The sequence below is a fragment of the Lissotriton helveticus genome, chromosome 12, assembly GCF_964261635.1.
Source record: "Lissotriton helveticus chromosome 12, aLisHel1.1, whole genome shotgun sequence".
NCBI lineage: Eukaryota > Metazoa > Chordata > Amphibia > Caudata > Salamandridae > Lissotriton > Lissotriton helveticus.
The window spans coordinates 76,741,732-77,030,089 of record NC_136073.1 but is presented as its reverse complement, the minus strand read 5'-3'; the positions used below and the strand labels follow the sequence as shown (position 1 = coordinate 77,030,089).

Genomic DNA, 288,358 nt, shown 5'->3' with positions numbered 1-288,358 from the left:
TTTTGCTGCTGTATAGTTGTTTGGTATATATGTTCTTTGTTAGATACAGGAGTTGGGTGCCTCATTTGAGAAACAGTCCACTATCAAATTGCTTGTGAAAATCTAAGCACTTAGGAAAAGGGTATGTCTGATATGGGTTAACACTGATTTCACTCTCATTCAAGGATGACATGTACCTGATGTAGCAGCTGCAGTGTAGAGCCCACTGCTTGTGTGGCCTGAAACTTGAAAAGGGACATTAGAAGCCAGTTGTCTGTGTAGAGGGAAGGCACTTATTCCCTAGTATTGAAGATGGGCTGCCACCAGCACCAGTCACTTTGTGAAGACATGTGGGGCTGACTGAGCTTTGAATTGGAAGTACTGTACATCCACCATAACCGAGTTAGTTTTTGTGATAATTGGATCTAAATGTGGCGGTATACACACACAGACACTAGCAAAACCTGCTCTCATATGCTGGAGGACAGCATTTAACCCCTTCCGTGCTCATGACGAGCTGAGCTCGTCATGAGTTGTGCCGCTCGCACGCTCATGACGAGCTCAGCTCGTCATGTAACGCGGTAATTTAAAAAACGCAGCGCGCAGCGGGAAAACCGCTAGCGCGCATGCGGTTAAGGTAAACCCTTCTTTCTGTATTTTTGAGTGCCCTTAGGTTTAGGATAGATATTGAATTGTACAGTCTTATGAAATAATTAATTGCGTTTGGTTTATATCTTGATTCTTCAATATTAAGAAATGTGTTTTGTGTATTTTGTTTTTTTTTGGAATGTAACGGTATTATTTACCTACATATACTAATGTGTTTTTTAAGAAATCAACTTGTACTGTCTTTGCAGTAATGAACTCGTTGTGGTCTATACTTTGAAAATTGAAACCTTACTCATATGTCACTTTTAATGTCACTTCTTTAGCGTAGGTGCAGCTGTACTTTCACTGGGACACCATACACCATTGTCTAAATGTTGAAGCTTTTGTACAAACATAATTGTGTACTTGAATACTCATATATGTATTGTGTTATTTACTTGATTTCTATATAAAACCTTACATGTGTGCAGTCAGCTTTCTTTCTGACATCCCTCCAACCCTTTGCATAGCCAATGTGCGTAATTTTATTAGAATTTTTCCATACCATTCCACAGGAGCCATTGTTTTCTAAAATAGTATATTTCTGAGGCAGAATTGTATGCTGGTCATTCAAGTGTAACTGGCCCATATTTTGTATCTGTTTGAGCATGCTAACTATTCTACATGTAGGGTTGCAAAGTGCCTGATGAATACTGATAGCAGCACCTTGCACTTTGTAGGATGATAAACACAGGCGTTGTTAGAGGGTCTAGAGGGACCATTTCATATCAGTATCCATATTACCAACTGCATAGTTCTGGTGATCAAACAAAGGTATAACAATGTGTCTTGCGGGTTCTTTCTTAGAATCAAAGAAGTAGATCTTTCATTGGTGGCCATGGGTAGATTGAACATCTGGGGCACCTTGCCAATAAGGCTGTGAAACATTTAATATCATCTGGAAGAGAGGCCCTAAGTGGGGCCCTCAGTGGTGATCCGTATGATCATCATTGAGGACGATATCAGCATCTCATTCAAGGGCCTGTGTCTCTGCCAGATCTTGTCCTAGGAAAACAAACACCTCATCATTATTGTCTGTACACGTGAAATCTTCTTTCTTGCCTGCAGAGACATCAACTAAGAACTATTGTGTAGCTTCCAGAGCAGGCTGTGAAGGCTCTTCCACTGCCAAAGCCAGAGACTCTAGTGGAGGCGAAGAGTAAAGTGGTTCAGATGGTGGCAGTGCATGTGAAAGCCTTGCGAAGTGCATAATAAAGAAATCAATGTGAGATTTGAGAACTTCCACCAGAACATGGATCATTGGAAGTGAGTATAAATACTTTTCATTCAAAACACTACAAGTGAAATGCTTCCATCCTCATATTCTTGTAGTTTGCAACAGAAGTCATCTTACTATTAAGAGTCATCTGAGAGAAATTGGAAATTAAAGTCTTAGAGCTTCGGAGTCCTGTTGGTCATTCTCCTGGTTGCTGTAGACAGACTGCGGCCCGTCCACATCCTCCTAATAGTCTTCTTCTTCCTATTTATACTCCTCATCTTCATGGGTTTAGCCAGTATTTGTTCAGAAGTTTGAAAGGCACCTTGAAGGGTGAAACTCTAGGCTGGAGTGGGATGGTGGTGGGAAATGGAATTTTCAACACTGACAAGTTGGCGGTTGTCAACAATGGTACCATCGACGAGCTAAACAATGGCCCTGGGTAATAGGCAGTTAGTCGTAACTGTAGAACTATTGACAATGCGGCCCGTGACTATCCTGGAGCTGCTGACTAAGCAGCAAGCAATGATGGTGGAGCTGTCAGCAAGATGACTATCAATGAAGGGGGACTCTCTGGATGAACCTGAAGATGACTGAGGAAGGGGACTGGAGCAATAATTTGTGACTGTGAAGATATGCGTGTGGTGCATTTTCATAATAGTGCTGCATCTTTTAATAAGGGTTTGCTGTATCCATTTGTTTAAAAGAGTATTACAAATATGTACCTGTCACAAAAACAGATTGCTTTAACGAATTAGCATCACAGTGTTTGGACTGAGAATGATTTGTTGTGGACAACTGTATTCTTGGTGAGCTGGAATGCTTGACCATCAACGTTGAAGCAATAGGTGGCTAAAGTGAAATCATTTTCAATGACAGTCCTGAATACAAGGTATCCAGTTTCTGACTCAAACTAGGTCTGTTGCTGTACAGCAGAAGCAGAGGGTTCTAAGGTGAACGTAGACTGTTCCCGCAGAAGATCATTTGAGCGGACTAATTTCACATCCAATCTAGAACAACTCCTCATGGACTCTTTGCAAGACAAGGCCGTTTTCTATGCAAACTGAAATCATTTCTTCATATATCTCATGGTTTAGCTTTAAAAGTGTAGTAGACTTCATATATTTGGGGCATCACTTTGGGAATGCTGGCAGTAGATTTATTTTTACCTTGCAAGCCTCGCATGCCCTTAACGTGTACATTTACTTGGAAAGTGTGTCAACAATTCAAAAAAATGTACAAGCCCCAGGGCTCAGCCCCCCTCAAACAGGCAGGCACATTACATCCTCTGAAATTAAGAGTGAGACATAATGAGATTCCTATGAAGAATCTGACCAAACTATCTGGAAAACTCTGAAGAGGGGTCCAGGGCTCTGTATATTCCATCCTAGCATGTGCAGTAGACAAGCTGAGCCATGGAAGCCTCTATGAGGAGTGGTGCTAACAGCCTCATCACATCACTGGTCACAGTCAAGGCAACAGAATAAGGAGAAACTGAACTCTTGATTCTCCTTCAAAGCCAGGCAGAAAAGCTCAAAGGAAGAGAGCAGGCAATGCCGTGCAAGTTCACAACAGTTTGAGTTAGCAAGTAAGGGCCGATGAGTCTGAGGGTGGGAGTTCACATTTACATATGAATAGCACATGGGAATTTTAGTTATCAAAAGACAGTATACATGTCATAAAGCCATATCATCTTAATGCACAAGAGGAATCTAAGAAGGTGAGTTAACAGTTACAGTGAGTGTATGATAAAAGCCCCAATGGAATAAATATGAATGGGAGATTCTAGTGCGGCAGCACACATAAACACAAGTGTGCAGCAAAACCAAAATTGGATCAAAACAACTTTTAGAATTTTTGCAGAGAGACTGTGAACATATAGGACTTTTAATCCATAAAAGGAAACTCACATGAAGGAGCAAGGACCAGGCAGTTGCGCTGCAGAGAGTATAATCAAGTCCTGCTTTTACTTATTATGTGTAAACAGACAAGACATCATTGTGACATGGGACAGCATGGATGGCAAGCGAAGTCCATCAAAGTATAAAAAAGACCTATTCTATTGGAACAAAAGTAGTAGAAAATGAGCACTGTTAAGCATCACATACCAGTTTCTTTCGCTTCCTAGGTTTCCCTGGTTTGTTTTCCTTCTGTTTTTTCGGTCCTCTTTTTCGCTTCTTGACAACTTCAGGCACTGGGCTCTCCACATCATCCTCATGTTCTGGAAAACAAAGAATGTCAAAGTGACTCTCTATATCAGTATTTGCAATAAAACTTTCAAAGAAAGTGGACATTAGGAAGATTGTGGATGTGCGTAGGGCTGAAGAGATAGAGCATTATTAATTAATATATGTTGGATGTCTTCTTGCTTCATTCACACAATCAAAATGGATCAGGCAATATAAACTGCTTTCAGAAAACACAACTTTCCCCTTTCCCCTGCAACCACTGCATCATTCAGCCCTGGGATTCTGGTTGACTCTGGGCATTTTGCATATACCGCCAGTCCTTACTTGGTCTATCAGTGTAGTCTGGCTTACTCTGTTTCTGAGACTCAATGGCACATGCACAAGGAAGGATGTCTGTCGTGGAAAAAAGCTACTTAGCACACAATCCTCTGATTTCAGGTAAAACAAGTTGATGGTTGAAATGGTTCTTATGGCAGCATTTCACAGTTATTCTAGACTGCAAAGAGGTGTTACTAGCCTTCTGAAAAGGACACACTGACTATGAGAAACATGAAAGCCCAACGGTAGTCTTCACGAATGCTCCATTAGTGTCTCAAGATACAAACCTTTTAGAAAGTACAGTTTTCTTGCTAATGGTAACTCAATGTAACCTTCTGCAGATGTGAAAAAAACTCACATTCCTTGGGAACCCGAGCAAGCATATCTTTTCATCATTGTGTGAGGCAGATCACTTTCAGTTGACACCAAGAAATATGCATTTTCTAAGAGTTTCATGGTAGTTTTAAAGGTCTAATGGCCTTGTTTTGTTGCAAAACAAATATTGCCTAGTAAATAAATACCTCTGAAAATCAAATCCTACGTTGGGTCCAGCTCACACTTGTTCGTGCTGAATTCAACTTCTACAAATTCATACCAGGCAGCCCATCTGTTCCCGCTCTGTTAGATTACGGTGCTTCTGGAACACGTAGGACTTGAATTTTGCCCAGAGACCCCAAATTCCGATGAAAAAGAAGCCTTCTCCTGATTATGTACAAATTAATGGTGGTTTTCTAATGATATCAGGTCTTGTGACCTCCATCCTTGTTCCTCTCCAAATTTTCTTAGGTAATTATAGAGATGGTTGCCTTCGATCTGATCACGTCTCCTAATTATGCCACTGTGTTTGGCACAGACATGGTCACCACAGAGTAGTTTGTACATGTATGAGCCTAACTGGTTCTGTAACTGCCAGACTCGGAGCAAGCCAAACCTTTATTGTATATTTTACACTTGGAAAGAAACTCAAGATTCTCTGCACTAACAGACTAGACTGAGGGTTCCTCTGAGCAAGTCCTAATAAGCCTAGACCTTGCTTTACCCTGGCACGGTGTTGCACCTTAGGCATGGAATGTACATCAGATTTGCTCTCTATAGGACAGGAGGTATCGAGACATCGATCAGTGACTCAAAATCCTCCCAAATTCCTCAGAGCATCACTTCCGGATTGCTCTGATGAGTTAGCTGTGGGGTGGGACTGTGAAAAGAAAAGATTACTTGTTGTGTATGTCTTATTGAGCTTCAGAGTGTCAAACTCCTTTTGACACTTAGAGATTCCCCCCCTTTAGATGAAAGGCTGATGAAAAAGCCTGTTCAACTAACTAAATGAAAATGAACTACAAAGTGTATATTCAGGTCAGAGATGTTGTGACCCCAACACTGCAAACAGAGGTTATTCAAGGCATCTTCTGAGAACTGCATAAGGCATGAATACAGAGCTTAAATATGTTTATTTGAGATTTGGCAGGAGGTGGGAGATGGCCAACCAACCTGAGATTCAAAAACACAAGAGACAAAAAGTGAAGTATAAAAGGATAATCTAAATGACACAAGGAGCACAAAAACTCCTGCCTCTAACATTAAAAGAGTTGGCCTGCGCATAGGGGAGTGGAAGAGCCTGGCTGCCATGCATGTGCACCAGCCTAGCCTACATTTTTTATATCACACATAAATGTTCTGGTCTCCTAGCACGCAGTAATAAAATGCAAAAAGTATCAGCTAAGGAACCCTGGATGAGGCAGCAGTCATGGAATTTGCAGATTTTCTACCTCAGAATCCGGATATCCTGTCCACAGAATTGGCTCCTGAAGAACGTGACAATTCATAGGAGGCTGAATATAATCCAGCAATTCGTGTATCCGCCTTGCGAATCAAATCCCACAGAAAGATAATCACGCAGCCACAAATGACAATGCTGTGAACCTGCGCACACCTATTCAATACAGTGTGCATGCACAACCCTGTGCAAAAATAATACTAGCAAAGAAGCATGATGACAGCATGGTAGACTTTTATAGAGTTTGCTCTTCAAATGTATCCTTAAGATCCTTTCTATAACTCACCTGACAAGTAGTTGGGCCTCTACTCCGGGGCTTCCAATGACATAAAAAATTATGGTGTTCTGTGGACCAAAATGTTGAGTTATTATAAAGAAAACATTCCTCTTATTTCACAAGGAGAGGCAGGTCAAATCTCTTTGAGGCTCGTTCCAACAGCTTGTGGAAACCCCTGATGTCCTCTGGTTGAGAGTTAGCTGGGGAAGGAGACGGAGATGGTGAGGATGCCACAACATAATCATCCCATTCTGGGCCTGCAGGAACTACATCCTGCACCAACTCTCCTTCCTCTGGTTGGTCCTCCAAATCACTCTTGATACAATCCTTACTAATGGCAATTGCCCTAGGAGGTAGGACTCCCTGTTGTGCCAGGGGAGGCTCCAAAACTTCAGAAGGGGGTGTACTCTTCTGCCCTTTTTGCTGGCTCAGTGTGCGAGGAACAGTGGCTTCTGAAAGTCTTTTATAGTAGTTGTCCGACATGTGTCTAAGATCTGTGACCAGTGACATTGGGACCGCTATGGTATCTTCACATAAAGACAGCAGGTTATCGTCTTCTTCGAAAACATAATCTTATTGGAAATACTCATAACATTGAGATATTGGGGGTGGACGATCTGTAAAGGAGAAATCAGCCTCCGTATAGTCCGATGTGTCACCCTGGTACTTTTCCTCACAGTCAGTATCCTAGCATTTTACTTAAGCTGTGAAGGGGTATAAGTAGGCCCCAACAAACCCTCATCTGTTGTTTCTTCCATTTCCAGTTGATGTGATGGAGGAAGTGGCGAGATCTTACTCAAAGATGCCAGATCTGACGATATTTTCCTTGATTCTGGAGTCAGAGTGTCCTTTTTCTGGTCCGTCGACAGCGGAAAGCGCTTAATTGTTATTGTCATTGCTGATCCCTGCATTCTAGGAGATTTAAACACAGTCATCAACGGAATTGGTGTGGACGAAGTCAGCATTGGAGCAGTCGTCGATGATGTAGTCGTCGGGGCCCCAGTCGACAATGTCATTGTCGAGGTGGCCGTCGACGATGCCATAGACATTATTGTCACTCCTCTCGTCAACGACGCCGTCGTCGTTGAGTCCGTCAATGCAGAACAGAATGCTGCCGCCACCGGCAAGGAAGATATTGCTGCTCTCGTCGACGGGGCTGCCGACTACGAGTCCATCGACTGAGTCTTTTTTGCAAAAGCAGGTTTGAGAGGAGTATTAGGCACTGAGGAAAAAGTTGAAGCCTTCCTATGAGAAGTGGTGGTAGATGGTTTAGAAGTGGCTAGTTTTTCAGGAGTTTTACTGACTCATGCCTTTTTGGGATCAGCTTTATACGAGGATGGCTCATGTTTCCTTTCACACTCGGGAGTAGAGCCACCCTCTTCAATATTAAAGCCAGACTCAGATCTGGACTTCCTCTTCTGCAACCACAACAGCAGTCGTGCCTCTCTGTCCTTTAAGGTTTTAGCAAAAAAAGATCTGCAGTGTTTACAATCACTTGGGACATGGTTGGGATGTAAGCAGTAAAGGCAGTCCTTATGAGGATCCTCAGAAAACTGTCTTCCTTTCCCACATCACCTTCAAGGTCTAAATCTTTTCTTAGATCCCTTAGACATTTTCAAAAATATGAAGCCAAGCACAATACCTTTTCATTTCCAGAGAATTCTGAACAAAAAATAGTAAGGCAAAGAGTTCACCAAATGAAGAACTGAGCAGAGCTCAGGGACACTCCTTCTCACACAACATGTGGTTAGAAATCTGAGGTATGGTGGCTCTGCAGGGGTTTGTGGTCTCGGGGCTGGTGTCTCATTGGCAGAAGGTTGGACCTTATAAAGAGGATAATGGGTTAACAAAAATTCGATTCCTTCTGCATTGGTTTCTATGTACTTCTTTCTGTACTGCTATATAAGTTACTGTGAGACTCCCACCATGACGACGGGGAAGATTCAAGCATGTGAATCTATGAAAGATTCAATACTGGAGAAATTTGCATTCAAAGGCAGAGGCTTGAAAGAGGCTGTCGCCTTTGGTATGCAAATCTTGCTTCCCTGAGAGGGATACCAACCCCCCTGACCAAGGCCCATTTGAAGATTAGACAGGTGGGGACATTTGTAGTCAGAAAGGCGTGTTTACCTTCAGGCTCGTTCCACCCCTAAGGTGTGTTACCTGAAGTGGATGTGAAATTTCAAAGTCTACATCTTTGTGATGGCAGAACTAGGAACTCTGGGACAGGGTTATGCCCCCTTCCCACAGGAAGTGGTCATATAGGGGGTGTAGCGACCCCAGGGGTAACAACAAAATATAGTATTTAGGGGAGTCACTGGCACCAGGAAATCAGATTTCTGCTAACCTAAGAAGAATAGGGAAACCAAAAAGCCGCGAGAAGAAGGGCAGTGGAGAAGCAACTGACTTGGTGCTACCCTAACGACCTGTCTGCTGTTGAAAACAGACTTATGCCAAAGTCATCATGTCCTGCAGCTGATGTGCCTCCAAAAGCCTGGAAGGACTGACTGCCTTCAGCAAAGACCTAGGAACTCCCGTGGAGTAGCAGAGCTGCTTCTCTGCATCCTTCAGGCACTCCAGCAAACCTGTGAGGACTCTGAACCACCAAAACCAGACATTGGAAAGCACCACTGCACCCGAGCCACCTAGCCCGAGTTGAAGTGGGCCAACAGTGCCAGCGTGGTCCCTAGACCCTCCAGAGATAAAACCCACCTTGGGTTTTCCAGCTGTGGACTTCACAACGCCACCTTCAGCCTCTTTCTGCAGGCCCCCTCTACCGCGAGTGCCTCCAGTTGTGAAAATCTGACATCTGAGACCACCTTTGCACCTGGCCGCGCCAAGCCAAGGAGAAGAGGACCAAAGGTCTCTCCATGTCTCCGAGCATCGCAAGACCTGAGCTCCACTGTTGGTAGAGTCACACTGGTCCCCCAGTCCAAGCCTGCAGCCTCTTTTCGACCATACCGATCCCCCTTGACTGACATTGGGCACCTGACGCTCTACTGCACCCCTGCATCCGGATGTCCAAGTGACACCCGAGGTGAACCATTGATGCTACCTTGGACCTTGCTCCAAAGTCACCTTAAGTCCAGGTGAGTCGCTGTAAGTCGCTGTAAAGAACTTGTATGCAGTATTTGTTTATTCCTCCACAGGATAACATTGTCGCCTCTGAAAAATGAACTGTTGACTTTAGAAAACTGCAAACATTTCTATCTTGAAACATACTTACCTGATCATATTGATTTTGGAGCCTAAATATATATAAAGATATGTGTTATTTTTATAAATTGGTGTGGATCTCCTTATTGAGTCGTGTGCATCATTTATTGACTCTGTGTGTATTACAGATGTCTAGCACTCCTCTCAGATAAGCCTAAGGCTGCTCAACCACACTGCCCCCTAGAAGAAAACCTTGGGATTACTAGAGCAAGCCCCTTTCCACAAATAAGGGATACCTGGACTCATTGCACAGTATACCTCTTTTTGGTACATTATATAAAGAGCCAGCATCCTACATTGGTGGTACAGCAGTGGGATACAAGAGTTGACATTTGCTGTACAACATGGTTATTAAGTGATTCCACTAAGGAATCAAAAATTGTCTTTAGTTAAAAGTATTTTTTTCGGATTTTTCTCTAAATTGCTTAAAATAAATGCTAGGGTCTTGTGTTAAGTCCCGCTATCCAAACTGTTTAGAGTTTAAAAAAATACTTTAGTTAATTAAGCCCTTTTAGAAAGTCTACTGTAGAATTGTAGTTGTTTTCTAAAAAGGTCCCAACTCTCCTCTACAGGGGATGTGGTCGGGAGCTCAACCTAACCCCTCATCTACAGCAGTTAAGGGTCCTCTGTAAAAATTATAAAATAGAAACAGGCGCAAACCCTACCAAAGTATAGCTCCAGGAGAACTTGGCAGAGTCATCCTGTGGATGACACTGATCACCCTGAGGGTCAGGGTAGAGAAAATTGGAGTGAGGAGGAACTCTACCCTCCTCCTATAGAGAGAGGAGGTGTTGTACTTGTACAAATCAACATGGAGAATGTGCCCAGAGTGCCTTCTTCTACTGGGGGTAGGTAAGACAGCTCAGGGTCCAGAGAAGACCTCGCAGAGCAGGATCTAATTCTCTGTGGAGAAGTGTGGCTCAATGGTTAGAGCGGCAGACCCGGATGCAAAGGTCTAGCCCGGGACCACGATCGATTCAATTCCCCACCTCGACGGGTCTTGGGCTCAAAATTCCACGGACCTGATAATTCTCGCCTCGGTGCCTATTCCAATCATGGAGTCCCACTCTGCAACTCTGGGCAATAGCTTGCTTAATCTCCACAACGGCCCCCACAACGCTAAGGATGCCTGGCCTCCACCTTGGTGGTGCCCAGGAGTGGACACCTCACAGGGAAAGCCAGGATGGGTTCCACAGCGGTATTCGTACAAGCGCCTTGAGACCCTTGCGGGTGAGTAGTGCGCTATACAAGTATCAATTTACAATTTACATTTTTAATTCTCAAGACACTAGCCAGGAGAGCACATCTGGAAGCCAACATCTTGGCTATAGAAAAAGAAAGAGCTGAGATGGGCCTAGGGCCCATAACTGGTGGCAGCAACATTGTAAATAGGGAGAAAGATTAAGCTTTTGACCCTAAGATCCCCAAAGGCAGTGTCCTCAAATATGTAGAAGGTGATGATATCACCAAATGGGTTACAGCCTATGAGAGTAGGATGCAGGAGGCCATGAGGCCCAACAGCTTCAGAGCCATTCTCACCAAAATCCAGGATAGAGGCTGAAACATTAGTATAATAGCTTGAATCTCCTGGACTCTTCGTTTGGGAGGATATTCCCGAAACTGTACCATGTCCAGAACCACCCCATAAAAGGGAGCATCTGGGAGGGAGTCAAGTGTGACTTCAGCACATTGATACTGAACCCCGGTGAATGCAGTAGATTCGCCATAGTCTGGAGGCGGGAGACTACTGCTTGGAGCGAGTCCACCTTCAACAACCAGTAGTTGAGATAGGGGAAGACTGGAACCCCTAATCTCTGCAGATGGGCTGCGACCACTGCCTTCACCTTCATGAACACCCGAGGGGCACTGGTGAGGCAGAAGGGGAGCACTGCAAACTGAAAGTGCTCGTAGCCCACCGTAAACATTAGGCAGCGACGATGGGCAGGCAGGAAAAGGATATGAAAATAGACATCCTCCAAGTGCAGCGCTACCATCCAGTCTCCCAGATCCAGGGCAGACAGGACCTGAGCAAGGGTGAGAATCTTCAACTTCTCATTTTGAGGAAGTAGTTGAGGGCTCTGAGGCCGAGAATAGGACGAAGGCCTCAGTCCTTCTTTGGGACCAATAAATAGTGGGAATACCAACCACAGACTATTTATCATCCAGGAACCCTCTCTAAAGCTCCCTTTGCCAAGAGAGCTTTGAGTTCCTCTCGGAGCAGAGCAAGGTGATCCTCCGTCAGCTCATGGTACACTGGAGGCATAGATGGAGGAGTAGTCTCGAAGGGGAGGGAGTAGCCCCTTCTGACTATTTGTAACACCCACCTGTACAAGGTGATGTTTCGCCAGTGGTGGAGATGATGGCGTATTCTGCCACCGACTGAGCCTGAATGGTCCTGGGGGATCGGACTGAGAAGGTTTTGCAGTGGAGGAGGGGATGGTGGCTTGGCTCGACTTCTAGCCTCCTGACCCCCGAAGGTGGTGTGAACCACAGCTGTGACCCCGCAGAGGCTGCTGAGCTTGCGGCCCCCCTGGCCGATATAGGGTTGGCGCAGTTAGAAGCCCCTTCCATCGCCACGAAAGGGGCGAAAAGCAGACACAGGCCGGGGTGTGGAATTGAGGCCCAAGGATTTTGCAGTAGCTCATGAATCCTTAAAGTGCTCAAGCACTGCATCATCCTTGTCAACAAAGAGACACAAGGCAGTAAAGGGCATGTCCATGAGGTTTGCCTAGACATCCCCTGAAAAACCAGATGTCATTAGCCAGGCGTGGTGCCTGATGGCCACCGTCAAGGAAATTGCTATGCCCAGGGAGTCAGTTGTGTCCAGGCCACAATGAATGGAAAACTTTACTGCATCTCTCCCGTCCGATATTGCCTGGGAGAGTAGGATCCGGTCCTCCTCATAGGCCCTAGGCAGTACTTGCGCAACAGTGTCCCATACAGAATGGGAAGAACGGCTCAAAAAGCATGCAGTGTTCCCCGACCGCAATGCGAGGCCGGTGGAAGAGAACATTTTCTTTCCAAAGGTCTCCAGCCATTCAGATTCCCTGTCTAGTGGGACGGAAGGGAACGTACCACGGGAAGTGGAAGCCTGGACCCCCCCAAGCTCTGTGTGGTGGGATGGGTAGTAAGGAAAGCTGGATCGCCCAGTGCAGGGCGATGGCGGTGGACAATCATTTGGATCACAGAAGCCCCTGTGCTGGGCTTGGACGAGGTGCTCAGAAAAATGTCTGTTAGGGCTTCATTAAAGAGCAGCAAGGGTTCAGATGAGGAGTAACCAGGCTGCCACTGTAGGAAGCCCTATACACCAGCATTGCAAACAATGCCCCTTCCTCCATTTTCTTTTTTTTTAAAACAATTTTTACAGATTTTCTTTACAATTTACACGGTTACTGTCACATAATTAGCACAAAATTCTACCAGTGCGAACAACTAACTGGGGATTGGAACCTGGGACATATAGGTCAGGGCAGGGTGAAACATTCTCTAGCGGGCATCAGAGAAATTTTATTTTTATGTGTATTTAGTGGGATTTTCTGAATTGCAAGTCTGGGTGCTTTGCATGGGTCTCTATCCATGTGGGAGTGCTACGTGATCACACATCCATGTGGTATCTAGGGGCATCGTGTCGTCATGGGTGCCTTGAGGGGTCTCGGACTGTGTGTCTCGTCTTGACAATGCCCCTTCATACATAGTCAGGTTAGGGAGGAAACAGCATGCCAGAATCTGGAGAGGTGTCCAGGTCACTGGCATCACCCAGTTTCTCATACCAGTTCATGTTTTCTTGAGGTTGCAGGTTTTCTAAGTGATCCTGCTCCTCCTCCCAATCCTCTTCTTCCAATCCTAGCCCTTCAGAAAAGGCTGGTTTAATGGCCTAAAGCCATACGGCTCAGTCTGCGAAGTCTCGGCATCGGTGGACACCAGACTGGCTCTGTGTCATCTGGGATGAGGATAGGGGAGGTACAGTCTGTGGGTGCCGGGAGCGCCGGAAACCTCGACGTCGGACGCTGCACGGGGAAGGTCACTGTGGAGGTGCGACCGGTGCAGGTGTGGACCCAGTTATGGGTCCAACAGGAGGCCATGGCGCCTGGGCCGGAACTGCAGGTGGGGGACCCATGTGATCTCCTTCTCCTGGGCCTGCGGGGCCCGAAGGTGTGCCGGCCGGATCAGCATACCAAATACCGTGCACATGGCATAAAAGTCCTTGAGCTGGGCGGGGGTCACTCCCGGTCCTGGAAAGGGAGAGCGACACAGAGTTGACCCAGATGCCCGCTCCACGCTGCGGGGCCTAGAACGCCGAGGTTCACCCGTCTCGCCACACGGCGGACGGGAGGAAGTTGAAACAAGCTTTGACTTCTTGTGATGCCTCTTTCCTGAAGACTCCGATGAAGAGGACTTCGAGCCCCCGGAGCGATGCTCGGACCTTCCTCTCGACCGGGAGCAAGATCGTCGCGGCGATCTCAGCGGCGCCTGTCATGCCGCAAGCAGCTTTAAGGACCACTCCCTCAAAGCCTTCAGCGCCGTAGCCTTGGAAACGGAGCACGACTTTGTCCCGTGGTCTCGCTCCAGGCACCAGAGACACACAAGGTGGTGTTCCATTAAAAACATGGCGCAGTGACAGGCGCCGCACTACTTGAACCTAGACGTCTATCTACTGGACATCCTAACACACCAAAAGGAGTCAACAAAAGTCAAAAAAAGTCTGTCAAAAAATAACCGGGGATTGCGATCTTCAACGGATCGGCGCTGGCTGGCGTGGAAAGAAAAGAACTGACGTTAGCATGCCAGAGTGGCGGTTAGATTAATGACGCAGACGTCACGATAGCGGACATGACGCCTACAACTTCACGTAGAGTTGACCGACGCCATCTACAGGTGCATAGGGGTACTGCTATCAAAAATCTTCTGGATCCAGCCTGACACCTGGAAGTTCAAAGGTAAGTAATCTGCGGCTAGATGTCTCTATCAGATATAGTCGACTAAATACTTGGTCGACTTTCAAAAATGGCTGAATACATGGAAAAAGCATTTCAAAACAAGGAGGTCAACCAGGAACTCCAGAAGCTCTTGTATGCCCAAAAGGCTGCACTGGAGGAGTTCAAACCAGGGCGGAGGATGTGGATTGTGAAGCTTGTGACTCCTAGGGCCCTCCAGGACAAATGGAGTGGACACTACCCTATACTTGAGAGAAAAGGGAAGGCCACCTATCTGGTGGACCTTGGCACTTTCAGGAGCCACAAAAGGGTCATACATGTGAACCACCTCCAACCCTACCATGGAAATCTGATTCCTGTCAACCTAAAAAGAAGGACACCGAAGAGCTGTGAGAAGCAAGGACTGTAGAGAAGCAACTGACTTGGTGCCAACCCTACAGGCCTGTCTGCTGTTTCCAACAAACATGCGTCAAAGCCATCTCATCCTGCAGCTGTTGTGCCTCCAAAAGCCTGGGAGGACTGCCTGTTGGACTAGGTTCACCAGAGGAAGCAACTGAGAATATTATATATATTGCTAGTGGATTGGCTGCTAAAGACATCACCCTTATGAAGACAATGCACCAACTGCACATGGATATGGATGACACTATGGACACACAAGATATGGCTGAATATGAACAAATTGATGTGGCACAGTCAATTAGCACTCCTTTTAGACCCCCCATCTACGTTCGTTCCCAATATGCCCAGGGATGCTATTGACATTTATCAAGATAGACTGGTGGCTGAACTTAAAAAACTACAAATCAAAACAATGAAACAACATAAGAAACAAGACCACAGAATGAGAGCATATCACACCCTTATGGATAAATTACAAAAGGAGACTAAGATTGTTGTCAACCAATCTGATAAGGGGGGTAACATAGTTCTCTGGGCAAAAGAGGATTACATACATGAGGCATATCGTCAACTCAATGACCTTACTTGCTATAGTAAGATTGACATCAGAGTTGTGAAAACTATAGAAGATGTATATGCAAAGAAACTACAACAATGGAAGAGGGAAGGTTTAATTTCTATAGACGAATTGAAATGTTTGCACAAACAACATCCAGTGATTCCTAACATTTATTTTATTCCGAAAGTGCATAAACAGACCACTCCAGTGCCAGGAAGGCCGATAGTATCCGCCATAAATGGCATTTTTGAAAATACATCAAAATACATCGACTTTTACTTACAAGATTTTGTTCTAAAACTACCTGCATATCTCAAAGACTCCACGGATTTCTTACATAAACTTAATCAATGCATTTGGTCTGCTGATCGTCTTCTCATCACCATGGACATCGCCTCGCTTTATACAAGCATTGATCATAAGGATGGCATCAGAGCGGTAAAGCATTTTCTTGACCAGAGACCTATAGAATTTCATTGCCACAACATGATGCTGTTATCCATGATGGAAGTATGCTTGAATAACAATGTATTTTTATTTAACAACGAGGTGTTCAAACAGCAAAGAGGGGTGGCGATGGGGGCATGTTTTTCCCCCACTTATGCGGGTCTCCACGTAGGGTGGTGGGAGGAGCATGTCCTCAAAGTTGCCCATAAACCATGGTGGGAAAGGAATATCATCGAATACTGGAGGTATATAGATGATATTTTCATCATATGGCAGGGTAGCGTGTTGGAAGCTGAAACGTTTGTTGAGAACATTAACAATAACCGTTTGAATCTTCAATTCTCAGCAGAAATCAGCAAGGATGTGGCTACATTCCTTGATGTGCATGTAAAAATTATCGATGGTAAAATTACCACAGGTTTGTTTAGGAAAACTACCTCAGGGAATACCATCCTCCATGCCCACAGCTTCCACCCCAAACATACCATAGCTGCCATCCCATATGGTGAATTTTTAAGAATTCATCGATCATGTAGTACCACGGAAATAAGAGACTATCATCAAGAGGAATGTAGACGACGACTCCTAGTTAGGGGTTATGATGACAAAAAATTACTTTCTAGTATGAAAAAAGCTAACAGAATGGATAGAGGAATACTCCTTGATCCCCTTAGATCTAGCACTAATGTCTCCCTTCCAGAGGCTCAGGACTGTAACACTATACGTCTGATAACGGGATATAGCCGCCAGGCCAAAGCAATAAACAAACTGATTAAGCGCGAATGGCCTATTATCCTGACTGATAATGTCCTTAGAGACATTATGCCACAATCCCCCACTGTTACCTTTAGAAGGGCATATTCCATGCGTAACAATTTGGTTAGGAATAGCCCTGAAACACCCGCTGACAATTGGCTAATCTCCTCGTAAAGGATTTTTCCGCTGTATTAGCTGCAGAGCATGTAAATTCGGTGTAAACACTAGATCTTGCCCGACACCGTTTGAAATCCAACCTATCATGCTCAAATCCCACTACACTTGCCGCACTGAGCTAGCAGTATATGTATTACAATGCAGCTGTAACCTCATGTACGTGGGTAGTACAAAAGGGGCGGTATATTTACGCATTCTCCAGCATTTACGGGCCATAGTCAATGCGGATTTCGCCTATCCAGTTGCTAGGCACTTTCAATCTGTTCACAATCAGAATTTAAACCATCTAAAATATTTTGTGATAGATGCTATTATCCCTAATAAGAAAGGTGGAGATAATGAAAAACGTCTACGTCAGCTGGAATCAAAGTATATTGTCATGCTCAACAGTAAACATCCGGGGGGATTGAACATAGGGGAAGACCTTCGTAATTTTTTATAATTACCATTATGTTTATAGCTTATTTTTTGGTATCCATAGGATTGATGGCTTCTGTATAAGTAGCTAATGCTAACTATTGTGTTGATTTAGAATTTTGCACTTTGTGCCTATGGATATGCATAACTAGATCGTATGGTCTTCAAATCAAATAGTCTACATGTTTTTCCTCCTCCTCTGTTAGTTGCAACAGTATTGTCTAGCTCAATTACAATAAGATCCTTAAAGTCAGAAGATGAATGAAGTGAATTTGGGCACACAGAGTTCTTCATACACACACAGTATATATTCACACTTTAGCACTTTATGTTTCACATATCACATTTTTACGGCTCTCATGATATTTGTATGAGAAGTTCCATTTTTAAGCCTTCACTGTTTATTAGGAGTGTCAAATTAATAATACTCTACCATCCACTGTTTCAATCAGGTTTAGTTGGGCTTTTTTTCTTTGGTCAACACATGACAATTAATATAGTGTGGGGTGAGATGGTTGGTGTGCCTAAATTCCTTTGGCCATACCACCATGTCCATCCGACATGATATGATCACGTTCGAGTTATTTTAAATAACATTTCATACTAGGTACCATGGGGTACAGTATATCTATGGAATCAACCCGGACGATGATCATACACAAATTGTGTTTTGACATTCCCCATACAGTAAACTTAACAAGTTGTCAATAGGGGAATTTAAACTTTATTTGTGTTGTCTGACGTATTTGTACGATTATTTGCCCACCAACCACAAAACAATATGTATCAACATCTTTTCTTATACACAGATTGCATCAAGCGCATTAGTGACAGGAAAATGTATTTATTTCCACTTTCCGTGCTCACATCGCCATGTACCGAAATATAATAGTGTACTCTGCATTTATGCATTAAATAAGTATATTGTGCATACTTTCTTAAATCATTGTTCAGATGTTAATTGTATGCATATGTACACTGTTGCAAACGCTATAATTATGTTTGTAAATTTGGTGAAAAAATGTTGTTTGTTTAAAATCATGGCATTAAGATTTACGGTTTGATGTGATTCAATTTGATTTTACTTGATGCAATGTTTTTGACTCACATGTGAGATGGTTATGGTACACATTCATATTCCACCTTTTTACCATTACAAAATGGCGCCCGTATATTGGGTTTGGGATGTGACTTACTATGTTAGTCCACCATCGATGTCTAGCTTTTGTTTAGGCGCGAAATTCAAATGTGTACTTACTGTGTGTATATATACGTGACCTCCATTTCACTCGCTCATCAGTGAGCAAGGACGTAAGTCCGAAACGCGTCTGATGACTGGCACCACCATCACCATTTGTTGGAAATAAATTTTTCGAAATGAAGTCTGGCTTGCGGTAATTATTAAGGAGTCTGTGTACTTGTTTGCTGGCTGACGGCTGCCGCCGGCAACGCGTTGGATTTCATATATATATATATATATATATATATATATATATATATATATATATATATATATACACACATATATACACTTCGAAGCTGGGCACTACGACGCAGTGAACTAAGTGGTGGAATCTGGGGAGAATGTTGTTTGTTTATTATTTTGAAGGTACATACTGAGAACTGTCAGCAGTAAATGAAAGGAGAGCTGATGCTGTTTTAAAATAAGGAATTTTTCACACAGTGCGCTTTTATTAATGCCTGGCTTCCCATGACGAATATTTAAAAGACACTAGTCGATTACTATCACCGCATTAAATGTGGAGCTAGCGATTTAACGCCCTGTGTGCTCAGGTCGGCCTCCGGCCGTCCTACGTTACGGTGGGCGTGTCCTCAGGATGGCTGGGGGCCGTCCGACCGCCGCCGATTCCCCAGCGGGGTGCAAATTCCCCGCCTGTGTGGAAGAATGAATTAGTAGGTGGCGTTCGGATGGCGCCCTGCCGTCCTCCACACATGCCTACCGTGACGCAAGGGTTATGCCCCCTAATTAAATCCCCGCACTGCGGCTGAATTCGCGCCGCTGGGAAGGGGGTCAACATTGCCACAAGGTCGGAATTGCGCTAACGCACGTGGGCATATATAATGAAGGAATCTTATGGTGCGCCTTTGCAGTTGAGAAAGGCTGATTTTAAAAGCTGAAACGCATCCTGCTGAACACTGCTGCTGGGTATGGAATAAATGGCAACATCCCCACGTTAGAGTGCAGACATCTTTCTTTATTGCAGAAGGATATATATTTGGTATTTTTATAAATTGGGGTGCTCTCCTTATTGGGTGGTGTGCATCATTTATTGACTGTGTATGTATTGCAGATATCTAACACTCCTCTGTGATAAGTCCAAGGCTGCTCGACCACACTGCCCCCTAGAAGAGCACCTTGTGATTGTTAGAGTAAGCCCCTGTGCACTAGTAAGGAATACCTGGAATCTTGGCACAGTATACCTCTTTTGGTACCCTATATAAAGAGCCAGCATTATACAACAAGAACATCCAGAGGCTGCAAAGAGAGTACATGCAGCTAGGGTGCTGCTTTTACCCAACCCAAGATTGTCTGGGGACCAGAGAAAAATAAGATCTCGCAAAGCACAATCAAGTCCTACTTTGGGCTGCAATGTTCAACAAGCTCTCCACAAACCTTATCGGACCCCGAAACAGTAGCGAATGGTACCAAAACTCCCATAAAAGACAACCAAATTACTGTCATAGCCCAAATAAATGCTGCCTCACAGTTACAGTCAGACCACAGTTAGCTTGGCCAGATGACTCATATGGGGAATCAGTTTATGTTAGAGAACAAATGGCAGGAGGAAACTACCCCAATGTTAGATCCCAATCCGAATGATATCATGGGATGACTTGAATATAACGAACATTCTGGTCAGCTCAAATAAGGAGGCTCTAAGTTGATCCTTTTTCAATTCCAACATTGCAACAGCAGCAGCACCTAAGACATGACAAAATTACTGCCGAGACACAGCTAGTGCAGCAAAAAGCCAATCGAGGCTCTCCTTGGCATCCAATTGCAGATAGCACTCCTCAACACTGATGAGATCGGAAGGAGTTGATGTGGTGCCGCCGACCTATTCAGAGTTAGCCGACATGAGTGATATTAGTAATACCTTAACTAAAATGGCAAACACTTTGGTTGATAACCAAACTACATTGTTAAAGGAGGTTCTCACAACACTACGGTCACAGAAGTAAACGTACAAAGACCATCTAATGCACAGTATCTTCTTAGGAGAGATGACAACCAAAACCCAGGAGCTCCTGCATATTGATGATATTATAGATTTATTAAGACTGTTGCCTTACAAATGCAAAGCGCTATTAGGGGGAATCCCCTCAACGCAAGAAGCAAGCTCTAGCGTTATACCAAATACCAACACTATAATAACAAGCTATAAAGTTACACCAGGTGTGCAGATTGATATTAGAACCAAGACTGAGAAAAGACCAAAGAGTCGCTGTTTGGATGACCTTGACAGGACATGACCATCTCCATGTTTGAATACTACAGTGCTATCTAGGCACTCAAGCCCTGTGGGCGCAGCAACAATTTAAAAAGATTTTATTTCTATAGCATTTACTAATACTTCTTTGCTAGAAGACAACTTAGCCCCTTTCCAGCCGTATGTAAGTAAACCGCACTTGAAGAAATTATGTAAATTAAATAAAAAACTTGGGAATCAAAATTCGACAAATAAAAAGGCTACACAATCAACGATTGCTGTTAAGGGGGAAAGCAAAGACAATTGTAGTATTTCCACTGGAATTACTACAATTAACAAACCTAACTAAAACAAACCCCGTCATGGACACGAAGGACAGTAACACTAGCTGGACTAATATGACTTCCAACCCTGTAACTTATGGAAATAAGGGGTAAGAACAAGGTGAAGGGAAAGAAATACTTAAAATCACAGAAGGAACATTGAAATATTAAAGACTCTTCGAAACTCTCAGGAAGGAAAGGAGATATTGAATTCCCTGATTACGAAGGCTACTACTCTCAACAGGGATTCAGCTCCTCTGGAGCAGACAATATATATTAACAGCACCCAGCCTGTGTCGATGAATGGGTAATTTGATGCGGATACATCTGGGACAACCAACACCTGGAGGCAGAACCTGAGGAAAATCATGCGGCAGGCCGTTCATGTCAGCAGCGCTACAACTCAGGAGACGGATTCCCATTTGCTAATCAATTTCTGTTCATACTATGACTCTGAAGGCCCTTTCAATATGTTGAATCACCAATACTTCCTCCGGGTCTTGCATAGTTTCCCCAACCAGGAACATCTTAAGTCATAGGACTTTTTGTCCGCTCATTCTGTGTTTAACAGCAACTCTCATAGGGAAAGCACACATACAATTTGGTCCAGCCACCTTCTTTATGAAACAATACTGGGAAAAGCAGTTGACTTATCAGACAGGGGGATAATTATAAAAAAGGTAGAGTAGAGGAAATATCAGCATTTCTAAATGGAAGCAACCAGACAGTGCTCCAGGGATTTATATATAATTAATATCAGACCAACATGACGTTCTTTAAAGGCCCAAAAAACAACTTGGTTATTATTGACTTGGCAATAACGGTAGGGGATACCAAGACCAAGATGAACAGAAGTGGTCGCTTCCCATTACATATTGCCCAGAGGCCTTTCGTAACAGAGCAGCAGGATTGGCATTCCTGATATGCCAGTCAAACCAAGAAGTTACTTGAGAGATATTCTTGGAGCATTGTCAGGTGGGACAGGCAACAAAAGAAACATAATCCAGAACTATATATCTTTTTGAATTAGTATGATATTTTTTGTTTACAGGAGACCTGGAAATTATCAGATTTTCACAGTCAAAACTATATACTGTTGGGTATTCCAGGAACTAAAGGTTTGTAGGGTAAGCAGAGATGTACCTTAGGTGTATCCAATTACCTCATTTTATGGGTCCAAAAATATCTTGGCAGTTTGGGTAAACTTTGTTACAAACATACCACTTCATTTGATCAATGTCTTTATTTCTCCCTTAGAAGCCCGGGATAGGAAGATGTTGAAACCATTCTAGGTCTATTTCCCAATTACAGGATGACGTTGACTGGTGACTTTAATAACCATCTGTTCTAACAAAGGCATAAAGCCCCTCAGGGGAATAGTATAGATCAAGTTATCGGTCCTGGACCCAGTTTCCAATTCTAAAAAATCTTCCTGTCAGGGTAGACTGGTTAGTTTCAGCTTAAAGTCCTGGGGTTTTGCCATATAAATGGCAGATATTTAGAAGGATCAGTCTGCCAAGTTTCAAATTGCCCGGTAAAGTTTCAGTATTCATTATACATTATTACATGTTAATTTTCAAACCCTACAAGACTTTAAAATAATTCTCAGACTTGAAAGTGAACACAAACCATTGCCTTAAGACTTAGAACAGTGGCATTCAAAGCGGGACTGTGGCTAGGAAAGGACAACTTGATGGTGAGAAAAGGAAAAAGAATAGTTGGAAGGATGAATGTAACCAGTTCCAAGATAAGATTTGGGGCCAACCATTTGTGATGAGCTTTTTGTCAACCATTAATCCCCAAAGGGGGATTTAGGAATGATATCAACTGCTTCACCGTTTTACTTACCCAAATTTTCGATTTCCTAGCAATTGCACCAAGAATAATCACTAGTAAGGTGTCTTCAAAAAGTCTAATGGAGCGAAAAAATAATCGGTTAAAGACGCAATATAGGGAGGAAATAAGACCAGTGTTGAGGGATGAAAGGAAGCTATTTTATATTCACACCATAAAAAACTGAAATCTAAGCGAAGAATCAAAATTGGCTACATCAACAAAACAGTACAAGAAAGCAAATGGTCAGAGATGCACACCAAGACACTCACTAAAAATAATAAGGTTTTTGTTAGTAAGGGCACCAAAGACCTTAAGGTGGGGCGTGATTACCATATAACACAGGATCAATGGGAAAAGCATTTGATGGCACTGTATGGGGTGCAGAAACCAGTTACTAGGTGAAAAGTAGACATAGAAAATGGGGCATAACATAGAACCGGTCATGTATACACTGTAAAATTAGAAAAAAATAGAAAATCTTCATGGGCTCCTGAACCTAATGGGTTGCTGTTGGCCTAATGAAGCTGAACCCGGTTAAATGGGGTTGGATTCTAACACCTATGTTCAACTCGGTTATTTGTTCGGACCTGCTATTACCTTCATAGAAAGGAGCAATTTTGAATTTTACATATGAAAGGGGCACCAAACATTTTCTGAATAGTTATTGCTTCATTGCATGATGGATGTAGATGGGAAATGATTTGCAAAGCACCTCTGATCCCACCTGCAGGTATGGGTTGAAAAATCAAGCACATTAACTTTACATCAGTCAGGCATCTGCCCTTAACCATGATGGGCAGAAAGCCTCGTTCAAGAAAAACAACCTCATTGCTTGCTTTATTAACTTTTTAACAGCCTTCAACAGGGTGAATCGAACTAGGTTGTGGAGAAAGCTTCAGGTGAGGGGTGTCCTGCAAGGTATTTTGCACCTGATAATAGAACTCCACAGAAATGCATGGGTTAGAGTTAAGATGTCCAACGGTCATGCTCTAGCCCCTAAAATCTCCTCTCATGATGACTTAAGGCAAGGTTGCATTTTATCCCCACTTCTTTTCAATCTGTATATATCAGACGCGGCAGACATACGTGTACATAGATTAGACAATGATCTGAAGATAGGGCGATGATCTGGTCATCCTGGTGACAACCCAGTTCGGCCTTCAAAGGCAATTTAATTGAATGCAATTGTATGATCAAGAAAATAACCTTCTTACTAATATTATTAAAACCAAGGTAATATCCTTTGGCCGACATACTTCTAAGTTTATCTGAAAGACAGGAAGTTTAAAAATGGAGGAGATCTGGGAATACCCATATTTGGGCTTTAATATAGTTAAAAATCTATCAGAGAAATACCATGCAGAAAACTTAAAAATCTGAATCACAACTACTTGTGGGGCATTAAGAAGGTTTTTCTTAGTTTACAGGGGAAGAGTGCTAGGTCCTTTGCTGGAGGCTACAAAGGCAAAGATTATCCCTGTTCTTTCATAATGGACCCTAACAGGGACTCGTACATTTAAACAAAACCGAGACCTCATATTTCTGAACTGCATTCAAAAACTGCTCAGTTTAAGATAGACGACCCCTGTATGCTGTATAAGGCTAGAATTAGGCTTGAGGCCGTTATCTGCTTTGGTCGACATTAATCGAATCCCTTACTTCAAACAGGCAAAAGAGGCAGGAATTAACGCCTTGAGGTCTCTTATTTGCAAAGTATTAACCGTACCATGGGGAAGAGTATTTCTCTTAGAAAGGCTACTGGAAGAGCTGCTGGTAGAATACAAGCTCTTGCGATGGCAAAACTAGCACCTATGCAGAGAACAATGAGCAAAATAGTGCTAAAAAAGGAAGTCAAAACCTCAACTTTGAGCAGGGACACTGAGGCAATATCTAGATATAAGCATACTAGGTACACCATAGAATCCTTTTCTAGCTCAGGGCAACTTTATCTTAATTGTAATCTGCAGCCCCGATGGATGATCACATTTTTGCGATTCAGGTTTTTTTACCACCCTTTTATGACTTTCGATTGATCATGGAAATCAATGGGCTATATCAAGAATTCATAAACAAAAAAACAATGGATCCGTCGGGTTTATCGGCTATTTCCTATAACTACACTTAATGTCACATATATTATTCTCTCCTCTTTAAACATTTGTATCTCAACTGTCTAAACATATGAAACACAATGCAAATTGTAACACATGTGACTCAAATTGCTGTCTACTGTTTTGTTTTATATAAATTAAATCATTCACATTTTTTTCACATTTGTAAACAGGGCTGTCAATACAAGGTGACATTTGCAGGTAATGGGTGATCAAGTGACATTTGCGCTCAGTGCTCAGTGGTGTGCAATCTATACAAAGTGGTTAAAATATGTACATGCGGGGGAATGTTAATTGATCATGGAAATCAAGGGGTTATATCAAGAATTCATGAAGGATGTGTAAATCAGCTGAAGAGTATATCAAACACATAATGTGCTTGTCTTCAGCCCTGTTAGAAGTAAAAAAAAAAAAAGAGTAAGGCCATTGTTTAACGTAGATGGCATAAGAACAATATAAGAGGCTGTATCATTTTGCCTTGAGAGCGGTACCTCAAAAGCTGTAGGCAATTTTGTAAAATTCTTGAGGCAGGCCATCAAGCTCTGGGAGGAAAAGAGTTAACTTTTCATTTATTTTAATGTGCATACTATAGCTCCATTTGTTTTTTTTAACTATTTAAAAAAAATTGAATGTTCTTTTAATTACTATTCGGTGATGTGTATTGGGTGAAATAATATCGTAAACAGTTTTATGTACACTTAAACAATACATTGTTATTACTACATCCCCATCAATTTTGACAGTGTTCACTTTTCTCCTGACCTTATTAGGGACAGAGGGGAAGATTACTCTTCCCTTAACAGGTTAAAATTCTGATCATTTGAAGGGTGGGAGGAGGTTAGAGATGAGTTTGTGAATATTCAGAGAGCAATACCCTAATGTTATTTCCACGAACAACTCATAGATTTACCTGCACAAAAAAATAGTTTACTGAAAATGCGTTTACAAGTGCAAAAAACATCATTTGATATATTTGGCACTCTTTAAACAGCTTATCCATGCATATAAGTGAAGCCTTCACAAATAATTTTGATAATTGCGTCAATTGTCTGCAATTTACAACCATTTATGGCACTTTCTGCCCCTAGATATAAAAAGAATTTCCAGCTTAGCCAAACCTAAGTAATTTTTGGAAGCACCTTAGGGTGCCCAATCACCCCTGTGTCAGGATCACCCCTTGCATTTTCTGTGAACAGGATTTAATCCAATCAACACGGACAACATATTGTTATGGATTGTCCAGTCTAAAACCACGGTTGTCTCTATGTCCTGATCAAGACCCACATGAGGAGGTATACATTTCGAAACGTCAACAATTTTCTCTTGTGGCCTGTAATATATCTTATTAACATTTGGGATAATCTATGCCTGATTATATGACATTATTCTGAAAAGAGGTCAGACAAGGAAAAATATAGTAAAAAGATAATGTATACAGGCCTAAAATTGGTTTGGTTTACTTATAATCTACTCCAACCAGTGTAGTATATATAGAAATTAGGATACTGTGTTCCTTATTTTTCAGATGTTTCTTCGATCCTTCCACGTTCACATTGTACATAAGCACTTTTTTACACTCCTTTTTGACAACCGCCTACTGTAAAGATGATGTATTGAATATTGTCTATTTATAAGGATCATGTAAACAAAAAGATTTTGTCTTAGAAATAAAGTTGTCTTTAGTTTTTCTCTCTGGTGTATCTATGTATAGAATAACCTAATGAATAACCTATTTGGATTGAATGTTGTAGTCCTTTGCGCCTTTTGCTGGCTTGAAAAAAGTACATCAGGACCAATTGTTCCCAGGTCCTATGACGCTTTCTGAGAGAACCCCATTAGTTTATAATGGCAAATTTCAGAGTTGGCAGATGAAAAGCGTCTTTAGAACTGAGACCCTACATGCTACCGAAAATGAAAACAGTCTGGCCAGATATGGCGGATTTTTCAATGGTCAGTCCTTGCACATCTTGCAACAGATTTTGATTTGATTTTGGCTTCATTTTTGATAGCTACTTGTGTTCGTATTTAGGAAAAAGGTGAGGTGGAGTTTCAAGCGCGGTCTCTCTTGGGCTTCACTCACTTTACAGTGTATCATAGGAGGTAAATATTTAGAGGTTTCATGCCATTGTTAGGCATCCCCCTGCTTTTGATTTGTTTGTTTCATTGTCCTTTAAAAATCCTTGCTTGCTAGTGGTCAGCCCTGCCTCTTTGTCCCTCCTTTTCTCTTCTGTTCCTCCCAGGAGCAAGGACTAATTACGGTATAATTTCTCTTTGACGTGTTTATTTGTTCTTTGGGGGACTTTTGTTTTCGTGGTATCCTGCTCGTGTGTGGCGAAGTTTCTCTTTTCGTTTGCCGAGCATTCTTGCTCTAAGTTTAGCTTCGCTGCCACTCTGTTTCTGTAAACTGGGCTGTAAATCATGATGTTATCCCTCACATTTACAATGCGCTTGCCCCACTTGTGTTTTATTTGTATTGTTCCCTCCGGCCGACAGCTGTGCTTGGTTCCGCCCTCCGTGCCACTAGGTCCAACCCTTCAGACCTTCTTGGCCTTGGTCATTTCTTCACGGTCTGACTGCTACGCTGAAGGTCCCCACACATGAACATGACTTCTCTGTAATTATTTTTTAAGAGAGCGAAGATGATTTCTCTGTTATTACGGCACTATTTGACATGCTTTGAGTCTTGAAACCCGACTTCTGTTGCTGGCCGCAGTTTAAGTTGTGTCCTGCACTGATCTACAAGAAACTTGCAGCACTGCCACACTGCAATGCACTGTGCCTGTTCACCGGTGTTTAGGTTGCTTGTCTAATTCCAGCACCTGATTTCAGTCTAGGACGCCACTTTCCTTGGACCCCGGTATTGTCTACTCTCTTGAAGTCCTCATCTCTGTTTGGGTGGGGGCTGTGTGTGTGTGGGGGGAGGCAGGTTGTAAGGTCTTACAGTTACATCGTAGATAGACACATGCTTAGGTCCGCCTGCCCATCAGCACACATAGCGCTCAGAGCTGCTGTGTCTGTTGCAGCACTCTGATATACAAGTGTGTATACCCAACCACTATCTGCGGCTGCCCGCGGCCCCCACGGGGAGCCACCCTAAAAGGGCCACCCTGTTAGTGCCATTTGGGCACTTCCTCACCCCCCCTTGTTTGCGGGACTCAGGGGGAGTACCCCTGCATAGGCGCACTAGGCGCGACAGGGAGGGAAGGAGGGGGGGAGGGTATTTAAGCCTCCTCCCCCCATCTTGGGTCCTCTTTTGCGCCAGTCACCCCATCTTTACTGCTACCGTTTGGTCATGCCGGGGACTGCTGCGGGACCACGAGGTTAGTCAATTACCAATCGCCCCGCATTGGGGTCCCACCACGCGGGTCATACCAAGGAGTGACCCCGTTCCACGTACTTGTACCCTGCCCTGCCCCCGCTAGGTACGCCCGTCAGTACCAGTGTGGCTTGGGGCTAGAAATTGGGACGAGGGTTAGGGCAGGAGGGGTGTTTGTCCCGGAGGCAGCAGCCACGCGGGCTGGCCTGGCAGTCGCCTATGTCACAGCCTTTACTGCGGGGGGGTAATCCCCAGCCCGGCCACCCCAATCGTAGGTCTTTTCGAGGCAGCGATGTAGTGGGCCCGACCGACAGGGGCTCCACATGGCGTCTGGCTAAGAGGTCTGGAGATCAGGCAAGGGGATCCCTCCAGCGGTTACTCCAGGGGGCAAGCAATGGGGGGATAGAGCGGCCAACCCTCAGCATTAGCACAGAGGGGTCCCTGAGGGCCCAGCCAGGAGTCAGGTCTGGGTCGGGGTATCAGGGCCTGGACACCAGAGGCGTTAGGGGGGGCAGGGAGCATCTTGGCGCCCCCCTTCTCTTTCTAAGATTCCTTATCGAGAACCTGCAGCAATATTTCCCATATTTCACCGGGAGCTGCATCACTTGCCTGCCTGGGCAGCTGGCGGGAGAGCCGAGGATTTTTGGGCCGTGCAGGGGGAGTAGTCCTTAACCGTGGGGGCCCTACGTGGCGTCAGTCGATGAGGCCTGGCTAGCAGGCGAGCTGGATCACTCGGCGGGTATTCCCAATGGGGGAAGAACTGCCGACCCTCGGCACCAGCGCCGATGAGTCCCCGTAAGTGTAGCTCGGAGACAGGCCCGGGTCCGGGTTTACTAGGGCCTGGGATGCCTGCTGTGTTAGGGGAGGAGATGGGAATGTAGGGAGCCTCGCTGCAGTCCCCCTCTTTCCAGGATTTCATTGTACCCGTCTGCGACGACGTAGCCCGGCATCTCCCCTGCCTTGCGCATGCCTCAGGGCTTTGTCCCTTCCCTGCTTGGGCAGAGCGGGGGAGCTGATGGCTTGGAATGAGCGGAGGGAGCAGACCTTGGCCTTCCGGCAGCCGACACGGTTCCCGGCTGCTGGACTGGGGCTCGCTCGGGGAGGGGCATCGGGGTTGTGGGCCTGAACAACCGGGGCTTGCCTTTCTACCCTCCACCCTGAAAGGGGCGTGAATAATAAGGGACCAATCTGTCACGTGATCCAGTAAGGGGATCACCCTCATAAGGGTAGCGCCGATGGGTTTTCCACAGTACTTGGCTCATCAGTCGGGTAGGGCAGCATAGGTTGGTTGCAGGTGCCTGCCCTTGGATCGCCCGTAAGATAACCCACCATATTTGCATACTTTTGTATGGAATAAACCTGCAGCAATATTTTTCCCAAACAAAAGTTGTGTTGTGTGTTTATTTATGCATGCATACTCTATGGGAGGGTGGGAGTGTTGCCAATAATGGGACTATGCATATGGCAGGAGCATATAGCACCAGGAACGCTTCTTCAGCATTTTCCTGTACGATACACACTGGGTACCATAGCATCACCCGCACTCCAGGAACAAAAGCTGCAGCGTAAATAGACCCATCAGTAAAAACCGTATCAAACCCATTATAAGACAGCACATGCCCGGCAGTGGCAATGCGCCAGCATCCTGCTCCACAACACGGACCGCAGTGAAGCACACCAAACACCCAGGATCTGTACCCAGCTAAACCCATAGCACTACAGGGCAAGCACTACAGACACCGCAGCATCTTCTTTGGCACCTCCCTGCAATGCAGCAGGGGGGATAACCACTCTTTCTGAACACTGCTGTGGAGATGGGCGTGTGCTTTCTTCAGTAGTTCCGTTGTGGGAGGTGGTCTCCATTACTTTTGCCTGTGAAGGGGTTCTAGCAGGCCGCTATTGAAAGAAGGGTGGCGGTGCAGCAGGTCCTCTAGAGCTCCCGAGCACTTTGTGCTGTCACCAATAGTCCTGCATGGTCAAGGATGACCAGGGCCTGAACCCTTTGGCATTGATGGGCTCTCGTTTATATGTTTCAGAGGGTCTGGTGCTTAATTAATAGAAGCTGACTCTTTCAACATAGATGTTATTTCATGCTTATTTTAACTTTTTCCTATAGCATTCAAATGTGAGTCAGTGTGAAAGGAACATTGCCTTTATCATGCTGCAAATCTAATTATTTAAGCCTCTTAGGAGATATACGTCTTTCTGCCAAAGTGGGGACAGCATGTTCACATGACTGATCAAAAACTAGGAAAGGTACTTATCACTTCAAGAAGCTGTGTACTTTTGCTAACTTGTGGGTGCGCCTGGCTGTTTTTCCCAATTTAACCGGCCATGCCATATTTGATTTCATTTTAGTGCACGTAAGGAGTACACAACCTACAAAATCTGTCCAGTTCGAATCTAAATTGGTCCTTGGGATATAATCATCGACGTTGGCTTTAACTACTATTTGTATGCTGACGATGTTCCCATCTTTATTCTCATTACTTCTTTCACCATTTCTGTAGCCCAAGGATAACTGACAGCCTTGTAAATAATAAGTAATACATATGGTCCATCTAGAATAGGGTCAAATGGCCTCGCAAGAGGTATGGAAAGGGGTATAGAAATAACCTTGATATATCTTTTTTCCTGTATGGCCATTTTCTTTACGATAAACGCCTCAACCCAGAGATCATCTTTTTTCTATTATCCACATCTCCCTCAGCTGTTCTGATTTTGCCTCCTCCAGAGCAGCTACATTTATTGTGTAGTCAGGTGTACCTTACCCGTTCACTGTAGCCTGACTTCCTTTTTATCAGAAAGGTACTGTTCAATCATCCATTCAACAAATAACCTGCTCTGTGGTTTAATGTTGCACAATCTTGGCTTTTATGACAGCGAAAATGTAGACTACTTTTCCATTAATCTTGCCATGTGCATGATTTTCAACAGTCGTCTGTATTTTTGTATTTGCACCAATCGTTGTTCTCAGTGCAAGTGACTTTTGTAAACGCACCTTAATTTCATATTTGAAAAGGGACATGGCATAGCACTCACTATTGTAGCGAGTGCCTCAGTTCAGCCTGTTCTAACATGGCCCAGACATCATCAAACTACCCTGTGCCTTTTAGATATTCTACTCTTAGCAATAAAAAACCTTTTCACTGACATAATCACGTCTCATGGCTTTTCTTCAACAGTAATCTCAAACAATGTCATACAAAGCAGCAGTACTGCGACTTTACATATGCAACCCAGCTTTTCAAAAACACCTAATAACCCTTAAATTGTAATTATTTAAATTTTTGATTATTCTTTTTTAGGAACACAAATAAGTTTATTTAATTAGTGTGCTAGAATACCTCATCTTAGAAGACAACTCCCTCTCAATTCCACTATGTTCGGTTCGGTCGGTCAAAACCTTCTTTCCAGCGAGCACATTCTAATTTATCAACGTTCTAGGACAGTTTGCTTTTTCCCTGCACATTATTTATAGGAATTATTTTTTGACTATATGCATCAAAAAGCAGTATCACAGAGAAAAGTTCCATATATTCTAGAACAACTCTTCCTCTTTCGTAGTCCTCTAGGCAGTGCTGCTAGCTGCTTCTCTGGTCACCGTGGTAATTTCTAATTCTCAGGTCTCTAGACAGTGCTGCTAGCTGCTACTCTGGTCACGTTGGTATTTACTCATTCTAAGTCTCCCAGACAGTGTTGCTACTCTGACACTGTCGGAAATTCCCACATTTTAAATCCTTTAGGCAGTGCTGCAACAGTGTCTCTGTTCCCAATGGCAATTCCTCATTCTTAATTCTCTAAACAGTGCTACTAGCTGCTTCTCTGGTCCCGCCAGTAACTCATCCATTATAAATCCTCTAGGCAGTGCTGAAACTGCATCTTTGGTCCTCTCAGTAATTCCTCAGTCTAAGTCCTCTAGGCAGTGCTGGTAGCTGCTTCTCTGGGCAATAGGTAATGCCTCATTCTAAGTCCTCTACACAGTTCTGAAGCTGCTTCTCTGGTCCCAGTGGTAATTTCTCATTCTAGGTCCTCCAGGCAGTGCTGCAGCTGTGTCTCTGTTCATACATCCACTAGACTCCAAACGAAAACACATAGATAAAAGACATTGTCATTCACGATGGCAAAAGCTCTATATCTGACAAATATGAGACCTATTGCATTGTAAATGCTTGTTTTTTAATTTTCTACTCCACTCCTGATTTGCAAAACTACCCAATGGACATGATTTTAAGAAAGCCTTTAGCCAGGAGAGAACAGAACAAGTTAAGGTGCAGATGAACAGCATGCATGCCAAGCCTCCCCCCCCCCCCACACTGAATCAGGCCGGAGACTAACGATTTCTAAGCCAATATCCCGCCCCCTGATTTCTGCATGCAGAATTCAGAATAGGAGTTTTATAGAACTGCCAAAAATATAATGTTGATGCCTTTCACGCATTCTCCAGTCTCCGCCTCCAAGAATTAAATGTGACATCAAAGGTTAACGCTTTGTCCTTTATTCTTGGAGGGGTACATTAGAGCATGTGGCAGGCCTCTACATATTTATTTTGGTAGTTTTACATAGCGCAAACAAAAACAGAGTTTAGAACTCTGATTTTGTTTGTGGTATGTTATTAACCTGCCAAAAATGAAATGCTGATTGTCTGTCATCATACATATCAATAGGCTCCATTCACGCAGATTGCCTCTACTTAAATATGTCGGTGGGGAACATACACTCCCCTGACATACACTCCCTTGACAATGAATTTAAAGCTCCCACTTGCCAGCTCTACAATGTTGGCATGTATGGTACAGGAGGCGGGGGATTTGAGAGATTCAAGAAGAGCAATCAAGTGTACAGAATCATAATCTTAAGTGATGCTCTTGGGAGTTTCAGAAATAGTCAGAAAGAACTATTTACAGACACATTTAACCGCCTTGCAGTTCCACATCTGACAACTCGTTATTTCGCATACATTTACCAACTGCTTTAGCTGTCTGTCGGCAAGCGAATGCGTCCCATACTACTGACCTATGCCAGATTGCAGATTTGTACATTGCTTAATTGTCTTTGTGTCGCATGAAAAAGCGGCTACATCTTCCTGCAGTAAGTATTACTGGCAAGCCATATGCGTTGCTCTTAGTTATTTTTAAACAAAAGCAATATTTCACAGAAAATAAGTAGATGAAAGGCTGAGGGTCATCCGGTAGCTATAAACATCTTTTTTTGGTGAAGGTTACGGAGAGAGCAAATCAAGTCCCCAGGATAGCTTGACTTATCTGCCAGCATGGAGGGTGAAACTGCTAAAAAGCGAATATGAGAGCAGCAGCTGTTGTCTCATTACTGACACTCAGTGGGCCATATGTATCAAGCCTTTTTTGATTCGCAAAGGCCGAAATTCGCCGAATTTCGGCCTTTGCGAATCGCAAAAGGCTGTTTTGCATTAATTGATATGTATCAAAAAATCGCATCTTAAGGAATCGCAAATACTTGCGATTCCTTAATTTGCCATAGCATTTAAGGAATCGCAATTTTGCGATTCCTTAAATGCTATGTATGAAGCATTTTACTGTAGCGAATTTAGCTTAAGGAATCGCAATTTACCACCAACTTTCAGTTGGTGGTAAATTGCGATTTCTTTTCAAAATACACTAATTGGCAATTTTGAATGTGGCATGTGACGCACATACATGCCCATAGGGCATGTATGTGCGCCATATGCACACACATGCTGATTTCAGGGGTGCAGCAGGGTGTCCTTGAGACACCCCTGCACCCTTGAAATCAATCTCATTTTGCGATTAGCAAATTGCGAATCGCAAAATGAAATGCATTTCACAATCATTCCTATGGGCATCCTGGCCCATAGGAATCAATGGGAAATTATTCCTTATTTGCGAACTCGCAAATAAGGAAGATTAAGGAATCGCTAAAAAAATGTGATTTTATTCATACATACCGTTGTGCGATTTCTAAATAGCGATTCCTTAAAAATCGCTATTTAGAATTCGCAAAACGGAACTATGATACATATGGCCCACTGTTTCTACTGTTCAGAAAAGGAATGCAGGTGTGAACGGAAGGAAAGTGCTCCTTATGGCATTGTTACCCCCCAATTTCTGCCTGACTCGGAATGCAACTTTGACTAAATGTGCACTGGGTCCCTGCTAATCAGGTTCTTTCACAAAACTATACCTTTGTTTCCACATTTTGCACACCTCTGGCCCACATGTAAGCCCCTTGTTAAAGGCACCAGAGGTACCATGGGCCTGAGACCAGAGAAGGTCTCTAATGGCTGCAGTATGTATTATGCCAGCCTAAGAGACCCCTCACCAAACACATGGTCACTGCCACTGCAGCCTGCATGGTTTGGTGAAAGTAAAAATAAAGAGTCGAGCTGGCACACCTACCTGTGTGCCAGGCTTGCCAGCACTGCCAGAGGCATAGGTAAGTCACCCCATAGCAGGCCTATCAACACTAAGGCAGGGTGCACTATACCTCTTGTGAGGGTATACTGGCATGAAACTACCCTGTGCCTTATAGATATTCTACTCGTTTGCCCTTTTAGCAATAAAAAACATTTTTACTGACATTATCAAGTCTCATGGCTTTTCTTCAACACTATTCTAAAACAATGTCATAGAAGGCAGCAGTACTGCGACTTGAATGTCTAAGTCTAGTCTTACGACATTATAAATGCCTGGTGAAGCCATGCCGAGTACATGGGCTGGAAACTTGTCAATACAAGTGCCACAGCTCCATGATGGCTTCACCAAATCCCAAGATGTTTGGTACCACAAATCTCAGATTAATGAGCCCACACTGATGCCAGTGTTGGATTTAATTAATCAGTGCACTGAGAGAGTACCTCAGAGGTGCCCCCTGAAAACCTACCAAACCACTAGTGTGTGCCTGACTGGTCTGCACCAGCCTACCACTTCCAGACATGTTTCTGACTCCCGGAGGTGGAAGCCTTGTGCTCTTGTGGGCCAGAAACTAAGTCTGCTCTGGGTGGAAGTGCTTCACACCTACCCCTAAGCAGAAACAGCATTCAAGGGCAGCAAGCCTCAAAGACTTCTGCCCTTTGTTATGCTAGTCAGGGCCTTCCAGCTAGTGGAGATGCCCGTCCCCCTGACCAAGCCCCACTTTTGGAAGCAAGGTCGATGGGAAATTAATAAGCAAGAGAGGTGTGTCCCCTCTGAGCAGGGCCACCCCTAAGGTGTCCTGAGCTGAAGTGACTCCCTCCTTTGAAAATCCCCCATATTGAACGTGAGGATTTTAGCCAACAGGATTACGGGTATGCTGCCCTCACCAAAGCGAGTAGACATACAAAGGGTGTAGTCACCCTAAAGGTACGTAGCCAATTGGTTACTGCCTGCTAGTACATGTAACGTCCCTAAATTGAGTATTTAGGGGGACCCCTGAACCTTGATCCTCAGATTCCCGGCAATCTAAAGAAGAGAAAGGACCGAAGAGCCGTACAGTAGTGAAGACTCCAGACGACAACTGACTTGTCCACAGGCCTACTGGCCTGTCTGCTCACCTCGAAGAAATCTGCTACAAAAAACGATTCATCCTGCAGGCCCAGAGACCTCACAAGTCTATCGAATATCCCTGGATTAATTAGTAGAGCAATGGTGAGTGTGAGAAGAGTTATTTCTGTGTGAAAAGTCCCCTCTCACCCATATACATGTTGTGGAGGGATAGGCCAAGGACTAAAGTATAGCGTTCACAATCTTTTTATTAAAACAAATACAAATCTTTTCAAATTTTAAAATTTCAGAAGAGACAGTTATTCTGAAAGCATACACTATAAAAACATCTCATACATAAGAATACAAAGCATATTTTTCAATCTAAAATAAAAGGAGACATAAAAAACCTAATAAATTACATATGTCTTACAAAACAATGATTACCGATGACACTAAACATACAAAACATGAAAATATACCCCTAATCATATGAAGACTCGAAAGATATTTCTACCAATTAATGGGATCCAATAGCCTTGCACACTTCATACATTCCTACCACAGTAGTTAAATTTACAAATGGTTGGTATCTTCTAGGCTTTGCTTGGATTCACTATTTCCTTATGCGTCGACGCGTTTCGGTGTTGGTACCACGGATAAGGTCACACCTTCATCAGGACAATTAATAGCTTGGTCCTCACTTTCATGTAGATGGTATCCTTCTACAGTATAGAGGTGATATTGATGTTGCGGTGATGTCGCCACCCGATGTCTAGTTCCTCCCGACTGGGTACAATGTCTTTAAGTTCTTACGTAATTTTGGCTGTATGGTCACGGGCTTTGTCCTTGGTGACCAGGGTTACGGGATTATAGTATATCACCTTGCCGTGAGAAATTGGTAGTATTGTTTTCTTTTTATTGTGGTATAAACATTTCGGTTTATTACTTCTATTTACTTTTGTGGTCGTGGTAACCTTTCTTGTTCGGTATCCACTGTTATGTTCTAAGCTGGTATCTGCTATTCTAAGCGGTGCTGTTTTATCCCGCACACTTCACTGGCTACAAAGGGTGACTGTTGCACAAATTACAGCGTTGTCGAACTGGATATGTTCTTCTGCTTAATCGCGTTCGTCTTCGCCTCACATCTACGCCGGATATATTTTAGATTGAAAAATATGCTTTTTATGTATTTTTATGTATGAGATGTTTTTATAGTGTATGCTTTCAGAATAACTGTCTCTTCTGAAATTTTAAAATTTGAAAAGATTTGTATTTGTTTTAATAAAAAGATTGTGAACGCTATACTTTAGTCCTTGGCCTATCCCTCCACAACATGTATATGGGTGAGAGGGTACTTTTCACACAGAAATAACTCTTCTCACACACACCATTGCTCTACTAATTAATCCAGGGATATTCGATAGACTTGTTTGGTCACCTAGTACCCTGTTCCCTGGAACACGTGGGGTCTTCTCTTTTACCTTGACCAGAGACCTCCACAACCTTGGGTGGCATGCCTGCCTTCCCTAAAGAACAAGAACTCCAGAGGACAGCAGCCCTGTCCACAAAGAAACCCACGAGAAGAGCTTTAGTGCCCTGCTGGACCGCCCAACCAGCCCTCCAGAACCACCTCTGCAGCCAATGCCTCCGGCCTGTGTCCAAGTGGCCCACCGGTGCTAAGAAGGTTCCACGGTGGTCCTGCGCTCCAGTCAAACCCAGAGTGACCTCTCCTGGACTCCATGACACAGCCTGCAGCCTCAACACGAAGGGTCCCCTAACCGCGACAAGCTCCAGCAAGGATCTTCGGACCTCAAAGGACACCCCTGCACCTGCAGCCCCCCCGGCCATCTGGAGCCCAACGACCAGTGCTCAGGTGCCCTCCAACACTCCAACTAACCTCCAGAGTCACTGGTTCCCTTCGTCCAGCCTCCTGGTACGAGCCTGCAGCCTTTAGTCAAGATCTTAAATCTCCATTGCTTTGAATTGGGCGCCCGATGCTGTGTTGGCACTCTGCACTCGCCGCCTCTGTGCCGCTGACGGTGTGTGTTTGGTGCTGCCTCGTGCCCCCCCATACTAATCCCTGGAGATGGACCTCACCAACTCTGATTTACCTGCAATCAACACCTCCTTGAGTGCCCCCGGTCTCCTTTTACTAACATTGGGATCAGTGACCGAATGTGACCTCTGCACCCGGCCACCCAAGCGCCGCTGTTGGTGCAGTCTCTACACTTTTTTTTTTTATTAGCATTTCAAGGAATAAACAACCATCACAAGCATTGGCAGTAATTAGTGACAGCAGAAATGCAAACAGTGTTCATAAATACATTGGCAGGTATCTAATGATAAGGAGCATCCCTTGTAGATGACAATAGTTCAGACCCATAGAGCTGCGTGTCGAAGGGTCCTCCCATGTAGGTAAGTTGATAACCTCACTCCCGTCCGGGGCCTCGTCTGTCCATCCCACCATGAACATGCCGTCCGACCATCTACATTGCGTTAGTAGAGGTTATTCCGCAAGATGGCACCGTGTCCCCAATTGAGTCACCCCCTCTAGGCTGGTCATTGTCGCCCTCTTCCCCCGCTGCATCCTGTATCTGTCTCCTATCTAGAAACATGGACCAAAAGTTCTTGGGTCTATTGTGAGGAGGTAGTGGGTCGCTATAGAGTTCAGATTGTGTACAACAGTATATCATCTCCCTGGACCATTGTGGCAACAAAGGGGTTGGGCCTCTCATTCATGTGCGCGCAACACACCGTTTAGCCAGAAGGAAGGCCATGTCGACCAACCTCCTGTGTACCGGCCGTATTGGCTTAGAATAACCTAGTTTGGCCAATAAAGGGTCAGGTGTCAGTGTCAGTTGGGTGATCCCATTAACCTCATTATACACGGCGCGCCAGAAAGAAAAGATTTCCGGGCAGGACCAAGCCACATGTAAGAAATCCGCAATTTGGGCCCCACATCTCTCGCAATTTGGGCTATCTCGCAGTCCTGTAAATGTATTTAAAATGGAGTAACCTATGACGGCCATTGAGAGATATCCTCCTCGTGCTTGTGCAGCAGTACTGCCATGTCTCCTCCTGTAGTTCAGTTTGTAAGTCGATTTGCCATGCTAGTCTCGGCTTGGCGTACTCCGTTGTCCTCTCCGAGAGGGCTATATGGTACAAGTTGGTTATTAATTTAGCAGGGGACTTAGCATTAACCACGTAATCAAAAGCTGTAACCCGCCGGGGGTTCCTCCATATCTTCCCCTAAAAGGTCCCTTAGCGCGTGTCTCACCCTATGGAAGTGATATCGCAACAATAGCGGATAGGAAATATCGTCTATTTCGATCTCCCCCCAGGTGCGGGCAGTGCCCTCTGCAAACAAATCGCCCATATTGTGGATATTCAACGCGCTCAGTGCCGCTAAAACTCCTTTATCCATGCATGGGATCAGCCAGGCGCACCAAGCAAGAGAAGCTTTCGGGGCGTATAGTAGGCTACACGCCTGGACATCCATCAGAGGATGCCAAGCATGCGTGACCGCATTCAAAGAATCAAGGAAGCCCGTCCGTCGGTCTCGAGGTTTTGCAAGCAGCGCGGGCAAGGGTGTTGGATCTGCTACGATCGATTCGATGCGTATGTGTGGAATGTCCGTTGGACTATGTATCCATTGATAAGCGTGCGTGCTCTGCGCGGCTCAATAATAAAGTTCCAAATCTGGAGCATTCAGGCCTGCCGCCGCGTACGGGCGGATAAGTATTTCCACGCCACTCTTGGTTGTTTCCCAGCCCATGCCAGTCGGACCATTAACGCTTGTAATTGCCGGAAGAAATGGGTTGATAGGACCATTGGAATGTTGCTGAACAAGAACAAAAAGCGCGACAGCACAATCATTTTCATGAGGGAGATTCGTCCCAGCAACGATAGTGGCAGAGTGGTCCATTTTTCAACATCTTCCTCCAATTTGGAGACGGCCACCCCATAGTTCTCCCGTAGTACCACCTCCGAGTCCGTGTGGAGTCAGATCCTCAGATACCATACTGCATCCGTAGTCCATTGGATGGGGTATTCCGGGTCAAATTTTCTTGTGGCTGGAGTGAGTGGGAACATGAGGGACTTGTTCCAATTAACATGAATGCCCGAGAGAGAGCTAAATAAGACCACCTCACAGAGGACCGTCGACAAATGTTCCTCCGGATCTCTGACATATAAAAGGGTATCATCCGTGTATGTGGATACGATCAGATTGTATGTGGGAAATCGGATGCCCCTGTGGCTGTGGTATTCACGCCGGGCGCAAGCAAGCGGCTCCGCAGCTAGCGCATATAGGATGAGGGAGAGGGGGCAGCCCTGCCTCGTGCCTCTGCCTATCTGTATGGGATCCGTAACAAGCGAACCTATGCGTATGCGGGCCGTAGGGGAGGTATACAGCGTAGCCAGCAGTTGCAGAAACAGCTGTCCCACACCCATCCGACTCAGGACGTGTATCAAGGTGCAGTCTCTACACTTACCTGAACCTTGCTCAGTGTTGGTCCTAAAACCCAAAGACTGGATTTGTAAGTTGTGTACTTACCTGTGAAATTGAATGATTGTTTTCTTCCCATAGGTTGACATTGAACTGTTCGAAAAATGACCTGTGTCCACTTTATATACTTAAAAACTGTGATTTCACAAAACTTATTTTATTTTTGGTTCTATGTAATAAACATTAAAAATAATATTTTTTCAAACAATTGGTCTCTGATTAAGTTACTGAGTGTGTGCAATCATTTCTTGCCCGAGTGTATAACAAATGCTTAACACAGCCCTTTGATAAGCCTAACTGCTCGAACACACAACCACAAAAGAGAGCATTAATATTATCTACTTTAGCCTCTGTAAAGCCTCTGGGGATCCACTGGACTCTGTGCACACTATACCTTACTTTGGTATAGTATATACAGAGCCGGCTTCCTACATGAACCATCTTTGAAACTCGAAAAGAACCCTGTTTGGAGCAAAGTTAACTTAGCCAGGGAAGGGGGCTTGGAGGATGTAGAAAAAACAAACAATACCATCAAAATGTTAACAATAGTTTCTGTTATTCTGCCTGCTGACAAATATCATGCCAGATATTCAGTTTATGTTTTTTATATTAGCTACTATTTATATTGTGTGCAGGAAAGGATTTAGATTTTAATACATCTTGAAAATGTATTCCGAGCTTCCTGGTGTTCTTGACTGCGTCTACAGATGATTAAAGTGAGATTTGGTTCCACTAGTTATTCTTGTGAGGGACTCACAGGACTGATTGCTGCCCTATATGCACCTCACTTATGGAATGCTCAGTGGGTTGCGAGGGGTTCTTGGTCTCCTGTTGGTACACGGTCTACATCCTTAGTGCCAGAGGGTCTACATAACCCTCTCTCTGGCCATGTTCTGGAGAGAAATCCAGACAAAGTATCAATGACAGACCCGCAGCAACAAAGTAAGCAATTGATTTGAGATTTTAAAACAAATTGAAATTATGTTGTTCTTGTCCATAGAATCAATCATCTTTCAGGTTTGCATTTTGTCCCCTATTTTATTTTGTTGATATATAGCAAATCTACCAGCCACTTTGAATTCTGTGAACTCACTTTCAGGACAATTAGGGAATAAATGTGTAATCACTTAGCTTATGCACATAATTTAATCTTGTTGCCTGTGACTCAAACTGACCTGCAGAGGCTCATAAACAAACCTCTAGGATATATAAGAATCGAAATAATTAAAATGTTAACTTGACCAAAAAAAAATACAATGACATTTTGGAAACACTACTACGAGAATATATTGGTATTTATACAAGACAGAAATAGAACAGATGTCCAAATATCATTATTTATAGGAGATGGATCAAAATATGACTGGGGAAGTTCGCCTGACAGAACTAAAGGTGCAGCTAGTGTCTTGAAGAACTTTATGAATAGTTACTGTGGGCGAACAATTGAAGAAGCCAGTCAGTCTAACAAGTCTATCCCTATTCATTTCTGGAGCCCCGGTGTTTTGTTGGACAAAGTAAACTACAAGTTTAATGTTACAACAATAAATGCAGCAAGAAAACATTTCACTTTGTGTAAATCAACACCTTAAGCCCAGATCGTTTTTCAAACGAGTCTGATTGAAATAGCAACGGTCACTAATAGGAAATCACTGCATTATTTAAGACCGTACACTATGGAAGAACCCCAGATGCCAAAGTATATAATAGGTAAATCACTGAGTTGGAGTTAGAATCTCAGCGTCACCAGAGAATAGCTTCATGGGGAAGTTGTTCTTTGACTATCATCTGACAGAATGGAATGCTCAACTTTTACTTCGGTTTCTTAAGTTTAAAGTTGGAATCAATAGGACCTTTCAGTGAAGAGGAACAGTTTCTTAGCCCATTCTTGCATCTCTAACTATAACCAGCAATAGGCTGTCGGGGGAGGGAGGGTTGGGATCAATCGTAACATCATTAACCAGACGGTCCTTTTGAAGGACCCATACAGTGGAAATCATGAGTGTAAATGGGTTTCAAAATCACTCAATGATCAGGACATATTGTTCGGGGTGAAGATCAGTAAGATTTCATGTTTATCTCTGTCCACTGGACAATTAGGCTCGTCCCCTATAGCACAAACACCTTGACTGCCAGTTTACAATACCCCAGCATCTGTAAAAAAGGGTGCTCTGCAACTAAGGCAAGGCTATATATATATATATATATATGTATAAGTTGAATATAATATTAATTACTGCAAAACCACAACAATTAGGGCAGGTGTGCTAAGGAAATGCTATGAGCTCAACTTGATTACAATAGTTCCAGTATGAAAACCTATACAAATGCTTACAAAACATAGCCATGAGAGGTTCTTATATTATAATGTTCCCATAATGCTCCATTTTTATATGAAAATACATGCATAAGCAAGAAACCACTATTAGGGAGTGTATGCTTTGAAAATAAAATGCACACAAAAAACTATGAAACTTGGAAAAAAGGTTTTGTATGACTTTTGTGCACCTTTAAATAGCATTTCTCTGAGGCATCATTTATTGAAAGATGTTTGATGCATTTTAATACTAAAACAAGCATTGGCAAAGCCAATAAGTATGGTGTTGGTTGTCAGACTTTTTAGCGTTTGCCAATGCTTGCTTTTTTTATCTCTGAATTTGCAAAACTTAATTGTTGGGCTGACCAACTGCCTGTCCCATGCTGTACGCTGTAATTGGTGGAACAAAAATATGAATTACACAACAACGGACTAATGGATCAAGAAGGCAACCTAAAAGCCCCTACAAGTAAGCCTATTATACATAAAATGTTGGTAAAAGTAAAGCTAAAAGAAGAGTAATGATGGAGAATCAGTCTAAAACTATTATGGGCAACATGAAAATAAATTAAGGGCCAGTTCCGTTAAGCATGCTCCCACGGATATACGACTTTGCACTGATGCCGATTTATGACTTTCAAGAATTCACAGTTTGCAGACTTAGGCCGGGAAACCCAACTTTAAACAAAGATTTTTGAATTGCATTTTTGCATGAGCAAACACATATGCATAGGTTTGCGCATGCGAAAATATGCTGAGCGACACCTTTTTTCCTCACCTTGTAAAGATTTTGCTCTTGCTTTAATCAGGAGTACATTTCCTACCGTTTCCTGTGTTTGAAGAGTTTGGACATGAAGTTGTGAACACCCGTAAAACATGTTAGTGTGTAGGTGTACGCAAACAGAGCATTACAACCCAGAACGACTGTTACCCGCTCAGTGTGTAGGTTTGTGGGAAAGGTAGCAGAATTAGAATCTTGCAAAAAAAACGAATCCTGCAATAACACAGGGTGAACATATTCAAAGAGATCTGATATGATTAATGTAGGAGGCTGGATCTGTATATGGTGTACACCTACTGGTGATACACCCAGCAATGAGTCCAGGCAACCCTTGGTGATAGTGTAATAGGTCCCTTTTAAATAAAGCTCTCATGGAGTAGCTATGGAGAGCAGCTAAGTTTACCCAGGAGGGTGTAAAGTGGATGCATTTACCACACAAATTAGTCAGTGAGAATCACACAGGAAAGAACCACACCAGTGTTAGACAATACTATAGTATTTATTACACACCAACACTAAACTATTTTTGTATATCTCCTACCCGGAGATATGCATACACAATAATATTCGGGAAGACGAAAGGACGGGTAGGTGCAGCACCATGAAGCTACCGCCTGACCCTTTGTGATGGTACTGCACCCTTTCGCCATGACCCAGGGGGATCATCCCCCACATGGAAGAGGTTGGATTACTCAAGATAGGATCGAAGTCTAGAGGGAGGGCCCCTGCACACTTGCACGCACTTAATACTCTTTTTTCTGGTACTGAAGAAGCGCCAAAGATCTCCGCCCGAGACCAACAGGGGTGCAAAACATGTTGACCCAATAAATATAAAACTGTCTCCACTCATATCTACACCTGACTACCTATGGCCATTATAACCCTCTATTATCACCAACATTTCGTTTTTTACTTGTGACAGAGGAATCCACCCATTAAGTAGAAACAGCATTGATATCCTCTAGTCAATTTTATATTCACTCACTTTCTTATGAGCATTTCCTCACACACATCATACAATGAGAATTTTCCAAAAGATCTCCGCAAAAGTGACCCTTTGGGGAATCCATATGGCATAACAGCGCCGTCCCGACGAGGAGCAACTGCCCTATGACGAAGCACTACATCCTTCGGAATGTGTGAGGGCAACAAATAAGAGTGTCGCTGACTCTCCTATCCACACCCTAGACAGTTCCTCTCCTTCTCTTTTCTTTGTTAGGAACAGTGACCACTCGGGTTTGGAGAATGCATTACTTTTGAGCATGGGCACTGGACCTTTTTTTCGCTCCCAGTACCCCTCCTCTCTTATGTTACGGTTACACAATAACAATATCAGTAAAACAGGTAAGTAAAACACATAAAAGCACATAGCCCCTATGAGGGGGCCCAAATCATAATCTAAGTAGGTGGAATGCAAAAGGGGTACTTAACCAAGACTACCTACCACTCAAGGATCTGTAGGCCAGGGGAAGCATGGAACTACCCAAGGTAAGTAACTAGGAGTCCCTAGGCGTCCAGCTGCAGAGGTGATACCTTGGATCAGAGTACATAGAAGAACATGGGGAAGTTGCGGATAGGGTTTTGGAGTTTCAGAGCCCTTTCCCAGAAGACCCTGGGGAAACCCTTTGGAACCAGAGAGGTTGGAGAGCACCCCCACCCGTGGATACCCAGAGAAGCCTGACACCTGCACCAGGAAGCCCGAGTGCCTAGGTATGAAGTGGTGTTGGACATGTCTGTTGAAATCAATGAGGATCATCCGATATCCAACTGCTACCATGACCCATGGATCAGGTTGGTGGAACCCAAATGTGGATTCTGGATGACAAGTACCTGAGGAGACAGAGTCCAAACCACCCAGAGTCGTCCAGGAGGTGCAGGCGCACAATGCCGACCCTTCTCAGGGGTACTTCACAGCTGCAACTCCAAGAACTCCTTCTGCTGTGTAGCCCAGCGAGGATGTAGAATACAGGAGCCGCCCACACAATGTCCCACAATGGTCAAAGAAATGCAGGATCATCAGTTGCTCGCAGGACCATCAACAAGCCTTGGCAAATTCAGCAGACGCGTTGAGTGAAGAGTTGCAAAAGGGGGACCAGCAAGGTCCAGGGAAATCACCTAGCAAAGGTAAGTTAGAGTCAGCCCTCAGCAAGCAGGAGAGCCAGCAGGAATCAATGGAGACCCCAGAAGGACCCCCTGGCAGCAGGCACTGAGAGTAGCAAGGAGGCCTCAGCAGCACAACAAAGATGGAAGGCAATGTTGCAGGAGATGCAAGGTGATGCTTGAGGCTGGACTTCTTGGGACTAGAGGATCTTCAGATTGGAGTGCCAACAAGCCTTGGCAAGTGCAGACAGATGAGGTGCACAGGGACCCAGTTCCAGCAGCTACACAAGGAATTGAAGTGTTCCAAGTTGCATAGAAGACAGGTCAGGCCTTGGAGAACAACCAAACCACCACTGTGTTGTAGAGCTTTGAAGACTCAGTGAGACAACAAGATCCACAGACGAAATCGTCGATGTTGAGGTGCCTGCGTTTGTAGGGGAGTGACTCCCTCACAACAAGGGAGATTCCTTCTAGCTGTCCTTGATGCACACAGAGTCCTTGTGACTCTAAAGGATTCACGGCCAGGGATGTTGCAGGATGGTTGCAAAGCATGGAGAGAAAGTTGCAGTAGGAGGCTTCCAACCAGGAGCAGTCTTGTCTTTGCGTCTGGCACAGTCCAACAGCAGAATCCAGTGTCCAGGAGCACAAGAGTCTTTTGGATGATACTGAAGACGAGTCTTGCAGCAGAATCTTTGGTCAGATGAATCAAGGGCCCTACTCTCCAGGGAACCCTAAAGTAACCCGGGTAGGGGGTTGGACAGCTTCTGCAGTGACCCACCTATCTCAGGGATGCTACTCTGGTGGTCTGGCCGGTCAAAGGCTCTCAGGGACTTCTGCTTATCTTGCATTCAAGATGGCAGAATAAAGCGGCCACCTGGAGGAGCTCTGGGCAACTCCCTGGAGGCGGTGATAGACAGGGGGTAGGTCCCTCCCCTGTCCTTTGTGTAGTTTTGTGACAGAGTGGGAGCCAAAGGCTCCAGAACTGGGGCAAACTGGTTTATGCAAGGAGGACCCTTCAAAGCAGTCTGATGGTGCTTTGAAGCACCCCCACCCTAGCCCAGAGACACCTAATTCTAAAGGAGAGGTGGCTACACCTCTCCTCTACTGCAAATCCTATGTTCCCCCTTCCCCTTCCTGAGTTAGGCTCACCAGCAGGAGGGCAGAACAGTGTCTGGGGTCAGTGGCAGCACTGGCTTGCACGCAGGCCATGCAAGTCTACACAGGTAGAGATGGGGGTCCTTTAGGGAAACATCCTTTACAACGCAACTTTTACCACGCAGTGCCTTTACGATGCAACTTTTACAACACAAACCATTACAACACATTGCGCTGGGGGCGCTCTAGGATAGGGAATAGGTTTAATGTACTATCCAACACCTTCCCTACTATCCACGGGGACTGGAGTTGGAATAGTAAATTAAACTATTCACTATCCAGCGCCCCAAAGCACTATGCGTTGTAAAGGCATGCGTTGTAAAAACAGCGTTGTAAAGGCATGCGATGTAAAAGCATGCGTTGTAACGTCATACATCCGTCCTTTAAGGAGCCCCCCTGAGTACTTGGTATCATGCAACTAATACTTGAATGCGTGAATGCTTGAAGCAATGTAGTTGCATGATTCCAACATGTTCGATACCAAACATGACTAGGTTTGGTGAAGCCATTATGTGGTTGGACATCTCGAGCTTGCCAGTGTCCACTACATACATTAAAATGGCTTCCCGCACTTACAATGTACAGAGAATGGAGTCTGGGGTATGTAGGGGTATCACTTCTCATGCAGGGGTACTCTCACACTTAGAACCATGCCCCCTGCTTGTGGGCTGAAGGGCTCATTTTAGGGGTGACTTTTAGGTTTTAAGTGGAGAAGCGTGGCTCAGTGGTTAGAGGCGGCAGACCCAGAAGCTGAGATCGGCCGTGGACCAGGGTTCGATTCCCCGCCTCGGCGGGTCTCGGGCTCAAAAATTCCACGGATTCGACAATTCTCGCTCCGGTGCCTACTCAACTCACGGGGTCACACTCTGTGACTCTGGGCAATAGCATGCTTAATCTCCACTACGGCCCCTCGCGGCGGGATGCCTGGCTTTCACCTTGTGGATACCATGCCGGGGTACCTCACAGGGGAATACCAGGACGGGTTCCCTAAGCAAGCGCTTAGATACCGGGTCGGTGATTTGCGCTATATAAATACATGTACATTTACATTTACAAGTGCAGTGACCGGGATATAAGGTAAACCTTATATCTGGAGTGAAAATGCAGGCACCATTTCACACAGTCTGCAATGGCAGACCTGCAGACACAGTTTGCATGAGCTCCCATGGGTGGCATATAACATGCTCTGACCCATGGGATAGCCCTGGTGTATCAATGCCCTGGGTATCTTAGTACCATATACGAGGTACTTATAGGGGTACACCAGTATGCCAATTCTGGGGTGTACAAAATACTTACCAGTCATAATTTCACGTACTATAGTCAAAACACACTGAGACCAGGCCAAAAGTGGGGGCAACCATGTCATATAGATCCTACTTTCCTACACATAGAGTGCTGCCATAATTTGCAACCTTTTTGCAAGCCATCAAAATGGTCAAACATTAATGATCTGGTCCACGTCAATCAGACAGGGTTCCGGAGAGGATTTAGAACTACCATGAGCATCCTAGCCGTAACAATAATAGCAGACAAGTGTAGGTGCTTAAAGAAAAAGCTACATCTATGCTTTATAAACTTCAAAGTAGCATTTGACAGGGTGGACAGGGCCTTCTGTGGGGAAAATTAAGGTTGTGGGGGCTCTTCCAGATAGAATACTATGCACCACTGAGCAGTTGTACACACACACTTGGATCCAAGTTAAACAGGCTGATGGTAATAGACTATCAAGGAACTTAAACCCTAACAATATGTCCCAGGCAGGGGGGCGCTAGGTGGCGCTCTGGCCGCTCTGGCGTAAAGCTCCCGCCGATCCGGGCGGATTTCTACACATAAACCCCATCCTGCCATCTCATATTGCTCTGTGAGTGTCACCATTCGTTATCGGAAGGTACGCTAGTGCTGCAGACCGAAATTGGAGCCGAAACTCCGATAAATACAGGAGCCACGCGCTGGGGGACGCGGCGGCGGAGCGCAAGCTGAACGCCCCCTGGAGAGCTGCTCTGGCCACGAGATCTACGGGAGGCCGCTGCTGCATAGGCCCCAACACGACGCAGCTGGAGACAGTGCGGGGTCGCTTGCTGGAGCACCCTGTTGGACCTCTCCCCTGCTGAACGAACGCATAGGTAAAGGTAACGGACTGCCTGCTGAACACCCTTGTTGCCACACGAGACTTCACCCGCGGACGTGAGAGGCGACAGAAGGTCGGAGGGGACACTCGGGACCCAGTTGAGGATATGGTGAGGGGAGCTGGAGGCTGGTGACACTAGGGGCTCTGGAATAGCGGCTGGGCCCTTGGAAAGGCTGTGGCGGTGCGGGAGAGGCTGCAGGGACGCCCTACACGGGGGAGAAACGGGAATTGTGCCCAGAGCCGCCATTTTAAATTGGACTGGTCGCCTGAACACTGGAGCTGGTGCAGGCATGCACTGGCTAGGCTAAAACTGCGGGAGCATCACTATCGCCATTAGAGCTGACCCACTGGGCGCTCATCCCCACGGCCGGCGGCCCCCCTCCCTTGTTGACCACCTCAGGGCCGGAGTATTGCATAGGCCCCCCCCCCCCGAGGAATTACCGGGCCCTTCGTCGCCATTTTGTTGACGGGAGGGCCGTAATTCCTAGCGAGCGGGAGCAAACACTGACGCAGATTGCAAAAGATCCTTAGACTTACAAGCGCCCTGTGGCCCTGACAAGATCTTTGCCCGCTGAAGACTCCCGGGTCTGGCTCTGATCTTGACTGCCGGTGGGGGGAAATACGGGGACGCTGCGGGAGCCACGGGAGTGAAGGCTGCCTGCGAGGACCCTTCCAGCACACACCACGACTGCCTCCCTGACACCAGCCAGACTCAGGCTGCCGACACCAGATCGACATGGGAAGGACAGAACCCAGGCAGTCGAAGCTGACATTCGACACCCGCAAAACACCCAGCTCCGCTTCTAGGGATCAGGGTGATGAGTCCCTCCAGAAACCAGGGAGGAGTGGTGGAAGGCATTGCTGGTGGGGATGCAGCAGAGCCTTACCTCCATCGACTCTAAAATCGACTCCATGAGCAACAGGCTGGACAACGTTGTGGCGAAGATGGATAAACATGAAGAGAGGCTGAAGGAGGCGGAACATAGGGTGTCAGACTTGGTGGATGGAGCGGGTATAAGCAGGCAGCACATGCTGCAAATGGACAAACTCCTAAAGGTCATTGCAGAGAAGAACGAGGAGTTGGAAGCCCGCTCCAGGAGAAATAACATACGAATGCTAGGCCTAGCTGAAACCACCAAGACGGGGAGGCTCGAAGACTTTATGGAAGGACTACTGGCCGACCTGTTCGGGAAAGACTCATTCTCTGCACATATGGTTTGAAAGGGCTCACAGATCTTTAGCGATACGTCCCCCTTCAGGAGCCCCCCCGTGCCCGGTGATAATGCGGTTCCTGAATTACCGCGACAGAGACACTGTGCTGCACCTGGAGCGTGAAAAAGGGGAAGTGTGATATGGGAACACAACCTTATCCTTCTACCCCAACTTCACACAAAACGTGCAGGACGCCCGTCGCAAATTCATAGCGGTGAAAAAGAAGCTACAAACCTAAGGCATCCAGTATGCTATGCTGTACCCCGCGAGGTTACGGATCCATCATCGGGGGGCAACGCACATCTTCAATACACCACAACAGGCGGAGGAGTACCTCAAGCGCGACAGGCGATCATCTTCCAGGGAGGAGGCTTGCGCGACAGCGCTCGCGATCCCAATCACCACTATCGGAGCCGGCATGACGACGAAGGCCTGCACAGGACTATGCACTCGGCGGCGCTGCTACTGGCCCTTTACTGGACGCTCTGCAGATTGGTGATGTATAAACTCAGAAGTTGTCATGTTGGCATAATTGGCCGCCTGGACACTCACCTCCATCCCGTCAGACCGACCCCTGTGGCCCAGGAGGTTGCGGATGGGTGCGATAGAGAGGTAGAGTGGCAATGGCGGGAGTACATAGTGGCCCCCAATTGAGGGCATTCCCCCTGTTTCTTTTTGGAATGGTTCGATGGTTGGGAGCGCAGAAGCTCTGTTTTGGGGAGGTTGACTGAGGGGGGGGGTGGGGGGGATATTTCTTCCTGGCAAGTTGGGGTAGCCGGTGTGGGTGATGGAGGGAGGGACGGGAGGGAGCATAGTGCGATGAGAGTGAGCGGCGTGAGACAGAGAGGTGAATGTGACCACAACAGTATACAGAATGCACAGTACGATAGTCATGACTGACGACCACAATGATAGAGTAGCCCTACACATCATCTCTTGGAATGTGAGGGGACTGAATGACCCCAGGAAACGAAGGCAGGTGCTGGGCTATTTAGACCGCCATCAAGTCCACATTGCTCTCCTACAGGTGACTCATCTTGCACAAGGAAGTGCACCCCGGTTTGCATCACGCTGGGCATCACATAGATGCGTTGCATCTTACTCGAATTACTCTAGGGGAGTGGTACTTATTAAACGAGGAGCCAGATTTGTTGAGGGTGGGATGGATGTGGACCCTGAGGGAAGGTACTGTTTGCTGTGGGGCAAGCTACACTCACACGATGTCGTCTTTGCGAATTACTACGGGCCTAATGATGATGATGCTCATCATCTACTTACACTACGGGGCAAACTCCACACGCTTGGGCATAGGTATGTCTTTTGGGGTGGAGACTTTAACACTGTAGTGAACCCTAGCATGGATCGGTCAAATGTTACTGCGACGCACTACACCACATCTCAACGCACATTGCAGGACATCGTAGCTACAGATAGTTTGTTAGACACTTGGCGTTATCTGCATCCTACATTGAAGGAAGGGACTCACCATTCTGCTATGCACAACACCTGGGCCAGATTGGGTTATGTGTTCATCTTCAGAGGCATAGCACAATGGGTAGATAAGGCGGCACACCTGGCTAAAACATTCTCCGATCACTCCCCAGTGACGGTCACCGTGAAACCCCCGGTGGAACTGGCCCCCTACATCAACTGGAGGCTCAACCGCCTACACTTACAGGACGTAGTCTTTAAAGCAGAGATAGAGCAGGAGATAACGGAATTCTTCCCCAGAAATACGAACTCTGTCGCCAGTCTGACAACAGTATGGGAGGCATTTAAAGTGACCTTGCGAGGGTGGTGCATTTCCAAAGGAGGGGCATATTGAAGGATCTCGACGGACCCTGAACACACTGGAGAAAGAGCTGAAGGGATTGGAGCGGGAGATATCAGGCGGGGACGAGTCAGACTCCCTAAAAGCTAGCTTGCGAGAGAAAATGTCGGAGTATAAGGAGGTTGCCGAACGGGAATGTAAATTCCGGGGGAAACACTGCACGGCCCGGATATATGGGGAGGGGGACAGACCCGGGAAGTCTCTTGCGGGAGCAGTCAGACCCCCTAGATTCCGAAACTATGTCACCGAGCTGCAAAACGAGCAGGGGAGGACATGCAGGAACCTGCCGGACCAAATGTCTACCCTTACGAAGTATTATAAGAAGCTGTATACGTCACAGGTACAACACACGCTGGACCTTAGGGACTATTTCGAGGACGTAGCCCTAGCATGCCTGGGAGACGTGCAACGTACATTTTTGGCTCACGAACTTGAAGTCGATGAGATCACTGAGGCTATAATGAGCATGAAGTCGGGGAAAGCCCCGGGGTCTGATGGAATCCCTATAGATTTCTATAAGACCTATGTTTCCATTTTAGTGCCCATTCTCAAAGCAGTATTTTAGGAGGCACTGGAAGAGGGTACCCTTCCTGAAACCATGAGAGAGGCCCAAATTTTATCTTTGCTTAAACCCGGTAAACCTCCTGACCAATGCGACTTGCACCGACCCCTGTCCCTTCTCAACAGCGATACAAAAATGTTGGTGAAAGTCCTAGCAACAAGATTGAACCTCCTCCTAGAATGGTTAGTGCTGCCTGATCAGGCGGGGTTCGTGCCAAACCGGGCCACAGTTCATAACCTGGCAGTTCTTCAGGATATAGACCCACGCTGCGCTGCGGTGGCTGTCTTTCTAGACGCCACCAAAGCATTCGACTCCGTAGAGTGGGACTATGTGATGGGGACACTGGCGCACATGGGTATGCCGGAACCTTGCATATGCTGGATCAAACTGCTCTACACTGCGCCATGTGCCAGGGTTCTACTCAACGGGTCACGCTCTGAAACCTTCCCTATCACTAGGGGGACGAGGCAGGGATGCCCCTTGTCTCCCGTCCTATTTGCCATAGCGGTTGAGCCCCTAGCGGCTAAGTTGCGGCAGCACCACAACCATAGAGGCCTTATATACCCCTCCAGGCTAGTGTTGGTGTCTCTATACGCCGGTGACATTACTTTGTACATACACAAACCTCAGGATAATCATAACCCGGTCTTGAGGGAGATCACTAGGTTCGGGGCAATAGCCGGGGTACAAATAAATTGGTGCAAGTCTGCAGTTTTCCCCCTAACTGACCACACGCTCCTGCACCCCCTGGACTACCCATTAACGTGGGAGGAGGGTGACTTTAAATACTTAGGTATTTACATCACCAGGGATAAAGAGGCCCTGCGGAGGACGAATTATGGGCGTGTTATGACTAAAGGGACAGATAACATTACGAGCTGGCTCAAGCTACCCCTTTCGATGGCTGGGAGGGTATCACTAATTAAAATGGTAATAGTACCCACATTTTTATATTTATTCATAAACATCCCCTGCTCACTTCTTTAAAACTCTGAAAACCCAATTGGACCGGTTAATATGGGGGTAAGCAATCACGAATGAAGCTAGACACCCTTACTCTGCCGTACCGTTATGGGGGATTCGATGTGCCTGACTTCGAGCAATACTATCATAGTGCGCAGGCACACTTCGCAGTGTACTGGTTCCATCCTCCCCCATACATGCCCCACCTTGCGATAGAGGATGGGCACATGGCCCCGGTTCCTCCATCGGGCTATGTGTTTATGCCATACAAGGAGCGAGATAGGGACCCTTCCACTGTAGACTACACCGTCAAAGCGTGGCACTGGCTGGCGCGAGCAGAGGGAGTGCCCCAGCTATATTCCCCCAGAATACCACTAGGCAGCTGTCCTCTGCTGCCTGTCACGACTGAAAAGATTTGCAAAAACTTGTTAACTAAACTGCACTATGTGACTTGGGGCGACCTCTATCTCGGGGGGGAATTCCGGACCAAGGACCAGTTCTTTGGCGAGGCCCCGTACTCCTTCATGGACCTCTTCCTTTACACCAGGCTCAGGCAGAGTGTACTGGCCAAGACTTCGGATTTCCCGAGGGAGCTGGAAACATTTACCTCCCTCCACCTGATGCTCCAGACGGATGCCCCTGTGCATGTCACTTCTATGCTGTATGCGCGAGTACACACCGCCCCTCCGAGCTCACCAGTGAGGGCCAGAAAAGAATGGGATAGAGACCTAGATCACCCACTCACAGATGAACAGTGGGAGCTGGCCTGCCTACAGACTGAAATGGTGTCTGGTAGTAGTAGGCTACAACTGCTACATTTTAAATTGTTGTACCGACTGTACCACACGCCAGTGCGACTATATAGGCTCCATCTTCGAGACGACTATAGGTGCTCTCGGTGCGGACAGAGCCCAGTGGATTTTATACATCTGGCATGGAACTGCCCTCAAGTTGCAGAGTACTGGAAGGAGGTTTTCTCGGGACTAGCTGAAATGCTGGGGACCCCTATTGTGCCACACCCCCCCAGAGCCCTACTGGGCCTGGTTGCTGATATAAAAACACCACATCGCAAGTTCCTAGTTATGGGCATACTCCTAGCCAGACGACAGGTGGCGTGTAGATGGGGCAGAGCACCTACATTTAAGGGGTGGATATGTCCACTTGGCAGGAAAACGTACATGCATATGCAGAACAATTGCGGATGAAATCCCGGCCGAGGGATATTTGGGGCCCCTTGATATCTTACCTTTTGGGTCAACAAATGGGGGATGACGTGGCCACCACTGGAACATAGGCTGAATCTGTGATTAACTGAGATGTGTGACTGCGGGGCGAACTGAGGGGGGGGGAGATTTGAGGAGGCGCGAAGGAACGTGGAGGGAGTGGAAGGGAGAGGGATATTCGAACTACCTGGAGAAATCTTTTGCGTTTATTCTGAAGCGAATACTAGATGGAGGAATGTGACTATGACATATGCGTTCTGGACTCAACTAAGATTACTTTGGTCGAACTTTCGAACTTTTTCATCTCACCGATGTTCACTTTCGAGAGAAACTATAGGGGAACTGTTGGAGGGTAGGGATGGGGGGAAGGAGGGAGGGGAAGTTTGTTTGGGGGACTGTATACATGAATCTGACTCTATTACTGCAACTTCACATATGTTGACCGGGTGGTCATTTGTTGTAATATAGAAACTGACTATAAATAAATATTAAAATGTAAAAAAAACCATATGTCCCAGGCGTCAGGCTATAGGAAATCCACATGCTTGGAATGTTCGGCGTCTTAACGACTATCGATAATCTAGATTAATACATACTTATCTCGCTAGGCAAGGAGTGGATGTGTGCTTCTTGCAAGCAAGAGACCCACTTGACAGAGACCACTGAGCCCAGACTCCAAGCCCCATGGTGTGGTGAAACATATTCATCAGTATATTCTAATTAAGAAAGGGTGTTGCCATCCTGTTTAAGGAGGGGCTACTATGGACCACTACCCAAACACTCATAGGCAAGGAGGGGAGATATGTTATCTTAGCAGGGAGACTATCAGCAGCCATTGACGATAGCAGCAGTATATGGCTCAAATCAAGATGCCCCAAATTTCTTCCCGCGGATCTGGAGACTGGTGGCTACTATTACCTCTGGAGCAGTGGTGTGAGGTGTGGACTTCAATGTAGCACTAAAAAGGCAGATGGATCACTCTGGGGCCAGAAAGCATCACCCACAGGCAGTGGGCACACTTAGGGCCATAATGGAGGATAATATGTTAGTAGACATCTGGAGATGCACACACGAGGAACAGAGAGATGGCACTTGCTGTTCTGCATATCACGGCTCCTGGTCGCACAATGACTATTGGCTGACGATCAGGGGTGAGATCACCTAGACGACATCTGTAGAACACCTCCTCCGGACGCTCTCCGACCATGCCCCAGTGCGCCCGATACTGACAATACCGCAGACATCCCCATGCGCATTTTTTTTGCCCCAAACCCGCATACATTACACGACGCCGGTTTATGAAGAAATCCGCACCGCTATAGCCGATTACTTCTCAAACAATAAAGGCACAGTGGCATCGCCATCTACATTATGGGAGGCCTTTAAGGTTGTGATACAGGGGAGTGTACTGCGAAACAGGCAGGGGTGCTGCGAGCAATAAGGAGCACGTTGAGTAGGTTAGAGGCTGACATTGGGAGACTTGAGCTCGCGCAGGCTGTAAACCCCAACCAGACTACACTGGCACATATTTGGAACAAGATGTCGGAGTACACTGAGGAGGCTGAAAGAGAGCTAATATACCTAGGGAAGGAGGCAGCGGCAAGACGAAATGGGGAGGTTGATAGACCCAGCAAGACCCTAGCAGGGCTACTTTGCAAACCACACACCTCTGCCTACGTTGCGGAATTAAAATACAGCAATGGCCTATGGTCACTTCCCTGGCTGCACTGCCAGAGATAATGTCTTCTTTCTATGCCAAACTGTATAGGGCGGGTGGGATCGCCGACAAGACGGAATTACAAGCATACCTTGACACTATAGAACAGGGGTCTTCAAACTGGAGGGAGTCACCCTAGGGGGGCCTCAAGTGATCCCAGGGGAGGCGGCAGGCGCTGGCCAAAAGAAGCATTATGCCGATAACAGAGCATTGTTTTCAGCAGAAACAAAGGAGCAACAGTAAGCCTCTCTGTAATGGGCCATTGGTAACATCGTTTGTCATTTTCATCCTGATTGGAAGAAGGTGCCAAAGGGGAGGACTGGGAGGAGGTGTCAAAAGGGAAGAGACTCCAAATATTCTTCAAAACCAGAACTTAACTACAATGTTTAAATAAGTCTAGCCATATTTAAACATTGTCAGTTTAAAAGAATAATTTCGAACATTTTTGAGGAGGGGCTCCTATGATTTTTTTTCCCCCACTGGGAGGGGCGCATTAAAACGTTTGAAGACCACTGCTATAGAGTTACTATGGTTGGAGGCAGGCCACAGGGAGTACTTGGATGCATTGATAACCTCAAAAGAGATCACTCGCGTTATTGCTGCCACACCGGCTGGCAAGGCTCCTGGCTAGGACATGCTTATGCCCGCCTTCTATAAAGAATACACTGACCTGCTTATCCCACACCTTATTGAAATGTACCACGAGTCACTGATGGTGGACCTGCTTCCGCCATCACTACGCAAGGCCCTAATAGTTACAATCCTTAAACTGGACAAGCCACACGAGCAGTGTGACTCTTACGCCTAATAAATATTGATGCAAAAATATATGCAAAACTATTAGCCAACAGCTTGCTGCCGCTTATGCCCCTGATATCTCACCAGGACTAGTCGGGCCTTATACCTGGACGTGGCACTTCGCACAACCTGCACACCATCTTCTCAGTCATACATCCCCCTCCATCTCTCTATACCAGCAGTAGCGGCTCTCCTTGACGCCACAAATGCGTTTGACACGTTAGAATGGCTGTTTCTCTTCACTCTTTTGACAAGACTTGGGTTCAGCACCGGCTTCATCCAGAAAATCCGCTCCTATACTCTCAACCTATGGCCCGCATGTGCCTCAATGGGCAAATATCAGAAAATTCGAGATTACTGAGGGACCGGGCAGGGATGCCCCCTGTCCCCTCTTATCTTTGCTGTCGCCATGGAGCGTTTGGCCGTCAGGCTACGCAACATCACGCAGAACGCGGAATTGGATTTGCCACTCGAAGGCTGGTGGTGTCGCTGTATGCTGATGACATTACCCTATATATACGTTATCCCTGTACTAATTTCTCACCCTTGACATGTGATGTAATATGCTTTGGAGGGTATTCAGGTATACAAATTAACTGTGGTAAATCTGTACTTTTCGCACTCACCGAGTTGACTGTCCCTTGTCCCACAGACTACCCATTTAAGTGGGCTACTGAGCCTGTCAAATATTTGGAATTTGGCTGACCCGAGATGTAGAGATGCTCTGGAGGGCAAGCTATGGTTGTGCTGTCAAGTCGCGCTGTCTGGAAAAGGCCCCCGCTGGACTCCCTTTCATCCTCACATTGCGGTGGAAACAGATCGGGCGGTGCCGTTACCATTGAGGACAGCTGTGGAGTGTGTGAAGTGGGTATGGGATGGACTCAGGTGCCGGGCTGGCATCCTGGTCCTGCGTGCTCCATCGACCCAGCTGTCAGAAAACCCACTGTTTCCCCCTCTGCAGGACAAAGATGCGGTGAGTAGGGCCACTGAGTTGGGAATCAAAACTATTGCAGACTTGTTTCCCCGGGACAGTTTCTTGACACAATGCCCAGCCTTTGCACGTGGGCGCTCACGGCGCTGGACACACTGCTCTATTATCAATTGCGTTAGACCTTCAGGGCGACATATGACACTTTCCCTGAACCCCTTCCGACCTTTGAAGAGTTGGAGCATTGGTATGCCACTGCGTCCACGTAGAGAATGGTCGCCAGAATCTACCCAATCACAATGAAGACCCCAAGCAGGGCGCTTCTCTGGCGAGGGTGGAGTGGAAGCTGGAGCTGGGCAGCAAGCTCCGAGAAGAAAGATGGGCATATTGCTGTGGGCAGACAGAACGCGTAGCCCCCAATTACAGACTGCGATTGATCCACTTTAAACATCTCAACAAACTGCGCAAAATTTTGAATTGCAACTGCTGTTTTGCGGAGGGCGCCACGTTCCTTCACTTAGCCTCGGAGTGCCTAGGATGGTGGAGTTCTGGAGGAGGGTTTGCGAAACAACTGGCTGCATCATGGGGGCTCCGCACCCTTTGACTTGCCTGCTGGCATATGTTGAGAAGGTGCTTGTGGCGCGCCGCCAGCTGGTGGCAATACTGCTGCTACTAGCCAAGCGCAGAGTAGCAATACATTGGGACCGTCGCCCAGCACTAGCACACGCTGCATGGTTACAGGATGCTGCATATTGTCAAGAACAACTCAATACACATTGGGAGCTCATGCCAGAGCGATCCAGACCATTAGACATCTGGCAAACCTTTGACGTACGCCTTAAAAATTAAGCTGTCAACAAACCGGAGGAAACTGCGTAGAAAGTGTGCAACTAGGAGGACGGGAGGTAGGGGACATGGGTCGATTGATGTTGTAAAATATTGCTATGACTTGCACTGTTATTGAGATGGTTGTAGAGGGGGATGTGCAAAAATTGTTTTTTACTTTCTGCATGGATATGCTCTATATTTTTATCCAATGCTCTATAGGGCTTTGGGAGGGGCGGCCGGACCAGCGGGAGGCCTGCTCCTCAGGGGGGTTTTGGGCCGGGGGCAGCCAGCACCTCAGTTGGGCTGGTTGGGCTGTTTGGGCTCCCTTTAGGCTTCTTGGGCTCCGGTTGGGCTTGCTTTGGGCTGGGGGCCTTTATAACTGGCCATTTCAGGGAGCTACCCACCAGTTTGGTGGTAGTGACCCAACAGCCGGTTGATGGGTGTCCTGGGGGTTTTTGCCTTTTGGGTTGGCATGTGGTTGCTTTGGTGTTGCCTTTCTGTGCGGTGTGTTTCGCGCTGTCGTACAGTTGGGATAAATATACGAAGTTGAACTTTCCTCCGGGTGGAATTGTGTGGCGGGTTGCGGCTGTCAGCTTACCGGTCGTGTGCGTTTCCTGCTGATGGCGCGTATGGAAGATCCAAGGGTTTTGGAGGCCCTCCGCCTCCTCAAAGACGCGGGCCGCATGGATATCTTGAGGCCTGAGGTGAAGGTGAAACCGCCGCGTGTGCAGCCGAGAATGGGGCGGAGGGAAGGGGCACAGCCGGATGGTGGAGGACGGAAGGAGGCGCTGCCGCATGACTCAGACTGCAGCGCCAGGACCGCGTCGGCAGAGAGAGAGTCCGGGCGCGGCTCCGAGGCCCGCACTGAATTTTAAGGTCGGTGCTGGGGGGCGACGCGAGGCCCACACCGAACAAATCTCTATGGGGGGGGGCGGCACGCGGCAGGGGGCGGGGCCAAAGAGACGCAAGGCATCAATGACGTGGAGGCAGGTGGGGGGATACCCCTGCACAGGATGGTTACGGGGAGCTTTGCCCCTATTAATTGATAGCTTGGGGGAGGAGGAGAGGGAGGGGGCAGGGAAGGTTGGGGGGGTTCGGTAGGTACAGGAGGGGGGGCAGGGCCTTTGGGGGTGACAGGAAGGCTGCAGAGCCCGGGGGTAGGGCCGGGCGAGAGGGAGCAGGGATTGTTGCGCGTGGGGGGAGGGTGTTGGCTGAAGGGGGGCGGAGGTGGATTCTGGTTGACAGATTTCGGGGCCCAGGCCGGTGCACAATACGGCAAATAGGCCTGGGGGGTGCCGGAGGGCCGGGGCAGTCGGAGGCCAGCCGAGGGGTTATGGGGCGAGGCAGGGGGAGCACCCAGGGAGAAAAGGGGGCCCAGGGTTTTTTTGGGGGGGAAGAGGGCGGTTCCGTGCGCCGGGAGTTGGAGGCTCTAGTGTGGTGCGATGAGGAGGAAGAGGCGGACGGCTGGGGGATATGGGGTGTGGCTCACTGGGCACGGGGGTGGGGGAACTGGGGGCATTGGGGTCTACCCCTTCGCGTCTGGGGGTCAATCGTCGGAGTGGGGAGAGGTGCTGGGGGAGCGCGGTGTGTCGCTTGTGGATCTGTCGGGGAGGGGGACCATTTTAACCCCGGCATGTTGGACTCCACTTTTTTCTTTCAACAGGAACATATGGTGAGGTGCTCAGGAGAGCAGCATGCGGCTCCAATCCACCGAGGGGATGGGTTGGCTCTGCTTTTTGCGGGCGGTCGTGCTCCCATGAGGGACCGGATGATGGCGTCCTACAGGAGGCGGGCGGTAAGTCCCTGCCAGCCCCACCCGAAGGGTCGAGACGGCCGACGGGGGCAGAGGTCCGTCAGTACCGATCGGGACCCTGAAGAGTATCATGTGGAGAGGAGGAGGGAGAGTGTGGATTTGGGGGAACTGCTCCGTACTTGTAGGGAACGGGCAGGACTGAGCAGGCTGGAGCCCGCGGAGGGCGGCCGATGGTAGGACAGGCGGGGTATCACATGTTTGGATCAGGAGGAGGGGGAGATGTCGCAGCTAGACTACAATGATGACAGCACGGAGGAAGGGGAAATTCGGGAGGGTCAGGGGAAAGGACAGGATGGGGGGAGTGAAGTAATGCTGGTCCTAATTTTTTGCAGGCACAAAAGAGGTGCAGAACAGATAGAGTGGCGGCCCCCCCTGCTTCACTGGTTAGGCGGCGGGATCCGGTGCGGACACCGACCTTGACGCCAGGTAAGAAACGTTGCGGAGCAGGGAGCGGGTCAGGCGGGGCCCAACGGGACAAGTTGTCGGTCGGCACAATGCTAAAGGAGGGGAAGAAGGGGTGCGCCTAAATAAAGGAACGTATGTGCGGGACATGGGGTGGGATCCGACGAGGCGGGTGCTAGCGGGGCGGGTCCACAGACGCAAAGAAGGATGGGGGACCAAGGAGGGTAAGGAGGGGAAAGAGAGTCATGATATACCGGTGCGCAATATACATGATATGGGCATTACGAAACCCCTGGGGGCACAGTTGTCGCTGGCCACCAAGGAGAAGATTTGGAAAGGGGACTATGTGGATATCTTAAAGCTCCTGCACCGTCAGCTGACGACGAAGGAGGGGTTGAAGGAGGAGGAACAGGAGTGGACTAAGTGGCCAAATGTTCTCCTGAACATAGAAAATTGGTTGGTGTTTCTTTTTTTTATTTGCCAGCGTGTACTGCGAGAAGTACTCGGACCAGTCGGTCGCGCTTTTTAAATATATGGACGTGATCTGGAGGGCGCAGGTCACGTATGGGGGTTATGCATTGTCGCATTATGATGAGGGGTTTCGAGCACGCTTGGCGGCGGACCCGGAGGCGGAGTGGGGAGAACTCGACTTGGATCTGTATTAGCTGACCATGGGGGCAAAGTTTGGGAAAACGATCTATGTGCGTTGTTTGAGCGTTTCAGTACCTTCTTACAGTGGGTTTTTTCCTGAAACACAGGCAATGAGACGGTGACGCACTACCTTGATGACTTCTTCTTGGTGGGATGGCCTGGTTCGGCGGACTGCCAGCAGCAGCTGGACAGTTTTACGGAACTCATGGGCTACCTGGGTGTGCTCCTGGTGCCAGAGAAGACACAGGGTCCCAGCACGGTCCTGTGTTTTCTGGGAATAGACCTTGACTCCGTGGCCATGGAAACACGCCTGCCATAGGACAAGAAGGTGCACATGCTGTCATTGGTGGACAACATGTTCAGGAAACAGAAGGGGACAGTTCAGGAGGTGCAGATTCTTCTGGGGCATTTGAACTCCGCGTGCCGTGTCGTACGGGTGGGTCATACATTTTGCAGACGGCTGGGGTTGGTGCTGTCCGGACTATCGCTTCCACATCATCATCTGTGATTGTCGGCAGGGAAGTAGGAGGACCTGCGCATGTGGCGGGCCTTTTCGGAGCGCTTCAATGGTATACCCATGGCGCCTCTCGAAGACTGGGAATGGGACGTGACCATCTCATCGGATGTGGCGGGGTGGGCGGTTCCTGTCAGTACTGGCGGGGGAAGTGGTGCGCAGAGGAATAGCTGCCACATTGGCAGGGCGGGGGGTGGAGAATTGCGTTCTTGGAACTTTTCCCGCTGGGGGTGGCAGTGACTGTGTGGGTGCGAGAGCTAGCACACAAACGGGTGATCTTCAGAGTGGACAACATGTCAGTGGTGCAGGTCGTCAATAGGCAGCCGGCCAGGGACCCGCAGGTGCTCAAGTTGATGAGAGTGTTTGTACTGCGATGTTTGGAACATGACATTTTGTTTCAAGCACCACATGTGCCAGGGGTGGACAATGACATTGCGGATGCTTTGTCTCGTTCACAGTGGCAGAGATTCCATGGGTTAGCCTTGGAGGCGGACGAACGCAAGACGCCATTGCCGTTGGGACTGTAGTCAGTAGGAGAGGCCGGGTCGTACAACTGGTAAGAGCGTCGGTGGCCGTGTCTACCTGGAGAGCGTACGAGCAGGCATGGGGGGAATTCTTGGAAGGTGGGGCAGTGCGGCAGGACAATCGCTGGCGGCGGAGCGAACATGTAGTGCAGTTTATGCTGCAGATTATGGACAAGGGGATGTCGAAAGCGATAATTTCCGGCAAGTTGTCAGTCAACCCTTTCATGGGGAAGTTGTGGTAGGGTTACGCGCCGTCAGCGGGAGAATTGGGAGCGCGTCTATTGGAAGGTTGGGTGCGGGAGAGGTGTGCCAAGGTTAGCCAACGCCGGCCCATCACGGCGGGTATGATTGTAGGCTTGATACAGCTTTTGCCGACGATTTACCGCAACCAGGAGGAGACCATTCTGTTTTCCACACTCATGTCGTGGATGTATTTTGGGGCTTTTCGAATTTCGGAACTGGTGGGGCCCAGGGGGAGGCCAGGGGTCCATTGGGAGGAGGTGGAACTGAGATCTCGGGAGGTGGCGGTGCTGTTACGGTGATCAAAGACCGACCAACGGGGAGCGGGGAAGTGGATCATGGATCCGGTGGAGAAAGGGGCAGTGTGCCCAGCAGGGTGGGGGGGTTTGGCGTCGAGGAGGAGAGCGGTAACAGGGGAAGTTTTTTGCCAGGTCGACAAGGGCAGAGTAACGGCAGCTCAACTGCTATGGGTCCTTCGGCACGCCCTATACGCCAAGGGTGAGGATCCAAGGGTTTTTGGGACACATTCTTTCCATATAGGTGCGGCAACGGATGCAGCTAAAAAGGGTTGGGGGAGGGAGGAGCTAATGCTCTTGGGGGATTGGAAATCGGACTGCTACAAGACATACATCAGGTTGAGGGGTGTGGGGATGGAGGATCAAGCTTGATTTGCGGTCCCCTTGTCATACATGTGTGTCTTTTCAGGTGCGGTAGCGGGGCCGGACGAAGCAGTCCTGTCTATCCTCATTATGGGACACTTCTTTGTGAAGTGAAGGGAACGTGCTGTGTGGGCTAAGAACAGAAATCTAAATCTGGAATTGGACCGTAGCCTTTTTGCGTGTCATTGGCAAAGAAAAAGGGGCATGAGGTGGCATGAGCTGTTGCCAGCTTTGAGTAAGGTGGTCAGGAAGGGAGTTTGTCCGGATGTTTTAGTCATTCACTTGGGGGAGAACGATTTAGTTCAATGCAAGGGCCTAGCTTTGGTGAAGCAGATGAAGCGAGATTTGCTGGAGGTACGGTGGCAGTGGTCAGGTTGCCACATAATATGGTCAGAGTTTATACCCAGGCGGATTTGGAGAGGAGCGGAGCGACCGGCGGCCATAGATAGGACGCGTAGGAAGATCAATGGGGATATGAGGATTTTCGGCCATTTCAGGGAGCTACCCACCATTTTGATGGCAGTGACCCAACAGTCGGTTGCAGGGTTTTTGCCTTTTCCTGCCCCCCCCCGCCCTCCAACCCCTTTTTGGGGTGGTTTCTTTTGTTCCCATGGGTTTTTCCTGTTCATTAGAGTTTTCGTGAGTTTGCTGCAATCTTGAGATCTTGAGGTGGTCTTATTAGGAGCAGGTGCGTCGGGGGCTGCATTGTATGGGGGTTTTGTCGCTGGTGCTGGTGTGTTTGTACAGGCTTTTGGGGTGGCGTTTTTTCCTAAGTCCTGGGGGATTTAATGCGGTGTGGTTTACAGTTGGGATAAATATAAGAAGTTATCTAGTTAGGTAGGTAGGAATGTTAGGAATTGCAAGTTTGTGTTTATAATTGTTGCAGGGGGGAACCATGTTTAGGGGAAGGGGGTAGGGGATATGTTAGGAAGACTATATTTAGCAAGGTTTAGTTTTATACGGCACAGGCCAAGGGAAGTTATTTGTAAGGTGCACCTGTTTCCAATACAGCTGCCTTTTTCACACCAACAAGCTGGTCTGTGGTCTGTGCTGCCCCCCTTTGAGGGCCCAAAGTATGCTTTTTTGCCTGTACTGTAAGCCTTAACTGATATGCAATAAACTTAATACATAAAAACAAAATTATCAAAAATCAATCACACAGTTAAAATCTTAGCAAAGCAGAGACAGAAGTAACAAATTACTGTCATATTTGACATTGGCCCATGTTTAGGCTACCATGCTTCCATGCTAGTTGTGGGCAGACCAGTTCAAAATTGCAGCTATATTAAAGAAATATTTTCAAAGATAACACTGTTGCCTCGTTACCTCTATGCCAAACTAATTTTTATTCTACACACTACTACACACAAACTAACCACTTCATGAAGGATTGGGCAGGCAAACCCTATACCTAAATGTAAACCTTCCAAAGTGTAAATACAACTTTTGACCCATGCACCTAAATAAAAAGGGAGCAAAAGCTTCTATACACACATAGATATGGTAAAGCTTATCTGCTCAGAGCAGAAAGAGCCCAACATCACTCAATGAATCTATTGCATAATTTTATTACACACAGAAATCCAGAAGTGCATCTCAAACAATCCCTAAATGGACAAGCATGAGAAACATCCTAATAACCAAAAGCGGCATACACTTTTACTTTGGACATCGGCCTGCTGGCTTAAGGCTGGCAAATGCATGTTGTCATTTTATAACCGAATGTATACCCTGCCTCCGGCAAACTCAGAAATCCAGAAACCAGACGACATTATCTAGATTGCTGAACCTTGCGCACCAGATAAACCTCTAACCCAAACTGCAGTCCTTTAAGCATGCCATAGCCATATCACAGAAAGTTTGAAATAGTGTGAGTGTACTTCTCCATATATCAAGGAGATTTGTTTACTTTATTGACTCAACACAAACCACAACAAGGAGGCAAACAAACTTCCATCTTCAACCAGTTTGCTGCGGCCGCGATTTCGCGGCAGTGCGGCACTTCCGCAAAACGGGAGGGGCCGCGTCGGCCTTTGGACGTTTGCAGCACTACGAAGGTAGTGCTTACGACGTCCAACGGCTGACGGCAGCACTTAAGAGGTTAAGAACTGTAAATGAGGATTTCATGATGATTGAGAAATGGAGGATCAGCTTTTAAGATAGGACTTTTAATTACAACAGAGAATTCTAGCTGCAAAAACTGTGAATTATTTTGCTGTGATGACTATGGTATGCTTAGTCTCCCATCATCCATCCAGACAATTTAACCCTTGTAACACAGGAGGGGAAGTGAATACATATATGCATGTATGTATGTATTACCCAGTGGCAGTCCCCACTGGGTAGTATAGTTAGGTCAGCTGTTCCACAGGAAGAACGTGTATTATGTTGCTAATAACGTTGGTACCGTTGAACAAATCTCCACAAATCTTTCCAAAAAGGAGCTACTTTTTGACAAGTTTGTGCATGGAAAGTTTCAGGGTGATCGGGCAAGTTGGGGCCGAGATAAAAGGGGGGTCCCAAAACACAAAATACCCATGCATTTTTCATAGACTTTTTTAAGAGAGGGGTTGGCCTAACGGCTAAGGCGCTCGACCTCGGACCTGGGGATCTGGGTTCGAGTCTCGGTAACTACGCCAAAAACCCCCTGTGATTCTGGGCAAATCATTTAATCTCCCCGTGCCTAAAATGAAAGTGTGTCCTCATGTAACGTAACTGGTGCTATGTAAAGCGCTCTGATAACTGATTCGGTTCGGTTCTAGTTCGCGCTATATAAAACTGCAAAAAATAAAATAAAATATATAAGAAGGACTGCAGTAAAAGCTGCTGAACAGAATTACACCAAATTTAGCAGGATGCTAAATCTTGGTACTCAGATTGTACTCTCAGCAGTGGGGAGATCCTTGGTTCACCAGAGCTGAGAACGCACAATGTCAGCTGTTCTGTATGCTGGAATTTTCAAGGCGACTCTCACTCAGAGACACTTTTCGTCTTGAGTGGAGCTCCGGCATCCTGTACTACTTCTAGCCCATATCACTCCTGCCCAGAGATCTCTAGAAGATCAGGAACAACCGAGCCCAAGTCGTCCTTGTGGCTCCAGACTGGTCTTGGAGAGTTTGGTATCCTGAGTTGTTCAGCATGGTTATCAGTTCTCTGGTCAGGCTGCCTCTCTCTGGGAGTATCTTCCGGCACAACAGCAGGGGAAGGTTCCCCACCTGAACCTGCCAACGTTCCGGCTTCATGCAGGGAGATTGAGTGGCAACAGTTGACAACTTTCGACCTTCTGCCTGAAAGGTACAATTTTATCTTAGCAGCCAGGCATCCCCCTACAAAGATGGTATACACCTCCCACTGGGGCAAGTTGTGTCATGGTGTGCAGAAAAGCAAGTTGACCCTCTTTCTGCTCCCATTTCTCAGGTCCTTCTGCTTATTCTTTCTCTTGCCCAGCAGGGGCTCTGATTTTGGCACCTTAAAGGATGATCTTTCTGCCATCTCAGTGGTTGCCAGATCAGCCATCCCTTTTGAAAGGTCTGCAACACCTATTCTCACTGTAACCCTTCATCATGCCACAGTGGGACCTTAATCTAGTGCTCACTTCCTGACGTGCACTCCTTTCAGCCACTGCATAACTCTCCACTCAGGCTCCTTATCATCAAGTGGCCTTCCTTGTGGCAATAACATCCGCCCAGAGGGTCAGTGAGCTTCAGCCTTTGTCATCTATGTCTCGGTACCTGAACATCTTCCTAGACAAGCTGGTTCTTCGCACTAAAGCTTCCTTCCTGCCAAAATTTGTCACTCCCTTTCATGTAGGCCACGCCATCATCCCGCCTATCTTGTAATTTCTGCCGCATCCATCTAATGAAGAGGAGCGACTTCACTGACTGGACCCAAAAAGAGCATTGTCGTTCTACCTTGACCACACAAAAGAGTTACGGTTGGTCGACCAGCTCTTCATGAGGTATGTCAGAGCGAAGAAAGGGAAGGCCGGGCAAAAAAAGACCATCTTCTGATGGATCATCCTATGTATTAAGATCTGCTACGCATTGGCCAAGAAGCAACCCGCTGACGGCTTGCGTGTTTATTCCAGCAGAGCTAAGGCTGTGACCACTGCGTTAGAATCTGGAGTTCTGGTCATGGATATTTGCCAGGCAGCGATGTGGGCTTCTCTGCACACGTTCACGAAGCACAACTGCTTCAGGTCCATCAGGTCCTTTGTGACGAGCACTTTGCTCATTTGGTCCTACGAGGACTATTTAGTGTGAAACAGTTTCGAAGACCCACCCCATGGAAGGTATTGCACCGGTATGTATTTTAAGGTAATGAATCAGCAGCTAAAAGTCTCTATCAGATGAACACTTTATCTGGTAAAGAATCTAGCTAGCCACAGAATCCATACAGACCCACCCATCCTCCCTGCTTTGCGAACGGATTTCTAGAGACATGTGTGTCCCTCTTTCAGGGCCAAAGCTTTCCACACCTGTGGTCAGTGCTCTTCGTGGCTCTACACTTCTGGCATGACAAATCACAAAAAGAAATGGACGTCAGCGTGCTGGCATAGGGCCTATGTAGGCACTGCACATGTCACGTCTGGCATGGACGATACCACGCGGAGCTTAACGACGGCACCTACTGGTGCGCAGGGGTACTGAGTAAGAAAACTTTCCAGATCCAGTTTGACACCTGGGCATAATTCTAAGGTAAATAATCTGCAGCTATAAATAGTCTCTACCAGATAAGGTGTTACCGAAGGTAAGTAACTTGCTCACTACAATGAGAATTATGATATAAATAATTAATAATTCCATATAAATTTCTGTTGCAGATGAAATTCCCCAAATATCAAGATGATTAGAAAAACGTTTTCCTCCTGCTGTATCCTCCCTCATTTATGTAACTTTGGCCTCTGCCTTCAATAAAATCAAGACAAGTTTCAATAAATAAGAAAATGTTTGCATGAGCTGGCTCAATGTTTGGTTATAATGGTGGGAAAGATCAGATTATAATCTGGTATGCTCTACGTGATGGTGTTTGCTGAGAATGCTCCAACAGAGTTTACCCATACATCAAATATATGGCCAAAGCTTTTTTTTATTTATTGAGGCATAGGCCTGCCCCTGGAAACATGCTGCTATGAATCTTTCCTGGAACAAATCTTCCCAGTAGAAAAGAGAACTCGCTACCTAAAATTTCGATTGGGCACCCTACCAATAGCTTCAGTAACCAAAAGATGGTCAACATAGCCTGATGAGGGAGCAAACCTGTGCCATTGTTCCCCGGGAGGTCCGGAAACATTTAGAGTGGATTGTTGTGCCATCAAACGTCAAGTATCGGAAATACTATTTACATCTGCTTTATGTTACACACAACATCAGGAAATGTAACAAAGCAGAAGAACTTTGCATTCGATCAGATGATAAAAAATAGGTAATGCTGTTTCATCTTATATCTACACAGCATGGAAGTCAAGACTACGAGCTTAGGGATCTCTCTACATACTCTTAATATTATATCGGAGTCAAAGGCCTGAATGAGCAGGCCATCTGAACGATTTCTAAGATAACAACTGGCCTAGAACCAGCCTTTTCAAAGTTTCTACAATGCCCAAAGCAAGAACGTGTCACGAACTCAACAAACACTTTCCCAGTTTAACATGGAACAGTCTGTAATTGTACCTATTGAGATAATCCACTGGAAAAAGTATTGTTCTACTGCTGTCACTTGGTGAAATTACTTACCTGTCTAAGGGGTCGATATTGAGGACAGGATTAACACACTCACATTTTATGTTTGCTGTTTTAATATGTAGGTGTCTTTAACCCCTTGGCCACGGCGGTAATTCCGCCGCAGCACTGGGTGGGAGGGGGGGTCTGCGGCGCCGACATGCTTGTGACGGAACCACTCCGTCACGAGCCACGGGCGCGCTGTGCTCATGACAGAGTGGTCCGTCACGGCGGTAATTCCGCCGCAGCACTGGGTGGGAGGGGGGGGTCGCGCGGCGCCGCCATGCTTGTGACGGAACCACTCCGCCACGGGCGCGCTGTGCTCATGACAGAGTGGTTCCGTCACGGCCCCGACCGCTCATTAATTCAGCCGCGCAGGCGGGGAATTGATGCCGCGTGGGCGGGGCGGCCGCGGCGTGACAGAACCACTCCGTCATGAGCACAGTGCGCCCGTGGCTCATGACAGAGTGGTTCCGTCACTAGCACAGAACGGGTTAAGGAATGTTTAGGAATGTTCTTTTCATTGATGTTCTATGTTAAGAAGGCCTTGTTGGAGAATGTTAGTGGTCATCATTTGAAGACTGGCAGTGAATCTTACAAGAACTGATTGTGGGTCCTTTGATGAATAAATCTTCTTATTCAACTTTATACTTGTTCTTGGATTTCTTCTGGAACTACTTACTACATTTACTGGTGACGAGAATGGTATACGAACCCACACGTGCAAAGCACAATGGATTAGCAATCCTAAGTGAATATTACGCACAGTTTTTTCAGTGTTACGCTGACATTCTCCAGCCTTTGAGGGATCTTTTTTTTTTTAAATGTTAAATATGTATGGTCTGAAGAATGCCAAAGAGTTTTCAAATCTATTAAGAAACTTATTATAACAGCACCAGCCATTAAACCTTTTATGCATGGTGCAAAATGCATCATTACAGTTGATGCAAGTGCAAAAGGTTTGGGGACAGTTCTTAGCCAGATGGTTGAAGGTAAGGAATGTACTGTTGCTTTTGCTTCGCGCACATTGAATGTTAGTGAAAAGAATTATAGCACAATTGAGCGCGAAGCGCTAGCATGTTCTTGGGCTTCCGAAAAAATCAGGATATATATTTGAGGCACCAGATATGAACTACATACTGACAATAAACCATTAATATTTATGTTGGGGGACAGTTGTTCAAATAAAGCTTCATGTAGGCTCATACGGATCTTGTCTAAATTACAAGAATTTAATTTTGAGATTAAGTATATTCCTGGTTGGAAAAATGTTAGGGCTGATTGTTTGTCAAGGTTACCTGTTACTTCAGAGGATTCCCTTGAGTGTGCCAATACGAATTTGGAAGACATGGAATATGTGTTTACTGTTCAAGATATAAATGAACAATTCAAGATCTCTGAAAAAGAATGGTTAGATTGTTGTGACATGTTGAAAAACGCTGGCTGCTGATGCCAGTCCGAATGGCATACGCTTGTACATATATACACCAAATGGTGTCACAAAGGTAGTGAGATGTTGTGAACTTTCATGTAAAGGTATTAAATGATACGCAGAGCGTAAATCAATTGTGGAAAAACACTTACTACCTCCTACTCTAGCTAACATTTCGTAGATTCTAGGGAGGGGATGGCAATCTACTAGGATATTTCTATTAAGGACCCTTAAGTCTGCACACAAGCGTATATTGCCTGAGCTTTTGCATGCGACTACAGCAGCCGAAACCCATTCTGATGACTCAACCTGTTCAATTATACCTTGAAAACACATATTATCAAGTAACTTCTTGAGATCTTCTTGTCCTGAAAGCGGTACAGGTCTTACTTTCTGCTTTATCAGGTGAAAAAGTTTCTAGTTAAGGGTTGGCCAGATGACAGGTATATGTCTATGGAATTAAGATGTTTTGCTAAGGTTTCATCAGAGTTATCCTTAGTGAACAATATATTGATGAGGCAAGATTTGTTTGTTCCTCCAGTTAGTCTCAGGTCAAAAATTATTTCCTTAGCACGAGAGACATTTGGGTATTTCCGCTACTGTTAAGAAAATTAGACTGACTTACTGGTGGACAGGAATTGATGGCCAAGTAAAGAGATATGTGGAGACTTGTTCAGAGTGTTTATGTTCTGACAAGCACTGGAAAATGTCAACGAGTCCACTTATTCCAGTCAATTGGCCTACAAATGCTTGGGAAAAGATTGGTTTGGATTTTACAGGTCCCTTAAATGTTGTTGGGTGTGACAAGAGATTTTGGGAAGTGGCAATTGATTATTATTGTAAGTAGTTATATTTTTCATTTGTTTGCAGTGCAGATTCAGCTTCAGCTGTTTCTTTCTTGAAATATTTATTTAATATTGAAGGAAGAGTGAAAGAAGTAGTCACTGATAATGGATCTCATTTTATTTCTGAGGTATTTACAGATTTTCTTAATAAACATGATGTCAAACACATCAGGGTACCTTTATACAGTCCTGCTTCCAATGGCCTAGTAGAACGGACAAATAGATTGATTAAGGAGGGTGTTCAGACTACGGTTGCGAATAATTTAAATGTTTTGGAATTTCTGCAGTTTAAAGTGTGGAATTACAACATCAGACCTCAAAGCACCACAGATGTAGCTCCATTTGCCTGTTGAGGGATAGAAAACCCATTTCATCTATTACTCCTACATGGTTACTCGGAAAGGTTGAACGATATCATAATATTGATTTACAGAAGGTGAGAGAACATGTTAAAGAGAAACAGAAGAGCTATTAAGAGAATTATGATAGAAAAATGCATGTTAAAGAAGCATCTTTGAATATTGGGGATTGGGTTTTGATTAAAAAACCTAATAAAGTCAGTAAAGGGCAGTCAACATTTTCTGAACGTGTTAAAGTTTTGAAAATCAACAAAACAGCTGTTTTATTACAGGAAAAGGGATGGTGGAATATGTTGGACAGGCCACATGAAGGGCCGCTCTCCCCCGGCCCAACCAGGCCCGAACCAGCCACGCAAGTACCACACACCACCATTGCACGTCCACCGTCCCCGCAGGGACCCCTACACTCGAACCTGTTGACCGCGTAGGCCGACCCACTACCGGCCTGCGCGCCCATCCTGGGCGCCATCTTGGACACTCCACCACGAGGCCGCCTGGCCCCCGATCAACCTCAACCCTGGGCCCGGCCAGGCCTCAGACATTCCGGCACCAACATCCACCCAGGAGGTGAGCGGGCTACTTGGTCAGTCAATGGGAGCAAGAGGTGTCGATGGCTCTCCCCCGCCAAGTACCGCTCGCCCATCGCCTCCCCGGGCGCTGGCTCCACCCCCCTGCTGGGTGTCTGAACCCCCTCATCCCGGACCTCCCGACCTCCAAGTGCGAGGGTCCGGACATCAAAGCACACCAGCCCTATAACTGGGACAGCTCCAGAGCCAGACGGCAGTTGTATCTTGGAGTCGAGAGACGCAAAGAAGAACTCATCCTTGACGGACTACTGGCGCTGCCGTAGCTCTGTCTTGTGCACCCTCGTCTTGCCTGCTGGCGCTGCCGCGGCTTTGGGAACCACCCTATCCTTCATCGTCGTCGGGACCTGCTGGCGTGGCCGCGGACCGTTTGTAACCACCACCTTCATCGGGACCTGCTGGCTCTGCCGCGGACCGTCGTCTTCCTTCATCCATCACGGGACCTGCTGGCTCCGCCGCGGCCCGTTCATCTACACCACCGAGCTCGAGGATTGAGAGCTATTTCCATCTCTTTGGTAACAAGACTGTCCCGCTACCCTTTCCCCAAACAGAGACCAGAATAGAGGGGACCCCTGAGTCCAGACCTCCTTGTACCATTCTACCGTACTTGAAGAATTGCCTATAAAGTATCGTTGAACTTTATCATTGTGTGGTGTCCGTCTGTGGGGGGGGAGTTACTTGTCTGTACGATTCACTGGAGACGGCTCTCCCCGGAGACCTCTCCCCTTATCCTCGGCCGACCCTCCCGGTCCGTCTAACATTGGTGGCCAGCGACGGGATCCGAATCACCGCATAAACCGTACAGAGAGTAGCTCACCCCACGGCAAATCACGATGTCAACTAAAGACAGCGGATCAACGGAGAAATTCCAGATGGAGAAATTGGACGAGTACAGCCATCGTGAACTTAAACAGTTCTGTATCGAATTAGGTATCGCTACCACCGGACTAAATACCAAAGATGACTTTAAGCAGGCCCTGGAATCTTGGGCAGAAACCGGGGCTGCCGGAACCCCCGATCAAGACATAGCAGCACAAACCCCCATGGCCCCTGAAGAACGAAGAATGGGTCTCTCGCCAGACGAGATCCAGGAACGAGAAAGAACCCGACTACACGAGCTGGAAATGGCCCGGCTCAAAATGGACGTTGAACTAAAGTTGGCCGAACAGAAAATCAACTTAGAGCACCTGCGTCTCCGAGAAGAAAGAGAGGAGAAACAGAGACAAAGGGAGCTCGAGGAAAAGAAACTGGCATATGAACATGAGCGGAAATTAGCGGAAATCGACCTACGCAAACAGAATAAAGAAGCAGGGGTGCCCGAGCAACCCCACACTCCAGGGGCAACAGAGAAGAAGGTACACATCCCCAAGGATGTCGTTCGAGAATACTTCCGAGAGGACGACATCCAGCAATGGTTTAAGGCCTATGAAATCGCTATGACTGCACACCGGATCGATAAGAGCGATTGGGGGGCCGGTCTGTGGGGGAGATTCCTCAATGAGGGCCGCGACGCCCTGCTGCAACTCCCGGACCACCAGATGACCTCCTATGACCATATGAAAGCTGCACTCCTCACCCGCTATGGCCTCACACCCGAGATGTACCGGCAGAGGTTCCGAGACTGCACCCGCATCCCAGGTACAACTTGGCTGGACTATGTCAATTACTTTAGCCGAGCCTTCGAGGGCTGGATCAAAGGAAGCAGGGTCACAACCTACGAACAACTGTTCAATCTTATGGTATGGGAGCATCTGTCGAACAATTGCTTCATTGAACTTCGTCAGCACCTCCTCGACAGCAAGTTAACGGATCCCCGGCAGCTCGCAGCTGAAGCAGACCGGTGGGAGATCACCAGAGTGAGTCGAAATGGGCCCTCCGAACAGAACCGGAACAACAATGGTCAGCACCGTCCCCGAGGAGGTGGAGGCCAAGGACGCGGAAGAAGCAACGCTCCGGTCACCCTCACTACCAGCCCCACCCCCCCGGCCAACCGGGGCAGCACCCCAGCGCGACCGGGACATCGAGCCAATGTTACCTGCCATCGATGCCAACGAGTCGGACACTATGCAAACGACCCAAACTGCCCCCAGTACCAGAGCCCAAGACCCCGCCAAGTAGCCGCTGCTGCTCTGGGGGAGGAACAGATCTCAGAGGAACAAGAAGAATATGAACAGGAACACCAAGAATGGGAGCCAGCCGCCATGGCTCTCGCCTGCCTAGGGGGGAGAGACATGGTCCCGCGGGTCCCCCTACCCGCTAATACCCAGAAGTACAGCCAATGGGTGGGCATCAATGGACGCCGGGCTGAAGCCCTTCGTGACACTGGGGCCAGCGTAACAGCCGTCCGCTGTCACCTGGTGACCCCCGAACAATACTTACCAAACATTCTCTGCCCTGTACGTTCAGCCGATAACTCAGAAAGTCTGTGTCGGATGGCCTGCGTCCCCTTCGAATGGGGAGGGGTCTCCGGCATGTTGAAGGTGACGGTCCGAGATGATGCCCCCGTAGACTGCCTCCTGGGTAATGACCTGGAAAGCTCTCCATGGGCAGCAGTCGAACGAAAAGAGCACCTGGGGATGCTGGGCGTCCCGGACTGGGCGTGCGTCACCACCCGGTCCATGACCGCCCGTGCCAACACCCGCCCAGAGGAACTCGAATGGCCGGCGCCACCGCCTCCGGTCGCCCCCGCCGAAACCACCGACCGTGACGTCCCCCCCGAACCAGCTCAACCTCCAGACCTCGCTACCCTCGACCAGTGGCCTCAAGAGGGGGGGCCCACGCAAGAACAATTTCGCCAAGAACAAAAGACCTGTCCCTCCCTCGAGGGACTCCGCCAGCAAGCGCTAGCCCAAAGCGCAGGGGATACCTCCGGAACTCACTGGGTCTACTGGGACAATGATCTGCTGTACAGTGAGCAAAGAATCGCGGAGCTGGGGGCCAGCCGAGTCCTAGTGGTACCCCTCCGTTTTAGAGACTTTCTGCTAAACCTGGCCCACGATGTCCCCCTGGCAGGACACTTGGGTCAAGACAAAACCTATAGCCGCCTGGTGACCCACTTCTTCTGGCCCAAAATGAGGGACAATGTACACCAGCATTGCCGATCTTGCCCCACGTGCCAAGCCAGTGGGAAGAGCGGCCGCAAACTGAAAGCCCCCCTGCAACCTTTTCCCGTGGTCACCACCCCGTTCGAGAGGGTCGGAATCGATATCGTAGGGCCCCTGGACCCGCGCACAAAACAAGGCCATCGATTCATCCTGGTGCTAGTGGACCACGCCACCCGCTACCCGGAGGCTGTTCCCCTGCGGACTGTGACAGCCCCGGTAGTCGGCCGGGCTCTGATGGGGATCTTCTCCCGGGTGGGCTTCCCCCGGGAGGTCGTCAGTGACAGAGGCACGAACTTTATTTCGAAATATATGAAATCTCTCTGGCAACAGTGCGGGGTTACCTACCGGTTCACGACCCCCTATCACCCTCAAGGGAACGGCCTCGTTGAGCGGTTCAACCGCACGCTCAAAGGGATGATCGGGGGGTTGGAAGAGCCCCTCCGTCGCCAGTGGGATGTGCTGCTGCCGTGCCTCCTCTTCGCATATCGAGAGGTCCCCCAGAAGTCCCTGGGCTTCAGCCCATTTGAACTGCTATATGGGCACCCCGTGCGCGGGCCGCTCAGCCTAGTTAAGGAAGGCTGGGAGATGCCCCCTCTAAAGAACCCACCAGATGTTTTTCGCTACCTCCTAACACTCCGCAACCAGACCCGGCGATTCCGAGGACTAGCAAAAGCCAACCTAGAGGCCAGTCAAGAGGACATGAAAAGGTGGTATGACCGGAATGCCTCCTCCATCGAATTTGAACCTGGGCAACAGGTATGGGTGATGTCCCCCACCGAACCCTGCGCCCTACAAGACAAGTGGACAGGGCCCTTCAAAGTGGTCGAGCGCAAGGGTCCGGCTACCTACCTCATCGACTTGGAATCTTCCCGGAACCCCCTCCGGGTCCTCCACGCTAACAGACTGAAACCGCACTTTGTACGGACAGAACTCAGCCTCCTGATGGCCACAGACAATGGGGCTGAAGAGGACTCCGAGCCCCTCCCGGACCTCCTACGAACGCGGGAGAAAGATGGTTCCGTAGAGGGGGTCCGACTCTCAGAGGCCCTCACCCGAGAGCAACGCCAGGAGTGCCAAGTTCTCCTGTCACAATTCGCCAGCCTGTTCTCCCTCACCCCAGGTGTCACTTCCTGGTGTACGCACGATGTGGACACGGGGGACAGCCCCCCTATCCGCCACCGGGCCTACCGCGTGCCAGATCGGGTACGGGCCTGCATCCAGGAGGAAGTAGCCAAAATGCTCACGCTCGGGGTCATCGAGCCCTCAGACAGCCCCTGGGCCAGCCCTGTAGTACTGGTCCCCAAAGCAGCTGCCCCCGGCACCACACCAGAACTCCGGTTCTGCGTCGACTACCGGGGCTTGAATGCGGTCACCAGGACAGACGCACATCCCATCCCCCGGGCAGATGAACTAATCGACCGCATGGGAGCTGCCCGCTACCTCAGTATCTTCGACCTGACGGCGGGCTACTGGCAAATCGGCCTCACACCCCGGGCACAAGAACGTTCTGCCTTCTCCACTCCCGATGGCCATTACCATTTCACAGTCATGCCCTTCGGCATGAAGAATGCCCCAGCAACATTCCAACGACTCGTCAATCATATCCTGGCGGGGCTCGAAGGATTCAGCGCCGCCTACCTAGACGACATCGCTGTATACAGCAACCAGTGGTCCGAGCACCTCCGCCACCTCCGAGCAGTGCTGCACGCCCTTCAGCAAGCTGGCCTCACGATCAAGGCCAGCAAATGTCAAATTGGGCAAGGGTCTGTAACCTACCTCGGGCACCAGGTGGGAAGCGGCCTGGTGGCCCCTCTGCAGCTAAAAATTGCCGCCATCCAGTCCTGGCAGCCCCCCATTACCCAGACCGAGGTACGGGCCTTCCTGGGCCTCACGGGCTATTACCGAAGGTTCGTGAAAGACTATGGTACTATCGTGAGGCCCCTCACAGAGCTCACGTCAAAAAATCAGCCCCAGAAAGTCAACTGGACCCCAGAGTGTCAATCTGCATTTGAACAATTGAAAGCCGCCATGTGCTCCGCCCCTGTGCTCCAGGCCCCCGACTACAGCCGGGATTTCATCGTCCAGACGGATGCCTCCGACCATGGCATTGGGGCAGTCCTGTCTCAAGTGAACACCGAAGGCCGTGATCAGCCGGTGGCCTTCATCAGCCGGCGACTCCTACCACGGGAACAACGCTGGAGCACCATAGAGAGGGAGGCCTTTGCGGTGGTATGGGCCCTCAAGAAGCTCCGGCCCTACCTTTTTGGCACACCCTTTCGGGTACAGACCGACCACCGACCCCTGCAGTGGCTGATGCAGATGCGGGGGGAAAACCCGAAGTTACTACGCTGGTCCATCTCCCTACAAGGGATGGACTTCACAGTTGAACATCGGCCTGGGCCAGATCACGCCAACGCAGATGGCCTGTCCCGGTTCTTCCGCCTCGACGAGAAGAGTCCCCAAGAGAATGGGTAACTCTCCCCGCCTTCAGCTGGGGGGGACGCATGTTGGACAGGCCACATGAAGGGCCGCTCTCCCCCGGCCCAACCAGGCCCGAACCAGCCACGCAAGTACCACACACCACCATTGCACGTCCACCGTCCCCGCAGGGACCCCTACACTCGAACCTGTTGACCGCGTAGGCCGACCCACTACCGGCCTGCGCGCCCATCCTGGGCGCCATCTTGGACACTCCACCACGAGGCCGCCTGGCCCCCGATCAACCTCAACCCTGGGCCCGGCCAGGCCTCAGACATTCCGGCACCAACATCCACCCAGGAGGTGAGCGGGCTACTTGGTCAGTCAATGGGAGCAAGAGGTGTCGATGGCTCTCCCCCGCCAAGTACCGCTCGCCCATCGCCTCCCCGGGCGCTGGCTCCACCCCCCTGCTGGGTGTCTGAACCCCCTCATCCCGGACCTCCCGACCTCCAAGTGCGAGGGTCCGGACATCAAAGCACACCAGCCCTATAACTGGGACAGCTCCAGAGCCAGACGGCAGTTGTATCTTGGAGTCGAGAGACGCAAAGAAGAACTCATCCTTGACGGACTACTGGCGCTGCCGTAGCTCTGTCTTGTGCACCCTCGTCTTGCCTGCTGGCGCTGCCGCGGCTTTGGGAACCACCCTATCCTTCATCGTCGTCGGGACCTGCTGGCGTGGCCGCGGACCGTTTGTAACCACCACCTTCATCGGGACCTGCTGGCTCTGCCGCGGACCGTCGTCTTCCTTCATCCATCACGGGACCTGCTGGCTCCGCCGCGGCCCGTTCATCTACACCACCGAGCTCGAGGATTGAGAGCTATTTCCATCTCTTTGGTAACAAGACTGTCCCGCTACCCTTTCCCCAAACAGAGACCAGAATAGAGGGGACCCCTGAGTCCAGACCTCCTTGTACCATTCTACCGTACTTGAAGAATTGCCTATAAAGTATCGTTGAACTTTATCATTGTGTGGTGTCCGTCTGTGGGGGGGGAGTTACTTGTCTGTACGATTCACTGGAGACGGCTCTCCCCGGAGACCTCTCCCCTTATCCTCGGCCGACCCTCCCGGTCCGTCTAACAGAATAGTAATGCATTGGTCAAGGTTACTTCCGAACAAGCGAACACTATTTTACAGAAAATTAATTCTACAAAAGTATATGAAAGGCAGGATTGGTTTGATCTTGATAATTTATCACTCAAAATGATGCTCTAGGAACACAGGATGATCATAATACTTTTGATAGAGGGGATTCATCTGATTGTGTTATTAGTAGGGCTGTGCCCTCTAGCATAATTCCTGTTTCAGCGTCCTCCAGGATCATTACTAATGATTGTGGAGACAATATCAACAGAAGTAGTGTACGAGTAAGATCTGCTCCCATTTATTCCAGGGATTATGTGTACTATTGATTTTACTTCTTTGTGTTATTCTATGTACATATTATGTGTTGGTTATATTTTCTATTTCAATCACTCTAAAAAAAACTATATATATATATATATATATATATATATATATATATATATATATATATATATATATATAGGGAGGTCTGTAATATGTAATAAAAATAAGCAGTTTTAATATGTAGGTTTCTTTAAGGAATGTTTAGGAATGTTCTTTTCATTGATGTTCTATGTTAAGAATGCCTTATTGGAGAATATTAGTGGGCATCATTTGAAGACTGGCAGTGCATCTTACAAGAACTGGTCATGGGTCCTTTGATGAATAAAGCTTCTTATTTAACTTTATACTTGTTCTTGGATTTCTTCTGGAAATACTTACTACAGAGAAGTCTTTGTAATGCCTTAAACAAGTGATCTCTTTGATCCTCCCACTTAATCCTCTTCTGGGACCCATATTGTAAAAATAAAGTAAAAATATTTAAATCTCTCCTAGACCCATGTTGTAAAAAAAAACCTTGGGGTCTTTTCTAAGATACCTTTAAAAGAGAACGTTTGGGCTGACAACATAGAGCAATTGTGATAGTCACACAAAGAGTAAACATCGAGGGAATTATTAACACACCTCACGCTAATGGAGAAAGTTTACTCCCTTGTTGCCATCTAGTGCATTTATTTGTTGACTTCCATGAGGTTAAGTTTGAGGGTACGACTAATAAATTTGCACTTCATGGTTTGAGAGTCATGTTAAATCATGTGGTCCTTTTCGAAATATTGCAATGGGGAAAGTATCTTTAAAGGAGAAAGCTTTTGCTGCTATAATAGAGCAATCGTGATGAACATTTGATGGGTCAACATTGAGGGAAGTACTAACCCACTTGAACCGGAGAAAGTTTACTCCCCTGCTGCAATAATTTGATGAACCCTGTGGGGTAAACTTTTAGGGCTTAACTAACACACGTGCACCATGTTTTTAGAGCCATGGCATTAAAACAAATCACGTGGCTATTTCGAGATATTTCTGTGGAGAAAGTTCCCATTTGCTGCTAAACATAGTGCTTCTGTGAGGACTATTTGAGGGGCCTTTATCGAGGGAAGCACAAACATATTCACACTTTATTTGAGCCACCAGTAGATGTTCTTTATGTAAAAGCACTTTTCTCCAGCTATTTCCAAGTGCTTTAATAGGTGAAGTGACTGAGGGGCACACAGGGGGGTTAAATTCCGCGGGCAAGGTTAACGTATTCGCTATAAGTTTTTATAATGCTTTAAGCATATACTGGTTTCGAATTCAATCTACCTCTTTCTAGATTTACATTTTAATAATATGTTATGTTGTCTTTTCTGATATATTTTAATGGAGGAAAGCTCATTTGTTGTTAATTTAGTGTAATATTATGTTGATTGCTCGAGAGATTAAGCATTATGCATTGGCATTTAATGATTACAAAACTAGGAGCCCTTAAATACCTTTAACCACCTATTTTATGCACTATGTGTGCTACAGGGTATCATATAGGTTTGGCTTATTGCTTAGTTGAAGATCTTTTTAGGAACATTCAGGAAGCTATTTCTCGGACGTATGATTACCTATAATTTTCAAATTACTGAATTCAAAAGATTATTTGTATTTTTATTGTACGTGATCTCAGATTTAACTGTGAATTTGAAATATAAAGGTTGTGTTTTATACTGTGTTGTTAATTGTTATGGCTGAAACCATAACGATTTCTTTTGGTAATGTGAGGTCTGGAACCGGCTCTGTAAACTGGAGGGGTGCATGAAGCATGTACTTATACTGGTCACTGGACTGCTGCTAGTGCCCTGGGTGCATCACATAAAGTTGTGGCGGCAGCATACTGTGTTCTTTGAATCTATAATGTGACTACACCTCTTTCGTTGTGATAAAAGAGGCGAGCCTACCGACAAATCTCACATAAAGTTAACTGTTATGTGAAACACATAGCCTATTTGTGCACAAGATTGATGAATAGGACATCTTCTCCCAGACAGCAGAAAGAACATTGCCTGCATAACTAGCTGAAGGGTGAAGTCTCAGCCACTTAAGTGAGGAAAAATGGAGACAGAATTACTTTTAGAAACTTGATGAGGCCCTTGTTAGCAAAGGGCTGCTAATTAGTGTAAGAAAGTGAGTTTCTGTTGCAGTACCCCCCACTTTTTGCCTGATACCTGATGCACTTTTCCTTGGTGTGCCCTGGGTCCCTGCCAATCAGGTACCCAAGGCCTGTGTTCCTTCTCCAAAAACTGTACTAAAGCCTAAACCCAATTGGCATCTCTGGCCACATGTCAGCCCCTAGTAAATGGTACCCTAGGTACCCAGGGCATTGTGACCAGAAAAGACCCCTAAGGGCTGCAGCACTTATTGTGCCACCCCTAGGGGCCCTGTACCCTGACACACACATACACTGCCTTTGCAGGCTAAGTGTCCTGGTGCAGAACTAAACAAAGAGTCGACATGGCACACATCCCTGTGTGCCAAGCCCACAAAGCCACTGCCCTGGCATACATCAGCCACCCCTGTTGCTGGGTGCCCTATGCCAGTGGTGTGGGCACAGGTGCATGAGCCCTGTGCCCCTACAGTACCCAGGGCCATCCCTGGACACTGTAAGTGCAGTGATGCCATTAAGAGTATATGGTGCTGGGAGGTTGTCATTACGAACTCCACAGCACCATAATGGCTACACTGAAGGCTGACAAGTTTGATATCAAACTTCTCAGCACATTAAACCCACACTGATGCCAGTGTGGGATTTAATGTAAAATGCACTAGAGAGGGCATCTGAAAATGCCCCCTGAAACCTAAACCTACAATCCACGTCTTGTCTGAGAGGCTTTCTAGGCTCCCACACAGCAGACATGTTGGTGGACCCCTGGGTGGAGAGCTCCTGCTCTCCTGGGCCTGCAACAATGCACATCCTGGGATGAGGTGCCAAGCCTCCTACCCCAGGACGGGCAGGGGAAGCTTCAAAGGCATTCCGCCTTTGTGAGCTTCTCCAGACCACTTGCTGTACTCAGCAACTGGCCCCCACCAGTTCTGACTCCCACTCTGGCGGGAATACTGGCGGGAAATCCTACGTCAGAAAGGGGGGGGGGTGCCAGCCTGTGCCAACCCACCCCTTAGGTGGGAGAGGCGAGGTGAAGCACGACCCCAGGCTCCAGCCATCTTGAAGATGGGGAGCCCTGCCCATCACAGCTAGGCTCCTGCCCCCCTCCCACAGGAGAGGAGCAGGCTAGGGGGTGTACCCACCCCAGGACAGGGGGTCCATTGGTCCCTGCCCTTGTCCTACCTGTAACACCCCTAAATTCAGTATTTAGGGGCACCCTGAACCTTTTTCCACAGATCCCGTTTTGAAAAACAAGAAGAACAAGAAGAAAGATGACCTGCTGTGCAGCTGCTAACAAAAGGACGACGACAACTGACTTGGCCCCAGCCCTACCGGCCTGTTGATCCTTGAACCTGCTCCTGCTTAACCCCGGCGTCTCCTGCGGGCAGCAAGCTCGAGAACCCCAGAGGACCTGCCTGCCTTAACCCTCTTAGAGACTGGGACTCCCATGAGCAGAGGCTCTGCTCCAACAGCAACACCCCTGGTGCCAGCCAGGAACCGTGAATCCAGCCCACTCTGCACCCACCGAGCCCAGCCTGTGCCCGAGTGAACCAAGACCACAAGGACGTCCCCCCCCGGCGATTGGGACCCGAAGTCCAGTGCCCAGCGACCCTCCTCATCGAACCAGACGACGCCTGCAGCCTCAGAACCAGAGACCCCCCCAACCGCGACCAGCCGAGGGTAAGATTCTCGACACCAAAAGACACCCTTGCACCCGGTTCCCTGCAGCCCCCTGTGCCTTCCTTTGGGGTACCTACCTCTTCTCCAAGATCCCAACGTACCTCTCGAAGTGGTGGTCGCTCCTGAAGAATCACCGTCCCAGAGTCTGCAGCCTTTGTTCCCTTTTTACCTTTTCTATTGAATAACATTGGGCGCCCGACGGCTCAAAAGCACCCTGCACCCAGCCGCCCGAGTGCCGCTGGAAGTGCAACTACTACCCTACTCTACTTCCCCACTTGCCCTGAGTAAGTGACTAGGAGCTCAGCCCCAAAGCCGCGTGGCCTGCTTGCTTGCAGCCATCAACCGAAGGCCCCCTCCCCTCCATTGGATAACATTGACCTACCTACCTCTGCACCCGGCTGCCCCTGTGCCGCTGAGGGTGTACCAACTGTACCTACCTGACCCTGGGGGACCCCTGAGTCTATGCCCAGAACCTCAACTTCACTGGTCGAGTCCTCACCTGGAAACCGATAACTCACCTTCCTGCCATAGGATAACATTGACTGGTTTGACTTGAAAAATCTTTTGTGAAGTTTTGAAACTCTAAAATATTCCTATAAAATCAGCCTAATAACGAATTCCGAAGTACTCACCTGTGATCAGGAGAGAAGCCAGTACTGTACCTTGTAGCCCAGTATTGAACTGCAAAAGTAATATGAACCGGGTTTACTATTAACCTGTATTTTCTCCATAGGAATCCATTGTCTGCTTTTCTATGAAATTTCTTCTGTCTACTTTTGAAAACTTGAAATATTCTTTAAAATTCGCACATATTACTGAAACGTAATTACTCACCTGTCTTAAGTCAAGATCCCAGTGCTGGACCTAGGAGCCCAGTACTGGATTACAAAAGTAACCAGAACGTACTTTACCTGTAACCTAAATTTTCTCCCATTGGATAACATTGCTAGATTTTCACTGAAAAGTTTCTAAGTGTGAACTTTTAAAATACCTTTTTATTCTTTAAAAATCATTGCAATAACTAAAGCATTTTTACTAAAATGTTTTCAGCTTAGACCCCAGGACTGAATCTAGGATACAGTCTTGGAGTTACAAAAGTAATCGATAAAGTAATCAGCTGCATTTATGTAGAAAAACCCATTGAACTCAATGTTAAATTGTGTTTAGAATTGTTTTGCCTACTGCAACCATTGTACCTATTGTGTTTACAAACTTTATTGCCTCTTTGCAAAGTAATTACATGAGTACTCATATCGAGAAAAGTATATTTTGATACCTGTTGGTTCTAAAAAATAAAACAACTATATCTTTGGATATAAAAACAATTGGCCTAGAGTTCAGTTCTTGAGTGTGTGAAACCTTTTGCTGACTGAGCGTGTACAACAAATGCTTTACACTTTCCTCTGGTACTGCCTTACTGCTCGACCAAGCTACCACTTTTGAGAGTACGGTCAGCCCTGACTTTAAACCTCTGTTATACCTTTGGGGTTGGTGGCCTCTATACACACTGTACCTTACTTTGGTCCAGTGTATATAGAGCCACTTTCTCACAATTAGTCCTTCTTGAACTCTACTGCTTGGTCGGTGGTAGGAGTGAGACTGCAGTTTCTGTTGCTCAAAGTGAGGAATTTTTAAGGCATGGCCTGCCCTTTCGTCTTTCCCCAGGTTCGTACTAGGACAGTAAAAAGGTCCAGGCACCAAAATAACAATAGCCCACATTAGTGAATTTGCCACCTGAAAAAGAGGGCCATGTTTGTAAAACATGTCAAAATTTGAACTAGTAAAGACAGGTAATATAAGTGTTGTGCAAGGTATGGGAGACTGCACAGATTTGAGCTTGGTGCAGGCAATGTTTGTTTTGAAATCAGGAAAATAAACAATCATAACTGGCCCATGTTTTGGTTACTTCTGCTTGGAAAGCCCCATTGCTATGGTATACATGGCTGCCTTAGTATAAAGTGCACACTTAAAGGAGTAATGCACCTTGCACTAATCCAGGCAACCCTTATGATGATATTAGAGGTCTTTGATCATCTCTGAAAGCTCTCTAAGTGGTAGCTTTGGAGAGCAGCCTAAAGGTGTATCTTGAAGAAGCGTAAAGCAGCTTGTTTTAACACATTTATTCGACAGTGCAAATTAGATGAAAAAGAACCACAGTGTTTATAAAAAGATAAGTCAATTTATTTCACAACACAATCACTAACACATTGGTATATCTCCTATTCGCAGATATCAATAATACACATGAAAATACTGAAAAGGAATCCGGCAAGTAGCACAAATATACACTGATCTCCAGGGGGAGACCAAACCATACAGTACAGAAGTGGAATGTGAACTGCAAGGAATAACGGGAATCAGACCAGAAGACTTAGAGGAGCTGGGAGAACAAGGAACCACCCAAAGGAAGTACCCAGGAACCTCAAGGAGGCTGTGTGCAGAGTGGCAACACAGCTGTGTGTCCAAAGGAAATCAATGGAGAAGTCATGGTTTCATTTATAAAGGACAAGGACCCTTCAAAGAGGACATCGAAGAAACCATCTGGAGGACAGAAGTTTGGAGAGCCATCCCATTCAAGGATGCCCGAGGAACCAGGTTACCTGCACCAGGGAAGCCAGGGGTATAGGGGTGAAGCGACGTCGGAACCTCTCATAGATGACAATAGAAGACTTGGGAAGAAAGGCCTCTGGAGATGTCTCTGAAGATGTTTGGTGGAATTCAAGGGTGGATTCTTGAAAAGGAGAACCTGCCAGCAGAGAGGACAGAGTCTATGACACTTTGAGGTGACCAGGAGGCATGGAAGTACAATGTCGACCCTTGGAAGGGAGCTCAGGAGAGTTGACGAGGACCTTGTCGCTGCAGCTGAGGGGACCAGGTAACACTGAGGAAGACGAGGAGCCGTGCACGAGCTGCCCCATGTTGGATGTCGGTCCTTAGGTGGTCGGTGTCTGGCGGGAGCACCAACAAGCCTTGGTAGCTGCAAGTGGCGTGAGAGAAGAAAAGATGCATTTGTTGTGACAAGCAATGTCCAAGGGACTCACCAAGTGCAGGAGAGTCAAAGCAGGCCCCAAGCAATCAGGGGAGCTCACCACAGCAGGAGAATACCCTCGACAGGGCCCACAGGCCAAAGGCACACGGATCACAAGAGGACCTCAGACAGTTCATAAAAGATGTAGGCCCACATACAAGGGAAGCAGTGAGGACATTGATCTTCGAGGGATGCGGTGCTGGAGGCTGGAGCTTCTTGCAGCCCGAAGATCTCTGGAGTGCAGCGCCAACAAGCCTTGGCAACGGTAAGTCAACAAGGTGCACAGGGGTTTGGTCCCAGCGGCTCTGGCAAGGGATACTGTTCTCCAAATTGCAAAAAAGACAGGTCAGGCCTCTGGAGAGCCACAGAACCACCACCTGTGTTGCTGAGCCTTGGGAATTCTGAAGGACGACAGGAGCAGCAGACAGGTCAGCTTCGTTGTGGTGCCTGCAGATGCAGGGCAATGACTCCTTCACTCCAAGGGATATTTCTTCAGATGTCCTTGATGCCCACAGGTCTTCTGGAGAACCTGAGCGAAGCACAGACACAGATGAGGCACTTAAAAAACAGCGAGACCAGGAGCCACAGGACTCATCCTTGATGTAGTCTTTGTTCCAGTCGAAGTCCAACAAAGTCCAAGTATCCAGACGGTCGAAGAGTGTCTTGGTTTCAGAGGCGAGTCTTGTTCCACAATTTATCTGAGAACCCACCCACGGGGGAGCCCTTAAATATCCACTGAAAGAGTTGGAATGACTCGGGGTCCATCCCAGAGGAGGGGCTGGACAGAAGGGAGGATACTCCCCTGTCCTTTTTCCAGTTTAGAACCAGGGGTTCCTGAACTGGCTCAAACTGGTATATGCAAGAAAGGCACCGAATGCGTCCTTCAATGCAGTCTACTGGTGCTGAAAGCATAGCTGCCAAGGTTTCAGATTGCCATGTGTGACATTTTAAAAATTTGAGTGAAATTATGAGTGACATTTCAACGACTATGAGTGACACTTTCTCGCGAGCAAAAATCATGCATTTAAGAAGAGGGAAACTTTTAAATATAAGAAATTACAGCCAATTGAGCAACAAGAAACTCCAAGAACTACTTAAAACTGTTGCAGAGCACCAGCAATGGAAGGAGACTAATCATATACTTGTTACCTCCTACATTTTGTTTTCTTTAGACACTTGCACGAGTGCCACCATGATTGCCTACGTAACGTTTTGTTCTTGTGCTGGTGAGAGTGTGTCTGCCATTTATTGCAGTATTATCCTTCTACCTGTGTCCAGGTACTCCTTTGTAACATGCACACACGTCACTTGACTTTTCCCTTGTAACACACTTTGCTACCTCGTACATTTTGTTTGCTTCAGATTGCACAAGTGCCACTCTGGCACCATTGCCGCGTTTCTTGTTTGTGTTGAGTGCTTTACTTGCTGTCTGCCATTTAGAACATATTATAGGCTCTATTTGTTACTTTGCACGCTACTTGCATGCATGCCACTTTTTCCTCCTGTAATGCACCGCGTTCGCTGTGTATTTTTGTTTGCTCACGATTGTCACTTTATTTGCCTCATGTCAATAAATTAACGTTTGCTATAAATAAAAATTGTGTAATATTTGTTGTAGTATTCTCATGTCAGAGTCTCACTCACACTCAGTACTGTTCATCCTATGAAGCGATGACGTCGGCGCCCACCCCCCCGGTAAAGTCCGGCGCTAAAATTATGCTTTTACATAATACAAATAAAACCATTCCCCATGATAAAACACCGGCTGACACTTACTTAGTGGTAGTACAGTGAGCTGCTTCCGGGCTGGGCTGGGCTGTGGTGCTGCCGCTGCCGCGGCCCGGGGGGGCGCCGCCGCCGGCCCCCGGGCCCGGCCCGGCCGCGCTCGCAGCTTTCCTGGTGGCCAGAGCGGTGTCGCCGCCGCCGGGTCAGCTGAGCTGCCACAGTCTGCAGCTGTATTTTAGCAGGGGGGCTGCACAGGGGGGCGGCGCGGCGGGTGGCCATGATCATGCTTGAGAGAGAGTGTGCACCGAACCTGCCTGCACTCTCTAATCACCCGCCGCTTCTCAACTTCCTGCTTCCTCCGGACGTGACGCCGGCCCATCCCAGGCCGGCACATCCGGATTTATAATACTGGCGGCCCCTGTGGTGCGCCAGTGATTGACAGCTGCTCTGAGGCTGTATGAGCGGACAGGCCGGGCGGCGCGGGCCGGCCCCCCTGCAGACACTAATCACTGCATTCAGTTTCCAGGGCAACAGGAACACAATCGTCCGCGTTGGACTCGACTCTGGCAGCGCAGGCAGAGCAGAGATACATTGTAGCGCGGCGCCGCTCACGAGCTCAGAGAGCTCAGCTGCAGTGTCTCGGTTTCTGTTTCGGCACTAGTGGGCAAAGCAGCAGTGTCTCAGAACTCAGAGCCCGGGCACACAGGAGCTGCTGGCGCGCTGGCAGCACAGGTGGCAAAATGCGTGACAAATGCATTCAGTGCGGTGATGCGGATCACTGCACTGAAATGCGTGACTGTCACACCTGTTGCGTGACGCTTGGCAGGACTGTGAAAGGTGCCCACTCCCCAGCCCAATACAATAAGTCCTGTCTGGGAGGTGGTCATACCTCCCTGTGACAGGAAACCTATTGTTCTTCCTTCCCCTGCTTGAGCTCAGCTCAGCAACAGGAGGGCAGAATTGTGGTCGGCAGCTGTACTATCTTGCTGGCAGAGCGTAAAAGGCTGTAGCCGGGAGTACAGGGGGATCCCTTAAGGGGCCTCCCAGTACATGGGATCATACCTCCAACAACGGAATCACCATTTGGGTATGATTCCAACATGTTGGATACCACACATGACTTGTCAACAAAACAAAATTTCTTAGAGAAATCAATTCATTCAACCCTTCCACACTACACTTCTTTCGGTCTCATGCACCCCTCCACACCCGTCTTATTTGCAGAAACAGGACAGGACGTGGGATGAGCCATTGTTAACTGTGGCGAAACATGGGCATCGACAGGTGGTAACCTGAGGGACCAGGAGGGCTGTTTAGCCTCCGTGGCCATGTCCTGGAACTTGGAGACTAATATATATAGGACTTTATTGAAGGGTAGTGTGCCTACTGCCGTTAAATCACTTGTAATTTTTCCTTAGCGCCGTGATGTCCTTTTAGGATGAATGTTAGCGCTTTACAAATAAAATAAATACAAAAATAAATACAAATACTGAACAGCAACATGAGGCCTTCAGTATTTGCACTCATGATCATATGCTCCGAATAGATATGGGAGCAATAAATAATAAATATATATATTAATTCCTAAAGCTGAAGTGGGTTAGACCAGCTTTGTCGGTCTTTAGAGTGCCTCACCTAAGAAAACAGTTGGCAAACGCTGCATATTCGCTTAAAGGGATAAAAATATCTGTTGCTGTCCTGAAGAAGGTGGTTCTATTCTGTCAACCCACCGAAAAGCGTTGACACTCTCTTTTTTCTGTTAAATTTGAGGGACAGTGAGCTACATGTCAAAAAATGCCTAGATAACAATATTTATCTATTGATTCCTTCAAATTAACAAACTTTTAATGACAAATGTGTATGATCTTGTGTATTGTCTCTCTTGATACAGTATATTTGTGATATTTTTGTGTAATATTTTTTTATTATTGGATTCTTAGATTGTTTAATAATACAATAATTTTATATAAATTATATGAATTATTTAATTCAGAGTGATATATTAAATACTTACTGTTAAGAATTGTTGTTTGGGTCCCTTTCGAAGATGGGTGTGGAGGGGTGCATGAGACCGAAAGAAGTGTAGTGTGGAAGGGTTAAATGAATTGATTTCTCCAAGAGATTTTTATTATTGACAATTAAGTTGTATATGGAACCCTGTCTCTTGGAGTAGCGGGCTTCTCTGTTTTAGATTGGGATACCAAACATGACCAGGTTTGGCGCAGCCATTGTATATTTAGACTGATGTTCACTATAACCGCACTTACAAAGCCTGGAGAATCAACTCTGGGGTTTGTAGGGGTGTCCTGCTCATGCAGGGGCACCCTAACACTTATAACCAAGCACCCTGCCCTCAGGACTGAAGGACCTACCATAGGAGTGACTTATAGGTTTAAAGTATAGTGACCTCAGATATAAGGAAACGTATATCTTTCATGAGAGGTGCAAGCACCACCTCACACAGGTTGCAATGGCAGGTCTGTAGTCTGAGATAAGGTGGATTACCATGGGTGGCACAATACATACTGTAGCCTATGGGCTACCCCTGGTGTACCTATGCCCTGAGTACCTTAGTATCATACACTAGGGACTTATAAGGGTACACCAGTAGCCAATTGTGGAGGTACAAAAGTACTTACCAAAGCCATTTTGGGAGGGAGAGCACAGATGCTGGGTTCCTGATTAGCAGGATCCCAACAAACTACAGTCAAAATACACTGACACAAGGCAAAAAGTGGGGGGTAGCCATGAAAGCAGACCCTACTTTCCTACACTACATATGGGCTGTAGGAAAGTAGTATCTGCTTTTATGGTTACCCCCACTTTTTGCCTGGTGCTATTCTGTTTTTGACTAGTCTTACTGGGATCCTGCTAACCAGGACCCTAGTCTCTGTTCTTCTCCCCAAAATCGGCTATGGTAACTACTTAGGTACACCCCAGATTGGCTACTGGTGTACTCCTATAAGTCTCTAGTATATGGTACGCAGGGCATCCGTACATCAGGGGTCCCCCATGGGCTGAAGCATGTATTATGCCACCCATAAGCGACCACTCAAACTGTGACTACAGGCCTGCCATTGCAGCCTGTGCAAGCTGGTGCTAGCACCTCTTACGGCAGATATGTTTTCTTATATCTGAGGTTACTGCACTTAAAACCTTTAAGTCACCCCTAAGGCAGGTCTTTCAGTCCTGAAGGTAGGGTGCTCAGTTTTAAGTGTGAGGGTACCCCTGCATGAGCAGGGCACCATGACCAACTTCGGAGTCCATTCTCCTGGGTTGTCAGTGCATCAGTCATTACGACATATAGAGTGGCCGTGCGTCATTACGCGATGACCATCTCTAAACTGGCTGTAAAAAACCCTGTCATGTTTGGTATCAAAAATGTTGGAATCATACCACCACACCGTAAATGGTGGGGAGGTATGATTTAATGCACTGTAAAGCTCCTTCAGGATGCCCTCAGTGCTCCCGGTACCAGTCTTCCAGCACTGGACAGCAAGCTACTGCTACTGCCAACCAGAGACATGTTTCTGCCCTTCTGCTGCTGAGCCAAGCTTGAGCATGGGAAGGAAGAACAATAGATATTCTGTCACAGGGAGGTGTGATCACCTCCCAGACAGGGTTTAGTGAATTGGGGCAGGGTGGGGGCGCTTGCCAGCGCCACTGAGACTGCTTGTAGGGCCCATCTGGGGTCCTCCTTGCATACTCCAGTTCAAACCAGTTCAGGGAGCCGTTGACTCCCGCTCTGGCATGAAACCGGACAAAGGACATGGGAGTATACTCCCCACAGTCCAGCCCCTTCTCTGGTAGGGACCCCTGAATCGTCCCTACCCTTTCCTTAGGGTACTTAAGGGCCTACCTGTGGGTGGGTCCCTAGATTCATCATGGGACAAGATTCAGATCATGACACCACTTCATCTTGGACTGTCTGGGCACTCTGGAATTCACTGGACCCTGCTCTGGGCACCGATACGGCAACTGGGAAGACTTCTGCTGCTCCTGGTCTCGTTCTCCTGCTCATCTGCTGCAACGTCTTTGCCTGTGCTTCATGCAGGATCCTTCCAAGGCCTGTGGACATCCAAGACACCTGAGGGAATCTCCCTTGAAGTGAGGAGTCACTTCCGTGCATCTGCAAGCACAGCAACCAAGTCGGCCGGTCTGCTGCTCCTGGGCTCCCACAGACTCCAAAAGGCTCAGCAATGCAGGTGGTGGCTCTAAGACTCGCTCGAGGCCTGCACTGTCTTCTCACCGAGTTTGAGGCCGGTATTCCACGTCAGAACTGCAGGAACCAAACCCCTGCACACTGCGTCGACTTGCCGTTGCCAAGGCTTGTTGGCACTCTTCATCAGAGATCTTCGGGCTGCAAGAAGCTCCAGCCTCAAGCATCTCCATTGACTAAGAGCTCTGTCCTCACCACATCTCTTGCACTGTGGGCCTACATCTTTGGTGAGCTGCTCGAGGTACTCTTGCGACTCCTGTGCCTAAGGCCTGTAGATTTGGGCTCCCCAGATTGCTCGGGCCTACTCCGACTTCCCTGCTTGGGGTGAGTCCCTTGGACCTTGCTGGTCCTACCTCTGCACCTTTTTCGCTTGCTATGTTGTTTGCGGTTGCCATGACTTGTTGGTACTCCAAACGGCACGACCCTCAGCTCTCGTCATCTTGTTTGGACAGCTTGTGAACAGATCCTGGTCTTCCACAGCGTCGCCAGATCCACACAGCTGCAGCTCCAAGGTCATCGACAACTCTCCTGACATCGGAGGGCATTTGTCTCCCGTGCCTCCTGGTCACTCCTGAGTGGCATAGACTCGGTCCCCTCTGCTTGCAGGTACTCATCAACTTTAATCCACATTTGGGTTCCACTGGACACTTTCACCTTCTTCAACAGTGGCATCTTCCTGAAGTCCTCTATTGTGTTCGACTACAGTTTCTGACGCCACTTCACACCTATGCACCCGGCTTCCCTGGTGTAGGTATCCTGGTACCTAGGGTATCCACAGCTGGGGTGGCTCTCCAACCTTCTATTTTCCAATGAGTTTCTTCAGGGTCCACTGGGAAGGGTCCTCCTTCTTTAAAATTGCAACTGCAACTTACCCGTTGACTTAAATTGAGAACACAGTTGTGTTCCCACTCTACACATGGCCTCTGTGTGGTTGTTGGGTACATACCTCGGGTAGTTCCTTGGGTCCCCAGCATTTCTACATCGTCTGGGTACAGTCTTGACTCGAGTCGCGATTCACATCCCTCTATTTTAGTATATGGTTTGGTCTCCCCCTGGCGACCACTGTGTATTTGAGCTACGTACCTGTTTTTATTGCAAAGTATTGTGTGCATTGTGCAGGGGATTTTATTATGTGTCAGTGAGTGTTTTATAATAGATATAGATTTTTATAAATACACTGTGTGGTTCTTTTTCACTTAACCTATACCAATAAGATTAAGATCTGATAAAACAAGCTGCTTTACACTCCTTCTGAACTAAGCCTGAAGGCTGCTCTCCACAGCTACCACTTAAGAGAGTTTTCTATGATTGTCTAAGGCCACTAAAATCACCATAAGGGTTGTCTGGATTACTGCAGGGTGCTACACTTACATAAATGAGCACCATATACTAAGCCAGCCTCTTACATGGGCACTGAAAGACAACATTTTGAACAAAATGTTAGCCTGGAGAGCAGCCTCAAAATAAATTTGAAAACAACCAACCCAAGCCAGTTCTGAAATCATAGACAATGAATGTTTACACATCTCCTGTCACGATGGCGGGAATAAAAGTGTGATCCAAACCACCCTACTTGATTTAATTTCAACGTTATTCTAGGTAAGGAAGGGGGTTCTCTTCAGAGAACTTGAAGAGGTAATCAGTGTATGTCTGAAAGCCAGTGTCCAAGAAGTGAGGGGACATCATATGAAACCTGCCCTTTCTGCTGAAGAAGTCGAGGGTGTGCCTGAAGTGCTTGGAAGTCTGTATGTCAGCTGAGAGAGGGAAGGAGCCTAACCTGTAAGAAGAGAAACTGCCCAGGAGAAGCTCAACATGGTCCTGGCATGAGGAGAATCCCGAGAAAGTTCACTTGCACAGAGAGGGAAACCATGCCGTAGTGGGGTCCCTCGATCACTCTGCATAGTTCACGTGAGCTCTTTAAACAGTATCAGAAGAAGCTTCATGTGTCGCCCTGCAGTTTTCCATGGGCTTAATACAACGGTGCTGCCACCCCTGCAAGTGAAAGCTAGATCTTCACAGCAGCAGAAAGCCCTGATTGACGCAGATATCACCACTGCCAGGAAGACATCACTGCCAGAGAGTTGGCCGGAAGACTCAAGCTGCCATACCGGAACGCCTATCTGAAGCCAGATAATGACTAGCACTGACGTTCAAATCTGGCTTACCAATTACCCCTGCGAATTTGCCCCGAGTGAGGCTGCTGGCAAGGCCCTGCTGGAGACTTGCTGCTGCTGTGAGGGCGGGAGCCCAGCCCCCATGCACCACACACCTCAAACTGCTGCAAAACCCAGCAGGTAAATCGCAGGGTTTACCCTGCACTGAGAATAAGAGTTTAAATGTGTGCAGACATATCTGCTGTGCACACTAAAACTTTTTTCCCCGGGAATAAGAGACGTAGTTGCACATTTGATATATAGGAATATTTGAGCTGTCTATACCAGTGCCTAATCCTATAGTGTGTTGGGGGGTTGCAGATATGGGATTTAGATCATATCGAAGGGTGAATGCAGGGAGGATAACAGGAAGAAGGGAGTGTAGCACGTCACCCTTTCACGCAGCTTAGTTTGCAAACCTATGCGTGATTTCCATTGAATTCTGTAGCATTTAGTACTGCTGCATGATTTAAAGTACTTTCTTTAAAGATAAGCACTGGGCTGGACATTACATTTTGTGTCTGTTGGTTAACTGTAAAGTTCTGAGCTTTTGCCCCACACTACCTCTCTGAGAAGCCTATAGGTACTTTCCCTCACTACTCAGATTCTAGAGGGGAAAGGGTTTTACTTGGCCGGGTTTGCAGAGCTATTGAAGGATTGACCCCAGAGACAATAGGCCATACCTACCACAGATGGGGCCCAGTAGCCCCCGTCTGCACTGTACACCCCCACGCCCCACAGGGTCTGACAACTGAGATGTCAGAATAGCGCTCCTCTAATCCTATACAATAGAGTAAAATCATGAATGACTTCAATGAGAAGTAGATTTATGTGTTGAACAAAGTAAATGTAATTACCAAATGACAAATACCCAAAAGCTGTAAAACTTGCAGGCAAGTAGTAAGTCAGGATACCATTGCTAATCAAACTTGTGTCCCCAAAAGTGACAGGTCTGTGTGTCCCCTACAGTGACAGTTTGTGTGCAAAACGTTTGGGGACATGATATATGTGTGGCAGCCCTACCAGGAGCGGAGCTGGGGGTGGAGCACAGTGTTTGTGTCAGAGTGTGAGCATTTGCTGAAGGCTGTGTTTGGTTAGCAGGGCAATTAGGTTATGTAAAGAAAAATGTGTCCCTAAAGGTGTGAGCAAAAGTGTCTTCATGTAAGAGGGAAATGTTTGGGCTTTTTTTTAAACTGTGACTGCAGTGCTGTGACAGATGGGGCCTGAGCAAGCTGAGCTGTGAATGTGCAGGCAGGCCCCAAGTACCCCACCCCCACGTGTGTCAACATGAGGCTCATCAAACGCTTGTCCTTAAAAGTGACAGGCTGTTTCTGTCCTTAAAAGTGACAGTTCCTGCGCAGAAAGTTTGGGGACATGATGGATGTGTGACAGAAGAGGGGAAAACCAAGCCCAGGCTGGGCTCAAATTTCCCAAGAAGAATGTGAAACAGGGTAACACGACAGGCAGGAAATAAAGCAATCACCCCCCTGTAAAGCGCTCTGATATCCTTCGGGATCTTGTTCGCGCTATATAAAACTTTATAAATAAATAAATAAATAAATAAACACACAAGCCAATGCTGCGAAGTTTAAAACTGTGAATGCTTCAGCAGCCAACAGATACTTTTACCCGCAAAGCTTTGTTGTGAAATTTGAGCCCAGCCTGGGCTTTGTTTCTCCCTCTTCTGTCACACATCCATCATGTCCCCAAACTTTCTGCGCACGAACTGTCACTTTTAAGGACAGAAACAGCCTGTCACTTTTAAGGCAAGCGTTTGATGAGCCTCACGCACACGTGGTGGTGGGGTACTTGGGGCCTGCCTGCACATTCACAGCTCAGCCAGGCCCCATCTGTCACAAAACGTGACAGACGGGGCCTGAGCAAGCGGAGCTGTGAATGTGCAGACAGGCTCCAAGTCCCCCACCCCCACGTGTGTCAGTGTGAGGCTCATCAAACACTTGTCCTTAAAAGTGACAGGCTGTTTCTGTCCTTAAATGTGACAGTTCGTGCGCAGAAAGTTTGGGGACATGATGAATGTGTGACAGAAGAGGGAGAAACAAAGCCCAGGCTGGGCTCAAATTTCACAACAAAACTTTGCGGGGAAAATCATCTGTTGGCTGCTGAAGCATCTGGGGGTCACAGATTTCAACAATGTCATGTAGGCGCAACCTTTCATCTACTTAAGAAGATGAATTGTAGCCCCATATTAATAAATAGTTACATTTGTGGCTACTATCAATTTGTAACAGTAGCTGTGTCAACCTTACGAAAAACAATGATTTTGTACTTGTCGCATGTTGTGTGAGGGTGAAGAAGGTAGGAGTTTTTGCATTTTGCATTTTTAATAGCTACATTGAATAAATTAATAAATAATTGACGCACCACTCAGGTTGCAAAGCATCACAGGTTGCAAAGGTATCAGTACACGCGCAACACCTTCCCTGCCCTATTCGTTGTCAGTATTCCCGTATTCTCTTTTTTGTGAGATGAAAGCAAAGTAACATCTCGAACAGAACACGAGTTAAAAAATGAAGTACAAAAATAAGACTAAGCATGTACTTGACAGTGAGGAAAAGTCTGGTGTCCTACGGTAATAGAGAAAAGAATCTCGGATTAAAAAACAATGTTTTGAAAAGAGAACACCTGCCAAAAAAACAAACAGTGTTTCAAATATATAATATTATTGTCATAAGGACAGTTCTAACATTTAACACGTATAGGGAATGTCAAAAGCACAACTGAAGACACAGCTTAAAAAAAAACACACACACACACAAATAATGAACACTCCAAAAATAAAACAAAAAGTACAAAATGCCTTATTGCCATAAGGACATTTCTAACATACAACACATATAGGGAATGTCAAAAACACAACTGAAGACACAGCTTTAAAAAAGCAAAACACAAATAATGAACACTCCAAAAATAAAACAAAAAGTACAAAATGCCTTCTTTGCCGTGAGGATGCACACCAGAGTGTCTGCCCTTTCAGATAACGAGGATCACACACGCATTAAGCAAAGCCGCCGTGTCTGAGCACCCCTCGCGGCGCGCCTCGCCTCCTGTCAGGGATTCCTACTTAACCGCCCCGGGGGGCGCGCGAGGGGTCAGTCAGAGCGCGAGGCCAAACCAGGCGGTGGGGGGCGAGGGGGGTCGCGACCGCTGCCGAGGTGACGGTTTCTACCAAGGGGGGCGGCGTGAGACACATTTGAGAGAAGGAAAAAAAAGTGCGTGTCTAAACCTGGCTACTGATCTAGGCGCGCGCTGCTGGTGTTGTCCCTCTCTGCAGAGCGAAAAGGGGTCCCTTGAAACCGTCGGCCCAACGGTCACCCCGCGCGCCTGCCCTCCTGGAACGTTCAGTCGCTTAGGCAAAGCTTGTCGCGGCTTACCTGGTGTCGTCGCCTCGGCGGCCGCCGTTTCCTCCTCCGGGTCCTCGGCGGGCGCCGGCGGGAGCGGGGAGTAGAGCTCCTCCGGGCTGTCGGGTCGCGTCACCTCAGCCTCTCGCTCCTCATCGTCCTCCCGATCGTCGTCCTCTTCTTCTTCTTCCTCCTCCTCGGCTTCTTCTTCCCCCTCCTCGGACACCACCATCTCCTCCTCGTCGTCGTCCTCGTCCCTCAGCGGGGAAGACATCCCCGAGGCGCCGGTCCCACACCCCCGTGGCTGCCTTGTCTCCTCTCCCCTTTCGCCGACCTGGCTTGTAAAATACGTATAAACAAAACCTCCCTACACTGATAAAATCAACGCTATTTACAAATAAAGTCTGAAGCTTACTTGAATTTACTAATCTGTCTCCTCACAACAAAACAACTCTTATTTAAATTCCAGAAAAAGGGGCGCTTCTGAATATTTTTTTACAGACAGAAACAAAGATGGCCGCCCTTAAATTATATTTAAACAACCCCCCCTCCGTAAAGAAAAAAAAAACCTTTTGACAAAATGGCTGGCTTAATATTTCTCGCCCCCACCCTTCAAAAACAATCCGAAATTCAATCAGACGAATCCGTTTCCTTTTCTTCTTGATACTGATTGTCCGGAATTAACCTGCAGCAATCATGCAATCACCTCTTTTCATCTGGTTATTGCACAGATTAAATATTGTATGTATGTAAATGTATATCTATTTTCTCAGGAGTGGGGGCAGTAGGAGGAATGATTTCTGCATAAAACAAAGATGGCTGCTGTAAATTATTTTTCCACAGCCCCCCCCCCCAGCTCTATAAAGAAAAATGGGGAGGGTGGGGGGAGTAATCAGTAGTCTTGTTTAGTCTGACATCAGCATACACTGTTAAAGGTTAACTAGTTACATACTAGTATTTTCTTAACTAGTACACCGAAGAAGGGAGAAACCGGTTTTTAAAAAACATAATACACACTTAAAAGGGAGTGGTTCATTTTGCTGCAGGCACCGAATAATGTGCTTTGCTTTTTAACTAAAATTCATACATTTGGAAACGCTTTATGGCCTTTCCAACTAAATGTCTGGTGTTCAATAAACAAAGCATTGCTTGTGCTAGGTAGAATTTCCTTTTTTCCTGAAGGATTTGCTTATTTTTATAGCAATTCCTTTGGTGTTTTAAGCTGAGCAATAAACATGTAGACAAAGGTGGTAAAATAAACCCTGATTTTTTGGGTTACTTATTTTCTGTCACAGATGACATGGCTTTAATTTAATGTCTGGAAGGGTTGAATACATTTTTATCCCATAAAAGGCATGTGTGTATTGTGAAATGAGAATGCCTTTCCATTTTTTTTAAGTTATAAAACTCTCTTTCCAAATGTCATAATTTTATTAGGAGCAGTAGGCTTGAAACATTTCACAGTGCACCTGTGTGGCAAAGATCACCACCTTACAAACAGGGAGGCGAAATTTGGCACAGATTTACCACGAAAAATAACATTACAATATGGTATAGCGTCGGTGTTTGAGGAAGATTTGGAACTTGGCTCTAAAAAGTACCTGTAGTTCAGGTTTTGAACATAGGTACTGTTTTGTAGGGAGTTCACTGTGTCCTTCCTTTAACTCCACTCACACCACACATAAAGGCATATTCACAAATGCATTTTGGAGTACATAGAGTACTACAAGAATACTACTTTATGTATTTTTACATACCGTTGTGAACTAGCCCAAAACATCCAAAATGGAAATAAGATGGGACTATTTAAAGGCTCATCATATTCAATTGGTACAAATATAAAAGATTGTACTGTCTTTGCACTTTTATTCCTAGGGAATTGGATGTTTTAGGGAAAGATTCACAAAGGCATGTCAAAGTATGTTAAAAAAGTAGTCCAGTAGTATTGCTTCCCCACAGCTCATATGTACAATCCCCACACACAGATTTTACCACCCTAGGTGGGACACAGGTTAAACAATTCTCCCAGTCCACCACTGCAGACTGGAAGAGCAGTTTGAAACTGCTAGCCCAACTTTACCACTTAAAGCAATGCCTTCCTCTGCAATTTGTGTAAATCACCCCAATAGCCAGTTTATTGAGCCTGAAGGGAGGGTGGAGCATATTTAATGGTCAGAAAATGTATTTTACATGTTCCGGTGGTAAAAAAGCAAAACTGTTGTTTCTACTGTTTAAAGACTTGGTCATCGCATTGGTGAGTGCAGGGATATACGCTGACCCTGCAGCTGTGCTAAATTCTGAACTGTGTGACCAAAGTAGATAATCCAAGATACCAAACAACACATTACATTAAGATCGACTTTATTCTCAAGACAAAATCAATGTAACAGATTGCAGTGTGCAACTTTTACAAAGTTGTTATGATGAAGCAAGATTTCGCATATTACGCGACTTGCTTGACATCAAGAACCTCGAATAACATTTTAATCCTATAATTCAACCTGTACGTCTTACTAATGTCCCTTTATTTTGAGTGTATGTGTATCGTAGTGACGCTTGCCTATGTTTTACTAATACGAATAACTCCCGTCCCTAAAAATGGCCGCCGCTTGATGGGTCTGCTTCTGCGCATGCGTTAGTCACACTCACGTGACGTAGTTGCAGTTCTGGTGGGAAAATGTGCGCATGCGTGCTTGCGTCTAAAATGGCTGTCGGTGTTCTAACGTGGTGAAGCTTGTGCAGATGCTCTCGTGTTATTGTCTGTTGCACTAATTATAATGCCATAGTATATTTTTCTGATTTAAGGAGTATAAAGTAGCTCTTCATGGTATATAGTGAATTCATTTATTTCTATGTTTTAATTTGTTTTCGCTTACTTTTCATGTACCGCGGTATTGAGGGTCTGATACAATGCTCAAAGACTCCATATTGATGTGATGTCCTGCGCATGTCCGTATTCTGTCGGTGGCATTGACCAAGTGCCAACTGAAGGTCCCTGCCAAGACGTGCCTGGGAAGATGCACCTTCACCCAGCCGGAGAAGCTAAAATGTGTTACATTAGAAACAAATGTTATATTTTCTATTGTATTCTGTCATTTCTATCGTGAGAAACCCAAACCTGCTAGGCGGTCTCAGAAAATGGTAATTTAGGCTTGTAGAAGTTTGTTCTGATTGGTGTGTTGACCTACCCTACTTAGGGACCAATCGAAACTGGGGATTCTGACACTTGCAACATTTGAGGGGTGGTACACTGACCCGAAAACAGTATAACTAGCCTAGGTTTAGCTAGAGAAATTGTCCGACTTGTCTGAATAGCTGACCTGTCACTGACCCAACGCACTCAATAGGTGACTGAATACAGAGTGCTGCGGAGCACTCTTTCCGAATATGACCATAGACTCTAAAGGTTTTACTAAACCTTAAGTGCTGGCGGAGCACTTTGCTGGGGAGTTCGCTAACCCAATCGGGGTTCTGACTGATAGCTGCAGAGAGGGTGGAGCGCAGGCGTTGCTTCCGAACTGCGGGTGCTGGTCGTGCCTTGGTGGTCCTGTCCTGATCCTAATCTGGTTTTCCTGTCCTGTCCTGGGGTGTCCAATCTGCACCTGCTGTCCCATAGATGACTGTCCTTCCTTGGGGTATTTCCTGTCCTTGACTGATCCGTGGCCAGGGTTGGTCTGCACACCATTCTAGGTAATTATATAGGGCTAAGAACTCTATACTGCACCCTCTATTTTCTGTCTTTGATTTAATAAAGACATTTCTTTGCATACGTTAATTTTCCATGCTTTCCGCAACCTACTATAAAAGTCATACAGTATATTTTCCTTAGCATGACCCTCTGTTTCCCTACCTTTTAGAACACATTTTCCCCACACTGTTTAGGAATCATAAATGTGGTATATAATTTTCTCCTGCAATCTGATTTTGACGTAATGATGCTAGAACTATAGCGTGTTCCGTTTCCCCCCCCCCTATAGATGTATAGGATTTCCAATCTTTTTACTTTGAAGTATTTCCTAAACAGTAAATTTCTAGTTCGTGTTCTATTCCTGAAATCTATTTAGCATATCGCTTTGTTACTACTTTCCTATAGACTCATAAATGGTTGCCTTAGTTTTCTTTTTATATGGTTATGTGCTCTTCATTATTCTGATTATAGATTGTTTTCTCGTTGTAAATTGCATATTCTCAGAATCTGATTTCTAAGATAAACTTTTAAAACTTCCCAGTAGTCTGTGGTTATTTTGATGAATACAGAAGAAATAAAAGTCGGTATTTGTATTTTGCCTGCCTTTTTCTTTTACAGCTAGCTCCCTGATCCGTTGTGGTCATAGGTACCCGTAACGGTGGATTGGTAAGTCGGGTACAATAGAAATAAATAGGAAGGAACCAGGGTTACTGGTAGTAGAGTTGTTAGGTCACCCGATTAATGTATATGATAAATTGGAAAAATATGGGCCTGGTACGTGTATGGGGAAATTATTGGCCGGGTGACCTGCGATCTCTATCAGTAATTTTCTGGTAGCAGAGCTATGGTTAGGGACTAGTTAAAGTTAGGTAGGACTAGTTAAGCTAGATAGGTTGGATGCTGCTAACATTTATGCTGCTACAAGGGTAAACAATTTGTGTGACCTGATCAATCACGTGAAATGTTTGCTTTGGAAAATTATGAAATGTTTTAAATTGTTTTTCTTATTATTGTACTGATATATCTATTAACCCACTCGTTAGTAAAGTGTTTTATGTTTGTTGAGAATCCCCGGGGAATTGAATAGCGAGTGGTGAAGAGAATCCACTTCGCTGTGAGGTCACTTACTCCAGAAAGGTTAGTGCAGGTTAGGTAAAACTGGAAGCAATAATTAGGGTTTTTTCTGAATGTATGTTTGAATAAATGATAGCGACGAGATCACTGGCAAAACTTCTAATGTGAGAAAAACCTAGTAAGGGTCACACCGGAAGGAGTAGCAGGTTCATCGGAGCTTGGCTGATAGCGAAGGGGTTCGCTGGTGAAACTTTAGACTTAGTATATATCCCGGAAAGAAGTGGATAAGTCAAAAGAAGTAGCAGGTTCCCTAATGCTTGCGTGAAGGGTAGGCGAAAGAGATCTATCCGTAGTGTATGAAAAGTAAATGGAAGTAGTTTACTTGCAGTGAAACAAATCTTTACTGTCTAGACACTTGAGTACAGTGGCGAATGTGTATTCGTTGTTAAATAACAAAAGCACTTGCACTTTTAGAGAGAAATTAAGTTTCCGTTACCTTGTAAGGGAGGGAGCCAGTTGCGGAGCTGCTCTGACGTCACTCTGTGCCGCGCTGGGATTGGTAGATGCAGCGACTGTGTAGCGGAGCTGGAATTGTAAAGGAGGGGTGAGTGCCGAAGCGTGAGAACCTGTCTCGCGAAAGGCCGCGCACCCATTGGTCGAGATTATTTGAATTCGTGCATTTTATTGGTTGCACGAAAATAAGAGACGCACTTGGATTGGGAGTAATTTGTAAACAAAGTCACTCGCAGAAATCGTATGTGGCATTCGTATAGACCGCATACTAGACCTGATCCACGATATTTAGGGTTTGAGAACGATCCGTGGAAAGGGCATAAAACCGACATTATGTACGGAAATAAGAGAAAACTGTCTCTTGTGAACAAAGTAAAGAATTATTTCAAAAAGGACAAACCTATCAAAACTAGAGAAGGTGTTGTTATTCCGCCACCTAATACTCCTGCATCGTTCATGATGTTTGATAAAGGGTACCATTCATGTGTATGGTTGGAAAACTGGGCGGAATACACCAAGGATGACGGAATTTTGGCTTTTCCGTTAGAGGGTACATTCAATGGCAGAATGCTATTTAATTTGAGAACCCGAATGAATGACTTACATCCCAGACCTAGACTAACGCAGTACGAAGCTTTAGAGGAATGGGAGATCGAGGCTTTTGAGAGAGACAAGCCCCGAATGGATAAAGGGTTAACAAAATTTTATCCGAAGTTAAAGCAAGAGACCAGAGATAAAAAGATGAAACAGTGGAGACAGAATATGATTGTAGAAGGTCTGTTTCCAATTATGTCAATGGGTGGTCCTCCTGCAGGAGAGAAGAGAACAGAAAAATGCAAACATTGGGTGCCCATTGGGGAGTCGGATGATGAATTATTAGATGACATGTTTATGAGAAGTCCGCCTCCTTATAATGAAGGACACAGACCCTCTAGTGAAGGGGATAATTCTCGGAGACCTCCTCCCCGGGAGGAGGCCAGATCCGTAAGTGTAGGAGAGGGTTGTCAAATACCTCCGTATAATGAGGGTTTAGGACCCCTAGGTGCTAGAGATATCTGTCAAAGAACACCATTTAGTGGGGAGTCAAGATATTCGAGAGAAAGAGACTTCTGCTCTAGACCTCCCTACGAAGGTGAGGCAAGGCCCTCAACGTCAGGAATTCCGTTTTCAAGACCCCCGTCTGAGGAGGAACCAAGATCCCTAGGCACAGGAAGTTTGTTCCCAAAACCTAATTACGGTGAAGGACCAAGTGAGACACATCCCACTGCCCCGAGTTATGCCCCAACTTTGACCCCGCAGGTATTACATGACAATTCTTTAGACAGGATACTGGAGGACAGGGAACGAGAGGCTCTAGCTAAGCAGAGAGCCGAGATAATTCAGAAAATCTCCCAGTTAAATACAAGTCCTGAAGCCTTGACAATCCCGGTAACTATTGGACCAGTGGTTCCGCTGTATGCGGATAGACAGGGAAGTCCGAAGACTCCAGTTATTACTCCAGTTGTAGCACCATCGAGACCGGAGCCCTTAATTGTGGATGACCAGACCAGTGAATGTGAGTCTGAGGTCTCGCTAATGGATCTGCCCATTAGGGGTACAGGAAAAAGGTTACAGAAAAGACATAGGGCCCGATGTAGGTAGGACTTATTTACCGATTCTTAATTACCGAATTTTACTGATTCGGTAATTAAGAATCGGTAAATAAGAAGGGGGGACATGTAGGAGCATCCAGATGTTTCTTTTACCGAATCGGTAAAAATCTGTATTTACCGATTCTGTAAATACTGACCGGTAATGCCCATTCATTCCTATGGGCTTTGAAGCCCATAGGAACGAATGGGCATTACCGATTCGGTATTTACCGAATCGGTAAATACCGAATTACACAAGGGTGCAGGGGGTGTCACTTTGACACCCTCTGGCATTCCCAAAAGAGGCTCGGGTGCCATGTGGCAGGCATACCTGCCCTAAGGGCAGGTCTGCCTGTCATATGGCATAGGTGTGCATGCACACATGTGCATGCACACCGGAATCGGTATTTTAACATCAAATTGAATTTGATGTTAAAATACCGATTCTGTAAGGCTTGTCGGACTCAGAAGAGTCCCACCTACATCTCATAATTACCGATTCGGTAGAAATACCGATCGATAAATTTACCGATCGGTAATTTTACCAAATCAGTTACACATGCCCCTACATCCCATTTCTGTAATACCGGTCGGTAACGGCCGAAAATACCAATTTTCGGCCGTTACCGACCGACCTACATCGGGCCCATTATCCTTTCAATACGAGGGAGATTCAAATGGAATCAACTTCGGGTACCAAGAGTGTCACGTTGGTGACTCCTGAAGAGATTGAAAGATGGAGTCGAGAATTAGAAAAACAAACTCCTCAGTCGAAACCTTTAGATATCTTCAAGCTGAGAATAGAAATGGAAGAACTAATGGCAGGAAATGTAGGTTTAGACAGATTAAATACCTATTCTGAAGAAGAGTTGCTGTTTATCGGCAAGAGTTTTACCCGGAATACCAGAGTACTCCATGAAAAATTAACAGACACTGCAGCTAGTATGGAAATCGATATTTCAAAATCAAAGCCACTGCAGAAACCCTATAGAGCTGATTTTTCAGACAAAGATCTGGAAAATATGAATGTGTCAGGGAAGAAGGCGCAGGTTAAAGAATTATTGACTGTGTTGCAAAAGTGGGGAGACGTAGAAAAGTGGAAAGCCAGGTGGGCAAAGAAGAAAGATGAGGCTAGATCTAAACAGACGTCTTCTGAGTTCGTTCTAAAGGAAGCTGACAAACCTGAGCAGTTGTACCCTATGCGTGAAGTGCCAGGAGGAAAATACGTGCACGTTCCATGGTCTAGACAGGATATTGTGTCCTTTACCAATGACTTTCCTAAATTACGAGAAAAGCCTGTGGACTGGTACAGGCAGGTGGAAAGGTTTGTAAAGGTGCAAAAGTGCTTGTGGAAAGACCTGGATGGGTTTTTCGACATTGTGGTTCCTGTGGATTTATGGACCGAATGCAAGGTTGCCATTGATTGGCCCAACAAAGAGTATGACAGGGACCCTGCTACAGGAGCCCCCTCTGATGAGGTGATGAGGAAATATGATCAGGTCATGTTACACCTGAAAAAGAAGGTGCCTGCCAAAGAAACTGATTGGACCAAAATAGATAGAACCACGCAGGAAAGGGAAAAGACTGTGCACTCCTTTTATGAAAGACTGTTACAGGTGTTCAAAACTTACAGTGGTATAGATAACATCGGGATGAAGGATATGACCCACTTCATTTACAGGTTTGTAAACGGTTTAAGACCCGAAATTTGCCAGTGGATCAAAGACAATAAAATTTGTTGGCAGTCTAAGAAAATGGATGAGGTCTTACGGTACGCAAAGTACTGTGAGGACGAAATGGCAGATAAGCGAAAGGCCCTAAAGGAAAAGGTTATGTGGGCACAAGTGAAGCTAGCAGAACAACAGGAAAAGCAATTGAATAAGATGAATAAGAATACCCAAAATCAAGGCTCTGGGGGTGGTGGGAAGCCAAAGGTAAAAATGAGCAGAGAAGAGGCTAAAAAGAAATTTCCCTGCCACCAGTGCGGAGAAATGGGGCACTGGAGAGACGAGTGTCCATATTTACAGCATGATAATACCCAAACCCCTGATTTAACTCCACAGACGCAGAATGAAAAACCAAGAAAGACCCAGCAACAGGTAAAGGCAAGTCAATTGCCCCGAGCGCCACAACCAAATTATAAGGGAAAATCACCACAGGGTGATGACATAGAGATCTGGGGAGGCAATGAGAATAGAAATACAGCAACTTCGCAGTTTCTGTTGAACGATACTTTTCTCTGTGACGACCAATACTGACGGGGCCTGAGAGGGGAGGACAAGGAGTGTGTTCTTGGCGCCTCCTTGCCGGTAGACCAGTCAGGGCCATACATTGAAGGAAAGGTTGATGGAAATGATGTCACCTTTCTATTGGACACTGGTGCTACCCGTTCTACTGTGAGAACAGCGGACGTTCCAAACCTACCCCTCTCGGGAGAAGCAATCCAAGTAGTGGGCGTGTCTAATCAATTGATTAGTACCCCAGTTACTGAGCCCATGGAGATCACAATAGGGAATTTCAAAGAAATGCATAGATTTGTAGTTTGTGATACCAGTCCAGTAAACTTACTGGGACGTGATTTGTTGTGGAAAATGAACTGCACCATCTTTTGCACACCAAAGGGCGTCGAAATTCAAACCCCAGACGAGGATGGCATATACAAATTAATGTTAATTAGACCAGACTCAGAAATTAAACAAATGACTATACAAGACTTACCTGAAGAACTCCAAAAGACAGTGAAACCAGAAGTATGGGACTTTACTGGAAAGGATGTAGGATTAATGGCAAATGTAGACCCAATAAAAATAGCCATGAAAGAAAATGCAGTTTATCCCAATACCAAACCATACAAAATGAGTGCAGAAGTGAGAGTAGGAGTTGCCATTGAAATAAAAAGATTGCTAGAAGCAAACATCATACAAGAAGTGATGAGTAGCCCATGTAACTCACCGATAATTGGAATCAAGAAACCTTGTGGCAAGTATAGGGTAGTGCAGGACCTGAGAAAGGTAAATAAAATCGTTGTTCCATGTTGCCCTATTGTTCTAAACCCTGCAGTAATCCTGTATCAGATTTCCTGGGATGCTGAGTGGTTCACCGTGATAGACCTATGTCATGCATTCTTTTCGATCCCATTGCATCCAGACAGCACATTTCTTTTCTCATTTACTTTCGACAGTCACGTGTACGTTTGGAATCGTGTCCCTCAAGGGTACACAGAAAGCCCCTCTATCTTTAATCAGATTCTAAAAAAGTGCCTTGAAACTTTAGTGTTACCTGGAAAATCTGTTTTGGTGCAATATATAGACGACCTTTTGGTGGCGTCTAAAAGTCATAGAGATTGTGTGATTGACACCATTGCCTTACTGAATCACCTAGGTGAAAAAGGACATAAAGGGTCCCCTGACAAATTGCAGTTCTGTACAAAGTCAGTGAAATATCTGGGGCACCAAATAGAAAAAGGTATCAGAAAAGTTACCTCAGAGAGAGTCAAGATAATTCGAAACATGCAGTTACCCCGTACACAGAAAGAAGTCAGAATGTTCCTTGGGGTGGTAGGTTACTGCAGGCAATGGATTGTGGGATTTGCAGTCCTAACAAAACCATTGATAAAAATGACAAAGAAAGGAGCAAAGGACCCCGTGGAATGGGATGATGAAAGCTTAACAGCATTTACTAAATTGCGGGAATGTCTGTGTACAGCCCCTGCTTTAGGGATGCCTGACTATTCCAAGGAATTTGCACTATTTTGTGACACCCGAGATAATTGTGCACTATCGGTCCTAACTCAGGAGCATGGTTTGACTAGACGTCCAGTGGCATATTTTTCTGCCACTTTGGATCCAGTGGCTGCTGGATTACCCGGATGTCTGAAAGCAGTAGCTGCGACTTGCACGAGTTTAGAACAGAGTGAATCCATTGTTATGGGACATCCTGTAACTGTGTATGTTCCCCATGCAGTTGTGATCTTATTGACCAGAACTAAAACTCAGTATCTCACCCCTAGTCGGCTGACTAAATACGAGAGGATTCTCGTGGGTGCTGCGAATGTAATCATTGCTCGATGCAATATTCTGAATCCAGCTACCCTGCTCCCTGACTCAATGCTTGCAGAAGCCAAGGGAGAGGACGAGCATGACTGCATTGACCTGACAGAATTCAGTACTAAACCCCGCCCAGACATTAAGGAAGTGCCTTTGCCTGTGGAAGATAAAGAACTGTTCGTGGATGGCTCATGTATGAGACACGAACTTGCAGGCCTAAGCGCTGCTTATGCTGTAGTTTCTGTATCAGGCATTGAAGAAGCATCCTGTTTATTCAGAGTAAAGTCTGCACAAGTAGCCGAATTGATTGCATTGATAAGAGCCTGCAAAATTGGGAAAAACAAAAGAATAACAGTATATACTGACAGTCAGTACTGTTATGGGGTTGTGCATGACTTCGGCCAATTGTAGCTACAGAGGGAGTTTCTGACTTCTTCAGGTACTCCTATCAGAAATGGGAAGGTTGTACAAGATTTACTGGAGGCAATCCAATTACCAAAAGAATTGGCAGTGGTCAAATGTGCTGCTCATAAATCTGGCATTGACCATGTAACTCTGGGAAATAGATTTGCTGATGAAGTGGCCCAACATTGTGCCAGAAATCGCATGTCTGTAAATGTCAAGCTGGGAGGACCTGGAAACAGCTGCCAACTTATGGTGTTTGAAGAGGTGCCCACTTGGGAAGAGTTGAGAGATTGGCAGCATGCTGTGCCTTCAACAGAGAAGGAAAAATGGAAGAAACTTGGTTGTCGACCGAGAAGTGAGGATGGTGTCATTGTGGGCCCAAATGGTATGCCTGTGTTGCCTAGACATCTGCTTGCTTCTATGGCCAGACTGATACACGGAGATTCACACACTGGTGGGGATGCCATGGTTCTGGTTTTCCAACAAACATGGTACAATCCGAAGTTCAAGAAAGTAGCAGAGTCACTCTGCCAGAGGTGCTTAACATGTCAGCAGTTTAACGCTGGGAAAAGAACAGTAGTCGAATTGGGAAAAATTGGAAAATCAGGAGGTCCTTTGTAAGGATACAGATTGACTTTATCACACTGCCTCGCTGTGAGGGAATGAGATATGTCCTTGTCATTGTCTGTCTGTTCTCAAAGTGGGTGGAAGCCTACCCTGCTAGAAAGAATGACGCCATAACTGTAGCAAAATTGTTACTACGAGAATTAATACCTAGGTTCGGGGTTCCAGTCACTATTGAATCAGATAGAGGCGGACATTTTCAGAATGAGATAATTAAGCAACTCTGTAAAGCATTCAAGATCAATCAGGTGCTGCACTGTGCATATCGTCCAGAGGCTTCTGGAGTGGTGGAGCAAATAAATGGCACTATAAAATCGAGACTAGGAAAGATGTGTGAATCTACAGGCATGAACTGGATAAATGCTTTGCCTCTTGTTCTGATGGGACTTAGAAGTATTCCAGATCAAAAAACAGGCCTGAGCCCTCATGAGATCCTGATGGGAAGAGTGATAAGACAAGCATGGGTGCCAGGACATAAACTGCTAAACATTTCTGATAATTTAGTACTTGAGTACTGCAAGCAACTGGGTGACCAAGTGCGTTCTATCTCTCACCAGATTGGGGAAGACGCCGTTGCAAACCCAACGACTCCAGTCCATAAATGGGTTCCAGGCGATTGGGTCGTAATAAAGAAGCATACTCGTACAAGTTGCCTTGCACCGAAGTGGGGAAGACAACGCCAAGTGATACTGGTGACCACGACAGCGGTGAAGTGTGCCGGCGTTCCAAAGTGGATCCATGCCAGCCATACACAGAAGGTGATTCCAAACGAGAAAACTGACGCTGAAGGTTGTCCACCTGAGGGGTCTGCAGACGTTAGTCCTGAAGTAGCTGATGACGAACAACCGAGCACCAGTCAAGATGATTGGATACCCATAATCGACCTGACTAATGACCCAATCAGAACAAGAAGTCAGACCTACGAAGATAGAGAGTGGGGTAGAGAGGAAGAGATAGGCACAGGCGAAGATCCTCGGATTATTGAGATTCACGTCAAGTCAGAGGAAGAAGAAGGTCAGACAGGGACAGAGCAAGTGATCGACACACCTCCACAAACTCCTGAAGTCGAAAAGGGACAGACCAGAACTAGTGTAAAAGTTCGAGCAGAAGAAAATCAAGAGATCGAAGTGCTTGAACAGGATCAGTTAGAATTAGAAGAACGTGTTCAGGACACAGAAATAGAAACGCCCAAAAGCCAAATCCAATGTACACCTGAACAAGGCCAGCTTAGTGACCAGGCAGAAGAAATAGAGACAAGACCTGGAACTAGTCAGACAGGAAGGGAAAAATCAGAAGTGCCACAAGCAAATGAAAATAAAAGAGCATTAGAAGAAGGCCAAATCACAGTGCCAGCTAAAAGACTTAAGAAAAAGAAACATATCGAACCAAGATATATTAAGAGGCTGAGACTAAGAATAAAAACAGTAGAGGAGAAACTTGCAGAAAGGAGGAAAAGTGCTCGTATTGCAGATCAAGCTGGAGAAAGCTCCAAAAGAAGAAGTGACCGAATAAAAAGACTGAACGAGAAATACCAAGATCCTGAATAGACATATTTGATTTTGGAGGAGTTTGAGGATCTTGATATAATTGACGAAAGTGACGAAGAACAGACAGCTGATTATTCTGCCGAAGAAGACGAACCAACCTGAATTTGCGCAGTGCAAGCGACCTGTGCAAAGTTACAAAGAGGGGTTGAAATCTTCTTCTGAACGAAAATGTCTGATTCAAATGTGAATGGAAGGCCTAGACGCAGTTGTTGTAAAACATGCTGCAGAGTATGTATATGTAGCATAGCTATAGTGTTAATAATTTGGATAGGACTAACAGTTTTCATTCCTTATATGGTGAGCAAAAATACTAATATTGACCCTACACAGACTGTGACCACTGACACTGAAGAACTGACAACACGAAGTGTAGAAAGACGTGAAAAAGCACTCAGACAAACAAAATGAGACTTAGGAGCACCAGATAAGGAAGGACTACATTAACACGGAGTTAAGAACCAGACGCATTTAAATGTATTCGCTAACCTTTTAGTGCATTATGTAGAAACTATGGAAATAGAAGACTGCTATGTCTGCATCAAGCTACCTACTTCTGTAGCTGAAGGCGTGACTTATCATCACCTACCTTTTACCTATGGAATTTCCTGTAGTATTTTAGCTAGTTTATTTTACAAAAGAGGACCGTTACAGTACTACTACTCTAACTCAGACGTGATATTTTCTGAACTTCCAATACGTGGAAATCTGAATCCTGTACATACTAAAAGTGACGTTACACGTTATATGGGAGAATACTTTCTGACTATAGGTACCATAGACTTAAATGAAGCACACAGAGATAACTTGACATGTTCATTACATGAAAAGAAAAAATGTTTCTAAACATGGCAGAGAAAAGAAGGGAGAGTTTCCAAAGAAAGGCAAATGACAAAAGACAGAAAACTCCTAAATGGGCTGAAAACATGGAAAGCACCTCAAATGGTGGGAGTGGTCCAGCTTTGTTGCTGGATTTCGAAAGAAAAGGGAAACTCTGTCTTCACCGCGAAAAGACTAGTTATTATAATAACATTTTCATTGGTTCCAGTCAATGTGAGCACAATTACAAGGTAATTGGAGGTTGGGGTTTCAAAAATGGGTCAGAACCTGTGTTTCCCGGAATTTATTATATATGTGGAAACAAGGCTTATTTCAAATTGCCGGATCACTGGTATGGAAGCTGCTATTTTGGCATTGTTTTCCCGAAAATATACCATGTGAAGGAAATTGCTGGAAGCAATGAAAACACTAATGGCTTAGTGCGTAGTAAAAGAGAAAGCGTAGGTGAAATAATAGGTAGTATTTTTAGTGCACTGATACCTGGAGTGGGAGTGGTTCTGAACACACACAGAATTAGCAAATTATCCACAATAGAGGATGTGTTGTCTACTGACACAGCTCATGGATTTCTGTTGGTCAATACCGAAATGGTTGCGATCAGATCAATGGTTTTGCAGAACAGACTTGCGCTTGACACCTTATTAGCAAAAGAGGGCGGAGTCTGCCGGATGTTGAAAGCGCAACATTGTTGCACTTACATACCGGACAAAAGTGTACAAATTAAAAAATATGTGAAGAACATTACAAATTTGGAAAAAGAACTCAAACCACTGGAGGTTGATAGTGCCTGGAAGAGACTTACTGCTGGTCTCTCCGCTGTAGGTCATTGGTTTGCTAATTTAGGTAAAGGTTTATTGTTTAAGGTACTGATGCCAATTGGAGTGATAGGGTTTGTCATATTTCTCATATTTGTCTGTTGCAAATGCCGCAAACACACAAAGAAATACGCTGTGAATAAGAGAGGTGTGAAACAGAGTGTGGATGAACTTGAATTGGAAGACTTAAATAATCAGATTTACAAAAAGATGAAAAATTCTCACCCTGATAAAGATGTGAAAGAGAAATTAAATCGGATGTTGGAAGAAATCGAAATGCACAAAGTGTGAGAAAAGTTGGCATCTGGTTCCATTAGTTTGTGATGATAGTAAATATCATCAAAGAGGGGATTGATGAAGCAAGATTTCGCATATTACGCGACTTGCTTGACATCAAGAACCTCGAATAACATTTTAATCCTATAATTCAACCTGTACGTCTTACTAATGTCCCTTTATTTTGAGTGTATGTGTATCGTAGTGACGCTTGCCTATGTTTTACTAATACAAATAACTCCTGTCCCTAAAAATGGCCGCCGCTTGATGGGTCTGCTTCTGCGCATGCGTTAGTCACACTCACGTGACGTGACGTAGTTGCAGTTCTGGTGGGAAAATGTGCGCATGCGTGCTTGCGTCTAAAATGGCTGTCGGTGTTCTAACGTGGTGAAGCTTGTGCAGATGCTCTCGTGTTATTGTCTGTTGCACTAATTATAATGCCATAGTATATTTTTCTGATTTAAGGAGTATAAAGTAGCTCTTCATGGTATATAGTGAATTCATTTATTTCTATGTTTTAATTTGTTTTCGCTTACTTTTCATGTACCGCGGTATTGAGGGTCTGATACAATGCTCAAAGACTCCATATTGATGTGATGTCTTGCGCATGTCCGTATTCTGCCGGTGGCATTGACCAAGTGCCAACTGAAGGTCCCTGCCAAGACGTGCCTGGGAAGATGCACCTTCACCCAGCCGGAGAAGCTAAAATGTGTTACATTAGAAACAAATGTTATATTTTCTATTGTATTCTGTCATTTCTATCGTGAGAACCCCAAACCTGCTAGGCGGTCTCAGAAAATGGTAATTTAGGCTTGTAGAAGTTTGTTCTGATTGGTGTGTTGACCTACCTTACTTAGGGACCAATCGAAACTGGGGATTCTGACACTTGCAACATTTGAGGGGTGGTACACTGACCCGAAAACAGTATAACTAGCCTAGGTTTAGCTAGAGAAATTGTCCGACTTGTCTGAATAGCTGACCTGTCACTGACCCACCGCACTCAATAGGTGACTGAATACAGAGTGCTGCGGAGCACTCTTTCCGAATATGACCATAGACTCTAAAGGTTTTACTAAACCTTAATTGCTGGCGGAGCACTTTGCTGGGGAATTCGCTAACCCAATCGGGGTTCTGACTGATAGCTGCAGAGAGGGTGGAGCGCAGGCGTTGCTTCCGAACTGCGGATGCTGGTCGTGCCTTGGTGGTCCTGTCCTGATCCTAATCTGGTTTTCCTGTCCTGTCCTGGGGTGTCCAATCTGCACCTGCTGTCCCATAGATGACTGTCCTTCCTTGGGGTATTTCCTGTCCTTGACTGATCCGTGGCCAGGGTTGGTCTGCACACCATTCTAGGTAATTATATAGGGCTAAGAACTCTATACTGCACCCTCTATTTTCTGTCTTTGCTTTAATAAAGACATTTCTTTGCATACGTTAATTTTCCATGCTTTCCGCAACCTACTATAAAAGTCATTCCGTATATTTTCCTTAGCATGACCCTATGTTTCCCTACCTTTTAGAACACATTTTCTCCACACTGTTTAGGAATCATAAATGTGGTATATAATTTTCTCCTGCAATCTGATTTTGACGTAATGATGCTAGAACTATAGCGTGTTCCGTTTTCCCCCCCTATAGAAGTATAGGATTTCCAATCTTTTTACTTTGAAGTATTTCATAAACAGTAAATTTTTAGTTCGTGTTCTATTCCAGAAATCTATTTAGCATATCGCTTTGTTACTACTTTCCTATAGACTCATAAATGGTTGCCTTAGTTTTCTTTTTATATGGTTATGTGCTCTTCATTATTCTGATTATAGATTGTTTTCTCGTTGTAAATTGCATACTCTCAGAATCTGATTTCTAAGATAAACTTTTAAAACTTCCCAGTAGTCTGTGGTTATTTTGATGAATACAGAAGAAATAAAAGTCGGTATTTGTATTTTGCCTGCCTTTTTCTTTTACAGCTAGCTCCCTGATCCGTTGTGGTCATAGGTACCCGTAACGGTGGATTGGTAAGTCGGGTACAATAGAAATAAATAGGAAGGAACCAGGGTTACTGGTAGTAGAGTTGTTAGGTCACCCGATTAATGTATATGATAAATTGGAAAAATATGGGCCTGGTACGTGTATGGGGAAATTATTGGCCGGGTGACCTGCGATCTCTATCAGTAATTTTCTGGTAGCAGAGCTATGGTTAGGGACTAGTTAAAGTTAGGTAGGACTAGTTAAGCTAGATAGGTTGGATGCTGCTAACATTTATGCTGCTACAAGGGTAAACAATTTGTGTGACCTGATCAATCACGTGAAATGTTTGCTTTGGAAAATTATGAAATGTTTTAAATTGTTTTTCTTATTATTGTACTGATATATCTATTAACCCACTCGTTAGTAAAGTGTTTTATGTTTGTTGAGAATCCCCGGGGAATTGAATAGCGAGTGGTGAAGAGAATCCACTCGATCACCCGATTAATGTATATGATAAATTGGAAAAATATGGGCCTGGTACGTGTATGGTGAAATTATTGGCCTGGTGACCTGCGATCTCTATCAGTAACTTTGTTGCCTTTAATCTCCTGTGCTCTGAACGGTTGCACAAGGAGCCTGTCCCAGAGACTGCTTTCTGCCCTTCTGGGGAGAAGTCTGAATGACTCCAAGGAAAGGAGACCATAGAAGTCCACACTAGAGAGAGATGTTACCACCCTCTTGCAGAAAGCCACAAATGTGTTGGCCCAAAAGACGAGATTTAAAGGAGAAGCAGCCTTTGAAGGACAAATGGGTAACACTTGGGAGAGGGGCAGCCCCATTGTCTAGGTAGACAGGCTGGCAATAGGAATAGAAAAGGGGAAACCAGTTGTCAAACCGGTTTTCCAAGGGCATGTTGCCTGGGGATGAGTGTCTGAAAAGTTTCAGCACTCCGTCCATCATCTCCTTGTGTATGCGTTGTTTGCCCTAAGTTGGCTTGGTTTGCCCAGATGTGGGCCCCTTGCTCAATTTGCCACTGGATTAAAGCTAGCCTGAATGATGAGGAGTGTTACCCCGAAACCTGACCCAGGATGCTTGTTTCCGGTCCAGGGAGGACCGGGCCAGGCAGTTCGGGCTGGACTGTTCCCATGAATTTGAAGTTTATTTTTGCATAGTTAATTAAAACCATTGCAACACATAGTACAACATTCTTAAAACATCATTGTTTAAAACCCTTAAAATAGGTCATGAAATAGGAATTCCGTACAATTGCAAAAAGATAATTCAGTAAAACTGGTTGAAGCGCACTTTTTTACATTAGCTGCTGGAAAATACTAGTTCCCGTATTAATTTGCTCTCGTCCTGTTCAACCATATACTGTGTTTACCACATGGACTCTACTTACACAAAGTTGTCCACCTGGTGCTAGATGGACATGTTCAGTAAGATGTCATTGGGTCCTATTGTACATCTGCAAAACGGCCAGGCTCTATATCATTTACACCAATTTTGGCATTCTCTGTTCGGCCACCGTCAGAAATTTCACAAATCTGCAGTTTAGTTTAGTGTTTGACGGATTCAGGGAGGCAAGCACCGCTTGCCTTCTGGTGCAAATCCCTTTTTGATTAAATTGGTCTTTAAGGAGCAGTTGTCGTGCCTGTTGCAGCCCCTCACATAAACAGGTTACGTGAAGGATGTCACCATTATTGGAATTACATAGCCTGCAGATCTCTTTTCCGTCTTTCCTCAGCCATGGTGGTAGGTGCCCTGTGCATGGCAGAATCCCTAGCCTGGACTGTTCCCATGAGGCACAGGGTTAAGACTGATTTACATACGTCTGGGTCCAAACTAGGGTGGTGAAGTGAGCTAAAGAACGATTGTGGATTCAACCCCGATCTGTGACTTGGGGTGAGTGACTGAAAAGTTTCTGCACTCCGTCCATCATCTCCTTGTGTTTGCTTTGTTTGGCCCCCTTGGTAACCACACGTCTGCGTCGAGCTAAGGAGCTCTGGGCACAGAGAGAGGGGTTCTGCCATGTTGGGAGTGGGCTGAATGCTGCATCCTGGGATAGCCGGATGCCACACTTTCCAGGAAGTGGTCATTGGGAGGGAGGGAACCTGGAAGCCCATTGTCTACCAAACATATTCTACCCTAAGAGCACTTTCTCGGCATAAACAGGGCACCCCTTGGGTCTTGACAGGAAAAAGAACCAAAGGACTGCGCTGCTGCACAGTGGAATAGGTAAAGAGAGGCTTCACTGGCATGGTCTGCACCTGCTGACCTGGTGGCTAGCAAAGGAGAGGGATTGTGCCTCCTGTGTCCGGCTCTGAAGAAGCTGTCTCCACAGCCCAGTCGAAGCAAGAGACTCCAAGGATCAGTTGGCTGATCTCCTGTTCACAGCACAGGGCCACAACTGTTGAAGAAGCCTGCCGGGGCAAGTTGGTAGCCTAGTTTCTTCAAACTGCCGCCGAGCAGTTCAATCAAAGTTGAATCCGAGTCCACTGGACCAGGAGAGTCATCGAGATGCAGCTTGGTCATCAAGAAGCCGAGTTATCACCCAAGGAAGGATTTAGCTGTGACCACGACACCGGGCAACGGGTAGCCCAGAAGCAACTGGGCATCTATCTGGACCGGGAGGGGACCAAGAGGGCCTTGAGGGATGTTGACCCTGTGACCAGAACCACCTTACCTCTTTCGTGGGCGAAGGAGTAGCCGCAGAAAGACCCCATCGACTGCATCACATCTTCTGCATCCTGTATCCTTCGCATCAGGACCACTTACATAGGAACCTACAGCAAAGGATAGAGTTGTCTGGAACTGACTGAAGGCTGCTTCACCTGTTGATGTAACATGAGAAAACAGGAGTGTGTTATCTACTTTGAGTGGTGTATGAAGTCTAATTTTGTATCAAACGTGAATTCCAGATTTCTCGCCTTCTGCACTGGGAGTGGAAGGGGCCCAAGATTGGATGGCCACCAGGAGTTGTTCCAATAGGAGGTGTTGGTACCAAATAACAGCGCCTCTGTTTTTTTCTGAATTAAGTTTCAGATAATTCTTTTGAATCCAGTTGCAGCGCTACCCATCAGATCTTAAATTATTTGGCCACTTGTTCAGGTTCCGAGGAGATAGACACCACTATTTGGGTGTTGTCGGCATAGGAAAATACAGAGAACCCACAGGATGGAATATGTTTGATTAGTGGAGTGATGTAGGCATTAATCCCTTTGCTGCTAGGCGTTGCCCCTCCCCCCCCCTGTGCTAAGTCATTTTTTTTGCTATTTGGGGTAGTTCGCCTTTAGGCTTTTGTCCACATAAGGGGAGTCATTAGGATCTCGGGCGCCGCTCGAGATCCGTCCCCGCCCGCCATCCATTTCCCCCACCATATTACTATGGCGGGGGGACCGCGGCAGCCAGAAAGACCGTCCGCCGCTTTTCCGCTCGGTCAACAAGTCGACCGGGCGGAAAGAGTTTAATATGGTGGCGGTGTCTGTTAGACACCACCAGCCATATTACTGTGGGGGTGGAAACATGCCTTTCCGTGTTGGCATTGCCGCCACTGAAAAGCATGTGGGAATTGCTTGCGGGGGCCCGTTGCGGGTCCCCAGGGACTCTGGGGGGTGCACATGAAGGGTACCTATGGTACCCCCCTGCATTTCAATAGACAACGTGGCAGGCACCGTGCGGTGCCTGTCACGTTGTGCCTTGGAATGCGCGACATGCATTTTTAGCATTGCAGTGGGAGGTGCTATTAGCACCGCCTGCTGCAATGTTAAATATGCGGGATGCACCTTCCACTGTGGCGGGCGCATCCTCATTGCCCCCACGGGACCGCCGCCCTTATGGCGGGCGGTCCCTCTTCACGTTGGGATGGCGAGCGGACTTTGTCCGCCCCAAGGTATACATGCCAAATTTGCGTCCTTTTCTTCCAACATCCTGAGCGTTCTATAGGTACCCAGTGTTTGTGGATGCCCTGTAGGGGACTTAGAAATTAGCCAAAATACCACAAAAATTAGATCTTGGGGGGGGGAATGGGAAAAAAGTGCTGCAGAAGAAAGCGTCTGTTATTTTCCCTGCCAATGGTATCAACAAAGGGTTTGTGGTGCTAAAATCACCATCTTCCCAGCTTTCAGGAACAGGCAGTCCTTTTCCACACAGTTTTGGCATTTTACAGGGACATAGTCTTTTTTTCCTATTTTTTGTGCTTTCAACCTCCTTCCAGTTAGTGGTAGAAATGGGTGTGAAAGCAATAATGGATTGTGAACCAGCGGCTGCCCCTACCCCGTTGTCACGGCATCATAACGTAGGAAGCCCAGCAACAGAACCCGATCCTACAGCGTCCCTGGCAACCCGAACTCCACCCCTCTGTCCTCCCTTGCAGGAACCAATGGAAACGATCGGACGACCGGAAACAACTTCCCTCGACCCCGGAAGTCCCTCCCTCTACCCGATGCCGGAACCAGGAAAAGCCGATCCCAACGAGAGAGGGGCATTCGAAGCGGCAGACTCGTGGCAGGAGACAGCGAGCGGAGAACCCAAGAAGGCGAACCAAGGAGAAGAAGAAGACCGAACACTCGAGCGGAAGACCGGAGGCGAGGAAGAAGACGTCTGGGCCGAGGACTGGTGGAGTCCCCCGCAGGTGGCTGGAGAGTGGCCGCAACTCGCGGAAGAGTTGCGGCGGGGCATGTGAGTACCCTGTCTCCTTGTCTCTTTAAAAAGACGTGTGTATAATTGTAAAGAAACCCCCACCTTAGAGTCGCACTGCCACTATATAAATATTGTATAGCAGTACTAGTCACACGGGCACTGTTGTATAAAGACTTCCCCCACATACCTTTCCCCTACACCCTCTATCTCTCCCTTGTCTTCGTATCCCAACTCCTTCCCCCCTACCCTCCCTCACGCTCGTTTTAACCTCCCACACCCCCTGGTGTTGGTAGAAAGACTGGGTCAGTCCACATCTCGAGGACTAACTGCCCCTTATATTCTCTCATTTCCACATATCTCCGAGGTCATCCTCCAGACCGGTCAAGACCAATATCCGTCGTAGGGACGACCAACGCAGCACCGCCTATCCAGAACAGCCCTCCAACAGTCAGCACGAGAAGACTCCTCTCAACGACCCGTCCTCTCCTACACTTCTCTTTGGTTTCAGCGCTATTTGTACCAACTACCTCTGTCAAATCAATAAACCATAGCCCACTATATCCGGCCTGCAGGCCTGTTATTCCGGCCAGCCCTAAGCCCACGTTTACATGGATCCTGGAAAGTTCATTCATTTCCGAAAAGTAGACAAAAGTCTGAATTCAGCAAGGGGTCATTTGTGTAGATCCTTCAAGGTTTTTCTATAGAAACTAACAGTTGATATAAAATATTGAAAATTGAGTTGAAAAAAACAACCAATTGTGCCAATGTTTTCACCTGTATCTTCTTGTAAGTATGGCAGATTTTTTAAAAGTAATATACCGTTACGATTGCTGGACCCTTCTGGTTGCAGGGATATTTAGAACTTGTAGGTTCAACAAGAACCCGAGGTACCCGGAGACAGTAATTGAGCTGCACCCTGCAGTGGTTTTTCATTGTGTACCGGTTATACAGCAATTCATTTAGTAAAATATAAAGAGTGAAACATAGGTATCAAGGAAACTTATGTATTTCCTAAATGAGAACAAAATATAGATTTTAGAAGCAGTGGTTATTTCCCCATCTCTGAAATTGTGGGTACCCAAAATAGCATGTGAAGTAGAGAACATTTTTCAAAATTACTTCTTTTTTACACATTGTCTTACATTTTGAAGACAGAGATGCATAGAAAGTCTATTGGTAATAACACTTGTTCTACTGATCTGTGTTCCCCCAAGTCTCCCGATAAAAATAGTACCACAGGAAATCGCCCAAAACGCAACTTTGATCCATTATATTTTTACAGGGAAAACGGACCCTTTTTCACAATGTGTCTAGCTGTGGATTTTGGACCCTTGCTCAGCCGGCATCTAGGTAAACCTTGCAAATCTATACATTTTGAAAACTAGACTCTCGATGACCAGACAAGTCAACGCCGTCTCATCATCATGCTTCAACACCCTGCGCATGCTCCGCAAGATCTTCCGTTGGATCCCCACCGAAACCAGGAAGACGATCACCCAGGCACTCGTCACCAGCCGGCTAGACTACGGAAACACCCTCTACGCCGGAACCACAGCCAAACTTCAGAAAAGACTCCAGCGCATCCAGAACGCCTCTGCACGACTCGTCCTGGACATCCCCCGACACAGCCACATCTCCGGCCACCTGAGAGACCTGCACTGGCTCCCCGTCAGCAAGAGGATCACGTTCAGACTCCTCACCCACGCACACAAAGCCCTCCACGACCTGGGCCCCAAGTACCTCAACAACCGCCTGACCTTCTACGCGCCCACCCGCCAGCTACGATCATACAGCCTCGCCCTTGCCGCCGTACCACGCATCCGCAAAGCCACCGCCGGGGGAAGATCCTTCTCCTACCTGGCAGCCAAGACATGGAACTCCCTCCCGATCCACCTCCGGCTGACCCAGGATCATCTCTCCTTCAGAAAGCTCCTCAAGACCTGGCTCTTCGAGCAGTAAAGGACCCCTCCCCCCAGCGCCTTGAGACCCTCCCGGGTGAGTAGCGCGCTATACAAATGCCCATGATTGATTGATTGATTGATAGACACCCAGTGGAATTCAGGATGGGGTGATGTGTGGCGCTCACCAGGTTCTGTTACCCAGAATACCTTGCAAACTGCAAACTTTGTAAAAGAACACATTTTCCTCACTTTTCTGTGATGGGAAGTTCTGAAATCTGTGAGGAGCCACAAACTTCCACCCACCCAGCATTTCGCCAAGTCTCCCAAAATAATGGTACCTCAGTTGTGTGGGTAGGCTGAGTGCTCTCGACAGGAAACGGGTCAAAACGCAACATGGGCACATCACATTTTTCCAGTGAAACCTGACCCTTTTTGTTTTGCAATGCTCCAAGCTGGGACCCTTGCTCAGCCAGCACCTTGGGAAACCTAGAAAACCTGTACATTTTTCAAAACTAGACACCCCGGGGAATCCATGATGGGGTGACTTGTGTGGCTCTCACCAGGTTCTGTTACCCAGAATCCCTTGCAAACATCAAACTTTGTCAAAAAAACACATTTTCCTAACATTTCTGTGATGGAAAGTTCTGGAATCTGCATAGAGCCACAAACCTCTACCCACACGGCATTCCCCTATAAAAATGGTACCTCTCTTGTGTGGGCAGGCCTAGTGGCCGCGACCGGAAATGGCCCAAAACATACTATGGAGACTTTAAAATTATCGATCGAGGGAGTCACCTGCATTTTTGGTCCCAGGTTCGGCGGTCATCTAGGGAAACCTACCAGATCCAGATGTTTCTGAAAACAAGACAACCAGGTGAGTCCAGGGAGGTATGGCTTGCATGAATCTCTCAACATTTTCCTACCCAGAATCCCCTGCATACCTCAAATTTAGCTAAAAAAATGCTTCTCATTTCTGTGTGGGATCACCGTGCCGGCACAGCTTTCCTATCACCCAGCGTTCTCCTCAGTCTTCCGAGTAAAATGATACCTCACTTGTGTGGGTGGGCCAAGAGCCGGCGACTGAGAAGGGCCAAAAAATTGAGAGATTGAGGGAATAGCACTGCGAGCTATAAGTACTATATTTTTATATATATACATTTTAGGCTGGTTTTGCTTTGGACACCTACACAAGTGAGGTATAATTTTTATCGGGAAACCAAGGGGAATGCTGAGTGGTATGAAATGTGTCCCTAGAAAAAAGGGGGGGGCGACCCTTGTCTATGGGGTTGCTCTTAGACATGCACATAAACATATCCCTGGTGTCTAGTGGGCTGTCTGTGGGGCAGATTGGGGGCCCTGGCATGTCTATTTGGGCAGCCTGCACCCTTGCGTATAAAGAAAACAATGCCTGGTGCCTAGTGGGCTTTCTATCCCAGGAGTGTGGAATTTAATAAAATATCTACTTGCCCATGCGGCAGGTTGCTTCATATCTATTTGTCCTGTAACAAAATCCACTTGTCCCTTTTGTGCCATGTAATGCGGTGACAAATTACGGCAGCAATCTCATTATATAAGAGTTCTGATATAGCCTCTTGAATTATGCCAGGGCTTGTACCATAGTAGGGTTTGAATATGTTGCTACGTTTCTGCAGGTCTACATACTGGGGCTGAAGGTAGTGGTAAGCAATAGTTCAAGGGTTGGACTGCCCTTTCGACTGTGAAAACCTACTAATTTGCAAGCTTTAAGGGTTTTCACCAACTCTTTTCTAATCTTTTCCCATACTGAAAAAGGTTGGACATTTACTCCTGACACTGGCAGACATAAAACTTTTTCTAGGGTTGGGAAAAAAGTGGTTGGAGGAAAAGTGAACTTGAAACATTCAGATGTTTACATGAGTAAATCTACGCATGCAAAAATACAGTTCACAAATATTTTCTAGGAGTACTTCTGTAAATTCTTGTGAATTCACGGAAACTGTATATTGCACTAAATGCAAGGATATATACCATGTATGCACTTTTGAGACTTTCTTTAATAATTGGGCCTCTAATTAGGCCTGGGAATAACCATGACCTTTTTGTGTTTAATAAAATTCTGTCTGTCTCTCTCTCTCTCTCTCTCTCTCTCGGTCTATCAGCTGGTTTCACTGAGAGTGACAGTATTCTGCTCTTTTACAAGGAGCATATTGGCACATAAAGTACTTTTGTTCAGTGCCCGGAACTGCTGTGACAATGTGTGCTTTTTGAGACCACAAACAATTTTTACTTTTGCCAATGCTTGTTAGAATGGTGAGGGCCCAGCAACTCCCACACCGATAAGGTTTTACAAAACCATGCCTAAACAAGTCATGCATTGACAAAACCAGAAGGCTGACTACCAATTTCAGACCTACTGGCTTTGCCAATGCTTGTATATTTTTGTTTCCCATAATCGTATTTAAACTGGTTACACTGATTTTCCATTATGAATATTTTCGGGAAATACAAGCATACATCAACATGTTACTAAATTATGCTGCAAAGATATGGTAACCTAAAATCTTACAGTAGTTAGGAAAATGTTTTTATTCCTACTTGCATTTGTTTGTGAACATTTCATTTTGAAAGCAAAGAATCATCACTCTTGCTTACAAGCTTCTGCAAATATTTGCATATAATCAGAGAGCATTCTGGGAGCATTATGCATAGCCTCATATTACTAAACTTTGAAAACTTATGTTCACATTTATACTGGAACCACTGTCAGTAGTGCAGGCTGAGCGTACAACATTTACTTTTAGTGCACACCCTAATGAGGCTTTGCATTAATGAACCATGAATACAAGTTTGAACAGTATGAACACATGGACACATGTTACCTTAACTGTAGACAATGCCCTTCCCTGATCCATAATGTGGTACTGTAAACTGACAGCCAAAGGGTTTGTGCTGTAGGGGGCTGAGCCTACTTGTCCTAAGGACAAAATATACATGAAAACTTGTTGCCCTTAACCCCAAACAATATGTCCCGGGCGTCAGGCTATAGGAATTCCACATCCCTGCTATCTGTTCCCCCAGGGGCAGAACGGATATCAGGGATGGGGCAGAAAGACTGTGGATTTTGTTAGGGGGGTGGGGCATTGGCATGCCCATTTTGGGTAGCACCACTCCTAAATGTACATAAATAAAAATCCCTGCTGCCTAGTGTGCTTTTTGCCCCCGAGGGGCAGGTCTGGGGCTATTGCCACACCATCTGCCCCGAGGGGGGGCAGAAAGACTGTTTTAAACTACATTTGGGTGGGGGGGGGGGGGCTGGGCTTGCCCATTGTGAGCTGGCCGAACACCTATTTTCCCGGGGAGGGGGGGGAACAGATTGGAGGAGATAATTGCCATTTGACCCCAGAGGGCAGAAAGAGTGTGGAGGTTGTGTGGAGGCAATGGGGGCATTGGCATGCCCATTTTGGGCAGCTCCACCCCACAATTTGCACAAAAAATAATCTGTGGTGCCTAGTGCACTTTCTGCCCACCCTGGGGGGCAGAAAGACTGAATATGCTCACCAATTTGGGCAGGAGCAAGGGCCCTTGCCGGAAGGACCGCTCTCCCCTCCCTGGTGTCTCGTGGGTAGATCCCTGCTGGGGGATCGCCCTCCTACGGCAATCCCCAAGCAGGGAACCACTAGTGAGGAGTACCCTTGGCAAGGGGACATTCTCCACTTTCCAGTGATACCTCTCCCATCTGCCTCGGTGCTCAGGGGGCTGAAATAGCCGCCCTGAGCACTGAGGCCGTGAAACTGAAACAAGCCGATCAGCTCATTTCAGTTTCGGTTTCAGTAGAATGACGTGAGTGCGACGTGCACGTTGATCGTCATTTCACTGAAACAATCAGAACAGGCTGTTTTAGTTGAAAGGAAATCCCTCTGGTGCTTGCACCAGAGAGATTTCTAATGCCATGTGCGCAGACAGCCAGTAGCCATCCGGCGCATACGAGCACTGTAGCATCGGACTGCTCCCGGACATCCAACACATGTAAGGTGTTAAGTAGGGTGGAACTTAATGATGATCCCGGAGGGATTCCGCAAGGAAGCGTGAAGGGGGTGTAGGTGAAGTATTCCAAGCTCACTACTTGCTCTCTATTAAATAGAAAGGACCTGATAGATTTTAGGGCAGTGTCTGTAATACCTATACTTTTAAGATGGTTGAACAAAGAAAAGTGGTCAACTGCATCGAATGTGGCCGACAGATCCAACAGGATCAAGGCCGCATTGTCACCTCTATCAACTATAGCGCTGATCGGTGGCCGCCAATAAGGCAGATTCAATATAATGAGTAGGTCTAAACCCATGCTGTGCACGGTCAGGCAATTGGTTATTTCAAAGAAGGTAATATTCTCCTGGTTAATGGCCTTTTCTAAGATCTTGGCAGGAAGAGGAAGGCGCAAGATAGGCCTCTAGTTCTTCATCTCTAAGGGATCAAGTGAGTGTTTCTTTAAAAGTGACAGAATGTATGCCTTGCTCTATGCATCTGGGAAACAGCCAGACTTGAGAATCCTATTAAAAAGGAAACTAAGATGCCCAGAAAATATTTCTGGAAACCGGATAAAGTACCTGAGGAGGACCAGGGTCAGCAGGAGCCCCTGATTTAGTGGTTTCAATGACGGTAGCAACCTTCTCTTCAGTTAGTGGTGTGAATATTAGTACCGGGGGACAATCGGATTATCAACCTTTTATTCTTCTTTCATTACTGTCCTAAAGGGGTGAATTTGTATTATCCAAAAATATATTATTTACCTTAGTGAAAAAGAAGTCAATTATTTTATCACATAGCTGTTGAGTGAAAGTATGCATGTTTTCATTACCAAAAGTAGATAATGACTTAATATAACGTGTATTTATAAAGCACACATTCACCTGTAGCTATCTTGGTGCTGAATAGCAGATGTTTATTGTTACCCAACTCAATGGTACTCATTTTATCGACCTCAGATGAATGAAACGTTGAGTGGACCCGCCGGGATTTGAATCTGTGACAATGAGGTCGAACACAGGACCCGGCAGTAGACGTATTAGTCCACTGAGCCACCAGAACCCACCATGTATTAAAAAAGAGCTCCTTTGTGGAATTTGCAGCTGCTTTAATTTTTTCTGTAAAAAAATTTGTGTTAGTTTCCCATATTTGTGTTTTATACTCTTTTAACTTATTTTTGTTGATTTATTTTTTTCACAGGGCCAAAATTCTTCCTCCATAGTTGTTCTTGTGGCCTACATTTCCATTCACATTCTCTGAGTTCTTGAAAATACCATGGCGCTGAAGGCGAGGACCGATGATTAGGCCTTCTTAATAAGGGTGCTAGTTGAGAAACTGCTGCATCAACCCAAGCATAGTAATTGGCTGCAGCTTGCTCCACATCATCTTTAATTGAAGGCGGGAATTCGCACAACTAATTTTAGGTGATCAGTTTTCTTTCATGAGCGATATTTTAACGCTGCTGGTGCATTTGAGAAAACGGAATTCAGGATTGGACTGATTTGTTTCAACATAATGACCCTATGACGAGTCCAAGCTAGGGCAGTATTTTTCCGACCTCTAAATCAGGATAATTTATGACTATGCCATCCAAGGTCTGATTTCTAAGAGGTCAAAACTCTGAGTTGTATAAATTAAATGCATCCAAAATTTCTAGGTAGAAATTAAAATCCCCCAGAATAGTAAAGTTTGGGTAGTGTAGATAAGATTCTATGAATCCTAGCAATGCCTGGATAAAGTTCTCTCTTGGGCCGGGAGGATGAAAAATTAGGAGACTGTTAAAAGAATAGATGTTACCCTCCAAACATTGCTGAACCCCAATGAATCAGCCCAACTAAGCAGGGCTGTGACCTTTACGTGTACAGGGGAATCAGTGCTGTCCAAACCTTGGGACATTACTGCATTCAAATCTCTTCCCACTTGTGTGGTAGAACCCATTCACATTTATCCACTTTAACCCCTTCCATGCGTCGGACGGCCGGCGGCCAGCCGACGTCACCGTGGGCGTGTGCGGAGGACGGCCGGGGGCCGTCCGAACCACGCCCACGCCGTAAATCACCCGCACCGCGGCGGAATTGTCGCCGCGGTCAAGGGGTTAAGAGTTCTCTCCTTTTAGCATTTCTGGCTTGATTTGTATTTAAAGTAAGTATATTGTTCCAGTGGTCTTCTAGCTGTATGCTCCTTTCCCTTTACAAGCAAACTGAAAGTTCGATCTGTGCTCCCTTTGGGATTTTAATAGAAAATATAGATATTAGTGATAACATGGGTCATATCCTCTTGATTTCATAAGCATTTCTCCATGTTCTTGAGGTCTCTAGTTTCCCTTGCTGGGTTTCTGGATGGACTACCCAATGTTTTACTTGAGTGTATCTGAAGAGTTTGTCTTCTGCTATCTCATATTCATGTTTAAGCTCCTTGAAGCTCTTCACCTGACCCTTGCAGAACTTATCTTCCAATCTGAAAAGACGTGCCCAGTTCCATTTTTAAAGCCATCTCTGCTTGTCCCCGGTGTAAAAGCTGTATTATCTAAAAATTAGGTTAAAGGTGATGGGTAGGATGTCATTTTGGTCCTTTAATTTACTGCATCCCAGGTTCTTATGAGCATAGATATCACTGGGGATCTACACACACAACTTTCATAATGTGTGTACACAGCACCAGGTCACACTACGCTCCCTACAGAGTGGATAACGAGAGTTCGGGCCTGGAGAAACTGGGTACGAGAAAAGCATTACTGTGTGGTACATCGAGCTAAAACATTGATGTGTTATAACTCTTAAGCGCACTGGCGTAACATAATTTGAGGACCTCCTGCAAAGTACATGACGCCCCCCCCCCCCGCCGTACTCACTCAGGAGCTCTCACGCCATGGTACTGTGCTGAGGGGGCCCCTGAAGCTCGCACCCCTGCACTGCAGGGGCTGTGGGGGTCTTTGTTACACCAATGCATAAGTGCTCCACAGCTGTTGCAAGAAAAGTGCTTTACACTCACACAAAGAAAACCCAATGACTCAGGAAAACCAGAACGTTCCTTATGGCTGCAACCATGGCCTTTATTGGTACCATGCCAAAAAGGCCACACCTAGTGGACCAGACCACGTCTTGCTTGGCAGGTGTCCTGTCCCGCAGCCGCTGGCAGCAAGAACTCCGACCTATGAGTATCCAGAGAATCCGGATTCTTGTTCTTCTTCCACGGCTTCGGCCCCCACAGTCTGGATTGGAAACTCTTCAGCGCATCCACCACTATTTTCATCAACCTGGAAAAACAAAGAAAGAGGCAAAAAAATCACATAAGTACATGTTTCGGTGCTTATTGCACAATTATTGCTAGAGTTTACAAAGACTTATATTTATAAAACTGTTGGTAAAAGTACAAAGGTGAACAAGAGGGCCATTTTTGATAGAAGTTCAGAGACAAAAGCCAAGAAAGACATTGACCCTGATTACGAGTTGGGCGGTTAATTCCAACCCATGTTTAAACCTCTGTTTATGCACGGGTTGGAATTGTGAATTGTTAGGTATTTAACACATTCGATAATTATTGGATGCATTAAATAACTCAACCATCATTATATTTCAGCAGCTCCAACCTGACTAAATTTACTGGGTAAGTGTATGGTATATACTGTATCATGCAGATTTTGATGCATAAAACACCAAAATCCGAATGGTACTCTCCAACAACTCATAATAAAGGTTTATTAACGCACTCGACAATTAGCGTACCCCGTGATAAAGTTATTTATCATCTTTGATATATACTACCTACTCTTGTAATTAGGGCTGTTGTGTTTTAAAAGAAAGACAAGCACAGTGCTCCAGAACATAAAAAGGAGTCTGAACTGCAGTTAACTCAGATTAAGTAGGCGGTTCTGGGGCTAGACTTAACTAAGGTTGTCCAACAAGAAGCTGCCAAAGTCAAACACAATTCCACTTTTAAGTGGGCAAGCTTCCTAATCAGTACAAGGTGAACGTTTAGCACTGTCTCCAAGTATTAATAGTATGTGTAGATCATTGTAGAAAGAACTAGGGTTTAATTGTTCTTATTTCTCTGTTTGAGGAATAGTGTGTAAAATCAGACGGAAGAACTATCGCATGCCCAGAAAGACGTCCTCTGTGATGTAGAGCTGTGTGAAGAAATGCATCACGTTCCGTGGTCCTCCAGAGTAACACCAGTACGGCAGTTGTCTTCTCTCTTTCTCATCCCACCCCCATCCCCTTCTCCTTGGTACCTTTCTGTGAGGGAGTGGACTAACTTTCACCTGCTCGGGAAGGTGCTGAAGGGATTGGGGGCTTGTTGTCATCCATCGCTCCTGCTGGACCGGGTACTGTAAGGTTAGGGGAATCATTTCCTGCGTAATGTTATATTGTTGTTTGCGGCTTTGCTGTTTTATTCACCGCCTTTTGCTCTCATGCTCATCAGTCAAATGGTGGTAACTCAGGTATCACTTTTGTCCCTTTTTGATGTATATACCCACCAGCTCACGCCGTTCAAAAAAGAGGAGTAAAGTATATCTATGCCAATGACACCCAACTTCTGTTTAAGTAGTTGCTGCATTCTTACACCCCTTCTGTCTCATTGTTTCATGGCTGAAACATTCTCCTTTGCCTGCTCTTGAATGGCATTTAATTTCCTAGCACTTAAGCAGACCAAGACAGGGGTTCTGGTCTGTAGATCATTGTAATCACAACATCTTTCCCACTTCTCTGGGCTCTCCACTTCACCCAATGAAAGAGGTACAAATGTGGGCATCATTATAGCTCTTTAGAACCGCAAGTTGCTAAACTGTCAAGCATCTGTTTCTGACACCTGAAACTTCTAAAACAAATCCTGCCTTTTTTCCAGCTCGTTACTTCAGCTAGTTATGACCACACTTATTTATGTGTGCCTAGACCACACCAATGCAATGTTATCTGGACCTTCCCAAAAAGCTAATCATAAATCTTCAATTCATTCAAAATGCTGCAGGTAGGTTAATCGCCCATTCCTCGCTTCAAGACCATATCTTGCATACTCTTTTCTCTCTCCTCTGGCTGCCAATTGAATTCCATATTGTCTTTGTGGCTAAGGCTACCATGCCTAAAATCATTCATGGCCAAGTCCTTACTTTCTTGCATAAATTACTTTGTTATACCCCCTCATACTCAACGTTGCACCATCAGGTTTCTGGTCAACTTCCCCAAGATGAGAACTTCTATCTAGGATCAAAAAGCTTTTTGGGTTGTCAAGGCTAGAAAGTAGAACTCTTTCCCCAGGAAACAACAAAAACATTACTGTTCAGAGAAGCTATTCCTCACCCTTCGGCCATCAGACCCCTTCAATCTACAGCATCCTCGGGGCCATGTGCCATGCGTACCATGAACTTCAACATAAGCATGCTTTATGAATGCCCCAAACATTAACATAAAAAAGTATCCATGAAGCCTCCCAAAGCAGTTTCTTAGTCAAATTACGATTTACCATACACAATCCCTTCTCTATGCCACTTACAGCCCTTCCGCCAAATTCTAAAGTTGCCCTGCATGATAATATCTAATAATGCTTGAGATTTCCTGTCCTCCCTTACATGGATGTAAAGTGCTTTGTGACCTACGCATTCTCAGTCTTCCCCCTGCCCGACTATAATCCTCAATGAGCTTATTGGAGTATTAACATGTCCCTCCTTGTCACCTATAGTAGTAGTGCTTGGAAGATGTACAACATTTTAGGATGGATAGTCATTTTAATTCCTGGTATGTGCGCAACCCAGAAGGCATTGTAGGCTCCCCAGCTTTGTAAGTTGATCTTGATAGATCTATATAGTTTCTTTGCATGGGGTGTGTGGTCAACACTCAGGTAACGTATATGCATGCATAGAGAACCAACAAAAGGGTATTTTAGCCAAAGCAATCAAAAGCAGAAATATTATAGTGTTGTCACTGGTCTGCCTTCTTTTGATAAATTTCGCTTGATCAGGGTGGACTATCTTGGGCAGTATGTGTTCCAGTTGGGTTTCAAAAATGTCATGAATAGATTATAAATAATGTTCATGAGAAGTATCAACCTATATGATGAAGGTGTCCCTGGTCCCTCCCTGGGTTCATGAGAATAATTTTCACAGCCTCCTCCATGCTGTTTATTATGTGTTTTGTGGGTTTAAAGAAGTTGAAAAATTCCTAGAGCAGTTCCAAAAAGGTAAGGCAAATGTTTTGTAGAAGGCAGCAGAAGTAGTGTATGCACTGACTCCAAGACGATTGAAGTGTGATTTAAACTTTAGGGAATAATGGAAGATTGTATGGGGTAGAGCCGCTGCAGGAAGGAAGGAAGGAGATAGTGAATGTCTTTATTGGCTTATATATTTTCTTTTGATTCAGTGATCGCCATACTGTGATCAATTGGATAACCTGCGGGCACAAGAATTTGTCCTGATTTTAGCTATCGGTTTTAATTCACCCTCCTCCATACTCACCTAGAAGTAACACTGGTCCCACTATATAAGGTAGACCTATGTATATTTTATGTTTTGTTTTATTACAGCTTCAAAGGATACATTAAATGTATAATTCACACTTGATGGGTGCTTTAGTGATTGGGGTAATAACCTAATCAAGGCATTAAGGAAGTTTGCCCTCCCTCTTTCTTAGATACGTGCCTGAACTTCAAAGGTATTGGTGTATGCATTTGGAGTATCTCAATCGGATTCAGTAAAACGGCAGGTATATATGTATGTACAAGACATTACACACAACGCAGGTAAAGAAAGAGAGACCCAGAATTTTCGATCTTTAGAAAGTGCATATAGCATCATATATTTTAGGAGCACATTTCATACAAGACAGTTAAGGCAGCACTGTAGGCATAGAATGTGGTGGCACCCCAAGGGGGCTTTGTGCACTAGGTGATAGTGAAGCAAAGAGTGACGGCGCAAGTGACAGGTGGGTGAACACAGCGAAGGACGCAGGGTGACACAGTGAAAAAACAATACATACAACAGCAATGGTTCTTCCTCATGGATGAGTCATTAATTTTTGATTGGGAACCAAGGTAGGTGGTGCGCCATGAGTCGCGCTGTATTGGGGGTCGACGGCGTTTCGATCCTATCTAGTCAGGATCTTCATCAGGACCGGGTTGCCTGTTTTGGTCAGTGCTGCATGGGGAGGAAAGTACAAGTAAGGGATCGGGAGGAGGCGAGGGACACGATGCGATCTGGAGGTCAGTGAGGGAAAGGAGGGAGGTCCATGGCAGAGCACTCGCGTGCAGGGGCGTAACAAACACCCCCAGAGCCCCCGTGGTGCGGGGGGCCCCACTATCCAGTAAATGAAGGAGGCCCCCTCAGCTCCTCTGTGAGAGAGAGGCTTGCTTTTGGTCTAAAGCAAGCCTCTCTCCCTCTAAAGCAGCCTGCTCCCGCTGGCCCAGGACTGAAGAGAAACAAAGTATCAAGTTAAATTGTTTCTCTTCAGTCAGAGCCAAGAGCCAGGCAGGAAAAAGGATGGGTGTGGGGGCCCCAGAGACAGCATTCCCCACAGGGCACCGCCTCTGAGAAGGGAGAGGACAAGGATGGGGGTGTGGGCCCCAGAGAGAGCATTCCCCACAGGGCACAGCCTCTGAGAAGGGACAGGACAAGGGCGGGGGCCCCAGAGAGGCAGGAGGCAGCACAGAGGAGAGCTGACAGGGGCATAAGGATTGCAGCTCCACGAACAGGATCTGCTGGGAGGCATTGGAAGGTAAACACCATTTGGAATATATGGTTTTCATTATATGCATTTGCATATATGCAAGTCATATATGGTTTGGATTGGAATAGTTAGTTGTGGAATTGTGTTGTGTGGATTGGATCTGTGTAGTGAAATAATGTGGCATGGTGTGCAGTGTAATTATGTGGATAGCAATTGTGTGGTATTGAGTGTAGTGGAGTGGGATTGTGTGTCATGGAGTGGGATTGTGTGTCTTGGAGTGAGATTATCTGGAATGGTATTTTGTGTTGTGGAGTGCAGTGGAGTTTACTTATGTGGTGTGCTGTTAAATATTGTAGCATGATGTGCAGGGGCGTAACAAACACCCCCGCAGCCCCTGCGGTGCAGGGTCCCCAGTCTTCAGTACATGAAGAGGGGCCCCTCAGCTCATCTATAGAGAGCTGTGTGTCTCTTGCTCTAAGCAGCTGCAGTGTGCAGCCTGATCTGAGCTCCCTGCTGATGTTCAACAGTATTAAAGATTAGGAAAATAGTGCAATGGGTGTTTCTTTTCTTTTCTGGTGAGCAACAATGCAGGAGTGAGGGACCGGCCAAGCCCCAGCGCAGGAGGGACAGGGCAAGCAACAATGCTGGAGTGAGGGATCGGCCAAGCCCCAGTGCAGGAGGGACAGGGCAATCAACAGTGTAGAACTGAGGGACCGGCGAAGCCCCAGCGTAGGAGGGACATGGCAAGCAACAACGTAGGAGTGAGGTGAGGGACAGGCCATGGCCAAGCCCCAGCGTGGGAGGGACAGGGCAATCAACAATGTAGGAGTGAGGTGAGGGACAGGCCAAGTCCCAGAGCGGGAGGAACAGGGCAAGCAATAATGTAGGAGTGAGGTGAGGGACAGGCCAAGCCCCAGCGTGGGAGGGACAGGGCAAGCCACGGCGTAGGAGGGACAGTGCAGCAACAATATAGGAGTGAGGGACTGCCCAAGCCGCAGCATAGGAGGGACAGGGCAAGCAACAATGTAGGAGTGAGGTGAGGGACAGGCCAAGCCCCAGCACGGGAGGGACAGGCCAAGCCCCAGCGGGGTAGGAACAGGGCAAGCCCCAGCGTAGGAGGGACAGGTGACAGGCCAAGCCCCAGCGTGAGAGGGACAGGCCAAGCCCCAGCACGGGACGGACAGGGCAATTAATAATGTAGGAGTGAGGAACAGGCCAAGCCACAGCGCGGGAGGGACTGGGCACAAGAATGTGGCAGGCATACAGGAGGACCGGCGCAAGCAACAACATGGGAGGGGGCAGGAGAGACAGCGCAAGCAACAAAGTGGGAGTGGGATGGGACAAACATCAATGCCTCCTGTATCACGCCATGGGCCTACCACTGGACACCCACAGGGTGCGGCACTAAAAAGATGAGAAATGAATTTCCTGTGTGGATACATTACTCTTATTGTATAGTGCACACTCTAAACTGACCCAGGCCCTACGAGTCTTGGAGAGATTAGGGAACTGGAATTTGGGATGATATTGTCCAGGATTACGCAGTGACTTAATGTGGAGAAGCCAGGATTAGAATGCCACGTAGGCTGTTTTCAAACACTGTGATTTAGCTGTTACCCCACACCCGTTTGAGCTACTGTTCAAAACTGTGACCCCCATGCATTGCAATCGTCAGTAAGAATCTGCCCCCCTCCTGAAGGATGATCGAAGAGGTGTGTGAGCCGAAAGGTATGGACACCAGGGTATTGGGTAGGACTCGGCAGGGGAAAAGCTTTCACAGACTCGCAGGCTGCTAGCAAGCAGAAGGCGAAAGTCCCCTCCTTGGTACCGGTCCCTTGTGAGATGTGCACTAATTCCTATGGGAAGTTTTTCATATAGCGCTTTGAGTTGATGTTTCTTCTAGCTTCCTCTAAGTGCTAGTACTTGGCAGAGAGGAATGAAGTAGTTCACCATTTGCAAGTGTGCCATCAATATGCATGGTAAGGTTGGCCTTCTACCCCTCGAGTGGCTCCTTTCTTTGTGAATAAGTTAAAAATAAGAAAAGTATTTTCTTAATAACCAGAGACTGCTTAAATGTTTGCAAAACACATTGTGAAAGGTGTTTATTTCACGTGCCCCGTGAACGGAGTTTGAGAGTTGCAGGTCGTGCTTGATTCTTAAACAAAGTAAGTGGCAGGGCCCTTGTCAGGAGCCCACAGCAGCCTACACCACCCATCACCCCTGCCAGCACTGCCAATGACAGTAAAAACCCAACTACCAGCCATCAGACTCCTACAAGTGGGTCACTTCAGACTATTTCAGACCCCCAAGCTATGAGAATGGCTTGGGCGGTCAGTAATAGTCATTTTTAATGTATATTGAATTAATAATTAACTCTTGTTGTGGTCATCTCTAAATTAACCAGACAGCGCCACCTTGTGGCAGACTGTCACAAACTCAGGGGTTAACAATTAAGTGCTGGTGCAGAGCACCAGAAACCACTGGCTCACATTAAGCTCTGGTTGCAGGTGTTCTACAGTGTACCCGAGGGATCTCTTTTACTTCACTTAATTCATAAAACACTCCCCACTTTAGACTGCCTTTTCCATCCACCTGCAGGACTCTTTCAGTTCACGCTGTGTGGAAGGCCTCACTACTTCCAGAGCACTGGCTGTGCCCTGGCCGATGCGGTTGACATTTTCTGGCTCCGACACTGGGCCTGGAATGTGAAGGCACTCCCCACTCTGGGGATGGTCAGATACAGGATCAAAGAGGGTGAGTAGGCCAGGTCGCAGATTTTAGGATTAGTAAGTGTGCTATCCTGTCAAACTTCACATATTAAAAAAGGTATGTGCTGCAGAAAAGGTTTGAGGTGTTCTCCTTTCAAATGTCTTTGCCAGGCTTCTCGCCAAACACAGCCTTTGTGTAGAGCAGTGATACTCAAAGTATGGGTGCGACCATATGTGGCCCTCCTGACCAATACATGCAGCCCCCTGGTCCACAGCAGCACTGGGCTGCTGTTTACTCCACTCCGAACTAATATTAAAAAGATGTTACCTAAGCAGGCAAGCATTTATTTAAAGGTTACTTTAAGTTAAGGAAAGAAAGTAACCAGGGATACCTGCACCGCTTAACTTTAGGAGCACTTTCATTTTAAAAAATATCTTGTGGCAAAAGTGTGAAAATATGATGAAGTCTTTCAAAATTCAAAACGTTTCGGAACCCTTTCACCTTAGTACATCAGATTATATCAGTGCATTGAGAAGTATTTTTTTTAAAGTGATAGTCTTAAAACATGAATTGAAAAATGTATGCTCCTCCCGACGACAATGCCAATAGTGAACTAAGAGATACAAAAGGGGATGATGGACGGAGCGTTTGAGCAAATCAAACACTCACCTCCAGTCAACTGATCTGGGTTTAATCCATCACCATTCTTTAGCTCACTCTGCCACCCCAGTTCAGACATGGCCATATGCAAATCAGTCTGACCCTGTGCCTCATGGAAACAGTCCAGCCCGAACTGACAAGCCATGTCTTTCCTGGACTGGAAACAAGCATCCTGGGACCGGTTTCGGATTCATAATCCTCATCAGCCAGGCTATCTTGAATCCAGTGGCAAAGTGTGCAAAGGACTCACCTCTGAGCATACCCTGCCAATTTAGGGCGAACAAAGCGATACAAAATGGGATGATGGACGGAGCGTTTGAGCAAATCAAACACTCACCCCCAGTCAACTGATCTGGGTTTAATCCATCACCATTCTTTAGCTCACTCTGCCACCCCAGTTCAGACATGGCCATATGCAAATCAGTCTGACCCTGTGCCTCATGGGAACAGTCCAGCCCGAACTGCCAAGCAATGTCTTTCCCTGGACCGGAAACAAGCATTTTGGGACCGGTTTCGGATTCCCCTTTTGTATCGCTTTGTTCGCTCTAAGTTGGCAGGGTATGCTCAGACGTGAGTCCCTTGCTCACTTTGCCACTGGATTCAAGCTAGCCTGGCTGATGACGGCTGAAATGCCAGAAAGCGGTCCCAGGATGCTTGTTTCCGGTCCAGGGAAGACATGGCTTTGGCAGTTCGGGTTGGACTGTTCCCATGAGAATGGTGATGGATTAAACCCAGATCAGTTAACTGGGGGTGAGTGTTTGATTTGCTCAAATGCTCCGTCGATCATCCCCTTTTGTATCGCTATAGTGAACTAAGAGACAATGGCGGCTGCAGGGAATGAAACTGAGGGTGAGGGGGGCAAAATATTAAAAAAACACTTACCTTCTTGCAGCTGCCTCTGTCTCTCCTCCGTTGTTGCTGACGAGTCCTGGAAGCAGATATGAAATAGGGGGAGAAGGAGGAATCAGAGACTAGGTCGCCCTTCAGAGTCTTAGTGCATAAGTTGGAATCCACTTTATTGGATACCGAGACCTAGCTCAAGTGTAGGTGACTGACCCAGTTGATCAGTACAACCTTAAAAGAAAGAAAAATTTCTTTCTAGTGTCCCCTCACTCACCGGGGTTGCCCCACGGTGATATGCTTCATCAGTGGGGCCATCCCAGTTCTCTACGAAAAGGGGCGTGCTGTGACTCACGAACTACGCAGGAGCACTTAAAGGTGAAAGACTATGTGTAGTGCATAGAAGTGGTGGAGTGGGTGTAAGTGAATTAAAAATACCGTGCTTAGTGGGCCTCAACAGATTTATTTTGCTCCTAGGCAGGTATATTAAAAGTGGGGTGAATATCACTGTAGACCAACCTTTAATGAGGATTGGTTCAGTGAAAGTGAAAGGTCAACATGTTTCATGCTACCCCTAGCATTTCTTCAGGACCATGCCGGGACCAGCCCTGCATTTGCCACTCCTATGTCCCTAGTAAGGGAGCAATAGATTGTAAAGAAAATACACTTAATAATCAAAGCATGCGTTCACATTGGAAATACATACGCTTGAATCGAATTTCTGATGCTGTAAAAAGAAAGCATATCGTTAGTAGCAATCATCCCCTCCCTGTGGGAAGGGGCACATAGTATACTTTCATGCCGCACACATCCGGAGCTATAGTTGATGGTTGCACCATATTGGTGCGTGCAGACTGCCATGCCAAGTGTTTAACGATAAAATTGTGCTGTGTGTTTGTGAATTCTCCCTTTTCGCTTTGTATCCTCCCCGCTCCCGCCTCCCAGCTGCTCCTCCCTCCCACTTGTCCATAAATGGCGACCGCGCGGCGCAGGTGAGTGTGACCTGTTCTCAGGACACCCCCGCGCCGCACGGCCACCAGCTGTGTGTGTGCCCCTCGCCTCGCTGCTGCTCGAAGCCTCGTTGGGCCTGCCTCTCCGCCCTAGCTGCCTGCCTCGTTGTTCCCCGCCCCTCCGCCGTGTTTGCGTGTTGTTGTTGCATTGCCTTTTTGTATTTCACTACTGTGCGTGTTGTAGATATAGCCCTGTTGTAATTTCTACTGTTGTCCCCCTGTGCGCGTTGTAGATATAGCCTTGTTGTTAATTCTTCTGCAGTCCCCCTGTGCCCTGCCCGCGCTGCTCCCCGCCGCCGAGGCCCGGACTGGCCGTTGCAGGCACCGGGCAATCCCCCGGTCGGCCGCGAGGGTGGGGGCCGGTTTTGTTACAGGGTCGTTTTTTGCAGCATAGCTGCAAAAACGGCACTGTAACAAAATCGTCCGAAAAACGGCCCTAGCAAAGAGTGCGGTCGCACCCCCCTAATCCCCCGGGGGGAGGGGGGCCGGCCGAGCACTTTGCCAGGGCCGGTTTCGGTTCCCAGTCCGGCCCTGCCGCCGCCGTTCTCGCGGCCACGCCCCCTTTTCATTTTGTATCCTCCCCGCTCCCGCCTCCCAGCTGCTCCTCCCTCCACCTGGTCCATAAATGGCGACCACGCGGCGCAGGTGAGTGTGACCTGTTCTCAGGACACCCCCGCGCCGCACGGCCACCAGCTGTGTGTGTGCCCCTCGCCTCGCTGCTGCTCGTAGCCTCGTTGGGCCTGCCTCTCCGCCCTAGCTGCCTGCCTCGTTGTTCCCCGCCCCTCCGCCGTGTTTGCGTGTTGTTGTTGCATTGCCTTTTTGTATTTCACTACTGTGCGTGTTGTAGATATAGCCCTGTTGTAATTTCTACTGTTGTCCCCCTGTTCGCGTTGTAGATATAGCCTTGTTGTTAATTCTTCTGCAGTCCCCCTGTGCCCTGCCCGCCCCGCTCCCCGCTTCCCGCCGCTGTTCTTGCGGCCACGCCCCCTTTTCGTTTTGTATCCTCCCCGCTCCTGCCTCCCAGCTGCTCCTCCCTCCCACTTGTCCATAAATGGCGACCGCGCGGCGCAGGTGAGTGTGACCTGTTCTTAGGACACCCCCGCGCCGCACGGCCACCAGCTGTGTGTGTGCCCCTCGCCTCGCTGCTGCTCGTAGCCTCGTTGGGCCTGCCTCTCCGCCCTAGCTGCCTGCCTCATTGTTCCCCGCCCCTCCGCCGTGTTTGCGTGTTGTTGTTGCATTGCCTTTTTGTATTTCACTACTGTGCGTGTTGTAGATATAGCCCTGTTGTAATTTCTACTGTTGTCCCCCTGTTCGCGTTGTAGATATAACCTTGTTGTTAATTCTTCTGCAGTCCCCCTGTGCCCTGCCCGCCCCGCTCCCCGCTTCCCGCCGCCGTTCTCGCGGCCACGCCCCCTTTTCATTTTGTATCCTCCCCGCTCCTGCCTCCCAGCTGCTCCTCCCTCCCACTTGTCCATAAATGGCGACTGCGCGGCGCAGGTGAGTGTGACCTGTTCTCAGGACCCCCCCCGCGCCGCAGGGCCACCAGCTGTGTGTGTGCCCCTTTCCTCGCTGCTGCTCGTAGCCTCGTTGGGCCTGCCTCTCCGCCCTAGCTACCTGCCTCGTTGTTCCCCGCCCCTCCGCCGTGTTTGCGTGTTGTTGTTGCATTGCCTTTTTGTATTTCACTACTGTGCGTGTTGTAGATATAGCCCTCTTGTAATTTCTACTGTTGTCCCCCTGTGCGCGTTGTAGATATAGCCTTGTTGTTAATTCTTCTGCAGTCCCCCTGTGCCCTGCCCGCCCCGCTCCCTGCTTCCCGCCGCCGTTCTTGCGGCCACGCCCCCTTTTCATTTTGTATTCTCCCGGCTCCCGCCTCCCAGCTGCTCCTCCCTCCCACTTAGCCATAAATGACGACTGCGCAGATGCGCAGCGGTCACGCCGATTGTGCGCCACAGGCAAGCCCGTCCGCGCCCAGCGCCAGGACCCCTGGCCCCCGCCGACGCCGGACAACACGACGGACCTACGACGCCGCCACCCTCAACGCACTCAACGCCGGTCCAACCCCCGCCTGCTGCCGAGCCACTCCGAAACGCACCCACAGACCCTTCACCTGCCATGCCTGCAAATTCACCTGCCTCCGGACCTGCACCGCTCTCGCCAAGCCGAGCGCCAGCAACAACCACCTCAAGTGCATCCTGCTCAACACCCGCTCCGTCCACAGACACGCCGTCGAACTCTGGAACCTGCTCGACACCACATCACCAGACGTCACCTTCCTCACGGAAACCTGGATGAACGCCTCCTCAGCGCCCGACATCGCCATTGCCATCCCGGACGGATACAAGATCGTCCGGAGGGACCGCGTGAACCAGGCTGGAGGAGGCATCGCCATCGTCCACAAGAACACCATCCGCATCACGACCGACGCCGACGACACCTACGCCGCCGCCGAACACCTACACTTCCAGATTCACACCGACCCAAAGACGACCCTCAGAGGCACCCTCATCTACAGACCCCCGGGACCACGCACCCAATTCAGCGAAGACATCGCTGACTTCATCAGCCCACACGCCCTCCCCTCCGCCGACTACATCCTCCATGGGGACCTCAACTTCCACCTGGAGAACAACAAGGACCGCAACACCGTCACCCAGCTGGACAACCTCGCCAACCTCGACTCAAGCAACTGGTCAACACCCCCACCCACTACGCCAGCCACACGCTTGATCCTGTCTTCTCATCCAGCAAGCACATCGCCTTCAGTCACTCCACCGGACTTCACTGGACCGACCACAGCTGCATCCACTTCAGCTTCAGAAAAACCACCACCCACAACAGGTTCCTCACAGAAACTGGAGCAAGATCACCGCCGACCAGCTCACCACTTCCCTCTGCCAGAACTCACCCGCCAGCACACCGGACCACAACGAAGCAGCCCGCAACTTCACGCACTGGCTGACCACCTGCGCCGACGACCTCGCACCACTAAAGAACCCTCCCAGCAACCCCAGAAGCAAGAAGGCCCCCTGGTTCACCGACGAACTCAAGGACTCCAAGAAGACCTGCCGCACCCTCGAGAAAGCCTGGCTCCTCCACCTGGACCACTGACAACATGACCGCCCTCAAACACGCCACCCGCAAGCACCACCAGCTCATCCGCACCACCAAGAAGAAATCACTGAAGGATCGACTGGACAATAACGCACACGACAGCAAGGAACTCTTCAGCATCGTCAAGGAGTTCTCCAACCCCAGCACCGGCAACAACGACATCACCCCTTCACAAGATCTCTGCAACTCCCTCGCCTCGTTCTTCCACCGCAAGATTGCCGACATCCACAACATCTTCGGCGCACCATCCACGCACCCAACCGCAGAACCAACGCACCCCACCGCCACCCTCCGCACCTGGACCACGGTGACCACCGAAGACACAGCCCGCACGATGAACAGCATCCACTCCGGATCTCCGACTGACCCCTGCCCCCACCACGTCTTCAACAAGGCCGACTCCACCATCACACCACAACTCCGAGACGTCATCAACACCTCCTTCGACACCGCCACCTTCCCGGAGAGCTGGAAGCACGCCGAGCTCAGCGCCCTACTGAAGAAACCAACAGCGGACCCCACCGACCTCAAGAACTTCCGCCCCATCTCCCTCCTCCCTTTTCCTGCCAAAGTCATCGAGAAGATCGCCAACAGACAACTTGCCGCCTTCCTCGAGACGAATGGATGCCTCGACCCCTCGCAGTCCGGTTTCAGAGCCAACCACAGCACCAAGACCGCCCTCATCGCAGCCACCGACGACATCCGAGCCCTTCTCGACAATGGGAAAACAGTGGCACTCATCCTCCTGGACCTCTCAGCAGCGTTCGACACGGTCTGCCACCGCACCCTAGTGCAACGCCTCAGCAACACTGGTATCCAAGAGAAGGCACTGGAGTGGATCATCTCGTTCCTCGCCGGAAGAACACAGAGAGTCCGCCTCCCCCCGTTTTGATCCGAGGCCACCGAAGTCATCTGCGGCGTCCCGCAAGGATCATCACTCAGCCCCACCCTCTTCAACGTCTACATGAGACCTCTTGCTGCCATCGCACGCCAACACAACCTCAACGTCATCTCCTACGCCGACGACACCCAGCTGATCCTCTCCCTCACCAGAGACCCCGACACCGCCAGAACCAGCCTCCACGAAGGGATGAAAGACGTCGCCGAGTGGATGAAGAACAGCCGCCTGAAACTGAACTCAGACAAGATGGAAGTCCTCATCCTGGGACCATCACCCTCCGCCTGGGATGACTCCTGCTGGCCCCCCGCCCTGGGCACCACTCCCAAGCCAACGGACCACGCACTCAACCTGGGCTTCATCCTGGACTCCTCCCTCTCGATGACCAGACAAGTCTACGCCGTCTCCTCTTCATGCTTTCACACCCTCCGCATGCTCCGCAAGATCTTCCGTTGGATCCCGACCGAAACCAGGAAGACGGTCACCCAGGCCCTCGTCACCAGCCGACTGGACTACGGAAACACCCTCTACGCCGGAACCACAGCCAAGCTACAGAAAAGACTCCAACGCATCCAGAACGCCTCCGCCCGACTCATCCTGGACATCCCCCGACGCAGCCACATCTCCGGCCACCTGAGGGACCTACACTGGCTCCCCGTCAACAAGAGGATAACGTTCAGGCTCCTCACCCACGCACACAAGTCTCTCCACGACCTGGGCCCTAAGTACCTCAACGACCGCCTGACCTTCCACACGCCCACCCGCCAGCTACGGTCTGCTAGCCTCGCCCTCGCCGCCGTACCACGCATCCGAAGAGCCACCGCGGAGGCAGATCCTTCTCCTACCTGGCGGCCAAGAGATGGAACTCCCTCCCCATCCACCTTCGGCTGACCCAGGACCACCTCGCCTTCAGGAGGCAACTCAAGACCTGGCTGTTCGAGCAGTAGCGAACCCCTTCCCCCAAGCGCCTTGAGACCCTCCCGGGTGAGTAGCGCGCTATACAAGTGCTGTGATTAATTGATTGATTGATTGAATTCACACAAAAAAACAAGACAGGACTTAATGTGACCAAGACAAAAGACACAATAACATATAATAGATACATAGAAATAAGGCTCTCGATATTTACTTAGTAAAGTGCATAATAACACTTCATGGTCTCTCAGGGGGATCGATTTCACCTATTGGACTCACTGCTGTTGGTCCATGAGGAGAAAGAAGAAAATGGAGATCGATATTTATCCGATCGCAAAGACGGACTCAATGTTTGCGCTGTTGTTAAATATGCTTTGCCAAAGTTCAGTGAAGAAAAATTACTTACTTCCTAGCTGGTGAAAGCGTTCGGTTTTACCTAATCACAGCCTCCCCGGGATCGCATCTTACTCGTCTGTTGCTTTCGTGAGGTTTAATGGAAAAGGGGCTTTCGGGTTCCTCCCTCAGAACCGCTAGGCAGGGTCATAGCGGCCATATTGGGAGTGTGCTTTTTGATGGTATAATAAAGGATATTGAGGAATTAGGGTGATACTGCTCAGCGGTTACGCGACCAAAGATAGAGTGTTTATGTCGTCCAAATCATTCGGGATGCCGGGGCATGGACGAGCTCCTAAATAGTATCCCTGGCTTATCGTGAAGTTCTAGTAAAACGCGACTATTAAATCGCGGCTAAAATTGGACCGTTTTTGTTAAAAAACGGTTGCATTAACAAAAGAAGATTAGTTTGCCAAAAATGGAATAAAATACGAACGTCTTCAAAAAGAGGGAATTTACAGATAGACTGCGGTACAGAGGACTTATAACAATTCGTTGTCGGTATAGTCAAGGCTACAGTGATCATACATACCCTGCATGACTATTTCAGATGATGGTCACTAGTGACACAATGCACAGTAATTATTAGGTATTTAAGTGAGCGTTAAGTTACGGCGAGATTCAGTAATACTATCATTGGTAATGTTACAAGCCGGTGGCAGAGGTCATATTGACTCAACATCACTATTTTTAATTATGATTATTGAATCACAATGCAATATGGTTAGTCTACATTGGTAAGGATGCCAGGTCCTGCGTAGGCTCTGAAATGACCGCACTTGGGGGTTGAATCAATGATAGCAAAGAGGTGCCTCCACGTAATATAAAAAGACATGGAATAACATTAGTTTCTGAAGGCGCCCCAAGGGATGTCGTCATTGAGTCCTTGGGAGTCCGTATGAAGTTTGAACACCCGTCTTTGTCCTATTTAGGAGCTCGTCCATGCCCCGGCATCCCGAATGATTTGGAAGACATAAACACTCTATCTTTGCTCGCGTAAGCACTGAGCAGTATCACCCTAATTCCTCAATATCCTTTATTATACCATCAAAAAGCACACTCCCAATATGGCCGCTATGACCCTGCGGTCTAGCGGTTCTGAGGGAGGAACCCGGAAGCCCCTTTTCCATTAAACCTCACGAAAGCAACAGACGAGTAAGATGCGGTCCCGGGGAGGCTGTGATTAGGTAAAACCGAACGCTTTCACCAGCTAGGAAGTAAGTAATTTTTCTTTACTGAACTTTGGCAAAGCATATTTAACAACAGCGCAAACATTGAGTCCGTCTTTGTGATCGGATAAATATCGATCTCCATTTTCTTCTTTCTCCTCATGGACCAACAGCAGTGAGTCCAATAGGTGAAATCGATCCCCCTGAGAGACCATGAAGTGTTATTATGCACTTTACTAAGTAAATATCGAGAGCCTTATTTCTATGTATCTATTATATGTTATTGTGTCTTTTGTCTTGGTCACATTAAGTCCTGTCTTGTTTTTTTGTGTGAATTCACAACCACACAGCACAATTTTATCCTTAAACACTTGGCATGGCAGCCTGCACGCACCAATATGGTGCAACCATCAACTATAGCACCGGATGTGTGCGGCATGAAAGTATACTATGTGCCCCTTCCCACAGGGAGGGGATGATTGCTACTAACGATATGCTTTCTTTTTACAGCATCAGAAATTCGATTCAAGCGTATGTATTTCCAATGTGAACTTATGCTTTGATTATTAAGTGTATTTTCTTTACAATCTATTGCTCCCTTACTAGGGACATAGGAGTGGCAAATGCAGGGCTGGTCCCGGCATGGTCCTGAAGAAATGCTAGGGGTAGCATGAAACATGTTGACCTTTCACTTTCACTGCACCAATCCTCATTAAAGGTTGGTCTACAGTGATATTCACCCCACTTTTAATATACCTGCCTAGGAGCAAAATAAATCTGTTGAGGCCCACTAAGCACGGTATTTTTAATTCACTTACACCCACTCCACCACTTCTTTGCACTACACATAGTCTTTCACCTTTAAGTGCTCCTGCGTAGTTCGTGAGTCGCAGCACGCCCCTTTTCGTAGAGAACTGGGATGGCCCCAATGATGAAGCATGTCACTGTGGGGCAACCCCGGTGAGTGAGGGGACACTAGAAAGAAATGTTTTCTTTCTTTTAAGGTTGTACTGATCAACTGGGTCAGTCACCTACACTTGAGCTAGGTCTCGGTATCCAATAAATTGGATTCCAACTTATGCACTGAGTCCTGGAAGCACACAGGCTCCCCTAAGCCAATCACAGCGCTGCAATGCAGCGTTTTGATTGGTCTGAGCACTGTGGTTTGGCACTCATACGGGGACAGGGAGCCTGTGCATGTTCTCCACCCAGGCTGTGTATTACAGCCAACTAGAGAACATGCGAAGTGAGCATGACTGTTTGGTCAGCCCAAGACGGCCAGCCAAGCAGTCATGCGCACTTAGTGTGCATGAACCACTCCTCTCCCTGTGCCACCAGCCCGGCCCCACCCTAACCCAGCACCGCAGCAACGAAAAAGTAAATGATAACACTGTTATTATCATTTTATAGTTCCCTTTTCCACTGCTCTGAGAGCAGGTGGGGCGACCTACTCCACCTTAGAGGAGGACCCGCCCCTGCTAAGAGGCAAGTCAGCTGTTATGTGCACTTTTTGGCTGGCTGAGGTTGCTATTATACATGAACAACATTATAGTTTGTTAAATCAAACACAGAAGACTTTATACAGTGCAAATCTTGGAGTCATGTTTTTCAAGGAACTCTGATATGTCATAATGTAGGAAAAAGAGGGAAAGTGAAATAAATCCACTGCCTAGGATCACACAATTTGGTCAAGTGGGGAAGCCGGGATTGATCCCAGGTTTCCTGTTTTCACATTGATTAATTCAGCCCCTTAATATGCGGCCCTCGGTCACACAAGACCAAACTTTTTGGCTTCTGGGAATATGCTTGCAAGTACCCATGGTGTAGAGTGATGCCCCTCACAGAAGAGTAGTCTCCATATGGGAGCATCCATTACAGAGGCACCAAGAGGCTTAACCTGACCAACTGAAATTGTGTTCAAGAAAAACCAAAGGCCGGGTCTCACTTAAAGGGTTCCCTTCACCTTGAACAAACACGCTCTGTAGTTCCATCCTTCACTACAACCACCCAACAAAGAGCAGTGTCTCAGGACGTCTAATCAGCAGCCCCAACAAACAAAGCTTCATGGAACTTTTTTTAGGGAGCCTACTGTCTGAATCTCCATCCAGAGTAATGCAGATGATACACTTTCACTGCCTGGGAAAGCTGTCCTGGTCCTCCACCTCTGTCATGTCAAAGCAAAGGTGCTCGAAAAGGACACCACCACGCTTTATAATTAATACTGTGAGCCAGACCTCGTGATAACATCAGTAGACATCCTTTCCAGCATTTACAGAATCCCCTTTCAGCAGCTCTCCGTGATGAAACACTGATCTAGTGGTATCTTAGCAGTGGACGGACTTACCCATCATCCATCAAAGTACCCAATATAGCTCTTCACATGCAAATAATGTTGTTTCATTCTACAGTTTTTCATCTTCAAATTGTGTGCCATCTCAAAAAAATGTCCTTTATAGTCCTAAATTCAGGCATAAAAAAACGGATCTTTAATTAAAGCTTCTGATGGTCAACTCTCCAGTTTCCGCTCAAATAGCTATGTGCTTCCTGCGCACAACCTTCTCTATACCACATGCATCTTTACGTTCATTTGTATTAATGTAGTTCTACACACAATCATTTCAAAGATCACAACCTATCCTATTTTGGAAAGTCGTCCCCCTGCAATCTAACAATATCCAGTCTCTTTTAGCTCGTCTATTAACCCCACAAAAATCTGCATGAACCCACGTATTCCCCTTTCCCCAATAACGATCACACTTACAAGTTGCCGCCTATTAATGTAATCTCCAACAAAGACACTAGAGTGACTGCATGGAATGGAATATTTGAGCGCACAAAACTAATCCCAATATCCAATACCACTGGACCAACCACTAACCTTGGTTCCGGTGCAGCATGCCGCTCGGTGTAAAGGGCTTCAAAGCCTCATCAGGTGTAGTAGGCGCTACATACATGCAATCACAATACAATCCTGGTCTCAAATCTGACACTGGCCACCCGGAGAGATTGGCATGTCCCAAATAGTCCAATAGAATTTTTAAGCCTGCACTAGGATGCAGGACATGTTGTTCCTACACCGTACAGGGTGAGCTATGTGTTTAGTCTGGATAATGAGTGCTTCACTAATGTGTTAGTAGAAACAAAGATGTAAAAAAAGCAATAGAGTTGAGTGGTACAGAGTAGAGCGCTGTGGCGTACAGTGCAGTGCCATAAAATATAGTGGTGCAGAGTAAAGTGGTACAGAGTAGAGTGGTGCAGAGTAGAGAGGTGCATAGAACAGTGGTGCAGAGTACAGTGGTGCAAAGCAGAATAGAGTGGCATAAAGTGCAGTGACATAGAGCGTAATGGTATACAGTGGCAAAGCATGCAGTGGAGTAGAGTGCAGTGGTGTAGAGTAGTGCAGTGTAGAGTGGCATAGAGCACAATGGTGTAGAGTGATGTAGCTTGCAGTGGTATAGTGTACAGTCTGTAGAGTTCAGTAGTGAAGAGTAGAGTGGCGTTGAGTTCAGTGGCCGAAAGTGCAGTCTTGTAGAGTAAAGTGGCGTAGAGTAGCGAGGCATAGAGTAGAGTGGTGAAAAGCAGAGAGGCAAAGAGTAGCGTGGCATAGAGTAGAGAGGTGTAGAGTAGAGCAGCGCAGAATGGTACAGAGTAGAATGGTGTAGAATTGTGCGGAGTAGAGTAGTGCAGAGTAGAGTGGAACAGAGTACAGTGGTGTAGAGTTGAGTGGCCTAGAGTGGAGAGGTGTAGAATGGTGCAGAGAGAGTGGTGCAGAGTAGAGTGGAACAGAGTAGAGTGGTACAGAGTAGAATAGAGTGGCATAGGATGCAGTGGCGTTGAGTGATGCAGAGTAGAGTATAGTGGCGTGCAGTGCAGTGGTGAAGAGTAGCTGGCATAGAGTGCAGTGGCGTAGAGTAGCGTAGAGTGCAGTGGCGTAGAGTGCAGTGGTGCAGAGTAGAGTAATGTTGAGTTCTGTGGCAGAGAAGGCAGTCTTGCAGAGGAGAGTGGTACAACGTAGAGTGATATAGAGCGCAATGGTATAGAGGGGGTTAACTTGCAGTGGTTGAAAATGCAGTTGTGCAGAGTGCTGTGGTGCAGGGTTGAGTTCAGTGTCCGAGAGTGCAGTCTTGCAGAGTAGAGTGTCGTAGAGTAGTGAGGCATAGAGTAGAGTGGTGAAGAGTAGTGAGGCATAGAGTAGAGAGGTGTAGAGTGGTGTAGAGTAGAGCAGCACAGAGTGGTATAGAGTAGAGTGGTGTAGAATTGGGCAGAGTAGAGTAGTGCAGAGTAGAGTATAGTGACATGGAGTGCAATAGTGCAGAGTAGTTGGCGTAGAATACAGTGGTATAGAGTGCATGGGATTTGACTAAAGTGGTGTTGAGTGCATTAACTTACACTGCAGGGGTTTAGAGCAGAGTATTTATTTATTTATTTAGATTTTTGTATAGCGCGAACAAGACCCTTGGGTATCAGAGCGCTTCACATTACATGAGGTAGTTATAGTCCTGCATTGTCAACGTAGTTTTCACAATATTATGAGGTAGGTACATAAATTATACAAAATGCGACAATATCAATAAAATAAAAATTTCTACCAGAGTAATAGCATATAGTATATAGTGGCATATAATGTATAAAAGAGTCAGTCAGTCCTAATGGACTATTTCCTGTGTGAGTTTCAGCTCCAGTCCTTAAGCAAGATTTCTGACTTCCCGTGCCTCTTCTATGGAAGGAATTTACTCATTAGGAAGATCTTAGTTTCCCTCTTAAAGGTTGCTGTATCTTCAATCTTTCTGATGTTTGAAGGAAGTGAATTCCATATTCTAGGGGCTTCTCCTGAAAAAGCCCTGTCGTAAGTTTTCTTCTTCCGGAAGATGGCGGGTCTCAGCATTAGCTCATTTATGCTCCTGGTTGGTCTGTTACCTCCAGATAGCTTAATTTTCTGAGCTAGGTATTTGGGTGTATTGTGGTGGAGCGCCTTATGTGTTATGCATGCCAGAGTGACGTAGAGAGGGCAGTCGCATAGAGTAGAGTGGTGCACAGTAGAGTGGCACTGCGTAGAGTGCAGTCGTGTAGAGTAGCGCAGCATAGAGTAGTGTGACACAGAGTGTAGTAGCATAGAGTGCGGTGGTGTAGCGCAGATTGTTTCAGAGTAGAGTGAAGTGGCGTAGAGTGGAGTGGTGCAGGATAGAGTGGAATGGTGTAGGGTAGAGTGCAGTAGCATAAAGTAGTGGCGTAGAGCGCAGTGGCCCAGAGTGGAGTAAATTGACGTAGAGTGTGTGCCATAGAATAGATTGTTTCAGGATTGTTGCAGGATAGAGTGGAGTGGAATAGTGGTTTGGCGGAGAGTGTATTGGCGTAGAGTGCAGTGGCATAGATTGCAGTGCTGGGGAGTAGAATGGCATAGAGTGGAGTGGTGTAGAGTGGGGGGTGCAGAGTTGAGTGGAATGGTCGAGACTGGATTGATGTATAGTGCAGTGACGGAGCGTGCAGTGGTGCATGGTAGAGTGGGGTAGGGTGCCCTGGCATAGAGTAGAAAGGTGCAAAGTAAGAGGCATTAAATAGAATGAAGTGGCATACAATGTCGCACCAAATGCTGATGTTCCGATGGATCCCCTTAGAATCCACTGGCTCCCGGTCAACAAGAGGATCACCTTCAAGCTCCTCCCTCATGCCTACAAAGCTCCACACGATGAAGGACCAGCATACCTGAACCACTGCCTCACATTCTACATACCCGCAAGACAACTCCGATCCCCCAACTCTCACTGGCCTCCGTCCCCAGGTTCCACAAGACCAGAACCAGAGGAAGGTCATTCGCCCACCTTGCCGCTGGGACCTGGAACATCCACCCCTCCACCTCAGGCAATCCTCGTCACTGACCCAATTCAGGAAGGACCTCAAGACCGGGTTCTTTGACTGAATCTCCACACCCAGAAGGATCAACAGCCTCCCTCCCCCTGGACCTTGAAAACATCAAGGGTGAGTAGCTGTGCTATACAAGACCCTGATTGATTGACTGTTTGATTGATTGAATGGCAGTGGTGCCTAAGTCCGCCCTGGTGGAAGACCATTGTTGTTTCAGTGGAACATGTTCACCTGTTTCACTGTTGACAACACACGCATCCACTAAATAGTATTAAAACTGTTTTGATATAGGGAGGACGTTTAACGCAGTAGTGCAAATAATGTAGTGGGTTTTCTGGTTCCTGTTTGTAGTTTTCAGGAAAGCAGTAATATGTGCTGTCTAGGTTTTATGGCACAGTGCTACTGCACGTGTTGCACACACACACTGAGGCGTTTGCTTAATAATTGTATAGTTGTGTAGTCTTCACCTTTTGGCTTGACAATGTGAGTTATTATTAAGAGGGTTTGGCACTCGGACCCACTGGCTGTAAACCAGTGGCGTAACAAAAAAAAACCTGCAGCTCACATGGTACGGGGGGGCCTCCTCAGCAAAAGTAGTAGATGGTGGGTTAGAGAGAGGGGGGGCCTCCATGTACTTTGCAGGGGGCCCCCTGAAGTTTTGTTATGCCACTGCTCACGTGGGGAGGTGGGCTGTGTGGCCGAAAGATGGGAAGGTCTGACAGGGGGGAGCCGGGACATGGCGCCGTTGCCAAGGGAGAATTGCATGTGTTAAGTGGAAGTTACAGTGGCCCAGGAATGAGTCTGTAAAAGAGGAAGTAGGGTGTGAGCTTCTGGCGCAGGGAGGTGCTTGTGCAGCGTTGCTTGGCATGGTCAGGTTGGGCAACTGGGTGTGGGCACTGGCGCCAGGCGTGCGAGATGTTTATGCAGCGTTTGAAGGCACGGTCGAATGGGGCATCAGGGTGTGCGCACTAGCGCCAAGCTTGGAAGATGCTTAAGCAACGTTTTGTGGCATGATCTGGAGGGGCAGCAGGGTGTGCGTGCTGGCGACAGGTCTGGGAGGTGCCACTGGTTAAAGGGAGTGGTACAAAAGTGGGTGGTGATGGACAGAGCATCTGAACCAATCAAACACTCACACCCAGACCGGAAACAAGCTTCCGAGGACCGGTTTCTGGCATTCCAGCCGTCTTCAGCCCGGCTTGCTTGAATCCAGTGGCAAAGTGAGCAAAAGACTCACGTCTGAGCATACCCTGCCAACTTATGGCGAACAAAGTGGTACAAAAGGGGGTGGTGATGGACGGAGCATCTGAACCAATCAAACACTCACACCCAGTCAACAGATCTGGGTTTAATCCATCACCGTTCTTTAGCCCACTCTGCCACCCCAGTTCAGACATGGCCATATGCAAATCAGTCGGACCCTGTGCCTCATGGGAACAGTCCAGCCCGAACTGCCAAGCCATGCCTTCCTGGTTAAAGGGAGGCGCAAACGCGGTGGTGAATGGACTGGCAAGAGCCCGATGGTTGTGCGGTTTAGGGCGAGTTCATGGAGTGCAGTTTAGGGCAAGATCATGGAGTGCGGTTGGAGGAGGGGTGGGAGAAGAGGTGTGGGCTAGGGGGGAGGGGAGAGGGGGAATAACCTTATCAGGACGTGTACTGGCCGGTATAATCAAGGAGGGTCCAGTGGTGCGGCAAGGTGGGGAAACCAATCCCGCGAAGAGGGAAGACGGGATCCGATGGTCGGCGTGGGTTCGTCAGAGTTCTGGGTGGCTTCATAGGAAGTAAAATAAGGGGTGATGAGGAAAAGCAAGGGGGTCTGTGAAACAAGAGCGGGGGGCGGGTGCGAGGCTGCAGAAGGTCGGGGACACGACATCAAGGTGCTGCAAGAGAAACATACGGGATGATTAGGTCATGGGCGTAGACACGGTGCCCCGTGCTACCCTGGGATACGTCTAGTTGCAGTGAAGGGGTTTGAGAGGCAGGGTTGGAGTCACTTGATCCGTTGCCTGGGTCCGTATAAGGTACCTGTAAAAAAAGAGGAAGTAAGGGGGGGTCCGTAGGAATGAAGTGGTGACACTCTGACTCGAGGGGAACCGCACGAAGTGCGAGTGCTTACCAAAAGGATCGCGGTCAGCCATCAAAGTCCGGGGGCCGCTGGGCGGTGGGAGATCTGCTGAGTAGATCATCTTGCACACCGGGCAAGAGAGTTTAGGGATTGAGAGATCATGTCGCAAGCAGTTCCGGGGTTGGCGTGGCCTGTGACGTGAGGTGGGTTGATTGGACGCTTGTGCCCGAGGCGTCATCGGGAGGGGGTGGCGGCCAGCGGGGGGGGGGAGAACTGAGGAGTATGTGTCTAAAAGGAGGGCTATGGAGGGGGAACAAAGGTTGAGTACGAATCTCTCACCTCGCTAGAGGTGGCGGAAAGGCTGTCCAGAGGCTGAGTTGTATGAACATGTACAGTACATACTTACTATACAGTTAATATACATGGTACATAGCAAAAAGTCTCAGTGAATACTATTTATACAGAGTTAAATAATAGCACAGTGAGCCCAAAGGTCTGCAGCTAACATAATGTTCGTATCACAGTGGTCAAATGCGTGTGGAAATGAGTGAAGTCAAGAGGTCATGACGCAATATATTCACAGTAATGGTAGAAAAAAAGGATGCTGTTGGTGGCAGGATGTAAGTCGTAATAGTCCAATGACAAGCAAGTAATGCAGGGTGATGGACTGTGTGTGATAATTACTGGGATGAGCCTGGAGCGGGAGACCCTGTGGCCGCACAACCATCGGGCTATTACCAGTCAGTTCACCACCGCGTTCGCGCCTCCCTTTAACCAGTGGAATCTCCCATGCCTGTCGCCAGCACGCACACCCTGTTGCCCCTCCAGATCATGCCACAAAACGCTGCTTAAGCATCTCCCACGCTTGGCGCTAGTGCGCACACCCTGTTGCCCCATTACACCATGCCTTCAAATGCTGCATAAACATCTCCCACGCCTGGCGCCAGCGCCCACACCCAGTTGCCCAACCTGACCATGCCATGCAATGCTGCTCAAGCACCTCCTTGCGCCAGAAGCTCACACCCTACTTCCTCTTTTACAGACTCACTCCAGGGCCACTGTAACTCGTGTAGCCCCTTGACTTCCACTTAACACATGCAATTCTCCCTTAACAACGGCGCCATGTCCCAGCTCCCCCCTGTCAGACCTTCCCATCTTTCGGTCACACAGCCCACCTCCCCACGCGAGTGCTCTGCCATGGACCTCCCTCCTTGCTCTCACTGACGTCGAGATCGCATCGCGTCCCTCGCCTCCTCCCGATCCCTTACTTGTCCTTTCCACCCCCTGCAGAACTGACCAAAACGGGCAACCCGGTCCTGATGAAGATCCTGACTAGATAGGATTGAAATGCCGTCGACCCCCAATACAGCGCGACTCATGGCACACCACCTACCTTGGTTCCCAATCAAATATTAATGACTCATCCACTGAGGAAGAACCATTGCTGTTGTACATATTGTTTTTTCACTTTGTCACCCAGCGTCCTTCGCTGTGTTCACCCACCTGTCACTTGCGCCGTCACTCTTTGCTTCACTATCACCTAGTGCACAAAGCCCCTTGGGCTGCCACCGCATTCTATACCTACAGTGCTGCCTTAACTGTCTCATATAAAATGTGCTGCTAAAATATATGATGCTATATGCACTTTCTAAAAATCGAGAATTCTGAGTCTCTCTTTCTTTACCTGTGTTTTGTGTAATGTCTTGTACATACATATATACCTGCCGTTTTACGAAATCCGATTGAGATTTTGTTGCTAAATACATATGTACACCCAGATCTCAATCTGGTCTACGGTATATACACTCCTGTCGCCTTGCCCTGCATTTGGAGTATGACATTTGCTTGTCACTGACACTTTGGGCTCATGGAGGGAGCATGATGGGCTCTTTTATTTCAATGGAAGCGCAATTAGGTGGCACAGGTGATGCATCTGTATAACCATGCTGATGGTGTACGACCCTTGGTTTTGGAACTCTTACGTGTGTTATGAGGACCACAATGTGCATGACAGGATAATTTCTAAATAGTATGGTTACATACAATATTGTATTGTGTAAGGTTTTATAACTAGATCAGATGCTTTATGCACAGTACGTACATGCATGACAAATACAGATGCAAGGGTTTCCTCCACATGTCGATTGAACAGCCCATGTATGGGGCAGTGACAACTTTACCACAGGGAGATTCTATTTGCATTAGGGATATTTTGTTCATATTTGCAAGTGAAATTTTAGTTCTATTCCAGCCCTGACAAAGTTGTGGGGTGAGACGCCCACTGACGAAACACATGTTGGCTGACTGAGGGCACAGGACCGTGCCTGGACCGCGCCCAGCACCAGGACCCCTGGACATCACGAACGCCACGACGCCCGACACCGCTACGATGCCAGAACCCTCCACGCAGTCAACACCGGAGGATCACACACCTGCTTCCTGGCCGCCCCAAAGAGCACCCATGGAGATTTCACCTGCCGGAACTGCAGCTTCACAAGCATCTGCCCCACCATGCTGCCGACCAGGAAAGAACCCAACCACCTCTGATGCATCCTTCTCAACACCCGCTCCGCCCGAAAACATGTCGTTGAACTCTGGGACCTACTCGACTCAACCTCCCCAGACGTCGCATTCCTGATGGAGACCTGGCTGAACCCCGCCTCGGCACCCGTCATAGCCATAGCCGTCCCAGAAGGCTACAAGATCACCCGCAAGGACCGCACCAACAGAGCGGGAGGAGGAATCGCCATCGTCCACAGGAACACTCTCAGAGTCTCGACCAACACCGACGACACCCTCAGCACCGCCGAACACCTGCACTTCCAGATCCACACCGACCCCAACACCACCCTCAGAGGAACCCTCATCTACAGATTGCCCGGACCCCGACCACAGTTCAGCGACTCCATCGCGACTTCGTCAGCACACACGCCCTCGCCTCGATGGACTACATCCTCCTCGGGGACCTGAACTTCCACCTCGAGAACAATGATGACACCAACTCCACCACCCTGATCGACAACCTAGCCAACCACAACTCAGACAACTCGTCACAACACCCACCCAATCCGCTGGTCACACGCTTGACCCCATCTTCTCCGCAAGCCCCCACATCTCCTTCAACCATACCACCGAACTCCACTGGACAGACCACCGCTGCATCCACTATACCTTCAAGAAACCCACCACGCACCACCGCACCCAACAGATGCCTCACCGCTGCTGGAGCAAAGTCACCGAAGACCAGCTAACCACCACCCTCGCCCAGAGCCCACCCGCCGACCATACCGACCCCGACACCGCCGCCCGCAACCTCAGACAGAGGATCAACGACTGCGCCAACACCCACGCCCCAATCAAGAAACCCTCCAACAATCAAACCAACAAGAAAGCCAGCTGGTTCACTGAAGACCTCCGGGCCTCCAAGCAAACCTGCCGAAAGCTGGAGAAGATCTGGCTCCGTGAACGAACACCGGACAGCCATGCCGCCCACAAGAATGCCACCCACAGACACCATCACCTCATCAGATCCGCCAAAAAGGCCTCCTTCAAAGACCGCCTAGACAACAACGCGCACAACAGCAAAGAGCTCTTCAACATCGTGAAGGAACTCTCCAACCCCAGCTCCAACACCAACGACGTCCCACCCTCGCAAGACCTGTGCGACTCGCTGGCCACCTTTTTCCACCTCAAGATCAGACATCCACGACAGTTTCAACGCCACAACCGCCCCGACAACCACTGAGACCTCCGCCCCCACGACCACCATCCGCACCAACCGCCTGCTCTACTGGACCAACATCAACGACGATGACACCATCAAGATCATGAACACCATCCACTCCGGATCTCCGTCAGATCCATGCCCACACCACATCTTCAACAAAGCCAGCACATCCATTGCACCCCATCTCTGGAAAGTCATCAACACCTCCTTTGAGACAGCAACCTTCCCTGAGAGCTGGAAGCACGCCGAGATCAACGCCTTACTCAAGAAACCCAAGGCGGACCCCAAGGACCTCAAGAACTTCCGGCCCATCTCCCGTTCCCGGCAAAGGTCATCGAGAAGACCGTCAACAAACAACTGACCCGCTCCCTGGAGGAGAACAACATCCTGTACCCTTCCAAGTCCGGGTTCCGCAGCAACCACAGCACTGAGACTGCCCTCATCGCCGCCACCGATGACATCAAGTCCCTGCTGGACAATGGAGAAACGGCGGCCCTCATCCTCCTGGACCTGTCAGCCGCCTTCGACATGGTCTGTCACCACACACTACGAACACGCCTCCACAACGCTGGGATCCAAGAGAAGGCCCTGGACTGGACCACCTCCTTCCTCTCCGGCAGAACACAGAGCGTCCGCCTTCCCCCCTTCCGCTCCGAAGCCAACGAGATCATCTACGGCGTACCCCAGGGCTCATCCCTCAGCCCAACCCTGTTTAACATCTACATGGCACCGCTCACCCACGTCGCCCGTCGGCACGACCTTAACATCCTCTCCTACGCTGATGACACCCAGCTGATACTCTCCCTCACCAAGGACCCCCACACCATCAAAACCAACCTTCACGAAGGAATGAAGGCCGTTGCTGAATGGATGAGGAACAGCCGACTGAAGCTGAACTCGGACAAGACGGAGGTCCTCATCCTCGGATCCAACCCTTCGACCTGGGACGACTCCTGGTGGCCGACCGCACCGGGAACCGCTCCAACACCCACTGACCACGCATGCAACCTAGGGGTCATCCTCGACTCCACCCTCTCCATGACTAAACAGGTCAACGCCATCTCGCCTCCTGTTTCAACACCCTCCGCATGCTCCGTAGGATCTACAAGTGGATCTCCACTGAAACGAGAAGAACAGTCACCCAGGCCCTTGTCAGCAGCAGGTTGGACTATGGAAACGCCCTCTACGCAGGAGCCTCGGCCAAACTCCGGAGACGGCTCCAACGCATCCAGAACGCCTCTGCATGCCTGATCCTCGACATCCCTTGCCACAGCCACATCACACCCCACCTGAGAGACCTGTAGTGGCTGCCGGTCAACAAGAGGATAACCTTCAAGCTCCTCACCCACGCACACAAGGCACTCCACAACACCGGACCAACGTACCTCAACAGACGACTCAGCTTCTACACCCCCACCCGCCAGCTCCGCTCCGCCGACCTCGCCCTCGCTACAGACCCCCGCTTCTGGAGTGGCCTCAGGCAGCAGATCGTTCTCCCACCTCGCCGCTAAGACCTGGAACACCCTCCCCATCCACCTAAGGCAGACCCAAAACCTGCTGACCTTCAGAAAACTCCTCAAGACCTGGCTTTTCGAGCAGTAGCAGCATTCCCCACCCCAGCGCCTTGAGACCCTCACGGGTGAGTAGTGCGCTTTACAAATGATATGATTGATTGATTGATTGATTGAATAAAGAATGAATATGAAAAACAATATGGATTCTTGAACAATATATGTGAAAATATGTGGGTTACCTTTTAGCGTGTGCTTGGAGACTTGCTAAATTCTTTAATTGTAAACTCACTTTTATGATTCACTTTTCAAGATAATATTAAACAAATATTCATACAACAATGAGATGGTTGATTTTTCGTTTCTTTGCTCCTTTTCACTGTTAAGAAGAAAATTATATGCAGTTTGTGTGGTTTCATCCCACAAATATTCAACCAATAGTAAATGCTCAAAAATAACAATCCTCAATGCATTTCGAACCTAGGGTCCTTCATCACGAGGTAATTAAATATGAATTTATAGGAAAGCAGCCTATTACGGGCTGCTCATGTTTACTTGGATGTCAGTGTGTGCCTTCGCACAATTCGAGCGTGTTCGATCCTCGTAATTGGCAACTATTCACTGTGTGCGCATGGCAATCTCAAAGCCCCAAAGCTGTCGAGTACGCAGAGGGAATATAAATATTGAGCAGCTGGTAATACGCCTTTTTCGTATGAATTCGTATTTAATAACCTCCTGATGAAGGACCCAAGTTCCGAAATGCATTGAGGATTGTTACTTTGGAGCATTTTTCTATTGGTTGAATATTTGTGGGATAAAACCACAAGAACTGCATATAATGTTCTTTGAAAAAGTGAAAACAAGCAAATAAACAAAAATAATCAACCATTTAATTGTCGTACGAACATTTAATATTTTCTTGAAAAGTCAATCATAAAAGTTTGTTTACATTTGAAGAACCATACTTGGGACTAAAAGAAGTGCGAGGGGAGACACTATACCAGCTGAGGTACAGTGCAAATATTATGTTTTGATGATGCCCGGGATCAGTGGGTGATACCCCATCAGCGCCGGACTTGATTAATTTATTGTTTCCCACCAGATTAACCGAGAGTGCACGGATAAACTAACAATATTCCTTTCCCGCTAAATAACCTATTATGTGGCTGGCCTCACCAATAGCATTTTTTTTGAGTGTCAAACAGACTTTCCCTTCAGAATGATTGAAGAGGTTAACCACTGAGAGATCCTAGTAGGTTGGTATCAGCAGTCCAATATATGAGAAGTCACCAATTTGTAGGATTTTCATTATCACTCATAGTAGTGGAATCTTGCTATGATGTTGGGTGGGAAGCAATCAGATCTGCTATTGGTGGCACCCTGTTGATCCTGTCTAACTTGTACTGGGAACAATCTGGCTTCTTTAGAAGTTCCGCCATGAGGTTCTACACAATCTCTTTATTAATGTGTCATTCTTTCCCCCTTTGGATTCCACAAATTCTGATATTATTCTCCTGGTGCGATTCTTCAGCTCTTCCTGATTTTTGTGAAGTACGATTACTTGTTCTTCCAAAGGTTTCAATCTGGTCCTGTGCTGTTCTAAGTCCAGAACTGATTTGACTGCTCTTTCTGTTAGGGTGCGCTCCCGGTTTGGAGACATCTTTGCTAATATCTCTAAGATCATTTTGTAGTTCTGACTTGACAGCAGTTATTTTGTTATTGGCATTCCAAAAAAGTTGCTCCATGAAGATGAAATGTATTTCCAACTCTATATTTTCTACAGGCTTTATTTCTTTTCCGATGTAAGAGCAGAACTAGTTCTTAATATTTTGGAGGTTAGCTTTCGTGGATTTAATTGTGGAATGGATTTCATGTTTTGGTTTCTTCCCCTCTTATTTGATGCTGTGTGGGGGCGACTTCCTTGATGTCTGCTGTAGCATTTCTGATTCTTATCTTCTGAGAATTCTCTTCTTCGTAGCAATGGAGGTATTTTTTTTTATTTTTCAGGTGGTGATCTGTGATGTTTTGAGTTGCGCAGGCCAGCTCTCCTCTCTGCACAGCGCCTTGTAATCTAGTTCAGCTTAGGGTATGTTGTCTGTGTCCACGATTCAGATACATATCTCACCTCTGTGAACCTTCGGATAGAGGTGTCTTTTCAGAGCTCCTACCTCAGGTGCTTTTTGCTGTACCACTTTTGCTTGATTATATTTGTTTTCCTGTGTAGCATTTCTTGTAGGCCCATTAACTGCATGTCTCTGCTTCTAACTGGAGTTATCAGTATTCAAGCCCCACCTCGATGTTCAGATAGTGAGATCCAACTTTTTAATCTGAGTTAACCAGTTCACTGATATTTCTTGGCCCTGCATGCAGGGCGTATTTCCTCCACTGTGAAACAGTATCCCATGGTCTGTTTTCTGGGGTCTCCTCTGTGCTTAACTTTCCACCTCATTGTATTTCAGCTCCAGGCACTATTCCACCTTACAGTAAATGTAATTGCTACTGCGTCACAAGTCACCTGAAATCTTCTTCTGGCTGTGATTGCCCAATTACGCCTCCTGGATCCAGTTTTGGTAGATCATGGGGGGTAGGGGCACTCGTCCCATAACTTTTCCACATTTTCTAGCTATGTGGTCCTGTGCACTTCTATACGGGCCTTTTACTGTTCAGTTTCCACTCTGTTGCTTTCGCTGTTTTCCTGGGCACCTCAGTGTTTGCTATGTCAGGTAATGGTTTCTCCAGTGCTAAGGATCCATTTTGACTCCATACACATCTTTTCTCCTCATGTTAATGCGGAACCTCCAGCTGGACTCCTGCAACTCTGATGCTGTTTTTTGTGCTGCTCAATCTGCCTCGGTTTCCTTTCATCCTCGCAGGGATAGGGGGCACTCCATCATTCGCCAACTGAGTACCTCAAGTTGCACATTGGCAGTCCCGTGCTGCTTCATTTGTGCGAAAACACGAAATGATGCCACATTGTTTTAATTCACCATGTGGAACAGTATAACAAATATACTCACACTGGTTAGAGCATATAATAGGTTGTACAGTGCCCAAAAAGGGGGGGGGAGAGGTAGTGATGTGAGGAGTGTGTGATATAGGATTGTGACAATAAGATCAACACAGTATCGCAGATTACATTCGTATTTCAATCAATAATGCAAAAAGGAACAAAGGACTGAGTAGTTCACAATAGCGATGCATAGAACTGTCATACTCCAGTAGAGCGACCAATGTCAAATATATATATGGAGTTGACGTGAAAAGGAGACGTTGTCGACGTTTCGACCCTCAAAGTATCGCAGGATTAGTTGAGCCCTTGCAGCGGGGTCTTCATCAGGACAAGGGACTGGGCAAGCAACCTAATGAATATATACATATAGACGGATTATTTAATCAATATCAGAGTATTGTGTCCATCAAATGTGACAACAATAAAATGTATACGGCAGAGCACACAGCAAGGAGCATACCGTTAAGATTGGCGCTCTATCTTTGCACAGCTTACGTCATCATAGATATGGATGGGTGGATAGCTGGAAGGGTGGAGTAGATGAAAGAGAACTAAATTAATTAAGATTAAATCCAACGTGGTTAAAATTCATCAAGACCAAAACGGATCATGGACATTTGAGAATTACATTAAACCCAACACTTACTGTTGTGAGGGTGGATTAGAGCGGCAGAGGAGGCCAGCCCTAGGGTGGCGGAATGGTCGATTTCTGAAAGATGGTGATAATTTGGCTTTAGGCAAAGAAATGATCATTATATTATTTTAAAACAGCGATTGACCGTTAAACTATCGAGAAGTTGGGAACCAACTTACCAGTGTCGTCCAGCAGGATCGGCGTTGGTGCGAAGGAATATGTGGTTTAGACAGCAGTACGCCTGTTAACCTGAAAATCAGCGTGTCAGAAAAGCTAATTAGTAATCGACTGGGGGGGGCACTCAGGCGTTTGTAATAAAGCCAGAAAAGGTGCGAATTCTCCAACACATGAGCAGGATAAGGTGTGAAGTCCAGGGCGCCCCCCTAGTTGACCACTTCAAACTTGCCAACCATTCCCCTGAGAGTCTTAGGTGGGTGATAATCGAGAAGGCAATTTTGGGACCAAGAGGTGGCAATATTTCTAACATTCTGAATATCCGCGAAATAAAATGGATGCTGCGTTTTGATATAAATTCAGAATGGTCTCAACGAACATGACAGCTCTTTCTCCCAGTTAGCAATATCACCTTGAATTCGTAAATACATGCTTCAATTGATCAGTACTCCAGAGGTAGGCCTTAAAAGTGTGATCATTGTTTCAGTATTATTTACTGTCCATCATTGTATGCTTTAATTGATCAATATTCCCGAGGTGGGCCCTATAAGTGTGAACATTGTTGCTGTATTATTTACCCCTGTTGGACCACCTGGCATTTAAGATTATTGTACGTCAAGTATGTAAACCTTCCAGGGCCTTTACCCTCCTGTGACAGGTACGCCCGAATAGGAAGCACCAATAGTACATTAATTCCTTGAATGATTGGATTACTGACATTCACGGTTGATCGATTGATTCAAGCAACCATGTGCATATATCAACCTTGATGTAATTTTACTACCATTATCGCATCTAGGTTACTTCACAAGGTTTTTTCACACTTGTTTGTAATTTTCCCATTTTTCAGAAATTGATTGTTTCACCGCCTCTCTGCCGTTCCAACTCAGCCTGACTTACTTTCGTAATGGTTGGCTAATACATGGGCCTTTACCCTCATGTGAGAGGTACGCCCAAATAGAAAGTATAAATAGTACATCTATATTTATAAACAATATTGGTTCCGTTCCTGATATACTTGGCTAATCGATCGACTCAGGCAACCATGTATAGATAACAACCCTGATGTTGCTGCTCTGTTTTTTCATTGTTTTTTCATTGGACTACAATTATCGCATGTATGCAATCTCACAATGGTGCATATTGACTTTTTGACCATTTAACATCAATTTGTCACGTAAGTCTCTTCATTATGTCTATCGTAGTGGTCTCCATGGTTTCTCCTAACCAACTGTATCACTATCGCTTAAATTGACACTAGTATCCTGCTTTGTCATAACTGTCGAGTAATTCAACATCATTCGAGGATAATGTTTCTTGTCCCGGAACCCGGTTTTCACCCCCAACGCGGGTGTTTCGCACCTTCTCATACGTGTCTGTCTTTAGTTTCCATCACACGCAGTTCTAACACGCCCCGCTCCCATGGTTACATACCTAACCAGGAAGCGCGCCTCGCCATTCCCAACGCGAGTGCGGATTGAAACCCGATCAAGTCGGTTATCGGTAAGCTGCCCCCCTTTTTCTCCAAGACAACGGTTGCTGGCTTTATTACAAACGCCTGAGTGGCCCCCCCAGTCGATTACTAATTAGCTTTTCTGACACGCTGATTTTCAGGTTAACAGACGTACTGCTGTCTAAACCACATATTCCTTCGCACCAACGCCGATCCTGCTGGACGACACTGGTAAGTTGGTTCCCAACTTCTCGATAGTTTAACGGTCAATCGCTGTTTTAAAATAATATAATGATCATTTCTTTGCCTAAAGCCAAATTATCACCATCTTTCAGAAATCGACCATTCCGCCGCCCTAGGGCTGGCCTCCTCTGCCGCTCTAATCCACCCTCACAACAGTAAGTGTTGGGTTTAATGTAATTCTCAAATGTCCATGATCCGTTTTGGTCTTGATTAATTTTAACCACGTTGGATTTAATCTTAATTAATTTAGTTCTCTTTCATCTACTCCACCCTTCCAGCTATCCACCCATCCATATCTATGATGACGTAAGCTGTGCAAAGATAGAGCGCCAATCTTAACGGTATGCTCCTTGCTGTGTGCTCTGCCGTATACATTTTATTGTTGTCACATTTGATGGACACAATACTCTGATATTGATTAAATAATCCGTCTATATGTATATATTCATTAGGTTGCTTGCCCAGTCCCTTGTCCTGATGAAGACCCCGCTGCAAGGGCTCAACTAATCCTGCAATACTTTGAGGGTCGAAACGTCGACAACGTCTCCTTTTCACATCAACTCCATATATATATTTGACATTGGTCGCTCTACTGGAGTATGACAGTTCTATGCATCGCTATTGTGAACTACTCAGTCCTTTGTTCCTTTTTGCATTATTGATTGAAATACGAATGTAATCTGCGATACTGTGTTGATCTTATTGTCACAATCCTATATCACACACTCCTCACATCACTACCTCTCCCCCCCCCCCCTTTTTGGGCACTGTACAACCTATTATATGCTCTAACCAGTGTGAGTATATTTGTTATACTGTTCCACATGGTGAATTAAAACAATGTGGCATCATTTCGTGTTTTCGATGAATTCTTTTTAAAGTAACCAGGTTAAATTACTGTGTCTACACTGAGACCCCTTCTTTCAGTACTTTGACTACCCAGGTCTAAGTGACTAATTGGGTTTACCCCCTTTACATAATCTCATTTGTGCGAAGCAGTCAACTTCCCAGGGCTTCCTTTTTGTCCCTGTTAAATCCTTAATGTCTAGCAGCAATTCTTTTAATTAGAAATTGGCAAATTATGCAGGTACATTGGATGTCATCTACTTATTCCAATAACTATCAAGTTGCCTATATATGACCCTGAAGGAATCATTGTTTATACTTTAGCATTAAAAGTACTGAAGTTCCCAGGGATTTTGGGATGCCGTTTCTTTATAGTACATTTTTACTGCCACAGCATTGGACATACCTCCTAGATGCCCCCAAATGTCCATACAGAGTCTAGATTTAAAGCCTTTTCACATTAAAAAAACTCTTACCTTGGGTCTGGAGGTGGCCCTTTCTCCCATAATGTCCCTAGAAAAGACTAAGTGCACCGTATGGTACTACCGCAAACTTTCTGTGACTATGACAGCTTGATCTCACCTATGAACCCCTCATCGACATTAATGGTATTTCTGCATGTATTTACCGCTTCTAAATACCACTGACTGTCAGTTTGTATAACTGCCCACTTTTCATGCACTCTCATTAACTAGTCCTTTAGCACCAGGATGGAGGAAACACAGACACAAACCAGACTGAAAAGCATCCTCCATCTAGCAGCACGACTTATTAAGGGACTAAGAAAATATGACTGTATCACCCTTCACAGAATTTGAGTGGTTCACTCAGCCCTCTAGCACTGCCTTCAGTGTACGTTGCATCACTTTCAAGGTGGTACACTCCAACCTTCCACTGAACCTGGCAAGCAGCATCAAGCACTCTAAAGGCCTATGCAATACACACTGCAACAATACTGCTAGGCTTAATCAGTGCAATAATGTGAAGAATGTTTGACTAGCCTTCTGCTCTTATGCACCCAGGACCTGGAAGTCCATCCCGACACAGATCTGATGAAGCTTCTACTTCCACCACTTATGGAAGAAGCTAAAGATGCATCTCATATTGTCTGACCTATTACACCAAGGCCTACGATCCTTAGTTTAAGAGCAACCTCATCTCCAGTTAAATACACTTCACTTTCCCTTCTTTTCTCCAATCTCCTACCTGATCTCACACGTTTTGTTGCCTTTAGGCTGGGTCCCCCCTTTAAAAACACATGTGCTTACTTTGCTAAATATCATAGTGTTTCTTGTTAAGATGCTATGTTATAGCAAAACAATACCAATTAAGTGACAAAAATGATTATTCACACAATGAATTTACAGGAGCAACCCCTAAAGAGTCTGGTGATGTTGACACTAAAAGTGACGTCACCCTCAGAGGTTGGGAAAGAAGTTCCAATAACGATGTCAGCTTTTTGTGTACGATAACAGTTACCGTTCTTACCATTTATTAATTTGTGGGGAAAAGCAAGTTTTATTTTCACATCAGCTGTATACCATCTTTTGTTATAAAATAAGAACACCTCAGAGTGTTAGTCTTGAGAAGTTGTCACTGTACATTTGGAAGTCTGCAATATCACTGTATATGCAGCAGTAGACCTCAAGTTCGAAATGCGGATGATCTGTAGCCAACTGGGGTGAGACAGGAAGATAAATGAAAGTGAGAGAGAATTTGTTTTGGAAAAATCTTATTCTATGGCACCATATTTCCATTAACAGGAATTGCTGCATAGTGAAAGGGTGGAACCTCTAGGTTCAGGAGTACATTTACATTCCTGTGTGCATCTTTTAGGAACACCTTTTCTTTAGGATTTCCTTAAAAAACGAAATTGAACCAGGAACAGAAACCAATCTGGGATTCTGTTGCAGCAGCTCAGCATCATGACTGTGCTGGCAATCAATCACATCCATTGATTTCTAAAACTCAGTCAAGTCGTCGTTGAAGTACAGGTGCAGGGCCTGCATGTACTCGTCGGCGTCCATGCTGAGCTCTTCGAACTCCTCGTCTTCGTCGTGCACCCCATTCTCTTCAAGTGTCTTGTCCATGTTCAGGTTGACACCATTGTACTTCCAGGTGTAGCTGGCAGCGTGGCTATTGTAGGGCAGATATCGCTGGAGGATCTCTTTGATGGTCTCCTCATTGCATACCTGCACAGGAGACAATGTCAGACATGTGAGTCTACTCCAGTCCTTGGCTACTGGAATAGGCAACGAAAAGTGTACATTCATTACAAACAGTATGTTGGCATACACATACATCATACTGCCTTGCATTAATGATCCAAAACCCTTCATATTCTCACTTTTACCAGGAAAAACTGATTGATTCCTTTTGACATAGCGACCTACTATATCATAAAATAATAAAGAAAAAGATAAGTATCAGGACCTAAAGGTGCAAGGAGAGGAAGATAGTCTGATAGCATGTAGCGAAATGAATATCTGATTAGCATCCTTATGTTTTTGTTTTTGCCAAGTTTAGTCTTCTGCCTAACAAGGAATATACTCACTTCAGGCACATAGTGTTGCAACCCTCATTTAGTGATAAAGGTCAAAGAAAAATGTTGATTAACAAAATCAGTTTTGTAGATATTTATATCCGCATCTGGCCCTTACTGTCCAGGCAGAACGGTCGATTTTCTGAAGCAGTAAGGACACAGCTAGAGTTAGGGGTGAGAATAAGGGAATCCGGAGGGGCAAGGCCACTGGGATGGCAATGCATTTCCTAAGAGTTGTAACTTTGTAGATATTCACAAGCAGTAGTCACCAATGATATTTGACCTTGTTTACACAAGTAAATATCTTCCAAATACCTGGAGTAACTGTGGAAGAGTTCCCACACACATCCATAATTCAGAGGGGTGAAGGGCAGGCAATCTCACAATAGAAAAAGAAAAGATTTCAGGTGGTAAATGTTGTATGACATTACAGCACTGCCAATTACCACACATATGCCTTTACCACACATCCCAAGTCCATTTAAGGTAGGTGTAGTAAATATAAATACTTTTTTTCACATAAAAAACAGGTTACTGAGATGTTATAGTTAGGTTCTGAAGTTACACACACTAATAAGAGTTGTATTTGTAAAGCACACGTTCACCCGTGGACATCTTGGCACTAAATAACAGATGTTTATTGTTACCAAAATCAATGGTACTCATTTTAATGACCTCAAAACGATGGAAGGCTGAGTGGACCTGCTGGGATTTGAACCTGTGACCATGAGGTTGAATACAGGCCCCTACAGTGGACGCAATTAGTCCACTAAGCCACCAGACCCATAGAAACTCAGCAGTCATAGTTAAAGTTATCTCAAGAAACTATAAATCGTGCCCAAAGGTAACAATATCTCAATGCACAATTTTCTCATCAATATTTTTACAGCAAACGCTGCAGTGATGTTATCAATGACGTCATAGAAGATCTTATGAGTGATGTAATATGTGTGGCAATTAGCAGTGCATGGCGAGGGCGTGAGTTATAGTTTCTTGAGATAACCTTAACTATAGCTGCTGAATTTCTAAGGTTTTGTGTGTGTAAATTCGGAATCTAACTATAACCTCTCTGCAACCTTTGGTTTTTATTGTAGTGAATTTCCAAGGTTTTTAAATTCTATTTCTTAACTTTAACATTCTTGTAACCTTTGTTTTTTCCAGTGAATTTCTCATGGGGTTTTTTTTACGCAGAAGGGGTTGGCCAGGCCCTATGGCCAATCCCCTGCATGCAGCCAATCCCATGCCACGCTTGGCCAAAGTCCATGTGCGTCACAGGCCCTGCGGCTAACCCGAGCATGCAGCAAACCCCACACAACAACCAGCCTTCAGCTGTGCGCGGCAGTAGGTTGGCCGCAGGTCTGGCCTGCAGCCAGGCACTACGGCCAACCCCCACATGCAGCCAACTCTACGCCGTGCACGGCCAAAGGCCAGGCCCTGTGGCCAACATCCCAGAGGCAGCTAACAAGGGAAGGGGACACGTAGGCCCTCTTCCTCGGGCCGATTTCGGCCTCGGGGATCCCATCCTCTACCACATTTTTCTAGGGGAGGGGGATACGTAGCCCCCTCCTCAGGCCATATTTCGGCCCTGGAAACCCCAAGGCCCGGCCTTATTGTACACTTGGAGGGAGGCATGCAGCCCCCCTCACCAGACCAATTTCCGGCCCCGGGGACCACATCTCTCGGGCCCAGTCATATTTATAAATGGGAGTGGGGCAGACAGCCCCCCTCTCTGGGCCAATATTGGTCCTGGGGACCCCATCTCCGAGGCCTCTTGTTTTATTAACTGGGGAGGGGGACCATGCGCCTCCAGACCAATTTTGGCTTGGGGGAAGCACATTTCCCTGGGCCAACATTGGACTCAGGGACCCCATCCCCTTGGACATGGCTAGTACAGTATGGGTGCCCTGGAGTCCACCCAGGGCACCAATTTCTTCTTTGTTGAGGGCTGCGGGCCCTGCAGCCCCAACCAGTTCCCCGCCTCCAGCAGGAGCTGCATTGCTCCCGCCCACAAGGAACAGCAAGCAATGCTGCTCCCTGCAGACGGGACCAATTTTCTCATCTGTTTCCCTGCCCACTTCAGCTTTAAAATTGCTCCCGCCAAGCTGGATCAAACACACTATGTCCGGGCGGTGGGCATCCAGGGGCATAGCAGGAGCCCACCTTGGGTGATGGGGTGCCCAGGGCCATTAATGGCCCTTTACTATCCACTGCCAGGCCCTGGGGGATGGGGTCCCTGGGCTCTGAAATCAGCCCAGGAAGGGTTGCCATGCAGCCCCCTCCCCGTTGTAAAAATTGTTAGTGCTCCTGGAGATGGGGTCACCAGAGCCACATTCAAACCGGTAAGAGGGGCGCACACGTCCCCCCTCACCAGTTTATTAAATCATCCAGGCCCAAGAGGACGGGGCCTCTTGGGCTGAAATTGACCTGGGGGTGGCACATGTGACCCCCGCCTCCCTAATATACCTGGGGCAAAGAAAAGCAAGTGGGGGCAACCAAGCTTGCTTCCCCCCCCCCCCCCCCCAATTTTGCTGTGGACACTCGGATCCTCCACAAAGTCACGGCAAAATTGAAAAAAACAAAAACATTTTTGGCCCTATGTGGGTTACCATTTGGAACCCACCACCAGGACTAGATGGTCAGCATGTTCCTACCATGTGCAATTGTTTTCTTCCCTTTTTTTCTTGGAAGTCCCAAGATGGCTGCCAACACTTCCTGGTTTCTCTTCGGCCGTAAACAAATTCTTCAGAATCCTGGTGCTTAGTCCTACAGAGTATAGCCTCTTGCTGCAGGAGTACAAGCCGCAGTCGAAAAAACCTGCAACGTTCCCACCGAGACTGGCCCAGGCAGATCGCTTGCTGCAGACTGTGAGGCTGGTCCCAGAAACTTGTTGCAAGGCCTGCCCGCTGTAACTGTGAGAGGCACTTCTGAGGAGAACGCCTAGCATCTGAGGATCTTGGATCTCAAAGAGTCCCGTTCAACCCCTGGAGGGGTATTGCGGTAAAGGCACGGGCCGATGCGAGCTGCCGAGGCCTAAGGCCAGAGAAGTGGAGTTTGGGAGATGACTGGCTTGGAGGATCGCAGCGAGGCTTAACTGCGGCCAACAGGACCTTGCCAGTTCTTCAGAGCAGGGAGGTGCCTGCATTGACATCGGGGACCCTGCGTGAGGAGCGGGGGCCCCCAGTTGTACTTTGACACATCTGTGAGCTGGGGTGAAACCCCAGGCCTCCCTGCAGCGTGGTGCAGGTTTAGTGGTTTTTTTTAGTGCTATAAAGCGCGAACTCGACCTGAAGATATCAGGTATCAGAGTGCTTTATATGAGCACCAGTTTCATTACAGGTGGACGCATTCATTTTTGTTAGGCACAGGGAAATTAAGTGATTTCCTCTTTATCACAGGATGTGGAGCGTCATTGCCGAGACTCGAACTCGGTTCCCCAGCTTCGAGGTCGCATGCTCTAGCTATAAGGCCACATTCCTGTTGCGAGAGTGAGCCGGCCCATGGTGGAAGATACAGAAGGGTCCCAGCCCAGGTGAGTGCGGCAGCCTGGTGCGCCGGCTGCTTGCTCTGTCCATTGCCCTGAAACAGAGGGGCACCCTTAAGCCTCATATCTATTCAGTGTACAGTGCCCTGGGACAAGTCTTGGCCGGCATGGACACTGATTCAACATAGTATGTACATTGGGTCTTTCTGGCAAAAGAGGCGCGGTTAGTGTGATCAAGGTGTAGTGGGGAGGAGTACTGCCCTGTGTCTGGTGACCTATGCATTAGTGGCATTGGGTGCTGCATGTGGAGCCCCGGGAGCCATGGGGTTCCTCACGAAATATTGTTTGGAGGCCTGCCTCTGTGTGGGGCGATTGGCTGGGCACAGGCCTTATTTTACTTTTTGCTCCTAAATGCAGCCGGACCTGTGGCGGCATGGACTACTCGCCCTTACTGTAGGGCTGTACCACTGCCAGGGCTGCCCTCTGGACTGCCACCGAAGTATCTCAAAGGAGTTCGATGCCCTGTGAGGAGGTCCTGACAGGAGACCCTACACCATGGGTAAAGCAAATAAGGCACAACCTAAATTGCAGTTTCATCTATGTAAGGCCCCTAAAGCCTGTGCCGATGGTGCAGCCACGTCCGAGACTGGTAGAGAGGATTCCAACTCGGAGGCAGGCAGCGAGCTGTGACAGATCCAGGCTGCTATGCAGCACAGTCTAACAAAAATAGTCGGCATGAGCGGCGCTGTATCAATCTGCATGGATCGCATGTCAGAGTAACTCTACAAACATGCAGAATGACTTGACATAGGAGAGAAACATTGCTCAGAAGTGGAGGATGACAGGTCACTGCCTAACCGGCTGAGAAAAAGATGGAAAAAGTGCTTGTCGTATTGCAGGCTAAGACAGAGCATCCTGGAGCCAGATCACAACGCAACAACCTTAGATTTGTGGGGCTGGCAGAATCTACTAATGTTGGCAATATGGAGCGATTTGTGGAGCAACTCCTTATTGATTTGCTGGGGCGTGAAACATTTTCAGACATTTTCGTGGCAGAACGCATCCATCACTTCCTAGCATTGTGACCCGTGCCTGGGCAAGGCCTCGTCCGATCATTGCGGGGCTCTAGAACAACAGGGACCGCGATGCGGCACTCCGCAAAGCTCGTCAGCTTAAAGTGCTGTGCTATAAGGGTGCTGAGCTGTCGCTCTATCCGGACTTCATGCAACAGGCCCAGGAGGCAGTTTATCCCAGTCAAGCGCAAACTGCAGGAGTTGCAAATGGAGCACAGCGTGCTCTATTTTGCAAGTCTGTGAGTAATGGTAGACAGGAAAGCAACTATTTTAGACAACCCCCAAAAAACTTAAGCAGTTCCTTAAGTGTTGTTGGACAGCCCGGGGAACTGTGGCGCTCACCCACATTGAAGGATGGGGAAGCTGCAGCATCCCAGGACTTGGAAGAGCAGGATTAACTCTTCTTGTACTAGAAGCTGTGGCTCCCTACCCTGGTTACGAGTCTCTGTATCCTTTGGGTAGGAGGTATCTCACTATGATTCTCTTGCAGCAGGTGGTTCTTGGCTACAAACATTGGACGATGTAGTTTCTCACAGTATTAGGGGCAAAGTCTCCGGGCACTGGTGCTGGACTACCTTCGAAGGGTAAGCGGACAATGGTCCTGTGAGCTGCCTCCTGTGGCCACTTTGAAATAATTGTGCTTCCAATTTGTGGCATTAGTGGATCAGACATTCAAATGAGGTTGTGAGAAAGAGGCGGTCTTTGTGGCTGGAGCCCTCAGTCCTGTATAGCTGTTATTTAGATATTGTAGCACCCATTATGTTTGTTGTATGGCCCACTGTGACACAATGTGGCAGGGGGTGACTGGCTTGGTTACATCTTTCCCCATGTATGCATCACCTGGTTTTGTTTGGGGTTCTGTTGGTCGGTTAATGGGTGTGACTGGGGAGGAAAATGTACCTGTGTGTCTGTTGCTGGGGTTCACAGTGTGGGTGAGGGGTGGAGTTTATGTATTATAGCTGTTCAACACTCATTGGCGTTGGTACCAGACCGTGAGTGCCTTATTAGATGGTCTGTCTTGGCAATTTGTGTTGCATTCTAATGAAGGACGGTCCGCAAGGTGAAGCAAGGGGCACTACTAGCCCCTCGCTGTTGAGTTTCCTCACTTGGAATATCATGGGTCTAAATGATTGCCGGATGGTAGGTAAAGTGGTGGCATACCTACAGAGGTATACCACTGACATGGATATCCTGCAGGAAACACAACTGCCCCCTGGGAGCAGCTTATTAATTCAACATCTCATGCAAGGAGTCTGCTGTGCAGTCAGCTTTACCACACATTCTAGGAGTGTACTGATATGGTTTAGTAGGGGCTCCGGTGTTAAAATCCAAGAGGTGTGCATGGACCTGATTGGCAGATATGTGGTAGCGTGCTATTATAAGGAAGATCTGGTGGTGCTATTCGTGGGGTGTATGGTCACAATTATAACAATTGTTAGTTTTACCACACTCTGTGCGCTTAGCTGGCTCACTGGGGAGATTTGCCTCAGATGTGGGGTGGTGACTTCAACTGTGTGCTGTGCCCAGACCGGGATTGCTACCGGGGATCAATTCAGCAGCCCTCAGCTGCAGCTTGTTCCCCGAGTGAGATTGCCGACCAGTGCAGCTTGTTGGATGCCTGCGTTTATAAGTTCTCCACAGGGGTGGAATACACCCACTACTCCACTGTACACAACATCCACACACGCATTGACTTTTAGTTGATGTCTCGGTGTTTAGAGCCATGAGTACAGCGCTATGAAGTCATGACGCGCACTTACTCCGATCACTCGCCGGTGTTGAACTGCACAATCCACGACCTCCTGCATTTACATGGCAGTTCTCGCCATACTCTCTTATGGATGCAGTGTTTAGGGACGAGTTGGTTCAAGCCACAGATGAGTATTTCAGTACTAATATCGGTTCTGCTGAAAAATTTGCCATGGTGTTGGAAGTCTTTAATGTTTATTTCCGGGGGGGTGGGGGTTACTATTGTGCTACGGTCACTACATGGTCAGCTGTCGCAATTGGAGGTGGAGATTGCGGATTTAGAGTGGAGGCACAGGAAGACAGCAGAGTAGGGCTTCGTGGGCAACATGAGGGTCAAGATGGAGGAATATCCCAAAGTGGCACAAAGTGAAGTTAACAACTTTGGGAAATACGTGACCCCAAAGATGTATGGTGAGGGGTAGCATCTGGATGCCATGTTGGCGACACTTCTGTGACCTCAGCATGAGGATGCCACAATCCTGACGGTATGGGATAAGCAAGAGTTGCCCCGTGTACGTCGGGACAGGTATTGGAATGGTTCCTCAGTTATTATGTGGACCCCTATATGGTCCCACGATGGCCAGGTCACAGCAGACTATGATAACCATGAATTTGCTCATGGTGTCACATAGGGAACGCCTCATGGCCCCTTTGTGTCCTGCAGAGATAGTGGCGGCTCTGAAGGACATGCGTACTGACAGGCTGACGGTGGCCTTCTATAAGCCCTATCAGGACAGACTCATCACCTATCTGGTCACCTTATGTGAAGAGATGGTGATGGAGGGTTGTATATTGTCCTCGATGGATGAGGCTCTGCCGGTCACACTGTTGAAGCCATCAGATTGCTGCTTATCCTACAGACGCAGTCTTTATTGAATGTAGACATGAATTTTTGGGTGAAAATCCGAGCCAACCGGCTGACTCGATTACACATGGGCGTGGCTGGCCCAGAGTAGGCTGGATTTATCCCTGGCCGATTCCTGTCTTACAATCTTCGGATGCTCTTCGGTGTGATCTCCCGTATAACCCGAAGGTGCGAACAACAGCTGTATTTTCAGATGCTGAACAAGGGTTCGATTCAGTAAAGTGGGGGTTTATGCTGGCATTACTGAAACAGATCGGAGTAGGAGATGCCTTTTTAGGTCTCGGCCTAGCGGTACACTGCGCAGCAGTGTTCGCGCAGCCAGAGTCCTTTTGTACGAGTTTTGAAAATGGACCTGTAAATTCCACACACTCGTGTGTGTGTGTTTTTTTCTTACCAGTCTGCTATTAGCCTTTGCGTGTGTGTTTGTTTTAAAGCGAGCATACGATAGGTCAGAGGCGGGCGCATAGCTCCGCCCCATGCCTATTGGTGTCTGTTACGCGCATTTCCTGACATATGCTTTCAATTATCTTGGCCCGACACAGGCACGATAATTGAAAGCATATGGCAGGAAAGGGGCACGCACCACTCGCGGCTTTGTTTTCCCGATCAAGGATCCCCACCTCTCAAGTTGTCAGCTCTATCTGCTATGCACACAGACGATCTCTCTGGGCATTCCTGTGTTTGCCTTAAAGGGCCTGCTCTGATGTTTGCCGAGCTGCATCTTTCTTTTCTTCAGCGTGGCTCGCAAACTCTAATTTTTCTTGTTTAAGATGTCTTTTATTTTTACTTCTGCCTAACCTTTCACCCTCCTACTTTTTGACAAGAAGTGATTCCTCGGCCGTGGGTGTCCGTGGAGGGCTCTAGGTGCCGGGCACGTGCGCCGCCACCCACCCGCCCTATGCGCGGAGGGCGCTGCTGCTGTCACCGCACAGAGATGCCCAGCTGTCACTCCCCAGCTCGCGCTCGTCTCTCCTCTCCTCCCCTTCTCACTGCCACCTGCACTCGGAGGATGGTAGTCTCTCGCACCTGCCTTCCACCTCCCGCCGCCTCAGATCGCACCTGCCCCCTGCCGGGTGGGGTTGAAGCCCGGGCTCCCAGGGTGGCAGAGGGTGGGAGGCTAAGACCTGCCCCGCGGCCATCTGTCTGACCTGAGCCTTGGGCGAGGCTGCAGGAGGGCGACTCGAGAGCTGGACAGAGAGCAGCCCGCTCCTTGGAGTACAGTAAGTTATACCTGGGCACTGGCGCCCCATCCCTTCCCCCTCCCCCGGTAAAAGGGTGGGTTGTTTTCCAATGCTTCTTCGACCCTTCATTATAGATGCACTACTCTTAATAACTAAGATCTATCGGTGGGTTTGTGCATGACATGTAGGTCATCTGTTCGAATTGCCTCAGGTTGTCATCCTCGTAGAGTCGACTGAATGGGTACCCATGGCATGTTGGCATGATCACACCTGTTGTTTAAGTAAGGGTCACCAATGTTGGTGCTAGGCGCCTCGTTATATGTAATCCCTCCCTAGCGCCTACCCTTGAGCAGTGAACAGCGCTCCGCTTCCCAGGGGCCAGATCCCCCTCTACAACCTCAGTGAAATACCTCACACTTTAAGACGTGGCCACTTTCTGCATTCCATTAATGGTGAATGGTGTTATATAATTGTTAGAAATTAGGTGCCAGCCCCCCTCCCGTTCTGAGCGTCCATGGTGGTGCGTGGAGGAGCCTGGACGAGGCGATCGGAGGCAGCAGGTGTGACCAGGGAGGGCAGGAGGAGTGCCAGACTGGAGGGCACCGCTGACAGGCACTCTCTGCCACCCTCGAGGAAATCCTGGTGCAGCCGCTGATCAGGAGGTGGGAGCCCCGCCCACCGTGTAAGCCCATTGAATGTTTATGGGCGCTCCAGGTGAAAGGACATGTTGCTGCCCTTCCTTCTTCAGGGGGAACATATTTGAGGGTTCTGGGGACAACCTGCTGCCCCTGAGGGTGGCGCTCGGCAGCACACATCCTCGTCACATTGGACACTTGAGCCTATAACGAAATACTGGGTGGAGCGAGAGGGTCCGTCTGGACACGATTGGACTGAACATAATACAGTCACTGGCGCATTTACCCACTCAGATGCCTGCAAATGAAATGACATTAGCGGCCATTAGGGTGCAGCGACTATACAGCAGTGGACTGTTAGGCACAATTATTTAAATGAGCATAACCATTGACGGCGTAAAGAGGAACCAAACCCCCTCCACTCCCCCCAAAAAAATACAAAGGACCAAATCCCTGCAGCCTTGGAACCCGCGCCCACCTCTCCAAATCACCGAGGAGCCTTAGGGAGCAGAGCTCCCCTCCTCCCGTGATTGGACGAGGCCAAGTCAGGTAGAGTTGGTTAATGAGCAGCTTGAGGAAAGGGACCCAGCGGTGGTGACAGCCGCGATCTAGGGATGAGCACCGATATGAATGAGGTCGTTAGAGGCAGCACAGGCAGACTCCAGCGGCTTCAGTAGAAGGATTTTCGGCAGGATTATATCGTGACATTTGAACACCCCAATTCTTCAGCAACAAGACCACGTCAGTCGGTCTGTTGGAATCTCGAAGAGCGAAAAAACGATGGATGAGAACCTTTCAATGCAGCTAAACACTGGTAACCACTTTTGGTACGGTCCATAATATATATTTTTTTAGATTGTCTGAGCCATCACAGAAGGAGACCAACCTACGCTAACTTTGCACCCTCTTCCCCCAGAACCTGTTCTCGACTGACAGGTATTAACTGAAATAAACATGCCGGTGGAATGGAATATTCGACACTGGATATGTTCAAACTAATGACCAAATACTATGGAAAATGCGAATAAACAGGCCAGTCTGTGATATATCTTTTTTTTATCTTCTACTTTGGAATCAGAGCACCACGTGGTTGTGAATGTGGCATCTGTGTTTCATAAAATATATCTATTTGTGTGACATGTAATTTTCCGCACTCTTCACAGCAGACACCAATTTTTCAATATATATATGAAACGTGAAAATATATTCTGTGTTTAGTTATTCTTTGCTATTGGGTTTTAATTGTCTGTGGATCACAGCAGTTCACTTCTAAATGCAGATTAACCGTTGCTTCCCTAAATTGAAAATACCAGAATGTGTGCTGCATGAATCACTCTAACCTAACATTATAGAGGGCAGAGCTTCAATGACTGATGCTAGCCAAGTGGTGCAATGTTGTTTAAGCTGTTGGAGTCAGAGAGGGCAATGCAGTAAAATCATAGCTAGGAATAGCCTCCCTGTGCCTTATTATGTGACTTTCGCAGTGCCATCTTTTTGCTCTTATTTGTTTTGCTCAGCATGTTTCTGATCTTACCATAACAGACTTTGAAACGTAACCCAACTAAAGATGGCGGTCTGGAGAGCATGGGAGAAACCAATATTCCGCTTTCATTTTTGTTCACACCATGTCAGATTACAGCCCAGAGACGCGGTCTAGCGATGTATTGGTTTTGTCCAGCCCCTCGGGCAGGAAAGAACAGGTGTCCTCCAAAGCATCAGTAACAACTTTGCAAACTAAGATTCATATTTCAAAATAATGTTTGTTGATTCAACATGGATCCGTCGCGTCAAGCTGTGTCCTCTTCACATTCTTAGATATGTTGCAATGGGCCTATAGGTGGCTTCGTTGCCTTAGTTATACAATCTGCAGAATAAAGGGAGGATGCAGAGTCCTCAAAAAGGGGAGTATGACGCCTGTCTGATAAACTTGCATGCAAATATGATATGGCAAAAGTTGTGGGTGTTTCCTTTTATCTATGCTGTCTGTATGCAGTTGGGTCTTATTTTTTTTAATTTTTTTTCCTCATTTATAAATAAACGTTGCGGGTTGAGTGGTGATGCAGGCGTTGCGGGTTGAGGTGTGATGTAGGCGTTGCGGGTTGAGTGGTGATGTAGGCGTTGCGGGTTGAGTGGTGATGTAAGCGTGCGTTGTGGGTTGAGTGGTGATGTAGGCGTTGCGGGTTGAGTGGTGATGTAGGCGTTGCAGGTTGAGTGGTGATGTAGGCATTGCGAGTTGAGTGGTGCTGTATGGGGTGCGGATTGAGTGGTGCTGTAGGTGTTGTGGGTTGAGTGGTGATGTAGGTGTTGCGGGTTGAGTGGTAATGTAGGCGTTGCGGGTTGAGTGGTAATGTAGGCGTTGCGGGTTGAGTGGTGATGTAGGCGTTGCGGGTTGAGTGGTGATGTAGGCGTTGCGGGTTGAGTGGTGATGTAGGCGTTGCGGATTGAGTGGTGCTGTACGGGGTGCGGATTGAGTGGTGCTGTAGGTGTTGTGGGTTGAGTGGTGATGTAGGCGTTGCGGGTTGAGTGGTAATGTAGGCGTTGCGGGTTGAGTGGTGATGTAGGCGTTGCGGGTTGAGTGGTGATGTAGGCGTTGCAGGTTGAGTGGTGATGTACGAGATGCGGGTTGAGTGGTGCTGTAGGCGTTGCGTGTTGAGTGGTGATGTAGGTGTTGCGGGTTGAGTAGTGATGTAGGTGTTGCGGGTTGAGTGGTGCTGTACGCGGTGGGGATTGAGTGGTGCTGTAGGTGATGCGGGTTGAGTGGTGATGTAGGCGTTGCGGGTTGAGTGGTGCTGTACGCGGTGGGGCTTGAGTGGTGCTGTAGGCGTTGCGGGTTGAGTGGTGATGTAGGCGTTGCGGGTTGAGTGGTGCTGTACGCGGTGGGGATTGAGTGGTGCTGTAGGTGATGCGGGTTGAGTGGTGATGTAGGCGTTGCGGGTTGAGTGGTGCTGTACGCGGTGGGGGTTGAGTGGTGCTGTAGGCGTTGCGGGTTGAGTGGTGATGTAGGCGTTGCGGGTTGAGTGGTGCTGTATGCGGTGGGGCTTGAGTGGTGCTGTAGGCGTTGCGGGTTGAGTGTGATGTAGGCGTTGCGGGTTGAGTGGTGATGTAGGCGTTGCGGGTTGAGTGGTGCTGTACGCGGTGGGGATTGAGTGGTGCTGCAGGTGTTGCGGGTTTAGTGGTGATGTAGGCGTTGCGGGTTGAGTGGTGATGAAGGCGTTGTGGGTTGAGTGGTGCTGTACGCGGTGGGGATTGAGTGGTGCTGTAGGCGTTGTGGATTGAGTGGCGATGTAGGCGTTGCGGGTTGAGTGGTGATGTATTTTATTTATTTTTTATTTGCGTATTTTATAAAGCGCGCAGCTACCCCAACGGGGTGTCCCGGCGCTGATTGATCAGAAGCAGATGGTCCGAGACAGAGGCTTAGAGGGAGAACAGGAAAGTTTTAAGGGATTTACGGAACTCAAGTTCCGATTGGCTCATCCGAAGGTGCAACGGGAGCTTATTCCAGCGTTGGGTGGCGCATACCTCAAAAGTTTTGCCACCTGATCTGGCTTTTTTAAATCTGGGGGTCGCAAGTAACAGTTAGTGTTTGAGCGAAGAACTCTTGAATTACTGTATGAACGGAGACGTGATCTCTGATGGGCTGGGCCTTTGCTTTTTGTTGTCCGATAGGCCAGAGTCATGGCTTTGAAGTCAATGCGCTTAGAAATAGGGAGCCAGTGCAATTTCCGTAGGTAAGGGGAAATGTGTTGCCTGAAGGGGATACCGCCGATCAAACGGGCAGCTGTGTTTTGCACCGTCTGTAATCTGTGGCACAGGCCTGCTGACAAACCTAGGTATAGACCATTGGCATAATCAAGATGCAAGATTATAAGAGCGTGGACTATTGTTTTGCTGTTGGCACTGGGTAAATAATTTATACGTTTTTTATTATTTTGATTTTGGAAAACCATGCTGCTGATACTGTTTGGACCTGATTCCCGAAGGATAAACGATGGTCCCATCGGACCCCTAAGTTTCTAACAGAATCCTTTGGAGTGGGGGCCTGGCTCAGATCTTCCGGCCACCAAAGGTTGGAATCTAGAGGAGATGGTTGATTGAAAAACAGAACCTCAGTTTTTCCTGCATGGAGTCTGAGGTAATTCAAATCCATCCATTTGGCAATGTTCCTGAGACACATCTTGAGGGGGTCAAAAGTGGTCGAAGATGGTTCATCGAAAGTAAAAAGCAGCTGAATATCGTTGGCATATGATATTGTTTTAATGCCCGAGTGTGAAATCATTTCAGCTAAAGGGGTAAAATAGACATTAAACAGGAGGGGGCTTAACGAGGAGCCCTGAGGAACACCCCATTTCAGTGGTCTAACTGCTGAAATATTGGGAGGAGTATGAACCTGTTGTGTTCGGTCCGCGAGGAAGGAGCCTATCCATTTAAGCACCGTTCCCTGGATTCCAATGGCGCTTAGCCTTCTCAACCGCGTACAGTGGTGCTGTAGGCGGTGGGGATTGAGTGGTGCTGTACGCGGTGGGAATTGAGTGGTGATGTTGGCGTTGCGGGTTGAGTGGTGATGTAGGCGTTGCGGGTTGAGTGGTGATGTACACGGTGGGGATTGAGTGGTGCTGTAGGCGTTGTGGATTGAGTGGTGATGTAGGCGTTGCGGATTGAGTGGTGCTGTAGGCATTGCGGGTTGAGTGGTGATGTAGGTGTTGCGGGATGAGTGGTGATGTAGGCGTTGCGGCTTGAGTGGTGCTGTATGCGGTGGGGATTGAGGGGTGCTGTAGGTGTTGCGGGTTGAGCGGTGCTGTACGTGGTGGGGATTGAATGGTGCTGTAGGTGATGCGGGTTGAGTGGTGATGTAGGCGTTGCGGGTTGAGTGGTGCTGTACGCGGTGGGGATTGAGTGGTGCTTTAGGCATTGCGGGTTGAGTGGTGATGTAGGCGTTGCGGGTTGAGTGGGGTGTACGCGGTGCGGACTGAGTGGTGATGTAGGCGTTGCGGGTTGAGTGGTGATGTAGGTGTTGCGGGTTGAGTGGTGATGTAGGCGTTGCGGGTTGAGTGGTGCTGTACGCGGTGGGGATTGAGTGGTGCTGTAGGCGTTGTGGGTTGAGTGGTGATGTAGGCGTTGCGGGTTGAGTAGTGCTGTACGCGGTGGGGATTGAATGGTGCTGTAGGTGATGCGGGTTGAGTGGTGATGTAGGCGTTGCGGGTTGAGTGGTGATGTACGCGGTGGGGATTGAGTGGTGCTGTAGGCGTTGCGGGTTGAGTGGTGATGTACGTGGTGTGGATTGAGTGGTGCTGTAAGCGTTGCGGGTTGAGTGGTGATATAGGAGTTGCGGGTTGACTGGTGCTGTACGCGGTGGGGATTGAGTGGTGCTGTACGCGGCGGGGATTGAGTGGTGCTGTACGCGGTGGGAATTGGGTGGTGATGTTGGCATTGGGGGTTGAGCAGTGCTCTAGGCGTTGGGAGTTGAGCGGTGCTGTACGCGGTGGGGATTGGGCGGTGATGTAGGCATTGGGGGTTGAGTGGTGCTGTAGGCGGTGCACGTTTTCAGCAGGCACACTCCTCCAGCCGTCAGTGCACACTTTCACCAGGCACACACCACTATCAGTCACTGCACGCTTCACCAGACATACACACCACCAGTTGTCAGTGCACGCTTTCACCGGGCACAAACACCACCAGCCGTCAGTGCATGCTTTCACCAGGCACAAACACCACCAGACATCAGTGCACGCTTCCACCAGGCACACACCACCAGACGTCAGTGCACGCTTTCACCAGGCAAACACACACCACCAGTCGTCAGTGCACGCTTTTACCAGGCACACACACCACCAGCCGTCAGTGCACGCTTTCACCAGGCACACACACCACCAGCCGGCAGTGCACACTTCCACCAGGCACACACACCACCAGCCGACAGTGCACACTTCCACCAGGCACACACACCACCAGCCATCAGTGCACAATTTCTACAGGCACACACACCACCAGCCATCAGTGCACACATCATTTGTTAACGCATCCACAATTAACTATTGTAGCAATCGCAGTATGGCGCACTTTACTTTTAAACATATTCATCTAAAGCGCAGCATGCCACCATTGCTAAAAAAAGAAATACACATTTTTTGGCCTACAATTTATAAACTTTTGTTGCAGTTGGTGTTGCAATATTTAGCAATGCCAATAGCTCAACTTAATTAACCCGAGACCTATTGCATTGTAAATGCTTGTTTCAATTTGTGTTGGTACTCTACATGAAGCTGCCGGCTCGTGTTAGGGTCAACGGCATGATTACAGGTGCCATAGATATTAAGATGGTAATATAGAAGGTTGCCCCTGTAGCCATTATTGCACATCCTGGTGGCTGAGCCACTGGCCCTAACTACAATCTGATCATCTCCGCATACGCAGATGACACTCTGCTCTACCTACACAATCCTGAACATAACCTATCCCCGGTTCTGCGTGAGGTTGTACGGCAGGCAATCTGGTTTGCGCATTTACTGGTCGAAGTCCCTGACATTTCTGCTTATGGCAGTCCCAACGCGGGTACAGCTGAATACCCATTGCAATGGATAACTGACTTGGTTCGTTATTTGGGGATACAGGTCCACACGGATCAGCCTGTGGTTTACTGGATAATTATGGCAAAGTGGTGCAGAAGCTCTCAGATGCCTTCAAACTCTAGATACGGCTGCTGCTATCACTCACTGGGCGTATACGCCATCATGAAGATGGTGGTGTTACCCCGCTTTCTTTTCCTTTTTGCGAATAGCTCTGTCCTACTACCCTGAGCAGTGTTTGACAACTTACGGACACTCTTGGTCCAATTGGCATGGGCCTGGAAACAGCAGCGGGTGAGTTGGGACATGGTGACTTTACCTTATGACATGGGTGGGTTGAATGCTCCAGATCTGGAAGCACATTATAGAGCAGCACAGGGTATGTTTGTCCACTATTGACTGCATGGTCCAAGAGACCTTCCGCATTTGTGGCTTATTGTAACACACATTCGGATACTTATTGTAAAATGTTACACGTCTGCAGCCGTCTGACAGATATATGGGGGCCCTATCAGGCTTTCCTGGCTCGACATAGTGAGGTGGCATCTACAGATGCGAGGTTGGGTACGCCAACAGACTTGTATGCGGATCCATAGCAGATGATGAAAAATGTAAGCGTTATTTAACGTATAAATTACTCACTGAGGTGTGTGGCTAGTGGAGGAGTTGCGAATGACTGGCTGAAATTAATTGCTGTTCCTACCTATTGGGTGATGGCCTGTGTATTCACTCCCCTCGGACTGCTAAGAGGAAACATGTGGGGGCTGAACAAACAACATCTCTGCCATCTATGTTGTTATGCTTTTTGATTGTCTTCCTGTGCCCCTCCGTCACCAGAACTGTCTGTGCATGTTTGATCTGTAAACAATCACACAGAACAGAAATCAGCACAAGATCTACATCAAATCAATCCTCAGTCTGACTGTTAATAGTAGTAAGAGGATGATGACGCGAATACGACTACATGTCAGGAGAAACCCTGAGGAGGGCAGAAAAGTAAGGATTTCCATCAACTGCCCTCGGTGGCCAGTGTCATCATCTGGAAAACCAAAAGCGCCCCATGTCACCTCAGCTCCTCTGGCAATGAGCCAAACCTTGGTCGACTAGGCGTGTTGTGACAGGGGAAGAAAATGCAGTGCAAAGAAAGTGTAAGTGTAAGTGAATTAAAAAAGATACAGCAGTGGTCCAAGATGCCTTTATTGATGACCACTGGTGAACTTATTAAAAATACAGTGTCGGTTTTGAATTAATCTACCGAAAATGGTCTACTAGTTTCAGCCGCAGTGGGTTACAGAACCCCGGCTTTCTTCAGGACCCAGTTAGTATAGCTACTGCATAGAGTGTAATATTGAAAAACAGTGATAACAGAAAACTAATAGGTATCACAATGTTACTACATGTGACCAATCACAATACCTCAGTGCAGGATGGATGATTGTTCATACCTGTGAAAATAAAAACAAGCATCAAGCACCAAACTCCACAATACCATGCTTTCTCACTTGTGACCTACTAAACTGTTCTGTGTTACCAAGAAAAAAGTGCAGGAATAATCCACTCACCTATCCTGTGTGAGGTAACAAGCCTCGCCTCACCTGGCTCTGACTCAGGTTAAGAAGGAGGCACCGCCCTACAGAATGGAAGTAACAAATACAGGACATCCTGATGAGCCAAACATGCAGTCAGCTATGTGTATGAACTGCCTATTATTGTAGGGCTAGTTTTCTAAAAATGAAAATAAAGATAAAATTCCATCTGTCCTCAAAATTAAAACAATAATATAAATTATACATATAACATTTCACCCATGGGCAAGCATGAAGTACCGAAGATAGCTGATGAATATAACTCAGCATTCCGATAAATTCGAGCAGGCATAGCATCATCAAGGGACCCGATGAGCTTGCCTCTACCAATAGCTGGTATTCAAAAAAGTATACTCTGTTATATAGGTGTAAGGAGATTAGGGGGGGGGTCGACAACAAAGGGAGTAATGTTCCCTCCCAGCGTGCTGCGTGAATCATAAAATCATTACTCACTCAGCCAGCGCGCCGAGATTCTCTAATGGATAAAGCGAGGAAAGGAAGCATTACAATTTTGTGAAATAAAAACCGATCATATTGCTCATCATAGCGCTTACCTAACCGTCGATACCCCAGGTTGTGTCCTGAGGCAGGGGGAGGTAGCGTTACTCTCAGGGCCGCCGCCATTAGTGCTTGCCGAGGAGGATCATGTGGCCCATGACGTCGCTAGGGCTGAGCCAATGAGAAGCTAGAACTACAAGAAGACGTCATTGGACTGCAAATTGTAGTCCGGAATGTAATGATGTGTGTCTACTCCGGTATACATACAGAGTATGCGCGGAAGAACCCCTATGACCCTCGAGTGTCAGAAAGGTCCGGGGCCTGAAGAGGAAACAACATTTTTAGGCAAACAATGTTTTGAAGCCAAACGAAGCATCCACGGAGTTATTGCCTAGTTGTTAAATTTGAATTTGAATTTTAAAATATTTCTAAAGCGCTCTTATACCGAATCGGTTTCATGGCGCTAGATAGCCGAGGGTCAGTGGGAGACGGGTTAAGCTGCAGCGGATCTGGAGAATAAGAAGGTCTTCAGTTGCTTACGGAATTCCAGGTAGGAGGGAGACATCCTAAGAGCAGGGGGAAGTGAGTTCCAAAAGGATGGAGCCAGCACTGCAAATCTGCCCCCCCGGCCTTCTGTTTCCTGAAGCGAGGAACTGACAGGAGGGCCAGGTGGGTGGAGCGAAGTTCTCTGGACGGGAGATAGGGAGAGATGGCTTCGCACAAGAAGACGGGGGCGGTCCCTGATCTAGCCTGGTATGTGATGCATCCCAGCTTGAAGAGCGCCCTCTCCCTCACAGGGAGCCAGTGGAGGGACTGCAGCAAGGGGGTCGAGCGATTAAACCTAGGGAGCCCGAAGATCAGGTGAGCCGCCTGATTTTGAATAAGTTGGAGTCGGCGGATAAGGTATGCCGGTGCACCGTTGAAGATAACATTCCCATAGTCAAGGCGCGACAGCACCATGGCCATGAGAATGATTTTTAGTGCGGCAGCAGAAAAAAAACGTGAGACCCTCCGGATAATCCGGAGGGAAAAAAAACAAGCAGACACAACAGCACTGGTCTGAGTATGGAGGGTGAGCAGTGGATTAATGAAAATACCCAAAGTTTTGACTTTGGGAGCTGGAAGGGGGGGAGGACCAAGTGAGGAAGGCCAGAAGGAAGGGGACCAGGGACTGCAACCACCCCCCGTCAGGACCAGTTCGGTCTTGTCCGGGTTTAATTTGAGGTGGTTGCAGTTCATCCACCCTTGGATGAAGAGCATAACCTTCTGGAAGTTGGAAGACGAGGAAGGGGAAGATGAAAGGTTAAAGATAAGTTGGAGGTCGTCGGCGTAATTAAACACCGAGACCTCCATCTGCTGTAAAGAAAAAATGAGGGGTGAGATGTATAAGTTAAATAATAAAGGGGAAAGGGAGGAGCCTTGTGGGACTCCACAGGTCACCCTCCTAGGAGGGGCCATGAAATTGGCAAGATGAACGGCCTGCTCCCTGTCGGACAGAAAGGAGCGGAGCCAAGCAAAGGCCGTGCCCCCAATGCCCGCCGCTTGGACACGGGTTAACAAGATGTCATGGTCCACCGTGTCAAACGCGGCGGACAGATCTAACAGGACTAGGGCCTGTGGTCGGCCAGTGTCAATCCCCTCCCTCAATTGATCCATCACCGACACCACTACCTTCTCGGTCGAATGCAGCGGACGGAAGCCCGCCTGTCGGGCAGAGAGACAGCCCGAGGATTCTACAAAGGAGCTGAGAGACCTGGTGACATGAGCCTCTGAGACCTTCGCAAGAAAAGGGAGAAGGGAGATAGGGCGGTAGTTGGAAGGCAGGGAAGGGTCCGCCCCTGCCTTTTTCAAAATAGGGATGATAACTGCCGACTTATGAGCAGAGGGGACAGTGCCGATGCTGAGGGAGTGGTTAATAAGGGTGAGAGGAGGAGAATGGCAGTAGGAGAAGAGCTCTTTTAGAGCGAATGCAGGACCAATGTCCTGGGGGGAGCCCGATTTGATCCGGGCCAGGAGGGGGAGCAGGGAATCTCGGGTAAGGAGGGGAAACTGAGTGAATACGGGAATCGGGAGAGTTGGAGAGGCAGGGGGAGGTGTCAAAGGTGAGGGGGGAATATTGGCCTTGATAAGAGCAATCTTCTCGAAGAAATAAGAATTGAGGGAATTGCAAAGGGTTTGAGACGGGGGGATTTTAGGGGTCGCCCTGTCGGAATCAGCCAGCTCATGAACAGTGGCAAAGATCTCTTTTGGCTGGTTATCTGCAGTCAGGATTCTGCCTGAGAAGTACTCCATTTTAGCTTTTAGTATAGCATGTTTGTACTCTTTCAAGGACAGACAAAAGTTGGTTTTAAGAAGGGGACAGTAGGTACGACGCCAGGCGCGTTCGGCTCTGCGGGTGGCAAGCTTTTTGTCCTTTAAGGCAGGGGTAAACCATCGGTTGGCCGCATGGGCACGTTTGATGGTCACTCTCTTAAGGGGGACGGTGGAATTGCACGCCTTTAACAGCCAGTTGTTAATGGCAGAGAGCTGAGTGGGGAGAGAAAGGTCGTTAAGCTCCGGACTGGTTGCCGCAAGGGAAGAGCAGACCGCGGGGAGGACCGCCCTATCCCACTTTCTAGCCCAGATGTTTTTGGGCAAAGGGGGTTTGGGCGGCCGTCCGAGGTCGGCCGTAAAGGAAATGAGGGAGTGGTCTGACCAAGAGCACGGAGAAATAATTGGAAGATCCATGGGGATATTAAAGGACCAAATTTGGTCAAGTTGATGACCTTTGATGTGGGTGGCCGTACTGAGCTGAGGAAGGAAGTTTAGGCTGGTGAGCAGGGCATTTCCAATGATAATGAGTAATGATAATGTTGCTTTCCGTATTTGAAAGGGTTTGGACATGCAGTAAGGGGCTACCTTAACCATATATTATTATGTCTACCCCAATTGTCAGAGTCATGTAAGGATGAAAAATGAAATAAAATTAGAATAATACACATACATATTCCTCACATATATATTACTGTTGATATGATGTTTGCAAAGAATATAACCTACGGCAAAGTGCTCTTTTGGATCACATCTACGTAGTAGATACTCATAGCAAAGTCCAAGGAATATCATCTTTGAGACCTTGTGTATCACTTTTGAGCCTGAACACCCACCTCTGTTCCTTCAGGAACAGATATTTAGTCCTGTCACTCACATGGAGGGGTATGGTTGGTTTCTCCAGGACTGTCCAGAAAAATCTTCAGGTTTGTGTTTACGCTCTAAAAAGTGTCTCGTGAGTTTAGTATTGGATTTACCACACCGAAAAGTACTTTTATGTTCCAGCATACGTTGTCGTACCTTTCTTGTGGTCATGCCCACATACCGCTCTTTACAAGGACATTCAATTAAATAGATTAGATGGTCGCTATTGCAGTTGGAGAAATGTGTCTGAATCCAAGGTCTTTGGGTGCCAATGTCTATGATCTTAGTCTGTTTGGTCTGAGGGCATATAGAGCAATTTCCACAAGGGAAATGCCCTTTAACCGGAGGTAAGTCCCATAAGGTGTTGTTCATGCTGGGTTTCGTCATTGGTCTCGTATGTACCAGGGCATCTCGTAAATTGCACCCTCTCTTAAATGCAAATAGGGGCATGGGGATACGTTCATTCCGGGTGTTCAAAAAACGCCAGTTCTTCCGGATGCATTTCTGTAAGGCATTGCTCAGAGTACTGAAGGTGTTGACAAAAGTCATGCGTTCCAAAGGGGGTTTCGCAACTTTAGGTTCCAACAGAGCTTCTCTGTGATTGTTGGAAGCTCTCTTGCAGGCCGTTTTTACCAAGTGTCTGGGATACATCTTATCCTGCAGCTGTTTGGAAAGATTCTTAGCATGATGTTTGTACGATTCTGATGTAGAGCAACTGCGCTTCAAGCGTAACAATTGGCCAAAGGGGAGATTCTCCCTTAGGGATTTAGGATGCTGGCTATCAAATCTCAATAGAGAATTGCATGCCATCGGTTTCCGATACAGTTCACTTGATAGACCAGTAGGAGTGATATATATGGAGAGGTCCAGAAACGAAATCTTCTGTCTGCTCATTTCCAAAGTGAACCTTAAATACCGGTTTTGGGTATTGAGCCAAGTATGGAAAGCTCGGACTGACTCTTCGTCCCCCCGCCAGACCACCAAGATGTCGTCAATGTATCTCTTCCAGAGTCTAATCGACTCATGGAAGGGATTGGTGGCGATCAGGACATGCGTTTCTTCGAACCTGTGCACATAGAGGTTCGCCAAGCTCGGTGCATAGACACTGCCCAGACTTGTCCCCGACACTTGTAAGTAGTAGGTCTCCTCAAATTGAACATTTTTTTCTTTCATGGCAAGGTAAGCCAGGGTCATGATGAAATTGACCGGAGTTATTGAATTAAGTTCAGTATGGCTTAGGATGTCAGAGATAGTTTCAAGGGTCTCGTCCTGTGGTATCGAAGTGTATAATGACACAACATCTAGGGATACTAAGATGTCGAGGTCAGGATTGAAGTCCACTGCAGGCAAAAGTCTGAGTACGTCCTTTGTATCCTGTAGGTAGGTTGGCATCTTTTGTACAATTGGACGTAAAAAGAAGTCTACAAATGTAGAGAGAGGTTCCAAACAGGAGCCGATGCCTGATATAATAGGTCTCCCTGGTGGGGGCCTCTGGACTTTATGAATTTTCGGGAGGATGTAAAAATAGGGCATGACAGGGTGGATTATCTGTAGATATGTTGATTCTTGGTTAGTGATCCAACCCTCTGTCAATGCCTCTTCCACTGCTTCCTTGATGGCAATACATACTCGAGGAGTAGGATCTTCTTTCAAAGGGCGATAGCAGTTCCTGTCGCTTAGCTGGCGAATGCATTCAGATCGATAGTCATCTGAGTCCATAAGGACCGTAGCTCCCCCCTTGTCGGCCGGTTTGATCGTAATGGACCGATCATTTGTCAATGCTGCAAGTGCTTGTAACTCTTTTTTGGGGATGTTACAGTATGTGTCTCCCTTGTTGTTCGCACATAGAAGACTGACATCCTCGAGGACAGCTCTCTCAAATGCAAGGACCTGGGGTGGTATTAAGTGTGATGGAGGATTGAAACTGGACTGATTCTTAAGGCCCGTATTAGTGTTTTCAATTTGGGTATCTGACGGTGTCTTGTCTTTAAAGAAATGGTGCAACCGCACCTTCCTGAAGAATTGGGATAGCTCACGATGGACTGTGAAATCATCCCCCTTACTCGTAGTAACAAAGCCTAAGCCTCTGTTCAGGACTGACATCTCATCTGGTGTCAGTGTGTTTGCATCGGTACTTGCTGGTTCTGTGGGTTCCGTCGTCGCCCACGAAACCTTCCTTGGCCTCCCCCTAAAATGCGGTGGAGGGAAACCGCCAACCGCCAACTCGAGCTGTCCTCGAGGATGTCAGTCTTCTATGTGCGAACAACAAGGGAGACACATACTGTAACATCCCCAAAAAAGAGTTACAAGCACTTGCAGCATTGACAAATGATCGGTCCATTACGATCAAACCGGCCGACAAGGGGGGAGCTACGGTCCTTATGGACTCAGATGACTATCGATCTGAATGCATTCGCCAGCTAAGCGACAGGAACTGCTATCGCCCTTTGAAAGAAGATCCTACTCCTCGAGTATGTATTGCCATCAAGGAAGCAGTGGAAGAGGCATTGACAGAGGGTTGGATCACTAACCAAGAATCAACATATCTACAGATAATCCACCCTGTCATGCCCTATTTTTACATCCTCCCGAAAATTCATAAAGTCCAGAGGCCCCCACCAGGGAGACCTATTATATCAGGCATCGGCTCCTGTTTGGAACCTCTCTCTACATTTGTAGACTTCTTTTTACGTCCAATTGTACAAAAGATGCCAACCTACCTACAGGATACAAAGGACGTACTCAGACTTTTGCCTGCAGTGGACTTCAATCCTGACCTCGACATCTTAGTATCCCTAGATGTTGTGTCATTATACACTTCGATACCACAGGACGAGACCCTTGAAACTATCTCTGACATCCTAAGCCATACTGAACTTAATTCAATAACTACGGTCAATTTCATCATGACCCTGGCTTACCTTGCCATGAAAGAATTTTTTTTTCAATTTGAGGAGACCTACTACTTACAAGTGTCGGGGACAAGTATGGGCATTGTCTATGCACCGAGCTTGGCGAACCTCTATGTGCACAGGTTCGAAGAAACGCATGTCCTGATCGCCACCAATCCCTTCCATGAGTCGATTAGACTCTGGAAGAGATACATTGACGACATCTTGGTGGTCTGGCGGGGGGGACGAAGAGTCAGTCCGAGCTTTCCATACTTGGCTCAATACCCAAAACCGGTATTTAAGGTTCACTTTGGAAATGAGCAGACAGAAGATTTCATTTCTGGACCTCTCCATATATGTCACTCCTACTGGTCTATCAAGCGAACTGTATCGGAAACCGATGGCATGCAATTCTCTATTGAGATTTGATAGCCAGCATCCTAAATCCCTAAGGGAGAATCTCCCCTTTGGCCAATTTTTACGCTTGAAGCGCAATTGCTCTACATCAGAATCGTACAAACATCATGCTAAGAATCTTTCCAAACAGCTGCAGGATATGTTTCCCAGACACTTGGTAAAAACGGCCTGCAAGAGAGCTTCCAACAATCACAGAGAAGCTCTGTTGGAACCTAAAGTTGCGAAACCCCCTTTGGAACGCATGACTTTTGTCAACACCTTCAGTACTCTGAGCAATGCCTTACAGAAATGCATCCGGAAGAACTGGCAGTTTTTTTGAACACTCGGAATGAACGTATCCCCATGCCCCTATTTGCATTTAAGAGAGGGTGCAATTTACGAGATGCCCTGGTACATACGAGACCAATGACGAAACCCAGCATGAACAACACCTTATGGGACTTACCTCCGGTTAAAGGGCATTTCCCTTGTGGAAATTGCTCTATATGCCCTCAGACCAAACAGACTAAGATCATAGACATTGGCACCCAAAGACCTTGGATTCAGACACATTTCTCCAACTGCAATAGCGACCATCTAATCTATTTAATTGAATGTCCTTGTAAAGAGCGGTATGTGGGCATGACCACAAGAAAGGTACGACAACGTATGCTGGAACATAAAAGTACTTTTCGGTGTGGTAAATCCAATACTAAACTCACGAGACACTTTTTAGAGCGTAAACACAAACCTGAAGATTTTTTCTGGACAGTCCTGGAGAAACCAACCATACCCCTCCATGTGAGTGACAGGACTAAATATTTGTTCTTGAAGGAACAGAGGTGGGTGTTCAGGCTCAAAAGTGATACACAAGGTCTCAACGATGGTATTCCTTGGACTTAGCTATGAGTATCTACTACGTAGATGTGATCCGGAAGAGCACTTTGCCGTAGGTTATATTCTTTGCAAACATCATATCAACAGTAATATATATGTGAGGAATATGTATGTGTATTAGTCTAATTTTATTTCATTTTTCATCCTTACATGACTCTGACAATTGGGGTAGACATAATAATAGATGGTTAAGGTAGCCCCTTACTGCATGTCCAAACCCTTTCAAATACTGAAAGTAACATTATCATTACCCATTATCATTGGAAATGCCCTTTAACAACTAGGCAAAAACTCCGTGGATGCTTCGTTTGGCTTCAAAACATTGTTTGCCTAAAAATGTTGTTTCCTCTTCAGGCCCGGACCTTTCTGACACTCGAGGGTCTTAGGGGTTCTTCCGCGCATACTCTGTATGTATACCGGAGTAGACACACAGCATTACATTCCGGACTACAATTTGCAGTCCGATGACGTCTTCTTGTAGTTCTAGCTTCTCATTGGCTCAGCCCTAGCGACGTCATGGGCCACATGATCCTCCTCGGCAAGCACTAATGGCGGCGGCCCTGAGAGTAACGCTACCTCCCCCTGCCTCAGGACACAACCTGGGGTATCGACGGTTAGGTAAGCGCTATGATGAGCAATATGATCGGTTTTTATTTCACAAAATTGTAATGCTTCCTTTCCTCGCTTTATCCATTAGAGAGTCTCGGCGCGCTGGCTGAGTGAGTAATGATTTTATGATTCACGCAGCACGCTGGGAGGGAACATTACTCCCTTTGTTGTCGACCCCCCCCTAATCTCCTTACACCTATATAACAGAGTATACTTTTTTGAATACCAGCTCTTGGTAGAGGCAAGCTCATCGGGTCCCTTGATGATGCTATGCCTGCTCGAATTTATCGGAATGCTGAGTTATATACATCAGCTATCTTCGGTACTTCATGCTTGCCCATGGGTGAAATGTTATATGTATAATTTATATTATTGTTTTAATTTTGAGGACAGATGAAATTTTATCTTTATTTTCATTTTTAGAAAACTAGCCCTACAATAATAGGCAGTTCATACACATAGCTGACTGCATGTTTGGCTCATCAGGATGTCCTGTATTTGTTACTTCCATTCTGTAGGGCGGTGCCTCCTTCTTAACCTGAGTCAGAGCCAGGTGAGGCGAGGCTTGTTACCTCACACAGGATAGGTGAGTGGATTATTCCTGCACTTTTTTCTTGGTAACACAGAACAGTTTAGTAGGTCACAAGTGAGAAAGCATGGTATTGTGGAGTTTGGTGCTTGATGCTTGTTTTTATTTTCACAGGTATGAACAATCATCCATCCTGCACTGAGGTATTGTGATTGGTCACATGTAGTAACATTGTGATACCTATTAGTTTTCTGTTATCACTGTTTTTCAATATTACACTCTATGCAGTAGCTATACTAACTGGGTCCTGAAGAAAGCCGGGGTTCTGTAACCCACTGCGGCTGAAACTAGTAGACCATTTTCGGTAGATTAATTCAAAACTGACACTGTATTTTTAATAAGTTCACCAGTGGTCATCAATAAAGGCATCTTGGACCACTGCTGTATCTTTTTTAATTCACTGACACTTACACTTTCTTTGCACTGCATTTTCTTCCCCTGTCACAACACGCCTAATCGACCAAGGTTTGGCTCATTGCCAGAGGAGCTGAGGTGACATGGGACGCTTTTGGTTTTCCAGATGATGACACTGGCCACCGAGGGCAGTTGATGGAAATCCTTACTTTTCTGCCCTCCTCAGGGTTTCTCCTGACATGTAGTCGTATTCGCGTCATCATCCTCTTACTACTATTAACAGTCAGACTGAGGATTGATTTGATGTAGATCTTGTGCTGATTTCTGTTCTGTGTGATTGTTTATTTTTCCTTTTTTCATCAGACCACCAGTTTTCTTGTGTTGTTTATCAGTAGGATTGGGGATTGAAACTGGTTGGGTCGTTAAATATTCTCCCTAGGACCCCCACTCTCTCCCTCACCGGGAGTAGAGTAATGTATGATCATGTTTGATCTGTGCCATGCCTATGAATCGCAAGTCATTATTTTCTCTATGGTTATCTAAACTTTAAAATAAAGCACAAAAACAAAAAACTTGTATGCAAATGTTTATGTTGTACCAATTCAACTCTCACATCGTGGGATACTTGCTTGACCTCTAGGCATGCTCATACACACTTTTGGTCTTCCAGCAAATCATTTGGATCAGTATTCTAAAAGTGGCTGATTTTAGTTTGTGCCATGCATTTGCATAATGCGGCGATAGGTTTATCGCCTAAGGGACAGTAATGCGTGCAGTATCACATCATCTTCAGCAAGTTCCAGAGTCTGCACCCAGAGCGATCTCATCACTCATTGCACATATTGGGCCCTGACTCTCTGAAAATCCTGATTTGGTGGAGCTGTCTGTGAATGGCAGCAATCTGTTCAACTCATATGACCCTGAGGCAGAGGCATCCTCTCTATAACCACCTGTTTATTCATCCCTCTAGCTATCATCACAAATGCTTTGGGTGGCAAACAGCTGTGTCTGGCAAGAAGAGAAGGCTAGAGTACATTTTCATATGAAGTAGACTCTTAACCGAGACAGGGGGTGAGTTTGCTCTAGCCTCTTCTGAGAATGCGTGACATTCCTCCTAATCATAGGAACTTGCACAGGTTGTTTTTCCGGTCACCATACCATCCCACAAATTAAAGTTCGGTACCAAATAATACAGAATCTGATACCATTAGGCTGCCTTCATTATACAGATGTTTGTAGAGCAACTCTCCATTCAGCTGTCACCCCGGAACAGCTTCATCAACAGCTGATTCGGGGACTTAGAGAATAAGGCCCTAATGTAATGTGAGATGATTGAAAGTAATTACAAATATAACTTTGTAGTATTGCAGCTTTACCCTTATGTCACATACAAAACATCTGGTGAGTAAAAGGGAATGCACCCTCCAAATGCTATACCATAGATCTACATGTGGCACATATGTAATCTACTCAGAACATAGGGGCACCTAGCCCAGCTACTTAACATCTGGAACTTAGAGGAGCTTTGAGATTACATTTATTTCAGTTTGGGTCTCCAACCAGTCATGCAGGGGCATGATCTGTTACTCCAAGATCTCTCGGTCTTGGGTGCCTTCTGTCATTGCTAGGTCTGTTAACTGTCTTTTCTGACAGTAGCCATTTGTTTGGTGTAAAGCAGGTTAATCCAGCACACCATGTGGTTCCTGAACTGAAGGCTAGGTGCAAATGGTCACTCCCAACTAATTTAGTTGAATTCTTTCTCTACAGCAAGTGAGAAACTGCCTGGTCCTATGGCCTGTTCTTTATTTCATCTAGGATGTGATGTAATCTGTGGAGGTCCATCAACATATGTATTCCTGACTTGAGGTCCACTTGATCCACGTACCATTTTCAAGTACACTGTTTTCAGTCTTGAATGTGATATAGGATCAACTTTCTTTCATAAACACTTGCTCCTTCACAAAACTATTGCTGCACCTCAGAACCTACCTCCAACACTTGCTCCTGTGACGTGAGTGTATTGATGACCCGGATGAACCTAGTCTTGGTGGACAAGATTCCCACCTCGTATGAGCTGTCCTTCCACCAAGGCCTGCCGAAGCCGTTGTCCCAGTCTGTGCGGGGCAGGGGAGGGGGGATGTGGATGAAACGGCCTTGAGGTGTGTAGTACTTCAAGATACAAGTCATGGGGTCAATATGAGTCTTGATCTGTAATACAAGGAGATATGTTAGCAAAACGTTTTCAGACAGTATTGACAACAAGCAAGCCTCAGCTGTTGAAGTGGGACTGTGGAAATCCAAATGACATTGCCATAGGAGTCAAACATTTACAGTTGCAGATAGTTAAATGTTGTATCATGACCAAAACTCAAAAATGAACCGACAAAGTTCAGCTGTTTGGTCCTTGCTATGCTAATAGATTATCCCTTTCATGCCGCAGTATGCCTGCGTCCCACAGGGTATTCCACACCACCTATTATCCATGGCCGTGGCGAAATGCTTCGCTTTGAGCAGCCAATCAGATGTCTCTGGTCTGCCGTACCAATTCTGGTACTGTGGATCCGAAAGGGAATATGAAGAAAATGCTCCTCCATTCAGTGACATTTTTATTTTCAATAGCCAGATTCTCAAATTATTTGTGAGACCCAAATGGCAGAGATATACAAAAGTGTTAACATTCTAAAGCCTTCTCTGCAACTTTTTAAAATTCTAATACCTCAAATACAACTGAACAGATTTACATCAAACAATGTTATGTACAGATCTAGGATGGATCAGTAAATAAAAAAATTAAAAATTTGAGTAATTTGCTACATGTACCTCCCAAAAATATTTTCAAAAAGGAACTTAGGTGGAGTGGGGGTGAGTAATGGTGAATGAGTAGGGCAGGGGAAAACAACACGTGAGGGAGAGCAACACGGGGAGCACAGGGAGAAACACATGGGGGAGAAAGCAACATGGATAGTTGGAGGGTGGAGAGTTTGGTAGGGCACAAGAGAGAGAGAGCTTGCAGCACAAGGGAGAGAGATACATGGAGCCTTGGGGGCAGATATTTCTCATTTGGGAGAAGCACCCAAGATAGAAAACTGGAAAAACACACACAGCTTTATGTAGTTCTTGGCAAAAAAATAAAAACATAATCCCATAAAAGTGGGTAATGGAATGATACAAGTCAGGTAAACAAAGGGATGGCAAAGAAGCTATGCTCCAGGACAGGGACAAACACAAGCTGGGAATGGAAACCATTAAATAAGAAGCAAGCAAATGAGAGTGATGATCAACCCAGCTAACAGTAAGCAGTGTTTGGCTGCCCACTCTAAATTATTGGTAAGCCCACAATTTATATTTCGAAACGAGACACCTTGCGCTGTCTGGTAAACAAGACCTAAAAATTACACATAGCTACATCAATCAAATTCTTTTGGGCGCAGGGATAATTAGTGTTTGTCTGAAAACACACAATACCTAGAACCAACAACTATGTTGCAGCTTGTGATTATTTTCATTGTCTAATGACCATGCTTGAATTTAAAAATGGGAACGCTAATTAATTAAAAAAACGGTATGAAGGAATGCTAGGCTTTTACAATGTGCCAAAGAGTCTGAGGTTAGGAGTAGTGGTTGTTTGTATGACTCTGAATTTGGGGTTACTCATAATTCATCAAGATTATTCCACTGAATTTTAATCTTTATGGCAAAGTGGCTAGCTGCAGTATATGGGTTCATGGTGGGAGAGCGCCTAAGGAAACCAACTAACCCCAGACATTTCTGAAAACTAGACACCTGGAGGAGTCAAGAGTGGTGTGGCTTAAGTGAATCCCACCACATGTTTTTCCCCAGAATGCCCTGAAAATATCAAAATTTGGCTAAAATCACAGATTCATTTTCCTCACACTCGTGAGAAGGAAAGTTCTGGAATTTGTGTGGATTTACAAAGATCCTATGAGCCAGCATTCTTTCACTTCCCCTGATATACCAGTACCCCACTAATGTTGCTGAGCCAATTGCCCATGACAGGAAAATGCAACATGGAGGCATCAAGAATTTTCCTTGGAATTTCAGTGTTTCTGGCAATGTGGGTAGCTGCTGTATTTGACCTCAATGCCCGCCGGCACTGAGTAAAGACACCTGGGGGGGTCCATGTTGTTGTGTCCTACATGGATCCACAACTTTTTCTTACCTAGAAAGCCCTGCAAACATCAAACTCTGGCTAAAATTATAGCTTTTCCTCACATTTCTCACAGGAACAGTTTCTAATTATTCAGGAATTCACTAAGGTTTTGCCATCCAGCATTCACGCACTTCACCCCCAAAAAATAGGACCCAGTTGTGTTGGTGGACCTATTGGCTGCAACAGGAACCAGCCAAAGCATCTTTAGGTGGTTACAGTTTTGGTCCAATCCCATGACGTGCGTTAGGTACACCCACACATAGGAGGCTGCATTTAAATTGGGGTGAGTGTTGCAACACGGTGTGGTAATACTCTGGCCTTTGGCTGGAAGACCCAGAGTTTTCTATCAATCAATTAATCAAATATTTGTAAAGCGCACTACTTACCCGTGAGGGTCTCAAGGCGCTGGGGTGGAGGGGGATGCTGCTACTGCTCGAAAATCCATGTTTTGAGGAGTCATCTGAAGGTTAGCAGGTCCTGGGTCTGCCGTAGGAGGATGGGGAGGGTGTTCCAGGTCTTTGTGGCGAGGTGGGAGAACGATCTGCTGCCAGAGGTCGCTCTACGGATGCGGGGGACTGTGGCGAGGGCGAGGTCGGTGGAGCGGAGCTGGCGGTTGGGGGTGTAGAAGCTGAGTCGTCTGTTGAGATATGCTGGTCCGGTGTTGTGGAGTGCCTTGTGTGTGTGGGTGAGGAGCTTGAAGGTGATCCTCTGGTTGACGGGGAGCCAGTGCAGGTCTCTCAGGTGGGGTGTGATGTGGCTGCGGCGAGGGATGTCGAGGATCAGTCGTGCAGAGGCGTTTTGGATGCGTTGAAGTCGTTTCAGGAGTTTGGCCGAGGCTCCTGCGTAGAGGGCATTTCCGTAGTCCAACCTGCTGCTGACGAGGGCCTGGGTGACCGTTCTTCTTGTTTCGGTGGGGATCCACCTGTAGATCTTGCGGAGCATGCGGAGGGTATTGAAGCATTAGGACAAGACGGCCTTGACCTGCTTTGTCATGGAGAGAGTAGAGTCGAGGATGAACCCTAGGTTGCATGCGTGGTCGATGGGTGTTGGTGCTGTTCCCAGTGCGATCAGCCACCATGAGTCGTCCCAGGCCGAGGGGGTGGAGCCGAGGATGAGGACTTCCGTCTTGTCCGAGTTTAGCTTCAGTCGGCTGTTCTTCATCCACTCGGCGACGGCTTTCATTCCTTTGTGGAGGTTGGTTTTGGCGGTGAGGGGGTCCTTGGTGAGGGAGAGGTTCAAGTGGGTGTCGTCGGCATAGGAGATGATGTTGAGGTCGTGCAGTCGGGCGACGTGGGGGAGCGGTCCCAAGTAGATGTTGAACAATGTCAGGCTGAGGGATGAGCCGTGGGGTACGCCGCAGATGATCTCGGTGGCTTCAGAGCGGAAAGGGGGAGGCGGACGCTCTGGGTTCTGCAGGAGAGGAAGGAGGTGGTCCAGTCCAGAGCCTTGTCTTGGATCCCAGCGTCGTGGAGGCGTGTGCGTAGAGTGCGGTGGCAGACAGTGTCGAAGGCGGCTGACGGATCCAGGAGGATGAGGGCCGCGGTTTCTCAGTTGTCCAGCAGGGCCCTGATGTCATCGGTGGCAGCAATGAGGGCAGTTTCGGTGCTGTGTTTGCTGCGGAAGCCGGACTGGGACGGGTCCAGGATGCTGTTCTCCTCAAGGTAGCAGGTCAGTTGTCTGTTGAAGGTCTTCTCGATGACCTTCGCTGGGAACGGGAGCAGGGAGATGGGCCGGACGTTTTTGAGGTCCTGGGGTTCAGCCTTGGGTTTTTTGAGTAAGGCGTTGATCTCGGCGTGCTTCCAGCCCCCTGGGAATGGGGCTGTCTCGAAGGAGATGTTGATGGCTTTCCGGAGCTAAGGTGCAATGGTGGTGCTGGCTTTGTTGAAGATGTGGTGTGGGCATGGGTCTGACAGAGATCCAGAGTGGATGGTGTTCATGATTTTGATGGTGTTGTCATCATTTATGTTGGTCCAGGAGAGCAGGGGGGTCGGTGCGGATGGTGGACGTGGGGACGGAGGCCTCAGTGGTTGTCGGGCGGTTGTGACGTTGAAGCTGTTGTGGATGTCTGTGATCTTGCAATGGAAGAAGGTGGCAAGTGAGTCGCACAGGTCTTGCGAAGGTGGGATGCCGTTGGTGTTGGAGTTCCTTACCATGTTGAAGAGCTCTTTACTGTTGTGTGCGTTGTTGTCTAGGTGGTCTTTGAAGGAGGCCCTTTTGGCGGATCTGGTGAGGTGATGGTGTCTGCGGGTGGTGTTCTTGTGGGCTGCGTAGCTGTCCGGTGTCTGTTCACGGTGCCATTTCTTTTCTAGCTTTCTGCAGGTTTGCTTGGAGGCCTGGAGGTCTTCAGTGAACCAGCTGGCTTTCATGCTGGTGTGTCTGTAGGAGGGTTTCTTGATCGGGGGCGAGGGTGTTGGTGCAGTTGTCGATCCATTGTCTGAGCATGCGGGCGGCGGAGTCAGGGTTGGTGAGGTCAGCGGGTGGGCTCCGGGCGAGGGTGGTGGTTAGCTGGTCTTCGGTGACTTTGCTCCAGCAGCTGTGGGGGATCTGTTGGGTGCGGTGGTGCATGGTGGGTTTCCGGAAGGTGAAGTTGATGCAGCGATGGTCGGTCCAGTCTGTTGCATAAATTTAGGAAGAATTGTGTTTTTGAGCTTTACTTTGACTTTCACAGGACTTTCTATGTAAGAAATGTGTTAGGATTAATGATTGATAGCCAAAACACTCTGGATTCCCATGGCTTGCTAGAGTTAAAAAATGACCATTGTTTGCAGGGTCCCCTGGTTGCCTGTTGAACCATAGCCTGAATACTGCAGCCATTATCCAGGATAAGTAAGAGGAAATGGGATTTTCTGTGGCTTAGGTTTGACCTATAGACTAGCACAGAGAGAGTAAACCTCCACCATTCTGCCTCTCCTGGGGCAGAAATACAGTCTAGTATGCCGCGGCCTTCTGGCCGTGACGGAGGAATCCAGGAGGATCTTGGATCAGGGAGGGTCAGTGGCAGTGATCCTCCTTGATCTAAGCGCCGCGTTTGATACGGTGTGCCACAAAACCCTGATGTCCCGTCTAGCCGATCTGTGAGTCTCAGGAGACGCTCTTGACTGGTTGGGTTCCTTTTTGAGCGGAAGGACCTTCCAGGTCTTTGATGGCGACTCCAGTTCCACCAGCAGACTGCTAAACTGCGGGGTGCCTCAGGGCTCCTCCCTAAGCCCCACGCTGTTCAATGTGTACATGAGGCCGCTGGCTGAGATCGTCCGACGATACGGCATCAAGATCATCTCGTATGCGGACGATACTCAGCTGGTGGTCTCCCTGGCACAGAAGAACAGCAGGCTCCCCCAGCCCAACCTAGCGGCTTGTATGGAGGACATCAGGAGATGGATGACAGCATCCTCATTAAAACTCAATGGCGATAAGACCGAGATAATGCTCCTTGGCCCCCCCACTCTTACTCCCCTGGACCAGCTATGGCCTCCCAGTTTGGGTTCTACTCCTTCTCCGAAAGAGGACATTAAAAGTCTGGGAGGCTGGCTAAAGCCCTCACCTTTAACACTAAGGCAACCAAAACAGCAGCAACCTGCTTCGGGATCATCAGAATGTTGAGAAAAATCCTACCTATTCTGCCCATGGAAGCCAAACAGGTTGTCATTCAAGGCTGCCAAATTATGGAACTCCCTTCCCCTCTCACTTAGGTCCAACCCTATCCTGTCATCCTTCCGTAAAGAGCTAAAAACATACCTCTTCAGAAATTAGCTCCCCACCTTAGTCTCCTCCCCCTTCCCTCAGAGCTCTGCTACTTTTATCTAGCGCCTGGACGCCCTCGGGCAGCAGCCGTGCTTTACAAAACCGCTTCAGAGCTCTGCTACTTTTATCTAGCGCCTGGACGCCCTCGGGCAGCAGCCGCGCTTTACAAAACCCCTTCACTTCACTCACTTCACTTAACTGTGGGCCCTATGCCAAAATGGTCCAGTGCCACACCAAATTATTTTTCTTACCACCCCCCCCCGGTGGTATGGTAGACTTTCTACTCCCCTAGGTTGGCAGATTGGGGCATTTATTCTCTATCTACCCACCCCAGGGCAGTGCAGAGAGGAGACCAAAAGTCCACCAGAACATCAGGGAAAACGTGAGAAACAGAATGGGTTGCCAGGCTTGCCAATCCCAACACTTAGTTCCTTCACCTCCTATCTTCCTGCCGCAGGAGGCAGAAAGTCCAGGAGACACCGGGCGTTGATGTAAAAAACAAAAAGTAACAGTGTGGAGTGTTGGCCCATCTGACATTGGGTCCTCCTTGTGGCACTAGATAGTCGTTTGGCCACATATGGAAGACAGAATCGGGGGGTTACCCCATATCTGCAATCAGGGCATACCAGGCACACTTATGGTGTCACAATAAATGGAACTCTTGAATTAATCTCAGCCACTTAGAATGGACTGGAAAGCGGAACGAGTAATAACCGGTGGCGGAGATTAATTCAAGAATTCTGTCCATCACTTTTTTTTAATTATTCATGTCAATAATACATCACAGGCACAAAGGCAAAGTGCCCAGATGGTGCAAGGAGTGGGCACAAATAACCTTTGCGATCCCTGGCTACTTTCTGTAATATAGCCCCCTCATGTCTATTGTGCTTTCTACCGTAGAGGGAAGATTGGGAGTAAATCTCCCAATCTAACCACCAGAGGGAGGCATGAAGATTGTTGAGAGTTCAGAGATGCAGGTGCAACCTGATACTAGGATGGGCTGGCCACTCCGCCTTCTTTTATATTAAAAAATGTATCCATGTACCCTTTTCAACATTTAAATGACACCACGTGCCAACATCATCTGATCCCATGGCATCCTCATCTCCTACGCCAATGACACCCAGGTCATCCTCTCCCTGACACACAACACTTACACGACGAGAACCAACTTCACCAACTGTACGACAATGGTAGCAGGATAGAAGAGAACCAACTACCTGAAACTTAACTCTAACCAGACAGATGTACTGCCCTTTGGCAACAAGACCTACCCATGCGATGCCACCTGGTATCCAACCAAGCTCAGACCAACACCAACCAACCATCCACGCCAGAAACCTGATGATCACTCTGGACAACAAGCTCAATATAATGGCACAAGTCAATGCAGTAAGCACTGCCTGCTTCCACATCCTATGCATGCTACAAAAGGTCTTGAAATAGCTGCCACATAACACCAGATGACCCGTCACGCAAGCACTCATCACTAGCAGACTAGACTACGGCAGCACTCTCTACACCGGGATGTCCAAGCAGATCACACAGACTTCAGACCACCCAGAAAGCAGCTGTAAGACGCATCCTCAACCTCCCACACTGTACCCACATCTCATCCCACCCACATCTCATCCCACCTCAGAGAGCTCCACTGGCTCCCCATCCACAAACGCAGCCTGTTCAAAATCCTCACGCACACATACAAAGCATTGTACAGCATCGAACCCGAATACCTGAATGGCCGAATACACTTCCACCAGCCAGCCAGACATCTACTGTCAAGCCTTTCTCTCACTCGCATCCCTGCCTTTCCAAAAGTGCAGCAGGAGGATGTCAGTCTCCTACATTGCACCCAAAATTTGGAACAAACTCTCACAGCACATCAGAGCCTCCTCCTTGCTTCTTGATTCTGCAAGAAACTTAAGACCTGGATCTTCGAATAACTCAGCAGGGACAATACGCCTACACTGCTGCTCAAGAGCCTGGATGCTGGAAACCCTCAGGTGATTAGGGAACTCTACAAATCAACATAACATAACATAACATAGTGTTTGGTGTGCTTTCTACACCCCACCTTGCTCCCTTGGTGAGGGCAGAAATGGGGTAAATCCTCCTACCCACCCTACCGCAGGGACAGAGGGCAGAAAGACTTTGTGTGCTTTAGGAGAGTGGGGGGTATGAATCTATATGAGGATGTACTGGCCCCAGTCATTCTATTTTTTTTTAGTTTCACAAAATCGAAACCCTGGTGCCTAGTGCGTTTCCTGTAACCCCCAAGTTGATGGCACAAAAAATATATGGGTACTAGGGTTGGATGATGCACCTCATTGTTAGGACAAGCGGATCCCACCCTAATCTTGTTTTTTTTTTAATGAATCCCTAGGGGCTTGTATGCTTTCTGACCCTCTGCTCCTCCCACCGCCCTCCCCGGGAGAGCATCATCTTCATCCCCAAAAAAGAGAGGGTGGGAAAAAGACTGCCTGTGTTATAGAGGTGGGTGATAAAGACTGGTGTCTAGTGTATTTTTGGCCCCCTGAAGAGGGCAGATTCGGGGTAAATGCCCAATCTGTCTCCCAAGGGGCATAAAGACTATCTGTGCTTTAGGGATGGGATACGCCAGATGCCAGAATGGGCCGGCTAACACTTCATCTTTCTTTTAAAAATAAACAACCATGTTGCACTGCATATCACACTAAAAAAATTATAAAACCAGAGGTAATTCCTTCATTTAGTGGAAGGATGGTATGTTAATTCCCCCTTAATAGTGAGAAAGTGTGGATGAGTTGAGCTTCTCGTCCCATGAACAATGCGTTAACAGCCTACAAAAGGCCATATTGGTCAATTTTCACCTATTTACTGAAATGTGGCTGTTCAATTGACAAGGAATACCACTCCTCTGACCTCACTCACAGCAGACTGTTCGCAGCCCTTTGCAAGGATCAATTTAACGCTCTATCACCGACTGCTGCTGCTACCCAGGGACGGACAGGCCATCAGGGCAATCAAGCAGTGCCTGACGGGCTGGTCTGACTGGCTAGTGTATGAATTTTTTTTGCAGTTTATAGCCCTGTTATATTGACGGGGCAGTTTTGTGGTTGATTTCCCTCACAATTCCACAAGCCTTGCCTGCAGCAAACATAAATGCATGCGGTCTTCCATACTTTGCAAAATAACCCTACAGAGGTTTTTACAAGTTCAAAACTGGCCTGATTTTCACATGTGGGCAACTTTTTAGGTTTCTGCTTTGCTACTGGGTGCCACTTTTATTTTAGTGCCGGGCCTATTTTTTGTCCCAACCCAACATTTTTGCTACCCTGCACTGCCAGTGGCTTTGGTCATCCAGTCTGCCCATCGTCACAAGCCTTGATTCTGTGACAACAGAGCAAGAAGTTAAACGCACAAAGAAGGGCCTGTGGAGGTTTAAAGACCTGCAGGGGACAACTCCCCTCTATCACAAATCCAAAACACTGGATAAACCCCTGGATCTGATATGAGAAGGAGTGTTGGAGTATCCCATTTACAGGATAGTTTCCCACACCCACCTGAAGGTGACATGCTTCATCATAGGGCAACCTCCCTGCATTACGAACCTGGTTGTATTGCGGGCTACAACCTACTCTCTGAGAGGGAGGAGCTCAGTCATGTTTTTCTGTCTCAGGAAAGAGGTATCCTAAAATCTATAGAAGAGTAAGAAGCACAATAAGAAACCTAATTGTAATAGGTAAACACTCTTACAGAGTCCTTGTTTGAAGTGCTAGATGCCATTTTCCCTGAAGCGTGTAGAGTCCTTGGCATGGCCCGGGGATTAGCTTTGAAACAGTCAATGATTTGTGATGAAAGACATCTCTTGGTTTGTTTATATTTCTTATAACCACCGCACTGGGGCCACTCCAACCTGTACATGCTTATCATATCTTGCATACATTTTGAATAAAGTTTACATCAGGCGTGTGTCTATGTTTCTTGTGGGAAATCTTGGCCGCAGTTTTATTTAAAATGTAGGATACACTTTGCATCATGCCTTCCTAATTCACAGTACCCGGTCATAAGTCAATATGACAGGGGCATAAATCATAATCACAGTGTCATAAATCATTTCTGACAGGGCCATAAATCATACGTGTGACAAGCCATAAATCAACACTAATGGCGGGTCATAAATCCTTTTTTACAGGGTGTTATATGTGTGTCAGGTCATAAATCACAAATGGATGACAGGTCATAAATCAGTTATGACATGTGCTGCCCTTTCTTACAGAAAGTAGTTTGTGCAGGGTCAGCGCGGTGTTTATATGGTATACAGACAAAATATCGAATCAAAAATATAGAATAGCACTAATATCGAAGTAAAAATATAGAATGGACAAAATATCGAATGGACAGAATATAGTCAACAAAAGTATCTAATTTACGGTAAGTAATTTAATATCGATTTTCATAAATATAGAAAGTCAAAATATTGAGTATATAATATAGGTATTAAATATATCGAATTTTTAATAATATCGATTTTTTTTAAGTGTATTGTATGTTAGTATATGTGTGAAAAGTTTATATTTATTTTATAATTTATTTTAAGTAATGAATTTTATGTTATTTAATTTTTGCGTAATTTAATTCTGTCGCTGGTTGTGGGTTTATAGGGGAATAGGGAGAGAAGTAATTTAATTTTAATTAATTAAATATTTAAATGTATTTATTGGTATTTATTTTGAATTATTTGTTAATTAATTTTTAATTGGTAATTAATTAAATTTTAATTGGCAATTAATTTTACTTAATTGATTAATTGATAATTATGTTAATTGTATTAATTCATTTTCCGTAGCGGGTTGTGGGTTTATAGGGGAATAGGGTGGGAAGTAATTTAATTATAATCAATTACATATTTTATTTTATTTATTGGTATTTATCTTGAATTAATTGTTAATTAATTTTTTATTGGTAATTAATTACATTTTAATTGGTAATTATTTTTTATTAATTGCTTAATTGATAATTATGTTAATTGTATAAATGTATTTCCCGTAGCGGGTTGTGGGTTTATAGGGGAATAGGGTGGGAAGTAATTTAATTGTGATTAATTACATATTTATTTATTGGTATTTATTTTGAATTAATTGTTAATTAATTTTCAATTGCTAATTAATTAATTGTTAATTGCTAATTAATTTGTATTAATAGGTAATGAATTTTATAAATAATTTTTTTGTGTGTTTTTAATTGATTAATTATTATATAATATTAAACTAGCAGCCCGCCCCAGCGTTGCCCGGGGCAGAAGGGGGCTGGGGGCAGCATTTCAGGCTTGCGTGCACCTTACCTCAGCGCTTGCTCCCAGTCGCACAAACTCAGGCCCCCGCTCCAGTCCGCCTCACTTCACCGCCCCCCACTACTCTCACTTAAATGTCTGCACCAAATGTGAAAGCCGTTTTAAAACCTATCATTTATTTTGCTATCCCGCTCCAGTCCGCCTCACTTCACCGCCCCCACTACACCAAGCCAGTCTACACGCCCCGCTGCAGTCCGCTATCCCGCTCCATTCCGCCTCACTTACCGCTCCTCCCCGCGTAGTTCACCGCTCTTCCCCGCGTTTCACATACCTCATGGCGCTGCAGTCTTGCTACGTTCTCCACTCCTCCATGCGCTGTTGTCCTCCATTCCACTCCAGTCCGCCTTACTTCACCGCTCTTCCCCGCGGTTCACGTACCTCATTTCCTCCAGTCTGGCTAAGTTTTCCACTCCTCCCCGCGCTGTTGTCCGCTCCTCCTCGCGTTCCTGTCCTCCGATGATGTCAGCACGCACGTTGCTAGCACACACAGCCGGCGCTACTTCTTAGGGACTACTTTTTATTTATTGTTTATTTTTTAAATAACGTTTTTTTTTTTTTTATAGCCTATGTCCATGTACTGGACCCCCCCTTTCCAACGCTGTATTGGGTGGTGCAATTGGTGGTGTACTTTTCGAGTTTACCTGGCTCAAAGGACACAGTTCTCTCTTTATAATAGTAGTATAGATAGATAAAGGTTTTTGAAACAAACATGTACCAATAGAATTATTTATTGTTTAACTAAAGGCACTGCTTACTATATTTTCATTTTTGTGAGATGGCTATATGTATTTTAGCATGTAACGATAATTATTTATTTTTTATTAACTAAAGGTATGTCGGATTTCTGTTTAAAACTTTTTTTGAAACACAACACAAACTCTGGAATAGGCTACTTCACCCACATTCCACTGTTAAAACATTTTTACTTTTATATACTATAAAACATATAACTAATTCACAAAAGTGTGCATTGAAAAATATCAGTCAGTGAGAGAGGTCATCATTTTGGGGTTCCCCCTAACTTAGGGGGAGGACCAAGCAGGTGCCTTGAACACAAAGAGCATATCATGCTCAATGATTATGATGGTCCCATCCTCCTAGGACCACCCCAAGCAAAGTTATGGGCAAAAGTATAATGTCAACCAAAGGCCCAGCAAAGCATTATGGGACGAGATTCTAGAGTTTAGTTAATATTATAGTATTAGCTCTCAGCTGAGCCTGAGAGCCTGCTCCTTGAGGAATGTTTTGATATTGGATACTATAATATTCACTGCACCCTAGATTATTAGTATCCAAATAATTCTACAAGGAGCTGCAGTTCACCTCGTCGTCCCCAGTTGTCCCCGATGAGGCAAATGCAATAGCATTTAAAATATTATACATCAAGCTGCAGTTCACCTCGTGGTCCCTAGATGTCCCTGATGAGGCAAATGCAACAGCATTTAAAATATTACACATCAAGCTGCAGTTCACCTCGTCGTCCCTAGATGTCCCTGATGAGGCAAATGCAATAGCATTTAAAATATTATTCATCAAGCTGCAGTTCACCTCGCCGTCCCTAGATGTCCCTGATGAGGCAAATGCAATAGCATTTAAAATATTATACATCAAGCTGCAGTTCACCTCGTCGTCCCAAGATGTCCCTGATGAGTAAAATTCAAAAACATTGAAACCCTTTCATGAATGCTAAAAATAATACTAATCTTATCCCATAATGCTTTGCAGGGCCTTTTAGTTGTATTTTTGCCCATAACTGTGCTTGGGGTGGTTCTAAGAGAATGGGACCTCCACTGAATTACTATTTAAAGGGAGCAGGAATGTATAGAACCTGGGAAGAAAAAACAACACTCGTGACGGAATACCCCCAGCGATTGTCACGCCCCCAGCACACACCCACAGCACAATGCAGACACGCCCACAAGGGCCTACTTTGCTGGCACGGTTCGTTTACCTTTTAAATGTATATGGTGGGCGTCTGCATAGCCTATGTCCTTCTGCTGCAACTGCCCGTTCCAACGCTGTATTAGGTGTTTTGATTGGTGCTGTGGTTCCTGAGATTACCCGCCTCAAAGGTTTGGGTTCTCTCTTTATTATATTAGTATAGATTGGTAATTACTTTAAAAAAAAAATTATTGGTATTTATATTTAATTAATTTTTTTATTAACACCTTAGGAGCTTGTAAATAAACCTCCCCAGTGCTGCGCTGTCCATTATCCAGTGCTGAACTGGACGTCCAGCGGTCGCACGCAGCACTGGGGAGGTAGTGCCCGTGACGACCGTTGGCCGACGGCAGCACTTAAAGGGTTAATATATGAAGTATTTACTTTCCCTACTGTTGCACTCACTGGAGTGGGAATAGTGATTTTTACCCCTACGCTATCCAACGCTTTCACTACTGTTGCACTCTCTGGAGTGGGAATAGTAATTTTTACCCCTACGCTATCCAACGCTTTCCCTACTGTTGCACTCTCTGGAGTGGGAATAGTAATTTTTACCCCTACGCTATCCAACACTTTCCCTACTGTTGCACTTTTTGGAGTGGGAATAGTAAATTTTACTCTGCCGCTATCCAATGTTTTCCCTACTGTTGCACTCTCTGGAGTTGGAATAGTAATTTTTATCCCTACGCTATCCAACGCTTTACCTACTGTTGCACTCTCTGGAGTGGGAATAGTAATTTTTACCCCTACGCTATCCAACGCTTTCTCTACTGTTGCACTCTCTGGAGTGGGAATAGTAATTTTTACCCCTACGCTATCCAACTCTTTCCTTACTGTTGCACTCTCTGGAGTGGAAATAGTATTTTTTACCCCTACGCTATCCAACGCTTTCCTTACTGTTGCACTCTCTGGAGAGGGAATAGTAATTTTTACCCCTACGCTATCCAACGCTTTCCCTACTGTTGCACTCACTGGAGTGGGAATAATAATGTTTACCCCTACGCTATTCAACGCTTTCCCTACTGTTGCACGCACTGGAGTGGGAATAGTAATTTTTACCCCTACGCTATCCAACACTTTCCCTACTGTTGCACTCACTGGAGTGGGAATAGTAATTGTTACCCCTACGCTATTCAACGCTTTCCCTACTGTTGCACTCTCTGGAGTGGGAATAGTAATTTTTACCCCTATGCTATCCAATGCTTTCCCTACTGTTGCACTCTCTGGAGTGGGAATAGTAATTTTTACCCCCTACGCTATCCAACTCTTTCCCTACTGTTGTACTCACTGGAGTGGTAATAGTAAATTTTACCCTCCCGCTGTCCTACGGTAAAAATATTGTATGTTTTTTTATTAATATTATGGTATATATATATATATATATATATATATATATATATATATATATATATATGTTTTGAAAAATAAAATTGTATGTTTTTTATATACCTTAAATTAATTATTTAATAATTTTAAGGTTAAGTATTTTTAAGTATATTTTAGTTAATTATTTTTAATATGTCATTAATTTTAAATTATTTTTAAGACATTTAAAAAAAAAATCGATATTTTGACTAACTATATTTTTTAAAACTATATTTTTGATTCGATATTTTTGTACTCACCTGTTTGAAGAAAGGAATTCGATATTTTTGCATTCTATATTTTTTCTTCTATATTTTGGTAATTCTATATTTGTGAATTCGATATTATGTCAGTGATCCGTTTATACCATCCCCCCCGTCCCTTTCAGTTGACAGTGGCATCCCCTCATAGCGGGGTTTAAATGCGTTATCCTCCATTGGCCCAGCTTTTTTTGTGCCAACGTTGTTGTGCATTATTGGCCAGGGGATGGAGGGGAAACAAACCCCCCCCCCACCCTTACCCCACCCCCATTTGTTGTTGGGCACGCTGCAGTGGCCCAAACCAGTTTTGTTGGCGGCTTTTATGGTACTGGCCTATAAGGCCCCCCTCGAGGGCGACTTCTGCTAGACCAGCTGTCTGGTGTTTGTGATGAGAACCGCTCTGAATTTATGCCAGGTCAGTTACTAAGTTTTTTGTAAATGTTTTTATGCTTTATTACAGAAGACACATTCGAACACTATTTCTCACTTTCATTGGAACGCGGATAGTGTTCTAGGGGCTTTGTGCAAATTAACATGGGGAGGGGTCAGTGCTCCGAGGCATTTGACACTACCATCTGATTAGGTCTGTGGCACTAACATCTGATTGGGTCTGAACTGTAGCAGTGGTATCGGCTCTAACTCAACCAGCAATTCCTTTGAACTTGGGTGTGGCAGGGTGATCTGAGCGGCCTACATAATTCAACTCATACAGCCCATTTACACCTTGTAAGTGAAGCTCTGATTGCAAATCTTGTTGTACCTCATAAGCATTAGCAGGCAACGTCGATCCCTCTTAATAAAAAGTGCTTTATGTTATGCTGCAAGTGAGTCTATAAATGCTGTCTAGTTTATCAAAGCTACAAGTCACCCTCCTATCTGTTAATTTTATCTGTATCACTGCACAATCTTCCGCACTATGAAGATGTGCAGTATGTGCCACAGTGTCAAGTTGTACCACTGTGTGAGAACATACGATTGTGGGTGAGAATCAGTGTTACGTGATCTAATTCCATTGCATGAATGCTCTCAAATGTGCACGCATTGTGAAAGAAAATACATTAGTAAGAGATATGATGGCATTTCATCAACTTCACAGCTCCTTTGAAATATGGCAGGTCCTTCCCATCCAAACAGGTAGTTACAGAATCAGTCCCATCTGGATTACTCACGCAGTGTTCCCTAACTCTCTCCAATTCTCATCCTGCAAGAGGTTCTCCTATAGACGGCATTACAACATTCAACAACGCCATGGGGAGAGATACCGCAAAGCTTAACGTACCTATCTCAAGGACTCCTCCAAACACCTCAGTCATCTTTGAGACCCTGCACCCTTTGCTTCCATTGATCCTGGGATTGATAGAACCTACCATGGAGTGGTTTGTAACACCAACCTCAGCAAAACCCACTCCAGCAAACATGCAGAAGAAATGCAGGCTGCCCAAACCAGACCCTATTTTCCTGCATGTGAACCCACCTCTTGTTTCCTACCTAGTGTCTACTGCATGGTAATGCCACTACAATTCTCCATCTTTAAAGGTACCTCCTGAAAAGGAGGGTAAGAAAACTCATGCAGTTTCTAACAAGTTCTATTGCAGCAACTGCCATGAAGATGGAGTGTGAATGCCCTACTCTGCATTATGATAAATTCCTGTGGGAGACTCTCCATCACTTTTTGAACAAGCATTTGCAATACAATAGGTCTTGCATTTAGGCGAGTTTGAGCTATTGACATTGCAAATAACAATGCCTTTTATTTTTGTTTTTAGAACATAAATAAAAGGCATTGTCATTTACAATGCCAATAGCTTAAACTCGCATAAATGCGAGACCTATTGCATTGCAAATGCTTGTTCATGTGAGCGTTAGGCGCAGTCTAATATTACAAACCCATTAAAAATATTTAATAAGCAATAATGAATACAATGAAATCAACATACAGAAAGAGAACACAAGTAATCAGCTATCAATAGAGATCGCCCCACCCCATGGAATGCTTCTCTGTTTAAGGGGTGCCCTTCCTGCTCCCAGAAAACGTCCTCCGTGAAAAATTAGACGGACACTGCATCTAACCGGATGTGGGATATCTCAAGCTCGAGCTCTCATGGAGGCTGGAGGAGGGGCTACCTGCCTGTCAATCAAACAACGAATAGGAGGAGTTTTACCAGCTGCGCCCACAGAGTTAGCGTCGGCTCACCGCAATACGTATATGGTGCAGCTGCAAAGTCAGCCATCTTTATTCAGACTGGTGTGTCATTACTTTAAATCGACGCACGCCAGACAACGAGTTCGCTCAATCCCCACGAAGCATTTTGCAATAGTGCTTTGGAAAAGTCATCCAATATTTATTCCAACCCCGTTGTCCTAAACTGAAAGATGGGTGATACAAATGAGGGTTAAGGAGGTGAATAGGTGAGGAAGGGGAAATAGATGAAATTATAGTTGATATGAGAAGACAGGAGATATGAAAAAAGAAAGAACACGCTCAGCCCCACTGTGCTTCCCGATTAGGTTTCTGTTTTTCTGCCGCCAGCCTCTCACCACGGCTTTGCCAATGCAGCCTCTCCCCGCTGGATCGACCCCACTGGTTATTTCGACATGAAGTAATGGATACACGTTGGACGGCCCCGGGGGCGCCCTAAGGAGATGATGACAGGAGGATGCTGTGCCGCCTGGGGTCCGAGGACGAGGTAAGAGAGCCTACCCGAGGTGCATTTTAAACAAGCTGTCGGCATTGTAAAAAAAATATATAGTGCGTCCTGACTAATGAAGGAGACTGTGTAACGCCGCAAGCAAAAGATCCAGTCCGGAAGGGCCGTGCAAGTAGGAGAAACAGGACGGTAACAAGGAGGGACTAAGAATCCTTATTTACAATCAAAAGCCAGCGTTTACCATGAATGATGACGCAAGCCAATGGGGAAAAGGGACGGGGCTTCCACTCCACTTCTGAAACCTACCCTACTACAATATGTCTCGCAGAGCGAGCAGCCCATGCAGACCTAAAAAACGACCTCATGAAGACAGATAGGATTTCCCAGATGTATTGCAAAAAAGCATGACAGAGTCAAATCAGGTGATAAGTGCTGCTGCTGAGTCAATGGCCAATGGTTATTGTCATGGCTGGTAATGCATTCATCTTTTTGGTTCTGCTAATTGCTTGCAAACACAGGAAGTATTTTAAACCTGCTATTCTCTGAAACCACTCTGCTTGGGGCCCAAACAGATGTCGAAATGTGAGGTATGGGGGCAAAGTTGGAAAACCATCTCACCAACTAAGATGTCTTAATACCAATGAGACTCATCCATTTGGAATTAGCACCTTTGTGATCAAAAAGTAAGTGAAACTGAGGTTTTCCCGGTTTACTTTCAGGTTCGAAGGTAAGTATAATGTAAGAATACTGTCTAGCCCAAATGTATACCTGACTACATCAGGGGGTTAGGATGTGTTCTTGAGATCTTAAAGATGCATATTTCCACATCTGCATAATACATAAACATCACAGATTTCTAAGATGTATGGGTGGCCCTGTGCACTATCAGTATAAAGTCCTTACTTTTGTCCTCAAGTCAGCATACCAAACTTTTTCGAAGTGCATGGCTGTAGTTGCGGCACATCTCAGAAAAATTTGAGTTTTTGCCCAAAAAAATCTTTCCTAGATGTCTTGTGCTATTGTTCCCATGAAAATGTGATTTTATAAAGAAATATTATTTTAATCATTTTTAAAAATACAATAAAGAAATAAACAATATATCACTGAAAATGCCAAATGTTGCCATCAATAATATCATTACAGATGTAATCAGTGATATTATCAAAGATGTTATAGAAGGTGTCATGAGTGATGTGATATGTTAGGTTATAAGCACTGCATGGCGAGGGCGCAAATTATTGTTACTTGAAAAAGCTTTAGCTGGTGAATTTCAGTTTTGTTTCTAGTTTAAAATGTTATGTTTAAACTGACATTGTCACCGGACTATAATGACACTTTAACCTTTGTTTTTTCAGTGGATTTCTGAGGTTTTTTAATGCTAAGTAGGACATTATAATCATACCTAACTGTAGCGTCACTTTAGCCTTTTGTTTTTTTAATTGCCATGCATGGTGTGGGGTAGGCCACAGGGTCTGGCTGTGCACACAACCCCCCTGTGGGTAGCCGGACCCTCGTGGGAAAGCCTTTGGCTGTGCACAGCATGGAGTTGGCCGCAGGGCCTAGCCGCAGCGCTAGACACAGCACCCAACCCTCAGCGGGAAGCCAATTCCCCACCACGCATGGCCTTTGGCATGGGTTAGCTACAGGGCCAAACGCCCGTACGCCACCAAGCCATCACAGACACTCCCGCTCCAACCTGGTCTTTTTTCAACTATTTTCCTATCCCATGGGGCTTTTGGTGGAGCCGCCACAGCCCATGAATCCTATGGTACTCTCACTGGAGCATGGAATCCTGCTGGCTCCTGCAGAATCAGGGCAATCCCCAATTTTTTTTTTTTATTCTGGCCCCGGGTCGGGTGTCCTCTGCGATCCCACCACAAGGTTCAGGTGGTACTACCCTGACCCTTATACTTTTCGTTTTGAGGTTCCAGGACATCGGGAACGAGTCAAAGTGTCTGGAAACGGCGGCTGCAACATTTTCGCTAAATTTTGACCAGCCAATCAGAGCCCAAGTTCCCCCCAGATTTCATGGGAGATTCTCTCTCCTGCGAGAGCAAGACAGCCGATGGGGAAAAATCCCTCTCAGCTAATCAGACTGCTCTATTATTTAAAGTTGCAAGACTCTCACAAGAGCCTGCGGACACCACCGTCCAGTTATACATACATATTGAACCTTCATTTCTCAAAAGGTACTGAGCATATTCACACCAAATCACATAAAGCATGTTTTCTGGTTAAAGATCTAGCTTTTGCCAAATTTGGTATAATTATGTTCAGCCGATTGGGTTTTAGCGCTGTTCAAAAATCCCTATGGAAATTGAATGGGGACAAGGCATTTTTGGATCTCCTCCCCTTTTTTTCCTGGCCCCTGCTTGATAGATTACTCCGAAACTTTCAAGAAAGGAACTGAGGTTAATGAACATTTTTTGGGAAAGGTTCATGTTGATTTGTGAAAAGGGGCTGAAGTTATTAGCAAACCCAAAAAATTAAGTCTATGGTAACAAGGTGCCAACTTTAAATACAAAGTGGCGTCCGCCACTGTGTAATAAAGATTGTGTTAGGTCTATTTTGGGTTTGAGTACACACAGCACAGTAGTGTTACGTTAGATTTGAGATAATAACCTTCCTATATAACAACCTTTTAATATACTTTACAAAGAGGAGCTTACTTTGTTTGGTGCTAAACATTCCTGCTGCCCAAGCACAGAAGAGACAGCATTACAAAGTAGACCTTTCTACTGAGGAATACCTGGACTGGGATAACTGGTGTTTGCATCAAAACCTGTAGTGGCTTTGTGCTTGTGAACTGAATGTCAAGCTCACACTAATACATCCTATAAATGTACTCACGTCTTTGGTCTTTGGATTAAACCAGTGGCTGATGTCCTTCCCAGCTGCCTCAATGATAGGCTTCAGTAACACATTCCCTGAAATGCACAAAAGAGGGTCTTTATTTTTATGATTGTGGATTGACAGCAGACAAGAGAGTGCACCTCCAATCATTTTAATTTTGAGTTGTGAAGATCATCCACTTCTTCAAGTTTACTCATGAGCTACAAGAATACAGATCCTTGGGTGCCCAGAAAAGTCAATGAACACATGACACTGTTTGATGCAGTTTAGTACATTGAATATTGTGTTACTCTCACTTTCCTTCAAATTCACAAGTATTATGGCCACTTAGGTGCCTGTGTGTATATTCGAATAAATGGGCGTTTACCTTTTGTGTATTCCAATCCTTGAGTGTTTGTCATCGGTACATTTGGAGACCTGGTGTATTGATAATACTTACATATTATTATTATTATTATGGGAATTTTGTTAAGCGCCTGGTTTACGCCCATAGGCGTGTCCCCGCGCTATGGTGAGTAGGAGAACAGTCTAAACAGCCATCACAGTTACTTAGCGTCTGAAGAGATGAGTCTTAAGTTTCTGCCTGAACAGGGATTCTGAAAGCTCCAAACGTAATTCTGGCGGCAGGTCATTCCACCGTTTAGCGGCCAGATATCTAAATGATCTGCCCCCCATAAGTGCTTTCTTGATTCTGGGGATCTTCATAAGTCCCGTGCAGGAGGAGCGCAGCCTCCTTGCAGGCTCATACCAGGTAACCAGACTCTGTAACGGGGCAGGGGCTTTGCCTCTCAGAATGCGGTGACATGTGGCAAGAGCCTTAAATTCCACCCTGCTCCTAACCGGCAGCCAGTGCAAAGCCTGGAGCGCTGCCCTGGAGGAAGATCTTCTAGGAAGCCTCAAAATAAGGTGAGCAGCAGCATTCTGCAGCACCTGGAGGCGGTTGGTAACCTTTCCCGTGGCCCCCAGGTACAGCAGATTGCTGTAATCCAGGCGCGAGGTAACTAATGCGTGCACCAGCGTCCGGCGGGCTGTAATAGGCAAGAGATCCAGGACCTTCCTCAGCGTTTTTAGAACACCGAAGCATGTCCCCACCACTCGGCCGACCTGGGAGCCAAAGGCGAGATCAGCATCCAGCCATACCCCCAGGTTCCTTACCTCTTGGCGGGGAGCAGGAACCTCTCCTAGGCAGGATGGCCACCAAGCCGACGACCACGCAGAAGGGCTTCCCCCCACCACGAGCACCTCGGTCTTACTGCCATTGAGTTTTAGGCAGTTGGCGGACATCCAGGCTGCCAGTTCTTGCATGCAGGCTCTGAATGTATCCGCCACTAGACCGGGTGCACGTGAAAGGGATATTACCAGCTGCGTGTCGTCGGCATAGGACACAAGGCGCAATCCATAGCTTTCAACAATGGCCGCCAGCGGGGAGACATAAAGATTAAACAGGGTCGGACTCAGGGACGAGCCCTGTGGCACGCCCTGGCCCAGCCCAATCTCCCTGGAATAGCACTCTCCCTGGCGGACTTGGAAACATCTGCCTGACAGGAAGGACCGGATCCATCTAAGCGCAGCTCCTGACACTCCTCCGTTATTCAGACACTGTAGCAAGGTGGAATGAGCTACAGTGTCCAATGCTGCGCTCAGGTCCAGGAGGATCAGGGCCATGGTTTGGCCCTCATCCACTCCCTGTCGTATGGACTCTACTGCCATAAGCAATGCTGACTCCGTCGAGTGCCGTGGGCGGAAGCCAAATTGAGAATCATGAAGTAGAGAAGCTTCCTCTACAAAGCTCATCAGCTGAAGGTTTACAATTTTTTCAGCAATCTTTGCCATGTATGGCAAAAGGGAAATGGGGCGAAGATTGTCTAACCTATCGTAGCTGATATTGGGTTTTTTTTGGAGAGGAAGAATTACTGCTCGTTTCCAGGCATCCGGGACCATGCAAGTCTCAAACGAGATATCCAAGAGCTGACGGATATATGGCTCTAAGACATGCAGGCTGCTCATCAGGCGTCTGGGTGTGGTAGGATCTCGAGTGGAGCCTGATTTAATTGACCCACAAATCTGAATGAGTTTTTCCGCAGGCGGGGTTACCAGTGTCGTTAGCACCCATTGTTCTCCACTTGCCTCGCGAACCTCTACAGTCTCGGGGTCTATGACAGCCTGGATACAACTTGTGTATTTATTCTGTGTATATTCACAGCCCCAACTTGTTTATTCTCCATGCATTCAGATCTGGTTGTGTCTATATATTCAACATTTACATTCAGAAGTGTTTATCATGTATTATATTGTACTGTAACATTTATACAGTGCTTACTATCCCTATGTGGGGCACTGAAGCACTTACCTACACAGGTATCATGCTACATTGTGTAGGGTATGTAGTTAGAAAGGTACTGTTTTATATTTAACATATGTGGTAAGTGTTCAAATGTTATGAGTGAGGCCCACTGATTTATCATGTTAATGGAGGAGCGTTTAGCACCATAACGGATGAAGAAGTGTGAGTGATAGATGTGGAGTTTTTGATTTTCAGTGAGCTGGAAGCTTTGAACAGCTCTACATGCACCTTTGAGAGTTCTTCTGAACATAGCTCACAAAGCTGGTTCCTGAACTGCGATGTCAATTCTGAGATTTCTAGTTTAAAGTTTATGATCCTGGGCTGGCATTGGTGAGAAGCATAGCTCTGCTGGGATGGACTCTGTTACTGTGATCCCATATATGACTGGCATTGTGGGATGTCAAGCAGTGTTCACAGTATTGTCGGAGGATTGGGCGGAATCAGAATCTAGGAGGCCTGATGAGGTTCTCAATTTTAGCTAGCTAATTGAACAGTACAACAATAGTACAGGTTTGTATCTTCTTTAGGTTTAAATCTGTTTATTTGAGAAAGACAAAATCTGAAAACAATACAATGCCCATGTTGGGAGCCAAATAAGTGTGCAGAGCGAAAAGGCATAGTATGAAATGGAAAAACAAAATACCAACTCCCCCCTACCCCGCTCCTCCCCTCCCCACCTTATGTTGTGCCCCTCATCTCCACCACCTCTCGCACCACAGGCCAGGATTGTCACGTGGTGTCTTACGTTGCTGGGGGCTGGAATGGTTCCTGTAACAGCATGGGGAGTCACAGTATGCGCATATATCTGGGGCAGGTGAGCTCCTGAAAATCAGAGCTCAGCATCTGGGGCAGGTGAGCTCCTGAAAATCAGAGCTCAGCAGTGTAATGAAAGGGTGTCACAAATCTGCGAAGGAAGCCCCTTCTCCCTGGAGTAAAAGGGAAATGCGATCGGTTATATCCTAAGGTTTATATGTATATGTAAATCAGCCTAGGTCCTCCTAGCTGCTCAGCCAGAGTGAGAGATGGTGACGGAATGTTGGTGTGACTGTGATGAATGGAATGCCTGGGTGGATGAGTGGTGACAGTTGAAGATGGGCTGAGCAGCTAGGTAGGCTGCTCCTCGTGGGGCTGGCGTAGGAGATATGGGAGCTGGGTTAAGAGCTGTTACATGGCTGATCCTTGTTTGATACCACTTGACATGGATTAATAAAGAAGACTTTAAGAACTTACAACCTGGCTACCAGTGTCTTCATGTACAAAGTACAACATATTTTTGGCGACGAGCGGACCTGGACCCAAGCCTACATATGGATTTAACAGAAACCCAGAGACTACAGAGATACCAGCGCAACTACAAAGAAAAAGAAAGGAAACTAAAAGTAGCAGAATGGAGTAAAAGGCAAGCCAGCCCCACCATTGGATTATCGCAAGCTTCAGCTGTTAGCCGCAAGTCTTTTCAGCATTGGGAGCATAGTGGTGTGTCGTGGGATTCGTTTTCATGGTGTTCTGTTGGACGTGTGTGTCCACTTGCAACTTCTTCAGAAAACCACAGGTACTTTCTGTTTGTGTGCTCATTTTGGACGCGGTTGTTGCACACAGTAGAGGAGCCAAGGGGAACAATATTTTGGTTGAAGTTGCAACTTGAAGGTTTTATTTCTGACTTTCAGTGTTTGGGGTCCGTTCTGAGTTTAGATTCTTTGTTTTACAATTTGTTACATTTCGGCAACTAAGTAAAGTTCACAGATGAACAGTTAAGTCAAGCATGTTTTGGTGAAAGTAAACACTGTCTGGGCTGGCTAATGGTGGGACCATTCTCACGTGTGGTTACAGTGTTCTATTGTACTTTAGTCTTTGCATGATGTTTATAGTATTTTTGTTTTCTTGATGAAATGCAAGGTTGGTCTGTGTCAAGTTCATATAGGGTGAGATGTCACTCACCGGCGTGACGCATAGGGGCATATTAGTTTTTTTAGGTGCATTATTAATTAGTTTGTCTTGAGTATGCACTACTGAGCGTTTGTGTTAAAGTTTATTACTTTTACAGCACATTTATTGCATAGTGATGCCGTAGCTTAGCTTCATTTATGGTGGGACATCCTAGTACAGTTTAATAAGTTGTGATGCCATAGTTTTTATGCTGTTTTATGGTTGGGGCGTCATAGTCTCCTGGAGGGTGGACATCACATGTTATTCCCACATGCGGGTGGTTTAGGTTTTGGTGTGTGGTTCCCATCTTCTTGTGTTGTGTTGGTAAGTCGCATTGCGCTGCACGTTTTATATGTTTGTATGTGTGTAAGTCGCCCTGTGCCTCACATGTTGTCCTGTATAAGTCGCCCTGCGCTTCAGATGTTGTGCGTAAGTCGCCCTGCCCGTCGCATGTTGTCCTGTGTAAGTCGTCCTGCCCTTTAGGTGTTGTGTGTAAGCCGCCCTGCGCGTCACATGTTTTCCTGTACAAGTCGCCCCGCGCTTCAGATGTTGTTGTGTGTAAGTCACCCTGCGCCTCACTGTATGTACCCTCTTTGTGGTCCATATTGTGGTACACGTGTATTTGTAGTGTGGTTCACCCTTGTTGTCTGTTTATGGCCTCTGGTGTTTGTTGTGGGGTGTGTGCTCCTTTCACTACATTATTTTCTTATGTGTTTTTGGGAAAGGATGGGGTTCTTGCTAGTTTAAATGTAATATTGCTTGACTGTGTTTTTTCCTTCCCAATTTGATTTTGTTTGATGGTTTCAAATCTGATTATTCTTAATAATTTTCATGAGGGAGGATGGGAGATTTTAATGCATGTTTTTAATGTGTCGTATTCTGCCCATCTTTTCTTCTTTGCTTTGTTCTCACTTTGGTGATGTTTTGAATTCATGCTCATCCCTTAGTTATGAACATTATCACCTTTTTGTGTATAGTTTTTTTCTTTTAAAATGTAAGTTTTGTTTTCATTTTAAAAGGAAATGGATACTGTTATATCCTATGGTTTATATGTTTATGTAAATCAGCCTAGGTCCCCCTAGCTGCTCAGCCAGAATGAGAGATGGTGACAGAATGTTGGTGTGACTGTGATGAATGGAATGCCTGGGTGCCTGTGTGGATGAGTAGTGACAGTTAGAGATGGGCTGAGCAGCTAGGTAGGCTGCTACTAGGAGGGGCTGGCGTAGGAGATATGGGAGCTGGGTTAGGAGCTGTTACATGGCTGATCATTGTTTGATACCACTTGACATGGATTAATAAAGAAGACTTTAAGAACTTACAACCTGGCTACCAGTGTCTTCATGTACAAAGTACAACACGATCCATGCCCAGCACGTACCACAACCTATGTAGCTACCCCTGGAGCGTGGGAGTCTGATCTGTGCACCAGTGAGACAATATATTCTGCAGGGCCACACCCAGGGCGACTCCCATCTGCCTGCCCCTGCGTGAATTAAGGGGAAATGTAAGCCTGCCGGGTAGGCCTAAGAGAACATATGCCGGGAAACTTAGTATTTTAGTGTTAAAGTGCTTATCGACCTCATTAGGGTTCTATTCCCAGTATGACATAAGGTTCTGTTCCCAGTATGACAGAAGCGTTGGACAGTCCCACAAGAAGTGGGTCAGTGTGCCTGCTGACCCCCACCCTCTCCAGCCCCCTGGGGAGCGGCTGTGGTTGCCCTTGTGCAGTCTGAGGGGTGAGATACCAATATGTCACTATCTTGGTGGCAGTTTCTATGCTGAAGATGTTGCGAGCCGAGTGTCTAGCCGGATAAAAGATGTCACCCCCATTCCTTCGGTGAGAATGTGGCAGGGTATGCTCAGACGTGAGTCCCATGCTCACTTTGCAAACAAGCAAGCCGGGCTGAAGACGGCTGTAATGCCAGATACCTTGTTTCCGGTCCAGGGAAGGCATGGCTTGGCAGTTCGGGCTGGACTGTTCCCATGAGGCACAGGGTCAGACTGATTTGCATATAGCCATGTCTGAACTGGGGTGGCAGAGTGGGCTAAAGAACGGTGATGGATCAAACCCAGATCTTTTGACTGGGTGTGAGTGTTTGATTGGTTCAGATGCTCCGTCCATCACCACCCACTTTTGTACTGCCTCTGGCCTGCAGATTTAGCCAGCTGTTCGGGAGGCTGCAAGAGATGGTAAAGTTCTGTGAGACGTTTACTAGACAGTTTGGAGAGTAACCATTTCTCATAAGGAGTGCGCAATCTCTCCGCCCCTTGGCACGCCGAGCAGGGCCGGCCCTAGGCATGTGCAAACTGTGCACCTTCACAGGGCCGCCAAACCCAAGGGGCCGCCACGACGACCGTCACCGAGCCGAGGATCGGATCGGATTCGGATTGGAACTATCACTGGCGGCCCCCTGGCAGGATTTGGCGGCCTCCGACGGCGCGCGTGAGCGCTGTGTTGTTTACAGTCATACTCATTGGGTTTGGTTTACTTGAAGTTGCCCAGGCAGCCAGCCAGCAGTTGGGTCCCAGGGCCGTCAATCTTACCCTATGACGACGTGACGGCCCTGGGACAGCCCCCGCGCGGCGCGCTGTGCGCAATTGGTGACGCGTCACGGTGCTGTGTGTGGTCACGTCACGCTCCGCGGCGCCTCACTGGGAGAGTGCGTCACTGTGAGCGGTGCGTCGATTCCGAGTCCGAGCTCGTCAGAGTGCGTCACGGTCACATCGTGTAGAGAAGAATAAAAATCCTAATCATAAAGAACAAATAAATTAACTGACTCCTCGTCCTGTCGCCCGATCATCGCGATAGAGACACTAGAACACCTGAGTGTCCTCCGACAAGTCTCTTCCCCGAGAGTCCGACTAACGCCGGTGAGAGACTGCTCACAAAATATATTTATAAAATGACTTGTAACGCCTGCCTGTCTTTCCAGTTGAGGAGCTGCCTAATGAATATGATTATCATGAGTGTGTACTGTAATAACATGATGCGCAGCAGCAGCGTAGTCCGAGTCGTCAATAGTACTGAATGGTATTGGTTTGTGTCTGCGCCCCTGCATTATGTTCACGAGATACGACACGCGTGTCGGAGACATAATCAGTTATTCCCATTTTTATGTATGCAGCAAAAATCCTAGAGCAGGATTTCTTTGTTAAATTCTTTGATGCTCACATTGCTCACGTGACAGTAGGCATATCGTTTATGTTTTACTAAATGCTTCTACCTTGGCCCTATTGAAAAACAGTTTACAATTATAAAAACGCACGTGCACATAATTGGTTTTGCCCATTTAATATTACTTTTAACATGCACACATGAAACAAATAGTGGGTCATTTTCCTTTATCAGTTTTTTCCCCCCAAATATATTGCAAGTATTTTTCTCTGTCAGTTGACGGGTTCTGTTGAAAGATACGTTTTTTTTTCAAAGAGCATTAGTGCGGGTTTCTCACAGATCCCTCAGCCCACGTGTGACGTCTTCGTTGTCAGGTCAGGTCGATGAGAGAGATGTTTTCTATTTTCATAGTCACGCCCGAGGATTTTACCTCGCTAAGGAGCGCACTTCAGATTTCTTTCATTAACAAGACTGTACGTTTTGGCCGCAAAAGAGCCACTGGAAGGATTGTTCTCATTTTCTTTGTATTGTTGATCAAGGAAGTTTAGTTCACTTGATGAAAATGCGACTTGTTAGGCACGACTGCCAAAATGTCCTTTTTCGAAAGATTGCCATAATAAGGTGGATTTGCAAAAAACTCTTTTGAAAAACTAAAAGTTGTATGTAAAAGAATGATTAAACAACAAAATGTGTTTAGGTACTGCCTGAGCCTTTTTCTAAAGCATTCCGAAATTCGAATCATGAAATGTTTAAATCCGATATTAAATTAAACTGCACCATCGTGATGAGTGAATGAATGAGTCGTATACTACGTTGTCACGTTCAGTATATGTTCTTTGTAGCACTTTGTGTAAATTGCAAACATACGGTTACACTTTCAACAAACCAGAAGCAGGAGTCAGTAGTAGTTAACTGAGTAATTATCACACCCGCAATGACATAGCACAGAGCTTGACCTTACACTTCAGCTCCTCTTGTGTTTTGAATGCTCCGCAAGCAGGCCTGCCGCCGGGATCCATGTAATACATGATCACCCCTTGATAGATTTTTTTGTAAACTCAGACAACCACCTACTCTTAACTCTGGCTAGTGGCTACGAGCATCCAAAGTCATACAGGTAGTACGCACAGGCCTACTGCGCACCTCATAGAACAAACTGCTAGACTAGAGGTTTACTGTTAGAAGACATACGACGTGTGTCACAATGCCCTCCTCCTCCTAAATTGTATCGTTCTGAGACGAATTCGGAAGGGTAGGAGCAGCCGCAGGTACTGGTAAATCATCTAACGACTTTGCTGGACGTATTATTAGTAAAACACCTTCCTGAGCTCCGCCCCGTCCGGACCCCCTCTTCCGGGGGCCCCCACCTACGCTCCCTGCACAGGGCCACCATGAGCCTAGAGCCGGCCCTGCGCCGAGGGTTGCATCACCCAGTGACGTATCTGCTGGAAGTGATTTCGTTCAGTTTCCGGCAGGGCAAAGTCAGAGCGCAGGTCCTCAAAGGACAAGGGACCCTCCACATCGAAGCGGCCAATCGATCTGTGTCTTTCACCGTCCCAATGTTTGAGGGCTATCACGTCGACATCCGGGGTAAAGTCGGGATTGTTAGTTATGGGTGTGATTGGCGATGGAAAAGTGGTAAGGCCGCTTTGTGTGGCTGTCTCATCCCAGGCCTTCAGGGTTGCCCGCGTGATCGGTGACCTGTAAAGCCCGGGGGCGGGGGCAGTGAGTTTTACGAATAAGGGGGACCTTCCACAGGGACTGGCCCGCCGGGGCGTGTTCCATGAATATCCAGTGCTTTTCAAACTCGCTCTGGGACCACTCCAACAGAGCCCACACCTGAGTGGCCTTGAAATAACGATATAAGTTGGGGATCCCTAGGCCGCCTTCCCCTGGGGGTCTATAACTCAAGTGTCGTGTATTTCTATAGGTTCTGAATCGATCCCCCTATTCCTGACCCTATTCTGGTTAAACTAACTATCTAGTTAACTAACAGTCAGCCCATGAGGCAAGAAATCCCCCATGATGCAGATACCGTTATCTGACGCAGTCACACTACGGCACAGGAACGTATTATCTGATTAGGTCATAACGCTTGAGATCTAATTAGACAAGCGACATTCCTCCAGCCCCTGATAAGGCATACGACGTTCTCATAACAAATCAAACCTATGACAACCTGGATAATCCGTGCGGCCATTGTTTTGATTTCACAGAGAACTTTAGTAAAGAATGTGCTAACGAGCAAGTCGTATGACATCTTTATTGACGTACCTATGTCCATCCTTACGTCAATCCCGGCACCTTTAAGGTATAAATATTGCCGACCTTGCCCTATGCAAACACACGCGTGGTGACAAGACGGAGCAGCCACACTTGCCGAAGCCGAGAGCAGAAGCAGACCCCGCAGGCAGCAGCCCCGCCTTCCTGACGCGCTGAGAGACGCGCTGCTATCTCAAGCCGAGAGACCCAGCACCGGCGCTTCCGGGTAGCCCTCGCAGGCAGCCTGGAATATCGAGAGCAGAGAAAGAGATACCATTCCTCATTCATCCTAAATTCCAGGTACAGAACTGAATAACCCCTCCTAGAGAATTCTTTAGTTATTCACTTGGCAAAAACAAACTTAACTTAAACTGTAACTTTCTATTCCCGCCCACGCATTAGACTTAGGTCAGGTACACGGGGTAGGCGTATTTAGAAACACCAGTTGAGTACGTTTAGTCAAATGTATATGTGTATGTAAATATATTTTAATCATTTTTAAACATCATATGGCTCAGAAACCATATCAATGTTTTTACAGTATTATTTTATACTATTGCTTCTAATGTATGCACTTTACTTAACTATAAGTATCGCAATAATATCGATCCATTTCTCTTGTACGAGAAAAGAGACTGATCAATAAATAACACCTTTTATTGAACACGCCCGTCTCTTCCTTTTCTCTACATTCTGATGAGACTAAGAATGCACGTACTGACTGAGTAAAATAATTGCCTTGTGCTCACACGACTCTCGAGATTGACTCTTGATTAGGGGAGAGCAAAGTTGTCATGTTCTATGGTTGTCAGAAACTAATTCCCTTCTTGTCTAATCAGGGGAGTTAATCCTTCCTTGAACATTCGAGAAAGTTTCTAGCGAACTCTGAGCTTAGCTGGCAAACCCAAAAATTAAGTCTAGTATCGACAGTAGTAGACCTAGTTAACGTCTGGTCTAGGCCTTTACTGCTGTAGGTACTATTCCAATGCGCAGAGCCTATTGGGAAAATAGGAGCTACACTACATGGCGCCCAACGCGTTTGGAAAGGGCGATAAAACTAACGTAAGACATTTAGAGTAACTCAGTCGTGCTTTCTCACTCAGACCCCTTTTTCCAAAATACTCCAAAGACGTCTGGAGTGGGTGAAAGGTTATTATATCCTCCAAAACCTCGCAGGAGGGAACTCCTATGTATGGTTCTTGGTCTAGTCAACGTTGAAGGATAAAACAGTTCCAGAATATTGTGCATCTAATCTCTGTTTCCATAAAGAAACCTGATCTGCAAATAAAAATAATACCATCCTGTCAGTAAAATGGGAGACAGTGATGGAGAAAGAGAGGCAATTAGATTAGCTACTGAAATAGCAGATGCTGATGCTACCATGCAAACAGCAGACCCGGATATAATACTCATCCAGGTCGCCAAAAGGAGATCTATAACCTTAAAACTTATAGAAAATGGACTGACACCTAGAGGTGGCACAGTCATATTCGTAATTGAGGCACACTAATATCGGCAGACAGAGGTATACTATACATGGATACATTTTCCAGCAGCAAATGCTGTAACAAAGTACTTCCACTATTACAAAGTAGAGGAACCTCCTGAAACGTACACTCCTTTCGAGGAGGTGGAAGTACCACTCAAATTCCAAGAGCATTTGCTCTTATTTGATGGCGCCCTAAAACATAATAATCACATTACAAGGCTCGGTCCTTTAGGAAGACCAGGAGCAACGTGGCCGGTCTTAGCCGGATACACACCACATCCAGACATCGACGAGATGACTGCACCAGAGCTATTAATACAGCTAAAACAACTACTAAAAATTCACAGACAATTAGTTCAGTATGTAATGCGGACTTCTACAATTCAGCCAGCGATTAAACTACCACAGCTGACCTCTCACCAGGGGAACACAAATAAAATTACACCACAGAACATCCAATCCTGCCTAGGTAAGGTTCCAGCTAAAAGGGAACAGATACCATTCTGGTTGGCACAGAAAATCACCCAAATAGAGGCGGTGTTTCCTGACACCACCCCGCTAGAAAAACACAGGATTCTGACTATATGTCTCCCAATGGGAATCGCACCACACATTGAGGACTGTGACACTTGGGGTACAGTCTTTGCTTCCATCTACACAAAAACGCACGGTGTTCCATCCATTTCGGTAATACCAGATGTGCTAAAACAAATTCAAGATGAATATGGTCCAGAACCTGCTTTAACTCTTGGTATGAAATTACTGAAAGACTTCAAGCAGGTCTCGGCTATATTACTAGCCAACATAAAGGGTGAAGCAGCAAACGTGGCGATCCGCCAGAGGTTAAAAGAGACAGATATAGCAGACCAACCAGCTGAAATTGCCAGAATCATAGAAAAATCCTATGAAGAACTAGGCAGAGATAGTCTAGGTGGAATACCAGTAAAACCGCAACTGACTACAAGTCCAGAAAAAATGTTTTTTAATAATAATAATAATTCACCAAAAAAGAACTGGGATGGGAACAAACAATCCAATCCTAAAGAAAAGAAATTCCAGTCCAGAGGAAGGTCTCCTAGGCGAAAAGAGAAATCTCCAAACCCGAGACAAAGGTCACCTCAGAGTGAACCCTCTGGGAATAGATATAACCTTAGAAATAGGGATAATATTAAAAAACCTGATAGATATCAAGACATTGATACACGTCCCTCTCAATCTTTTCAGAATTCCTCGCAGAAATCGGAAAGTAGAGGACGATCAGAAGAGCACGCCAAGTCCAAAGACAAGGAACCTGCTCAACTGAAAAAGAAATCACAATTTCCAAAAAAGAAGGTAGCCAGTATCAAGGTAGTTAACAATGCCGAGAATACTGAGGACACAATTGAAAAACGGAGAGTGGGCCCAGACAATGCTAGACAGCGCAGCAGAGGTGAGCATAGCTCGCAAAGTCCTTATGAATCATCTGGAGACAGTGGACACGAATGAATACCTTCAAGTGGAAACTGCAGATACCAGAGTTAGCAAGCCCCACAAAATATACGAGATAACATTACGTATAGAGGGAGATAAGACTAGGAAAATAAGGGGACTATTTTGGGATAACCTATCCAAGGGCTATGACATCCTTCTAGCTGAAAAAGACTGGCCACCGGAGTTTGTCAGGGAGTGCCCTCATGGCGAAGAAGTAATTATGCCTGCCTTCTCGAATCAAATACCGATTCATAAAAAATACACACTTGCTAGAAAGTGGGCAGTGGCCTTAGCACCTGCTTTATATAAAAATCACGTAGGATGGGATGAGGATTCTCCTCCTCACAAAGTCCAGTTAAAATCACAACCAACTGCACAAAGGCAGTACCCAATTAAGCAAGAAGCTAAAAAACAAGTAAATGAAATACTAGATCAGCTAGAATACCAAGGGGTGATTGAAACTTGCACCTCACAAATGAACAATCCTTTGTTTCCGGTCTCCAAACCAGACAATTCGTACCGTCTAGTTTTGGATTACCGACACCTTAACACATGTTGCAAAACTTTTGCAGTGCAAAACTCACACAGTGCTGCACTAATGAATAACATAGTGCGCAAAAAATACAAAACAACCTTGGACATCTCCAACGGATTCTTTTGTCAAAACATAGCACCAGAGAGCAGATATTTAACTGCATTCTCAGTAAATGGCACTCAAAAACAATTCTGTCGGTTAGCCCAGGGGTACAAGAATAGCCCGGGGGTATTCTCAGCGAGAGTAACAGAATTACTACAACAATATGATGATGAAGCATTATCTTATGTCGATGACATTTACTTAACAGATGATGACTTGGAGACTCACTTGAAAAGAGTGAACACCATAATACTTGGTTTCGCTGCAGAGGGTTACAAATTCAACTTCAAAAAGTCCAGAATTGCCCATCTGACGGTCCTATTCTTAGGATATGAGTTATCAAGTGAAGGCAAAAGCCTGACAGACAATTTCCTAGAGAAATGTGCCGTAATCCAAGCTCCTAAAACACTAAAAAACCTACAGTCAATTCTAGGCTTCCTAAATTTCGGAAGAACTTACATTGCTAATTACGCAGAAAGGGTCAAGCCCCTTTACGATCTAATTAAACCAGACTTTAAAAGATCCAGTTGGACTCAAACTCACACAGAAATTTTGAGATCCTTACAAACAGACATGCTAATTAAAACAAAATTAGAAACCCGTGATAATACACGCAACCTTGTGATCCGAGTCATCCCAGGGAAATGCGGATACACATACCTGACCTCTAATGAGGGAGAAAAGGTACCAATTGCATTCAAATCACATTTGTACACAAAAGCTGAACAGAGATTCAGCAACAAAGGAAAAATGGTTCAAGCAGTTCAAACCGCAATAGCTAGAGAAAAAGACATAGCTGATGGTCGACATATCACAGTCAGAACAGCTGAATCAGCCTTCGAGGCATTAACAACACCGTGTAATTTACCAACAACAACATTGGATCCAGATTGGTTGCAATGGGTAAATTCAATCACAACGGACAAAGTATACTACTTCTTTGATCCAGAACTAGAAGAATTGAAAAATCTAAAATATGAAAAAACGTATCCTCTGCCAATCGACATTCTGCCTCTAAGACATTACGCCTGTGTAATCTATACAGACGGACATGCTCAACCCTCCGTTTGGGGAGAACATGCATACAATCCCACATGTGAGATTACAAAAGAAGTGTGGCACGGAGGTAAACTAAGACCTCTATTAACAAAATCACACTCAGTAGAAACTAATTCAGAACTGCAAACTGAAATATTAGCTTTGAAAATGGCGCTAGATAATGTGGATCGCGAATTCCCGACGCTTATAGTGTCAGATTCATATTTCTGCGTCAAAGCATATAACAAGGATTTGCAGACATGGATTCAGAACGGTTACAAAGATGACACAGATGCACCAATAAAGCAGAGACTTCTCTGGGAACAAATAGCTCTTTTGAAGAAAGAACTACCAAAGACTCACGTGACTCACTCACTGAGTCATCAACGTGATGGCGTTCACGTTGTGGGGAATTCATTGGCTGAGACAGCCGCAGCGGCAGCCACTAAATCGGCTCCCGTAGATCGAAAAAAGCGTACATTAAAATACATTGACGGCGAAACATTGCTGGCGGTGAAAACGTCATCAAAAGGCGACTGCTCAGCGTTACCGATCAACTATCCACTCAATTATACATACATAATCGATGCAAACTCCGTCCCTTTTGCTCGAATCCCTGGAGTGGGGGATAGAGTGATTCCAAACATGGACAGGAGAAACTTGTTAATCGCAGACGCACACATGGGCGAGGGTCACAGACACCTTAAATTAAAAGATTCTCTGGAAGAATTACAATCACGGTACTGGTGGCCAGGCATGAGCCTGCACTACACCATGTTTGTAAAAAACTGCCCAAACTGCAACAGAGATCGCAGTGGGGAGAGAAGCAGTTTAATACCTCGTCGTATCAAGGCAGATAACATCTCCACTAAAAAGAATGGCTTGCGATTAACATATACAGGCTAGTTCCCACTTATAATGTAGATCCACAGCACTCGGCTGACGTCCGGACTGTTATACAAGATTTGCGAGTCTAAATGGCATATACGCTAAGAGCATGCTACGTTCGACCATTTTTTTCTTTTTCTCAGGCAATCCAGCCTGGGGGGGGAAAGAATGGCCAAATGAGCACAGCCCAGCGGGAATCTTCTCACTTCCTTCCTGAGGGTATGGGATGGTGTAAAGAAAAAACCAAGACAGAAAGCAATCTATAATAGAAAGGATACTAGGTTCGGGCGCTTGGTGGGTCAAACATCTAATAAGTGTCCAACGTAGTCTAAATAACTTGCCAAGAAATTCTCTGAAGGGATTCAGTCCGTACGAATTATTATTCGGAACTAGGATGTTGATCTCTGACCTTGATAGTCAGACTTCAGTGGTAATAGAAAAAACCTTTGATGTCAAAGACCGTTTGGCTATTTTGCAGGACTTAAACAAAACAAGAAAAGACCTGAGCAACATACAGTTGAAACAACAGCCAACAACCACTGAAGAATCACCACCTGTCCCAGCAAGACCTGTCTGGATTCCAAAAGTCGGGGATCTAGTCAGGGAAAAGATCGCGGTAAAGAAGGAATTTGGGCCTTCTTACAGAAAAGCAGTTCCTGTCTTGTCTGTCAACGGGACAAGATCAGTTGTACTACCGCCACTTGCTGGAAAAAAGGAGAACCGAGTTGTATCCATCGACCTGGTAAAACCACAACATGTGGCCGATAACAAACAGTAGGCCAAGTGGACTCCCAATAAGTAGCAGAACACCAAGGTTTGCTACCAGTACAGAGGTCCTATCAAAGAGGCTCATCACATTCGAAACGCCTACAGAAGAACAACAAGGACTATGCAACAATGCAATAGAACTTAGACCTCTGAAAACCCAAATAAAGACATTTAGTAGAGACACACCAATCTATACAGAAGTACCAAGTGAAAATGCAAGAAACAAAAATCCTGAACCAATTGGAACAATTGACAGAACTGCATCCGGTTACTTCATCAACTTCGATGATTCCTCTGACGGTTTCAGCGAACAAAAGACACAGCCATCATCAAAATCCTTTAAAGACAAAGCGAAGGAACTTTTGAAACAACTAAAAGAAACATATCTGATTTCTCCATGGATTGAATTTTGGGTGGGTTTTGGTGCATTTATCCTCATACTTTGGCTCATCATGGTATTTACCTTGGGACGCTTCATTGAGGGAAAATATGCTAAAATGGACACAGCAAGTCAGAACATCAACTTGGTCCTCAAACCACACACATCTTCACACGTCGAGAAACGAGAACTTTCTTCAGAACTTTCTTCAGCCAACTTCACAGCAATTCCAATACCTGGTGGGGTAGCCTGGGACAACACTGACTATGAAATTTATGGTCCGGTCGAGATCCTGAAATATCCACACCAAATCAAGATCTCTTTGAGTGACTTTGCAAAACCAAACTCATTTGCTGATGATTGGGACTTTGAAAGTATTAACAATATGATGTCTGACTTAGTAATGTCTGCTAAATTTACAAAACATGATTATTTGCAGGGTTCTACAAATTATGATAGTATGTATTGCTATAACCACTATGGTAACCATTTCTTGCATAAATCTGCACAACCTAGAAATGTTTTAAGTTATAATCAATGGGAACATTGTGCTACACCTCCAAAAGGGAGCTCTAGAACCGTATATGACAAATATTCATATTTTTCAGGTTTTAACATAACTAATGCTGAAACATTTTATTACAAATTGTCAAACAAGACAGGGATGAAAACCATGATAACCAACACAAAATTGATATATTCGGATTCTTTCTTTGAAAAAATGAATACTTTTGGATTTGATTATTGGGACAAACATGTTGATTTGAAAAGTGTTTGGGGTACAAAAGAATGGCAAGTACAGGGTTTAGAAGCTTTGTTTAGAGCCTGCATGATCCCAGAACAAATGATATTTTTAAATGACACCGTCCAACAAACCACCTGTCTTGGCCTAGCAAAAATCAAAGATTTAAATAACCTATCTATTCCAAAGCCAACAATGTTTAGCAATAACTCTGATACAGATGAAGGAATAGACATAAACCATATACTTAACCAAAACAGAACACATCCTGATTGGAAACAATGGTTGATCTGGCCCACAGATACAAATAACTGTCAAGATAGATTCCTGAATAAAACACAGGGTTTCAAAATGACCAGGCCAGACCCTAGATATCCCCAAAGACATCACCCAGGGATAATAACAACCTACAGTGTGGGCAAATTATGCCTTCAATGGCTACAAACTTCCACACTGCCTGAAATTAAGCAACACCTAACTTTACTTACTGATGGTGCTGACTTGCGTGATTTCATACTGGGACCACGCAAACAGCGTCATAAGCGTTTCATAGCAGCCTCTGTATATGCAGCATACAATGAGGCCTGGAAGGTTACTCAAATTGAGACAGCAGAAAGAATACGGGAAATTGACCGTATTAATTTGGAAAAATCACTTTCTGTAGTGGACAATGGGTTAATGACTCTGTCCTCCAGAATTTTTTCATTGGACAGCATTGTGTCTTCAGCAATCGATATATTATCGCAAGACTTACTATTATTACAACATGGTCAGTCACAATTGCGTTCTATTGTACAGCTTGGTTGGACGTTACAAAATCTGCGTTCAGGCTATGTGCCTTGGCGTTTAATCAACACAACGTCACTATTCCAAATCTTTAACCTTACTGATAGACAAATCGGCATGGCGCAGAAGGGTGCTGATTATACAATCTTGAGCATTGAAAAACTAGAAAGATTACCAATGACAATGTCAGAACGACCTGTCAGTGAATGGATAATACACGGAATCATAAATATTCCAATCTCAACCTTCAGGTTTCAATACTGCCAAAAATATATACAGGCTGGCATGTACGAGAAATTGGGAAAAGGGTACCTTAAAACAACTTGGAACCTGCCCTATTCACATGCATGTGTCAGTAACAAAGGACAGAAAGTGTTTCTTAGTGGCAACAATTGTGCTATGTCACTGAGCGGCACGCTTCTGTGTAACGGTATTAGTTTGCACGGAGCCTGTGAAGGGAATTCATACAACCTTTCATGTCACCAGCAAGGCGCACCTGCAACTGAAATAGAACCATTCTTTCAAAGACTCTATAATGGGAGTTACATTCTTATTGTAGACCGCAGATGCTGTAGTCTTATGCCCGGGACTCCTTATCTCGTCACTACGACGGCGAAGGTCAAGTGCTGTGGACGTTCTTTGTTCCCCAGCTCCTTTCCAGACAGGGAGGCAAGGGCATGGCCCGGTCTGAAAATTACTTCTATTCGAATAGACACTTTAAGCAGAATGAAAACAGTGCTTCTTCAGACGCCTACAAGGCTCACGTCATCTAAAGAAACGTATGATCTACAAGTCGCAAGGACGACTGCAGAGATACATACATTATTATCAACCAATTCCCCCGTACATTTCGCGGAAATCCTGAGCGAAATCTTAAATATTTCTGATACCACAGGGGTCTCAAAGGTATTTAAGACAGTATTTTCGATGGCATTAACACCATTCAAAGCCATACTGGGTATTTTTCCAGACTTCGTCCATTCGATTTTTGGCGGACTTCCCCTGATCCTAGGACTAATTGCAGGAATCCTATTCCTAGCCCTTATTTTTCGTTATGGCAACCCATGTCACAGAACAAAATCTCACGACAATGGAAGATACGATCCTAGCCATTGGATACCGGGACCGGATATCAAAAATCCTGGGACTCTCCCGGCTTAGAGACCTAAACATGACTTGGTTTCTATCATTTCGACCAATGTGGCAAAGGTGTGTTTTACCTGTACTAAGGTGTCTGCTATGCGGAGAAGAATGCGTGTTAGACACCTGTCTGACGCTACAATCGGATGCGCCAGTGGATGCAGATACACTGTTGGTTCCTACCAAGGTTCACGCTTTGTGCTGCCCTCAAAGGCTGCCAATCCTGATGACGGCATTCCTGGAATCTTCACCACTGCGATTGAAGAGTAGTGAAGTTCAAGATGAAAGCAGCATCGAACAGGTACGACCTTCTGTCAGCAATGCAAATCAGAATGTCAATGCAGACAATCATGCGCATGAATGCATGGTTACACCTATTTCCGACTTAGTGGAACTTTCCCATGAAGCTGTTGACAGTTTTTTCGAAAGCCTGAATGATATGATGTTCTCTCCGGAACAGAAATAGAGACTTTTGAGTAAACTCGCACACGGCGTTCCCTGAATTCGGCCTTCAACTTTTAAAAAATAAAGTCACATGAACAATTACAATCCAGTTCACGGACAGCAACTTTTTTCAGCAAGCCCCTTAAAATATTTTTCTATATATTTTTTTCCGGGATACTGATCTTCTGCTTAAAGTAAGAAACTATTCCTAGAGAACTAAGATTTCTATTTTTAGATACTTTATATAGACTTTAGCTGCCCGCTGGTATGTTCACAAATATTTTATTATGTGATGAAATGGTCTCGACTTTCCTTTCTGTATAGCTATATTAAGAGCCATTTCATGTGTACTACTCATATACCAAAGAGCAATAATACATAAAAATGCGTGTTTACTTTTGCATTTAATTCATAGCTTAAGTGCATACAATATATATGACTGCAATTTTTCAGTATATTTGAAAATTTCGAAATGCATTTATGTATTTTGGGGTGGTAAGGTATACACTATACTCTATAGTATGTTGTACTATGTTATACTATGCATAGATTAGTAGATATGACCATAGTTAGCGTGGAGTGGGTGTCGTGTATTTCTATAGGTTCTGAATCGATCCCCCTATTCCTGACCCTATTCTGGTTAAACTAACTATCTAGTTAACTAACAGTCAGCCCATGAGGCAAGAAATCCCCCATGATGCAGATACCGTTATCTGACGCAGTCACACTACGGCACAGGAACGTATTATCTGATTAGGTCATAACGCTTGAGATCTAATTAGACAAGCGACATTCCTCCAGCCCCTGATAAGGCATACGACGTTCTCATAACAAATCAAACCTATGACAACCTGGATAATCCGTGCGGCCATTGTTTTGATTTCACAGAGAACTTTAGTAAAGAATGTGCTAACGAGCAAGTCGTATGACATCTTTATTGACGTACCTATGTCCATCCTTACGTCAATCCCGGCACCTTTAAGGTATAAATATTGCCGACCTTGCCCTATGCAAACACACGCGTGGTGACAAGACGGAGCAGCCACACTTGCCGAAGCCGAGAGCAGAAGCAGACCCCGCAGGCAGCAGCCCCGCCTTCCTGACGCGCTGAGAGACGCGCTGCTATCTCAAGCCGAGAGACCCAGCACCGGCGCTTCCGGGTAGCCCTCGCAGGCAGCCTGGAATATCGAGAGCAGAGAAAGAGATACCATTCCTCATTCATCCTAAATTCCAGGTACAGAACTGAATAACCCCTCCTAGAGAATTCTTTAGTTATTCACTTGGCAAAAACAAACTTAACTTAAACTGTAACTTTCTATTCCCGCCCACGCATTAGACTTAGGTCAGGTACACGGGGTAGGCGTATTTAGAAACACCAGTTGAGTACGTTTAGTCAAATGTATATGTGTATGTAAATATATTTTAATCATTTTTAAACATCATATGGCTCAGAAACCATATCAATGTTTTTACAGTATTATTTTATACTATTGCTTCTAATGTATGCACTTTACTTAACTATAAGTATCGCAATAATATCGATCCATTTCTCTTGTACGAGAAAAGAGACTGATCAATAAATAACACCTTTTATTGAACACGCCCGTCTCTTCCTTTTCTCTACATTCTGATGAGACTAAGAATGCACGTACTGACTGAGTAAAATAATTGCCTTGTGCTCACACGACTCTCGAGATTGACTCTTGATTAGGGGAGAGCAAAGTTGTCATGTTCTATGGTTGTCAGAAACTAAATCCCTTCTTGTCTAATCAGGGGAGTTAATCCTTCCTTGAACATTCGAGAAAGTTTCTAGCGAACTCTGAGCTTAGCTGGCAAACCCAAAAATTAAGTCTAGTATCGACAGTAGTAGACCTAGTTAACGTCTGGTCTAGGCCTTTACTGCTGTAGGTACTATTCCAATGCGCAGAGCCTATTGGGAAAATAGGAGCTACACTACACAAGTCCTTGCTCATTCTGGGTTTTTTATATGCCCAGACAAAAGAGAGGAACTCTTTTTGGAGTTGCTTCAAAGTGCCAGGAGAAGGCTGCACAGGTAGTGTTTGGAAAAGATAGAGTATATTCGGGAGCACATTCATTTTGAGTGCTGCCACCCTGCTCAAACAAGAAAGGCCAAATGGTCACCAGCGACCTAGGTCCCACCGGGTCTGTGTCAAAAGATGGGTGTTGTTTAAAGTGATTGTGTCTTGGATGGAGTTCGACAGCTTTATACCCAAGTATGGTATGGATTTCTGGTCCCATCGAATTGGACAGATCTGCCTAAGGGTGTTCGTGGTAGACAGCAGCAAAGAGAAACCCAGAGCCTGTGACTTGGCCACATTGACATTGAAGCCCGAGGCAGCGGAAAACTTCTCTAGCTCTGTGAGGAAGGCTGGTACTGACGTCAAGAGGGCCTCAAGTGTGGCAATAACATCATCCTCCTATAAACTAATGGTGTGTCATTCTCCCCCAAACCAGACCCCTGTGATCTGTTAGTTCTCCCACACTCTCTGAGCCAAAGGCTCCATATACAGAGCAAATAACAACAGGGAAAGCGGGCAGTCTTGTCTCATTCCCTGTGCTATTTGGAAGGGTTCTGAGGTGAATCTGTTTACCCGGACTGTCGCTGAGGGGCTGCTGTAGCTACTTAAGACCCATTTGCGGAAACTATTCCCCACCCCAAACCGCTCCAGAGTGGCTTCCAAGAATGGCCAGTGCACCCTGTCAAATGCCTTTTTCAGCGTTGATCGACACAATCACCTGCTCCACAGACTGCTGGTGTGCCTTATCTAGTAGCCTCAATGTGTTGTCGCTGCACTGTCTGGTTGCCACAAACCTGGCTTGGTCAAGTTCTATCAAGCCCGGCATCAGTGGTCCTAATCTAGCAGCCAGGATTCCTATAAATAACTTTAGATCGATGTTCAACAGGGATATTGGCCGGTAGGAAGCGCAGTGCCGCTGTCTTTTAAGGGCTTAGGGAGGACGACAACTGCGGTAAGGAGCATCGTGGGTGGAATAGCAGAGGTGTCTCCAATCGCGTCAAAAGAACTGGTGCATCTAGTTTAACTAGATGGATACTGGATGAGCAGCAGTCAGAAGGTCTCCATGGACACCTTGTTGAGAATGAGAGCACGCCCTGATGATGTACGTAGGGACGAAATGCAGTGACTGGGCTGCGTTGACTGCTTTTGATGAAAACCATTGATTGAATAACATTTTTTGGATTCATTGGAAACACAAGACTCCCAAGTGATTATTTTTTTAATGGACTGATGATAATTAAGGAATGAACAGTAATAATCTTTGAATTTTGGAAAGATAAATCATGCCTAGACTTTTACGCGCTCCTTTTCTTCTAAAATTTGATTTGATAACCCGCATCATGTAAGGGAGGGTCAATTTTCTACAGGTGATTGAGTAGAATCCCAGCTAAGTTGCCAAAGGAGATTCAAAGTTCAATGCAACTGTGAAAGTTTGAAGAGTGGGTAAAGGGGCTGGGTGGTGGATTAGGAGAAGTTTCATCAAGTTAAGTGCTGAACAAACTAATTTCACTTTCGACACTATGACCAAAGAAAGAGCCCCCTTCCTTACCGGAGTGCTGGGCAGCAAGCGGCGTCAGGTCGTACACCTTCCCCAGGAAGGACACCCAGAGGTCCTTGCTGATGTTGTGCATAGACACTTCTCTCGGGCTATAGAAGCGGGGTCGGTCCGTGGTCTCCACTGCGCTGCCCCGCTTCTCCGGGGACCCCAACTCATTCGATATGCTACCCCGCTTTTCCGGGGACCCCAACTCAAGCTGCGTTTGGTAAGACACAGAGAGGTCCTTGCTGATGCTGTGCATGGACACCTCTGTCGAGCAGGAGTCGGGGAGTTGGTCCGTGGTCTCCACTGCGCTCCCCTGCTTTTCGGGGGACCCCAACTCATTCTGTATGCTACTCCTCTTTTCCGGGGACCCCAACTCATTCGGCGTCAGGTCGTTGCTGATGCTGTGCATGGACATCTCTCTCGGGCTAGTGACAGGGGGTCGGCCCGTGGTCTCCATTGCGCTCCCCCACTTTTCCAGGGACCCCAACTCATGAGGCGTTTGATAAGACACCGAGAGGTTCCTGCTGGTGCTGTGCATGGGCCCCACTCTCGGGCTATGGACAGGGGGTCGGCCCGTGGCCTCCATTGCGCTGCCCCTCTTTTCCAGGGACCCCAACTCATGAGGCGTTTGATAAGCCACCGACCCCTCTCTCGGGCTATGGACAGGGGGTCGGCCCGTGGCCTCCATTGCGCTCCCCCTCTTTTCCAGGGACCCCAACTCATGAGGCGTTTGATAAGACACCGACCCCTCTCTCGGGCTATGGACAGGGGGTCGGCCCGTGGCCTCCATTGCGCTCCCCCTCTTTTCCAGGGACCCCAACTCATGAGGCGTTTGATAAGACACCGACCCCTCTCTCGGGCTATGGACAGGGGGTCGGCCCGTGGCCTCCAGTGCGCTCCCCCTCTTTTCAAGGGACCCCAACTCATGAGGCGTTTGATAAGACACAGAGGGGTTCCTGCTGGTGCTGTGCATGGACCCCTCTCTCGGGCTATAGACGGGGGGTCGGTCTGTGGTCTCCATTGCGCTGCCCCGATTTACCGGCGACCCCAACTCATTCTGCGCCTGGCCAGACACCGAGAGGTTCCTGCTGATGCTCTGCATGGACCCCTCTCTCGGGCTATTGACAGGTTGGTCCGTGGCCTCCATTGCGCTCCCCCGCTGTCCCGGGGACCCCAGCTCATTCAGCGTCAGGTCCTTGCTGATGCTGTGCATGGACGCCTCTCTCGGGTCCGTGGTCTCCATTCCGCTGCCCCGCTTTACCGGCGGCCCCAACTCATTCGGCGTCTCCATCTCCCTGACAACGACAGACCCAGCCTCCTGCCGTAGGTATAGAAACAGGACTCTGCAACACTCCAAACGCAACACCCAGCAAATCTCGCGAGATCAGTGCGGCCGCCAGGATTCGCAGTCCGCTGCTTCTGGGGTAACGTGATGTCACCCCCCAGAAGTTAGCACTCTAGATCTGACAGCTTACTATCGTCCTTCCTCTCTTTCTTCACACCGAGCACAGCTAGCTGTAACAGGCCTCCAGGTGGCACATTTCCCATAAAGCAGTGGACTACATATCCCAGCGCTCTAACTCATCTCGCGAGATTTGAATTGGTTGCGAAGTTTGGACCTACGGAGTCTGCTTATAACTATGGCCGAGGTCTCGTTGGAGGAAAACGGATGCAGCGGTCAAGGTAGTCCGGTGCTGGAGGTACGGAGGCCGTAGGGGATTCGAGGGCGAGATGTGGGGATTTTCATGTTGTCATACATGTCAATAGACCCGATTCAGGCGGGAGACTATCGATTTTTCAAGCAAAAAAATGCTTTATTTTAGCTGTCTCCCTCCTGAAATTGTATTTGAAATTTCCCACGTCCCTGTCCTAAAATGTTGGCATATATGTATTGTATAAAGGAGTGGTATATGTCAGCGCATATTAGACACTCCACACTTGAGAAGCAATTCAGGTATCTTGGTGAACAGTCGTGATCTGTAGCTGAGATACAGTCCCTCCTTTATAAGGCGAGATAACAGATATCCGTCCTTGTTTCTTGGTTATGGGAAAGAAACATTTCTTAGTGAGAGAGAAGGAGCACTTAATGTTAAAAAAAAAAAATATATATATATATATGTGGGATTTATACATTAGCTTGCCTCACTTTATTATCCCCGCATCAGATACCAAATTGACTTCTCTGAATAACAATAACTTACATTTTCCACGAAGAAAGGGGAAAAACAGTCCTCCAATTGTCAAGCTCCTTCCACTATTCTCTTCCATAGTCTTGTCCCCCTTCACGCGAAGTGTTCTTCACATGTTGAGCAATCAAACTCCTCATCAAATTATGGTGCTCTGCGCTTATCAATCAAGTCAATCAATCAACTCATTTATAGAGCGCACTACTCACCCGTAGGGTCTCAAGGCGCTAGGTGGGGGGGGGGGGTGCCGTTACTGCTCGAACAGCCAGGTCTTGAGCTTCTTCCTGAAGGAGAGGTGGTCTTGGGTCAGGCGCAGGTCGGTCGGGAGTGAGTTCCAGGTCTTGGCGGCCAGGTAGGAGAAGGACCTTCCTCCTGTTGTCGCTCTTCGGATGCGGGGGACGGCGGCGAGGGCGTGGCTGGTTGATCTGAGGTGGCGCTTGGGAGTGTAGAAGTTGATCCGGTTGTTGAGGTAGCTCGGGCCTTGGTCGTGTAGGGCTTTGTGGGTGAGGAGACGGAAGGTGATTCTTTTGTTGACGGGGAGCCAGTGCAGGTCTCTCAGATGTCCGGAGATGTGGCTGTTTCGTGGGATGTCGAGGATGAGTCTGGCTGAGGCGTTCTGGATCCGCTGGAGTCTCTTCTGGAGCTTGGCGGTGGTTCCGGCGTAGAGGGCGTTGCCGTAGTCCAGTCGGCTAGTGACGAGGGCCTGGGTGACAGTCTTCCTGGTCTCGGTGGGGATCCACCAGAAGATCTTCCGTAGCATGCGTAGGATGTTGAAGCATGACGAGGAGACGGCGTTGACTTGTCTGGTCATGGAGAGGGAGGAGTCCAGGATGAAGCCCAGGTTGCGTGCATGGTCCGTCGGTTTGGGTGCGGTGCCCAGGGCGGGGGGCCACCAGGAGTCGTCCCAGGCGGAGGGCGAGGAGCCCAGGATGAGGACCTCCGTCTTGTCTGAGTTCAGTTTCAGGCGGCTGGTCGTCATCCATTCGGCTACATCTCTCATCCCTTCGTGCAGGTTGGCTCTGGCGGCGGCGGGGTCGTTGGTCAGGGAGAGGATCAGCTGGGTGTCGTCGGCGTAGGAGATTATGTTGAGGTTGTGTTGGCGTGCGATGGCCGCGAGGGGGCTCATGTAGATGTTGAAGAGGGTGGGGCTCAGCGAGGATCCTTGAGGGACGCCGCAGATGACTTCGGTGGCCTCTGACTTGTACGGTGGTAGGCGGACTCTCTGTGTTCTTCCGTTGAGGAAGGAGGTGATCCATTCCAGTGCCTTCTCCTGGATTCCGATGTTGCCGAGGCGCTGTACTAGGGTGCGGTGGCAGACAGTGTCGAAAGCTGCGGAGAGGTCCAAGAGGATGAGGGCTGCTGTTTCTCCGTTGTCCATCAGGGTTCGGATGTCATCGGTGGCAGCGATGAGGGCGGTCTCGGTGCTGTGGTTCGCTCGGAAGCCAGACTGTGAGGGGTCGAGGGATCCATTCGTCTCGAGGAAGGCGGCCAGCTGTTTGTTGACGGTCTTCTCGATGACTTTGGCCGGGAACGGGAGGAGCGAGATGGGACGGTAATTCTTGAGGTCGGTGGGGTCTGCTGTAGGTTTCTTGAGAAGAGCGCTGAGCTCTGCGTGCTTCCAGCTCTCCGGGAAGGTGGCGGTGTCGAAGGAGGTGTTGATAATGTCCCGCAGGTGGGGTGCGATGACCGCGTCGGCCTTGTTGAAGATGTGGTGAGGGCAGGGGTCAGTCGGAGATCCGGAGTGGACGGAGTTCATTGTGCGGATGGTGTCTTCGGTGCTGATCGGAGTCCAGGTGCGGAGGGTGGTGGTGGGTGGCGTTGTTGCGGTTGTGGTGTGCGTTGGTTGGTTGCTGAAGCTGTTGTGTATGTCCGCGATCTTGTTGTGGAAGTAGGACGCGAGGGAGTTGCAGAGGTCTTGCGACGGTGTGATGTCATTGTTTCCGGCGTTGGGTTTGGAGAGCTCTTTCACGATGTTGAAGAGTTCCTTGCAGTTGTGTGCGTTGTTGTCCAGCCGGTCCTTGTATGTATTTTTCTTGGTGGCGCGGATCAGTTGGTGGTGTTTCCGGGTGGCGAGCTTGAGGGTGGTCATGTTGTCCGTAGTTGGTTCCCTTCTCCATACTTTCTCGAGGGCTCGGCAGTTCTTCTTGGAGCTCTTGAGTTCGTCGGTGAACCATGGGGTTTTTCTGCTGCCGGGTCTGCTGGGCGGGGTTCTCAGAGGGGCGAGTTCGTCCGCGCAGTTGTTGATCCACTTCGTGAGGTTGTCGGCGGCCTGGCTGGGGTTCGCTGAGCTGGCGGGAGGGTGCTGGCTCAGGGAAGCGGTGAGCTGGTCGGCTGTGATCTTGTTCCAGCTTCTTCGGGCAACCTGTTGCTGGTGTTGGTGGATTGTCGTTCTTTTGAAGGTGAAGTGGACGCAGCTGTGGTCCGTCCAGTGGAGTCCTGTTGCGTGGCTGAAGGTGACGTCTTTGCTGGATGAGAAGACGGCGTCGAGTGTGTGTCCGGCGAGGTGGGTGGGGGTGGTCACCAGTTGCTTGAGTCCGAGGTTGGCGAGGTTGTCGAGCAGGGTGATGGTGTTGCGGTCGCTGTTGTTCTCCAGGTGGAAGTTGAGGTCCCCCAGGAGGATGTAGTCGGCGGAGGGGAGGGCATGCGGGCTGATGAAGTCGGCGATGTCCTCGCTGAATCGTGTGCGTGGTCCCGGGGGTCGGTAGATCAGGGTGCCTCTGAGGGTGGTCTTCGGGTCGGTGTGGATCTGGAAGTGCAGGTGTTCGGCGGTGGTTAGGGTGTCGTCGGTGTTGGTCGTGATGCAGATGGTGTCTCTGTGGATGATGGCGATGCCTCCTCCCGTCTGGTTGGCGGTGCGGTCCCTCCGTGTGATCTTGTAGCCCTCTGGGATGGCGATGGCGATGTCGGGCGCTGAGGAGGCGTTCATCCAGCTTATGAGGAGTTAAGGTAAACCGCGTTGTCCTGCCTTTTGCCATTACTTCAGTGCAGTAGCACACCATCAAAGAATCTTGCATGTCACAAAATCACAATTGTTCCCAAGCCTGAAATCCATGAATTCTTTACTTGCTTTATGACCTGCAGATCTTTCAGGGTGAGAATGATCATTATCAAAGTGATTTTTGGGTGGGCTAATCATCACCCCTGTGTCCTTAATAGAATCATAACTTACATTCTCAGTAGCTATTATAGTTATAAAAGTTTACAGTCTATCTCCGGAGCAGAGGCAAGGATATATAAATATCAAATATACTTGTTTAAAGCTGTCTCGCCATCAATTATGTCACCTCACCAATTGGCTTAATGTTGCACTTTTCTAAAGGTTCATTTCAATGAGCTATCTGCTGCATTTATAATATCTTCTAGGCGCCCAACCAGCACACAGGCCTTGGACGCCACGAAGCCTCTGACTGAATGTGCTATGAAACTTGCAGCATTAGTGTCTGCCTATTGCATAATCCATTTTACGCACTTGTTGATGAACAGGAAAGACACCGCCTTGGAAGTCTTCTTCAACGTGATCGGAACTTCCCTGCTGGTCTTGTAGGCCTTAATACCGTTAGTTTAGGTTTCTCTGAAAACTGCAAAATTAACTATGTATTAGTTTTGGGCTTTCTGGCAATAGTAAAAGGTGTTGCGGCAGATTCATCCAACTCTGATGGAAAATTCAGTACATGCACAATTCCTACCCACTCTGAACCCAGGTTCCTCGCCCCAACACCAGCCATTTCCTCAAGGCTCAGCGGTACCTCTTTTTCATGCCTTTTGCCCGGCCTACTGGATAAGCCTGAAGCAAGTTCTGAAAGACCCAGGATCACTGAGTGGCCCCTGTAATCCTCCATGCTGTCATCTGCAGAGAATCTTTCAATATCAAGGGGTGTGGTTCCCCCAGGACAATCTATCAGATAGATTTGAACTTGGAAGACCCATCAGAGAACCCTATAATAGCTCCAGCTTCACTGCAATCCAAATCTGAGCCCTCCAAATTGGAGCCGCCAGCATCAGGTCTATTATCTGGCATCCCCGCTGCGCTGAGACTCTGGCTGTCTATGTGAACATTGGAAGAGCGTACCCCTGAACCTCATCCCAGTTTTGCAAGGAAGCATCCACCGCCTTCACCAACTGATTCGGGAAGCAACTAAAGAAATCTGGTTGCTGATTTTTTTTTTTTTTTTAAACCTAGAGGCAAATCTGACTGCCAGCATCACAACTTGTCCATAAAGGAGCCTCAGTGCTTTCTTTGCTGCCTTAGATAAAGATTGTTCAGACTCCTCTGGTAGTCTTTGTTCCCTATCTGCCATATCTGTTTAAGTAACATGGGCGGGGTAGTACCTGAAAGAAAAACCCATGCCCTTCCAAGTTATTCTGGGCTAATTCTGCCACATCAAGTGCCTTCCTAATATGCTGGTAGCAATTTGCTAGGTGTTACTGCCTCTTTCAGTTAAAATGTGGAGAAACATCAATTATTTGTTTTAGAGTTGGGCAGTCGTCAGATAACAGCCTTTTCAATGTCCAAGGACCACGAACTGTATACTTGTGTTCCAAGCAGTGTGTAGGCATCCTGATACAGTTGTCTAGCATTGCAGTGAAGCGAAACAGGCTGGCAGGCACCTAAACAAAAAGACAACTGATTATGTGCCCAACCGCCATGTGCAGTGCCACCTATCTGCTGCCCGTTTCTAGAAATCAATTATTAAATTAAGGAAAGCTCCTCACTCAATCCTGCTGCGCATATCGCAACCAATAGCTCAGTTAGCTAGCCACTGAAAAATATCTATTATATGCCAGTATCTACTGCTATATATACCACAAAGCTCACAGTAGAAACAGACTACAATAACCAGGGCTTTAAGTGGGATGAAAAAACTGAAGAGGTCTCTTAAAGGGGCGTGGCCAATGTAATTAAGGGCGTGGCTTAAACACATACACTAAAAATCTGTGCTTGGCATAGTGTGCCACCCAACTGGTATTTTGTCTGTGCACCCAGATATATAATACAAGTGACTTTACACCAACAACAATCCAAGACTATTGGCTTTGTCAATGGTTGTTAGTTGCATTAGCTAAATAAGCAACAACTATGGCTTCGTTGTATATAATATTCAAAATGCTTCAGTTCTGAAATTGTGAGATGGTTAAAGAACTATAGTGAGTCTCTTGTAGTTGCATCAAAGGCAGTGAAGGGTGGTACGGCTGAAGAATTAAGATTTGTTTTTCCATCCTGAGGCTGAGGCCAAAAATGGAGAGCTGGATAAGGACCCGTCTCAGCACTTGCTTTTTAGAACTGTCTGTGCTGTGCACCAGCAGGACCCGGACCACTTAAAGCCCTGACAGTACGTAGTCAATTAACTAAATGTTGCATGAAAGGTAGGAAAAATTAGCACTTATCTTTGTGCTGAGCACCAAAAAACAGGAAGAGCAGGCCGGGACTGCAGGGGAATCTATGCTGAAGGGAGCCTGATAATTGGGGGACTGTATTTTGGTACTTTTCTTTCTATTCGTGTGGCTCAGTGGCGGCTGGTGACATTTGAAAGTGGTAAGGCAGAAAAGTCGTGGATGAGTGCTACGTCGCAATAAGTTTGTGAAAAAAGAATGGGCAAATAGAGCATTTAAGGCAACATTGAGAGTGCAAGCAGGTTTATAAAGCAATTGTGAATCTGTAGACTTGAAATAGTTAAACACATAACAAAATACCCCATATCCTTCTGCATTAAATATGTTCAACAGTTAGGTTACTGTGGTGTGCAAATCTGCTTTATTTGCTGTAATTAACAGGGAGTCCTTTATCATCTAAATAGGTGAATGTGTCCATGTGTAATGTAACTACTTGCTCATGTAAAGTGCTCCAATACTTTCGAGTCAAATATACGCGTTATAAAAGTGCAAAAATAATTATATATATCTTTTCAATAGTTTGACTTCATGTGTTTACCCCATGCGTTCCTGGTTGACACGTGGTGCACAATTGCATTGGCATCTGTAGCAGAGCGACTGCAATGGAAAGAGGAGTCCAACAGCTACTCCAATCGGATCCATTCTATAAAAGCGCCTATTTCGAAATGCAGACAGTGCATTGTGAGGTAAACACATGCACAACCTCGGACAACTATGACATCTTTTAGACTTTCGAAAGCTCACTAAATCAGCTTTTTAAACAGTAATTGAGCATTAGGGCGCTGCCAAAGGCTTTCTCTTCACACATTATATGAGCGCCACAGCCCAGTACTACCTACGTACCAAGTAAGTCATAATCATGTAATTTCGGGCAAATTGCTTTCCCTCTATGCTTAAAAAGGAAAAAATGTACTGTAGCCTTTGCGCTGTGACTAAGCCGTGGAGCGTTTCAAGAGCCAAATTTTGACTTTGCTACACGTGCTGACAACCGGTATTGTAATTTACAATGCAGGCCATTCCTCCAGAGTGTTACATAACATCTCTAGGGCCTCACGAGCTGGGCTCTATCGTCATGATCACAGACTGCCTGGGCCACCGCCACGCACACCACACGCACTTGTACACAGTCACTGACTGGTGATACTATTACAGAAAAACTTATGTTACGGTTATATGAGGAATTGTGTTTTTGTTTGCTCACGATTGTCACTTTCACCTCATGTAATGTAACTTTTGCTTTTGTGATTTGTTCACTTGTAACGTTCACTTCTCATGTTTCAGTTCTGTTCCTATTGTGAAGCGCTCGGAGTCTGACACCCTCTGGTAAAGTCCGCGGCCTGTTTTGAACCAAGCAGCATTGCCTGGTAGCACTTGATGACTGTGAATGCCCTGACGGGGACTGTGGAGCTGCCTGAACACAAGGGCTGGGCCCAGCCTGCTGTGTGCGAACCACGAGCCAGAGAGATGTGGAGGCCGGATTGTTTATCTACGTGGCCTTGGAGCTGTGGCACTGAGGTGGAGGCCCCGACTCCGCGCTATATTTAAAAATGCATAAATAATAAAGAAATAACCCCAACACAGGCCCAGGAGTCAGGAGCGGCCGCGCTGTCGTCAGCGCTGCAGATATCAGGGTGAAATTGAAAACGGGGGGGGGGGGGGTGCCGGCTGCCGGGGCTAAGGGGCGCCTCCACCGAGGCCTAGCTAACTGGCTGGCTGTGGCTGCAGCAGTTGCGCGTAAAATAAAATCTGTGTCCAGTGCCACTGCCAGCCAGTTCATCAATCTACTAGTATCATCATGATCACTGACTGCCTGGCCACCGCCACGCACACCGCACAAAACACGCACTTCTTAGTCACTGACTGGTCAACTCAATACTACTATTACAAAAAAACTTACGTTACGGTTGGTTATATGAGGAATTGTGTCGACTGGACAAGATGAAGAAGTCAGAAGACACTACTGACTGACTGCAGCTGGCAGGCACGCCGCACAACTCCCGACAAGCAGTGATCACGAGTCACGACACGAGTCACGAGGTCTACTAACAGTGTCTGTATAATACACACTCTCCCTCGTGACTCTGCCTCGTCGTGTTGTTGTGGTACGCCAGGCGCAGTGACGTCACGTGCAAAGCCACTTGTGATTGGCCATACTTAGCACAGCCACCACCCACGCGCGGCACCAGTGCTGAACTCTGCGCGGTGTATACTCAGCCAATCCTGGCGCAGCTTAACAGGATTGGATAAAGAGCAGGGTGAATACTGCCCATATGAGACTCGGGGGACCCGGGTCCCTGCCTGTCTGCGAGCTAGAGGGGAGGAGGAGGAGGGAAGGGACTACCGCGTCTGCGCATGCGTGGGCCAGTCGTAAATAATGACTAGTCCAAAATGCGCACACACTGTGCTGCCTGCTGCGCTATTTCTGCTCAGCTGGCGCTGTCACTCACTCCCGCAGCCCCGCCCCCACACCCTTCCGCGATGTCCGATTCTGTCAGACTTGTCCTGGTACAGCTGGCTCTCATTGACGCACGCCTGTGAGTGCGCTTCTTAGGATAATTTATTTTTGAATCACTGCACATACTTAATTGAACGCGTGACGTGACGACGGTGGCTAGTGGGGCAACGCCCCCAATGGACCCACCGCCACTGAGTTTATGGTCGTTTAGAGACGATAACTTGGTAACTGCTGCTAAGCTCATAAAGTGAGGAGAGAGCATGCATCATTTTCACCTCCAGTCCTTACATAGAATTGTCCAAAACACTTTCAAGCCTTAATTTTGTACCAACATACATATATATGCAACGGGGGTTCTCTTACCAAACCATTGCAGAAGGTAAAATATCTTGCCATTTTTATTGAGAACTGTTGGACCCGGTCCTTTGGGCAGGTTCACCCCGTGACTTTTTGCTTTTTCCTAGCCTGTTTTTGGAACCTGGATTGGTGATTTTAGGCCTCTGCGCACTTTTTCACTGTGGTAGAGTGTAAAGTGCGTGTGCTCTCTGTATATGGATGGTGAGTGACCTGCCCTCCCATAGGAATGAATGGGGAATATGTATGCCCATGGTAGATTCCTGATGCATGGGGAGTGCAGGGTCGAGTTTGATATGTGTGAACTCGTGAGAGGGAATGCTGCAGAATGGTATATGCGGCATGGCTGTGTCTAGTCTAGAAGCGCCACTTTTAGAAGTTGGCATAATTGTGTAGTGAGTCTGCTGGCACGTGATTGGCTGATGTGCCTGGGCCTGCTGGTGGATGGACTGTCTGTTTTGAGTAGGACGGGGTCTGCAGGGCCCTGGAGGAGGGGGGTCTGAGTCAGCCATAGATGAAAGGCCCCCATCTGCTGTCACGGATGGGAGGGAAGAGCTCTGGTGGTACCAGGCGGTGCCTGTCAGCCCACCCTGCTGCCTCTCCCTCCGGATGGCCCACTGTCACCTCTGACCTGAGGCTGACAGGAGAGGGAAACCAGATGCACCCAGGGCTTAGGGCTCGCTTACACAAAGACTTCAAAAGACTTCAAAGCCTTTTCTGTGTATAAGAAGGGGCTGTGTTCCCTTCCAATTGGTTCTTGTTTTCAACTTGAATCTGCCAGGGGCTGCTGCTGCTTGGGCTCAGGGGATCCCTGGGCTCTGCCCAGTCCCTGGGCACCTGATGGACCTTTCCCTGGGTCTTAGGAGCTGCTTGCTCCATCTCTGGATGATCCTGGACTTTGAGAGGGGCTTTAGCGCTGGGGAGCGCTTATTCTGGCCATTAGCGCTGGGAGCGCTTTATTTGCCCTAGCGAGTGCCCACCTCGCTTATTTCTTAGTTTTACTTAACTTCGGCTGCTCACGCCGCGATTGCCGCGACCCGGGGCTTGCATCTGCCTGGGAAATCATCGCCGCAGCTCCAAAGCCACGAAGATTGCACCGAAGGGACTGCCTGCTGATTGGCGGCTGATCCGGGAAAGCCGCGCACAGATTGGGCCTTAGCGGAGGGCTCGACGAGGAAGTCGCGTCCTGATTGGCCCAGGAAGCGCTGACGTCATCGGAGGCGCCGCAGGGCCGCGCTGGGATTGGCCCAGCCCCCGAAGCAAGTGGCCGCTCCTGAGAAGCCGTGGCGGGAGCTGGGAGGCATCTGACCGTGCCCCGGTGAGTGGAGGAGCCGCCGAGAGCCGTGATGGAGGTGCACCTCGGCAGGGAGACCCGGGAGAAGTGAGGAGGACGTCGTTCTCGCCTCCCCCGGCTGGGGGGAAGCCATGGTGGGCCCGTCCGGTCTCCCGTGAGGAGAGGGAGACCGGAGCTGCTGCGCTTGGAAGGCGGGCCGAGGAATGGCTGCTGGGGCTCCCGTGTGCTGAGGGAGCCCCGAGTGAGCAGAGCGGAGGGGGCGCGAGGCACATGGTCGGTGCCGGCCCTCACCGCAGGCGGCGAGAGTGAGCCGCCGCCCAGCAGAGAAGCCGCCGCCCAGAGGAGCCCGCCCAAGAAAGCCCGGTGAGTCGGAAGGGCTGGGGAGGGCTCAGTGCAGCTGCTGTTGGTGCCGGAGAGCGGCACCTGGGCGGGAGTGGAGGTAGGGCGGCCCCAGCTGACAGTGGGCCGCCCTCAGGTTTCAACGGAGCCTGAGGCTCCAACGCCCATATTTTATTTTGAGAGCCCCAGGAGGCGCAGGGGGCATGTCGGAATTCTGAGCCCCCCGAGTGGGACACCGACGGAGTGGGTGACTTCCCAACGAGCCCTGAGAGGCTCCAACGCAGGCCATATGTGGTCAAGGAGTCTAGATGGCTCTTGGGACACCTCGGGGCATATTGTCGATGCCCGTCCCCTCCTGGGCTTGTGTAGTGCTGGTGCCAGTGAAAGCACCATGGTTGTTTAATAGCCCCAGAAGGCTCCCGCGTTCGGCGCAGTGTGGTGGCAGAGCCTGGGTGGCTCCAACGTTGCGCAGTGTCATGCCAGAGCCTGTGTGGCTCCAACGTGGGCGTAGGTGTTTGTAGAGCCTGTGTGGCTCCAGCGTGGGCGCAGTTTGCGCCTGAGGGTCAGTAAGGACCCTGTCACAGTATGAAGCTCCCAGCTGCCCAGCAATTAGTGGGCAGCTTCACCGTTTAGGTTTTGTGCGCTTCCCAGGTGCCCAGCAAGTAGTGGGCCCCTGCATCGTTTAGGCCCCTGACATTGAGACTCAGGGCGTTTTAGCCCCAACAAGGCCAGTTGGCCTAGGGACTGCCACAGGTGGTGGCTTATGTAGGTTTTGCGCAATTGTATGGTTCTTGCACCTCTGAATGTGATTTCTTGCATCATGTCTTATTCCTGCACCTCTGAATGTTTTTAGACATCATGTGACTATTGCGCTACTGTATGGAGAAGCGTGGCTCAGTGGTTAGAGGCGGCAGACCCGGAAGCTGAGATCGGCCGTGGACCAGGGTTCAATTCCCCGCCTCGGCGGGTCTCGGGCTCAAAAATTCCACGGACTCGACAATTCTCGCTCCGGTGCCTTCTCGACTCACGGGGTCACACTCTGCGACTCTGGGCAATAGCTTGCTTAATCTCCACTACGGCCCCTCGCGGCGGGATGCCTGGCTTTCACCTTGTGGATACCCTGCCGGGGTAACTCACAGGGGAATACCAGGACGGGTTCCCTAAGCAAGCGCATTGATGCCTTCGGGTGATACGTGCGCTATATAAGTCGCAATACATACATACATACATTATTCTGGTACCTCTGAATGTAATTTTATTGCATCATGTGCTTTATTCTTAACACCGCTGAATGTGTAGGTTTATGCATTATGTCTTTTCCTTTACTACTCCTCTGAATGTATATTTATGCATCATGGGTAATGTGTTCTTTCTTAGACCCCTAAATGCTGTGTGATACTTAGGGGGTTGTTCTTTTTAGTACAGGTGGTCCTAGTGAGGTCCTGGTCCCCTGCGTGACAGTCTCCTAAGGGGTTTAGGGTTGCGTAGGTGGTACTTACCTGTTCCCAGTAGTTACTGGATGTGATCTATAACTGTTACTTTGTGTTACAGTGGAGTTTATATACTTTTATTCTAATTTCTGACAAGTATTTCTATATCTGCAAAGTGTTGATTCAGACAGTGGCCCATGTGGCCCTGTCTTGTAAATAATCCCTTGTGAATATTGCCGTGCCAGTTGGCACAATGTACATGTGTAATTTCTATCTGATATGTTTTGACAATACAAAAGTTATTTTAATATAACCTTGTGAGGAGTCTCTTTTGTGGTGTACCTAGTATGTTGTTGCTGTTGTGCGCTGACGCAAATGCTTTACACATCGCCTCCGAGTTTAGCCTAGACTGCTCGTGCCAAGCTACCTAGAGGGTGAGCAGGGGTTATCTTGGCGTGTGACTTCCTTGCCCTGACTGGAATGGTGGTTTCTGCCTGGCTTTGGCATCAGCCTTAGCCTACCAGAAATAGCCGGTTTCCTACAAGAACCATTTATCTTATAGGCAGCAAATAAAGTTGTTTCAACTGCTTTCATCTCTCCACGTATAATTAGGAAAATTGCGCAATTTTTACCAGGTGAAATGCTCAAGACTGTGGTTATTGCATTGGTTCTTTCATGAATAGACTAACTACTGCAATGGGCTTTTCTCTGAACTACTTGTGAAATATTTGAAAAAGCTGCAATCTGTTCAAAACGCAGCCGCTCGATTCGTTACAAAGATTCCTAGACTCGGCTCAGTTTCTCAAGCCATTAGTTGTCTTCATTGGTTGCCGGTTAGGAAACATTATCTTTAAGGGACTTTGCATAGTCTTTAAGGGTCTGCACGCCGGGGCCTAAAGTACTTGAGAGATAGGATTAGATGGTATTTACCAAACCGGGCTCTCTTTTCAAGCTCGGCTCGAGATCTGTGTGTTTCTCGTTTCAGACGTACGTCCTGGGGTGGCAGGAACATTATACGGGCCGAGGCTCGACATTGGAATCTCCTTGCTTGGAACTGAACATTTTTACTTCTCTGCTTAGGTTCAGGAAGGAACTAAAGACTTGGCTATTCTCTCTGAACCTTTGAGTGAGGTATTCTTTCTGGGAAGTGGATATTATGGTTCTTTGATCCTTTCGGTCATGGGTAGTGCCAATACGTCTTCGGGCAACCGTTAGCACTTTATAAAAATCAAATCAACCTATTGATTTTGTTAGCAGTAGTACAAAGAGACATAGATTGATGGAATACATATCAGCCCAACATATGAAATGCGCCATATACATAGCATCAGTGTAAGTCAATGAGAAAAATAGATGCTTTTCCACGAGTAGACCTATTCAGCACAGTTTGACCCCTCCACTTGCCCCATACTCTTGCTTAATACACTGGTTTCTCTTGCATTGCACACAATCCAATCCATTTTGTCACAGTGGGAGGTGTTTCTATTTGGTGGCTATATACCGTTTTGCCACCATAAGGGCTGTGCCTAAGAATGAGCCTCCGAAACCCTCCAAAACTCCCAGGATGACGACAGCACTACTGACATTAAAGACATTTCATATGTAAATACATAGAGGAAACCCTTGGTTAGTGGCATTACAGATAATAAAAACCGCCTAGGTGCCCAGAAGCAAAGAGTGCTATGACTCTAGCACATTGGGAGACAGAGTAGTGCTTGGGCTCTTGTACATCTTCCTGATGCTTCCTATTGCCCACATATACCTTTCAAGGTGGATAGGTGCCACTCTTTTCGGTCTCCTGTTGAATGCCGCGTGCTTTGGGTGGGGGAAGAAAGGGGCATGTTTACTCCCATTCAGTTACTGTGCTGCCAGCCTCCCATCCTGTGCTGCCTCTCCACCCAGCACTGCAAGGATTGTGGCAGGTTTTTGGGCAAGGGCTGGTGCTGTACACAGTACTTCACAGAAGCAGGCCCTGATGTGCTAATAAAACTGCTAATGTCCTTTTCACCGCGTGACTGGTCAGTTTTTGCCAGATCTCCTGCCTAGAGCCTCTGTCTTCAGGCACTTGTTGCACTTATTCAACCCGACATAAAAACCTAGGCAACTGAACTTTGATTCAGAAACGAGTTCTTGAATGAAATGCTAATGATTATGACTTATGGTTGGTTAAGTTCACCTCTTACACCCCTATATCCCGTTCCACTCCGCCTGTGCACATATGTATCCTAGTAGCCAATTTATTGATTGTATGTTTTCATTCTCTGCCTACAAATGTATAAAAAAAGAAAAAAACAGCCATTCTATGAGCCTTGGCTAAATTGTATTCCATGGTGATATTGTCTCTGTATGTGTTGTCTATAAAAACAACCTTGTTCCTCTCATTTATGTTTTTGCAGGACTCGGATGGCGAGAAGGAGGACTCCCCATACCTTCGTGCCCGCCAGAAGCTAGAGGAGCTACTAAACAAAAACATGAGGATTCGTATGACAGATGGACGCACACTAGTTGGGTGCTTTTTGTGCACTGATCGGGACTGCAATGTCATCTTGGGCTCTGCACAGGAGTATTTGAAATCCACAGGTTAGGTGCTTTTGCTTGTGTTGTGTTTTAATTTTGATTCTGGATCGGTTTTTGAGACCTTGATGGAATCATCATCATCCTATTCCACATATTTATTGGAAGAGCTCTCCTCCTCTCCGCAGTGTTGCGAGTGGGCGGGGAAAGATTTTAGCAGTGAACTTAACATGTTAGTCAATGAAAGGGGCCAATTGAGGTAGGAGGTGACTATGAATGAACATTTACCTTTCAGGTCAGCCTTCTTGCTTCCACAGGTGTGTATGTATTTCTGCGATGAACAGGGCAGTGAAGGCTTCTGGTGCTTCCTTAGCAGAACTGGTTCTACATAATTTTTTCTTCGCTATAAGGGACTTTCCTAATTTAATCGGCAGTTTTCACTTATGGTTGTGACCTGACCGCATCCATTTTTAGGTCTCGCCTGTCGATGCGCATGCGCATCGAGCAAGCGAGACTATAGGGGCTCATCCACACTTTATCTAACTTGCAAGGAATCGTGGCGATTCCTTGCAGTGCCCGTGACTTTTAAGCTCAATGCGCATGTGCATTGAGCTTAAAAGCGCGTGCACATGCCCCCAGCCGCCTGCCTTGCCTACTCTCTTCCACAGCCTCCCCCAGCTCCGCCCCCTCACTACTTGATTGCACGGCCGCTAGGCCGTGCCTCCCCTACTCTCCTCCCCCCTCCTCCTCTCCTCCCCTGCCTGCCTGCCGCTAGCCTTGCCTCCCCTACTCTCCTCCCCCTCCTCCTCCTACTCTCCTCCCCTCGCACCTCTCCCCTCTCCGCCCCCTCCCCTGCCCGCCGTGTTACGGTGAAAGCACATGGTTATTGGTGTGTCTAGGCTCTAAAACAAACGTGGTCACAAAGGCATTCACTTTTCCTTTTAATTTTCAATGGGGAGAGCTGATACCGAGAACCCGTCCACACTCTGTTAATACTGAACAGGAAGGTATTAGAGACTAGATGCAGCTTTCCATTGTCACCGCTAGCTTCAGCCTCCCCTTTTGCGCTCCTCCTCCCTCAGATTCATTTGCTCCAGAGCCAAAACACCGGCCAGGAAAGCAGACCACCACTTCCTGGAGAAGTCCTGGCTCCAGCATTCAGAGTCCCCTCCCACCGAAGCTAGTTCTCCCTCCCATTGTTTGACTGGCTTTGGGCTTCTCCAGAGCGCCCTTCCTGCAGCTCCAATGAAGGTAGGCATGGTATAAGCAGCTGCCTTAAAGTCACAACAATGCACTGCAAAAAAGGGCGCACATAGAGCCAGGAACACATATACTCCAGCCTGACCGGAGGAACCATGTGCTGCACGCAAACACACTGTGTAGAGCGCCTCGCCAGCCGCCCAATAATCATTACCAGCAGTGCAGCGCGTGAGTCAGAGTTGAGGGGTTGGTGTGTTGTATTTTATTGTTATCGTTGATTTGGAGTGAGTTGTTCGGCACTCTTCTTAAGGGCAGCTTCTAAGTCACAGGTATGCTTAGCTGACTAGAGAGTCTGCTTTTTGTGGCAGGTGATATCTGTATGTTTAAACTATTCTGTGTTTTTAGTCGGTTTTCACATGATGTTTACTTCTTTTTCTATGTTTTCTATGTACCTGAGCTCGAGTGGAAGCTATTGAAGGATTTTACAAAAGCAACACTTATATAATAGAAGGGCACGTTCATTTTGCTTTAGGCACGGGGAAATTAAGTGACTTGCCCAGAATCTCAGGTTTTGAACAGACGCAAGGACTAAAGCCTGGTTCCACAGTTCCAAAAAACGGCAGCTGTAGCCCTTCCTACAACTGCTCAATACGTCAGTTGCAGCATCTCACCCTCACATTATCCAGTGCAGCATCTCACCCTCCCATTATCCAGTACATGATCTCACCCTCACGTTACTCTTTCTACGTGTTCTTCACCCATCACCTATGTTCCTTCCCCCTCCCGTGCCCTCATATGGTTTTACAAAATGCCGTCTCTGATTCCTTACAACCCCCACATTGTTATTGCTCTCTCCTCCCGCTCCACAGTTTTGTTTTTCTATACCAGTCAAACTCAAACCAGCAAGCAAAATCTTTTTTATTTAAAACTGCCTGTGTGTAGGTGCATGCATGCTTGGTGCTTGCGCCTACAAATTACAAAGCCGACTGCTTGTACCCTTTTTCCTGTTATAAAAAAAAAAGCAGCGCTGTACAAAATCGGGATGCTGTACGACAGGGCTTACAATCTTAGCAACGTCAATTGGGGCAAGGGCGAGATATATTGACTTTGCCAAGAGCGGTTTTTGTACTAATATCCCCTTCTCTGACATCTCAGACATGCCCAATAATCCCTATAAAATCTCTCACTTATCAGCAAATCTCATGTTGAGGCGATTACTATTAGGTCTTCTCTCTGGGACTTTGCTTATCACTCATATTGATGACAAATACTGTGGTGAAAGCGTGTCGTGTGTGAAAGCATTTCTAAAGAGGTTTTTAACCTGTTATTTTTTTAACAAAAACGTGTACTTTTAAAACCTGTGTCTACCTCATTACTTGGCGCGCTGACTCCCCGTTCCACCGCAGCTATCCATGCTGATTGTTGTGGAGGGAGGAATAGCGCTGGCACTTCCTGGTCGTTCCACGACGGGCGGCCATCTTGGCAGGGCGACGGTCTAGTCTCCCACCCCTCCCTGACTACAAAAGAGCCTTGCTCCCACGCGCTCCCTCATATTGATGACAAATACTGTGGTGAAAGCGTGTCGTGTGTGAAAGCATTTCTAAAGAGGTTTTTAACCTGTTATTTTTTTAACAAAAACGTGTACTTTTAAAACCTGTGTCTACCTCATTACTTGGCGCGCTGACTCCCCGTTCCACCGCTGCTATCCATGCTGATTGTTGTGGAGGGAGGAATAGCGCTGGCACTTCCTGGTCGTTCCACGACGGGCGGCCATCTTGGCAGGGCGACGGTCTAGTCTCCCACCCCTCCCTGACTACAAAAGAGCCTTGCTCCCACGCGCTCCCTCATATTGATGACAAATACTGTGGTGAAAGCGTGTCGTGTGTGAAAGCATTTCTAAAGAGGTTTTTAACCTGTTATTTTTTTAACAAAAACGTGTACTTTTAAAACCTGTGTCTACCTCATTACTTGGCGCGCTGACTCCCCGTTCCACCGCAGCTATCCATGCTGATTGTTGTGGAGGGAGGAATAGCGCTGGCACTTCCTGGTCGTTCCACGACGGGCGGCCATCTTGGCAGGGCGACGGTCTAGTCTCCCACACCCTCCCAATCTATATAATCTCTGCCTCCCCGCGCAGCGGTGACGCGCAGCGGGAGCGCCTTAGACGCGCCGAAGAGGCGCCAAAGAGAAGCCAGTCCGCGTCCAGACGCCTCCAGACTGTGCCAACACTATGGTGGGAATTCGCCTGACCTATACTGCCCCCTTTTTGTACTCCTTGCGCTCTCCCACTAATTTGCGATGTTCGCACTCGATCCTTCCCACTAAGAAAGTGGTTCGGTGCGAAACTTGTAAATGGGGCATCCCCTTCCTGACGCAAGGGAAATCTTCCCCTGTACACAAATGGAGGATGTTCCTTCTTAATTGCCGCTCTTTGCCGAAGCATTACACCGAGCTGGCTATGCTCATAGAGGAGCACAAGCCGGAGGCCCTTTTCTTAACAGAAACATGGCTCCAGCTTGAGTCCGATCCTGCCTCTATATGGGCTGTCCCCCCAGGCTACACCATCAAGCGATTAGATCGCCAGACAGGGAGAGGCGGAGGGTTGGCCATCATCTATAGAGACAACTACGGATGTCGCATCACCCCCTCCACAACATTAGGGTGTGAGAGTTTACACTTCACCCTCAACTTCTCCCCCACTACCACCTTTTCTGGGATCCTAGCTTACCGACCACCTGGGACTCTCGGTAATTTTATCACCAATATTACTGATATAGCTGCCAATTCGGTGCTTACCTCAGCAAATTTCACCGTGTTGGGCGATCTAAATTTACATTTGGATGATCCATCCGACCTTGCAGCCAACTGTCTTCGCTCGAATCTTTTGGCTATTGGTCTACGACAGCAAGGGTTCCATTCAACGCACACCAAAGGACACCTTCTCGACCATATCTTTAGTAATTTAGATAACTTTACGGTCGAGGTACCCCTACCCTTACCTTGGACCGACCACTTCCTAATACCTTTTGTCTGGTCTCCTAATATTCCACCTATCCTTCAGAGCCATAATAAACGATGGGGGAGGAAGTGGGCTTCACTTCCCGCCCCTGAGTGGATTCAGGTTCTTAAGGAACACCCTCCGGAGATGATGGCCAATCCCAACATGGCCTCTGCTAATTTTGATACCTGGATCACTAGCTCTCTAGACCAAGTTCTCCCCAAAAAATCCCTCGACCTGATAAAAAGATCCAAGGTTGCGCCCTGGTACTCTCCCGCCCTTAGGCTCATGAAACAAGCCTGTCGCAAATTGGAGAGAGCCTGGAGAAGTAATCGCTCTCCTGGAAAAAAAGCAGACTATAGAGCTGCAATAAGGCTCTATAAACGGGAAATGAAATCTGCCCAAGCCCTTTTCTATGACTCTAAAATCAGCTCAGCTTCAAACTCCCCCAGAGAAATTTTTAAAATAGCAAAGTCTCTAATTTGTCCCGCCCCTGAGCGTTTGTCATTGGCAGGTGCCCAATCTCGCTGTGATAGTCTGGCTAATTTCTTCTCTCAGAAGATCCAGACTATCTATTCTTCATTTACCAACTGCATCGATGTTGGGGCACCCATTGTCCCTACCGGCCTCTGCACGCTGGACAAATTTCCTTTGTTAGACTGCACAACTCTTGACAAAATCATATCCAAAGTCACTTCAGGTTCCCCTAGCGACCCAGCACCACCCTGGATTCTTACTAAAGCCTTGGATACCATCTGTCCGGTTATTTTGGAGGCTCTCAATGCCTCTATTACCACCAACTCTGTTCCTATCCCCTGGAAGTGCGCGATGGTCAGGGCTCTATTAAAAAAGCCCTCGCTGGACCAGAACAACCTCGCCAATTTCCGCCCAATCTCCTTACTCCCCTGGTTGAGCAAACTGCTTGAGAGGCACGTCAACACCATTCTAGTAGACCACCTGGAATCAGCAAATCTGCTGGATGCCTCTCAGACAGGGTTCCGCCCTCAGCACGGGACCGAAACTGCCCTTATTGCAGTGACGGAGGAGACCCGTGCTGTGCTGGATCGGGGAGGAAAGGCAGCCATTATTTTACTCGATCTCAGTGCCGCGTTCGACACAGTCAACCACACCACCTTATTACATCGTTTAGGCAGTCTGGGTGTGTCGGGCGCGGCACTGGAATGGTTGTCCTCCTTCCTGACCGAGCGCTTCTTCCAGGTGTTTGAGGACGAGGTTGTCTCCCCCAAACATCCTCTTAGATGCGGGGTGCCTCAGGGCTCCTCCCTGAGCCCCACGCTTTTTAACGTTTACATGCAGCCCCTAGCAGGGATAGTCCAACCCTTTGGTGTGCGTATTGTCACCTACGCGGACGACACCCAACTGGTGGTCACTCTTGACCACAGGGAAGGGGCGTCCAACACCTTAGGTCCCTGTCTGGAGGCTGTGGCTAAGTGGATGCAACTCTCCTGCCTCAGACTCAACGGAGAGAAGACGGAGATTATGTTGTTGGGTAACCCTCCGTTGACTCCTTTGGCTTCCATCTGGCCCACTTGTCTCGGTGTCCCCCCCATTCCTAAACCCCAGATAAAGAGCCTGGGCATCTGGCTCGACAAAGCGCTTGATTTTTCGGTTCAGGCAACCAAAACAGCTGCCACTTGCGTAGGGCTTATGAGGATGCTCCGTAAGGTGCTCCCCCTACTTCCTTTCCAGGCGAGGAGAGTCATGGTTCAGGCCCTGATTCTCTCCCGCGGCTGGAGTATGGAAATGCGTTGTATTTGGGCACCCCGGTAGCAGTGATCCGGAGGCTTCAGGTCACACAAAACTGCGCTGCTCGCCTGCTGTACAACATCCCACGGTGGCAGTCGGCAAAGCATGCCTTAAAAGATCTACACTGGCTTCCAGTGGCGGCCAGAGCTCAGTTCAAGGCGATGTGCATTGTGCACAAATCCTTTCATCAAACTGGCCCTGCCATCCTGCTTCCCTTAGCAGTGCCCTATGTCCCCCCCAGAGCCCTCCGTTCTGGATCATTGCATCTAGCGACCACATTTAAAATTAATAAAGTGAGGTGGGGTGGCCGCTCTTTTTCCTACACGGCTGCCAGACTCTGGAACTCCCTCCCCCTTGCCCTGCGAGAGAACCCAAACAGGATGGCTTTCAGGAAAGCGCTGAAAACACACCTATACACTAAAATCTGCTAAACTTTCCTGCTGGCCCACCTAGCTATCAATAGAAGCGCTGCGAGGCCTCCGGGTGGCTGGCGCTATACAAATATAATTTAAAAAAAAAAAAAAACATGTTGGTGTTACAGAGAGAGCCTTCAGTGTCTCTGTTTCACTTTACAGTTGTTTTCACTTCACCCTGTGATGTTTTTTCACATGTTCATACTGGGGACCCAAATGTTTGGGTTATGCTTTACAAGGGTTTCACTACGCTCTGATTAGTTGTTTTTTTAAAATAATTAACAGACGTTTTTACTATCTCATGTGTTTTATTTAACATGTTCACATTGGGGATTTTGGGAATTCCACTTTAAAAAGGTTTACTACACCTTAAGGTCTTAATACTCCTTATGATGTGTTTAACCTACTTGTTTTTGTGCAACTGCGGATTCCAGTCCTTACATTTTACATTTTAGAGGTTTTGTTTCGCACCCACCACTGTCAACAAAATGCGTCTGTCTTCTATTTCTGCAAATCGCAATGCCGAGAGCATTTCCCAGCCGGCCGACTTACTGCTTCCTTCCTTTCCATTTCTTTTCACGGTTTCTTTCATTCGCCCATCTCTCACTTTTTAATTAGTGCTCTGTTTTCTTCATTATTTTTCTTTATTTTAATATTTCCCTTTAAATTACCTTTCTTCTCTCTGATCCTCATTGTAACCTCTATTCGCTCTGTGTGTCGTCCCTTTCGCAGGCATCCCACCCCCTCCCTCTCCAGCGCCTGCCTTCTCTCTGCCCACGCATCACTCTCTCACGTTCCATTATTCTCCAGCTGCCTCAGTCTGCCTCGTCTTCCTCATCCTCCCTATGACAGTCCTTCTCTCACTTCAGGGCTTACTTCTTCTTTCCCTGTACTCCACAGTTTCCTTCTCTCAATGCGTAATTCTTTTTCTTCCTTCTTTTTTCCCTTTAAATTACCTTTCTTACGACTCTGAAACAACGCACAAGGAACAGTCGCACGGGCAATTGTTTAACTCACAATCACCACAAGAAGCCTTCCATCCGTTTCTAAAAAACACGAAAGACCCAAAACTGTAGCAAATGCAGACATACCGAATTTGTGTACTAAACTCACCAACAAACATTGACATGCGTATAAAACAATACAAGACAACACTGAAGGATTAAAGAAGAAAGTTAATCCACCCGAAAACTAACTGACAATCAGAAACATTATAACTAAACGTGCGACACTGGTTATAGCAGTGTATATTGAACTAAATGCAGAAAAACAGCCTACACTTTAACTGTAATAATACTAAGAAAATAGAGACTAATTTATTTTATATGTGCACATAAACCCAGCTGCTCATTTTATCGACCGCAGAAACATGAGAGGCTGCGTCGGCCCTAAGGGTCTCCAGCGTGTTAACTGCATATCACAGGTAGATCGGTCGTCAGCGCTTTAACCCTCTGAGCTAGCTTTATTAATCCAGCTATCAGCAAACAACAAATTGCACATTCATGAACTGTACATATATTGTGGGAGTAACCCAACATCATTTCTTGGCCTTTCATCATGTATAATTTACGTGTAATCTGGGGTCATTTGAGCACGAACACTAGTACAGATGAGTGGAAATAAATAAAAAAGCCCTCTGCTTGCATGCTACTTTCGCGGCTCCTTTGATGTGCGTCCATTTGCCACCAGCCACTTAGCCAATTTGTGTGCAGGCGCCGCCTCTGCTGGCGCGCGCCGCCTCTGCTGCCAGGCTTCAGCACACCAGGCTGCACACCCCTCACCCCCCAGTCACTTCATCCGCGCCCATTTCACACGCGCTCTGCAGGTCATAAACAGGACCATCTGCTCCACTCCCAGCACTGCATGACCATCTTCAAAGCAAGCTTGTAACACGAGCTGCCCTCAGACGTTCCAAGACACACACTTTTAATGCTTCTGAGGTCGATAACATGAGCCCCGTTGCATTGACACACACTGCCCTCACACACACAAGTTACTGTCACACACACACCCTCAACCCCTCACCCTCAATCCCTCACCCTCACCCTCACTCACCCTCACTCACCCTCAACCCCTCACCCTCAACCCCTCACCCTCAACCCCTCACCCTCAACCCCTCACTCATCCTCACTCACCCTCAACCCCTCACCCTCACTCACCCTCAACCCCTCACCCTCACCCCCTCACCCTCCACCCTCACTCACCCTCAACCCCTCACCCTCACTCTCCCTCACCCTCACTCACCCTCAACACCTCACTCACCCTCAACACCTCACCCTCAACCTCAACCCCTCACCCTCACTCACCCTCACTCACCCTCCCTCACCCTCACCCTCCCTCACCCTCACTCACCCTCACCCTCCCTCACCCTCACCCTCCCTCACCCTCACTCACCCTCAACCCCTCACCCTCACTCACCCTCAACCCCTCACCCTCACTCACCCTCACTCACCCTCAACCCCTCACCCTCACTCACCCTCAACCCCTCACTCACCCTCACTCACCCTCACTCACCCTCACTCACCCTCAACCCCTCACCCTCACTCACCCTCACTCACCCTCAACCCCTCACCCTCCCTCACCCTCACTCACCCTCAACCACTCACCCTCAACCACTCACCCTCAACCACTCACCCTCAACCACTCACCCTCAACCACTCACCCTCAACCACTCACCCTCAGCCACTCACCCTCAGCCACTCACCCTCAGCCACTCACCCTCAGCCACTCACCCTCAACCACTCACCCTCAACCACTCACCCTCAACCACTCACCCTCAACCACTCACCCTCAACCACTCACCCTCAACCACTCACCCTCAACCACTCACCCTCAACCACTCACCCTCAACCACTCACCCTCAACCACTCACCCTCAACCACTCACCCTCAACCACTCACCCTCAACCACTCACCCTCAACCACTCACCCTCAACCACTCACCCTCAACCACTCACCCTCAACCACTCACCCTCAACCACTCACCCTCAACCACTCACCCTCAACCACTCACCCTCAACCACTCACCCTCAACCACTCACCCTCAACCACTCACCCTCAACCACTCACCCTCAACCACTCACCCTCAACCACTCACCCTCAACCACTCACCCTCAACCACTCACCCTCAACCACTCACCCTCAACCACTCACCCTCAACCACTCACCCTCAACCACTCACCCTCAACCACTCACCCTCAACCACTCACCCTCAACCACTCACCCTCAACCACTCACCCTCAACCACTCACCCTCAACCACTCACCCTCAACCACTCACCCTCAACCACTCACCCTCAACCACTCACCCTCAACCACTCACCCTCAACCACTCACCCTCAACCACTCACCCTCAACCACTCACCCTCAACCACTCACCCTCAACCACTCACCCTCAACCACTCACCCTCAACCACTCACCCTCAACCACTCACCCTCAACCACTCACCCTCAACCACTCACCCTCAACCACTCACCCTCAACCACTCACCCTCAACCACTCACCCTCAACCACTCACCCTCAACCACTCACCCTCAACCACTCACCCTCAACCACTCACCCTCAACCACTCACCCTCAACCACTCACCCTCAACCACTCACCCTCAACCACTCACCCTCAACCACTCACCCTCAACCACTCACCCTCAACCACTCACCCTCAACCACTCACCCCCACCCACTCACCCCCACCCACCCTCACTCACCCTCACCCTCACTCACCCTCACCCTCACTCACCCTCACCCTCACTCACCCTCACCCTCACTCACCCTCAACCCCTCACCCTCACTCACCCTCAACCCCTCACCCTCACTCACCCTCACTCACCCTCAACCCCTCACCCTCACTCACCCTCAACCCCTCACCCTCACACAGTGCAATAGGTCTCAGACCATTTCAGTTACAGCTTTAAGAAATGTTTATGGCTTTTTTTATTTGTAATTCTTTAACATTGGCTACAGGAAACAAAAATGCTAAACATTTACAAAAAAAACCCATAAACAATTCTAAAAGCACTAACTCTAATGGTGCGAGACCTATTGCATTTCCAATGCTTGTTTCCTTTGAGTCCCACCCGATCCCATATACAGTTAGGCATTGTGGCATCTCAGCCCCTAGACTTGCATATATGGGAAAGTTACAAGCACGTCTGAGCTAGGACTGAGTGTGTAGGTGGAACCCAACTATAACTTCAGATTGTTGGTTGATGGAAGCCTCACTTTAGCTCTAGTCTTTTCTAAGATCTACAAACAGGAGAGTGGATCTTGGTCCAACCCTAAAATATTCAGTCTCTTGAAACCAGCACTGGCCCTTCATCCCCAAAACTTCAAGTAGGTGGTAAGCCAGTCGCAAACGGGAAGGGATCCTGAAGGGACCCTTCCCCTTTGTGTTGGGCAGCGAAAATATTTTTAAAGCGCAAGCAGGGGTCCCACGGACTACTGCCTACTGTTAAACAAGCATTTGCAATGCAATAGGTCTCACATTTGCGAGAGTTTGAGCTATTGGCATTTTAAATGACAATTCCTTCGATTTATGTGTCTGTTTTCAAAGCAGATAAATAAAAAGCATTGTCATTTACAATGCCAATAGCTCAAACTCTCGTAAATGTGAGATCTATTGCATTGCAAATGCTTGTTTGAGGTGTGTAATAAGAGCCAAGTCTAGAATTTGCCAGTAATCCCCTTTGGCGGGAACTGACCAGCACCTGAAGTGCTAGAATTTCCTTTCCTTGTTATGGTGACAAAAGTGAAAGAGGCAGAGGTGAAAGGCAGGATGGAACAATGGAAGAAAGAGTGCATGGAAGGATGGAAGGGTGAAAGGGAGAATAGATGGAAGAGTGAAAGGATGAATGAGTGAAAGGATGGATGGATAGATAAAGGGATGTGTGGATGAAAAAGTGAAGGTCTGGAGTGATAGAGCATATGAATAGATGAAGGGTTAAAGAATGGAATGGGTGAAAAGAAGCATAGATGGAAGCGTGCAAGAAAGAATGGAAGAGTGAAAGGATCAATAAGTGAAAGGGTTAATAGATGAAGTATAGACAGATGGGTGACGGGAATGAGGAAGAAAGAGAGAAAGGATAGACGGGTGAATGGATAGGTACATGGAATGATGAATGAGAAGGTGCAGGCGTAGAGAAATGGGTGCATGACTAGATGGAAGTGTCAAAGGATGGATTGATGGAAGGTGGATGGAAGTTGAGAGGTACTATTAGCTTTACTCACTTCACATGCATGAGTGATTAGAGGCAAGGTTCAAATGGGGGTATTTCCATTAGTTACATTTTCTGGCTATTTCTTTGGAAGGGTAACACCCTCTACCTCAAGCTTGTACCACAGCGACGACGAGGCACAGGTGGGGGAACTGTGATTGGTCCAATACATGATCGCATCCACTCCACTCAATTAATTCTGGGAATCCAACGAGGAGGACCTGGATCTAGTCAAGTGTCCATCCACGATTTACTACAGCAAAGTTACTCAGGGGGCTGAAGTAAGGGATCGCCAGGTATACCACGTTATCCCACAAAAGCAGTGGACCACTGGATATACGGTGCTGATTGCGTTAACAAATAAACAAAACCATAAGAAAAAAAAATAGGTCACTTTACAAAGTTTACAGTAAGGCTTTTTTTTTTTTTTACTCAAAGCAAGTTATGTCTTTATAGACCTTCAAAAGGCTGAGTGGCCCCATGAGAACTGGTAACTATAAGCAATCAGGGGACAGCCACATCTTTATCGTGGTTCGACCCACTAAACTAACTTGTCTTGATTGACATCTATGTGGGAGGAAACTCTGGTCGAGCCATTGAGTTACACTGAACTGAAATGAGAATCTGTAAAACAGGAAGTGTTGCACCCATTTAAAGCCATGCCGGGTGGTGGCCTAAACAAGTGTTTCTGCAGCTTTCTAATGACTCCCCACAGCTGTTTCACCTGCTCTTCTACATGTAAACAACAATTTCATAATATGGGTGTTTTTGTATCGTTTTAACTTCCTCACGTAGTGTTTGTTCTCAGTGGTTTGCTGTATGGTGTTAAGGATCCTGGACCCGAAATATACACGATTGGTTAGGTCTGATTACGTAGACAGTTTAGTGCAACATTATGAGTGTTCCACCCAACAGCGATACAAAACTGAGGGACAATATAATGACCTAAGGCCTATTAAAATAATAACCACAGCAAACCTCCAGTCCCCCACACTCTTCGTGCCTCGCTTTTGATTGTCCTCATGGGGTCTCCGTAACGGGCAGGAGGGGCTCAAGCCTGAGATGCAATGAAGAAGTCTGAAAGCATTTACCTTAAAGTTGTCACGGACGCCTCTTACCTCGTCCCGCCAGCGCACGATGTCTCGTTTAGCGAGCACAGCTCTGTTTCCCCTGAAAATTAATTTGACATGACGCTAGCAGCAGTCAGGTTTAATATACTAAAGCTGTTATCCCATCAATAACTGTCGCTCCTCGGGCCCTCATCTCGCGCCACCAAGGGATCGGCATTCCCAGTAAATCTTAAAGACACCAAACCATTTTTCGATCAATTTTCCAGTGCGTTTCATCAACGGCGACATTTTGAGTGATTTTCTCCAACTGTGATACCAAGTTTTATGTTGATTTTTAATCACAATTCAACCCGCAGCTAATGGTAACACCAGTGTGTACAGCAGCAGTACCACGGAGCGAGGATTTTTTTTTTTTTAGCATATTCTCCCTTTCTTCATTTTTGATGTACATGGTCTCTGTACTGGTACTGATTTACCTTGATCGGAAACGTGCACTGTAAGTAAAGTTTTGTTCTTTTTCAGTAAGTTTCAGCCTGAAACCTGTAGCACAGGAAGGTTCATGACGCATATATGGGCATACTGCTCACGTTGGGGTTCTCCAGTGAGTAGGCTAAAAATGATGGATGAAATTGAATTAGTTTTACTCACGGTTAATTACTCTGGGCCACAATTTTAGTCAGTCCCACTTAAGGTTATTTACAAAAAAGTTCAAAATTGATGTGTGTGTGAGTGCGTGTGTCAATCAATCAATCAATCAATAATGCCATTTGTATAGCGCACTACTCACCCGGGAGGGTCTCAAGGCGCTTGGGGAAGGGGTATGCTACTGCTCCAACAGCCAGGTCTTGAGTTGTTTCCTGAAGGCGAGATGGTCCTGGGTCAGCCGAAGGTGGATGGGGAGGGAGTTCCATGTCTTGGCAGCCAGGTAAGAGAAGGATCTTCCTCCGGCGGTGGCTCTTCGGATGCGTGGTACGGCTGCGAGGGCGAGGCTGGTGGACCGTAGCCGGCGGGTGGGCGTGTAGAAGGTCAGGCGGTCGTTGAGGTACTTGGGGCCCAGGTCGTGGAGAGACTTGTGTGCGTGGGTGAGGAGCCGGAACGTGATCCTCTTGTCGACGGGGAGCCAGTGCAGGTTCCTCAGGTGGCTGGAGATGTGGCTGCGTCGGGGGACATCCAGGATGAGTCGGGCGGAGGCGTTCTGGATGCGCTGGAGTCTTTTCTGTAGCTTGGCTGTGGTTCCGGCGTGGAGGGCGTTTCCGTAGTCCAGTCGGCTGGTGACGAGTGCTTGGGTGACAGTCTTCCTGGTCTCGGTCGGGATCCAGCGGAAGATCTTGCGAAGCATACGCAGGGTGTTGAAGCACGATGAGGAGACGGCGTTGACTTGTCTGGTCATCGAGAGGGAGGAGTCCAGGATGAAGCCCAGGTTGCGTGCGTGGTCGGTTGGCTTGGGTGTGGTGCCCAGGGCGGGGGGCCACCAGGAGTCGTCCCAGGCGGAGGGTGAAGATCCCAGGATGAGGACTTCCGTCTTGCCCGAGTTCAGTTTCAGGCGGCTGTCCTTCATCCACTCGGCGACATCTTTCATCCCTTCGTGTAGGCAGGTTCTGGCAGTGTCGGGGTCTCTGGTGAGGGAGAGGATCAGCTGGGTGTCGTCGGCGTAAGAGATGATGTTGAGGTTGTTCTGGCGTGCGATGGCTGCAAGAGGTCTCATGTAGACGTTGAAGAGGGTGGGGCTGAGTGAGGATCCTTGCGGGACGCCGCAGATGACTTCGTGGCCTCGGAGCGAAACGGTGGGAGGCGGTGTGTGTGTGTGTGTGTGTTTTGGATGGAGGGGGGGAGGAATGTGGTGCACCCTATAATTGGTGACTTAGACAACCTTTTCCTTGTAAAAAAACAGATGTTTCTTGGCATCGTGGGAGAAACAAGCAATTGCAGCAAGAAGGTGAAATAATCTCTTCGCAGGCATTGCAAGAGCGACTCCGGGGGCGGGGTGCACGTCACAATGTGTGGGAAGCAGGGGGGGCGGCGAGCGAAAAAGGAGGCTTGGTTACCTGAGTAATGAAGGTGGAAGGCCGGAACCCATGACCTAAACCAAAAAAGTTCCTACGAAAGTAGAAACTTCCAAAGCCTACTAACACCTCCTCTCCCCGAGACTTCTAAGCTTTTCCTGCAGCCCATTCTGTAGCCTCTCACAGACGATTGTTCCTGCCCTACATACCATGGCTGTGTGATCCTGTGCAGAACAACGGCGATTATCCAATGCTGAGGGAACCACTCAAAGGTGTGTCAGTGGCGCGCACAGCCAGAAGTCCATGTATGGCGGTTTTACCTCGCGGGAGCCAGCACGAAAATTACTAACAGATGGCGCTGCTGCTGGCTCCCGCGAGGTAAACGCCATACATGCACACGTACTAATAGGAAACAGTGCAAAACATGCACAAGTTTCAACTAAAGCCTGGAGCGATTCCAAGAGGTCCCTCCTAGCAGTGCTTGCGCACTGCCTAGGCGAGACCTATAAATGATACCGAATCGTTTTACATTTTTTTAATGTATCCCGTTTTCCTGTAATCAAAACTGGCTGCATTTAAAGAAACTGAAAACTGCTTTATTTATAAAGCAGTTACAGACATGGTGGTCTGCTGACCCCAGCAGACCACTATCCCTGTGAGTGCTGGCCATTCCCAATGGGTCGCAAATTGCAACCTGCCTCATGAATATTGATGAGGCAGGTCATTTGTGACTCCATTGGGAATCGCTAAATGTGTCTGAGACACATTAGTGCATTCCATTTAGGGAGTCGCAAGTTGCAAAAAAAATCGCAATTTGCGACCCGTAAGACGGGATGGTCGTACATCTGGCCCCAGATGCCTTCTAGGCTGCCTGTGTCTACATGCTGTAGGAGCTGGCAAAACTGTCATGAGTCCCCCTGACCACGTGATAGAACCCTTCTCTGATCTGGTCAACTGTGGATTGGATGCTTTCATATAAATCCTAAAGCAAGGCTTAGATTCTGCAAACACCATTACTCTATCCATGAGCACACCTGTTATCAAATGTTGTCCTGCTTAGATGCGTCCACAGGCTTCTAGCCATTCTCTCGAACATGCCCTTTTATGATCAATACCTGTTGGGAGAAAAAACCAATTCCTTTCTAGAATGCTTGAAGAGCTGCAGACCTATTGCTCGATCGCTGGTCCTAGGGGTACTGGTGAGGCAATACCACAACAGGAAATTTCGAGGCTACTCTAGGTCACAAGAGTGTCAATCTGCTCATCCAAGACACATCAACAAATCTGCCACTACTTTTGGGGTAAGGTGTGGTGTATAAGGCATGCCACCATCGTCAATAGCAGCTTCATGTCCGTGTCATTTTCAGCTGACTCTGCTTCCTTGAACCTCTCTAAACCTCCACGGCGCAAAGTCACAATCCTCTGGTGGTAGGTAGGGTGTTGTGTGTGAGGGTGGGTCCTTGTTTTTCCACCAGTTGGGAGTCCATCACAGTGGATCGCTGGGTCATCCAGCCAATGCACAGGGGGTACGGCATATCTTTTTTGTTCTCTCCTCTGGACCACCCTCCTTCCAACAGAACGTGTTCTCTGGCAAAATGCCTCGATTTTGGCAGGTAGAAGTTCTTACCCTTCTAAATAAATGAGCCATAGAGGTGGTGCCTCTGGGGGAAAGGGGCACGGTATTCTGTTCCCTTTACTTCTTGGTTGCAAAGAAGGCCAAATGTGTGAGACTCATCCTCGACCTTTGCCTCTTGGATCTGGTAATTTGGCGGTAGAAGTTTAAGATGTTACCCCTGTGCCAGATCCTGCTGGCTCGCAATACATGGGATTGGTTGTGGTCCATCATAACAATTATTAAAAAAAACACCACCATTACAAATCACATTGTAATCTTTGGAGGATCATGAGTGGGAACTTCATCCTGGAGTGATGTAAATGATATTTTCCAGATTGGTGTGTCCATATATGGATCTCTTCGCAATGGCCCAAAACAGGAAGTACTCTCTGGTTTGATCCAAAAATGTCCTACTAAATGGTTCACTGGGGGATGCCTTCAGGTTCGACTACTCGCTACGCCTGCTTTATATTTTCCCACCAGTCTTTTTTTCTGTCAAGAGCCCTGCAGAAATTGCAGAAGGATCAAGAACTGCTGGTACCGATCACCCTTGATTGTGCGAGTAAGATTTGACATGCTGATCTGCTGGAACTCAGCATTCCTTGTCCCCTCCCTCTACTGTAGAGGGTGGACCTGTTCTTGCAGCATGGCTACCAGGTCCTTCAGCCCTGTACCCAGGTGCTTTGGCTGAATGCGTGGAGTAAGAGCGTTGTTAACTTGGGGTTCTTCTGATTGCCACCTGAAATTGCAGGTGTCATCTTGGCTGCTAGGAACGCAGCCACAAAATCCATTTGTATGGTTTGCTCAATGATATGAGTTAGTTCTGAATCCATTTCATTTACACCTAGTGCTCTACGCTTCATGGTATTGCTTGCTCAGGAGGACCTACCTGTGGCTGCCATAAAAGGTTATTTAGCCCTTTAGTTTCATGTGTTTTGCTGTCTAGTCTTTGCTGCCCAAGCCGCTGCTAGATAAAGGTTTGCTGTCCTTTTTTTCCTTTCACTTTGTTTAGTTTTCATAAATAGGATTTGAATCTTATGTTAAAGCTGCTTACGGCAGCCGCATTCTAGCCGACCACATTTCCTCATTCTACTTCTTACTCTGAAAACCTCCTAAGTCTCTGACTTAAGCAAGTTTGGTTGATGAACTCCAGGCCATCCCAGTCAAGCTACCATTGATAGCTTTCTGTCTGGAAAAACAGTTTTTTCGTACTTGTTCATCATTCTTAGCAAAAGTTGTATCTGCCTATCACGTGGTCAGTTCATCACTCTTCCATTTTTTAGGGCTCGCCTGCTGATGCGCTTCAGCGCATAGCTGGCGAAGCTCTATTGCGGCTTAAACAGAGGTTAACCACCACTGGCGATTTCACTGGCGATTGCATGTAGTGCATGTGCTTTTTAGGTCATTGCGCTTGCGCAAGCCCTAAAAAGCGCGTGCACAATGCCACCAGCCGCCTGCCTGCCTGCCTCGCGTTACCACATCAAAGGCAGCCCTCCGAGCGCATTTCTCACCCCCTAATTATTCACGGCCGGTCGGCAGGCACATCAAAGGCTGCTGCTGCCGTGACTCGCATTTCTCCTCCCTCCTCCCCTATCACTGCCCATGCCGGCCGTACTTTCTCTTTACACGGGCGCCCATTCCTGAATCACTTGAAATCTCTCCACATTATTTGCATTTTGTTAATTAAAAAAATAACGCTATCTGTTCTGAACTTTACCAAGGTGCTCGGCCCCTTCTTTCTTCATTTCTTACTGACACGTGTCAAATATATTTTAAAAATTTACGTTGCGTAGTATATTTTTGTCATTTTTGCCCAGTGTTTTATCACGGTATTGACAACATCGAGTCTGCTGTGTCCTAGAATAAAAAAGATTTGGCGTTGTGGTTATGCAAACACTTTCCTTTTTTGATAGCATAAGTCATATGCTTGTGTTTTGATGTGGACATTTTGCATTTGCAATGCCAGCTTCCATGCACGTTGTGAAGGAGGGCTGCCGCCTTGTCCACGTTGACGATGATGCTTGATGGGCGCATGCGATTTGTCCAATGCGCTATTTTCCATAATCGTGGGTTCTCCGGTTTCAGTTAAACAGTTACAAGCTGTCTCTGGAATGCGGCCATGAATCCCCCGACGTATCTGGCTCAAGGTTGCAGTAGGAATGTTTCTGTTACATTTGGCAGCAGTGCGATGACATCGTGCTGTTGTTTTGCTTCGGTAGAAAAAAACAGGTCGGGGAAGGCAGTACCAGAGGATGCTTTGCTAGGGTACTCCCAATTCAGGCATAGGACGCACGCAAGGGCTGCATGTGCAGGCATTCTCCACGAGGAAAGATTGTATGGCTTGGAGCGAATGTTAATTACATTCTGTTTTTGCATGCCGTGTGTCTCTTGCTACATTTCATAGCATCTCGAGGTGTCGAAGGTACATCGTAACCCATGTAGAAAAATTATTTTCCATTTCCATGGTGGCCTATTGTTGAAAAATCCTTACTTCACCCTTAGAAGTTAAAACAAAACTGGAGCTTGACAATAATACATTTGATTCATGATTGATGCTACAAGAAAGCTAAGTTTTTTTTCCTGAAATAACTAGTATCGCTGTAGTTTAATTTGAACCCAATTATGAAAATGTTTCTTATTTGATGTTTGCATTTTGTGTTTAAGGGTTCCTCCGAGGCCTATTTAAATGAAGCGTAGCCACCACAGTTTAAAGGCCACAATCTCCACCCTCACTCACCCTCACTCACCCTCACCCTCACTCACACTCACCCTCACCCTCACTCACTCACCCTCACCCTCACTCACCCTCACTCACCCTCACTCACCCTCACTCACCCTCACTCACCCTCACTCACCCTCACTCACCCTCACTCACTCACCCTCACTCACTCACCCTCACTCACCCTCAACCCCTCACCCTCACTCACCCTCAACCCCTCACCCTCACTCACCCTCAACCCCTCACCCTCACTCACCCTCAACCCCTCACCCTCACTCACCCTCAACCCCTCACCCTCACTCACCCTCAACCCCTCACCCTCACTCACCCTCAACCCCTCACCCTCACTCACCCTCACCCTCACTCACCCTCACTCACCCTCACTCACTCACTCACCCTCCCTCACTCACCCTCCCTCACTCACCCTCCCTCACTCACCCTCCCTCACCCTCCCTCACCCTCACTCACCCTCACTCACCCTCACTCACCCTCACTCACCCTCACTCACCCTCACCCTCACTCACCCTCACTCACCCTCACCCTCACCCTCACTCACCCTCACCCTCAACCCCTCACTCACCCTCACTCACCCTCACTCACCCTCACTCACCCTCACTCACCCTCACTCACCCTCACTCACCCTCACTCACTCACCCTCACTCACCCTCACTCACCCTCACTCACCCTCAACCCCTCACCCTCACTCACCCTCAACCCCTCACCCACCCTCAACCCCTCACCCTCACTCACCCTCACTCACCCTCACTCACCCTCACTCACCCTCACTCACCCTCACTCACCCTCACTCACCCTCACTCACCCTCACTCACCCTCACTCACCCTCACTCACCCTCACTCACCCTCACTCACCCTCACTCACCCTCACTCACCCTCACTCACCCTCACTCACCCTCACTCACCCTCACTCACCCTCACTCACCCTCACTCACCCTCACTCACCCTCAACCCCTCACCCTCAACCCCTCACCCTCACTCACCCTCACCCTCACTCACCCTCAACCCCTCACCCTCACTCACCCTCAACCCCTCACCCACCCTCACCCACCCTCACCCTCACTCACCCTCACTCACCCTCACTCACCCTCACTCACCCTCACTCACCCTCACTCACCCTCACTCACCCTCACTCACCCTCACTCACTCACCCTCACTCACCCTCACTCACCCTCACTCACCCTCACTCACCCTCACTCACCCTCACTCACCCTCAACCCCTCACCCTCACTCACCCTCAACCCCTCACTCACCCTCAACCCCTCACCCTCACTCACCCTCAACCCCTCACCCACCCTCAACCCCTCACCCTCACTCACCCTCAACCCCTCACTCACCCTCACTCACCCTCACTCACCCTCACTCACCCTCACTCACCCTCACTCACCCTCACTCACCCTCACTCACCCTCACTCACCCTCACTCACCCTCACTCACCCTCACTCACCCTCACTCACCCTCACTCACCCTCACTCACCCTCACTCACCCTCACTCACCCTCACTCACCCTCACTCACCCTCACTCACCCTCACTCACCCTCACTCACCCTCACTCACCCTCACTCACCCTCAACCCCTCACCCTCACTCACCCTCAACCCCTCACCCTCACTCACCCTCAACCCCTCACCCTCACTCACCCTCAACCCCTCACCCTCACTCACCCTCAACCCCTCACCCTCACTCACCCTCACCCTCACTCACCCTCAACCCCTCACCCTCACCCTCACCCTCACTCACCCTGACCCTCACCCTCACTCACCCTCACCCTCACTCACCCTCACTCACCCTCAACCCCTCACCCTCACTCACCCTCAACACCTCACCCTCACTCACCCTCAACCCCTCACCCTCACCCTCACTCACCCTCAACCCCTCACCCTCACTCACCCTCAACACCTCACCCTCACTCACCCTCAACCCCTCACCCTCAACCCCTCACCCTCACTCACCCTCAACCCCTCACCCTCACTCACCCTCAACACCTCACCCTCACTCACCCTCAACCCCTCACCCTCAACCCCTCACCCTCACTCACCCTCACCCTCACTCACCCTCACCCTCACTCACCCTCAACCCCTCACCCTCTCACCCTCACTCACCCTCACAACACATATTGTGTTACAATAGGTGTCACATTTGCGAAAGATAAAACTATCTAGAGATGTAGCATAACGACCAGAGCTGCCATATAAGTCACGTAAATACAAAACATGTTGCATTCCAAATGCTATAGGTGTCACATTCGCGAAAGTTATAACTATTGGCATTGTAAATGACAAAGCCATCAATTTAGCAATTTTAACAACGAAAAAATAAATAAATTGTCATTTACAAGACCAATAACTACAACTTTTCTAATGCGAGACCTATTGCATTCCAACCCCACTCACACACGCAACGCCACTCACACACGCAACGCCACTCACACACGCAACGCCACTCACACACGCAACGCCACTCACACACGCAACGCCACTCACACACGCAACGCCACTCACCCACGCAACGCCACTCATCCACGCAACGCCACTCATCCACGCAACGCCACTCATCCACGCAACGCCACTCATCCACGCAACGCCACTCATCCACGCAACGCCACTCATCCACGCAACGCCACTCATCCATTTGCAAAACGAAAAATGTCAAACTCTTCTATTGCGAGACCTATTGCATTTTCAATGCTTGTCTTCACTTCTCATCCCACCAAGTAGGAGCCGCGGCTGCTTACACTGGACTGCCATATGTATTGCCTTCATATACTGACCGTACACAACAGCACAAAATAGATGGTCATTTCTTTGTAGGCATAGCCGATGCCAAGAAGGGAAAAATTGTGACCAGGTGCACCATTTCGCATTGGGTTATATTTGTACTAACATCTGATTTTCCTTTGCCAAAAAAGACGCTCTAGCTGGCATCAGTGCCCCTTCCACCAGGCTTATGGGTCCTTCCATTGCTATCTTTAGAGGTGTTCCGGTGGTTGGCATATGCGGGCAGCCACGTGCTCATCCTTACACACCTTTGCTAAACATTAAAGGCTTGCCGCAAACACAAGCAGCGGCGGATAGTTTGCGAGGGCCATATTACTTGGCTTTGTTTAATCAACACTACTCAGTGCCTTATCCCAGGTAGGTATTGCATCAGTACACATTCATAAAGTGAGGAATCTGCTGGAAGATGGATCAGTCAGAAAAAAAGTTGCCTTCGGTGTCTATATTTCTAGTGGATACTATATCTTGCAGCACATTCCTCGATGCTCTCCTTTCTCTACTATGAGAAGTGCCATTATTAATAAGATCCCCAGGTATGCAAACAACATATGCTGTATTGTTGTTGCTGATTCTCTCAATTCCTCTCCGCACATTTCAATGTAGAGAACGAAAAGTTCCTACAACGACAACAGGGTACTGGTTGGCATCTTGTTTATGTCCATGTTATCGTATCCTTGGCATGTGGAGCCGTTGTCGAGGCAGCATGACACCACCTGATGGTGCTGCAAAGTTATTGCTGAAGGGAAAAGGTTCCAAATCTGCCTGGTGTTTTGAGGATATTCATAAGGCGAGAAGTCTGGAGTTGGTATAGTATCCACTAGAAATATCATTACCAAAAGTAAAGAACTTTTTCTTTTTTAGGTCTTGCCTAAGAGAGTGCATGCTGTGTCTCTTATGCAACCTTTTGTGTCCTTGCAGTGAGCTTAGAGCCGCCTGTTGCTTACAATTGGTTGGCTTCATTGTCACTCATTTAGCTGGTTATTTGTCCGCTTCTGCAGGCTGTTGTTCCTCTTTATTTTGTCTGTTCATCCTTTGGAACATGGATGCATAATTGAGCGCCTCCACTGCTCACTTTTTCAGGTTCTAATTTTTAAAATGTTATCTAAGCACTGTACAAGAGTGCATGTGTTTTCCAGCTGTCTCCCTCATGTACTTCTCCCCATCCATGTTTCTCTCATTTCCCCTCCTGCCCACCCCCTGTTGTCCGTTTGCTGCCCCAGCCCCGCTTGCCCACCCTGCATTGTCAGAGTGCTTCTTGAGGCCCTCCCCCCACACAACTTTGTCTGTGTTCTTGTCCCAGGCCCTTCCGCCCACCCTCAGTTGTCAGTGTGATTGCCCCAGCTGCTCCCACCCACCCTCCTGTGTCTGTGCACTTGTCCCAGCATGTCCCACCCACCCTCCATTGCCCCATCACCGCTCACCTGCCCTCTTCCCATCCATGTTCTTCTCTCCCTCCTTCTTACCTTGTTCCCCCAACCCAAAGACGCCATGATGCGTGTTTATCTATGCTGCACAGCTGCTATGCGAAAGTACGGCATAGCTGCAAATCATTGCCAATGCCTATTTCCCTCATAAACTAGACCTATTGGTTTTGCCAATTCCTGTTGCTTTAGTAACTTAAAGAACTGACCAGAGACTTTGCTGACAGATGCACTGCATGTAAAGTTTTTTTAAACCCATTGTATGTTCTGCACCTTTGATGAATTGATTTTCACAACACAGTTGCAGCTTATTGGTAGAACCTGATAGTGACATAGAAGTGAATTACCTATCGAATCCTAAGAACTATTGTTTTTACTGATTGCACTTATTTTTAATTTATGCACTTATTTTTAATTTATGATTGCTGCTATTCGATTCTGATTGTAACCTGCACTGTTCTTATTTTATATCTTATCAACTGTAATGAAATGTTTTCGATTGGTGTACTTTTATGCATCTTTGAGGTGCGAAGTAAAGTTGATGATGATGATGACCTAGAAGTACCTAAAACATGCCTCAACAAGCTCATTTTGATATTGGGTTTGCTGTCAATAGTAAATTAGAGGTGTAACTGTACTCCATTAATTATTTATAGAATCATGTTTTACCTCCTTACACCAGAGAAGTCCATGGAAGCCTCTTAGTCTGCTAATACTGGCTTGTCCACTCTACTTATTTGAAAATGATTGCATTTTTGTTTTCACTTGTGGAGCATATTTGATGTCTAATTTAATCATTTATTGTTGCTTGCTTGTTTGCATAGAAAAATGTATATTGGTTATAAACAACACATACTTTACCAGCGTTAAGTGCATCCAGATTAGCTAAAGCTTCCCAATGCAGTGATATCCCCAGCTCCTGTTTCCATTTAAGGAACCTTTCTAAAAGTTATTTGACATTCAGGGAGTGAAAGCAATCTCCATTTTTAGGTTGAGCCTACCAAACAGTGCAAGCGGGCTGGTTGCAAAATACCTGTTGTCCGCTTTCTAAGCTCTTACAGTGGGCTTAAACATCTGCACATTCCTTTCCATGGGTTGAGTATATTGTCACCTTGTCCAGCTTGCTTTTGTCCCACCTTTGGAGCTTGGCTCTTTACTTGTGCCCTTTCACTGCTCACTTTTAGGGGAACTACTGTTTCCTTTTGCTTACGCACACATTTAGCGCATGTGTTTTCAGGCTTGCCTTTCATATGCTTCTCTTGCCCACCATGCTACCTATTCGTCCTCCTGCTTTTGTTCTCTCCCTCGCAGTTGTTTCATTTCTTTTTGCTTAAGTATACCATAGGTGCATATATTTCCAACTGTCTTCCTTGTGTGCTTGTCTCCGTTCTCCGCTCTGTGTTGGTCTCTCATCAGTGTGCTTCTCCTCCCCTAGTGCACTAGTGATTTTGACGTACTAGCTAGGGAGCACAGGTAGTGGACCTCTTTTTCCCAAAGCTCCTCGTCCCTCTCTTTGTTTGATTGTAAATAACAATGCCTTTTTGTTTTTCTGTTTTGAAAAACAGCACATAAATAAAAGGCATTGTCATTTACAATGCCAATAGCTCAAACTCGAAAATGCGAGACCTATTGCATTGCAAATCTTTGTTTATTTTGACAATGATGCACAACATCCCTACACTGTACAGCACCTTCAGAATCAATTGGCAAAGCCAATGGGTCCTGAAGGCGAGACCTATTGGCTTTACCAGTGCTTGTTTTTTTCTTCTAGGTAATAACTCCTCATCTTTAATTAATAGAATACTCCTTCCTGTGGCAGTTGGTGCCATTTTCTTTTCCCATATTTCTTTTGAGCTCCTAATATTCCAAGATTGTGGATTGGTTTTAAGCTCTTGCTGCACCTCAATGAATGGATCGGTTTCGTCTTCACCACAATATGTAGCAGAACAGTAACCCCTCTAAAGGTCAATGTGTAGTATTCCATGATGCTGTCTTGTCGAAGCTGTGATGTCACAGTGTCAAGTGCATGCTCAGAATGTTACTGTTCAAAGGTTGAAATTGTAACTGGACCTTTGTATCTAATTTGCTGTACATGGCAAGTGTGGACCTGCAGCTGTGTAGTTCTCTACAGTAAATCTCTCTTCCATCTACACCGTGTTGAAGTGATTTACTACAAATTTTAGGCGTCGAGGATGGGATGGTATGTAGGATTCCAGGATGCTGTCTTGATAACACTGTAACATCACAGCATCAACAAGACAGCACCATGGAATTCTACACAATGTTACACTGCCAAACTACAAAATGTTTAAAAGGATATAGCCCTTGCCTACCAGACTATACTTTCGACTGTATAAACAGTTCTTTGACTGTAGGTGTCCTTTTTAGGTCTCGCCTACGCATTGCGCATGCACTGCATAGGAGACATTTAGCCGTCCTGCAGCTCTTTTTCAAAGCACATACTCATGCTTGTGGCGGCATACAGCTTGTGGGAGTGCGCATCGGTGCGCCACAAGCACGAGTATGTGCTTTGAAAAAGAGCTGAATGCCCGTACGCACCCATGCGCAATCGCTTTTACTTTCCAGTGCTTGTTTAACAATATCTCAAAGTAAGAATTTGACAACAAAATATCCCAATGGGAAGGCACTTCTTCCATTTAAAAAGCGACATGTGCCTCTCTTTGTCATACTGACAGCTGCTGTTTGGCTTGCTCTTGCCTTCTTTCTCCGTTTTTCTCTTTGTTTCATGCCTTAACGATCAGTTTTCCATTCCAAGAAGCGCAACAAAAGGGTGTCTTGAAAGGGCTGTGCCCTCCTTTCAAGATGCAGGCAAGGCCCGGCTAGCGCCTCCATGGAAAGTGGGTAAACCCAGCTGGGAGGGGAAGAAATCAACAAGACACTTACCTCTGCTCTTCCTTTGATCAGAACTGTTCCAAATCAAAGGAGGTAGATGAGAGGCTTCGCCCGGGACCCCTCTGCCGCGGAGGACGGCGACAATGCAAGCAATTATCAAAGCATATTGTGGGTGAGGCTTCACTTCAGGCAATTAGATGAGGGAGCCGTTACCTGCCGCCCATCTCCTTTCATCATTTCTTCTTCTCACTTGATAGCCACACATTTCTTATCACATTGTTCCCAATCTATTTCCTTCACCCGTGACTCCCCGCTCTCTTTTCTTCTTGACGCCCCCCTTAATCTGGCTTTCTTTCTATGGTCCTACATAAAGGTCACCATTTCCTTCTTCTAAGGCTAAATTCCGCTTTCATTCACTCTCTTTTTCCCTTTCGTGCTCCCGGTTTGTCACACTCCATTGCTTTTCTTCTCTTTCCTTTCTATCTTCTTCTCCTTACTTTCCTGCTATTCATTTATTAACCCATTCTGTGTTCTTATCTATCTCTCCATCTATGTCCCTTCAGCTGTCTTCTTTCAATGCGCTCTTTTTCTCTCCCCTCTCCCGCAATTCGCACTTCGCATCTCTCAGGTATTTTTTCACTCGTTCTATTTTCCATTTTCTTACACTCTTCTCTCGAACTTTCTCTATTTTCCTAGATATATCTTGTATCAATCTCTTGCTTTCTGTAGCCCCTTCTCAGCCTTCGTATCTCTATTTATTTATTCATTTGGGATGTGAATTGGCGTGGCCCAGGTGTGCACTAAAGTGCTAAGCCATATCAGTAATAAACAGCTGTGAAAGAAAACTTAAAGAAACGTTGCTAATAAGCGGTATTTTAGGTGAATATAAGATAGAAAAGTAACGGGATTCAGGAAGAAATTACAACTGCTTTTCAGCTTCCTTCCTGAGTGTGGCCCGGGCTGCAGTGGGAGCGGATACCGCCTCCCTGTTTATCTTCCCAATCTCTCCTTCTGCGGACGCCAAGTGCTGTTCTAGCTAGCAGTGTGTGCTAGTCTTGCAGCCTCATGCAGGGTGCAATTAACAACAAACAAGCATTGGCATAGCCAGTAGGTCTCGCATTTGGGACCTTGTAAATGTTTAGCCATGCAACAGTTGGAGTTGTTGCAACAAGGATATTCTGCTTCATAACTAAATACTTATAAGGTCCCAAAAGCGAGACCTATTGGCTATGCCAATGCTTGTTTCTGGTCCTTGACTTAGCCATGCTCAGCAGTTTGAGCGCACGCCTCTAGGCCCTGTTTCAGTGAGTGTAGGTGCTCCAGTCCCCAGCTCGTATTTCCTGGGGAATGGGGACTGGAGACTGGATGCCCCACGCTTGTAACTCAACATTAGGGTCAGCATGGGAAGGGGGTACGGTCAAATGGGTTTGGAAAGGTAAAGCAATGGAGAAGAAACATGGTTTGGAAGTTGCAGGTGTTCCGGGTTGGTGATGTAATTGAAGTCTATGGGAACCATTTCTTTGGTTTGGCATTTGACGGTGAGTCCAAAGAGTGTGACACCACAAAATGAAGTCAAGTTGAACTGTATGCCAGCACCTGTTTGTTACATTGTGACTGGCTCACACACAGTGTTTTAGCTGCATACATGACAGGGAATTCCATTAGGCTGCCCGCTTCTGTTGTTCTTTCCTCAACCAATAGAAGATTTCTGTACTAGAGTGGCAGAGAGAAACATGCAATTTCAATGCAATAGGTCTTGTGAGATTTTAAGTTATTGACATTATACATGAAAGGCATTGTCATTCCTAATGCAATACCTCAAACTCTCGCAAATGCCAGACCGCTTTAATGGTGGCCGCGCCCCTTTCTTTAGACACTGCTCACTATATTCAGGTTACACTGAGCAGCGTCTAAAGAAAGAGGCGCAGGCAAAATTAAAGTGAAATCGCGTATGGAGCGCTTTTACACAAATTGTAGAAAGAAAGAAAGCTTTTGTAGTGCGGCTGTTAAAGTGAAAGCAGTTGCGCTGTAAATTAAATAAGTGTGGCTGCTATAGTTAAAGCAGAGCGCTCTGGAAATTAAAAAATACATGACTAATAATATAAAAGATGGCGGCGTGCTGCAACGTCGTGGGTGCAAAAGGGAAGATCATTAAAGAAAATAGTGCTCACCAACTAGATAAAACAGACCGTGTAACAACACAAGTAAAAAGTCTAGTAGTTATGGGAGGTTACAAATGCAGACAATTCTTTACCAAGAAGGGACTAAGCCTATCCACAAATGAAAAGCAATGATTTCGAAAGGACAGTAACAGGAGCCAATTGAAAAGGTAGGCGGGCAATGGGCGAAGCTTCTATGCCATACCTCAATACAGCATGTCTCGCAGCGCATGCCCTGCCCAGGCTCAACCTAAAAATGGGGTTAAGGAACAACTGGAAGCCGCGATGGGTGTCAGGGTAACCCTAAAAGAGGCTCGCTATATCAATGAAAATAAAAAGTTGTGGATTTCTCTCCCTGAATAAGTGCATACTGCATGCAGAACCTGATTTACTGTAGTGAAATGACCCAGAATGGAAAACTGTTAGGATGTAAGCGGTGACTAAGAATGGTGAAATGTGTGTTGTGTTTATGCTTAACTGAACCTGCTAAGGCCCTGCTGTTCGATGAAGTGCTCCTTGTGGGGCCAGCTCATGGATTAACCTGTTGTTTCCTGTCTCCAGATTCCTTCTCTGCCCGGGAGCCGCGGGTGCTGGGCCTGGCGATGGTGCCCGGCCATCACATTGTGTCCATAGAGGTGGAGGTGGAGAACCTGTCCTGCCCGCAGTACCTGTAGCTGTCCAGCAGGTGGCAGAGCCACAGAAGCGGAAGCCGCAACCCCGTGGACAAGCTGTGTTACCCCAGTCTGGAGCGAGACTCGCTCTAGTGTGTGGACTGATGCCCTTGAAAAGGGACTGCGAGACAAAGGGCACATATGCCACGCGCCCACTCCTGAACAAACTGCAATGCTGGTTGTCGCACAGCTGCATGCAGGGATCAACCCTGAGATTAATAGTCTTTACAAAAGGCGATTTTAAGCCGTTTGTGTATGTGGTTTTTTATATGAGATTTTGTATGGTTGAAGGTGCTTATGTGGATATTGGTGTACCCCCCACCCACCTCTCGCTGGGAATATATTTGTGAAACTAAGTAAACCATTTGTGTTATTTTTTTTTAATGCTCTATTTATACTTTTGTCATTGACAACAAAAAGATTAAAAAAGTGACACTTGGACAATCTCAGTATTAAACGAGCACCGTTGCAACATGCACATCAACCACCACCTCCGACTCCTCCTCCTCCTTCTGTGCCCAACAACGTTACACTGAGCATTGCAGACCAGTCTTCTAGGTCAATGCTTCTTAACCTTTTGACTTCTGAGGACCCCCACTGAATCACTATTGGAAACGGGGGACCCCTAATCTATTTGTACAACTTGAAGGCTATTTTACGAGGCAACAAGCTGAACACGTCTTCAGCACAGTAAAGGTCATCTCATGCACTTTTAAAACAGTGTAACAAAAAGCAATATCAGTTTTGTGATCAATAACGGTTCGGTAACAGTTGAGTTATGGAGTTAGTATGAACTGATTTTATAATTGCAAAGAAAGAGGTAGGACGATTGTCAGCCTTGTTTGGCAGGGTAATGCCTGATGATTAGTGGATGATGTGACTTGTTCTCATGTTTATGGGAAATGTTTTTTTTTTTGTATAACTGGTCGATCGACTTTGATTTTTGCATCCTATCTAATTACTGCATTGTGATGTCTCCTGTCTACTTAGTCCAAGACCTCCAGAGCGTTCATTAACATCGCTCACGCAAGGACACATGACCGACATCCATCTTGGAGCGTCCGACTGCGGTTCTACATGGCGGGAGAGTGCTTACACTATTGTAAAACCATGAAATATGGCCAGTGAAGTAACATTGTAAGGAAAAATTGAAAGGGGAACAGAAGTAAGGCTGCAGTATCCTACCAGTTATGTCCGCTTCAATACAATGTAGCAACCAAATTGCTTTCCCGTGCACTTCCTTGCCACACGCTAGCACGCTGCGGGATCAGAATTCATAGTTTGAAATGAGGCTACCATCCAGGGCAAGGATGTTGCATTATGTCACAGGGAAACGTAGTGCTAACAACTAGACTGTCTATGCGTGTTAGACTGCCTAAAGTGCAGTGCTCAGGCAGGAAGCTGAGGTTCTATAAATGCATGACAGTGGATTTCAGTGCAGTGATGCGGACCACCGCACTGAAATTTCGTTAGTCTAACGCCTGATGCGTGGTACTTGGCAGAGCTGCTAATTGGCTGCTGTTTGTTGCAGTAAAGAAATGAGAAGCATAGTTCTCGCCTCCATGTCCTTAATGGACTTGAAAATTCTTAATGGGTATGGTTAAAACATTTTTATCCTATTCAAGACTCGCTAGTGAAATCAATAGGTAACGCATGCACAGACAGTTCCCTCCTGCACATGTGTATTCAATCCAGGAACTGCAATCTTAAGAAATGGTCCTAGGTGTCACAAGAAAGCCCAGACTACATCAAAAGAAGCATTGATAAAAAAGTTGACTCCATTCTGTTTTGCAACTATCCAAGGACAAGAGAATAGTTATAAAGCCAGCAGACAAAGGAGGAGCAACAGTCATCCAATCCACTGAAACCTACAGAAAGGAATGTTTAAGCCTGTTGCGAGACAGGAGGAACTATATACCACTGACCGACCCTAGGGAGTTTCTCACAATCCGGATCACAAGTATGATTGAACAGGCTATGGCACATGACTGGATCACAAGGAAGGAAGGAAAATTCCTTCTTAATAAAAATCCAGCAACCCCTTATTTCTACACAAACCCGAAAGTCCACAAAACACTGGATAAACCACCGGGGCAACCAATAGTGTCGGGGATAGGATCTATCTTGGAACCACTTCCTGAGACCTATTGTCCAAAAGACTGATAATACCTGAAGGACTTACAGGCAGTACTTAACCTCTTAAAAGATGCACAGTTCAACCCGGACACTCACATCCTTATGGGTTTGTATATTGAAAGGCTATACACCAGTTTACCACACAGAGAAACTCTCAACATAATCGAAGAAGTCCTCTTCGAGGAAGAATGGATTTTCCAGACATCTAGGAACGTGGTGATGGAATATTGTAAGTGGGCTCTAACCCAGAATTTCTTCAAATTTGAAGACCCACTGTATTTACAATGTCACGGGACCAGTATGGGAAGCACCTTTGCCCCAGGTGTAGCTGGTGTCTTATGTACATCACCTGGAAATGCACAGAATACTGGTACCTCTCAACCCCTTTTTGAAATATAAAAATGTGGGAAAACTACATCAATTATGTATTGGAGATTTGGGAGGGACATGAAATTACAGCAACAAACTTTTCAGGTGGCTAAATATACAAAATGAATTCCTGAAATTCACCAATATTATGGACTGGAAGAAACTGGTGTTCTTGGATCTGTACATAGAAACGGACAATGGTACCTTGAGAAAAACTACACGTGAAAAGCCAACAGCTAAGAACTGCCTTCTACTGTATGAAAGTTTTCACCCTAGACATCTGAGGCAAAATTGATTTTTCGGACAGTTCCTGAGAATAAGGAGGAACTGCTCTGAGCTTGGGGACTACACAATACAAGCAGACCACCCTGCATGCAAGTCGGAGGCCAGAAAATACCCAAGAAAATGGTGGCTCAGGCCAAAAAGAGGGCACAAAATAACAACCGGGAAGCCCTTTTAGAACCCCTGGTAGGGAAAGACAAGGAAGAGGGACCAATATGCACTACCACCTTCATTATAGCATCCAATCTAGTGACAAAAATCATCAACAAACACTGGCACATTTTGAATAGTGGATCTCCCTCAATACCACACCCTATGTTTTCCCACAAGAGGGGGAAGAGTCTAAAAGAGATGCTGGTCCACACGCACTCTTAATAACAAGAAGACCTCAGCAGGGTTACAAGGTACTTTAGCACCAGTTATGGGCCACTGCCCATGCGGGAACTGCAGTGTTTGCAACCTGATCAAACCAATGAAAACGGTGTTCTTTAAGAGCGAAATGTCTTGGCAACTGAGGAATTTTACAAACTGCAACACACAAAGAGTAGTGTACCTGATAACGTGTTCCTGTAATTTACACTATATAGGGATGACGACAAGTAAGATTAAAACAAGGATCTGCGAATAACACAGCAACTTGAGATGTGGCTGTCCCAGCACAAAAATGTCAACACATTATGTAGGGGAGAGACATGCAGCCCATGGTTATCAATGGGTCATTCTTGAAAACATTAATGAAAAAGAAATCTGAATTAAGATTGTTCGAAAGGGAACAGCGCTGGGTCTTTAGACTTAAAAGAAATTTGGAGGGTTTAAATAACATCACCTGGAACCAATTCATTAGATAAGCTCATCACTACCTAGAGGCAATACACTAGACGAACCCTGACACCCAGAGTTGTTCCGAAAATGTATCCATGAACCAAGAAGTAGACCTGTTATTAAACAATATAACACCATCTTTGGGCCGAGACATCTGACCCATAAATAAATAAAACACTGTTTGTCACCACCTTTTGTGACCAATATTGGATGGGAAAACATTGTACCACCTGTTTGCCCTGTTGTACTGAATGATCTATTAATTTCCAGTCAGTCATTTTCCGCAAAGAAATTACATCAACAGATATGTGGATTAGTTTATTCCTTTACATCCTCAATGATTTTGCAAGGGTATTCAATAAAGTTTTTTCAAAAACCTCAAATGGAACAGATATGTGGATTAGTATATTCCTTTATTTCCCCAATGATATTGCTTGGGTACTCTGTTTTTTTCTCAAAACCCTCTAATAGAACCGAGCGGTTCTATTTTGGTACACCATCTTTGTTTTTGGAATAACACGGTCTAGCACTCTAGCAAGTGTAAGGATGCTGTGTTCCTATGCCCTGCTTATTGATGTAATCAGCTAGCGAGCACTGTGCGAATAAGATGCGGTCCCCGGTGGGCAACACCAATAGGTAGAGCTGCAGACTTGATGTGGTAAGTGCGACACATGCCGCAAGTCACCACTCTACATCATTTACGGCCTCACTCGCTTTTTCATTTTTTCTCTGCTGATTGTAGCTACGATCAGCCGTTAAACTGAATGTC

The 288,358-nt window shown here is 46.9% G+C and overlaps 3 protein-coding genes across 11 annotated transcripts in view; 1 reads left to right on the top strand and 2 right to left on the bottom strand.

The window, feature by feature from the left end:
• Positions 1-98,605, bottom strand: part of CHD3 (chromodomain helicase DNA binding protein 3) — a 1,139,027-nt gene extending 1,040,422 nt beyond the window's left edge. For 7 of the 8 annotated variants that reach the window (XM_078670235.1, XM_078670239.1, XM_078670240.1 and 4 more), the window contains exons 1-2: positions 97,910-98,605; positions 3,952-4,064 (exon numbers count right to left, since the gene is read on the bottom strand). In XM_078670235.1, the coding sequence (XP_078526361.1) occupies positions 3,952-4,064; positions 97,910-98,150 (354 nt within the window). In that variant the 5' untranslated portion in view covers positions 98,151-98,605. The remainder of the gene's footprint in view (positions 1-3,951; positions 4,065-97,909) is intronic. The other variant, XM_078670234.1, reaches the window with a different exon arrangement.
• Positions 98,606-166,179: 67,574 nt separating this feature from the next.
• CYB5D1 (cytochrome b5 domain containing 1) lies at positions 166,180-240,536 on the bottom strand. The gene is made up of 4 exons (XM_078669986.1): positions 239,134-240,536; positions 216,115-216,191; positions 195,796-196,014; positions 166,180-166,915 (listed from the first exon to the last, which is right to left on the bottom strand). Exons 1-4 carry the CDS (start codon positions 240,416-240,418, stop codon positions 166,685-166,687), a joined length of 1,812 nt encoding a protein of 603 aa, XP_078526112.1. The 5' UTR covers positions 240,419-240,536; the 3' UTR covers positions 166,180-166,684.
• Positions 219,873-287,972, top strand: NAA38 (N-alpha-acetyltransferase 38, NatC auxiliary subunit). 2 transcript variants are annotated; one of them, XM_078669988.1, is made up of 3 exons: positions 219,873-220,013; positions 254,973-255,156; positions 283,871-287,972. In XM_078669988.1, exons 1-3 carry the CDS (start codon positions 219,960-219,962, stop codon positions 283,981-283,983), a joined length of 351 nt encoding a protein of 116 aa, XP_078526114.1. In that variant the 5' UTR covers positions 219,873-219,959; the 3' UTR covers positions 283,984-287,972. The 2 variants fall into 2 exon arrangements, with proteins under 2 accessions (XP_078526114.1, XP_078526113.1); XM_078669987.1 differs by lacking the exon at positions 219,873-220,013 and adding an exon at positions 240,686-240,827.
• The last annotated feature ends 386 nt before the right edge of the window (positions 287,973-288,358 follow it).

What these genes read in the sequence shown, in the direction of transcription:
- CYB5D1 (XM_078669986.1), bottom strand. Translation starts at nt 240,418, where the DNA reads ATGGAGACGCCGAATGAGTTGGGGCCGCCGGTAAAGCGGGGCAGCGGA. An exon ending in TTAATCCAAAGACCAAAGAC is followed by an intron (nt 196,015 to 216,114) that starts GTGAGTACATTT and finishes CTTGTATTACAG; the next exon opens with ATCAAGACTCATATTGACCC. An exon ending in CACAGGAGCAAGTGTTGGAG is followed by an intron (nt 166,916 to 195,795) that starts GTAGGTTCTGAG and finishes TCTCCTGTGCAG; the next exon opens with GTATGCAATGAGGAGACCAT.
- NAA38 (XM_078669987.1), top strand. Translation starts at nt 240,768, where the DNA reads ATGGCCGAGGTCTCGTTGGAGGAAAACGGATGCAGCGGTCAAGGTAGT. An exon ending in AAGGTAGTCCGGTGCTGGAG is followed by an intron (nt 240,828 to 254,972) that starts GTACGGAGGCCG and finishes ATGTTTTTGCAG; the next exon opens with GACTCGGATGGCGAGAAGGA. An exon ending in GGAGTATTTGAAATCCACAG is followed by an intron (nt 255,157 to 283,870) that starts GTTAGGTGCTTT and finishes TCCTGTCTCCAG; the next exon opens with ATTCCTTCTCTGCCCGGGAG.